The sequence below is a fragment of the Meriones unguiculatus genome, chromosome 18, assembly GCF_030254825.1.
Source record: "Meriones unguiculatus strain TT.TT164.6M chromosome 18, Bangor_MerUng_6.1, whole genome shotgun sequence".
Lineage (NCBI taxonomy): Eukaryota > Metazoa > Chordata > Mammalia > Rodentia > Muridae > Meriones > Meriones unguiculatus.
In genome coordinates this window covers 15,499,226-15,768,337 of record NC_083365.1, presented here as the reverse complement: position 1 = coordinate 15,768,337, position 269,112 = coordinate 15,499,226, and the positions used below count along the sequence as shown (strand labels likewise).

Genomic DNA, 269,112 nt, shown 5'->3' with positions numbered 1-269,112 from the left:
CAAAGAGCTAGCCACTGAGTTCATGTCAAAGACAGCCCCTGTTCCCCTTACTAGAGAACTCACTTGGACACTGAGCTGCCAAGGGATACATCTGTGCAGGGTTTCTAGGTTATATCCATGCATGGTCCTTGGTTGGAGTATCAGTCTCAGAAAGGACTCCTGGGCCCAGAATTTTTGGTTCTGTTGTTCTCCTTGTGGAGCTCCTGTCCCCTCCAGGTCTTTCTGTCTCCCCCTTCTTTCATAAGATTCCCTGCACTCTGCCCAAAGTTTAGTTATGAGTCTCAACATCTGCTTTGATACATTGCCTTCTGAGGTAGGCTCCAGTCTTGTTTCCTGTTTTCTCTTTCTTCCAATGTCCATTTCATTTGTCTTTCTGAATGAGGATTGATTATCTTACCCGGGGTCCTCCTTCTTGCTTAGCTTCTTTAGGTGTACAGGTTTTAGTATGTTTATCCTATATTATATGTCTAATATCCACTTATAAGTGAGTATATACTGTTTATGTCTTTCTGCTTCTGGGATACCTCACTTAGGATGATCTTTTCTAGAGCCCACCATTTGCCTGCAAATTTCATTATTTCCTTCATTTAATTGCTGTGTAGTATTCCATTGTGTAAATGTACCACAATTTCTCTATCCATTCCTCAGTTGAGGGACGTTTGGGTTGTTTCCAGATTCTAGCTATTATGAATAAAGCTGCTATGAACATGCTTGAGCAAATGTCCTTGCTGTATACTTAAGCATCTTTTGGATATATGCCTAGGAGTGGTATAGCTGGATCTTGAGGAAGCACTATTCCTAATTTTCTGAGAAAACACCAGATTGATTTCCAAAGTGGTTGTATAAGTTTAAATTCATACCAGCAATGGAGGAGGGTTCCCCATTGTCCACATCCTCTCCAACATGTGTTGTCACTTGAGTTTTTGATCTTAGCCATTCTGATAGGTGTAAGGCAAACTCTCTGGGTCGTTTTGATTTGCATTTCTCTGATGACTAAGGACATTCAGCATTTCTTTAAGTGCTTCTCAGCCATTCAAGGTTCCTCTATTGAGAATTCGCCAGAATCTGGAAACAACCTAGAAGAGATCATCCTGAGTGAGGTAACCCAGAAACAGAAAGACAGGTGTAGTATACATTCACTAATAAGTGGATATTAGCCATATAATATAGGATAGCCATCTACAGACCTAAAGAAGCTAAACACTAAGGAGGACCCTAGGGAGGATGCTCAAATCTCATTCAGAATGACAAACAGGATACACACCAGAAGTGGTGGAAGAGAGGAAACAGGATGGGAGTCTACCATAGAGGGTCCTCTGAAAGGGGATCAAAGCAGATGCTGAGACTCAGGGCCAAACTTTGGGCAGAGCACAGGGAGCCTTATGGAGGAAGAGAGGGGTGGGATTAGAGGGACATGGAGAGGGCAGAAGCCCCACAAAGAGACCAACAATACTAAAAGATCTGAGCCCAGGGGGCGCTGCAGAGACTGATGCATCAACAAGGACCATGCATGGAGAGGACCTAGACCCCCTTGCTCAGATGTGGCTGAGTGGCAGCTCAGTCTCCATGTGGATCTCTGAGGGAGGGAATCAGGGGCTGCCTCTATCATGAACTCAGTTGACTGCTCTCTGATCCCTCGCCCCTGATGATGCAGCCTTGCCAGGCCACAGAGGAAGAGGATCCAGGCAGTCCTGATGAGAATTAACTAGCTATGGGCAGATGGCAAAAAAGAACTCTCCCTTTCAGTGGGCTAGGGGAAGGGCATAAGAGAAAGGAGAGAGGGTGGGACTGGGGAAGTTGAATCCTTCAAGATATATAATGAATAAATTGTGAAGAAAAACTTAAAAATTAAAAAAAATCAGTTTGATCACAAAGGACAAACATAAATTGACCATCTTATAAAAATGCTCAAAAGCAGAAGAAACATCTTCAAATAAGCCTCCATGCAAGCAAAACAGCCAAAATAACAGAAACCACACAGAATTATTTTTAAATGTTATACTTTGAAGCTGATGTCTAAGATCAAAGACAGCAGTGAACTGCTTATCTGAAACATCTTTTTAGAAATTTGGATGACAAAATAAACAACTCCGTTCTAAGATGTGATCATTTCTCTAAAACCAAAACAGGGTTGTGCGAGTTGTCCATAGATGGAGTCAAACAGTGAGAAAGTAGGGGATGTGGGTTACCTTAGTGAATTCTCCAGAATTCTACACGCGGACTAGCCATGTTTCCACAAATAAATCTTCACTGTGAAACCCCGGGTCCCTCAGCCACAGCCAATGTGTGTCCTCCTGTGTCCTTGACCTGGATCTAGGACAAGGAAGACCATCTCTTTGTCCCACAAGATCTTCACATTGTTTTGATTTCAGGGATCAAAGGTGCTACAGTGGTTATAGACAGCTAAGAAGAAAAAGGGAAGAAAAAGCTGCCCCCCCTCCCTCTCTCGATATATATGTTTGTATTTCCATATATGTGGAAATTGGGATCTATACATGCCGAAATATTAGCATGTTTGACATAGGTGAAAATTGAGCAAGTGGGAGATGTTGGCAGCAGTAACTGGAGAAGGAAATGGTTGAGGATTCTTACGGAGACAAGGGAGAAAGCCTGGCTCCATACTAACTCTGCCTAATGTCATTTCTGATACTGGTTCATGGATAGATTTCCCAACTCCCCTCTTAGCTTGACGAAGTCAGAGTCTCCAGGAACAGGGGCCGGTCTTTTGGCTCACCCATATCCGGCTGTTGGTTCAATCCAAATTCCAGGCCATCAATCACTAGAAAATTCCTGTCAGTTTCTGTAGTTACCTTAAAAGTGCTTTTAAAGATTTATTTTATTTATTTTATGTGTATAAGTGTTTTGCTTACGTGTACGCATGTATATATGTATTATGTATGTGCGTACACATACCACTTGTGTGTGGTGTCCACAGAAATCAGACAAAGGCAGGTGTGGATACTGTTTTTGTATCTGTAGTTGTGGGCAGTTGTGAGCCATCCTGTGGATGCTAGGAACCGAGTCCTCTGCAAGAGCAAAAAAAAAAAAAAAAAAAAAAAAGCCTTTTTTAAAAAGCTTTTTACTGCTTCTTTGTGACTTTCACATTGTGCACCCCAGTCCTACCCAGCTCCCCCCCCCTCCCCCCTCCCTCCACGCTTGCAACCACCCCTCCAACAGAGGGGGAAATAAAACTTGTGGAGGCTGCAGTGTGTCCCACAGTGTGCTGTTTTGTCCACACTTCTTTGCTTGCTAATGTTCATTGATCTGGTAGGAGGCCTCTGGCTTCTGTTACTCCGTCAGTGCTGGAAGGAGCCTCTCGGGGACTCCCCTTGGATATCCTGTTGTTGCCCCGTGTCATGGAGATCCTGTAGTTTTGGATCTAAAGGATCAGCCCCTTCGTGCACTCCATTAGTTCATCAATAAGGTAGATGTTGGGCCGATCCCAAACCCTGGATCTGGCCTGGGAAGTATCCCAGCTGGTCATCTAGTGCTCTCACGCCCCCGGAGAGGCTCACGAAGTTCACAACCCCACTCCCCGCCACCCCCACGCCCCTCCCCACCCCGTGCCTCCTACCCCACCCCCACTCCCAGAAACCAGGACCGCTCAACCCTGCTGCCCAGGTAAGGTACTGCCCGGGGCTGGCAGCTGGCTAGGGATGGGGTCATCTCTCCTGCTCTCACGACCCCCCAGGACCAGCTCTCCCACCATGCACAGGCCAGTAGCACCCTGGTCCCTGGTGGCATCAGTGCCACTCACGTCAGGTCATCCCTCACTACCGTGGGGCCTCCAGCTCTGCCTCTCTTCATTGTGCCCACATCCTTCTGTTTCTTTCATTTCTCCACCACTTGCTTGCTCCTCTTAGTGGTGCCCGGGTCTCTGTGTCTGGGGTTGTCTCAGGGGTGATCTCAGGAGTGCTGTGCCTCGCTCGTGCATTGTGGCACTGGGCAGGGGTCATCTCGGCCATGGTCTGCTCCCCCCAGGCCTACCTGGCATCAGACTGGAGGTCATCTCAGATGTGCACAGGTCAAAACACAGAGCATAGACATGGCTTCTCTCCTCTCCTCTCCTACTGACGCACGTGTGACACAGCAGCCACACCCACAGTGTCTCTTGGGGCAGCGCAGCAAATGTTCTTAATCACTGAGTAAGATTCTCTCTTTATACCGGTTTTAATAACGTTTTTATCTATTCTTTGAGAATTTCACACAATTTCTTTTGATCATATTATTTCCCCTCCACCCAGGTCCTCCATCACCACCCACCAGCCATCCACTGTCATGTTATTTTTCTCTTTTGAAAATAACAAACAAACATGGAGTCCAGTTTGTGCAACCACTCCTCAGTGCGGGGCCTGCTTTGGAGAGTAGTTGATACACCCAGCGTTACTTCATTGAAGCAACTGATCTCCCCTCTCCGCACCGCTGTCAATTGGGAGTGGCTTCTTGGCTAAAGGTGTTACTTGTTTTGAGTTGTTTGATTTTGATGTTTCTTAGTGTTGTGTTCATTTTGCTTATGTGCTTTGGGGTAACTGGGCTTCTTGGGTCTGTAGATTATGGATTTTCACAAATTTGGGCAATTTAGAGTCATTATTGACACTGGTAGGTTCTTGTGTCCTTCCTCTCCTCTGGGCACTCCAGTTTAAAGTACTTGATCATTTAAATGGCCCCACAGAGCATTTAAACTCTGTTCATTTCACCTTGTTCCTCTTTGCTTAGTTTTTTATAGCTTTTATTACACTGTATTAAACTGAAATGCCATTGAGTTCACATATCTGCTCTTTGACTTCCGATTTGTAGTTAATCCCTTTGGATGTGTTTTTAATCTCAGAAACTATACTTTTCATTTCTAAGTCTTTATATTTTTTCACACATCTAATTTTAAGAACATAGGAAACAAAATCATGAAATAAGCTTTCTTGCACTCTGTTTTTCTTTTTTTATTATGGTAATGACTGTAATTTTTTGACTTGCTTAGGTTCTTTTTTTTTTTTTTTTTTTTGGTTTTGTTTTCCTTCTTGTCCTTGTTTTCCTGATTATTTTCACGCCTGGTAACTATAAAGTCTTTGGTTGTTTCTTTACTTGGATCCTGGATACTTTTGTAACTCTGTAAATATTATTGAACTTTATTTGGGGAGTATTTCAAGTACATGGAAATTGATCTTTGGGGGTTGCTTCTTGTTTTTACAATCTACTATTTAGACCTAGAGCAATGCCCGTCATGTGACTACTTATTTTCACTACTGCTGCAAGTCTCTTCTGAGCACTTTGCTTGTTCTGCATGAATCATTATTTTTTCCCCATATTTTCAATACGACCATGTCTGTGTGAGCACTGAGCACCCTTTCCTCGCTCGGGTGCATTTGGTAAACATTTGCCTAACAGTTTCCCGAAGGAAATCTGTTGATGGCGACATCTATGGGCAGCCATGGCTACCATCACATGCTGAATCCACACTTCTCCAATTCCACGTCAGTCTTAAATAGAGATTAATGTTAGGTACTCTGTCATGAGTGGGACAGAGCTTCGAACATAAATTGAGGGAAAAGAATATATTCCGGCCTGTGATTTCAAAGGGTCCCATCCATTCTTGCTGAGCCCATGATCTCGAAGAGAGCATCAGGACAGAAGATCACGTGACAGGACAGAGGATCACGTGGCAAATGATCTTCCTTGTTTACTGTGGTCAGAAGGCACAGACACACAGGCAATCTAAGGGTGGGCTCTCCACCAGTGACTTCCTCCGCAAGAGCCTGCTCGGAAGCTTGGCGAGGGAGCAGAGTTATGACTGTACTCCTGACAGAACAGTTTTCTGCCTGGGAAGGTCGTCCTCGCCCACTGAGCATCCACGTTTCGAAGCCGTGCCCAGGGAGCGGTGAGGAAGGAGGGCCACCTGCTCATCCCTCAGAGTCAGCCAAGCCAATCACAGAGACCCAGGATGACCAAGGTGATGGCCAGATTATCCCCACACACCCCAATAACCTACTTCCGCCAGCAAATCCCACCTTGTCCAGTTCACAGAACCCCAAAACATCGCCACTACCTGGAGCCCATACACCAGGGCAGAAGCCTCTCGGGAGGGACACTAACTACCCAAACCATCACAAGATTCGTCATTGAGGCAATGGCTCTATGATCAGATTCTTGCCTACAGATTTTCAATTCACCGATGTATTTCTGGGTGTAACTCTAAATACCAGTTAAACTTTTTTTGTTTGTTTGTTTTCAGGCAAAAGATCATTCCATTATGCCTCATTACCCTACATTTGAAGAAAAATTCCAATCTGTTAGTTTGTGTGGCCTACAAACTGGATTTAAGGTTTGGAACTAAAGACGTCAGGGCAATAGAAGAATTTGGTAAGATTTGAATTGCAAAAAAAGAATGAATAGAAACAAGGAAGCTGTCATGAGGGAAAATTTTAGACATGTAATGGCAATTTTCATGGATGTCTGAATTATCTCACTCATCAACCCTCAAAATCTTTAGTTTCAACTTTGTTACTGATCAAATTTCCATTTCAGAAATTAATTTTTATTTTAAGTACATGAATCTGAACTATTAATGGCACGTGTTGAAAAAAATAAAAGCTTTCTAGAGAAGATCGGTTACATTCTGATTTAATGTTTCTGGAAAATGTAAGAAACAGAAGTACATTTTAAAAACTGAATACTGAATATGAGAGTACCTAATATGAGAAAGGCTCCAGAGTTTAAAACGGAATTAAAAAAACATCTGGTTAGTCAATAAATTGTGCTCTTTTTGAAAAAATATTCTAGTCTGTTGTACTCTCAAGTTTTTAAAGGATTCAAACATTCTTTCTCTCTGAAAAGAAATGGGAATCCCAAAGGAATTTCCTACAGACATCTGCATGGTTCCTGAGATCGTTTTCATCAACTTACTACAAGGATCAGGTTTAACAGACCTCCACGAGCATAAAGAGGATCCATCTAGCTTCATAGATCTTCTTCTAAAGTATGAGGGACAGTCAAACAATTTCAACATGAAAAATATAAAATGAAAATTAAAGCAAAAATAGACATTAATGAAAGGGAAATTTTATAATTAATATTTCCAGAGAGTAATAGTGAGGGCATTACATATCTAGTATAAAAGCAGAATGCTTTGAGAAGAAAAAAATGAATCAGTGCACAAGAGAGATTTTTTCACAAAAATAAAAACTGAGCAAAAGGAAAAGAAATGGTAAAAATTGAAATATAAAATATAAAGTAAGTAGTTTCTAGAAAGCATTATAGTTAAGATTCAAATAAAATAGAAAGGAAAAGGTGTTTTTAATGTAGACAGTCAAGCCAGAAAACTCAACATATGACTAATGGGAATTCTAGAAGGAGAACATAAAATTATATAATATATAAAGTTCACAGTAGGACACAAGTTTTCAGAATGAGTGCATTTCCTATGTTACCTACAATTATAAGTGAAAATGGAAAATCACCAAGAAATATCACAATGAATCTGCAGATGCTTAAGTTTCTAAAAAGCAATGAAGCAAATGAGCAGCAGTAGCCATAGCATGTAGCAAGCTGAAGACAGGATAAAAAAGGCACCAGGGTTCCCCAAAGACACCAAACCCCAGAAACAATGATGTCCACCATGATATGCATGTCCAGTGTTCACAGAGGCCAGGCTTGGCTTCCCTAGAACTGAAGCTACAAGTGTATGTGAGCTGTCACACGGGTGCCTGATGAAAACCACACAGGATTACACCAGAAGGCCTCGTGGATGGAAAGAAAGGGGGAAGGAGACTGAGTGAGAAGGGGAAGACAAATGGCAGGGAGGGAGAAGAAATCAGGAAAGGAGGGAAAGTGCAAGGAAAGAAGCTTTGGATAGAACAGACTTGAAATGGTTTTTGTTCTTTTCAGTTCTATCACTAAAACTGGGGAAAATTAAAATTATGTACCTATCATACAAACAGGTACTATACCGAGAGTTCTGGAAACAATCTGTTAGAAGGCTGATGATTAGATCCCAACGATGCAGAGAGGATGGGATGTTTTAAGTCTAGAGACCAATTATCTTGGGCCACCCTTAGCTCTCTTCATAGCCATTTGTTTCCTACCTCTGTATATTTATTGCCTTGGAATGTGCAAACAGATACATAGTTTCCATCAACCAAAGGCTAAGGATGCTATCAGAAAGCACCAAAGCCTGTAGCTGAGATTTCCCTGCTGTTCTGTGAGCTGCCTACCTAGAGCTTCGACTTAGTTGACAGGTATCTCGATTTATGATTTTCTTTGTTCTGTTACTCTAAAACATAGAATTGTTGCCATATTGGAATACGGTATCCTGTACCACAGTCACCATTATTTGACTTCAGAATGAATCGTTTTTGTCTTTGAGGTGAGAGCTGTTTCTTACGTGAACTTTTCATAGAAAACTAAGCAAATGAAAGCACGAGGTGGTAATAAAGATGAACAGAATTTATATTAAAAAAAAAACTGTAATAGCACTCACTCTGCCTGATAATGAGTGAACACTATTTAAAACAGTCTAGGTGATGAATGTTCGTTTAATAAAAAGTGGCAAGGTGAAGTCGAGAGTTAAGCTAAAGGGATATAAAGTGGGGAAGAGATACAGGGAAGACAAGAAAACTCCTCATCTCCCACAACATGAGTGCACCTGGGAATGTGTAAAGCCTGTGACCACAAAGTCCTGTACAGGCATAGGGCTTCACATATCAAGATAAATGGAAGAGGTCTGTATCAGAGCAGGAGCGGAGCTGGGGAACCTTTCCTATAGAATCCTCCTAGCACTACTTATCATTTTAAACTATGCATTTATAATTTAAATCAGTGTACCTGTTTCTGTCAGGGTTCTCTGGAGGAACAGAACCAAAGGACTGTGTGTGTGTGTGTGTGTGAGAAAGAGAGAGAGATAGAGAAAGAAAAGAGAGAACTTATTAAGTAGTATTTAAAATAGTAACAACAGCTTAATCAGAGCCAAAGAACCGAGACCCAGTAGAAACTCAGTCTTTGAGGCCGGGTGCCTCCACAGTCAGAGCAGTCCCGCAGTAGCTGTTTCTCACTTCGAGAATGACAACTGAGAGTGACCTAGTCCACAAGGCCAGGTGCCTCAGTGGTCCCAATCCCAGAAACTTTCCTCAAGAGCCGCTGCTCCCTACTCCTGATGAAAGCTTGAAAACACTAGTTCTGCTGTCAATAAAGAAATCATAGTCACAAGAATAGGAAGTCATACCAGGGAGGGGATGGGAAAGGAACGGATTTCAAAGGGACTAAATTACCCATGTAACAAAACATAACATTCACCGGGAAAGCTCATGAACTCCAAGTGAATCAGGTGGAGGAGCTGTGGGAAGGGAAATGACCCGAGTAGGCTCAGAAAGCTCATGGCTCAGCAATGAGGCTGCCTATCTTTCTCAGCCCTCTGACTTCCATTTTCAGGAATGACTTTCTCTTCTTTAATAAACTGTACCTGTTTCTGTCACTACTCACGTGTACTTGACACAATTCTTTGTTCCACAAGAACCCGGAGGTATAAGTGGAAGTCCTCTGTACTCTAATCCTTGCCTATAATATTGCCTGTGTGAAAAGTGAGAGACTTAAACACACACACACACACACACACACACACACACACACACACGGGAGAAACAGGCTACTCCCTATTTTCGTCCGATGAAAGCAGAAACAACTATGATTCACACAGTGCCACGGGAAGCTGTTTATTCCTCTCCTAATATGTTAGAAAACATCCTTACCTTGCTTTGGTCCAGCCCTGGACCATATGGAAAAGAGATTGCCTAGAAGTAAGGAGAGACCCTGCCTCTCCCAAGCTTTAGGGCCCTGCCTTTCCCATTCTCCTTTCTCTTTGCTTGAGTGTCTTGCCCTAAGGCACATTGGATGATCTCACACTAGCCATAGACTAGGCATCCAACATCCCTTTTATTGATTATTACAGAAAACTAAGTGCCAATATTCAGGGAAATTGGCCCTTCTGCCTTACACTGGCTCCCCTTCAAGACAGAGGTCCTTAGCTCCACTCCTGGTCTGCTGTTGCAATTCCTCTCTGGCCCATCTGTATTTGATCTGTAATATATTTTGTTGCACATTTTCTGGTAGGAATATTTTAAAAACTTAAGACATTTTGTTATTTTTACTGGTTCTTTTGTGGATTTAATTCCTCCTCTGAAGGTATCATCTCTACTATGCAGAATTTGTGGGTGGATTGTTCTGTCACCACAAGTTTCTGACAATCTTTCTTGTCCAATTTAAATGCGATCTGCCAACTGCTACATGGCATGGGATTCTTGGAGTTAATAGCCATGTCATCTGAATCAACACATCCTGTAGAATGGGTTCTCCACAGCTCTAGTCTGACCAGAGATTTGGCTCTATTTTAGATTCTCTCCCTCTCTCCATTCCATCCCCAACCCTGTGTGTGTGTGTGTGTGTGTGTGTGTGTGTGTGTGTGTGTGTTATTTTCTATTGCCTAGATTTAAAAGGGAAATCATCACTTCAGTTTGAGCCTACATTTTTTGGGGGGTCAGCTATAGTTAACTAGCTGTAGATTATGTGATACAGACTAAAACATTTTCAGGGCTGGGGGTATGGATCGATTGGCAGAGTAAAACCCTGGGTTCATTTCCCAACATCATATGAACCTCTGATCATGGGCATCAGGATGCATGCCTGTGATCATATTAGGCAGGATGTTATATTTTGGAGGGACTGAGCAATAGGCCTCCAAATATGGGCATAAAGAACAGCAGATGGCTCAGCTCAAGGTACTGATACCGAGTCTAAAGAAAATGATGATAGTCAAGATATAAAGCAATGGCAGGGGTCGTTTCTGCTTGGAATAGATCAGACAAGGCCCCAAAAGAAGATGTGAGGGACACTGGATGGGAGTGGTCCCTACTAGTTACATTAGCAATTTCAAGATTCCCTATCTAGGGAGGCATACACAGAGCTCTACTGCCCTTTCTTCTAGTAGACCTTTTGACTCAGTAAATACCTACTTACAACAGAATATTGGGTTAAAATGGGCTTCTGAGAAGAGCACTTCCCTTTTCTAGAAGTGCCTACTCTGGAGGACACATTTTGGAGGAGGCAAAAAAAAAAAAAAGAAGAAGACGAAAAATAGAGCCCCCAGCCTGGTGGGTTGAGGCTGTTTCTTCTCAGCTTGGCCTACTCTTGGCCTTGGCTTCCCTGATGGATCTGATTAAAGTCGTTGCTGTTTGAATATTGACTTATCCTGTCTAAATTCTTCCCTTCAGAAAACATATGACCTAAGGACACTGGGAGGGCTGAGGTCAGAGGAGACCAGAGCTCTCCCTACAGAGATGGAGGTAGCAAGTTCAGGTATGCAAGGTGGTTCTTAGCCATGTATCTAGTTAAGACCCAACAAAGATGTGTGACTCACTAAATTCTGTCTTAAAAAAAAAGAGCATTAAAACGTTTTCCAAAAATCAAATTCTCCCATGTGCCTTAGAAATAGCCTTTAATTACCAGTTGCAACACTTGCCCACTCAGTAGGTAAAAAAAAAAAAAAAAAAAAAAAAACAATCAGTATTATTAGAAAAGACATTGAAGAGGAGGGAAGAGGAAAAGGAGGAGGAAGGGGAGTGGGAGGGTAACAAATGCCCATTCGTCTTGTTTGGAGGTTATTTGTGTTGACCATGCTTAGGATTTATACCAGATCCAACCGGCTTAGTAGAAACCAGAACTGATTTCAAGTAACTTGATGTGGGAAGCTTTTGAGCCTTATCTTCCCTTTCAGATTCTGGGCAAGAAAACAACAGAGAAGGCCCATGTGGCTCTGGTTCCTCTTGGCATTATCTTCTAAAAGATAGCCTTGGAGTATAAATCATGTACACATGACCTTCTCTTGGAGCCCTGCCCACCATCTGGTGACCTCCCTGTCACACTGCCTTTCTTCGCAACTCTCTCCATGACCCCACATGTCTCGGTGCAATCTTTCAAAGTCACATGTCTGTGTTTGCAACTAGAGGGGGAAAATCATGAGTTATTTTGACCACTGATGGATGTCATTCTGTGATCACTCTTAGGCCCTATGAAGATAAGTAAGGGATCCCTGGATCCCCAGATTCTAGCCTCCACGTCTTCTATCCTTCTACTCCCTATGCTACAAGTCAGGAGATCCCCAGAATGCCACCTTCTACACTAACTTCTGTTCTCTGTGCCAACTGAGATCAGCCCAGGGATGTCTGGGCCCCCAGCCTCTGGTACACACTTAGGAAGCACCTAAAACTCAACCCATCCAAGAGTCAATGTCAAGTCTCTTCTCGTGAAGTTTAAGCCACTCACAGCCAAGGTCCATGAAGCAATAGAAATCCCAAGCACTGAAACAAATGTTCACTCAACCCAGATGTTCCAGGACATCTCAGCAGAGCAGGTGAAGATGAGAAAATCCCAATGAGGAAACAGTAACGTGAAAAGCCACAGTGAAAATGAGGTCCAACCACCAGTCCCAAATATGTTGTTCTCTTAAAGGTGTGTAAAAATTGTTTCATTCTAGTTTTATGTCAACTTGACATCAGCTAGAGTAGTTTGGAAAGAGGGACCCTCAGTTGAGACTGTGTGTCTATAAAATTGGTCTGTGCAAGTCTTTGGGGCATTTTCTTAGTACTGACAAGGGAAGGCTCAGCCCATTGTGGGTGTTATTCATCCTGGGCTGGTGGTCCTAGCTCTCTCCATAAGAAAGCAGGCTGAGCAAGCCATGGGGAGCAAGCCAGTAGGCAGCACACATCCATAGCCTCTGTGTCAGTTCTTACACCTACGTACTGGCCCAGTCAAATTCCTGCCTTGACTTCCTTCTGTGGACGGTGACTCAGGATATGTAAGCCAAATAAACCCTTTCTTCCCCAAGTTGCTCTCAGTCATGGTGTTTCAACATAGTAACGGTAATCCTAAGACAGGAATTTTCAGATGCTTACTTTGACCCATTTAATGATACAAAATTTACCAATAGAAAGTAATGGGTGTGAAATGCACAGTAAAAAAACGTCTGCTCTGAGATGGAAAACACACATGGACTCCTATAGCCAAATCCCTGTGACCTTCCAATGCCAGGAAACCAATATATTAAGTTGGTAAACAAGGCTGTCCATTTACATTTAGCAAATCCCAACTTGAGACAGTGTTTCTCTATGTATCCCTAGCTATCATGGAACTCACTCTATAGACCAGGCTGGCCTTGAACTCAAAAATCTGCCTGCCTTTGCCTCCTAAGTTCTGTGATTAAAGCCATAGGCTACCACCAACACCCCAAATCCCAGCTTCTAATTCAAATGTGATTAAGGAGACCCTTTATACCACCTCACCTTTGAGTTTACCTTTGTGTAAGATGTGTGTCTTCAAAACACATAAAACTTACTTGGATGCTTTAAGATCATGTTCTAGATAAGAATAAGCCTCATTTCTGCATTGATAATCACTGTGAATAATCTTCATATAAGTATACTTTTATAGACTAGCTGCCAACAACGACTTAGACAAAATTTAGGTAAGGCAAAGAATTATTAAAGATTATGATGAAGAATTAATTTTTAATATGTTCAAATATTTTAAAGAGGACATGAAAACAAATGTGTGAATGAATTTGAAGATGAATTCTAAGAAGAGTTCAATCAGCTGAATGATATAAGGAAGCCAATTACACATGTGATAAAGAAATTCAGCAAAGAAATTCAAATCTAAAAAAAACAAAACTGAAATTATATTAGAAGTGAAATTTTCAATAAGACAATTCAAAACCTCTCTAATATCATGAGTCATAAGGAGGACAGACTATCAGAGCTTGAGGACAAGGTATAGGAATCAGGTAATTCAGTTAAACTCAATGACAAGTTAAAAGAAAGCATAATAATAGAACATACAAAATTTCTGGGACACTGTAAAAGATCAAATCTACAAATTTCGGTCCCAGATGAAAGAGAAAAAACTGATGCTAAAGCCATAGACATTATTTTTAATACAATCATAGAAGAGATTTTTCCACATCTGAGCAAAGAGGCATCCAGAACCGAATAGATGGGCCAGGATAAAAACTCCCTATGCAATATTATAGCTAAAATATTAAATACACAGAATTTTAAAATATATTGAAAACTACAAGAGAGAATGCCCAACTCAGGTTCATTGGAATAACACATGATTTCTCAGTGGAAATTTTAAAAAGCCAGATGGTCTTAGAGCAATGTATAAACTTCAAGCCATGAAAGATCATAGAACCAACACAGACTCCTATACCTAGTAAAACTATTAATCATAATTGAAGAAAAGAGGAAAACATTTTATGATAAAAGCAATGTGAACCAAGGTCTGGGCACCGTGATGCATCTATAGAGGACACTGGATGTGAGTATACTTCAAAAAATGGAGAATTGCAAACACATCCAAGAAGCTAAAGAAAATAATAAAAGAAGCCAAGATATTTGTTAATCAAATGAACGTCACAACATCACAAAACCAACAAAATAACATGAATTAATAAAACACATCTCTAAAGAAACTAATCAAGAGGGAGGACTCTTGCTAAAATGCTCAATTCCTATCCAGAAAGGCAAAGAGGCTGGACATCAGAAGAAGGAGAAAAGAGGGAACAAGTCAGGAGCCTGACACAGAGGACCTCTGAAAGGCTCTGCCCTACAGACTATCAATGAAGATGCTGAGACTCTGACCTTTGGGTAGAGTGCAGGGAATCTTAGGAAAGAAGTGGGAAACAGTAAGATCTGGAGAGGACAGGAACCCCACAAGGAGAGCAACAGAACCAAAAAATCTGAGCACAGGGGTCTTTCCTGAGACTGATACTCCAACCAAGGACCATGCATGGAGATAACGTAAGACCCCTTTACAGATGTAGTCCATGGCAGTTCAGTATCCAAGTGGGTTCCATTGTAATAGGAACAGGGACTGTCTCTGACATGAACTGATTGGCCTGCTCTTTAATTACCTCCCCCTGAGGGGGAAGCAGCATTACCAGGCCCCAGAAGAAGATAATGCAGCCACTCCTGATGAGACCTAATTGACTAGGATCAGAAGGAAGGAAAAGAAGACCTCCCCTATCAGTGGACTTGGGGAGGGGCATGCACGCAGAGGGTGGAGGAAGGGAGGGATTGGGATGGGAGGAGGGAAGGAACCACAGGGAGGATACAAAGTGAATAAAGTGTAATTAATAAAGAAAAAAATAAAATATAAAAAATAAAACACATCTCAGTGATGATAGAGGCTAGCATAATGGAGTGAAAAGCAAGACTCCTCTTCATGCACCTTCTACGAACACATCTTACCAACAAAAATAGGCAACACAGGATGGACAAATGTATTTCAAAATAAATGGAGTAAATGAATTCCAAAAGTAAGGAATTGTTATTCGGATAGCTAACAAAATAGATGTCAAATCAACACATGTCAGAAGAGATAAAGAGGGTCATTGCACACTGATTAAGGGAATAAACCACCAACAGGAAATTATCATTCTAAAGATATACACACCAAGAGCAGGTGCACTCAATTTCACAAAACAAACATTTTTAGGCTCGTACAGGTTAATACCAACATAGTAACTAATAGTAGGTGACTTTGGTACTCCCATTCTCACCAGCAGACAAGTCATCTAAATAAAAACCGAACGAAAAAGCAGTGGAAATAAGTGACATCATAAAGCAAATGGATTTAACAGACATCTATATAACATTCAACCCAAATAATACTCAACAGTCCATAGAAACTACTCTACTACTGGTAGCATCTTAAGACAAAAACCTAGTCTCAAAAATATAGAAAAATTAGAAATTCCATGACTTTTATCAGACAATAATAATATAAAGCTAGAAATGAACAGCAAGAGAAACCACAGAAAATACAAAAATTCATACAAACTAAGAAACACAATATTGAACAATGTTTAGAGCATGGAAGAAATCAAGAAAGAAATTCAGAAGTTCCTAGACTCAAATGAAAATGAAAACATAACATATCAAAGCCTGTGGGACAGAATGAAGGCAGTGTGAAGGGGGAGAGATGGAGGTCTTAAGTACCTGTATTCCTGTATTACAAAACCAGAGATCTCAAATAAATAATTTAGTGGTGTATCTCAAGTCCTTGGAAAATCAAGAATAAACCAAACTCAAGACTGGTAAAATGGAGATAATTAAGACCAGGATCAAAATTGATGAAAAAAGAAACAACTAATTTAAATCAACAAAAAGAAGAAGAATTGTTTTTTTTTTCAAAAATAAACAAATTGATAAACCAAATTCGTGAAATTAACCAAAAGCAAGAGAGAAAAGACCTAAATTAATAAGATTAGAGATGAAAAGAAAACATTGCAACACACTAATGAAATTCAGACAATCATAAGTACATATTTGAAAAAGTATATTCTACCAAATTGAAAATTTTTAAGAAATTAATAAATTTCTGAATGCTTATGAACTACAAAAAATCCTAAGAAGATACTGAAAAACATCTTAAACTCAACTCCAAATGGATCAAAGACCTATCATTAAAACCTTAGACATGAAGAATCTGGGACAGAAGAAAGTAGGGAACTTATAAGCACAAGAAAAGAAAATTTTCTAAACAGAACTCTAGTGGCACAGACATTAAGACTGAAATTTGAAAGACGAGGCTACCTGAAACTAAAACTCTTCTGTACAGCATAGAATACTATCATTGAAGTGAAGAGCAGAAATACAAAATGGGAAAACGTCTTCACTAGCTTTGCATCTGACATTGTATAGCTGTCAGTATCTAGACTACACAAAGAACAAAAACCAAACCAAACAAACAAAAAACTAAACAACTCAATTTAAACATGTGGTATATCCCTCCCTGAGGACTAGCTTTTATTGTACCAGAAGGCACCATGTAAGCTTCCAAAGGAGGGACACAACAGTCCTAGTCAGCCTTGATGCCTATGAACCACATCAATGACCAGCATGGCACAATATCCCTGAGGGTGCAGTAGTGGCACACAGACCTTGGCAGTAACCAACAGTTTTCTAATTGAACTTAGGACCTGTTCAACACGATGAAAATCTGGATAGCTACTCAGCACTGCTGAAGGGTTAGTTATTGGAGGAGCATCTACAACCAATAATGTACTAAGCCGTCATAATCCCTAACAGCAGTCTGTTAATATTTGTCCTTACACCCTTCGCTCATCAAGGGAACTTCTCTTTGCACCAGACAGGGACCACTACAGAAAGCCAATCAAAATGCATGGCTGTGGAGCTCGGTCCCAAATGGATACATCTACAAAGCGCTCCCACACCTAAGGCTCAGGGAACATTGCAGAAGAGGAGATGGAAAGATTGTAAAGGGTCAGAAAGTTTGCTTTAGGGTTGTATCTCCTGGTAACAGCAGGAACTATGCCTGTAAAATCACCAACACAATGCCCAAACATGGGCTGATCAAAGATGACAGCATGTAACATGCTGAACTGGATGAAAATCCCACGAGGCTTCAACCCTGAAAAAAATAAATAAATAAATAAAACTATAGGCAACCGAGGAAAACTAGGAGCAGTAAAGGTGTTCTTCTCCAGGGAAGAACACATTAATTTGTTGTCCAGCACCGAGCAGTGAGCCCTGAATACATTATTTGGACTGAACAGGTTAAGTTTACATATTAATAGTACATATTAATGTATATTATACTATATATACATATATGCATTTAGCAACAATTAGTGAAAAAAAGAGGTCATAAATTTGAAAGAGAATGGGGAGGGATATATGGAAGAACTTGGAGGGAGGAAAGGAGGAAAGAAATCTTGTAATTATATTATAATCTCAAAAATAAAATTAAAAATTGGGGAACTGAGTTGATTAGAGATGATAAAAGAAGAAATAGAAATTCTTAGTGGATTCTTAGAGGCAGATAGTTTTATCAAAAGGCTTAAGAACTGCACTTTAAACTATGTGTTCCAATTTTTTTTTTTACTTATTTATGTATTACAATTTATTCACTTTCTATCTCTGCTATAGCTCCTGCCCTCATCACCCCCCAACCCTGCCCTCCTTCCCTCTTCTTCCCCTATGGCCCACCCCTAGTCCTCAGATAGAGGAGGTCCTCCTCCCCTTCTGTTTGACCCTAGTCTCTCAGGTCTCATCAAGGCTGGCTGCATAATATTCCCCTCCGATTTCTTTCAATAACCTTCAATAGAATGCCTTTCTAATTCATTCCTACTCAAACTGTTTCTTCCAGAGGGTGGTGCTGTCAAACTGAATTCCTTTGGAAGCTCGTCCCCAGGGCCTCCATGTATACCACAGTGCCCAGCATCCAAGGCCAGCTCACACTGGACCATGAGAACATATTCTGTGCATCTTTTCCCAGGCGTGTTTAGCTCCCTCACATTGGGATCTTGAAATTTTCCAGGTGGGAGCATTTACACCACAGAAAGCAAACAATACAAGGCTTGTTCCCCTCCCTACCCCACCACTCCCATTCCCTACCCCCAAGAACTGATTTTCTACCATATACCAGTGCATAAAAACCACCCCCCAAAACAAAAACCCAAAATGGTAAAAGAATATGCAGCACAATTTGCAGGTTCTGCTTTTTTCTTTTTCTTTTAATCCCATTAGCAGTATTCTCCTTTAGACTCTTACCATTTGAAATAAATGCCTCTAAAAATATAGAATTGGGAACCAGGGAGAAAAGCTAGCTTCTTAGTACTTTCAAGTAGTTAAGTCCAAGGCCACTTGCTTTCATTAACGCGCTGTGCTAGAACAGGTCACCAACGTGTCCTAACCTAGAGGTCACAGCATCAATCCCCACACTCCAATCTTCTTCAAAGAGAAAAGGCAGTGTTTGCTCCAGGGCCATGCTCTACAGATGAGGACTGCAGTGGCTGTTCTGGGAATGCATGCCCAAGGGGAGACAGGGACAGCTGAGAGAATGCAGTTTCATTCAGATCCGTCCTCTGTGGTCGAAAAGCTAATGTGTTATAAAGATGGAAGAATATTGTTATCTTACTGTGTGTAACATGTCACATTTCCATGGCTTAAAATATTGCTTTTATTATAGCAATATAGCGCCCTTCTCCCAGAGTCTGGACACCTATCAAACACTTTAAAATAGGATTATTATCCTTGCTTCTCTATAAATGCCTTTGAAAATAATAAAGCTAGACTCTCTAATGAGAAAAATACCCGAGGCTAAAGTGTGTACCCAACTCTCATGAGCTTCAAAGTAAGATCCCCTATTTGCAGACAACACCCTATGCTCAGCAGTTGCAGTTTCCAGGAGCTGGGTACAATTTGGGGAACTTTTACTCTGAAATCACCCCACGAATCCATAACACACTTTGTGTATATTCTTAGTAGCAGCATCTTCGTCCCCAGGGTAGAGTGAACTTGGGAAAAAGGACAGCCCATCGCTAAAGATCATTTGGCACCAAAGCTGATGAACACAGTAGGCAATGAAATTGGGCATTGCCTTTTTTGGTAAAAACAAACGGAGAGTAGAGGAACGGGGCCGTTTTCTTTCTGACTCATGGGCTGGCTCTGCAGGCAGTTCTAAAAGAAGACCGTTGGAAAAGATTTGGACAATGCAGCAGTATCGTAACTGCGAGCATCTCCTATTCGGTCATATAACAAATGTTTGCGGGACAGTGGCTAGGGAGAAATTGCCCGTTTCCTTGTGGCTGCAGATATTTAGGATGCCCAGGACATGCTGCGTGCCCACTGCCCACAGTTATGTTTTATCATGCATCAGATCCTTTCCCGCATGCTCCCATCAGTCACTAACCTCTCTCGTTTCAGCTTTCTCTCACACACATACATCTTTCATTAAATGCACAGTTCCCTAAGTATGACAATTATTTAGCCATATGTGACCTTCAACTTATATTTAATACAAAAATGAAAAAAAAAATCTGAAAATGATGGCCAGTCTAGACTTGAAAGGTCAGTTTTCTGTGACCTTAACTGTGATGATGCTTTGTTTTCTCTTTCGTGGTGCTCAGGCTCAAAGCCGGGTCCTGCGCATAGCAGGCAAGTGTTCAACTGCTGAGTGCACCCCAGGCTTTGCATTGTTTTGAGTCGGGGTCCCCTTAAGAAGATCAGGCCACCTTAAACCCATCCTTTCTGCATCTCTACCTCTGAGAGCTGGAATTAAGAGGCCTTTGCCAGCATGCCTAGCTGCACCTACCCACACATGGAAATCATTCTCCACCTTCCATGGCAAATTAAAAAGCCACTAGAATGAAGCAGATGAGAATTGAGGTGCACCAGAAGAATTGGCTATGAGGTGCCAGGAGGAGGCTGTTCCTGTAAAATTACAATGAAGAGTGGCTACACACAGCTGGAGTAGCAAGGAGAGAGATTTGATGGGAAAATCAGCCATTTAGTTGAGGCAGGTAGATACATGATTGCAATGGTGGTTGTAGTCAAGGGTTTTACCATTGAGAGAAAGGAGGGAGAGAAGAAAAGAGAAATGAAAAAAAGGGGAAAAACACACTTCTCTAGAAACCTAGGAAGACACTAAGAATCATTTGAGTTAGAGCCTCCTCCAAAGTTTCCAATGAACTTCGTTAAAAAAAAAAAATTCCCAGAACCAAACCCAGGCTACAAGTCATTTGAATCCAGGCTCCTGGGCGTAGACTCTAGACTTAACTTTGGGTGTCCGAAATTTCTAGTATCTAGCCAGAGTTGAGAGCTGAGGGACTCTTCTTCAATGTCAAAGAAGATGAAACAGACATAAATGAAAACTGAGTATTTTATTTTGACAATCTGAGAATCCGGCTAAGAAGAGGGGACAGGCAGACAAATAGTGATGGCGCAGATGTGGGTAGGTACAACGGGTTTAGATTGGGTGAAAAGGCCATGGCGGAAGTAGCTTATTTGAGCAATTAAGTGGTTTCAAGGCAGCTCTGAGAGAACCTCTCCTACAGTAGTAGAGGACAGTTTTGGCACCATCAGCAGGTGACTCAGCCTCTGTGAGCCTCAGTGTTCTCGTCTGTAAAGCAGGAGTATCAATCACACCTGCCTCACACCAGGGACAGGCATATTCTAGCCAGAGCAGAAAACCAATGTGCAGAAAGTCCTTCTAAGTCATAGTTCCTTAAACTGGGGTTTCGGAACTAAACGTGGGGATCAAGAAAAGTCTGACAGCCACAGATGGCTTCTAGATAGGCAGCAACCAAACCTAATTCAAGAGCCAACGTGTAACAGGCTAAGCACTAACCTACATGCAACTCCACCGTGAGCTCTCTGCTACTCCCGCTCTCAGGCCACACGGCACCCAGTTGTGGGAAACACATGACCCACGCAGCAGCACGCTGGGTTTTTTATTGTGGCGCTTTTGACATGTGGACAGCGTCCTCTGCTTCTACGAAACATGACAGCTCAGGTAAGGAAAACAAAGACCTGATAATTTCCCTCCTCCCGTGCTTCCTGATGCGTCAGGTTAGCTTAGGTTTGGACCACACTGTGTGAGAGTGGTTGATCTTAAAAACTTCTCTGGGGGCCAGCAAGATGGCTCAGGGGGTAAAAGAAAGCTGCTGCCAAGCGTAACGTCCTGTGTCTGCTCCCGGAAGCTCACAGCCCGGCAAGAGAAAAATGACCCCTGTAAAATAGTCTGTGACCTACACACATGCATCATGGTTCACACGTGCACAGACACACAAAGAAGTAAATAAACACATAGAGATGTAAACAAACGTAACGAATCTTTTCACTTGCTGCTTGAGTTGCTGACTTGAAATTCTTTTCTAACATACATTTTTTTCTTTTTATTTTTGTGTGTATGTTTGTCTGCGTGTGTGTCTGAACCGCCGCATGAGTGCTGGGAATTGAATCTGAGTCTCAGGAAGAGCAGCCGATGTTCTGAACCGCTGAGCCCCTGCGGACCTAATTTTACTGTAAAATGTTAACTGAATTTAGACTTAGAATTAGGGTGGAATTTCTAGCGATTTCTGAAAGGTGCCTAACCATACATAGGTACAGTGATACCATACTTCCAGCCACGGTTTGAGGATTCATGTACAAATAAACAAGCACATCCATCTCATTAGTATGCAAATTTGGTCTCATCTTTAATAAATGGCAAAACACGTATGCACACTAGTGAATAATTGCTGTGGATGAATTTATTATCTACTATCAGTAAATGCACACCTATTTTAAATACTCTTACAGCCAGGGTCACATGAAAGAAGGCCCACAAGTCGAGAAAGTGTGAGAGACGGCTCTCTAGGGCACTTCAGTTCTATAGCAGATCTAAAGCCGAAGCAAGAAGTGCATGCCCCTGAGAACTAGCAGATGCCAACAGCAAATAGGTAAGAACGAAGTAGGAGGCCTCCCTCCGTGTGTGAGGGCAACGAGGCACATTTTTGGAAAGCAATATGGAAAAATATGTTACAAGCCAGAGAGATGTTTGTACTGTTTTAACCAGTAATCCCACTCTTGGAAATTATCCTAAAGAAATAAATCAAAAGAAGAAAAAGAAGCCGCAGTGTATAAAGATCCGAAATATGAAAGAATAGAGACAGATGGAGCTGCCAAACGGGGCCAGCAGCTAAGTAAATTGTTGTGCGTCCACTCAATGAAACAGTCACTGGACTTTCAGGACCTCCGTCTTGGTTGCCTATTAACTATTAGAGGTCCGTCTTTAGTCACACAAAGGCCACCTGCATTCTTGTCAAAAGTTCGCAGCTGAGAACGGTGCCATCAGGTCAGGCAAACAACCTCACAATGTTCTATGTAACTTTATGGATTTGCATTGGGCCGCATCCATAGCTCTCCTGGGGTGCACGGCCCTCTGTGCCAGGTTGGCTGGGCCTGCAGGATACGTTGTAAAAAAAAAATCAAGTAGGAAAAGCAAGAATATCCCTCGACCAATCCTAGTTTCCCACATACAGGTAGCCACTGCTATCAGTTGGTTATGTACTGTCCAAGACACTTTTCAAAGAGCTCTGTGGATGGCAAGTCCAGGCATTGTTAAACCAGGGCCATCTGATTCCACAGCCTACAAACCTAACATGACACTCCTTCCCCTCCCCCCTCCACCTCCTACTCCTGTTTTTACAATAAAGAATGCCAGTTGCTGAGTCTCGGAGGTAGAGTGAACGATGAACAGGCAGAACTTTAGATTTTGGATCGGTAAAAACAAGCCTCACTAAACTATAATGGTAAATACACATCAGTACAAACTTGTTCAAAATCATACAACAGCAGCACATACTAACTATTAAGAAGTGCCTGGTAGTTTTTGTCCACTTCAAAAAAAAAAGTAATAAATGTGCCATTCTAGGGTGTATTGCTGACGTGAAGTTCGCTGTGGGAAAAGGTGGCATATGAGAAATATCTGCATCTTTCTTTTAATTTTGTTGTGAACATATTCTTTGAAAACTTGAATCTTTTTTTAAAGCTTCTTAGTGACCATAGCAGAAAGCAAATAGCAGGAGATAGTGTCACTGGAGTACTTACAGTGGGCCCGGAGCCCGGGGCCACAAGAGCAGGTATACAGAAAAAAAAAAAAAAAAAAAAAAAAAAAAAGACTTCCATCTCAGTGTCCTGTGGCTGGGGGCTGGGTAGCTTGTAGGATTGCCTGAGAGATGCCTTCTGGATGCAACTCTACCATGAGCTAACTTGGTTAGCTCACTTGTTAACTCCTGGGCTTTTCGAATGGTTTTAAGTAATTCTAACAAGGAGACGTACTTTGTCTCCTTGTATCCATACTTATGCAAATGCTGCACTGAAATAGTGGCTGCAGTGTGTGTATTGGAATCCATTCAAGTGACTATTAGAATGACCAGTGGTTGACCTGAATGGTGTCTGCACAGCCTAAATGGCCACGGAACCTAGCTGGACCAACCCTTGCTAGTTTCAGTTCCGCCCCACGTTAATTCATGAGTCTGTAGATGCTCTTTCCATTGGCCACAGCCTTGGCTTGAGTCAGGACCATAACACAGGTTAGAAATACCTGATGACGTTCAGAGAGGTCACTGCATTTCCGTGTTCAGTACTGCTCCATTCCACACTGACAGAATCCGCACCCCAAAAGGGCTGTGGTTGAAATATTAACCTCATGTCCCCCCTAACAAAGTTAATACAGACTTTAAAAAGTACTTGTATCATTTTCTGTCAAGTGAAAAATACTTCACACTCCGAAGCTCCAAAATAGTGCTGGGAACCAGCCACACACACTTCCACCCTTCATCTAACTCTGCAATTATGCAAATCAGCAGGCAACTCTATCTTTGGACAAGGATCCATGCTGCTTTCTAGAGAGCACGGAGGAAGGGCGCTGCTGTCTTTTTCTGCCCCCAGTTGTCTCCTAGGGTTGAGATCTGGGTATCACAACATCTTCCAGCACACACCGGCTTCCTCGGAGTATGCAATATCTCTTGACACTCAGCTTGTCATGTGTCACAAAACCAGGTCACAAAACCCAGCAGGGCCTGATAGTCTCATTGGCACCATGAGTCTCTCCTTATTAGCATTACCCAATTCTGTCAGAATGTTTACACCATGTGGAGAAGCGATGCTTATTGTCCAATGAGCAGTTCAATACAGGAGGGCCTAGACTGAGGCAGCAGCAAAGTAGCTGAAGGAAGTGAGAACTAACAAACATGAGAGAGATGTTAATCATGTTTCTTTCAGCTATCTGTCCCAGGAAATTTTATCGAGTTATTTGGTTTTAAACTTTAATCTTGTTTGCACCTGCACAAAGTGCCTATGAAGGTCCGAGGACAACTCTTGGGGTCGATTCTCCCCTGCCACCTCGGGGGATCCAAGAGTCATGACTGGGGCATAAGCCTTAGTAATCTTTAAAGTTTACCCAGGTTATTCCAAGCTAAGGCTGGAGACCACAGCCCTAAGGGAAAAAGAAAATCTTCTTCGTGTTTCCTATAGCTTGCCCAATGATTTGATTCCAGGTTTCCTAGAGCACCCGAGATGCTTGCTGCCAGGCACGCTACAACTGATAAATAAAGCTTTACTGATACCCTGATCGGGCGACCACGGAAAGCTACAAAGCCGTGTGCTGTGCCAATGGTACTGCAATTCTTGTCTTGCCTACTGAGTTATTTTGAGGGGAAGGAAGAACAGGAATTCTTGTCAAAATAAATTACAAAGATTTGGCCCGAGGAGTCAAGTGGCATGTTGACCACAACCACACAGAACTGAGCCATGAAAGGGAGAAGGAGAAAGCGTGAGGCTGTGAGGGAAGTCCGCACGTGCGAGCAGGGTGTGCAGCGGGCTGCCTTTGGTGTACGGCTGAGGGGGATGCCAGGAAAGTGTGGGAAGACTTACAAATGTATCCGCTGCACAGCACTGACAGCAGCTGGCCTCCAGCTCTCCCATCTGTCTCCGGCAGGGAGACTCCTACCCTTCGGAGTCGGAGAGAACAGCCCCGTGATAAATCACCCGGTGCTCTCAGAAAGCCAAGTGTTCCCACGTGAAGAGCCTGCAGCCCTCCAGGTGAGGGGAGGGGCGACAGATAACACAGGGATCTAAATAAAGTTTGGGAAGGGTCCCCAGAGAAGCTAGGGGGGGCTGATACTGGGTTGGGAGGTTGACGTGTGAACTCATACTTAACACTCACAGAAACTCTGTGAGGTGAATATTCATGGGCTTCGTCCTCTAACTCAGAACTTAAGTCTCTGAAAGCTTAACTTTGCCTGCATACCACATGGCCAGGAATCGACAGGGTGAACGGTTTTTCCAAGTTTGTCCGCAAAGTCATGTCTTTCCTATCATAAGGACCTAAGGTCATACAAGGTGCCCTCTAGCCAAGCAAATCTTTGCGATACCCATCCATACCTCTTTTCTACTTCAATCCTATCACCACCACCCAAATAAATGCCCCAACTGTGTGGCCTGCAGTATCACACAAAGCCTCACTTCCTAAAGGGTGGTACAGGAGCCAGGAGCCCCTATCAGGAATGTGGGAGTGATACAGATTATCAAGCCCCGCCTTGGGCTGCCTTGAACCAGAAACTGAATTCTGACGTGATGTCCAAAGGACTCATTAAAGTTCAAAGAACACGGAGGACACTGCAGGGCTCTTTCTGAAAGGAAATTTCAGCTGGTGATTTTTCAAGTGTGTGTAGCAGGAATCGCATAGAGGGGAAAGTCACCAGGCAGATTTCCAGATCCACTGGCCAAGGTGGATAGGAACTAGGGGGTCCATATGGGCTGCTTCGTTGTTTTTGTTTCATCTCATCTTGTTTTGTTTTGAGACATGATCTCTTGTTCCTCAGGTTGGCCTGGAATTCTAACTCCTCCAGCCTGAGCCTCCCAAGTGCCAAGATTACATGAGTGTACCAACTTGCAGATCTAAGTAGTATCCCTTTCATCTGTTTTGGTTCTTTGAAATGGGGCCTTATGTTGCTCAGGCTGACCTCTAACTCTGTGTGTAGTCTAGGCTAGCCTTGACTCCTGATGCTCCTCCTTCTGCCTCCCCAGTGTTGGGGTTACAGGTCTGCACCACCACCAAGCTTGGCTGAATCAGCCTCTTTGAATTTTTTATTTGATTAGTAGTGTGTGTGTGTGTGTGTGTGTGTGTGTGTGTGTGTGTGTGTACCTGTGCAGGTGTGCTCATGTCCTAGTTTGCATACAGATGTCAGAGGGCAACCTTCAGGAGTTGGTGGCCTCCTTTCACCACGGATTCTGGGAACCAAACTCAGCTCATCCGTTCAGCTCAAACAGCAAACACTTTCCCCGACTAAGCCGTTTCACGGATCCTCAGTCAGTACTTTTAAAGAAGCCAGCCACTGTGGCTGTAGGTGATGTAAGACCGTGACACTGTGATGAACACTCTAGCACTTGCCCTATATTTCGATGAGTCTGGCTTAAAGTGGGGAAGGGATGATTTGAGATTATTCTGTGAACCGAGATGAGTGCTTGTTGTTTGTTTGGTGCTCTCTCTCTCTCTCCTCTGTCTCTCTGTCTCTCTATCGCTCCTTCCCTCCCTTCCTCCCTACTACGTAGCTCTGACCAGCCTGGAACTTCTTACACAGACCAGGCTGGCATCAAACCTACAGTTTGTCTGCCACTGCCTCCTGGGTGCTAGAAATGAAGGCCCAGCTTACTTGGTTTCTATCATAACATATTGCTCAGCTTTTTGAGAAAGCCAAAGGCGACCTTGACCTTTTGAATTTCCTGCCTCTGCTTCCCAAGAGCTGGGGTCACAGGTACACCACGTCACCTGGCTTTCATGTGTGTTCTTTCCACCTCTAGTGTTTTATTTTTATGTAATCAAATGTATCACTGTTGTCTTATAGTGCAGTATCCGTAATCATAGTTAGAGACCATGTTTTACTATGAGATATTTATGGGGAAAACAAATACCACGACAGCAGAAAAGGCAGAATACTTTGAGGACCTCAGAAAAGTTGACAGATAAAATATAGGTTGCAAATAACAAATTTAAAAAAAATAGATTGTATGAATCAAATATTGAATTAAGTATATACTAGAATCACTCCCTATTTTATGTGAAGCTCGAATTGAACTAGGTGACCTATATTTCTCTAAGCCTGGCCATTCTGATTGGAAAGCACAAAGTGTTAGTTTGGGTTTGTCCACTCGTGCTGTTCACAGTCCTACACAAAGTAAATCCACCTAACCCTGGGTTCTCTCATGTGGCACAAGGAGGTACCACCCTCTGGCCCATCCCAAAATCATTTCAGAGGGAAGAACATGGATGGAAATCATGCCTACACAACAGACATTAGAGTCAGGCACACCCAACATTTAGTCATTCGGACTGTGTAATGTTGGGAATCTGTTTACTGTATTTGATTCTCAAATCATAGCTATACCAATGTTTATTTTATCCAATGCAAAGACAGCATTTACATGTCACTAATGACCTGCAGCTCTTTATCTACCATTACTTATGAAGCTTGCATTTTAAGCAAATATAGTTAAGGTAGGTCTTTCCATCTGCAAGGAGGGGATATGAAGTCATGTGTCCTATTCAGTAAGTGTGCTCATTTCTCAGATGAGGAAACTGGTACACAGCCCATCGTCTTGATGTTGGGGACCATTCTTCAATGTGCTTTAGTGAAAGGAACAGCCTTTGGCCTACTAGGGGGGATGTTGCCTTGGGTTGAAACGAAATGGGGACAAAGTTGGGGAATTGAGGGCAAAACCTGACCAGGACAGAGGGTTGGGTCAGACAGTGAGAAAGGCTTGTAAAGAAGACAGAGTCAATGAGTAATGGACATACATGAGAAAGAACAGGGGCAGAAAAAGCAAAGATGAATGAAAATGGATAAGAATAAAATACCTAAATGTCAACCATAGGCATTGGAGCCAAGCAGGTAACACAATACGAGTAGACTTTAGACAGCTGAGGGGATGCATACGAAACTGGTGAAGTAACGGTGATGGAGAAGACACTTTATGGAGCAGTTTTCCCCACAGTGTTAATATGCAATCTCTACAGCAATGGTGAATAACACGTCATTCTTCCCTTTCATGGAGCGAAAATGAATATCTAAAGCAGAAAATGGTAGAAACCACTGCTCCAAACGGCAGGGTAAACAGATACAGAGACAAAACTGACCTCTGCACCTCACCAAAGGCTCATCCTAAAGAGCTCGGGTCGTGATGAAGGCCTGTATGAACCCAGGGATCCCAAAGAACCAGGTGTTGAGGGTGTGCTCCACCCTGAGAGACCATAGCCTGCTCCTCGGCATCTCGGGTCCTAATTCCAGTCCTTCACGAGAACTACAAATGGATTCTTTTGAGCTTAGGCACCTTGTGGAATGCTGTTCCACACTGCTCATTTCCCTTTGATCTAGCCAGTCCTCCCCAATTTGTAAAGAGAACCATGAATTTGGTCTTCTCCAAATCTGCAGGCAGTCTACCTACTTATCACAGATGCCAGAATGTGGGCTCCCATCGGAGGATTCATCTTCCAGACCTTAGCCCATGTGCTTTGGACAGAGCCAATGAATCAATTGGCAGAAAAAGCACGGTTTTCCTATAGGCAATCAGAATCCCTTCTTTGATGTTCTTTTACAGTCTTCTCCCACATGCTACAATCCACATAATTTCATCTGAACCAGATTCTGCCTTGATACCGCTGGAAAGCCACAGCGTTGCTAAGAGATCGAGATTTATACAGACAATTCCTTTGTTCAGCGATAAGAAATCAAGCAGAAAGGGTTGAGCTTTCTAAGGGTTGAGGTGATAGTTTTGACCCTCTGGGGCAACATTCTGTTGTTCCTAATCAGCACAGTTTGGCAGAGAGTCTGTGTGCACAGAAGTCATATGTTGGTACTATAACCCCTAAGGAAAAGGCACTAGGAGATGCAGCCTTTGGAGGTGATGAAGTCATGCGGGTTTATGAGAGATTTTAAATAGCCAGCCATTCTTTTCCACTGCATTAAAACACAGTAAAAATTCTCTGTGAATAAGAGAAAGAGAGGGCCCTCATCAGGCCCCAAGTCCAATAGCATCTTAATCTTATATTTCTGAGCCTCTCAAGTTAGGTGAAATAAATCTCTACTCTTTGCAAGTCACACATTTTTTTGTACTTTGCTGTAGCAGCCCAAATGAACAAAGTCTGAAACCCATATTTGGGAACAACAAAGTCTCTGATGACAGGATTTTCACTTCTCTTGACTTTCAGAATGGCCATGGAATTGGTGACTGGAGTGAGGCAGGAATCCTATGAAGCCTGGAAACAACATGCACAGCTGTGAAATCATAACAGGTGTGAAAGACTTAAACACCATCCCCCCACATCCCACCTTTGCCCTATTGCCTGGCTAAGAGTTTTGAGCCGACCCAGGAGTGTCTTAGTGACTTCACCAGCTATTCATCTTGCCTGTAGCCCACTTCCCTGTCAGATACCTTAGGAATCTGATCCCTATCAACAAGAAACATAAAATGAAATTTGAAACAATATTTGGCTTCCATGTGTCACATATTAGGTGCCTTAGTTGGGGCTTCCATTGCTGTGATAAACAAACAGACAAATGAAAAGACCGCTCTTGTGTAGAAAAGAGTTCTTTCATCCTACAGTTTATAAGTCCATCCCTGAGGAAAGCTAGGGCAGGAACCAGGAGGCAGGAGCTGATGCAGAAGGAATGGAGGAGTGCTGCTTACTGACTGGATCTTTGTGGCTTGCTCAGCTTGCTTTCTTATTCAACTCAGTCCCATGTGCCCAGAGTTGGGATCACCGATAGTGGGTTTGACTCTGCTATGTCAACCATTAATCAAGAAAATGCCGGGCAGACTTGCTTATAGGCAAATCTTATATAGGCAGCATTTTCTCAACTGAGAGGCCCTCTTCCCCAAATGACTCTAGCCTGTGTCAATTTGACAAAAAGCTAACCAGGGCATAGGAATACACCAACACACGGGTTTTTGAGGGCATCTTTTACAAGAAATTTGAACCATATAAGAATGAAAAGATAAGTTCCCTGACTTCCAAGAGTTGGGGACTTCTATCAGGATGGGAATGGGGAGGGCTTGGCTACAGTCTCTGAATCATCACACAGTAGGCACAAAATAGCAAGTCTAATCTGGAAAGGTCACAGAGAACTGACATGAATGAATTAGCCTCATGTGGAATATGGGACAGACATGTAGGATGAATCACTCTTGATCTTGGTTCCACTCACACCACTTTTCAGCCTCTGCTTGGCTGCCTTCTGAAATACATTGTCTTAGCTGGGATTTCTGTTGCTGTGACAAAACACCATGACCAAAAGCAACTTGGAGAGAAAGGTTCATTTTATGTTGCAGCTTATAGTCATCACCCAGGGAAATCACAGCAGGAACTCAAGGCGGAAACCTGGAGGCCGAAGCAGATGCAGGGGTCATGGAGAGTGCTGCTTACTGGCTTGCTCCTTGTGTCTTGATATGTCTGCTTTCTTATAACACCCAGGACCACCTGACCAAGGGTCTTCACCCACAATGATCTGGGTCCTTTCATATCAACCATTAATTAAGAAAATGCCTAACAAATGTTCTACAGGCTTGCCAGCAACCCAGTCTTACAGAGGCATTTTCTCAATTGAGGTTCCCTCCTCTCAGATGACTCTAGCTTATGTCAAGTTGACATAAAACTAGTCAGCACAGATTCTCTGTGGAACAGCTAGCAGAGAAGAGCTCATAACATAGAAAAGAAGGCAAACTTCCTCTAAAACTCATCAGGTGGTAAGGTAGAGAGGGCCGAGGATACGTGCATGAAAGTCTGTGCTGTTCTCTTTGGGGTGATTCAGCCATCTTGATCATTTTACATGGAAATAACAGAAGATGCCATCTACACACTGGCACTCAGTGAGCACCTGGTAAACAGCCTGAGGAGAGACCAACCACCACAGGAGCTTAATCCACAGTAGTCTAGAATTTCCCCCAGAAGCAACCGCCCTGGCTACATAGCTTAATCTCTCTCCTCTTCCCTCTAAATTTATGGTGCGGCCAAGTAATGGAGAGGGGTCCAGAAGAACTCCTGAAGGTCTAGGATGCATGAGCAGAAGAGATGGTGTATGAGCTTCTCAATGGAGGCCTCTAGCCAGGAGTGTGTGTGCTCAGATGTCCTCAGATGTGCTTGGAGATCCCCATCTTAAACTCACTTCCAAATATTTAGGATTCCAGGGAGGCTCAGGCAACTGAGGAACTCTACAGAATCATGGCTCTAGGATTCTGGGCTCAGACGCAGCCATCTACTTAGACAGTAAGTTCCAAATGTGCGCACTCCTGGGAAGATGCACATGTGGAACTTTTAGGCATATGCAAATTTCCACCAACAAAAATGTCCACCATTTGCTAACTGTGCTCCTGGCACATTGCCACATTATTTTACCTGTTACCTTGGTCAGTCTACACACAGAATCCTTTGAAAAGGTACCATTTTCTTCATTTTGCAGATGGAAGAATCAAGACCCAAAAGGTGTGAGAAATCTTTCCAAGAAAAGAATTAAGTAGGTCACTTATCGGGAATTTAGTGGGTTACTTAATTCAGTGCGTCAGTCTCTGGGACCAGTGGTTTTATCCCATCATTTCCTCCAAGAAGCCTTTTATGACTTCCCCATTCGTTGGGCACGTATCAGATCGGATGGCACTTACACGACAGGCTTTAAATAGTATGCAGTAAGTACTTAAGAATCTACATTCCTTTTGATGGTATAGCCCAGTACTCCTGCCGGTACTCAGTGGACAGCTGACCCCTATAGATACTTATAGAATGAAGAATGTACACCAAAAGTATTTGTTCGGCATTATACGGCACGGGCTGATTTCAGAGAAAGATAAATAGGAATCGTATGCAAGAGCCAAACTGAGACTACCATGTGGCCTTCCCTTCTGGCCCTAGAAAGGACATTTGTCTTTGAGACTTGTACCCAGCCTCTCCAAATACCAGAAGTGAATAAAGGGCTCCAGAAGCCAGGACCTTCACCTCTTCTTCACCCAGCTAACCACATCAGAACATTCTGGTCTAATCAGAGCTTGTGATTCTAGCTGTGCTTCAAACATCTTTCCCCATGGATTGGGAGCCAAGGGTATGACTTAGCATGACTCACTGGGAATCCAGGGAAAGTGAGGGCTGCTGTGGTTTCTCCTCTTCATGGAAAGGTCATCTGGTCCTGGGATGGGCACCCCATGGGGTCTGAACTGCCAGACTGACATCTTTTCTCTCTTCGTTTATCCCTCTTTCTCGCCCCCCTTGGAAATGAGCATCTCAGGGGACTTATGTCTGAATCATACTAGGAGGTCAAGAGTGAGGAAATAAGAGATTCGGACAGACATCCTTCCCTCAGCTAAGTGGATAATAGTCCTCGTAGTCATAATAGCCAGCAGTCATTGACGTGTGTGGCATGCCAGCCACTGCGCTGGGCGCTGTAATGCATAGCAAATGTGAGCTCTCTCTTTTGTTGAGTCCTCAGTCTGTACCAACCATGATTCCAGGATTCCTACAAGCACTGCCTCTTTAATACTTTTGAACCCTGTGAGTGGGTCCTATTATTACCATTTTAATGCACACACACACACAGACACGAGGGACAGAGGGAGAATAAACTTATTAACTTGTTCAAGGCAAGCAGAGCTAGAAGAGGAGGTAATGGGGAATTTAGAAACTGAATTTGGAGCTTATTAATGAGCCTGTTTAAATATATTTAAATATACTTACAAGGGTTCTTTGCTGAGGCCGTCAGTCTTCCCATTTCACAGATGATGAAGCTTGGTGCTAAGAGTCATAGAAGCTGGCCTTACCTTAGTAGCAACTGACTGACATGGGAGGATTGAGACTCTGGTCTATGCTCTTTTCATAGCATCACACAGAACTAAAGCTCAGTCGGAATAAATCACAAAAAAAAATTGTTTACAAATCATCAAAAAAGCAAACTCCCCGGAAACAGTTTTCTAAAGGACTCTGGCTTTGTGCAAGAAAACTTTTTCTCAACATGGCTGGTCCTTCCTTGCACCTTCCCACTTGTTAATGGCCCTCCCAAAGAGCATGCGTCCATGAAGCTGACTTCAGGAGCTCAAGGATCAGGGCACAGGAGCTAGCTGTCTTACTCCACTTATTGGCCTTAAGCCCAAAGTGAGAGGCTACAATACCAAAGGAAGTTCTGCACTCATGTAGTCTCTTCCTTCTAATACCCAGTTCTCTTGGTTGTTTATTAAAGAATAAAAAGTAAATAAACAGAATATAAGTAGCCTTATTAACTCCATGATAGTTTTAAGGACTATTGGTGATTACTTTATGAGCTGGGCCAATTCCTGGCCCATGCTCCCAAACCCTGGCTCAGAGAGGGGAGTTGCCACTTGCTTACATTTTGCCTCTTGGAGAACTACATTTGCCTTGATTCCTCTCCAGGCATGTGGTTTGAGTTACCTTGTCCCAAAACAGCATGTGGGGCTCAATCTGCACTATGTCCGTAGAAGACTTCACAAAGGCCTACGTATGGAAAGCATTTGGGGCCTTGTCTGGCTCAGCCATGGGGACAGGTGAGGTGGAACTGACAGCTCTGTTTTCGGCTGCCAGGTACAGGGAGACACCCTTGCCTCCTCCCACAATGTGCTTCCAATAAAACAGGCACGTTTTGTTCATTAGCATTCAGAGAAACACAGAATGGTAACATGATGGCTTTTCAGCAGAAGGGGGACACCTTCCAAATGTCCCTCAGTGAGTGCCTCTGGGTGCACTCTGGGCATCTCTGGCATGAGCAAGGTAGAAGAGTGTGGAAACTTCCCACAGGACTCCACTGTTCTTGATCAGTGTCTGTTTGGCCAACTCGCAAACATTAGGCCTTGGAGAGAGCACAGCCTCCCTCTATCTCAGTGCACAGAGCCGGGGAAGGCTGAAGGCTCCGACTGACTTTGATTGTGAGACTCAGTGTACCTTCTGGAATAACCCAGGCCATGCAACCATCTAAACCGTTGAGCATGCACTTACTCACGTGTGACTTAAGTTCTAAGACAGGTCTTCCCACCGTAGGTTCATGAATGAGCACAGGCTGAAAGTTCAACAACACCCAAGCTTCTTCATAGCTTGCAACTCCAGTCCATAGGATGGACATTCTTGAGAATTCTACACCAGTTAGTCACGGAGCTGAGAGCCAGTGCTTTCAGCATGTAACTCAAATGATACATGTCCTTCCCTGTGCTCACAGGGAGGAAGACAGATATGTAAATAACCACCTTCCTAGTTAGCATATGTGGTCTTGATAGCACTGTCCTCTCTGTGACCAGAGGATAAACTAACTTAGATAAACGTTATTGTTCTTCCACCTAAGCAAAGCTCACATGCCTTTCTAGAGCTCTCTCCACCATGCCTTTCACTAGACTCCAAGTACAGCTGGCTCCTACACTTGCTCCCTGAGGCCTCCCTGGCCACAGGATATAAGCAGTTTGGCACCAATTATAAATGATTTCTATAGTGATGTTATAGAAGCTGAGGTGAAAGCTTCTACTGATTCCTTATTCAGCTGTGTGCCAGACACTCTGGTTCATATTTCCCACGTTTGCCTCCAAACTTCCCCGTATTTACCTCACAGATGTCAAATCTTGACTCCCAAATACTATCATTGTTTATCAAAGCAAATACTATGTCTTAAAGTATTACATCCACTTCTGATACACTTTTTTGTAAATTTATTTTATGTTCATTCTCTTTCTTAAATTTTTTTCCTTTGACAATTTCATATATGCATATATTGAATTTTGGCCATTTCACACCGTTTACCTCTCTCATTATCCTTTCTTTCCATCAAAACAATTCTTTTTTCCAAGAAGATCCCTCCTATTTTAATATCTTTTTTGATCCACTGACCTTAGTTAGGGTTGCTTGCAAGAGTGAGATGAGGGGTTATTTCCTGGAACATGTGAGATTTATCAGTGGTCACATCATCAAAGCTGATTCTCCATTCCCTTAACACGCATTCATTTCCCATAGTCAGACAATGAGGGGTGTGGCTTCCTGAGCCCCTCCCCTATGCATGATGAAATGGTGCCAGGCCCATCTTATACAGATCTTGCACAGGTAACCACAACTGTAGTGAGTTCATGGGTGTGTTGGAAGTGTCATGTTCAAGAGACTCTGTTTTGTCAGACTTCTCCCCAACCTTTGGCTCTTACTTTTGTTGTTGTTTTGTTTTGTTTTCCATCTCCTTTTCCATGATCTTTCCTGATCCACGATCACTTCAGGGGATGCTACAGATGTTCAGCCTAGGACTCAACACTCCATAGCCACTTAATCTTTACCCTCTGGCCAATTAACTCTCTGCACTAACCTGTGCACTGCCATAAAAGGTTCTCCAATGAAGGCGGAGATGAGTGCTAATCTATGGATACAAACGCAATTATTTAGAAGGCAGTATGACATCATGTCTGTTTAGCAAAGCAGCAATAGTTTAACAGCCCCAGCCAAAAGATTTTGAACGGCATACAACACAAGCCATGAGTTCTCTCTCGTGGATCAGGCCTCCAACCCAGTAAGAAAACAATGGTTACCTTTATAATGGTCGTGACACCACTTAACTTGTGAATGTACCGTGTAAGGTGGATCATTTTTGTAGTTTGTTGGATCCACATCGGGGAAGTACCACTGGAACATTTCTCCTAGCAGCTTGCAAGGCTCCTTCCAACACTATTAAAACTGTATAGCAGAAGTGAAAATTTTACCCCAGATTCAGCTTGATTTCTCAATGTCCTACACTCCAAGTATGGGATGTCTTCAGCAAAAGTTTCTTAACAACTACTTCTTCTGGATAATCAAGAACATTGGCAATGGTATGACCTATAATTATTTGAGGTCCTTCGGGTCTTCCCCAACCAACGACTTCAGAGGATTTGGGAGCTAATAATCTTAGGCTTCTGGGAGGAGCATTATCCATTCCTGAATGGGGTCTCCCCTCCAAATTTGAAAATATAATACTTAGGTTTTAAAAAGATCCATCAGCTGGGTAGTGGTGGTGCGTGCCTACCTTTAATCCAAGCACGAGGGAGGCAGAGCCAGGAAGATCTCTGAGGCTGGAGCCATCCTGGTCTACAGAATGACTGCACTGAGAAACCCTGTCTGAAAAAAATCAAAGTAGTAGTAATAATAATAATAGTTACATCAAGTTGGAAGGAGAAGGTGGTAGAGGGAGATTAGGGAGGAATTAGAAGGGAGAAGGGGTATATTTGGTTACAACATTTACATGTACGAAATTCTAAAACTATTTTTAGTTTGGTAGGAATAATCTATGCTATGACTTCAGATAAAATAAAAGAACTATATTTAATTTGTTGTGATTATAGCACTGTGGAGAGGTCCCAAGAGTAACTTTGTGTGTGTGTGTGTGTGTGCGCGCGCACGTTTAATAGACTTACAAATGATTATATTTCCGCATGACCTTTTCTTTATCCTTAATTTGCATTAACTCTTTCCCTTACCCTCTCATTTCTACTATTCACGGACACATCGTAACTTCTTTGTTTGTTTGTGTGTGTGTGCCTGTGTGTGTGTACATGCATGTAGATATCTAGAGTGGCCAGAAGAAGAAATGGATCACAAGACTTGGAGTTACAGGAAATTGTTTGCTACCTAATGTGGATACTGAAAATTGAACATCCATCCTTTGCAGGCACATCAGGTGCTCTTGACCACTGAGCCACCCAGCCAGCCCTGAGTCTACTGTTCTGTCTTTGTGCTGGTGACATAATGTGTTTACCAGTGTAGCTCCGTAACGCACCTTGAAATCAGAAAGGACGCTCACTCCAGTGGTATTCTATTTATTCAGGATTGATTCTGCTATTTTTGCGTTTTGTGTATGCTTTTATCCAAGCTTCAAGATTTTTTTTTCTGTTTCTATGAATATAATAGCACTAGAATTTTTATTTCATTGAAACTGTGGAGCTGGTAGAACAGCCATTTTTGGTGTATTGATTCTCGCAGTCCACGAGAACGGGAGGTCTTTCTGTCGTCTGCTGTCACCTTCAATTTCTTCTTCAGTGTTTTGAAGTGTTCACTGTGGGTCCTTCACTTCTCTGGTCATGTGTTTGTGCTGCTGCTGTTATCGCCGTTGAGGCTGTTGTGGATGGGATTGTGTCTCTCGTTTCTTTTTGTCTTTTTTTGGATATATAGGAAGACTACTATTTTTTTAAATGTTAATTTTTCTATTCTGCCACTCTTTGTTGTTGTTGTGGAGATAGGGTCTTACTATGTAGCCCTGGCTAGCCTAGAACTCACAATGTGGACCAGGGTAGCCCCAAACTCATAGAACTCTACCTGCCTTTGCTTCCTGAGTTCTGAGATTAAAAATGTGCACACCTAGCTTTCCAGGAGTTTTGTTTTTGATTGTTTAATGTAAAAAAAAAGAACCATTTCATCTGCAATAAAAATCCTTTAACTTCTCCTTTCCTGCTTGCATCTCTTGTATTTTTTTCTCTTGTGTTATTGCTAAGTCTCCAAACACTACATTGAATAAGAGTGGAATAAAGTGGGCCTCAGTTTGTTCTAATCTCAGAGGGAATACTTCAAGTGTTTTTCACCTATCATGCTTTTGGCTATTTGTCTGTGCTGAAATATGTTTTTTCCATTCTTTGCCTCTCTAGGACTTTCATCATGAAGGAAAGTCATGGGTTTTATCAAAGGCATTTTGTGTACCTATTGAGGTGACTGTGTGGTGTCTGTCCTTGATTCACTTTATGTGATGAATTCTATTTAATGGTGACCTATTTGTGCATCTCTTAAATGAAGATTATTATCACTACTACTATTATCATTACTATTACTAGCACCGCTATTCAGTCTAGTTGAAAAGTCAAGGAATCATGTCCAGAAAAAATTAATAAGTCAAATGTTCAAGACTAATACCCTTTTAATGGATCCAAGCATTCTGCCTGAGCCAAACTACAGGGTCATTTCCACTGTTTCAAGATGCCATACGCTATACTGTTCCTTCCTGAACTCTACGCCTTGACACTGCTCCTATTCATCCTACTGGAATCAGATATGCATTCTGCTGCTTCACTCATTAAACTTTTCAAGAATCTGCTATTTTGTAGTGACCTACCCTGGTCCTACAGTCCTTTAATGCAGAACTCAGCAAGTCTTTGGGAGTTGGGAAGAACGGTTGACTATGGCCAGCTGTCAGTTGGTCTTTGTTGTTGTTTTGTTTTGTTTTGTTTTAGTGCCATGATTAAGTTACTGTTTGGTGGTGGTAGGGAACAAGGAATGATACGGTCACAGTCTTTAAAGAAATGATTCCCAACTATTTATATGAATTAACAAAAGCAAAAGCAATAGTGAATTAGGTGACCTATCCTTGACCACAGATGGACCCATGGACATCAGTGGAAAAGGAGATAAGGTCTACATACCTCCCCTCAAAGCCACCAATCTTTGGAACACAACAGCGTCTTTTATGTAACCATACCCAACCTCATTTTCCAAAGTATTCAAAGAGACTTGCAGGAGCATGAGTACATAGAATAACAGTGCTGAAACATAAACAATGAAGTCAACCAAGGCTCGGGAAAATATAAATATAAAAGTCATGTCCACGGAAAAATCTGCTATTATTCAGAAAGGAAAAAACTGTTTAAATCCTCAAAGGCTGAAATACATTTAAAATAGATACTTCATGCACATGGTAAAACAGACCTTCAATGCATGTAGCTTAGTCAGCTGAGGTATTTTTAAGGGCTCAGTTACTGCTGTGGGGTTTTCCCCACAGAACAGTTATACACTCTGAATGATTAAATCAACAAAACTATAGAATTTATCCTCAGGATGTGGTCAGTGCAAAATATTTCAACATCCTTGGTCAATTTGCATATGGGTTTTCCAAGTCTAACATTGCCAGAAAGACAACGTCAATGCCTCTTATTTCAACAATAAGCCTGAATCATAATCATCCCTTCATTTAACAAGAATTTTTTGACAGTAAGCTTTATGCCAGAAACTATGCAATACACTGAAAACCCAAAGACAAATGAGGCACTGGGCATTTCCTATAGGACTTCCCTCTCTAGAGGATAACACAGTCTTGCAGATAGATAATTAGTGCATGCATAAAAGGTGATACTATGGAGGTGTATCCTGAAAGGAGTTCAGAAGCAGAGACAAAGATAAGCAAATGCACTTAACTTCTAATCAGCACACATCGGCTTACAAGGGCACAGAGATTCCTGCTTGGAGACACTGTGCTTATTCAAATAATCCCAAGGGAGTCATAGAATACCTTTGCAATGTGCTACACGTGCCCATGTTTCTGTTTTAATTGCATAGAAAAATGAGGCAGGAGCAAAAGTAGCAGTGTCAGGTTAGAATGTTGTTCAGAATGAACAAGAGAGAAAAATGAAGAGAAATTCTGTAGTAAATAATTTCCAATATCCAGGTCTTGTGATGATAGCTTTGGTCAAGCCGACATGAAACTAGACAGCACACACATCTAAGATGAAGTTTAATTCACAAATTAGGTGCAGCCTGGCTTCTCCTTTTCTTCCTCCAGGGATAGAGCATAGATTTACTTTCATTTTTTCCCTACAAAATTCCATTTTCTTCATGACTCTCATAGTGATTTCCATTTTTAAAAATTTCTCGTGATCAAACAAAAACATAACTTCCCATGATCCTCAAGTACTTCCTCTTGCCCAAACATGCCAAAACATGTTTTGCTTTGTTGGTGGTACTTTTCCATGAACTCTTCTATTCTAAGAACACTGGGGATCACACACACCACACTCCTTTCTTAGTTCACTTTGAGTTTTCTTGGATTTGGAAAGTATTATTAAACCACCATCTTTTCCTTGGTTTCTCTATTTCCATTGTTTGTTAGCCTTAAGGAATTCCCTCCCAGAAAATGCTGGGATTCCTAAGAACATATTTGAGGTTAGGAACTATTCCAACACAGAGACTACTTTAAAGATTACAGGAAATCAATAAAAGTAAGACTTATAGTATGTTCTCATAGGCAGAAACAGGGAGTGCCCCGTGCTGGTAAGGAAACACATCAGGCCAAGAAAAGGAAGGTGTTCCTCCGCATTGGAGCCATGCATTCAAGCTGCCTGCTACCTTGAGTTTACAAGCACAGTATTCCTGGGAAACCTGAGCAGAGGATGAGTGACAAGTGTCAGCTGATGGTAGAGTGATCCCTGCATCAAGTAGAACGTACATGATCCTCTGTCAGAGTGCGAGAGCATCACCTGAAACTCTCCTACACGGGAGTAACAGATAACAAGGGCCAGCTCAGAAGAGGAAGGGCATGTAGGGGGTTAGAAGACTATGGATTTGTGTGAAAGAGGACAAGCCACCCATCTCAAAACCCTGTCTCAATCATCTCGGAAGTAGACATCACAACTCTAAATATATATGCACTGACAGAGGAAGACCCCTGGCTGGAAAGATGACTCCGTGGTTAAGGGTGCCTATAGCTCTTCCTGAAGACCCAGCTTTGGTTATCAGAGCCCACATGGCAGATCACTACCACCTTTAACTCTAGTTCCAAGAGATCCAAAGGGTTCCTGCACACCATGTGGTGTACATATATGCACTCAGGCATAAATGTGGGCCCCACACACAATTAAAATATTAGCAAATATAAAAGTCGCAGATTAACTTCAATGCAGTGCTGGTGGGTGACTTCAATATCCTACTCTTACCATTAGATATACCGTCCAGACAGAAAATCAGTGGAGTGACACTGAAATATATAACATCATATATCAAACAGACATAAAAGATATTTACAGAACACTCCACCCAGACACTACAAAATACATGTATCTATCGGGAGCTGGTGGAACTTTCTCTAAGACAGATCACATATTGCAATGCAAAGCACATGTCTCAATAAATACAGAAAAATTTAAATAACTTCTTGTATTTTACCTGACTATAATGGGATAAATCTGGAAATCAATGCAATTGAAATATGCAAAGGCATAGAGAAATACAGAGTCCAGGGAAATATGCAAAGTCATAGAGATTAAACAGCACACTATTGAATGACTAATGGGTCACTGAAGAAGTCAAGGAGAAAAACAAAAATATCTTAGGATTAAACAAAATTAATTCACAACATACCAAAACCAATGGAATAAAATGAAGACAGTCCTAAGGTAGAGGTTATAGCTCTGAGTAGAAACATTTAAAAATGAGGGAGATCTCAAATTAATGGCTAAATTATATACCCTAAGACACTGCAAAAGTGTATTGACAAGTTTGTACGTCAATATGACACTGGGTAGTCATTTGGAAGAGGAAACCTCAATTAAGAAAATACCCAACCAGATTGGTCATGAGCCAGGCAGTAAGCAGTGTTCCTTCTTAGCCCTTGGGTCAGTTCCTGCCTCCAGGTTCCTGCCTTGAGTTCCTGCCCTGCCTTCCCTGAGTGAAGGAGTGTGACTGAAGAGTTGTAAGCTGAATAAACCCCTTCTTCCACGAGTTCTCTTGGTCAGTGTTTTATCACAGCAACAGAAACCATAGACAATAGAAAACCTCTTTTCATGGAGAAGACAGGGAAATAGGGAACATGTCTTGATATAATAAAAGCCATGTATGACAAACCTATGGCCAACAACATACTAAATGGAAAGAACCTTGAAGCATTTTCACTAACATCTGGAACAAGACAAAAGTGCTTTCTCCACCACTCCTATTCAATATAACGCTTGGGTTCATAGTAAGAGCAATAAAACAGGGGAAGGAAATAAAAGCTATGCAAATAGGAAAGGAAGAAGTCAAATGCCCTTATCTTCAAACAATATGAGTCTTTGCATAAGAAAAAATCCTAAAGAATCTACTAAAAATCTGGAATTGATAAATGCTTTCCACAAAGGGGTAGAACACAAAGTCAACACACAAAATACACCAGAAAAGAAATCAGAGGCACAACCCCATTCACAATAGCCTTAAAGAAATTCACCCGAAAAAAAACTCACCCCACAAACTGAAAGATTTCTACAATGAAATTTTTAAAACACTGAAGAAAAGAAATTTTAAAGATGACATAAAAAGATGGAAAGATATCCCATAATATTGTTAGAATTAATATTTTGAAATTGTCCAACTCACCAAAAGCAGTTTACAGATTAATGTAATACAAATTCTAATACCATTTTTCACAGGCATTTTTAAAAACCATAAAATTCATATGGAAGCACTTAAGACCCTAGATTGCCAAAGCAAACCTGGGCAAAAAGAACGCTGCTGAAAGCATCACAACTGATTTTAAGTTACACTACAAAGCCACTGTAATAAAAACAGTATGGTACTAGCACAAAAAATAGACATTTATCCTGATTGAATAAAATGCAGGATGCAGATACAAGTCCACACAACTACAACCTGACTTGGCAACAGTATAAAAAACACACATTGGATGGGCCAGTGAGAAAGCTCAGTGAGTAAAAGCTTTTGCCATGCAGGTTTGACAGCTTGACTTCTATTCCAGGAACCTGCAGAGGAAGGAAAAAACTGGGTCTCAAAAGCTGTGCTCTGACCTCCTATTGTGTGACACTATTACTGGGGAAACTTGGAAAAAACATATATTCGCCTCCAGATACAGACCTAATGACAAACCAAAGTCCAACTTGGTAAACCAATGAATTTTATTGGAGTAACTTACAGGAATATGGGTGAGGGGTTACTTACAGGAACTGAAATGACTAAACACAGGTACAGCATCAAAGTCCACCACAGTATCTGTACGTGGTTGTCTCACAAAAGCTAGAAACCTGGAGCACTACTACACAGACTCTAGAGGCAGCTCAACACCTTGAAGAGTGGCCTGTCCAAGCAGCTCAGCTCTTTCTGCTTCTTCTAGGCAGTTTGCCTGATAGGAGCAGCTTGGTTGATCCGCCACTCTTCTCATGAGTGTCTCCCGACACTCAACAGTGTCCAACAGTATCTGGGGAGGGAAGAGCCTTGTAAATCTGGTTAGTTTCAGGGACTTCCTGGAGCTATTTAGTTGTTTATTTCCTGAGCTTAAGGAGCTTCTTTGCAGGGTGGAATGTTTCACCTCCCTTAGATCATCCTGTTGTTTTACCTCCTTGTAAACATCCTTGTTCTTTATCAATATCCCTCTTAGATCATACTGTTGCATTATCTGCATTTACTATTTAATGTCACTTTACACCTGACCAATACTTATATTAAATGGAAGAAAACTAAAAGCATTGCCACTAAAGTCAAGAACAAGACAAAAATATCTACTTTCTCTACTCTTATTGAATATAAGTTGTAGCTAGAGCAATAAAAAAAAAGAAACAAAAGTAATGCAAATAGAAAAAGAAGCTAGAGATTATTTGCAGATGATATCATTTCATACATGAGACTCAAAGACTCCACCATAAAAAAAAATGTAGAACTGATAAACACTACTAATGTACAAAACTAAAACAATAGCCTTCCTATATATGAATGAAAAACACACTGAGAAAGAAATCAGAGAAATTATCTCAATCAAAACTTCTTCAGAAAAATTTGTTGGAATACATCTAACCAAGGAAGTGAATAACTTCTACCATGAAATCTTTTTTTTTTATTTTTTATTTTTTATTTTTTTTATCAGTTACATTTTATTAATTCTGTATCCCAGCCGTGTCCCGATCCCTCATTCCCTCCCAGTCCCTCCCTCCCTCCCTCCCTCATCTCCACCGTGCCCCTTTCCAAGTCCACTGATAGGGGAGGACCTCCTCCCCATTCATCTGATCCTGTTTTATCAGGTATCTTCAGGACTGGCTGCAAAGCCCTCCTCTGTGGCCTAACAGGACTGCTCCTCCCTTCGGGGGTGGGGAGACCAAAGAGCCAGTCATTGAGTTCCTGTTAGAAATAGTCCCTGTTCCCCTCACTTTGGGAAACCAATTGGTTACTGAGCTACCACAGGCTACATCTGAGTGGAGGTTCTAGGTTATATCCATACATGGTCCTTGGTTGAATGTCAGTCTCAGAAAAGACCCTGTGCCCAGATATATTTGGTCCTTGTGGAGCTCCTATCCTTTCCCCATCAGACTATCTCCCCTTCTTTCTTATGATTCCCTGTACTCTGCCAAAGGTTTGGTCATGAGTCTTTGCTTTGAAAACACTGCTAATTAGAGTCTTTCAGATGCACTCAGTAGACTCCTGTCATACGTTCAATGCACATCCCGTCTGTCTTTCTAAACGAGGATTGATCATCTTACCCCATGTCCGCTCAATTGATTATCTTTTTTAGGTGTATAGATTTCATTATGTTTATCATATCTTATAGGTCTATATAAGTGAGTATATCCCATGTTTGTCTTTCTCCTTCTGGTACAACCACTCTGGAAAGCTATCTGGCACTTTCTAAGACAAATAGGAATAGTGCTTCCTCCAGACCCAGCTATACCACTGCTAGGTATATACCCAAAGTTTGTTCAAGTACACAAAAAGGACACTTGCTCAACCATGTTTATAGCAGCTCTATTTATAATAGCCAGAACCTGGAAACAACCCAGATGTCCATCAACGGTGGAATGGGTACAGAAATTGTGGTATTTTTATACAATGGAATACTACTCAGCAATCAAAAAGGAGGAAATCATGAAATTTGCAGGCAAATGGTGGGATCTACCATGAAATCTTTAAGACACTGAAGAAAGAAATTAAAGAATTCACTAGAAGCTGGAAAGAGCTCCTGCCCTCTTGCACTGAAAGAATCAATAGTGTCGAAATGGCCATCTTACCAAGAACAACCTACAGATTGAAAGCAGTCTAATATGCACTAATACACACTTTATCTTGATGGGCACTGAGTAAATGATTTTAAACTTCATTTGAGAGCACAAAAGACCTCAGTTCATCAAAGCAAAAGGGGGCAGGGGGGGTACTTGCTCGTCCATGTCTATTGCTGCTCTGTCCACAACAGCAAGGAAATGGAATCATCCAAGACGTCCATCTACAGATTAGTGGATAATGAAAATGTGGTACATACACACAGTGGAATTTTATTCTGCCATAAACATAAAATTACATACTTTTCAGGAAAATGAATGGTGTTGAGAAATATTGTATTAAGTCACGTAACCCAGGCTCAGAAAGACAAACAGCACATGTTCTCTCGCACATGGGGCTCTGAGCTTCTAATCTTTTATGTATGTATCTATGTGGGAGGGAAGGAGGGAGGGAGAGAGCAGGGGTACACTTCAGGAAATCAGGCAGGGACCTGTATGACAGAAAAGATTACTTTCAACAGAGAATTACTCCGTAATTAACTCTCATTTGATGTTTCCTATCGGGTATTTATAACCTTAAAAGGCTGTTCTTGATGAGATTAGCATCTGACTATATGAGCTATTTTAAATTCCCAATTGTGCTCTATAAAGAATTGCTGTGCAAATTTACTTCCAGTTGTACTGTGACAGCACAGAGCTTCCTCCATCTTGTATTTGTGACGAGGCCATTTCAGAGTTAACTAGAATCTGATTTCCTTGATGGAGAGTCCTATGGAAAATTACCAAACTCTATTCTAGGAAGCCGAGGTCAAGATGCCCTAGCTAAATTGTCTTAGCTTCTGTTAAACTGCCTGCTAGCGTGGAACCCTCTCCAAGCAATAGCTTATTTTAGCTTTTGTTTAAACGCCTGTTTGTGTGGAAACCCCTCCAGCTAACTGTTTATCTTAGTTTCTGTTAGACGCTTGCTTCTCTTGAAGCTCCCTGAAGCTGCCAAGCGAGATGCCAGGACATGGGTTTTGCCTTCAAAAACCCCATGCTCTAGACACTCAGGGCCGACCCAAAAACCTGAGTGTAGTCCCAGCTGGCTGGAATAAAGACGTTCAACTGGCTCTAAAGAGCCTGAGTGGCCACCTCTGGTGGCCTATAGACATTCCCTTTCTAATCAATAATACTCATGAACATGTTGTGGAATTATGTGTTTTGCATATTTCTGTACATTTAACTATTCCAATTGAATTAGAACTTTCATTTTTATCTTGATGCCTTTCATCTTTCATCTGTTTGCATCATGTAAATTTCAATCTCCTAAGAAAAACTTGATTAAAAACAATTCTTTCCTGGATTGTTTTTAATCAGTTTAATACCTGTCCATGTTTTGCGTTCTGTCCTGTGTTTATATATCTACACAATGCTGCCTACTGCACAGAGATGACCAGAACAAGAGCCAGAATGAAACCACCAGTCATCAAAGAGTCACCATTGGTGCTGGCCTAAAACACTGGGATATGGAAATACACGTGACAAGGTGGGTACAACCAGGTTAATCATTATTTCACTTCCAAATTAAGCTAACCACCTGTATGCAGATTTTTAACGTATATTTCCGGGGATGTAATTCATTGAAACTTTAAACTTGTCTTAAAGCTTTGTGAAGAGCAACTTGAGACATGCATTGACTTCAGTTTCCGGACTCTAGGCATTTACGCATGCAGCTCATGGCTGCTTTACGTTATGCGTCAATTTCAGGATAGATTCCTCCCAGGGAGTTTTGAAACTTCAGGCCAGATGGGTCCCATTCTTGGTTAAGTCTTAACTGTAAACCTAGAGATTTACCCAGTGAGCCTCCAAGTCTGTCACAATGAGCACTCTGTAATACAAAGGCCATGTACCTCTGGCTGCCAGACAGTTCTGCAGAAGGCTTGTCTTAGAGAATTGCAAAAGTCTGTGCTTTCCTAGTGAGGAATCATATGTGATGCAACAGAATGAACTACAGACCTTTAACACCACATGTTAGTACAAAACTGGAAATCACAGTGCCTCATGGTTATCTAACCCACGACCTGCAAAACCCACCAAAGTCAGCAAGTCATCACTTCTGGATTCTCCCTTAATCCTCTATCCATGGGTACAAAATCATTTCAAGACATAATCAGCAGTTATTACCAATTTAACCAATCTTAGGAATTTTGGTTAGATACATACAAAATGAGGCAATTTACTGTGCTAAAATAATAAGTAAGGCTTTCTGATTTCTCTTTTCTAAAGACTAAACATTTTTATTTGAGACATGTTGGTTTCTCTTGTCTGAATGATCTTGTGTCTGACTGGGGAGCGGGTCTTTCTGTGAAATATCAAAGAGTTCAGCACTTCATCTCACAGTGCCTCAGTGTGCTGAAAACACGCTGAACGTGGCTGTGCCGAACCCTGCAGGCTGTAAGGCCCAGAAAACACAGTCTGCAGTCACACTCACACTGCCCACTGCTCTGTGACCATGAAGAAGGTCGCTAGGGCACTGTTTTTAAACCTCACTCCAGACAAGGCAGAGATCCATTGAAATGACCTTCCTCCTGCTCAGTGGGAGGATCTGACCTTCCTGTCTGCATGTTTGATAGCAAAGAGAGGAAGGTGAGAGAGGTCGGTATCCAGCAAAACCTGGGAGAAGCACCACCACAGAACCAGCACCTCTGTCAGGAGCCAAGAACAAGACTGTTCTGGTTGAACACAAACAGTACAAGAGACAGGCCCCCCACCCCAACAGAGCTTCCAGCTCCACACCACTTGCCTGCCCCCTTTCCCCTCTTCCCCCCTCTTCAAAGACCAGGACAGGTCACTGAATGGGCAAATGAGGAAGGACCTTGGAGACCAACCTGCCAACTTCCCAGATGATGGGTGAGGATACAAGCCCTGCCAAGAGTCAGCAGCAAGCCCTGGCCACACAAATCAAGGCACCGCTGATGTGAGAAGCCAGCTTTCCTGGCTCTGGGCCAGAAGATTCTTTTTTCTTGAGCACATGTAGGATGTAAAGAAGTTTTGCTATTCAAATCTCTAACTTCATAGCTTCTTCTCCTTCAAGAGATCAATCATATTTGCTTCTCAGAATCATGTCCTCTCAAGAGACATAGATGCTTAGCCCTCCTCCACCTTCCAACTTTTTCTTTGTCTTCCCTCCCTCTCACATTATTCCCCTTCTCTCTCTTTCTCCTTTTCTTTTCTTGGTGTAAATCCCTGAGAACAGCAAAGACCTCACACCTACCCCAGGGAAAAAAAATTTTTGCTCTTGCCTGTAATAGTTCAAACTTGGCCTGAGGTTTTCAAAGTCAAGGTTGCCAAACTAAGTTCTAAATATATTTTTTAAAGGGAGACTCCTCAAGCAATCCAATACATTTATGTAAAAATTAAAGTTGTATTTATCTTATTTATATCACCACCAATCCCACTAACTTACATTTTCAGGTTTAAAATTATCCCCATGGCTCAATATCTTATGGTAGGCTGTGTTTATTTGGTTTTCATAAGACCAAAATAAAACAAATAAAATGTTTCTCCCACAATTATCTTGCACTATCTGTTTAAATATAAACTTTAAAGTCTGAGCTGACCTTGCCAAAATTGACCGTTTCTAGGATTACACATGAACCCAACTGGCTCATCTAATTCTTGACTCCATTGTTAGAAAGGATGTATGCTTTTCCCAGGCATATAAAGAGGCTGAGGGGCTGAGAAGAGGGAAGGTGAAGAGAGAAAGAGAGAGAGAGGGAACTGAACCCAAGGGAGAGAGGTAGCACAATGTAACAACAACAACAAAAATTCCCCAGTTGTTTTCCCAATAAATAAGAAAAAAAAAACATCAAACACCAACAGTGGCAAAACATTTACTGAAGTTTCCACATTTTTCAAAATTGTTATGAAACAGAAGCAAGCGCACTGAAGCTGATCATTACACATGAGAACCGTGCCTTCTTTCTAGGTAGATATGTATAGAAAAAGGGAAGAGCTACAAGCATTTGTTATGGGTAAAGGCTCCAGGTATTAGGCTCCTGTATACATATTATCTCATTGAGTACCATTTAGAAAAATTAAAGGAGACTTAGAAATGAAGACCAATTGATCAGGGACACTGACTTATTAACATCATCCCAGCCCATAAACTATCAAGGCCACACAAGGATTACAAGCTCTTTGTGAAAGAGTTTTGTTATCATCAACTGACTGGGAACCAGAAAAAGGAGCCTAGAGAGCCAAAGGCTGTTTTTTGAAAACTTAAGAACTTTATTTTACTTCCTGTCATATTAATCTACTCCCTGGGCTATGGTTATACTTGTTTTTTCTCATACTCATTTCCTTGAAGACATCCCCACTCCTTACTGATGTCACGGGTCCTGATGTCTCTTCCCATTGCTCGCTGTTCTAGTGATGAGCTAGCTAAAGCCTAACTCATGCATTCATACAAGAATTGTGTTTCTAATGGTTTGAGAGTTTGTGCTTGATGGTCATCAACCACATGAGGTAGGTAGTACATCCTCGTTTTGTAGAGGAGGAAACCCAGTCTCGGGAAAGGTGTATCACCTTCCCATCACAGAGGTAAGTGGGTGCCGGCAGCAATTTGAACACGGAGCCTTATAAAGGAAATAAACCTCACCTATAGATCCCAAAATTGGGCTGTCAGGTCTATTTTAAAAATCAGCCTTCTCTGTACATTTCAATGTCTGAGTTACACACATGACAGCTAGACACTGACAGGAACTGAGTCTCAGTGGCCCACATCTGAGTGAGTAATAACGGAAGAGATAGCCTATTGACACACTTCCTTTCCAGTCTCGAACCTTGGAAGTGGGCTCTGTCAGCAGCATTTGCCCCCCGGGCTGTCTGGGACACTCTTGATGAAGGGTGGCGCTCTGCCACCCTGGTGGTTCCACCTGCAGCCTGTACGACATGAGGCAGTTTGCTGCTGGCACCGTCCCCGGAGTCACTGGAACTTTAGGCGACGTCTGGGGAGGCACCCGTGTATTTTGTCCCTACACAGGACAATCAGAACACCTTCCGAAGAAACCGGAGCTCAGTAGCAGCCCCTCCGCGGTCTGGTTTGTCCCTGTTTGCAAACCAGGGAACCCCACGGGCTTTTTTTGTGCATTCATCAGGCATGTAAGGGTTTGTTGTCCCGGCGAGTGGAGGTCACAACTAGAGAGAGACTGACTCTCAATCCTACAGCACCATAGTGCATACTTTAAATCCTGCAACTGCCATCCGGGAAAGGCAGCTCTTCACAGGCATGGCGTTTCTGTTGCCGTGCGTTTGCTGGTTCAGACACACCATTGGAGTGTACCCTTTTACATACCCAGGAGCCATCCAACGTAGATGCTAATTTACAAGCTTTCGTTTTCCATAAAGAACATTCGAAGGTCAGATTGACTGGTGTTTAAGTTAATAAAAATCTGTACTTGTCCCACGAGGCACAGGTCCACGGAATCACAGATTGGATCGCGCCCATCTGGCCGGGTTTCCTACAGCACACACCAATATCTGACAGGGTTGGCAGCTGGAGGCCATGGATTTAAGTTAAGCGAGCTAACAACCTGTGCTGCTTTTGGCCCCTGCGCATCCCAAGCTCAGCCCCAGATGAGGCGAAAAGGCAGCTTTGTGGTTCAAGTCCATCTTGACTCACAGTTTCACCGTCTTATCGTGACTAAGGCTGCCAACCGTGTCTGTGGTTTTCTTACATAAATTTTCACTCCAGCTTGGGTTATTATAAAGGATCTTTTCCAGCCCTGATGTTGTGGCTGGCCCTTTAGCTCGCATATTTTTTCCAGATGTGATGAGCTCTCCGTAGCCCTCTTGGTGAGCAAACGCGTATCCGGATCTTCTGGTGCTTAACTTGCGGTTCTGAGGCCTTCTGCTTCGTAGGGACCTTTCCTTTCTCTGAGCCTTCTGCCACCAGCGGATCTGAGGAGGAAGAGAGCCACGATGCAATCATGAACCCAAACATTAGGCTCCAGATGCTCAGCCACTGAGCAAAACGAAAGCCGTTTTTAATACTTGACTGAACATCTGCCACGAGAAAATAGTCACCTTTCACTCCAAAAGGAAGCATTAAGCCTAAAAACCATGACATTCTCCACCCCAAAGACCAAAGGGAAGCATTAAGCCTAAAAACCATGACATTCTCCACCCCAAAGACCACACTGGGCACCAATCACTTTTATTTTTTCATTCCTATCAAGGAATTTTCATGTAAACAAGAAATATTCTGATAAATTTTATTACTGTCTCCGTTTTATCGGATGTATGGTGAGTCGGGGGCAGGAGTTTTTGCTCGTTTTAGTAACCATGCTGGGAGCAGCGAGCAGGGTCTTGAGCACACTTCTGTATAGAAGTGTTCCGTCTACAGCCCCAATACCTACCGTCTTTCCCCCCTCTCTCCCTAGTAGAGGCTGTCTGGGTCCTGAAGTCACTAATAATTGTATTAAGAGAAATATCTGGAAATGTGAGTCAGAATTTTCTCCCTCTTATAGAAAGTCAACTTATCATGAGACTTTCAGGGGTTTCATTTATTCTGGTTTGGGGTGTGTGTGTGTGTGTGTGTGTGTGTGTGTGTGTGTTAGATCTTTCTTTCCAGCAGTACAGGGTACTCTACACCCCTCTTGTATTTTCTCTGTAGCCTTTTAAAGACCATCTGTAACACAGCCCGCACACCCGAGGGTCAGGAAACGTTGCTGAAGAGGGGGCAGAAAGGAACAAATTCCTCCTGCTAGATAGTGTCCCTGAGACCCGACAGGGAAAGTGCACTCATAAACTCTCAACAATTCTCAAAAAAAAAAAAAAATTTAAAACCTAAACATTGTTTGGGTGGGTTTCCAACATACCTTCCATTTCCCTGTGAACGTGAGTGGAGAAAATGACCAGAGGTTTGCATAAGTGCTCAGTTCTAACTCTCAGGTCTGAAGATACTCATTAAGCAAAACATGACATCCTTAACACAAGGAGAGTGGACGTCTTCAGATCGTCCATCGTTTTAGGGACTCAGCTCATAATCAGAGTAAGAAAAGCCCCACCTCAGAGCCCTTGCCATCCCTGCTCCCTCCATCTCTCGCTTTGTGGGATGATATAGGTGTCGACGCCTCCTCTGCTGTCTGTCCGGAGCCTCGGCCTGGCCCAGCACTGCCTTGTTTGTTCTGTTCTTCCCACGTGCCATTGAGATCTACCCCAGCCTCTGGCCTAGGCTGCCGTCTACGCCATGTTCTTTCTGCTTTTCTTCTACCCTTGTGTTCCCAGGCCACTCAGCATGATGTTATTCCCTTTTAATCTCTGCTTGACAGTTAGCATGTCTCACTTATTTCCCAAGCCGATACTCTATCTCTACCCAAATGATGAAACCCCCCTTCACATGACTTGTTCCATTCCTTGTATGGTGCCCTTCGCTTTCCCTGTAGGTTGCTCTTCTTAATGCAATACTACAGCATGAGTCCAGTGAGTTAGGGGTAAAAAATACTTATAATTCATCACTCCATACCCGCATTGCATTTAACCTAATACCCCTCTCCTCACTGACGTTCAGAATCTGTGTGTGGAAGTGGGGGTACTGTCTGCTCTGCCATATGCCACGGGCCTGTGGGAAGTTCCTGAGTCATTCCCTGTGTATCTGCTGAGACAGAGAAGGACGTCATTCACGAGAGCCGCTAACCAGCCTTCGGTTCCTCACGGTATCTCGAACGTACCTGATCACTCAGGGTTGGATGTAAAGAAATCCTCAGAAACCTGAAGGCCACCACCGGCATGATCGTCACCACCACTATCAGGAGAACCACAAGCCAGACGAACTTCTGGCTCAGGGAGTGCCATGCATTTCCTACCGTGAGAGAGACACAGTCACCCTGGCTGTGAAACACTGAATTGCTGTAAGATCTTTATAATTGCATAAATCAATGTACAATGATAGTCCGTGATGATAAATTAAATAGATAGCTTTATAGATGTAAGGAAAGATCTTTGAAACTCTTATAAAACCCTGGGGAACTGGGTTCCCCGATGAAGCGTTCTCTCATCCAGGCTCCTTCCAGCTTTGCTCAGTTCCTTCTTTCAACCTCACGATCCGAGATCAGATTAGAATGTCTGGTTAATGGTTTGAATGCAGGCCTCTTCTCAAACGATGGCCTGGCTGACTGTCTGCGTAGTAGAGATATACCGTATCTCACAGAAGGGTAACGTTTGAAATTCCAAGCAACAACCGGAAAAGCTGCCTCAAAAGGAACTTGCTATTTCTTTGATGTTCCCTTCCTCCTGAGCTAAAGATCTGAGGAGATTCTGGAAGCTCCTGAGCTGATAAAGGGTTCCCCATGACCACTGACATGGCTGCTACTGACATGAGAGATGTCAGGGCAGAGAAACCCGTGGCCAAGCCTGAAGGCAGCTCCCAGGCTTTATACTCATTCCCCCACATATTGTTTGTCTAAGCAAGGCAGCAAAGGGTAGACAGGCAGGTTTCTTGGGACACCATCCCTGTCCTCGCTCACTTTCTAGGGATTAATCAGCATACCTTCAGTCTGCCAGCTCTTCACCCGGGTGAAGAGTGCCCGGGTTAATACCATTTGAATGGGCTTTGGGTATGAGAGCTTGGCTACTGACAGGTATGTCTGCTTTTTCTGGCTTTGGAGAGTAAATCTGTCTACCAAAGAGCGGCCAACTCCAGATGCTGTAAGCCAAGGGCAGAAACAAACAATTAAATATCCTTCTGAGCTCCTTGAAGCTCATTAGCTACAGATAGTGCTGAAAAAAACAAGCTTTGTTTTGAAGCCACACCCCTCCCTGTTGCTGGTTCACTGAGGAAAAAAAAATTTTTTTTTTAAGAAAGCCCCAATGTTGATCTAACTTTTATAAACTTTCATTGGATCTCAGTAATCCATCCATGGAAGGCCATGCGCTTAACCAAAAAGGATTAGTCCTCACACAACCTGCATTCTTTTATTCCGCATGTGAGAGTGGTCTCTAGGCTTAGAAATGCACCACGTTACAAGAGTGAACAAACGAAGTGAAACTCGGAAACAGCTCTCGAGCCTTCCTTTCCTAACTGGCTTGTTCTGATGACTAACTGACATGTCTCTACGTGGTTGGAATCTTTTGGTAAACAAAGTACGAGCGTGGTGTGCTGAGCAAGACTGTTAGGATTTGAGGAGGTTACTGTACGGGCTAAGAAGGGACAGAAGCAACCAGTGTGCGCTCAAGGCTGAATGGAAATAGAACCCTGGCGTCAGTGAAGGTGACCGCTCCGGGACCGCTCCTGTGACACTTCCCACACGGACTGGTTGCGTGAGAATGGTTTTCTGGGCTGAGGTAATCGGAGAAGAGATGCAAGGTGCTGAGCCACCTGCTTGAGCTCTGAAGGGCTGTCGTTCTGTGTGTCCTGCCTAGTTTGTCGAGGGGAACTCGGAAAATCTCTGTTCCTTACTTACTCCCCTGCGCTGGAGAATTCCAAACTTCGTGGAAAGTACATCAGCAGTTCTTGTGTAAAAGCGTAAAAGATCACGCTAGAATCGTTTTGAGGTGTGAACCTTAACACAGGAACACTGGCTGGGTCCTCTTTGTTAAATAATACAACCTCAAGGCTTTGAGGGATTTTAGGGGTTCCAAATTCTCCCACGATGCCCCCAAACATAACCCTCAAGTCACAATTTCTTGAATGGTATCATTGTGGTGGCTAGTTTTATGTCAGCTTGACACAAGGGGAAAGGGACTCTCAGTTGGGAAAATGCCTCCGTCAGTTCGGCCTGTAGACAAGTCTGGAGTGCATTTTCTTAATTAATGATTGATATGGGAGGACCCAGTGCACTGTGGGCGGTTCTACCCCTGGGCTAGTCATCCTGGGTCTTAGAAGAAAGCAGACTGAGCAAGCCAATAAACTGTTTCTTCATGGCCTCTGCATCAGTTCCTGCCTCTAGGTTCCTCCCTTGAGCTCCTGTCCTGAACTCCCTTCATGATAGACAGGGATCAGACATGGAAGTTGAAATAAGCCCTCTCCTCCCCAAGCTGTTTTATGACAGCAATACTAACATGCACTAGTATCAGGGTCAATGTTTATTTAACCAGGGTCCATCCTAATACTTTGTATATAGTAACTCATTTGATCTTCAGGTTTTCTGTTGAAAAATGAAACAATTAATAACCCAGTTCACAAATAAATGTTAAATCATAGAGAGGAAAAAAAATTTGTTCAACATCACACAATTTCTTAAGCTTGTGGAGCTGATATTTGAACCCTGACCACTTCTGGAAGGATGTTTGGAAATCTGAAGAGGGCTCTAACTTATGCATCATTTCTCTTTTTTCTAAATGCAGATAATGTCTTTGGGGAAACTTTGACATGTGGCTATGATCAAGTATAAGGAGAACTGGGTATTTCTTCCTCTTTTCTATGTGTAATAAATAAACTTTTCACAGGCTGTACACTTGTCCCAATATTCGTGTTATGCCTCTTGTTTTCTGGGGCGCAGTCTACTGAATCTGGGCTGTTGGAGCCTATAAGTTATATCTGGCAATGAAAAAAACAGTCTCTTAGAACCCCTTTTAAGTCAGGAAGGCTGCAGATACATCAATCACTTTTTAGAAAAAAAAAAAAAGATTGTTGGCCATTTCTAGCCACACACACCATAAAAAAATAGGTTCCGAGGACAAAGAACTTTCAGTATGACACAAGGCCTCACTCCTGGTAGAACCACTTACCCACAAAGGGAAACTGGTGTGGGAAGATCCCAAAGATGCCATTGCTGTGCATGGCCAGCAAAATGGAGAAGTAGGTGGCGATACTGCCCCAGATGAAGACGTGATTAACCACGGTCCAGTAACTCGTGTCCAAAGCTATCTGCAAATAAAGTCAAATTCAAAAAGAGGAGCTTTTTAAACATTTTTTAAAAGAATCACTGTACACAGATGCTTGCCTCCAGGACTTCCCTGGAGGAGGACAACTGGACCCATCACACACGAACACCACTTCTACAAGCACAGGGGAGAGTGACAAGTGTTAGACAAGGGGCTAGAGCTTAGTTGTATGGGCCACCGTATCTGCTGAGGTCAAAACAGCCTCAAGAAGCAAAATGTTAAGGGTTTTATTTTTAATGAGAAATAGACAATGGGATGTTTTCTAAAGTCAGTTACTAAATTGCTATCAAAATATTTCTATTGGGAAAAAATCGTGCAATGGGCTAGTGCAGCATTTTATGAGTTCTGTGTAAAATTTTGTAAGATTTGTTTTACATGTGTGATATTTTTATATGAACGTTACAACTCACTCCAACAACCCCTTTCTTAAATTACTCACATAACAGCAAAGAAAAGCCTTTGATTTTTTTTTTTTGTCATAAATTCATGGTGGTCTGAAAATGTGTTCCCCATCTCTTATTCCCTTCCAGGATCTTGCATGGCAGCAACAATGTTATCTGCATTGCAGAGGCCTCAAGAGAAGAGAAGAGAAAGGACCGTAGACTCCTTCTTGCCTAAAGAGACCCTACCTGTGGCATACATTCATCACTCTCTAGACATGGAAACACCGCTCCCCTCCCACTACAGTTTGTTGCCCTCTGAAGTGTTGCAGCATTTAGCGACAACGGAAGCAGAAGACACGAATTACAGGCTCATTCTACCTGAAGACAGCCCTGCTGTCCATCCTGGTCAAGACATGCTAATTATTAATTATCCAGTGTGCCTGCTACCTGGACACTCAACCAAAACCTCCAGTCCTTTCCTCCACTACATGTAAATTCATGTCCAGCAAAAGAAAACAGCCTGGTCTATGTCATAGGAGAAGAAATCATGCTCCGTGTAAAAAGACCCTGCTAAAACAGCAGTTGTCTCGCACTGAGACACAACTAATGAATGTGACAGAGGAGTGGCATGGCAACAGCTGGGCATCATGAGACCCCTTAAGAGAACACAAAACAAACCATAGGCAAGAACTCCACTGCTGATCTTAAAACTCATCCACTGCTGATCTTAAAACTCGAACAACAACAAAGAATAAGCGCTGTCAAGAGCTGAACTTATAGCCTGGAATAAACAAGTGCAAACAACAGGGAACACAAACTACGAAATGAAAACCATTTGTGAATCTGTAGGTGTCAGATTCGTACACCCAATACACAATTTAACAGGATCTTTGAACAAAATAAACGAATAAATAAAAAAATGCCAGTCAAAGATACGGTGAAAGAAAAGTGCCCCCAGCCAGGAGTAGCCTAGATTTTCAGACTGAGAGGACTGCTCAAATCCGAGGCAGATTAGCAGAAAAAAGAAAAGAAAAGAAAAGAAAAGAAAAGAAAAGAAAAGAAAAGAAAAGAAAAGAAAAGAAAAGAAATCACATTCTGATGGCCTGATGGCGTTAGTGAAATCAAATAAAGAACACAAATTTTTAGACCAAAAAGTGTCATCTGAATGGAAAAAGAATCAATAGGCATCAATCTATCACGGTGAAGCTGGGATACAGAAATGAAGTAATGAGGTTGGCAAGGGGTGGGGAGCTCTATTTCAAGGAAAAAAAAGTTTAAAAGCTGAAAAAATAAAAAATAAAACAGTCCCAAACTTGTTTCATTAGAGGTGGATGAAGAAAGAACTAGAACAAGATTGTAAAATGTTTGGTGATAATTAAAACTACTTAGAGATTCCACCTCACCCCATTTAGAATGGCTAAGATTAAGAAAGCAGACGTCTACAAACACTAGTGAGGTTCTGGGGAGGAGGGAACCCGTATTTAATGTTAGTTAGAGGTGTAAACTATGGAAATGAGTGTGGTGGTTATACGAGAAAACTAAGCACAAAGCTATCTGACCCAGCTGTACTACTACTCCTGGGCGTGCAGCCAAAGGTCTACTGGATACCAGTACGGCCATGAGCACTGCTGCTCCATTCACGAAAGCAGAACACGGAAACAGCCTAGACACCCATCAACTGACGGAGGGATAATGAAAATAGAGTACGTACACACATGAATTTAATTCAGTTGTAAACAAAAAATGAAATTTTAAAAAAACTGTGGGAAAATGGACATTAAGTGGAAAATATTCTACTAGGTGAGAATCCAGGCCTGTTGAACAGTGCCTGTTCTTTCATATGTGAATCCTAGCTTTGCATTTTTAGATTTGCATGCTTTATTTAGGGTATCAATAGACATGAAAAAGGCAGAAATTTTTCGTGCCAGAGGGTAGGGAACACATGTGCTGTGAAAGCAAATGGGGAGGACAGCTTAAAGTAGAAAGAAGTTTGGATGGAGGAACCCTGCATGGGTGGACATGAATTATTAAACAGTGTCATACACCCCCTAGGAGGTGTTAGCTAAGGTGTCCTCAGAGACCCCCCAAACAACACAGACTATCACTATTCCATTACTCTTGGTTGCCCAGCATCCCTAAATGGCTGAAAAGACACTTTGCAATCTCTAGCTGACTGGGCAACTTCCTCCCCGCTGGCTAGCTTCCACAGCGGTGTTACGTAGGCTGCTGAGTGAGGAGATGGTCTTGCCCGGTGCTTGGACCCCGCGTGCTGCAGTACAGCCTGCCAGCCTGAAAACAGAACCAGCCTAGATGTCCATCAGCTGGTGGACAGACGACGAGGATGTGATTCATAGGCACCGGTACAGGAGTGACTGTGCTCTAAGGGGAAGAAACATGAAGAGCAGAACACCTCGCTCTGGTTCTCCCAGTAAGTCCGCAGCCTATCTCTCCCCAAGGCATGGTCAGACAATGCAAACTGCTGCAGCGCAGGTGACAATTGTGTGTCCGTGCTAGTTTCTTGTAACTGTCGCAGGTGCATCACGGTTGCGTGTGGTCCTAACAAGCCAGGCTGGACAGACACCAGCACTGTTCCTTCAGTGTAAACTCTTCTGGAAAATCTACAATTGTCTCTAAAGAAAACATTCTTTTTCAAAATTATTCCTGTTCAAATCGCTAACTTAATGTAGGCTTTTTTAGTGCACATCAATTATTTCCCAGGCAGCTGTAGGCTGTGGATTTATTGTGAACTAATTCAGAGTAGTGATCTGTGTTACCCACAAGGCCTGGCTAAGAAGGGTGTTTTATACTCGCCAGCCAAAAATAATATATTTGGGGAGATGTTTGGCAATGAGCTAAAGGAACATCAAAGTTCCGTATATCTTTGGACCCAGAATTCTCTCTTTTAAGAACACAGCCAGGCCAGGCATGGTAGCACACACCTTTAATCCCAGCACTTGAGGGTCAGAGGCAGGTGTATCTCTGTGAGTTGGGAGCCAGCCTGTTCTATAAAGTGAGTTCCAGGCCAGACAGTGAGATCTTGTCTCAAATAAAACACCAAAAAAGAATACACTTTAAGGCAATGAAGAAGCATCAAGAACTAACAATATGAAAGTTTGCTGTGCTGTTTTTCATAGTGAAAAGAATAGAAGCTAAATAAGTGTGTCTGGTTTGATAAAGGATGTCATGTTATATGCTGAAGTATTACAGCTATGAAAAGGGACATTTCACAGAATAATCCAAAAACAAAATGCATACCCATGACACAAAGTTAAGTGGGAAACAAAGTTACAAAATTACACAAAATTTATTTCTATTATTTTTGCCATGTTAACATCAGTATGGGACTGTGGGTGAATTTTAATTTTCCTCTATACTTTTCTGCTCTTTCCAAATTGCCCATGTGTGCACTTATGGGCTAAGTTCTGTGTGGAGTTCCCCTGCAGGGCTTTGCTTTTCAAGACGTCTGAACCCCATGAGAGACCACAGCCCATGGCTGGATCAGTCGCTGTCTTAGGCTCAGCACAGGGAACAGCTTCTTGTCTGTTTGAAAACCAGCCAGGGATGTGTCTGAAGACTGTAGATATGATCTGGGAAAGCAAGTCGGTTTAATTATTCTTTTCTAATGGTTGGACACACCCTGACAAACTCTTTTTTATGATAGGATCAGTAGAGGGAAAATTCCCTTTTATCATCTCCCTCGTTTATTCAATACTCAAGAAGTGGCATGTGTGACAGTAACTTGTGACAAGGAGGCTGTCTGATTCTCAACAGTTTGCTCAAGAACAAAATAACACAGAGGTCTTTTCAATACCACATCAGCCCAGTGCTGCTGATACTAATGGACCAGCAGTTTGTGTGGACCCTAACTCACCAGCGTCTAACACAACTTCACGAGAAAACAAACCAAGGCACATCTCAGAACGGCAAGGACTCCTCAAAAGAAGTGTCTCCTAAATCTGCCATTTGAATGGAGCATTGAGCCTCTTGAATGATTTTTTTTCTCTTTAAAGAATGTATTGCCAAATAAGTTTCTAGCTGTCAATTTAAAACCTGGGACTTAGTAAGTCTGAAATTGCAGGAAACTTTTGTTATCCCTGGAAATGCTTCTTCTCCAAACACAAGAAGGGAATAGTGGCACTGTCTCCGTTATTTTATTTTTATACACTGTGTGAGACAGGGTCTCCCGAGGTAGCCCAGACTCGAGCAATCCTCCTGCTCCAGCCCCTTAGGGCTGGGATAACAAGTGTGTGTCATTCTGCTAGTCTCTTTTTATTTCAGCAGTGGGCCTTCAGCCCAGGGCCTTGAGTACACAAGACAATTACTCTACCATTGAGCCACCCCTCCAGTCCCTATCCATTTCTCTTCATACACAATATCCAACACACACACATACCCCCCCACACACACACACACAGAGTGATCCCTTGTACTCTCTTAGGCTGATTCAGGTGAACTTCACCATATGTAAATCCAAAGCAGAAGTGCTTTAAGGAAAAAGGGTTACCTGGACACTGACCACAATGACCAAAGATGTGGCCATGGTCACGGCAAAGGACTGGTAGTCAGCAATGTGCTGCCCATCTTCTCCAACCACATTGTAAAAGGCCCCGTACGGAATGAAGAAAAGGGCTATCGAGGTGTAGATTCCATGTGCCGCACAGATGAAAAATCTCCGCTTGTTAAAAAGTAGATTCAGTTGTCCAGGTTCGTAGAGCTGAGGACAGTCCATGCTGTTCTGCTCACTCACATCCTGTAAACAGAGTATAATTTCAGGGAAGGAGCACTGAGGAAGAGTCAGAGAGGCCCTGTGTTCCCTGTCCCCAGAAATAGACAAGGTCATTGTGCGCACGCTCGATTACCTACTACTCCCTCGTGAGAACAGGACATTATCTTGTTTTTATTCCCAGAAGAACCTGTCCAATTACAAATGATCCCTATTTTTCTGTGGAGAGCCTTCCATCCCCAGGAGAGACGAGGAGAGGTCACACGGATCTTATGCAGCAGAGCGAGGACTTGACTGAACTTGAACGCCGCTATCTGAACTCAAAATTTGTTTTCTCCACAGGCTGCCGTGGCTGCTGCCATCTCAGATGATGTCAGACTCCAGCACATTATGGATAGTCATGGACCCGAAGGAAATTACTGACGAAGTGTTTGGGAGTGATTAGGAGGTGGACGCAGAGAGCTGCAGAGTCAGGGCTGGCGAGTAGGGGATGAGGTGAGCAGGAACTGTGGGAAAATGAAGAAATCCCACGTGGTGTTCATAATAGGAAGGGGGCTGAGACTAAGTGTGCAGGAACTTCACCCAGTGAGAGCCGAGTAGTAAATGCCAACAGAACCAGTCAGAGGAAGAGGCTCCGTTTTTAGCAGCCACCAAACTCTAGAAACAACTGCTTTGTTTTGTTTTTAATTTAATGGACATAAGAATCTATGAAGCAGATTGTGCATTTCTAGCTAAGGGCAAAGTGAGGCCAATACTACAGTGTAAGCATCAAAACCAAGGCCAATACCAAAAGGATGACCAGCATAGATTTGACAAAACCAAAAGACCAGCCAGGCGATGGTGGCGCATGCCTTTAATCCCAATAGTTGGAGGCAGAGGTGAGAGAGAGAGAGAGAGAGAGAGAGAGAGAGAGAGAGAGAGAGAGAGAGAGGACCATAGGTGGAGAAGTAGCAGCCATGGATGATAAATTCTGGAAGGGGCTGGGGGGGGGGTATCCAGTTCTCCTTCATTTTTGTGGGATGGCCCAGACTGCACAGGGTGTGGTCCCATGAATTCTGACACCTTCTCTTTAAGGAGTCCTCCCTGGGGAAGCTGTTGTATACCTGTGCGGTGACTGGTGTGGTTATACGGACAGGCTTTAAAACCACACAGTGCGGGCTGGGGATTTAGCTCAGTGGTAGAGCACTTGCCTAGCAAGAGCAAGGCTCTGGGTTCGGTCCTCAGCTCTGGAAAAACACACACACACACACACACACACACACACAGTGCTGAGCCAAAGGCCCAGCGTCAGGCTTTGGCAATGTGTAGTCACTTAACCAGAGTCTTGATTTCTTCATCTGCAGAAATGCAAACAGTTATTCCTCCTTCACAGAAACCACTGCCATGACTAAGAGATGTTTCTGCAGAGTCCTTTTCCCATATTAAATAGTCAATAGTCTATGCTAACACAAAACATTACTAAAACAACGATAATAATCAATAATGACAGCAAAATGTAGCAGCCCAAAATCAAGGAAGCTTGTGATGATGGTCATAGTTCTGCCGCTTACTGGCCGGCTGGCAGGTTGGTCTATGACTAGGACCCCCTACCCCCAGAACTTGCTTGCCTTCAGACAAAATGAGTGGCACTGCGGGTGGTCCCTGCAGCCTTCTAGCCCAGCATCCATAACTCTGCCCTCAGCTTAAGGGCCAACTCGGACAAACCAAGAAAAGAGAGGAACAGACGTGATGGCATTAAGGAGAATCATGGTGTTTTGTTTTGCTTTGCTTTTTTCAAATTGCACAATAACTGTTTGGGGTTTTGTTTTGTTTTGATTTGTTTTGTTTTCCCAGAACTGCTTTATTTTTACTGTTTGATTCCGCACTGTGGGCAGCTACAAAGCACCAAGAAAAGAAACACTTGTAAACACCGGCACTTGGAAGAGCCTGTGCTTAATCCTTTACCTCTAAGGTCTTCTGAAGTCCAGCACTCTGTGCACACGCCCTTTTTTTACATATGGACAGGAGACTCTGAACCAGCTCCGAAGTGGTGACCTCACAGTGCGGAGATGTGTATTGTGCAATAGATAGCTTTGGGCCAGAAAATGAAGCCTAGTAAACAGCTCTAATAACATATTAGAGAAAATATGGTCTCAAGAATACTTAAAAAAAAAAAAAAAACCTTTTTAAAGCAATACACTTTAATTGTGCCATGGAAACTTTACTGGCTAGGCTTCCGCTTCCCCACAGGCAGCTAGACTTCCCCCTTTGCCAGGAAGTAAATTCCAAACCAGAGTGGACCATGAAGCACCATTTTTTTGTAACTGATTTCTCCTCCTTCTCCTGTCTCACACACATACACACTAGATGAAAGTCTGTGTTCTTTCTCTCCATGACTGAGGGGTTGTGTGTGCTCACCTGTGGACCATTCAGTGCCCTGTGGGCTCTTTTCTGGTCTGTGGTGGCCAAAGAAGCTTCTCTGTTCCTGCTGATATTTTATGTACCACCCATGTCCCTTCATCTTTCCTTAGCCCTGCATGGTTCTCTACAAACCCCAAAGCGCTTCCCAGTGCATGAACTCAGGGGCATTTTAATGTTTGAAGCCAGAGCAACAGGTTCATGAAAGGACTTGACAGGGGAGAGCCCTGCAGAATAAGCTTCACTAAAACAAAGAGCCTCATTAACTATGCTAGGAAGGGGAAATGACAGAGCTTGAAGTGGGAGAGCATTAAGAGAGACAGCCACTGTCAAGTCCCAGTGAAACTCAATACAAGGCCCATCAGTACCTGTGGCTCCTCCCAGAACTTCTCACCTTGCCCCTACCTTAGACTTCTCCAACCCAAGGGATTCCCTTCCCTTCCCACAGCTCCTCATTCTTCTATAAACCTGCCATTTTGGCCAGATCCTCTCTTGGTCTCCGGCTCCTCTTCTCTCTCTCTTCTCTTCCTCTCGCACTTTCCCCCACCCCCCATTTCTCTCCTCTTAAGGCCCAGTTCAGTATGGACTCGTCCAGATGCCTCTGGGCATTCTTTCCTTGACATGGGTAATAAAACCCTTCTCCTCAACCATATATACCTTGGAGTGGTCATGTCCTCGTTTTTGTTCAGCTACCATGGCTAGCATGATGAGAAGCTAAAGAGAAGTCTTCAAGTCTCTTTTTAACTACTATAGACTTTCCAGGGGGATGACAGGACTTTCCAGACCGCATTATTTGGGAGGCAGACATAATTTAAAGTTGTCTTTGTCCTGGGCAGCAGAGGAGGAAGGCAGGCCTCTTTTTCTTTTCCTGCCAAGTGTGTGTGTGTGTGTGTGTGTGTGTGTGTGTGTGTGTGTGTGCTCTGAGAGTCACAAAAGTGTCCTGGGAAGTCTTGGTGGACCACAGGGTCATTGGAGCCTGATTACAGGTGGGGAAAGCTACAGAAACTGTGCTCTAACATTTAATGGGGTGGGGGAAAGTAAAGATATAGTTACATAAGGACGTGAAAGACCTGTACGATGAGAAACTTTAAGAGACCAAAGAAAGAAATTGAAGAGGACACAGAAGATGGACGGACCTCCCGTATTCATGAACTGGTGGGATTAACATTGAGATAAAGCCCATCCTATCAAAATCAGCAGCCAGATTCAATGCAATATCCATCAAAATTCAAATGCAATTCTTCAGAGAAACTTAAAAACATTAGAATTAATATGGAAGTGCAAAAGACTCAAGATAGCTAGAATGGCTTGGAACAATAAAAATGCTGCCGGAAACATCACCAATCCTTATTTTAGCTTATAGCTTATACAACAGAGCTATGCTGCTAAGACTACACAGCATTGGCACACAAAAAAGCACACTAATCAGTGAAATAAAATTGAAGCCTGAGATATAAGTACAAAAAAACTAGATCCACCTGACTTGTTTAGTAAACATGATAAATAAAACACACACACTGAAGAAAAGGCAGCATCTTTAACAAATAGCACTTGGAAAATTTGATTCCTACTTGATCCTTATATCTCAAGATGCACAAAAATCAACTTCAAATAAAACAAAACCTTCAAAACCTCTACAGAAAAGAGTAAGAAGTATATATCAGGATTTAGGCTCAGCTAGGGAGTTTCTGAATAGGACACTAGTTACTCAGGAAATAGAACTAACAATCAATGAATAAGGTATCATGAAATTGGAATGTATCTGTTCACCAAAGAAAACAGTTAATCAGGTTTAAAAAAAGACTAAGTATGTGAAAGATGTGAAAGAAAAATAAATTTAAAAATTAAAAAAATAAGGAGAAAGACGAGATGTAAAGTTAGAGGGGAAGTGTGAGTTTTGGGGAAGATCTGGGAAGACTTGGGGGTAAGGTTAAGGGCAGTGAATGTGATCAAAATATACTGCCTGTGTTTGTGAAGTTCTCAAAAACTTAAAATATTATATTTTTAAAAGATACAGTCATGGAAATTTGAGAAATGCTGGATGTGAATGAAAGGAAAAAACTTCATGCATGATTTCCCAGAACCTCACATCAAAACTACAAGAGTTGAGTCTCTAAGAACAGACCAGGCAAACTTGGATGGAGAACCTTTCTGGAGAAGAGCAGGTAAGGAAAGGGACCCAGAAGGACTTGTGACCCATGTAACACTTCTTTTAAAACTGCATTCCTGGTGATCTTCCCACAAACCAGCCTTCTACTTAAAAGCTAGCCAGCAACAGCTGAAAGTTTTAATAGAGAAAGAAAGCAACAAATATAGCAAAAACCACCTACCTGGTCAAAAATTCCCATGGCTAAAACGGGTAGGGACGTGTAGACAATGTTAAAAAGAGTGATGAACCACTGGTCATAAACAGTCTGGAAAAAAAAAAGTGACAAAAGAAGTGACACATCTAATATCCACTTATAAGTGAGTCTATACCATGCGTGTCTTTCTGTTTCTGGGATACCTCACTCAGGATGATCTTTTCTAGTTCCCACCATTTGCCTGCAAATTTCATGATTTCCTTGTTTTTAATTGCTGAGTAGTATTCCATTGTGTAAATGTAACACAATTTCTGTATCCATTTCTCAGTTGAGGGACATCTGGGTTGTTTCCAGATTCTGGCTATTACAAATAAAGCTGCTAAAAACATGGCTGAGCAAATGTCCTTGTTGTATATTTGAGCATCTTTTGGATATATGCCTAGGAGTGGTATAGCTGGATCTTGAGGTAACAGTATTCCTAATTGTCTGAGAAAGTGCCAGATTGATTGCCAAAGTGGTTGTACAAGTTTACATTCCCACCAGCAATGGAGTAGGGTTCCCCATTGTCCACATCCTCTCCAGCATGTGTTCTCACTTGAGTTTTTGGTCTTAGCCATTCTGATGGGTGTGAGGTGAAATCTCAGGGTCATTTTGATTTGCATTTCCCTGATGATTGAGCATTTCTTTAAGTTTTTGTCTGCCGTTCTACATTCCTCTTTTGAGAGTTCTCTGTTTGGCTCTGTCCCTCATTTTTTAATTGGATTACTTGGTTTGCTGCTGTTTAACCTCTTCAGTTCTTAATATATACTTTATATATACATTAGCCCTCTGTCAGATATAGGGTTGGTGAAGATCCTTTCCCAGTTTGTAGACTGTTGTTTTGTTCTGATGCCTTGTCCTTTGCTTTACAGAAGCTTTTCAGTTTCATGAGACATATAATATAGGATAACCATATTTAAATCTGTACACCTAAAGAAGCTAAGCAAGAAGGAGGACCCTGGGTAAGATGATCAATCCTCACACAGAAAGGCAAACGGGATAGACCTTGGAAGATGGAGAAAACAGAGAATAGGACAGGAGCCTACCACAGAGGGCCTCTGAAAGATATGTCCAGCAGGATATTAAAGCAGATGAAGGGGGAGATAGAAAGACCTGGAGGGGACAGGAGTTTCACAAGGAGAGCAACAGAACCAAAATATTTGGGCCAGGGTTTTTTTCTGAGACTGATACTCCAACTAAGGACCATTCATGGAGATAACCTAGAACCCCTGCACAGATGTAGCCCATGGCAGCTCAGTGTCCAAGTGGGTTCCCTAATAATAGGAACAGGGACTGTCAGTGACATGAACTCAGTGGCTGGCTCTTTGATCATCTCCCCCTGAAAACGGGGGGAGTTGGGGAAGAAGAAGGGAGCAGCCTTACCAGGCCACAGAGGAAGACAATGCAGCCAATCCTGATGAGACCTGATAGACTAGGGTCAGAGGGAAGGGGAGAAGGACCTCACCTATCAGTGGACTAGGGGAAGGGCATAGGAGAACAGGGAGGGAGGGTAGGATTGGGAGGAGATAAGGGAGGAGTCTAAGGCAGAGATACAAAGTGAATAAATTGTAATAAATTAAAAATAAGTTTTTTTTAAAAAAAAGGAAGTGACACGTGCGCGAGAAATACCATGCAAAGCGTGAAAACATTCTTGATCAGAGATAAGTAACTCAGAGGTCAAGGGCAGATTGTGTGCTCTCTGCAAATTCTGCCCTTCATCGGGGGCTGCTAGCTTCTCTAACTTCTGTCTCCTAATCTCTGGTTGTCCACTTTTAGCTTGATTTGTTTCTTATTGTTTTTAAGATGGGGCCTTAGTCATAAGGTAGCCCAGGCTATCCTTTGAGCTATCCTCCTGACTCTGGCTCCCGCAGGCTAAGATTACAGGTATCACCATGCTCAGCTCCAGCTCAGCTCTGAAGGGGCATCATCTCCTCCTCTCGGTGTTATCTGTGGGGGTGAGATGATCTAATGCCTGTGGCACAGCAAAGCACCCATATGTGAGACAGCAGACCCTTGCAATGGGTTACTATTGCCTTCTGAAAGTTTCTAATAGCTTCTTACCAGTGGGGGGGGGGGGAGGAGACAGGGATGTGAGAGAGTTATCGGTGCAACAAGGCAATTGGAGATGACCTGACTGGGAAGTGAACTGCAGACAAAGTCTGAAGGAAAGGACTGGTAGAGTGGATCTCTAGTACAAGCACACTCCGACCCAGGAGGGGCTCATGAAGCATACCTAGGAAAAGCATCCTGTGCCCAGCAAACGGCATGGCTGCCATGGAATGACCCACAGTTACCAAGAAGAGGGATGACAGACAGCAAGAGCTAAGGAAGAGCAGCCAGACACAGTGAGGACGCCTTAAAATACCAGCATTTGGGGGGGCTGAGGCAGAGGGTGAGGGGAGAGGAGGCAAGTCTGAGATCAACTGAGGGAACTTGGTGACATGCCATCTCAATAAATAAACAAACAAACAGACAAACCCCTAAAGACAAGGTTTCTGTGTGGTTAACTGGTTGAAAGCACTGGAGGATTGAGCTGAAAACAGACTGAAGGGTGGTGATAAACACGGAAACAAGCGAGTGCTTCCGATAAAAGAAAACAGGCTCTAGAGCAACCTATCAGATTTTGGATGTATTCTGAAGCACAATTTCTTCGTGTGGAAGTGCTAAAGCATTGGAGAACCTCAGAATTGAATGAGTCAGAGCCGTTAAAGTAGGCTGTGCTTAGTCACATAAATAAGATGACCCTTTAAATTATGCCCTGCAGATGTAAATTATCTTGAAGAGGAAATATCCTGGTAGTTTTAAAGGCTAAATCTGAATTTGAAGTGATCTGTGTCTTCGCAACATCATGTACTTTTGTAATGAGGATTTGTTAAAGACAAAGAGGAGAAGCCGTTCCTCGGGCACCAAGTCCTAACCAACAGTGCTCTGTGGAGTTGTACTGGACTTGAATGGCCTGGACCTGAGTGTGCTGCTGGTCATGGATGAGGAGGCATTGGCAGCATGATTAGACCCTGTGGTGAGAAAAAGGCACCTGAGCGTCGGTGCCAACCAGACCTGAAGGGTGAATGGAATCGGGAAGGGCCAGTAAATGAGTGAGGAAATGTGTGAGGCAGTTTCCTACCAATGAAAGCATCCTCTCCAGCAGGAGGAGCCTGCTGAGATGGCTGGGTGAGGGGGGGGACTCAGACCACTCATGCTGCCTGCAAGCTGTGCAGAGTGCTCTAGGGTCACAGCTTTCCTGGGTGTCAGCTGTCTGTCATCTCTGACCCTGCAAGCAGCCCCTCCCAGACAATCCTGTTAGTGACCCCAAAGAAAACTGGTTGGTTTACCAAGACGGACATTTACTGCAATTGTTTTTCTGGTCTATTGTGGGTTCCATTTCTTGAGTGAGTGAACACATATGCTGTGACTCCCCAGGAAAACTCACCCAAGAGGGAGGAAGTTTATATTCTCTGTGTATCTGTGCTGGTTAGTTTTAGGTCAACCTGACACATGTTAGAGTCATTTGGGGAGAGGAAATTGTAGGTTCCTCCCTTTCTGCAACAGCCTTCATAACCAGCTTACTGTGAAAGATCCAAGATGTCTGTTGTCCTGGTCAATGGCTGTGCCTCTACCCAGCTGATACTCACCCCTCACCCCTCTTCCTGCAGCTTCTCAGCGGGGGTGCCTGATCTGACTCCAGCCTGCTCACCTTTGATTGATCCTGAGCAATCAACTTGAAGAAGGTGGCAGGTCTTTTAGGATACCTTCCTGAGCTAGCCCACTTCCATCCCTTGCAGTGAATTACATCATTCACCTTAGGACCCCCTTTCCCAGGTGAGAGGCACCAGCTTGAAGCAGTTTGGATGCCAAGAGCATCCAAAGGCAGAAGAGCCACGGCAGCCTTTCTCCAATAGTTCATTCCAGGGCTGCATTCCAGGCCACTTGTTAGTACCATGACTCACCACATCTTAGTGCTTCCTAACACTGACCTGCAATTACTTACATGCTGGTTCCTAGCCCCACCTTATCAACCTGCCAGTTCCTGGAGACTTCCTCATCTGGGAGCCCAAGAACATATCTCAGTATCTAGTTACAATTAACGTCATAAAAGAGCTTGGTTTGTGGACCCAGTGCTTACCCAGCATGAACAAGGTCCTGGGTTTGAGTTAAGCTCAGAGAGAGAGAAAGAGAGAGCACAAGAAGCCTCTTTGGAAATGCATGTCCTCAAGCTTGCTGGGTGTTGCAGACAGAGAAAGGCTGTTTAACTTCTTCCAGCCCTCAAAAACATTTGTCTGGTAAAGAAAACACACTGGGAAGTAAACCACTTTAGTCCTTCAGTTGTTGGTCTGCACAGTTAGCAGAATCTAGTAGGACTGGGGAGAAGAGCCAAGACTGAACATCAGCCTGTCCCTAGGGTTTCCACAGGGCACATCTGGAAGGCAAAGGCAGAGGAACTCTCCTGCCGTGTGGAAACAGGCCTCGGGTATCAAAACCTGTGACGCCATCGGACCTCAAGATTAGTTTCACTCTTTCCCATCACTTTCCAGAGTTTCACTGTATATTTTCTTAGATTATTTGACAAACCTTTTCCAGCCTTGACAAGATAATTGCTTCCATATTACACGGAATTTTTTTAAGATACACATCTCTGTATCTCCCTGACAATGATAAATTGTCATCAGATCATATCATCTCAGGCGCTCAGCGCCAACACTTACACAGTTTCAAATGTGAATTTCCTAAACTGGGCCTCAGCAATTTTTGGAGGAACAACTCATCTTTACTAAAGCCCCTGAAGGGCTGAGTTCCTTTAAAATAAGTTACAGATATTAGCAATAAACACACACACACACTGAACTCAAGGAAATCTATAGGCTGCAACAGTGGGTTAGGACAAGGCGTGCCCTGCAAGAAGCCATTACCCAGCCTTTGTCTGAGCTTTGCCAAACTAAAGATCCAGCTGGAAATGTCACCAAGCCAGGTGATGCTTATGTGTCCCTCGGTGGCAGTTGAGCTGGAGTATTTGTTGACAGGAGGTGGACTCAAGCTTCCAGATGATTCTAGAGGGAAGGCAGTTCGCCTGGGGAAGCTTGTTCCAGCTGAGTCGACAGAGAACTGGTGGGAAGAGCCGCACTCCTGACCGTGCTCACCTGAGTCCCAGCTCTTGAGGAACCCAAGTTCTTCCTTTATGAGATAAAGGTTCACCCCGCCGCCCCCCCCACACACACACCTCTAAACACTCTGCCAAAGCAAAGGTTCTACTTCAACATGCATTTTGGGGGCCATCAAGACAGCTCAGTGGGAAAAGACACTTGCCCTAAGCCTGGTGAGCTGGGTTTGAGTCCAGGACCGACGCTGTGGAGGGAGAGAACCCTTGAAAGTTGTCCTCTCACCCACACATGTACAGCATGGCACTCTGGCTCCTCATCCCAGGCACACACAGGATAAAAAATTTTAATATAATTTAAATATTGTGTGTTTTCTCTTATATGTTAAATTAGTGTTTAAACTTTTGATGTTTGGTACACAGAGGTTAGGTACTTAGTAAGGGACACGGGCAAGGGGAGAGGAAGAGGATCTTCCAAGGAGGGAGAAATAGAATATAGTTACAGAAAGATAGAGGGGACGCTGGAGTAGGAGGCTCGAATAGGGGGGAGTGGGAGAGAAAGGCCAAGGAGGGAATTGGGGAGGGACAACACTAAAGGCCTTACGAAAAACCATATGGAAATCTATTACTGTAGAAGATTTTTGGTGATTCGAATAGGAATGCCCTCCTTGGTTCATATATTTGAATTCTTGGTCATTAGGGAGTGGCACTACTTGAGGCATGGTCTCGTTGGAGGATATGTGTCACCGGGATGAGATTTGAGGTTTCAGCGGCACTAGCCAGGACCAGTGGCTCTCTCTTCCTGCTGCATGCAGATCTAGATGTAGTACTCTGGGCTCCTTCTCCAGTACCATGTCTGCTTGTGTGTTGTCATGCTACCCCGCCCCATGCTGGTAATAGACTAAACCTCTGAAACTGTAAGCCAGCCCCAAATATATCATTTCCTTTATAAGAGTTGCCTTGGTCATGGTGTCTATTCACAGATGAAACAATGACTAAGACAAGCTTCCTAAAACACGTACATACACGAAAAGAATCTAACTGGTATTACCACATAGTGGGAAAAAATATCAAATGCCACCAAGTAAAACCCCCAGTGCCAAAAAGGGGTTACATCCTTCAGTCACTGGTCAAAAGGGTACCATAGGCTCCCCACTTCCCCAAGCACTGTAGGCTACTGCCAAGGCTGTTGGTTGCTCTCCACAACCTGATGGTAAGGCTCTATGGTTGAAGACACATCATGATATAATGGAATAAGAAGTCAAGGGGGTGCCCCACTAGACACCTCACCCCACTGACTAGTATTTGCAGTGCTGGAAGGCACTCTTCATGCCACTGGAGGAGAAAGGGAAGCATCAGTATCACCCTGCTACGCAACCAGGGACTTATAAAAGCAACCTACCCGCAGCACACACTGCTGTGGCAGGGCACAGATATTAGAGGGAGAACCAACCACTCTTTGAAATTGGGTTTAAGGTCCACTCCATGAGAAGGAACCCATACCTGACCCAAAGGGCTTCAGACTGGAGAGGTCATGGACCTACAAGAAAACCTACTATTGTTATTCTGTTATGGGAACTGAGCAACAAAATGACTCCTAGCGGCATATTTCTATATCCACAGATCAGGGCATGGCTCCGCCCTCATCGGAGATGCTTCTTCTTATGACATGTGGGGATTAACACAGAGACACACAACCAGACAGTGTGCAGAGAGTGAGAGACTGGGCAGCACTCAGTCCTAAATGGGATGTTTTCACCCAACTCCTCCCATTGATGCTCAGGGACCAATGAGGGAGAGGAAGTAGAAAAATTATAAGCAACGGAGGTGCTGGATGACTCCGAGGAAACAGCGCCTTCCAGACCCAGCAGGGCTGATGCAATATGAATGTGCAAAGACTGTGGCAGTGTGCACAGTCCTGCACAGGTTCAAGCCAGACCTGAATAACCACAGTGAAAAAGGGAGGTAGGCAAGATGTCCCACCCTAACCAAGAAGCTATTTGCAACTGATACCTAACTGGGAAGGAAGACTCCTTTTTCTCCACTGGAGTGTCACGGGGTATACCAACCACATTCCGTGGCAGACTCCATGGCTAGGATAGCTCCATGCTTGTCTGTTGAGGGATTTTTATTTCATTCTGGGATTTGGGGGGGAGGCAATTTTGTCTTACTATGTTTTGAGATCTTTTAAATTTTATTTATTTATTTATTTTGTTTGTTTGTTTCTGGGAGAAGTTATTTGAGTTTTTTGGGTTTTGTTTTTGTTTTAAGGGGGGAAAAGAACATGAAGTTGGGTGGGTAGGGGTGTAAGATCTGAGAGGAGCTGGGGCAGGGGAAAAACATCAAAATATATTTTATAAAAACTTAATCAAAAAAGTTGTTTGAACAAATAAGAGAAATATGACAATGGAGTGATTTAACATCCGTTTCACATTTATACAAATAAAATCATTCCCAGACTTTCAGTCCTCGGTCAGTGGGAATTACCTCCCTCCATTTCATGGCAGTGTCCCTGCACACCAATAGAGCACCTGCCCTAAACCGGAGCTGAGCTAACTGCAAATGGGCAGTCAAAGACACGGGAGAGTGTGTGAAAGTCTCGCCTCTGCCAGGCCTGCCCAGAAAAGGAACCTCAAAGGGAAGGCCACTTACGAAAAGACCAGCAGAAAGCAAGAGCCCCTCTGTCAGCTCTCGTCTGAAGAGGTGGGTTTTCCTAGCTGAGGAAGCCTCCACATCCAGCACGTGACTTTGGAGGCTAAAGCCACCTAGACGGTTTCAATGGAGGCAAGAATGTGCCCCATTCATAAATCCCCAAGCTCCACAGACTGGTCAGTGTCTCTTCCAAACATGTTGTTTTCTTTGTATTTGCCTCATTATAACACATTGTCCTTAGAAGAACAGGACTCAGAGAGAAAGCCAAGGCATGTCACAAACCTGGTGCTAATCAAGCCCTTCAAGTGAAAACAGGGAGAAGAGACAGCCAGCCTCGCCAACTCAAGCCCCACCTCCCGTGGTCCTCACAGCCAGTTCTCAGAACCCCTAAAACAGAGACCACACACAAGAGTGTGGGGTTCCGGGACTCCGGCTTCCATCTTTAGAGTGGCTCATTGTAAGCTCTAGAACTTGGTCGCTCTACACAGCATCATTGAGAAAAACCTCCTTTCTGTGTTCTGCCAACTTTAGAAAAAATTTTTGCAGGAATTTGCTTTAAATGGAATCTAACAACAACCCCAGTGTCAGGCATGGGAAACCCCCCTAGAGTTGTAGATCAGGGGAGTCAAAGAGACTCTCAAAATAATAGAGACAATTGCCATTACACTTGGTTGCCTCCCAGAACTTGAAGGTAAGATGCTGTTTCTGGAGATAACACACACTTGAGACTCAGGGCTTTTAAGAATCAAGCCGGAATTGAGCTAGGAGCCTCCTCTCCGAGCACTAGCTCTCATAATATCTGAAGGTTCTACACAAGCTGTCAAGGGAGGGAAGCTCTCAATATCCCTACCCAGCTGCAGAGTCGGTGAGCCACAACAAAAGCCAGCATGCCAAGACGTGCTGAGGTGACTGAAATGACATCAACATTATCTGTAGATGAGATTTAACTGGTGGCATTATAACACAGCTCTGGCGTCAAAGCGTCACCTTCTTCTTCCTGGTGTAAAATATCATATTGTCCTCTAAATCCCTCTCTCTGTACCTGTCAGTTAGTGCACAGTTAGCTTGTAGTCCACATCAAAGAAGTTTCTTTGTGCAGTGGGTGATGGTTAACACAGGAACTCACAGCTGGTCAAAATGCAGAGTGTATTTGGAATGCCCAGACATAAATGGGCCATCTATATTAATACACCCTGTGTCCCCATGGGACCACTGAGGAAGAGGGGGCAGAAAGAGTATAAGAGCCACAGGACAGGAGAAGAAGATACCAATGAGAAATCAGTCTCCTCTGGATATGACGGGCCTTGCATTCATGAACACATAGTGGCTATGGTTGCCTGCAGGAGCCTTTACAAGGATCAGGCCAGTCACCATTCCAGCCTGGAGAGGAGAGGTGTCCATGACCCACCAACTTGGCTGAGGAACTGTTTGTAATTGATGGCTGACAGTGGAAGGAAACTCAGTTGTTTTTTGTTGTTTTTTTCTTAAGTCTGTGGTTCCTGGTGGGTTGACCACATGCCAGTGAATGGCCCCACGCCCATGAGTTTATGGGCAGCACAAACTGGATTTGGCAAGTCGTAATTTTTTAAAACCTGAATTTGGGGGGTGGAGTGGAAACGGACCTGAAAGGAGTTGGGGCGAGGTGGGTGTAGCATGATCAAACATATTGTAGGCATGTGTGAAATTTTTAAAGAATAAAAATGTATTTTAAAAACTCTTCATTGAGCTTACCTGTTACTATACCAAAACATTTCAAGAAAAGCTAAAAGATATGTGAAAAGGAGTAATTGGTTATTCTATAAACAAGAAAAATTCTAGCTACACATATATTTCTATGTGAGTTGGAAACAAAGCTCATTAACACTGAATCACCTAATGATTCTACCATCCTGCAACAGGCTTATAGGTGTCTTTTTTTTCTTTGTCAGTAAAACAGTTTGGAGAGGAGTGGGTGCCATCCATGGGAGGAGAAACGAGGGTGCTTTTTACTCACCTGTGCTGAGAAACCACAGAAGAAGGCGAACCAGAAATGCACGAGGGTGAACGCAAAGTTCTTGTAGAAGAAATAGCACAGAAACTTGCACATTCTGTAATAGGACCACCTTCCGTGAACAAGAAGCAGCCGTTGGAGATACCTAAACTGAGCCAATGCGTAGTCACTGGCTAAGACTGCTTGCATCCCTTCCTGGCCGCTGATGCCAATGCCAATGTGGGCACCTAGGAAGGAACAGGGACTGGAAAAGCTTTCATCCCCAGACAAACATCACAGCATCTTTAAGGAACCTGTTCCTCTTTTATGTCAATCATTTATTGTCACTGTGTGGCTATGGTAATTACTACAGTTTTCCCCACACGTATCATTAACTAGTCATTGACCCTAGTTTTACCTCAGAGAAAACTGGGCTGGGAAAGGTTTGGAAATTTGCACTTTACACTTGTGAATAACAAAGATGGGCTCAACCCAGCTGCTGGGAACACAGCCCTGGGGACTCTCACCTGCCCTGACTGATCTCTCCCTCCCAAACAGTAGAAGGCAAGCCACATCACCTTCTAAACTAAGAAAGATGCAGAGGGTTTAACTAAAGACAAATCTCTTAGGCATAGTAATAATCGCGGAAGCGCTGAGCCCAGAAAATATGATTTATGTAAGAACCACGGTAAAATTAAATTAATGCACATTTTTACTATATAGTACCACATGTAAAAAAAAAAATACCCTCTTACTTTTAATCATGTTGACATCGTTGGCCCCGTCACCAATGGCCAAAGTCACAGCGTTTCTGTGCTTTTTCACCAACTCTACTACTTGGGCTTTCTGGAGTGGGGTCATTCTGCAGCAAACCACAGTCTTGCACAGGCAGGCAAGGTCCAGAAGATCATTCTCAATATCACTTTCTAGGGCATAGGCCTGTATCACCAAAACAAAGAGAAAAGAATAGCAACAGAATGCATGATGGTTGTAAGTTACAAAGCAAATGTCTTGGTTCTTAGCTGACTTAATTTCAGAACCATTTCATTACCTTGTCAATTCAGAGTCACAAAAGCAATAACAAGCATGACAATATGAATATTGAGCCATTGATAAGTTTCACAGGAATGAAAATAAAAATAAGGAGACGAGCCATCAGTGTGCCTCCTTGAAATGTCGCCAAGCCATCTTGGCAAGATACAGCTATAATAGACACTGGGAAAGTTCCAGGAACTACTAAAATAAGTGGAAGCAACAGACAGAACCTACCCACATCTCAATAGTTTTAAATGAACTGCCAAGCGTGGCGATTTCTACATGACAGGCTGCTGGTCTCCTTTGCACTGTTTTGTACAGTTAGTGTTTGTGGATGCCAATGTGCAGGCAAGATGAAAAGGACATGAGTGGAGGTTGGCCCTAGAAAACCATTGTGATTGAAATCAGGCGAAGCTTGAACAAGAAGATAGCAAGCCACCTGTGCCTCAGCCAAGGTTCCCCAACCATTTCTACCCCTGTTCCACATAGCAAGAGCCTTTCTATACTCTAAGAAATTACTGACAAAGAGAACACAGTTCTCTCCAAAAAAACTGGACAATGACCTTTCTAGAAATGCCTCATGTTACACTCTCTAATAGCCACATTCGAAGGAAACATGAACATACTTGTGAGTAACAGATATCTTAGAGTGAATCCTTAGCTCGGCATTCACAGCCCTTTACAGTTTGGCCCACATAACCGTCTGCGGCTATGTTCAGTAGCACCTGTAAGTCTTCTTGTAATTCCCATCAGGCTACATTGCTTGTTTTCCAGCCTGCCTTATACCTTTGTATTTGCTATCATTTTTACTCAGTAACATCAATTCTGCCTCTGATTTTTTTTCCATAAAAAGCAATTGGTTTAATAGAACATCTTTGTCATAGCTTCAACATTCAAGTACTGTAAACTAGAGCAGGCTCCAGCCTTCTCTTACACTTTGTGTTCTGTCACAGCCATGAAGTTTGTACTGCATAGGAAGTAGTTAATCTTTGAAAAATATACACTGATGTTACAGTAGTTTAACATGACCATATAAATTTCTACATAAATATTTCTAGTTTCAAGTAGAAATGTGTAAAATGATGAGGCTGAGCTATCGCCATGATTTAATGACTTCCTCCAAAAACATCCCCTGCCTCTAGCTGAAAAAAAAAATTTAAAAATAGGAAAGAAAGAGGGAAATTCAAAACAAAGAGTTAAGTGTGTCTACATCTGTGCTCTAAAAGCATTGTGTTAACTCCTCTTTTGCAGTATCTGCCACAATACTATCAGAATTATACAGTGCTTCCCCAAACAAGTGCTGTGATCCATTCATGCCTGAGTTCTCTGATGCTCTAGGATGAACTGGGTAAGTCTGTCTAACCAATGATAATGCTATGAGCAGGTGGATAGAAAAATGAGTACAAAGGTGTGTCTCTGGTGCAGAAAATATTTATATCCAAGCCTACATGCCTAGAGGACACTGTGGACTATCTTTTTGAAATATAATCACACTCTCTTAAAGACAAGGCATATAACTGGCTCTTTTGCTCAGAATGGCCCCTTTTTTCTCTGCTCACTTTTCCTTATTATCAACAAGTAAAAATGTAGACTTAGACTTTGATGAAGACTGGCCCAATTACATTCAGAAAGGCTTCAGAATTTGAGAAAACTGGAACTATGGTTTTAAAAGAAAACAAACAAAAGCTGAACATACTAGCAAAAATACAGTCAATTCTCCAAAACTTAAAAATGACATGACATGGTGTCGTGAGCACAGGGCTTTGAAGCAAACAAGGCCCTGGAAGAGCAGCCATCTTAGCTAATTTTTTTTTCCAACGAAAGAATAGGTGATTATCACCTGAACGGCCACGCCCTACACACCCTGGCTTCCTCAGCCCAAAGGATAGTCAAAAGTATAACGCACTGGGGATCCTGTTTTACTGCGCTGCCTGGGCTGCTAAACTTTAGATCTTAGCAGACAGACGTAACTTTTGGTTGGTGTTCATCTGTGCAAGGGAAAAGTTCATGTCATCTGGACCAGCTCTCGACCAAGCTTGGCCTGCAACTGAGCTCTGTAACTTTCCATGGTGTGGAAGCGGCACACGGCTGTGTCTGGGATCCAGCTGGATCTTAGAGCGCTAGCAGCGAACAGGCGGACAGTCACGGGGGGGGGGGGATCTAATGTACTCAGATCCAGCTTCTTTTGTCTGCTAAGAAACTGTCTTCAAGAACAAACGTTCATTTTCCAAACTCCAAAGTGAAAAATGAGCATCAAAGCCAGAGAAAGATGTGAGATTAAGTTCTTTGTACATATAAATGATAATTTCGAGAGACTGCAGTCGGGGTTTTTGTATTCTAATTGGAGACTGGGAGGAGCGGTTTGAGTTTCGTTCAGGGCTTGGAACCTGAACTGCGTTAGAAGTACAATGCAAGTTTATTCTATTATGACAAGAACCAGATTTCCTAATCAAATCAAATTGTTTGGCTTTGCTGTAGAATGTTGCTATTTAGAAAAACCACCAGAGGTATCTTAATGGCAGTAATTTGGCGTGGTAATTCTATGAAGGTCAGGTTATGACTCGCAAATCACAAACATTAGCAAGAGCAGTAACTGAAACCCATCCGTCCAGTTGTGTTATTTCAATTAAATGACACTGAGCTGTGACATCCCTGCCTTACAAAAGCACTTAAACAATCCTCCTAAGTGACTGTTTAGGCAAAATTCATAGATTCCCAGTGAATTGTTCCTCCAGACCCTCACATCCAGTGTGATCCTTCAAACAACAACGTATGAGAAGTCTTTCCTTTTGTAAACAGGAAATCCTGTCCACGCCCTGTTTCTTGTAGTGTCATTTGTTTGAAAAACACAAAAGGAGTTCTCATTATAACAGCACAAAAGAGATGATTATTGGGATAAAGAAAAAGAAAGGACAATGGCCTCAGGCAAACTCACCAAACTGTGGCCATTTATGACCAAGGCATACTCTCCTGTCACAGCTTCTGCTCCCGAGGCCAACTCCAACTGGTGCTTACTTTCATAAACTGCGTGTCTACTGGAAAAACTTGTGTTTTGTCCAAGCAAATTTTCCTTTGCTTTCCTTAAAGAATAGGAGAATTAAAAAGGCATAACAAAGTACCCAGAGCTTATCTATAACTGCTCCAAGAGACTGGCCTAGAATAAATTCATTCCATCGTTATTCAGAGTAAGGCCCAAGAATTAGATCCATCGAGCAAGCCAATAAGCAGACAGCAGTATGGGTCAAGGCTGTACCGGGTGGGGGCAAGGCTCAGGAAATAGGCAGGTAAACATAATGAATACAGAATCATCTCAAACAATTTAAACTATCTAAAACCGGTTTTGGTTTGGCTTTGGCTTTGGTTTTTTGAGACAGGGTTTCTTTGTGTAGCCTTGGCTGTCCTGAACTCACTTGGTAGACCAGGCTGGCCTCAAACTCACAGAGATCTGCCTGCCTCTGCCTCCCCAAGTGCTGGGATTACAGGCGTGCTCTGTTGTGCCTGGCTCTAAAAACTGGCTTTAACTGAGGAATCTTGATAGCTTTGGTGTATAAAGGCTGAAGAACACACTTCCTGACAGTGTTTTTCAATCTGCTAAGCAACCACTAAAGACAGAGAATGAAGCCTTCTTGTCACTGTGCCCCTCCCCTAGTTCCTCTTCCCAATTTTTCCCTCTCCATTTCTTCCCTCACGCGTGTGTGCACATGCTCATCCATTTGACATAAAATATTATATAATCTGTCTGAAAATGATAGTTCACTGATAATCACATTTTTAACTTAGAAAAAAAAAGACAAAGACATGATGCCATTTATTATTATAAAATAATAGAATATTTTAAGTTTAAAAAAGTGTCCACTAATTTAAGTGATGACAGTGATCTTGTAAGAAACTACAAACACCAAAGCATGGGGTTGTTGCAAATGGAAAGTCCTTGCAATGCTCTAGACCTAATCAGTATAGATACACTAGAGCCCTGCACACATCCCATCTCTGTCTCCTGTTTAATGATGACATAACATCATTAAAAGTGGCGTTTTACTGTTCTTCTCAAGAAGGTGATGATGTCCTTACAGGAAGGGGAATTCATGGCCACAGGAGCTTCCATTAGAGGAACACCGGCAGATGTGCCCTGCAGAGGATGCCCAAGGCAGCCAGTGCGCGTGAATGTGCATGTATAGATGAAGGCCGGAGAAAATAGGAGGTCAGGAATGATTTGCTAGATGTTTTGACTTATAGCAAAATGAGTTTATACTGAAACTCGTCTGGTAGGAGATAATAACCATATTAAAACAAACATTTTGCCTTCATCTTTTGAATTATTTAAAAATGCGTCACTGAGACTGTAGTTCAAAGTACAAAAGCACACCCAGAAAGCACCTCAGGCCCCCTTGTTTCCCAGCGCAACATTGCCTCCTGCTGTCTGGCACCAAAATCGCACCTGCACTTAAGAGCCCTCTCACACGCCCTTGGTTCCAAGAGTGATATCAGACAGTCAGCAAACACTTTGCAGAAACAAACAAAGGGATGTGCGAAGTTAGAGGGCTGAGCGGGAAGTGCACTGTGGGAAGGAGACAGAGCTGGCGTGAAGAATTAACTGCTGCAAGTGGAAGACTCCGGCTTCCAGTCAACCCAAGGAACGCTCATTGTGGTCATGAAAATTGACAGCTCCATGTGATGAGTGGGAGAAATGATATCATGCGAGCATTTCTATGACGGTGCTGCAGATCTCATAAACTGGGTTTTGAGAAGGCACCAAAGCAAAATAAACAAAAAGAAACATCTGCCAGGGTTTTCTGTTTGGTGAGGTTCCCATTTGCTGCGTAAATGACTCAACCTCCATTTCCCCCTTGGAGAATGAACACATTCCACAGGAGGATGAAGTTCATGAACACTGGCTAAGATTCTATTTACTTAGGAGTTTTCCCCAACAGTGTCTTCCTAACATGTGGCATAAGCCCTTTTCCGGGCAGAAAAGGGACAATTTTTATGCTCTGCTAAAATTTCTAATGCTCCCTCCTCCCAGACCTTCACTCGCTGCCAGACTGGACTCTCACACCGCAGTGAGACCTGGGCGGTTGGCCATGGCTGTCATTTCTTTTACTTCCTGGAACTTAGCTCTACAAACACAAGCTGGTTCTTGCAAAAGCAATTCATTAGGACGGAGGAAAGCTGCACATGGCACCTCTCAATGAAGACGAACTGTACTTCGTGGAAGCACCACACATTCTATTTAACCTCAGAATACAAACAACAGATGCTAAAACAAAAGAATGTCTGTCCCTCCTTTGCAAGGAGGGCCAGTTTAGTACAATGCTGGAGTGCAGAGGTACACTGAGAGTGGAGTTGACTAGCGCTCACAGCCCACGCCCTCAGAAGCACAGTAAAGCACTGTGCTCAGGCATGGACTCGACCTACAAAGAAGAAAGGAGGGGGTGGGGAACAGGCCATTTTCTCAGTCCTTTCTGGCACTCTGCATTCAAGAATGCAAAGTATCTGTAAGGAAATAGTTTTAAATTACGGCATTATGTTTAAAGGAAAAAAAATTGAACTTTGGTACAAAGGCCAGAGCTCTGAGCGTGCTTGCTCTTTGTAAGTTTGGGTCTGCCTCTGACACATTAGCTATCTGACTTCTGGACACTTGATTAGTCCAAGGCAGACCCAGGACTTTCAAATTCCTCATTCTTGGTGACAAAACCAAATGACTTTAGATGTAACGTCAGCCACATCCTCTCTCTACTCTACATTAGCGTAAGATACAGTGACAAGAGCAATGAAAGAGACCACCCCACCAGGAGGAGGAAGGAGAAGGTGAAAGGTGTTTTAGCTCAAGCTTCCGGTTCACCATCCCTCAGTGTCCCAAAGACCTCTAAAATCACTGATCCGTTATCAGAAATTGGCAGTTGGCCCAGACAGGGCATCAACCTCATGAAAATAGGCATCACTTCTGAAACTTTGGGCAACTGCAAGCAACAGCATGCACTAGACGTGAAAACGCAGTGCTCTAGAATGTTACAGTCTACGAAAAGAAACTTACCCACTCAAACACTTTCCCCAGGAGACTAGAACTTGGGAAGTCAAACGCAGATGCCTCATGTCTGGTCTGCGCTGTCATTAAAAGACTCTATGTGATGTTGTGGCCAGCGGTACAGTCTGCTCCACGGAAGGACTCCTGACTGAACAAAATCTTAAAAATGGCCTATATCACACACTCAGTCTTGCATATCGGCCCCAAGATCCATTTGCACTTATCAAAAGCACTCATGATTAAACAGCCTGTGGTTTAAGGAGGGAGTGTGGAATCCTAGTGTCTCAGTGGGGTACTCAGAGGCAGTGGGGTCACAGAACAAAACATGTGACCTGTGCCACAGAAATGAAATACTGAATGAGTTCTCTTGTCTGACCAAACAAAACTGAATTCTGTTTTCCTTTGAGTAAAAGATACATGTTCTGTTAAAATCCACGAAGTAAGCTCGGGAACACTGGCAGGGCTTGGCTGTAGACGTCTGGGCACACCCGTAACACGAAAGCATCAATGAGGAGCCAAGTCAATCGGGGATCCACATGTCCAAAATGGTGAACAACACCAAACAAGCTATGTGCATGGAAACTACACATCCGTGTTGACAAAAATCCAAGCGCATTTCCCAGGTTCAACTACAAATGTTTGAAGTAATTTCTATCCGATGGCTACCATCCCTCACATCCTGCTCTTCCAACACACCTTTTGTTGTGGTGGTTTTTGCATGAACTTTCACTGAGCTCAAAAACATGGTGCAAGAACATAGAAGGGCACAAATTTGTGATTTTAAATATTTCATCCCCAAAGCTAGAGGCTCGGATATAAATCCCCAAGGTTCGGAATTTAGAGGGGCCTCCAAACAATAGCTCTCCTTAGGTGCTCTTTCCTCTCAACTTTCAAAGAAAAAAAGTGCATTCTGGAAAAGTATTCTTTCTGCCAGCAAAATTTTCTATCCTGCTTTGACTCCATGTTAGACACAAAGGCTAAGGGTGCTTCCCATTCTGGGTTGAAATAAGCACCATCAGCCAGTCGGCTGAGCCACGTAGGCCCCTGATATGTGAGATGTCGTACCTACATGCAAGTATTTTTTCCTCAAATAGTTTTCTTCTCATGGAAAAGTAAACAAGTTTTTAGCTTCTTACCAGTTATAAAACTTTGCATGAATGCTGCAATGCAACAGATAACATAATCAAAAGGAAGAAAATAAACTTGTTGCCTGTTTCTGTCACTTAGAAAGAACCATGGCATATATTTTCCAGGGCTTGATAGGCAGTTAGGTGGGTAGATGTATAGTGGTGTGTGTGTGTGTGTGTGTGTGTGTGTGTATGTGTTTGCAAAACATATCATTCTATACATATTTTATAATCATTTTTCACTAAATATGTCACTGACCTTCCAAAGTCAATAAATGCAAAATCACTTTTATTGACTATTTTGTATTCCATTGTTTGCAAATATTGTAGTATTTTACAAAATTCTTCACAACTGGGTATGTGAACCATTTCTAATCATCTATTATCATACCCAATGTAGCAATACGTATTTTCTCAGCTACTTATTCATACATTTGTTCACTTATTTCCTTAGAAGAAATTCCTAGAACAGGGGTCACTGAGTCAAAAAGCACACACATTTTTATTTTTTAAATACACTGCTAGGTCCCCCTTATAGCAAATTCTACCATTTGAAAGTCTCAACCATAGTACATAAGTAACACACATTTCCCCACATTTCTTCTATGAAATGCCAGCTATGACATCTGTGTAGCTAACCGATAAGATCCTGAGATATTAGCTCAACTACTCCTTCTCTAACCGTTCATACGAGCTCAGAAGCCGTCTCTGTACTCACAAACATGCCTGGGAAGGGAACTAAACACAGGGGGAAGAAGTTAAAGTCTCGGTTTTGGAGCTCCAAAATAGACTCTTGAAAAGTGCAGCATCGATATCACTATACATCCTAGCTGTCGGGAAATTTACTAGCTGAGTATTTTGAGAGGAAAAGTAAATAAGTAAAATTTCCTCAAGTCTCAAAAGATGAGTTAAAGTTGTCTTGATGAGAGTAAAAAGAAAGGCTCCCATAAGGATGAGTGGCGAAACGAAGACTTTGGCCATGCCTGTAAGAGAGTGTCTTGATTGATGATTGATGTGGGAAGGCCCCCGGCATGAAAGCTATCTGGGGGTCGGGGAGGGAGCAAGCCAGGAAACAGCATCCTCCATGGTTTCCTCTTCCAAGCCCCTGCTTTCAGATTTCTCCCTTGAGTTCCTGCCCTGACTTCCCTCCCCTCCCCCGACTAATGAACTGTTTCCTGCAAGTGTAACATAAAATAAACCTTTTCCTCTCCAAGCTGTTTTGGAGAGGTCCACAGTCAACAAAATATGACTTCTTTGGGGGCATTATTTGCTGCTTCAAATATGCTCAAACATAAAATGAACAGTGTCCTGTGCTCAGACACAGCCAACACTGCCCACTGCCTGCCGTTCCTGGAGATTCACACTGATGCTAATGTTTTGTTTGGAAAGTTTTTGTTGCCTGTTTATTTTTAGACTTCCAAAAGAAGCAAGAAGACCATCATTAAACAGTGCTCTGGGTTTGGCTGTTGTTCTCTCTCTCCCTTTCTCTCTCTCTCTCTCTCTCTCAGCCTCTGAGCAAATTCAATGCATATAGCCTTAAGTTTTGTTATTGTTTTAAAAAGGATTTCATTAGTTCACTTTCTCCTAAATAAATGCATATATTAGAAAACTGTGCACCTAGCAATAAAGCCTGAGAATGCTACTTTTGAATTTTTAGGTTTATTTGTACAGGTTACTTAGAAAAACGGTTGTTTAAATTTTAATAATTAAAATGCAAATCCAACTACGCCAGGAAATAAATAGTGAGAAAAAACTTTTGATTTATTGGTTTTACAATCTGTATAAAAATGCCAGAATTATATATACACATATGTATATATATGAACTAAAAAATAATCTGCCTTTGAAATATAATCTTTTATTAACTATCAAAGCATTACTATTTCCCCCAAAGGCCACATAAATTGTCATAAAAATGACATCTAAAAAACCATCTGAAAATCATTAACTCCAATAAAAGCTTTGTCAGCATACATCTTTATATAAATAATTAAGATATATCAGTAATAAATTAATGAAGTTTTCTAATATACATGTTGTGCTGTCAGAGTTTCTCACCGGCGCGTGAGAGCCCTTTCCTGCTGAGGTAAGGCAGAAACAACAGCAGAATCGAGCTACAGATGTCAGCTGGCGAAATGCCAACCAAGACTTCCTTCCCTGTCCAGCAAGGTTTGCTCAGAGAAGCTGTAGTGGCAGCAAGCAAAGCTGTTAGAAGCCAGCATTTTTTTAATTTAGAGAAAAACGATTATGTAGGTTCTTAATGTTTTTTTCACATGGAGTAACAGAAAGTAAGTATGATAAATGGATAAGAAATATTAGTTCTCCAGATTTAATATTCATGTGCTCTTGTGTCCAGGGCCAGCATGCTTGCATTTTCTGGCACTAGGTGGCAGCTGCGTAAGCAGCCAAGCATCCCACTGCTCGTAAGCAGTCTGAGCGGAGTACTAATTGCTCGGACTTCGTACGCCATCCCCTACAGGCTGTTTTTTCAAAAGTTATCTGATTACAAACTGCAGGTGCCTGTTAAATACTGCTTCCAATACTCCATCCCTCAGAGACCTGACTCTGAGGGGGAAGGAAGCCAGGGAACTGGCGTTTTTAGAACACACCTTCAGTGACGTCATTCATCGTCACTTCATGTCTCCCAGGCTCTTGACGAGAAACAGCGTTGAAGAACAGCATACAGGACTTGAAACTCCTTCCTTTAAACACTTGGGGAATGCTGGAGGCCCAAAGACAAGGACTCATTGCCCACACAGCTTTATCTTTTATCATGGATGAGGCTTAAGGAAGTGTACAGGGTACACCAAGAGGCGCCCCTGCTGGCTGTCGAGCACTTAGGTCTGCTTTCCCACGTGTCTGACAGGCCTTCCCCCTTCCCAGATGTAACTTTCTCCCTTTCCTTCAACACACACCTGAGTTCTTCTCGTACTTCTACAGCTGTGTTCCCCGTTATCACAAATATAGCCTCCATGGCATCAGTCAGCACATTGCAGGCATAACCAATATTGATGGCAGTTTCTGGTACAAAGAAAGATTACCTCTGTTAATGTTACATTTTCCATAAAGTTTTGAAGCTGCAGCTGTGTCTCCCCAGAGCCTATCAGCTCCACTGATGTTAGCTGAACACACAAAACATTATACCATACATCCAAGACGAGAGACCTATAACCAAATTCACCACTAAGTCCTTGAAGAAGGGAGAGCATCTATGAATCAGTGGCATCTCATTTGGTTTTCAAAACCACCTTTAGATTCCCAAACCAATACTCGTGTAGCTATTGGAAGATCCTGTGGTGCAATGAAGGGAAAATATAAAACAAACCTTTTACAGAAACCTCAAATAGCTTCATTAGAGTGTCAAAATACTAACCTTGGCTAATATTCAAGTCTAACATGATAGACTAACAACTGAAGGCAAATCCACGTAACCTCTTCAATATTGCAATTAAATAGTCAGTTCGAGAACCATCCAGAATAGTTCTGCCAGAGACTGGGAGGATTATATGATACTCAGAAATTTCTGCTTTCACTTTATAGTAATTTTATTCTAACAATATAGAATCATGAAACACTGGCTAGTTCTACATTACTGCTAATCTTGCCCTAAATCAAAACAGACAAAAAATTAAATCACAGTATATCTTTTGTATAAAGCAAGAAATCAGATAAAGAATGGTAAATTCATAGGTACTTGTAATAATTGAAGAGCTGAGCCCATGATACATGTCAGCTGCGGCCAGTCCCATGTAGCAAGCAACAAGTATCCACTGAGTTCCGCAGGCGTCGACTTTCTACTGTGTCATCTTGTAATCAGTAAGTTAGGTAGAAAAAAATAGGAGTGGTAGGTATCAGGCCTGGTGGCACAGGCCTGTAATCCTAGCTAGATGGGAGGCAAAGGCAGAGAGGACCAAAAGTTCAAGGCTTGCCTGGGCAGAGGGTTTAAGGCCAGCTTGGGCAATTTAGTGAGATCCTGTCTCAAAACAAAAGGTAAGAAAGTGTGGGACATGCAGTTGAGGGGAAGAAAGCTTGCTTAGCATGTGTGAGACCCTGGGTGAAAGCCTGTCTACAAAGAGACAGGCAGACAGATAGACTGGTAGATAATAGGCGTGTGTGTGTGTGTGTGTGTGTGTATACATACATATATGGAGAGATAGAATTCATTTATCTCATCTTCAGACTCCTAAATGCTTTATAGAGTACCTAACAAAATGAATATAGTCTTTAAAATAAGTACATGCTAGTTAACTGAATAATTTTGTTTCCTAATGATCGAACAGAAATTTTTTAGCTTTCATTGTTAGCAACATATGAAAAGCTTATTAAACCATTATTTTTTTTTCTTTCTTAAGAAAACAATACTCAATTCTGGCCATTCCTAAAAGTGGTTCAGTTCTCACAGGCAATCCTGGAATTCAGCCAGGTGTACTGGTACAGCTGTAGGAGCTGTTAAGATACAATGACATGTCCATAAACAGCTGTTGCCCTTGGCCTCCCAGAAATGTATCAACACCCTGAGTTCTTCCAGAAACTCTCCCACAGCTCCCTGCCATCAAGAAACTCAAGGAGAATGCAAGCTCTCTGGAGCCTTGCTTCAGCACCGATAGAACAGTGCTCAGACGAAAACTATGTTGAGTGGTTTTTCTCTACAGGGGTGGCAACTGTAAAGAAACTCTCCTGACAAAAGAATACACTACAAAGGGTATTTTTGTTAATTTTTAAATTTTTTGTTAGTTTTTAAATAATAAGTCCATATTTTTTAAAAATAAAAACTTTTTTTTTACATTTCAACTTTTTTCTTATGGAGAGAACTAGAAAAATGTTGAATTGCTTTAAGTTTTTGATTAACAATTTTTTGAAAGAACTGATTCCCCCTCTTCAAACATCACCGCCACCCATTTCCAAATTACCTTGTTTGTCTCCTGTGAGAATCCAGATCTTAATATTTGCTAGTGATAGACTTGTAATTGTTTCAATAACACCTTCTTGTAACTTATCTTCCACAGCAGTGGCACCTAATAGCTTCGTTGGAAAGTAAAGAGTAACGTATGTTAGTACACACAGAGAACACATGCAACATCTATAGCTGTCAGTCAGAGTTCAAGGGTCAGATAACAGGAAATGAAGATAGCTGTAAGTGTTGATACAGTAAGCACCCTATTGTGTACGTAAATCAATCAGTAGGAAGTTCATAAGTCAAGCCAACTTAATAACAGAAGCCCAGGGAGATAGAATTTACATGAGAGAGATGGTATGTTCAAATAACATGTTTGCACAAATGGTCAGAGGCCTCTAACGATTTAAGAAGTCGCTAGCTGCTTCTCCACTTTCACCAGGAAAGGAGAGGTTCAAAGAAGAGTCCTCACTTCATAGTCAAAATATTCTGGGACAAAAGGTCATGTCATTCCATGCATTAAAAGGCCAGCAGGTGCTCTAATAAAAAGTGAAGATTGTTCAGTTTCCACCCCAATGATAAGACATGCTTCCTTGACTCCCAGCTACCAACTTCCTTGGTCACCTGGCCTTTGGGAAGAATGGTTTCTAAAACTGACCCTGCTCTGATGACAAGTCATCAGAGTCTCCTGACCTGGAATGCTTCAGGGCTATAGCCCTGCTCGCCATACCGACTGCCTCTGCACTGAAAATGTGGGTCAGAAAGCAGAGAGAGGAAATGAATATGCTGTATCAAAGACAACCCGGGGATTGATGAACAGATGGGTCTACTGGCCCTTACCCCGGCAGGGCTTCCACTGCATAAGCTATTGCTAACAAAGCCAGTCGTCTGGATTCCCACACACAGCAAGCTCAAAGCCAACATACAAAGCACTACTTGGCGTTGAAAGAGAACCATCTTCTATGTGCAAGATGACTTATTTAGCCAACAACCTAAGAAAGCATAGAACACCACAATCCCAAACTTATACCATCAAGTCTCTTTCAATTTCTTCATACAGCCCAGTTATCCGGTCATCCCTCTCCATGGTGGCAGCGTTTGCATCTTCAAGCATCTCTTGCCACATTCTAAAGTACGTGTCATCAAGCTCTCTATAAGCAATTGCCAAGGTTCGGAGGCCTTCCCCAGCAAATTCCTGTGAAAGAAGATTTCATCTTAGGAACACGCAGACAACAATAAGCAGAGCGAAAGTCCCCACAACATGGTGAGCGTTTCATTCACACTCATTTTGTCTCAAGAGCACTGCATGGCCATCCTGCCTCTAACTCCATACCTCTTCAGACATGGGAGAGAATGATTGTGTTTTATGTTTATGTCTATGATGTCTGATCTGTAGCACACTAGCCCCTAAAAGAAGCTGAAAATGAAAATGCCTGCTGAAGGGGCTGGAGAGATGGCTCAGTGGAAGAGCAGTGCTCTTCCAGATGGACCGGGTTCAACTCCCAGCACCCACATGGCAGCTCACAACTGTCTGTAATTCTAAGAGCTGACATCCTCACACAGACACAAATGCTGACTTAAACACCAGTGAACATAAAATAAAAATAAATACATAATTTTTTTTTGAAAAAACAGAGAAAATGCCTGCTGATATGTCCTGATTAGGGGGAGAGAAACAGTGTGAAAGAGAAACCTGTTGAGGCAACTGTGTCAGTGTCCAACCTGCTCTGCCTGTAGGAGGTGTTCCTGTCCCTAACTCCAGCTGTAACTACCAATGATGAAGACAAGCATTGGAGGAGTCACAGCTGTCCAGGCAAAAAGAGGACACCCTTTTGTGGACTATAACAGGCTCTCTCACCACACCTTTCCACACTTCCCAGAGCAATATATCCTTGCTGAAAATTCAGTGAGTCCTACTTTTGCATATATTTGAAAATTTCCATAATAGAAACTAAGATAATAACCAATACATTAAATGGTTGCTTAAGTGAAGTCTGGTAGGCTACTTATAGTTATGATAATCACCTTTGCAGGTAAGGGAAGCAAAAGGAATGAAAGATTCTACAAGTATAAGCTTTGAGGGCTACTTTTGATCTTTTGCTCTAGACTCTTTTGTGAAATGTTTCTCTTTTTAACTACATTAAAGTTTCATTCAATGATTAAAAAAAACTTAAAAATCTTAAAGATACCATCATCATGTCAAACAGTCATTATTTGTTAGAAATTATATTCTATGAAGTCAATTTTTAATAAGTAATCAAATATTTAGAAACCATACTTTCCCAAACCTTTGGCAGAGTACAGGGAATCATAAGAAAGAAGGGGAGTTAGTCTGTTGGGGAAAGGATAGGAGCTCCACAAGGACCAAATATATCTGGGCACAGGGTCTTTTCTGAGACTGACATTCAACCAAGGACCATGTATGGATATAACCTAGAACCTCTACTCAGATGTAGCCTGTGGTAGCTCAGTAACCAATTGGTTTCCCAAAGTGAGGGGAACAAGGACTATTTCTAACAGGAACTTAATGACTGGCTCTTTGGTCTCCCCACCCCCGAAGGGAGGAGCAGTCCTGTTAGGCCACAGAGGAGGGCTTTGCAGCCAGTCCTGAAGATACCTGATAAAACAGGATCAGATGAATGGGGAGGAGGTCCCCCCTATCAGTGGACTTGGAAAGGGGCACGGTGGAGATGAGGGAGGGAGGGAGGGACTGGGAGGGAATGAGGGATCGGGACACGGCTGGGATACAGAGTTAATAAAATGTAACTGATAAAAAAAATAAAAAAATAATAATAAAATAAAAAAAAGAAACCATACTTTCCCTAAGTTAGTCTTAATTGTCAACTTGACACAGCCCAGACTCATCTAAGAAGGAAGACTCAGCTGAGGAATTGCCTGGATCACACTGGCCTTTGGATATGTCTATGGGAGGTTGTCGTGATTATTAACTGATGTAGGAGGGTGCTGCCCATCATGGGCAGGACCATCCCTAGGCAGGTAGTTCTGGGCTATATAAGAAAGGTAATAATCATGAGCCCATGACTGAGTGAGCCAGAGAATGATCCAATAAGCAGTGATCCACAATGAGTTCTGGTTGAGGTTCTTGCCTTGAATTCCTGCCCTGTCATCTCCAACGACTTACTGTGACCCAAAAGTATAAACCGAATAAACCAGGACACTTGGTAAACTGACAATCTCATAAGATACTTCTGGTTCTTTATCCTTCTAACAGGAGCAAGCGGTAAGCAATTGGTGGCTGCTACGTGTCTCACACAGCCTCATTAGCTAGAAACACAAGCAGATTGAGTTTGGGGGCAATGTTGAAAACCTCACACGTCACTTCTGCCTCCAGTGGTCATTTTATGGGCCTCCAAACTGCAAGTAAAGCATGTTAATAGCCATTTCTGCTCCTTCGGGTCATTAAGCATGTTTTCTCTACTGTTTTGATGTGTGCAGATAGAGTTTTGTGATCAGACATGTGCTAAATCATGCTGTGCCCTAATTGGTAAAAAGAAAAGGCCGTGCCTGGTGCAAAGTGGCCTTTTAACCCAGAAAGACCACAAGAAACATTAGCTGAATTCATCACCAGGCAGTTATAGTAGTTGGGCCAGTGCATCTACATTTACAAGCCTTATCTTCCAAGAACATCACCACATCCCCTTCTGATCTGAAAATCTAGTTACTGCCTTAAAACCATCTTTTGTCTTCTCAATTCACACAGCCTTTGCTTTTAACTCGAAACCCCACTGGGCATCACTGTTCTGCACAACAGTGAATCAACTCCAAGAAGACACTAGAAAAGGGGACAGATGGCTTAAGTCATCTAATTAGTCATAAAACACACATTTAATCCAAAATGGTCATTTGAGCAAGGCCTTTTCCTATCATAAAACTATCCAAAAATCAATAATTAAATACAAATTTAAGAGCCTAGAATGTAGAAGCCAAATGAATGTGAATGAAGGAAAGAGCAGATCCAATTGATCTGCCCTAAAAACAATTCTTCCCCTCCCCCCCAAAAATGAAAAGAGCAAATTAAACTTTAATATAAAAGGAAAATATCTAGAGCCTTGGTGTTTGAGCAATGAAAGAATCATATAGTTATTACTCCAATATTGTTTTAATGAAGAAACTAAAAGACCATGTCAGTCTTTGGAAAAGACTAAGAGAAAAATCAAGAATGCTCTGTTAAAAAGGAAAAAAAGCTATGTTTGTAACAATTACTACTAAACCATCACTTTTAAACTTACAGTCAGGCACAGTATTTACATTTTATTTGTTTTTTAGAGGACTCGAAAGGATGTTTTATAACAAAAACAACATCCAACAAAGGAACATGAATCTTTAATAATTTTAATGAAAGAATAAAAATGGACAAAATGAAAATTTTGAACCATTTTCTTCAAAATTCACAGGAGTCAACCAGAACCTCAAACAAATTATGAGCATGACACTTGGTTACCAGGTTTAAACCCACAGTGTCCCTATTATTTCATAGTCCCTTGCCCTTGAGAGGTGAAAGAAGGTACAAAGATCACCTCGACGCCCTTCAGAAAGTTTCTGAAAAAAAATTAGGCTAGTCTTAGAAAGTATGGGTTGAGCACCCAGGACACATAAGGAACTTACATTTGTAGCCCAAATGAAAGAAGCCTTAAAAAAGAGAAGTTGGCTCCAATTTTTTTCCTCTATTTTTTCCTTGCCATCTGAACAGAGTTATAAAGCAGTGGCCCCGAAGGACCCTGGGCTCACCCCCACTATGAGGCTTTCCCCAGATGTCCTCTGCTAATACCATTCTGAGTGGTAGCCAGTTCCCAGACACTCCCTGGCTGCCCTCTATGAAATGGTTCCACAGCTGACTTCTATTTGAGAGGTCAGCTTGTTTGCTTATGTGTTAGCAAGCCCTAACCATAAGGGGTGACAAAAGGGCTCCGGTGCTGAACTCAGCACAAGGCACTTACACTGAGATGGTCTGATGTCAAAGACAGCAGGTGTTCATTGGAAGGATGGAGTTTCTCAAACAAAATAGTGTCTGCTCCTTTGGAATAAAGTTTTATCTGTCCTTCTGGGTTTCGAACTGGAAAGTAAGAGTTTGGAAAAGAACATTATATCACTGAAATCTGTGAAAAGTGCAGTCTTCTAAGACTCCAGCTAGCCCATCTGGAAATGGACATAAGGTTTTAGAGAACAAAGCTTTCAGGGCTTTTGGCTAGACAATCACTACCTAAGTCAGCTGGCTTTGTTCCTGTTCAATTAATTTAGAAATATTTCTTCTACTGGAAGTCACTGATTTCCCAAACTCAGAAATAAGTATTTGTATTCTGATGTACATGACCTACTGAGCTCCCCCTCTTTTGCTGTTACAAAATGGCTGAAAGATTTAAATTAAACCGTGTGTATTAAAGAGAATTAAGAGCTTTATTGTAAGCCCTTGGTGTGAAATTCAAGACCTTCTATTCAAATAAATATCACTGTGATACCAACTCATCTCCACATGAATTTGTAGCCACTCAAGTTGTTGCCATGCAGGGATCTTGATATAGTTCATTTTCTCTGCTATTTTAAGAATTAAAGGACAACAAAAATCATAGACAGAACAAACAGAATCAGCCAGTGAATTAGAGTCAAGAATACAGAAAGGAAGAGAGGAAGGGAGAGAAGGTAGAGGGACACAGGTAGGAGGGGGAGAGGGAAAAAGAGAAGGGGGGCTGGAGAGATGGCTCAACAGTTAAGAGCATTGTCTGCTCTTCCAGAGGTCCTGAGTTCAATTCCCAGCAACCACATGGTGGCTCATAACCATCTATACTGGGATCTGATACCCACTTCTGGCACACAGGTGTGCATCCAGAAAGAGAGAAAAAGAGAGAGAGAGAAAGAAAGAGCAAGGCACACAGATTGAAAAACCTTCAGAGAAGAGCAAAGACACTTAAAACCCCCAGTCCTAAGAGGAGAAACTGAATTTTGGGATCTTAGGACTGGGGGTTTTAAGTGTCTTTGAGGATTCTTCCCTAACTTAGGACCTGTCAGTCTGAACAAAGACAGGATGGCTGATAGGCCCACAACTTAGAATCTGTCCTAACCTCCTTTGTGGTCCAACAGAAGAGGAGTCCTATTGGTGGAAACAGAATGAGGCCTTTGATTAAACTATCAGGATTTTGTCTCAGGACAGGAGTGTGAGAGAAAAGCTGCTATCTTTAGAACTTAGTCATGGCCCCTCTCCCTGTCTGTCTGACTATCAGAGAAGGATCTGCCTGACTCCTAGAGCCTCAAGATGTTGTCCTGCTGGTTTTTTTGCTTGTTTGGTTGGTTGGTTGGTTGGTTTGGTTTGGTTTGGTTTTTGTTTTTGTTGTTTTGTTTTGTTTTTCAAGACAGGAGTTTTCTGTATAGTCTTGACTATCCTGGACTCACTTTGTATACCAGGCTAGCCTCAAACTCACAGAGATCTGCCTCCCTGGGTTCTGGGTTTAAAGGCATGTGCCACCACACCCAACTCTTTTATGACTTCTGTTGCTTGGGAAAGTGCATTCATTTTAGTGATTTATTCTTGGGTCAATCATAGCTACAAACATACCTCACAGAACTGAAAGAAATACCCTTCTTCTACCCTTCTCCCACTGGAAGTCTGTTATTTATAGGGCTGTTTTCACTTGTTCTTGAGGTTTGGGAATGACTGGCCTCACTAGACTTCCTGTATTACTACTCTCACCTGCATATTCTATCAAGTCTTACTTTTGGGTCACTTAAGAGTTGGCCCAACTTTGTAGGCTTGGCTTTACATTTTGACACACAGGGCAGCACTTAATAATCTGAGTGAATGATGGATGGATGGATGGATGGATGGATGGATGGATGGAAGGATGGATGGATGGATAGATGGATGGAAGGAAGGATGGTGAGACTGTATATTTCTTCCTAGGAGATCCAGCAATGTGAGGTAACTCGCTAGTCCACAATTTCACTTCATAGTCTGAACACACACATTCACAGGTTTTATCAACTGAGTCAAAGATCATTTCATGATTCCCACTTAAAGTGTTCTTTATGATAGAAGGCCTCAAAGCAGGAGAATATAACATGTTTTACTATCCATTTAATGCTAATAGGGTGAAGGGAAGGTAGGAAACAGGCTGGGAGGGGCTGTATGTCCATGAGCTCTTTCCCCCTGATTAGGCAATTCAGGCCAAGGTATAAGACTTGTATGCACCAGGTCATGCAGCTACAAGAGGCCATGACAAGACCCAGGGTTGAGAGATTCCCAGGGGGCCAATATTCAAACCAGGAGGAGTCTAGAATACAATCTGCTGACTGATTTAAGCACTTTTCTTTAGTAAAAAAAAAATCTTAAGTAATTGTCAAAAATAGTCTTTTGATAAAAGTTTGATTGGTTGGGAAGGAGATGGGGGCTCACTGTATAGCCCAGGCTTCCCTTAAACCTCCCAAGCCCTAGAATTATGATAAGTGCCACACCTAGCTATCAGACTTATAACCTTTTAAAAGTTTACAGTTGAGCATTCTTCATCACACATCAAATTTTGAGAGCTGCTATGATTTATTCTTTAGTAGTTATCTGCCACCTTCCTTGATTCAATAGTTTATTGTTGTTGTTTGTCTATTTATGTACTGAATTACTGACCTCTATGTACTAAATTAGTGCAATGGGTTCTTCCATAACGATATAAGATTTGCTAATCAGTAGATTCTACACCCTTTAACAAACTACTATAGAAATCAACTTTTATTTAAACAGCACTGGCTTAAACTGGAGCTCTTGTTCCCAAATGAAATCCAAGCATCCTGGTATTGGAACTACACATTATTAAATTGATGGATGACAGAACCCAAAACAAACAAACAAACAGTAAGGTAGAAAATGAAGATGGAAGAAGAGGAATAAAGGGAATCAAAGGCAGTAGAAGGCTGAGAAAGACAGCACCAGCAATGTGAGAGCCCTCACAATGATGTTGTCCCCATAGGACAAGCCAGGTGATGATCAGGATACTGAGATTGCTTCCTGCTTAGACTCAAACAGGCATTTCTGCCCTAGCAGAGGACCTCTTGAATCCCCCCGCCCCCTGATTAAAATGATTAAAACCCAAGCAGCCAAAAATAAAGCTTGTCAAAGTCCCACTTTGTGCTAAACCTTGCCCTTCCTCATATGGGATCCATTAAGACAGACATCTGATGTCTGCGGTTAAGCTGAGAATTCCCCATAGCCTGTAATGGTGGCCAATGCTGAGCAAAAGCCAAACTTCTCCCCATTTAACAATCTTAGGTTTTTGTCAACACCCTCAGAGCAAAATGAAATCCACTCTGAGCCAAATGAGGGCCATTCACACCTCCCCCTGGGGTGGTAAAGAGAGGACAGCTCCCATTGATGCAACAATGAGCCAACACCTAGAGCAGCCTGTGTGCTTCTTAGCTGGTGGAAGCTGCCTGTGGCCTGTTATCATAAAAAATATAATCATTAAAATGAGCAGCCTCCGTACCACATTCCAGAAAAGACCTCAAACCCTCCCGTTATGCATATATACATTTTCCATAGTAGGAATTCATTTAATGCAGAGATGGTCATAAGTTATAAGGTATTAGGTAGAATTTCATTCAACAAATATTTGTAGAGATATTGTGCCTGTCTGGTGCTTGGCCCTGGGAAGTATGAAGATAAGGCTACCTGACCTCTAGTAGCACGTAGCCTGTAGGGTGCCATAACCATGAGTCCCAGGAGATGGAATCCCACTGTTGTAGTGAACAAAGAATTCTGGGAAATAGCATGAGATATAGTTACTTGGAGAATAAGAAAAACAAATGACGTTTAAAGTGGACTTTATCAGATGAGAAGAAGTGTTCAGCAAAAAGAAATTAGGGGACAGAATTGTTCTAGGTATACATTTAAAACAACAACAACAACTAAAGAGGGCATAAAAGTCTAGGACACATCCCAAGAAGAGCAAGGTGTGGTGACGCTTGAGCACACAGTTTAGAAAGTAGAGTTGGTGTCATTTTCATGTGACCTTGCAAGTCACACTAGGGGCTCATCCTGTGAACCCTGAGAAGCCAACATTTTTTCAAGTGATGACATGCTCAGTCTGTGCTTTAGAAGGAATAGCTTATTGCCAGCATAGAGTGCTATTCTAATGTGGACAATTTTGAAGAGACTTGCAGTAATTCAAGTAAGCACCGACAAGACCCCAAAATGAGGCAATGGTACTGTAACTAAGAGGAAAGGACAATAGAATTGTAGGGGGGGGGAGTGTAGTTTAGTAGACACTAGGTTTGCAAATAATTCTAGGATGCAATTGGAAGGGAAAGATTTAAAAATATGTTCACAGGATTTGCGAGAAACTGAAGTTAGAGAGTATCAAAGAACAATGCAGGTTTGAGAAACATCTTGAATACAGCCATGGAAAATGACTAACCATAAGGAAATGTTAGTCTAGAGGAGCATTTCTCCATCTCTGGTCCCCTGCGGTGTGCACCAGCATCACTCAGAATTTATCAGAAATGCAAACATGGGGCCTCTTCCTTCAAGGAACTAAGTCACAAATCAGTGACCAAGCCCAGTGATCTGTGTTTTAATAGTTTTCCAGCTTATTCTAATGGAAGCTAAGAGCTGGGAACCATTATCCTAGTTTGTAAAAGATGTGAAAGTGCTGAAGAAAGTAAACTACCAAGATGTTAAGAGGCCAGTTTTATTTGCAGAGCAGCCTCTTTGTTTTTCACTGTGGGGGATGAACCCAGAGCCAGAAGAGACAGCAGAGTCTAAGAGCCAAAGTCAGTAGATAACTACCAGAAAACAGTGTCTTGTGAAGACAGCAAGACAGCAGCATGTATGAACTCAGCAGCTGTGACAGCTGCAGAAGACCTGTGCATGCTCACAGCAGACCAAATCCCTGCAGGGACTGGAGAGTGGGTGGACACAAAGCTCCCTAGGAACTATTTGAGTTGCTAGCTTCTGGGAGAGGAAGAGTCTTTAGCCCCTAAAACTTGACCACATGCCAGTGGAAGGCGACATATCTACAAATATATTATCAGTACAAATTGGACTTGACAGGTTATAAAAAAAGAACACAGAGTTGGGTAAGGAGGAAAGAAGAATTATATAAAATTCTCAAAGAACTAAGCAAAAGAATAATTTTTAAAGATAAAAAGAAAAAACCTACTTAGAGATGTAAGAGGATTGGGAAAGGGGCATGTAAGTAGCCAAAGGACACTGAAACAGTGCTAAAGGTTAACAATGGTTTATAAAAGCATGGGTGTGATGTGGCGCTAAATAAGCCATCACCTTCAACAATGGGATAAACAGGAATAATGAGAACAGCCAATGCTGCTGAGTGATGGATGTGTGAGAGTGGCCGATGATGCCCACAGCAGCCAGCACAAGCCACACATGTCAGAAGCTCTCCTGAGCCGCAATGGAGCATCCCTCCATTCAGACTTCTGGGGTTGACTCTCCACTACGCTGCTAGCTTTTAGACTCAAGTAAGTCACTCCACTTTCTTCTATCTCAGTTTGGTTATCTTTAAAATGGGCATTAAAAATAATATCATATGCTACAGTTACTTTGGATAAAGAATTCAGAATAATTTGGGGCAGGAAATTAGTTCATATTTAATTGTATTCACATATTATTACACTTTTGAGGCTATGTTGAAGATCATGAAAGTTCATAAAATTACAAAAATGTATTACATAATCAAGAGTCAAATTATCTTTGAAAACTACCAGTATAACCACAGAAGCATCAAAAACATACCTACAACAGACATCCTTTTCCTGATGTTGTTGAAATCCAAAAAGGCAAGTAACTGATAAGTAACAGGTGTTCCCAGTTCTTCTACTGTTATTGTCTCTGGGGTCCGAGACTTAAAAATGAACCCAAATTTTTTAGCAGCAGTAACTAGAGCTCCTTCATCAGGTGATTGAACTTGGTAAACCAGTTGTCCTAAAAGGGAAAGAGACAAACATCAGTGTTAGGGTGATAATTCATGTTCATTAATTCCAATTCTAATTCCAACGCATGTTTTAACAACCAACGCCAGCATCAACTCTAAACACGTTCCTACCCTTAGATAATGTCTACTTGCCTATCATCTGAAGCTCTGGGATACCACAAGGCTCCATGCTTACCACCACAGAGCCCTTTCCCTCCTGTAGCAAAGTGTCCAGTTGTCTGTATCTCCACTGCAATAAAAGTTTCACTTTCAGTGACTAGAGAGTCTAACTAAAATTCCATAATATGATACTCATTTGATTCTCATAGGACGCCTTTAGAGTAGTGATTATTTAAATTATTAGTTTCATTTTTATTCTGCTGATACCTATGGCTGAAAGAGGTTATCGAGGTGAAAGAGGTCATTAGAAAGATCAAACAACAAGGAAGTGAGAAAGCAGATGCTCTGACCTATTTTTTGCTAAGTCACTAATGATCATTTTATGATGCTGAATATATAAAAATCCACCAAAATATAATAAATCAAATCAAGATGTTAAAGACTTGTTGCTCAATAGTGTGGGTGCTAGAATGGAGCTGAGAGGAGAAAGAATGAAACATGCAGAAAGACTTAAAAAAATACCTTAAAATAAAAATAATCCATTTATATAAAATTATATCATCTTTGAAAAATAAGTCAGAAAATGTATTTTTACTGTTTATAGTGCTCAAGATAAATTGCTATGTAACTGGTTTTTCTATTAGTGAGTATAGTACGGATTCCTTGTGAAAAATAAAACCTTATTTATCTGCATATATTCTTGAATATACATTTATAAGCAAGTGGACAACTGAATCATTTAAGAGGCAAAGGAAGGAAGATTTCCATGAGTTTGAGGTCAGCCTGGGCTACACGGTAAATGTCAGCCTAGTCAGGGATATAGAGAGAGCCTCTATCTCAAAAAATGAAAAAAGAAAAGGAAGTAATGAGGAAATAGTTACTTCAGAATCTCTCATAGTGTACCAGCAAAGGTAAGCCACGAATTTACCAGGAGTAGGTAGAGATTTATAAAAATAAATAAATAAATATCATCCCCACATAAAAGAAACAAATGTTAAGGGATATAAAAAAAAAAGGTAAAGATATGAATGAATCACACAAACTTGACTATAGTTATAAAAATAGCACCTGTGAGTTTTTAAAAGGATGAACACTATGATGAGAATATCACAGATGTCAGAGCAGGGTTGAGCAGGTTAAAGGATCTTTGTTTTACTCACAAGATGCCTTAGGCTTCTGTGAGTTTGCTGTGTTAAAACCCAGTGTTAACTGCAAAAATAATAAAGGCCCATTGTTTTCAAAGCAGAAGAATTCACAAGGACTAAATCTATGAAAAGACAGGGGGAAAAAAAGAGTCCAAGAAAGAAAAGGTAGGACAAAGATAAGACAAAATAAGTTGGTTGAGAAGAGCTCTAAGCGCTATCAACAACTGAGCTTTCAGTATTTAAAACTGAGTGTAGACAAACAAAGACAAATGGGCCGAATGTTCCCTTTAGTCGTTGCTGAGTTTTTAAATGTTAAAAGTATCATTTACAAGGAATGTGTCTAGAATGTAAGCAAAGAGATCAATTAAAACTAACGAAAGCTAAGTGCACCAATGCCTATGCGGGAGGAGCAGTCGTGGTAACCGCTAAGACAAAAATGACTCCTGGAGAGAAAGGAGATCCGGGTAGACTGCCACATGCCGTGGTTTAATGGCGACGGAAGACTGAGATATTATCTCACATGACCTTAGGACAGAAAGCTTTGGCAGAACTACAAATATCAGCATACAGGTGTGCTGTTCTACTGGGAGCTCTTGGCATATTTTGATTAGCTGAGAAATCAAGTTGTCAAAATAATCCATTAAAAAAGATTTCTCATACCTTTAATTCTAGCACTTAGAAGGCCAAGGCCAGAGAACTGCCATGAGTTTGAGGGCCGCCAGGGACAAAGAATAGCAGTCTGTCACTAAGCAAACAAACAAAGAACCAGAAGGTTGAATAATATAATTAAAATACTGTTGAATGTGTATGATGAGAATACAGTACCCCTAACTTATATAATATAAATTCATTTCAAGCATTTATTAAATGTTTATGAAAATCAAACATATCAAGCTTCAACAAATTTTGAATTTGGTATTATAAAGCATTAAAAAAGTTTAAAATTTTTAAAATTTATTTTACTGTCATTTACTGAAAAAGAAAAGAAAGAAAACTCTCTCTAAAATACTTGGATTTTTCCACTCTCTTGTTCTGAGACTTCACTCTGGCAGAGACTGAAAACACAGCATTTTCTCTCTTTCTTTCTTTCTTTCTTTCTTTCTTTTTTTCTTTCTTTCTTTCTTTCTTTTTTTTTTTTTACAGCATTTTCAAATAACTTCCCCATGAACCAAATACTGCACACTTGCAGCAGTCGCCTCAGCCAGGAGCTGAACTTTAAATACTAAAAATTCAAGTGTTAGATTTGAACTCTCATCTTCTCCATAAGGGACATTGATAGAGAAAAGCTTAGTTTGGGGTATTCTTTGGTTTATTTGTTTTCTGTTTGTTTGCGTGCTTGTTTGTTTGTTCGTTTGTTTGTTTTTTGGTTTTGTTTTTGGTGTTTTTTTTTGTTTTGTTTTGTTTTGTTTTGTTTTGTTTTTTTGAGACAGGGTTTCTCTGTGTTGCCTTGGCTGTCCTCGACTCACTTTGTAGACCAGCCTGGACTTGAACTCACAGAGATCTGCCTGCCTGTGCCTCCTGAGTGCTGGGATTACAGGCGTGCGCCACCACATGTGGGGATTTGCTTGAGCCTCAGCCACAAATCCCACAATGAAAGCTTTGATAGCAAGTCCACATTTCCTAAAGACATAACCCAAGTCCATGGAATTCAGTGTCTTGAGACAAGAGTTAGAAACCATCGAAAACATGCCTATATCTAACTCCCGTTTCTTCAGAATTCTTTTAAGTGGCAGGAGACGCTAGCCAGCCACAAGAGTGTAGTGACCGGAGCTCTCACTCATGCTCAGCAGGGATAGAAAATTATACATGAATGTCTTTTGAAAGCAGCTGAACAGTTTCCTAAGAAGTTTAAGCATTTCCTTATATTATGAGCTGGCAATTTCCATTCCTAAGTATTTAGCTATGCCCCCCTCAAGTTTTTTAACAAATTTTTAGAATACATAAAAAGTGTTTGTGACAACTTTGCTTACAAATGCTAGAACTACTTAACTTCATTAACAGAGCACTGGAAGAGGTTGTGGCATGTTCACACTCAATAAAAAGAGAAACTAGTAACTCAGATAACAGCACTGGTGACAGAAGATGACACAGAGTGTATGCTATACAACTGTGCTTCTACAGGGGACAAGAGGACAAACTCGTCTGTAGTGATAGAAGCCTTAGCAGTGGTGAGTAGGCTAGGGTTTGTAGAAACTGAATTAACCTCTCTGCCTTGATCCAATCAGTGTTTCTAGGGATATTTGTGGCCGTCAAATCCCACCAAGCTTCAATGTGTGTTTGTGTGCGCTCAATGTGCATGCATGTACTGTGAAGAACTGGGCGCTTCAATACGCTGAGTTGTAGCATGAGGTAAATCTGTTAATAATGCTGGAATTGAAAAATGAATCTAGAAATCTGAGAACTATCTAAAAGATTAAAATGACAGTTTGATTAATAAAGAAACAAAGATAGAGAGAAAACCATAGTATAAAACATTTGCAGACAAAAATGAAGGCAGAGGTAAGGAAAAGCACCAGACAGTCTCCAAACTCAGTCAACAAATGAGAACAGCATCTTGGAGGCCTAGTTAGTAAAACTAATAGAAAAATTCCATTCAGTGCTGCTGAACCACTGTGCTCCTTGTCCAGCTTGCTCCCTCTGAGTGACAGGCTGAAGCAATACTTCTTCCTTGGATGCATCCTTAAAACTGTTTTTCTACATTGTGTTCAGGCCACCTCAGGAAGGGTCAAGATCTGAGTCTGGAACCAGAGACCAGAGGTGAATAAGTGTAGGAGTGTCCGATTTGCATAGAGTAGGAGGGGAAATAAGAAAGAGAACTTGTGTGCAAGTCTGCCTCTAATCAGAGCCCTGAAAAACTCTTATCGCCAGTTCTGGAAAAGCAAGACAGTAACCTAGGTGACTTCCAGAAAAGAGGACCTCACAACCAGAAGGCAAATTACATGATCTGCCTCATTTATATAAACTTGAGCAACAGACTATAAGTAACAAATGACAGTCACCAAGAAGAGATTCTCTCACACAAAGAGGAACACACAACCATAAATCACCAAACACTTGAGGAAAAACATGAAAGTTAGATGCAGAAAAGGGGGAGGTGGAGGGAGAGCAAAAGAGAGGGAGGTCTGGAGGGAGGGAAAGAGGCACAGAGAGAGAGAAGGGGGAGAAAGAGACAAAGAGAGAGAGAATACTCAATAAAATGCAACATATTGGATAAAACAAAAGCAAATTTCAAATTAAGTATAATTAATATCCTCAAAGAGATCTAAAGAATATCATAACATTAATAGAAAACAGACTGCTATTAAAATGAAATAGGGTTTGGGAAATGAAATAAACTCAAAAGGCAGAAATAAAAGAAACTTCCTTAAGGCAATTCCCAGAAGGGGATATAATAATTCTTTGTGGTGTTAATATTATAAAGATCAATTAAAGCCATAAATATAATTATGCAAATCTTCAAAGCAATTAAAATCTAAAGAATGGGTTAATCCAGCACGTATTACTTCCTTGGGTAGTAATTTTAACTTAATATTTGGTAGCAAAAAGAAGCAAAACTTACAGGTGAAACTGTTATACTTTGAAGAAAGAAGCTGACCCTCTGGCGTCATTGATTGCCTCCTGCATCAAGTGTAAAGTGAGCCAGACGGTTTTGTTGTATTTTGTAAACCCTGGGCTCCAAATAACCACGTAAAAGGCCTTGGTTGACATGATGATCACAGTGCTTTGATGTAGATCTATCCGCACTCTGTGGTCACCTTCATTCCATCGCACATGTGCTATGTGACTCAACGGTACCTCCCTGTTTGTTCTGGTACTAAAAGTTTGACAGCCAATGTGCTGCTCAATCATAGGAAGCATTTCACCCCCTGTTGAAGGACACAGCTGGGTCTTTAGCTTTCCAGTGGTATTGTATCTTTTTCTTTAATGTATTTATGGGCACCGGAGCAATTCAGCGGTCAAGAGCACTAGATGCTCTTTCAGAGGACCCAGGTTCAATTCCCAGCACCCACAATAGCATCTCACAACTGCCTGTGGCTCCAGTTCCAGGTGATCAGACACCCTCTTCTAGCCGCCACGGGCACTATAAACAAGTGGTATACAAACATACATGCAGGTAATATACTCACACACATAAACAAAATGGATTAAAAAATAAAAATATTTCCTTGTTTATGAGAAGCATTCAGAATATAAACAAATAAAAATCTGGAGACAAGAAAACCTTGTTTGGGATATTCTATGTTTAGTTCAGAAAACCTTCAATTAACCAATACTTCTCTTTGTTATATTTTTTTAAAGGATCACTACCCAAACAGGGTTCATTTACCTGCACTGTTCTCCTCCGACATCACAGTATGGCAGAGGGCGAGTAAGCGAAGGAATTCATGCACTTTGGGGTCCCCCAGCTCGATGGATTTCATCAGATTGTTGTCATAGAGATGGCATTTTCTTTCTGTTTGAGATTTTCCCGAGACGTCCACAGGCTCCTTTTTCTGTAAGAGAACACCACCACCAAACCAAACTTTTTCCAACAATAATCCGTTGTCTTTTCATTTTTTTTTACCTTTGCATTTTTCATGGGGTTGCAATTACCTGTCTTAATATTTAAAAATCTGCAGCAGCTAATTCACCTCAGATTGTCTGAAAAATGAAAAAATTCTGGTATACATAAACATGCTCTTGTATAGCAGAGTTAAGTCCTTCCATCTCGGAGGGAAGTTTATTAAGACACAGGATGTTGGGAGCTGGAGAGATGGCCCAGAGGTAAAGAACACTGGCTCCTCTTCCAGAGGTCCTGAGTTCAGTTCCCAAAAACCATATGGTGGCTCACAACCATCTAGAATGATAACTATACACATTGTAAATAAATAAACGTTTAAAAAAAAAGACACAGGATGTTAAAGGGGAGCTGAAACATTTTATCCTGCAGGAAAGACGCTTAAACTCAGTGAATAAACAACTCAGAGCAGCTTCTGGAAGTCCATGAAGCCAACTAAATTCACAAGTACATAAGCAGTAAGGACCTTTATAAGCCCTGAAGGACACTCTCAGGCCAGCACCACTGCCTGGAGGAGGCAGAAACCAGCGAGGCTGCCTGGAGAGGCTCAGACCAACCGAGCTGCCTGGAATGGAACCCTCCAAATTTGCAGCACGGCCTGCAGGCCGTGCGTGTTTTCAGCTTTTGCGGGCTGTCACCACACTAAGGTGTGCGGTAATGCAGCTGTCTGAGAAGTTCTGCTCCTGTGAAGAACCTCTCACCCATTTCCTATTAGGAGCCCCAATAAAATTCACTGGATCACCAAGATGGACTTTAGTGGCATGGTTACTTTGGTCTTTCATCAGTTCAATATCTGGAGTAAGCAGGCATTTGTTCTCGTGTCCTTAGGAATACAGCACATTTGCCATGTACTTTTTTCCATTTGAGAATTCCAACATTATCTGCATCTTTTGGACTTTTGTTGGCTTCATATAGTCATGACCTATCTTTGGGACACTTATATCGCAACTTTAGAAACCTTATGACAGTCTTATAAGTAATGAAATGTCCTTTTCTCTTCACAACAGATTGTATCCTTCAACTTCTCAGGTTATAAGGACACTACAACCATTAAATTACTTTAGCCCTCCACTTTTCCATTATGTTCCCATATCCATGCTGATGACATCTGCTTTCTACTTTGTATCCCTTCCAAGGGTGAAAGCATTTGAGCTCCACAATGTGGCTAGACTTCCTTTTCTTTGGCTCCAGGGTCTGAATCCATGTGCATCTCACGGAGACACTGAAGTACAACACCTCCATCATACCCAGAATCCCTTTGTATTTTATCCTTAGTTGTTTTTTTTTTTTTTTGGGGGGGGGGAGTGCTGATTTTCATGTACTCTTGGCCAAAAGTTTCAATGTGTCCATTTGTGGGATGAAAAAAAAATATAGAATGCATTGGGCAGCATGCTCCCTTCTCCCTTAGCATGGTTTTATTCACTCACTGATGCGGTATTTACAGGAGCTACAGGGCTCAAGCTGTGCTCTGCCTAGAGGCAGCAGCCACACCTTCAGCACCCCCTCCCCATTACGGTAGAGCTTGGAATACCTATAAAACCATCTAGGAGAGGACAAAAAAAATTGATGTTTGGGGCTGAAGTTTGAGGCAATGTAGAGCTCACTCACTATCCCTGGGCATCAGGGCCTATGGCAAAACAGGAGCCATAACTGGTTGTCTTGGTCCAACACTGACAGTAAAGAGCCCCAGAGCCTTGCGGCAGCAGCATCCAACAAGCCTGAGTGGACTAGGACAGTCTGAATACCAGTGGAACGATTCAAGCATTGCTCTCCACTATGTTTGAGGGACCCCGGTAGCCTGTCATCCCACTCTCACTGAGGTACCCTGTTCCCATTCCAGCACAGCGTCCAGGGCCCTGAATTTAGCACTCTCCCAAGAGGAATAAAGAATAGGCAGGGATTCTTCACAGCAGGGATAGGCTGGTGACTGTGGCTAGAGCACCAGAGCCCTACGCCTTCTGAATGTCCCAACTTGGACCCTGGTGCGTGGCAGAGAACTAGCCTCACCAGGATGACAGCTGCTAGGAGAGAAAGCAGAGTCAGGAAGCTGCCCATGTTAGCTCAATGACAAAACAGGTTGGCATCCCCACCCCCAAGTAGACAACTCCAGTAGATAAAACCCTGCTGCCCGGGCAGGAAGGCCATACACAGCCTTGTGGAGCTAACTTGCTTCTGCCAGGCCCCATAGCATAGTACAGGGCATGCAGCCATTCCCACTCCCAGAGCCTGGGCTCTGGCTGAACTGTTTAGTAAAAATGAGGAAAGGAGAAGTGGGACAGGGAGGGGCCCTGGGGAAGGACTGGCAGTAAGAACAGGCTGCAGAGTCAGGGCCAGTTTCTCTCACTGGTGCTTGGCTTTGTAGGGCTGAGAGTGTTTCTGTCAGTCGGGCTCTCTGCTGCTTGTGAAGCCAACCAACACTGACCCCTTGGCACCGAATCTGGAGGTCTGTTCCACCAGGCTGGAGAGTATGCCTTCCTGAGCCAGTGTTGGAGGTTGGTCTAACGCTCATTACTGGCTCTCAAGATCTGGTTACTGCCCGCAGGATACACCCATCCTTGTATGTGTAGAAATGCCTATGACATTATACCTGATTGGTTCACTAAATGGCCTATACCTGGGCAGGGCAGAATGGGGTAGGTGTGGCTGAGGTTCCCGGGATTTTGAGAACAGAAGAATCATGAGAACCACTGGAGACAGATAGACAGGAATAGAGAAAGGAGGAGGATGCCAGGGTGGGTTAATCTGGAGAAGAAACCATATGGGGCCAGGAGGAAGGACTCTAATAATGGCATGGGAAGAATAAAAGCACGTATTTATGAGATTAAGGATGGAAGATAGGATGGTCAAGGAGGATGGATTTGGATGGGGGCTGGGGAATGGATGGTGAGATGATTCAGACAGTATAGGTAGGAATATCTGCCCTGCCCAAGGTAAATAAGGCAATTATAAATCTAACAGGTGTCTGTCTTATTATTTGTGATAGCGGGTTAAATAATATTACCTTGATAATCTCAGGGCTAATAATAAATAATATATAGCCCAACATTCATATATTAATTTACTGCAACAAGCCAACATGAAGATGAAGGTGAAGATTAACTGCTAGTTATGGGTCCCCCTCTGCTCATCAGTCTTGAACTTCCTTTTCTCATGTTCTCCCTGAGACAAACCTCATGGTTTACAGCCCTGGCTTCACACGCTTCAGTGGGGCTAGCTAGTGCATCCTTCCACTCGCAGGCTCTCTCAGCCCAGTCTCCTCTCTTCTGCCTGGCTTCTACCACTCAGGGCTGCTGGAGTCTGGTTGCCTTGGCTTGGTCTGATGGAAAATAAGGAGCTTTCCCGCCACCTGTGAGAGCCATGGGACTTACTCCGTTCACCATCCTCAGCAAGGTACAGCAGGCCTGTCTGCTGACAGGACCCAAGTCACTGTCAACGTGGTGAAGCCAGCACCTAGTCAGCTGTGATTCTCTCCGAACAGCGCTTTGGCAGTGTGGGAGGTGGCAGGGCTAGCTGGCTGTCCTGGCCTGACATAGGGGTTAGGTGAGCACAGGGATGGGTGGAAAGTACTGCGAGTCTGGGAAGCCGTGTCTGTGCTCTCATTGGTACAGGTCGGGGAAGGGCCCGAGTGAGTGGGCATGGCCACACGTAGGCTCCCACCCCTCGGCCAGCCTTGATAAACAGGGATCGAAAGAGCTTTCTGAAAGTCTTAAAACTTCTCAGCCAAGACATTGATGGTGTTGGATGCATCACGACGACTCCTATCGGAAGAGCTGACCAAGGATCTTGGCTACTCTGTCGTCCCTGCCTGCACCTGATGGCAGGACTGAGTTCTGTGTGTCATCCCCATCATTCCCTTAGTTGTTCTTGTCGTGGGAGTGCTGCTGAGTGAGCACACTGGAGCTGGGCTGCGGCCCTCTCCTGCTGCCAGCTCCTCCTGCTGCTGCCTGGGGTCTGTAACATAGCTGCGGTTGTCTAGAAAGGTTGGCAGCTGTTGGACAATGTGGATACGGAACCCACTGAGGCTTCGCCAACAGACTGAGGTCCCTGGGAGAACTGTGGGTTTGAGCTTGTGGGCACGAACCAGCCACCTCCTCTGTACCCCCCTGTGTGGGTGCCCTGTCTGCCTCCAGTACCAGGGAGTCTTGCCTCTGCGTGGCTTGATCTCCTCAAGTAGCTATAACTCATGACACTTGTCACTCTGAATCAGCTCTGGTTGTGTTACTCTGATCAGCTGTTGGGCTTACCTTGCTGGTTTACCTTCAGTACACAGGGCCTAGTATCATACTTAATCCTGTGGTTCAGTACCACTTGCATTAATAAGGGTCATACTCTTCATGATGACCCATCAGGCTCTATCTCTCTACTCCCCATCTTTCACCTAACCCAGGTCTCATGACCAATAGAGTAGACTTTCAGCCCAACCAGCTCAAAGAGCCAGCCTGTGATAGGCACACAGATGACAATATGGCCTTCACTGCTTTTGGGGGGGGGACAATGTGCTTCTAGCCTGACACAGCAATCATGTGTCTTAGCTTGCTTAAGGTGGGAGGTATTGCCAATTACATAACCTTAGCTCTCAGGGTTGAAGCCTTTAATGACATTTTTCATGTGACTTGGGGGGTCGTATGTCCACATTGCTGTGGTTCAGGAGCACACTAAGCAAAGCATGTTTCAAGAGTTAAGAATCAGCAGAGATCATAGCATTCACAATGTCATCTCCAGTCATATTTCCCATCAGTGCAGACACCTTGCCTTGACACGAGACCTGCATTCTTCCATCCATTTGAACAAGAAGATGAATCCATGCACAGCCCCTGGCATTTGCTCTGGAGGTCACAGGCTTCCACTTGTACCCTTTGACACCAAAACTGATGGCAAAACTAACCTGACTAAATTCATTTTGACAGCAATATCTGATCTGAAATATTATATGTCTTGTTATAGCCCCCTTTGAATTACTAAAACTTGTGAATTAACATTTGCAATTGCAAATATAGTAATGTATTCTGTTACTATATCTCACTAAACATATTACAAAAGAAAGTGGTAGATACAACATATTATTTTTCTACAACCCAAGGCTTGTGCATTTCTAATCATCCTGCCCTAAGCTTATTACTGGCATTTGTAGTGCAGTTTTGACTTGATTCTGAAGCTAAAAGAACAGGTGTATTTTAGCTACTTTTTAAAAGAAAAAAAAAAAAACAGTGCTGAAAGAAATTAACCATTCCAAGATACAGTTTGTCTACACCTGAGATAAAATTGGAGTTGGGTGTAGGCTCTTTGCTGCTCAAACCAGTCATACTCTAAAATGAATAATACTATAAATATTACCGATAGTGGAGCAAGAAACAGGCTAACAACTTCGTGAATCAAGGCACATACAGAGCCGAAGACGCATCTAGAATAAATGCTAATTTCCCCATCTTACAAATGAGAGTCTGAACTGTAAAGGCCAGCTACGTAGAAAGTGGCAATGTCAGAATTAAGCAACATTTGCTGCTCTAAAAGTCTCACCATTACTGCTCCCTAACCAAGCTCTGGACTATTTCCCCACCAAACACAGTTTAATAATCACTACCACTCATCACGTGTTTGAATTATACTTGATTCTTTCTTCTTTTTTAATGTAAGCGCTGGTTACATCTGGGACTTTGAATGACCTTGAAAGTTTGATGTCCAGAGGGCCACGTTAGGTAGTGTTGTGTACATGTAAGAGGAGGTAATCCTGGGTAACCCTGACGGGAATGACTTTGATCACTGACAGTGTGTCCTTAAAGGGGATTAGCTCTTTCTCAGTCCCTTTCCCTCCCCCCCCTTATCTAATTCAAAATGTAACTTTTGAATATGCCTCTGCCATGGTGTGCCACTATCCACCACCCTCACCAGAGGCCAAGCACTAATGCCACCTTATCTTGGACTTTTTGCCTCCAAATCTGATCTAAAATAACCCTTTTCTCTTTAGCTACTTCAGATACTTCATTTAGCAATATGAGGTTTTAAAAGGTACTTTTAATGTTTTTCATTGAAGTAGCAGATGTTTATAAGTTCAAATTGTTCAAGTGCTATGCTTTAAACACCTCTCTGGAATTCATGTTAGAATTTAACTGTCTTTGTAACTATATGAAAAGGCAATACATTTGAAAGATGACTAGACAATGGCACACACATATACACAGCCTTAAGGATCTAAGTGAATAAGTTTATGTTGAAAAAAATTATTAGCTATAGGAAATGGACAAATTTCCAGAAACATAGCCACCAAATATAAGTCATTAAGAAACAGAAAACCTTAACAAACCCATAGCTGGTGTGAAAAATGAAACAAGAATCCTAAGCTTCCCAGAAAAGCTAGGCATGGTGTTTCCTGGATGTAGTTCCAGCCTTCTGGAGCCCAGTAGTTTCAGACAAGCCAAGACAATCATAAAAGTCTATCCATTTTTAATTCCAACATAGAAAAACCAAGGACAAAATGGCTTTGCTTATAAGAAATATCAAACATTTGAAGCCAAATAAATGCCAGCTGCATTCAAACATTTTATGAGGCAGCATTACCCTAACACCAACACTAAAGCTATCACAAGAAGAGCATTTCTAATGAACACAGAGGTAAAAATCCTCAAGAGTGTACTAGCAAAGTGACCCCAACATCACATTCAAAGGACCTTACACCATAACTAGATGGAGTTTATCCCTGGAATGCAAAGATGAGACTGAATCAATGTGAAATATCACATAAACAGAATGAAGCCTAAAACCTGCATCCCTGTCCCAAGTGATTGAGAGAAGGCGCTGACAGAATGTGATCACCTTCTATTACAAAGGCTCTGAGCAAAAGGGGGGGGGGGGTTAGCAGGGAAGTGTCTCAGTACAATAACAGCCATAGATGAAAAGTCTAAAGTCTAGAGTGAGGAAAGGATGCCCATTCTTATCAGTTCTAGTTAACATAATCCTAGGAGTCCTATCCAGTTAAGAAAAAAGTAAGTAAAGCTTATCCAGATAAAAAGAAGGAGGAGAAGGAAAAGGAGAAGAAGAAACTTTTTATATCTAAAGATGTGGCAGGTTGGAGGACAATTTGCACTACTAATCAACCTGCAGGTGCCCACACATTTTTCTGTAGTAGTTGCATGTCTTGAGATGCATTCCACAGGACACCCTAACATCTGATAGCATACTTACCCAGTTTTCCTCTGAGTTTTCTTTACTGTCAAACTATTAGGGACATTTTAAATTCCTATTACGTTTCATTACATAGATTGCAGAACATAAACAGAGTGGAATAAAAAAATAATAAACACTTAAAATTGATATAGCTTCCTAAGGCTGAGAAGGTTACAGAAGAGTGTGTATTTTTGCCACCACATGTTTATGAACAGTGAAACACATTTGTTTGCATGTACAGAAATGGCTCTAAAAGATTTGGAAACTGTGTGGCCAAGGGACCTTGATTAGAAGAAATTTTGAATCATGTGAATCTATTTTTCATTTAGTTCTACATGTTTCATGGTGGATAGTATAAATCAGGCCTTTAGGAATGTGTCCTACTTTAAAAGCATATAGAGTTTTAAATTAAAGCAAAAAAAAATTAAAACGCATCTCTTCTATACCTCAGTTACTTCTTTCTTCTGGCTCAGGTCATCTGGTACTTCACCTGCTAAAATAAACATTGAAAGTAAGTGGTAAGGAAAGTTGAGGCTAGCTTTAGATATTTAATTTTAGAGAATAAACTTAGTATTCTGTTTTGCTGGGCATTTGGGTTTTTTTATATGCTGTGGAGAGATAATATAATTACATCATACCCCTTCCTTTTTCTCCCTCCAGACCCTGCCACACAGCCTTTCTTTCTCTATGTTAAATTAATGGTCTCTTTTCCCATTCATAGTTATTGTGTACATACATGTGTGAGTATACATACATATTTCTAAATACAACCTGCCCAGTCAATATACTGCTACTTGTCCATATATTTTTGGTGCCAATTGGTGTGCTCTTTCCAGAAGCACTATTATAAGATAGAGTGTGAATTCAAATATTGACACCAGATGTATAGCCCTATACGTGACAATTAATATAGAGGGATGCTTACTTAAGATAAAGTTAAGTAGACATTAAAAATAAAAGACGTGTGACTGCAGCTTAGAGCATCAGTCAAGGTTCTTCAGAGAAGCTTTGTTGCACACTAGAGGTGATTAACACAGATCCACCACTGATTAGGGAACCGTGGGATGCTCAGCCCTAAACAGAGCATCTATCTCACACGCATTCCTCCAAGGCTCAGGAATTAGGTCAGATGAGGAGGCAGAAAGACCGTAAGAGTGATAAGAAATGGATGACTGCAAGGAAACTGTTCCCTGGGCACAGCAGAGCAGATATGAACTCACAGCAGTTGAGACTCTATGCACAAGGGCTGCACAGTCTCAGGCCATACAAAATGCTGGCATGGAGAGGGGATACGGGCAAAGTTGCACTGTCAGCTAAGAGGCCATCAGCAGTTGCTGGCTATGGGGAGAGGGAGAGCCAGTTTTCTTTGCGGATGCAGCCTCTAGTGTGTAGACTACCTCCTGGTAAAGGTCACACATCCAAAAGCCTGTGGGCAGCATCAGCTACACAGGTTAAAAAAAAAAAAGGAGGAGGAGGACACCAAGTTGAGCAAGTAGGAAAAATGGCATGAATCTAGGAGGAGTCAGAGGACAGGATGAATATGATCAAAATTTATTGTACAAAATCCCAAAGAATAAATAATAAATGAGCAATCACAAATAAGATGTGGAAACTGGGTAATAGTGCTCCCCATAAGAGCCACAGACTAACCAAATGGCCAGTTCCTGCCAAGGGGAGTCTCTCTTTGATCTGGTGGTCAGGGTGAGTCCAAGAGACTTGTGAAACAATAGACTGGCATTGTTCTTGGTCACCTCCCAGAGCCTGAAGGCAAAACCCTCTTGCTGAAGACACTTCAGACATGAGACGTGGAGGAATCAAGCTGGATCCGACCTTGAAGCCTCCTCCCTGAGAAGTAGCTTTAATAGTATATGAAGATGCCAGATAAGCCAGCAAAGGGAGAAAAGAACGTTTATTCCCCACTTCTGAATGTTAGAAGAAAACAATTATTTTTATTTTGCAGGGGTCACAGTTTAGAAATTACCTTGAGTCCTAAAAGAGCCTTTGGACTTTTAGAGTGCACTGGGAGTGCTGAGGGGTATAGGAACTTTTGAAATTGGATGAAACACATCGTGTATCATGAGATGACCATGAGCTTAAGAGAGCAAGGGCTGAGTGTCATGGTTTGAGTGTTCCATGTCACTCCTAGGCTCCCATGTTTAAGCACCTGGCTCCCATCTGGTGGCACAGCCTGGGAAGGTTTTGGAACTTTGAGTATTTTTCTAAACTTTCCTTAGTATTTAAAAGGTTGATACTGTTGACTAGAATTCCTTTTTCACAGTAGTGAGGTATTTGCATCTGCTTATCCCAGACATATCAGAATTACTCACAACAAGCTTGCATCACTACAACTTTAGTTCATGTTTTCTGAATAAGAAAGCTGAAGAACAGAGTCAAAAGTTGAAGGACTCTATTATCAAGGGAATTTATAAGCATGCCTTTTTCTTTGTATGAAACTCTGTGACAATACTTGATGTTTGTTTGTGGTTTTCCTGGAGGTCTACGTTATGAAGGCTTTTCATCTGCTGTTCAGGAGGAGTCCTTGAGCTAGTGACGAACCTAACCAGCCTCTTGAAATGTAAATCTCAGGTTTACATGGTCCAATCATGACCACATATGCATTCATTCTAATGAGATGATGAAAAGAAGAGAAACAACCTTGTCTTTGTATTAAATGTTCCCCCAAAGAGAGACTATATCAGGACTAGAGATAAAACAAGAAAAATTAAAAGTCTAAGAAGGTAATAATTCTGAGTACAAGAACAAGATGTAGATAGGTGTGCTGGCTAGTTTTATGTCAACTTGACACACGCTAGAGTCTTCTGAGAGGAGGGAGCCTCAAGGGAGAAAATACCTCAATTGAGCATTACAGCCTCAATGCTCTGAGCAAGGCTGTGGAGCATTTTTTTTTAATCAGTGATTGATGTGGGAAGGCCCAGCCCATTGTAGATGGCACCATCCCTGGGCTGATGGCTCTGGGTTCTGTAAGAAAGCAGGCTGAGCAAGCCTTGAGAAGCATGCCAGTAAGAAGCACCCCTCCATGGCCTCTGAATCAGCTCCTGCCTCCAGGTTCCTGTCTGGGTTCCTGTCCTGACTCACTTCAGTGATGAACGGTGATCTTGAAGCATAAGCCAAGTAAACCCTTCCTTCCCTAAGTTGGTTTGGTCATGGTATTTCATCATAGCAAATGTAAACTAAGAGGTCAGAGTAAAAACCTAAAATTTCCTAGAGCCCAGATCTATGATTCAAAACAAGATAAGCTGCACTCACACAAAAAAAGCAATCCTGAACAGTCTGAGTGCATGCAAGGAAGAATACGTTTTGTGGGCATAAATATATGATAAATTATAATGCATATACACCGGGGCCAAAAGAGAATATTTAACTCTTTCTGTTCCTTTCCTGTTCTCTATGAGGGAAATTACAAGCCTTATGTGAAAATGTCAAGAGGTTGTCTCTAAAAGTAGCCTGCAACAAACATTTCAACAAATGGTTATTGGTCCACAGCAGTAATTTCATACTGCTTTTTAGAAATGATATCACTGGGTTAATATGAAACAAAAGGCTCTCCAAATTTCAAAATCTCCCTAATATCCTAATTCTTACTTACGTCACTATTTAGGTCAGGAAGATATTTTTAGAATGGCTCTGAAAATAATGTCTGTAAATTTTAAGTAATGGTTCTATGCTATTTACGAGGCATGGTGTGGACATAGACATGCAAGAAATCTCTGGCTGGAAGCCATTGTGTCTACTACCAAAGAAGGCAAGAGAGGGAAATAGGGGTACAGGAACACCGAGGAAGCCATTCCTGCATTGGTGGTAGGGATGGGATTCAGAGAGAGGGAAGTCAAATGGTACGACATTACAGCATATCAACTTTTTCAATTCCTTGTTTTCCTTCAGAATCAAATCCTGCTTTAAGTTATTAGAAAAGGTGGGAAGTTTCCGTCCCATTAGTAGACAAGGAAAACTTACCTTCTCTTGGAATTCTTTGAAATCCCATAATGCCTGACCTCCATGAAATAAGGTAAAAGATCCAGAGGAACACTGTGAAGGTCCTACTGGGCTTCCATGTTCACTACAGAAGAAATTGTCTGCTAACTAGCCAATACCAGGTTGAGGAAGGCCAGGAACAAAAAAGGATGCTTGAAAACCCAAATATAGATTATTTATCCATACAGAAGAATGCAAAGGGGAACTTGGCAGTGAAGGTGCCTGAAAAAGCATTTCAGGAAATAAATATTAAGTCCTCATAAATATTGACATTGATCCCACAGTGAACAGGGGAGGATGCATAAGATATTGGCTTAACAGATGCTGAGACTCATAGCCAAACTTTGTGAAGAGTGCAAGGAATCTTATGAAAGATCTTATGAAGGGGAAGATAGAAAGACCTGGAGGGGACAGAAGCTCCACAAGGAGAGTAACAGAGTCAAAAAATCTGGGCACAGGGGTCTTTTCTGAGACAGATACTGCAGCCAAGGACCATGCATGGAAATAACCTAGCACCCCTGAACAGATGTAGCCCATGGAAGTTCAGTGTCCAAGAGGGTTCCCTAGTAATGGGAACAGGGACTGTCTCTGACATGAACTCAGGGGCTGGCTCTTTGATCACCTCCCCCTGATGAGGGAGCAGCCTTACCAGGACACAGAGGAAGACAATGCAACCAGTCCTGATGAGATTGATAGGCTAGGGTCAGATGGAAGGGGAGGAGTACCTCCCCTGTCAGTGGACTGGGGGAGGGGCATGGGAGGAGAAAAGAAGGGAGGATGGGATTGGGGGGGGGATAAGGAAGGGGGCTACAGCTGGGATACAAAGTGAATAAACTAATAACTAAATAAATTTTAAAAAATATATTGGCTTAACAAGATAAATCATGAACCCTGTCTCAAAAAACAAACAAACAAACAAACAAAAACATGATAAATCATGCTGCCTAGAACTCATCCTTCCAGGGAATTTGGCCTCTGGAGCACTACAGAGCAAACCTAAAAGTGTAACAGAGTATCAAGAGGAACTGTCTCCACCCATGGATGACAACAGATCCTAAGTTTCATCAAATTGTTCCAAATGTGTGCATCTGGGTGTTCATTACATACTAAGTATCATAGCAATGATTAATAAGAAAACCATGATGGTTTGGATAAGGGGGTCATTTTTAAATGATGTTGCTTATTCATTTTTATTTATTCTTTATTTGTTTATTCAATACCATTAAAAATAAAAAACTATTCTCTTACCATAGATTCTCCCATTAATGGAACATTTTTTAAAAGTCATGATGTTTTGAGTGAGAGTTCCTGTTTTGTCAGAGAAAATATATTCAATCTGGCCCAGCTCCTCATTGAGTGTGGTTGTCCTGGTTTCAGCAGGCATTGCTTTTGCAGGGTAATACATCTTCCGGTCCCAGTTTATAAAATAGCTGTGTCCCAGACGGATTACTTCCACACTGTGGACCATTCACATGAGAAAGGAAGGAAGAAAAGGAAGAAAGGAGGGAGAGAGGAAGGGAGGGAGGGAAGGAAAGAGGGAGGAAGGGAGGAAAAGAAACAAAGGAACAAAAAAAGAGAAAGAATCCATCAACATGTGAACACACAAAGCTTTGTCAAAATTCTAAAGAGTTTCTGTATCCATTCCTCAGTTGAGGGACATCTGGGTTGTTTCCAGATTCTGGCTATTACAAATAAAGCTGCTATCAACATGGCTGAGCAAATAATGGAATACTATCAGTAATTAAAAACAAGGAAATCATGAAAGTTGCAGGCAAATGATGGGAACTAGAAAAGATCATCCTGAGTGAAGTATTCCAGAAGCAGAAAGACATGCATGGTATATACTCAGTTTTCAGTGGATATTAGACATATAATACAGGATAAACATACTAAAATCTGTACACCTAAAGAAGCTAAGCAAGGAGGACGACCCTGGGTAAGATGATCAATCTTCATTCAGAAAGGCAAACAGGATAGACATCAGAAGGAGAACACAGGGAACAGGACAGTAGCCTACCACAGAGGGCCTCTGAAAGACTACCCAGCAGAGTATTAAAACAGATGCTGAGACTCATAGCCAAACTTTGGGCAGAGTACAGGGAATCTTATGAAAGAAGAGGGAGATAGAAAGACCTGGAGGGGACAGGAGCTCTACAGGAGAGAAACAGAACCAAAATATCTGGACACAGGGGTCTTTTCTGAGACTGATAGTCCAGCCAAGGACCATGCATGGAGATAACCTAGAACTCCTGCACAGATGTAGCCCATGGCAGCTCAGAGTGTCAAGAGTGTTCCCCAGTAATGGGAACAGGGACTGTCTCTGACATGAACTCAGAGGCTGGATCTTTGATCACCTCCCCCTGATTGGGGGGCAGCCTTACCAGGCCACAGAGAAGACAATGCAACCAGTCCTGATGAGATTGATAGGCTAGGGTCAGAGGGAAGGGGAGGAGAACCTTCCCTATCACTGGACTTGGGGAGAGGCATGGGAAGAGATGAGAGAGAGTGAATGGGGTTAGGAGGGGACAAGAGAGGGGGCTACAGCTGGGATACAATGTGAATAAACTGAAATAAATAAATAAATAAATAAATTTTTAAAAAAGAAAAAATTCTAAAGAGTGTCAAAAACAAAAATTTAAATGCTCTGTCTCTGGAAATTCCTCAGTTGAAAATCTGCTCACAAGCCTCAGGGCCCAAGTTATTCTTTTCACAGCATTGTAAAATGATATGGCTGGCTCATCAGAAAGCCTCAGGCAAGGGCCTCCAGTTCTCTGTATCAAATAAGCCCAGTGCAGAGTTTTGTGTGACATGTTCAATTGAAACTTCATCTGCATCTCAGAGCAAATGAATCCTTACTGAAGATATCCAGTGTGTATCTAGTTGGGAGAAATGGATCCTAAAACATTAATGTGCAATTGCAAAAAGAAGTCACCAATGAGTCTCTATTAAGCAATAAGGAAACAGTGATTGATCTTGACTTAAAATAGGGTTTCCCACTGTCTGTCTACTTGAAAAAGAGTACAGTCTTGTGTTTCGCTAATGGCTTATATATTCAAACTCCAGAAAAGGGAAGTCTATGGCCAAAGATCTTAGTCCGAATGTCTGTATCTATAATTACCAAAAAATTATGACAATGTGAGGTATCAGTTACAGTAGAAATTTTATTAAGGGTTTTCCTTAGTATTGTGTTGTTAATTGCTTACAAAAAAATATATTTCATAAATTAAGTGAAACTTCAATAATAAGAATACATTTTTCCAGGAACCCCATTTTTGATAGTACTTCTATTGGAAACATATCATGGTCTTATTAAACTTTACTTTGTTTTTATACAGTTTCACACCACAGCCTGACTGATTTGCTCCCAGACATTATGTATTTTACTGATAGGATAAGTTTTGAAAGTATTACTGACCTAAAGGAAAACTTAAACATCTTTAAAATATATATACCACCCACATGATCAGACACTTAGCTGAATTCTAGCTGTGGTGTGGATTATTTTGGATACACTTATTTTTCTGGATAGGGTTATTTTAGTTTGAGCTTTCTGTCTTTGCTCATTGAAGTCCAATTCATATCTTTGTTTATTAATGAGAGCACTCAGAAAAACATAAAATTACACTGATAAAAGCAGAGACCTACAGCTTATTTCTGATTCGAGTGGGTTTTCTCTTCTTGGCAGGAAGGCCAGAATATGCACACATCTTCCTTGTACTGACTGCTGTGCATCTAGGTCTGAAAGCATGCTGGGCACATCAACACTTCCCGCTCAGGCCCCTAAGAGGCCAGGTCATCTCGGAGTTTCTCCTAAACTAGAATCACACAGTGACTACATAAAATCCCATGATAGAAAAATAAGTGCATTTAATTCTGCATGTATTTTTCTATTTTATGTGTATTTTACCTTCCTTCACCTCCCCCCCCCCCAGTAGCCACTATGACTAAGGTTTTTGCAGGGTAGCTTACAATTTCCTTTTTCCTTTAACTGAAAAAGTATTAACAGGTCTCATAACAGACCAGGTCCCTCATCTTTCTTGTCAGAAGCAGGCAGACGGTGTCAAATGAATAAATCCTGGCCCACTAGTTTCTGGTTTCACCAATACGGAAACTATGGCTTGAGAGAGTAAGTGACTAACCCAAGTCATACACACAAACAAATTAGCACTGAGTCGTGACCAGAATTCCAGCATCTGGTACCATCAGTGCAAACCTGGTCTTCACAATGACACTATGCAATATTCCCCCTCATTGGAGCTTTGCTTCTCATAGTTTCAGTTCTCCACAATTAATTGTGTCCAAAAAATATTCCATGGAAAATTCCAAAAAGAAACAATTTTTGCTTTAAATTGTGTGCTGCTCAGAGTAGATGCAATGCCCCACCATCCTGCTCTGTCTGGATCTACCAACCTGGGGTGTGATGACCTTTGGCTGATATATCCATTCAGCTTATACTGTCCATTCATCACAGCAGCCATGTTATCTACCAGATCTCCTAGTGTGGCATTGCAGTGTCTGTGTCCAGGTGACAGTATCACAATGCCTAAATCATTCAACACACTTTACCCTATCCTTAAGACATGGTATTATCATATATGAAAGGAGGGGTGTATACAGAACAATGTAATACTTGGAAATAGGAAAAAATCATAAATAAAACTTTCATGATACTATGAAACTACAAGCTTTATATTTGTTCACTACTATTGTTAGTCTCTTACTCTACCTGATTTGTAAGCTAAACTTTATTATAGATATGTATGCATAAAACAGGAAGAAATGTACATGTAAGGTTCAGTTCGGCCAGCGGTCCTGAACATCCCCTCAGAGTCCTAGAGGATAAATGTGGAGAGCTGCTTGTTTGTAGGCTGCTTTGTTATTGAGTTCTCAGCAAAAAACATGTTCTCACCCTGGCCTTCACCTGGAGACAGGGATAGGCAGGATGCTTTGCCAAGTTCACTTCCTTTTGTTTGTGTAAAGATCACACAGACAAGTGGTTGAGGTAAACGAGTTTGACATCTTGATGAACTTCTTCATTGTATCAAGGTGCTTTGCTCTGACTATAAAAAGGAATTGTGGAATAAACCAGTGGGACAGTTTCTACTGGCAGCCCTCCTGAACTGATCCCATGTGTAGTGAGCTGGTTTTATCCTCACGCTCCACTCAACTGTTTGACTCTGCCAGCAGGCTCCAGCAGATATGTTTGCCCCTGAAAGGAGAGTCATGCTGCAAAAAATCACTCAAAGATTTCAACTGTCTGCTTCCTGCTTCAATCTGATAGCTTCCTGTAAACTCAAATAAAATGAGTGCAGCAGCCTTTGATTCTCTTATGCTGTTGTACAAGACAATGAAAATCTACAAAATTTATTCAAATTTCTGGGCCTTAAAAAAGCCCTTAGAGAAAATGGGTCTCCTATTTGCTTAAGAAAAGAGGATTTAGGAGAGTGGCAGTACAACATGCAGCCCTTTCTTTCACACAGAGAGAGATAGACAGACACACAGAGGTAGACTCACACACACACACACACACACACACACACACAATCTGTGGCTGGGTCTTTTTTATTGCATATAAATATTACAGCATAGAAATATCTTATCAAAATAAATGTCTTCGTTCACCTGAAATTGTTAACTGTTCAAAGCGAATCATGAGTTCTGACCATATGGCATTAGTTTATCCATTGTCCCTATCCAAAAGCCCGATGGGAGCTTTGTTGAAGGCCTTCAACCCTCATCACAGGGACACCAGCAGTTTTCTGTTCCTATATCATAGTGTTTAAGCATTTAGGACCAAACAGTCTGAGATCTCTTGGAATGCTTTTCCCCTTAAGTTGAGATCAGAATCAGTTATTCAGTGAGAAAGAGAGAGAGAAAAAAAACAGCTTTTCATCTTCACCACAAGATGAATCCCCACACAGCTTCAGGTGAAGGGAAAACAAGGTGCAAGTATCAGACGATACAGAGTTGGACATCATTCTGACTTAATTATCTATATAATCCTGAAAAAACCAACTTCCCATTTCAGCAAGAGCGACTTCCGAAGATTTGGGGAGCACATAAATGAGATAAAGCACTGAAAAAGGAAATAAAACCATCCAGGAATGTGGCAAAGCCTCATAATCATGTCACATCATAGAACACCAGGGAGTGGTTTTGAAATCATAAAAAGCAATTCCGAAGAAAGTAGTTTTAAGCAGTGAAGTGCTGCACCAACATCAAATATATGTGACTATAGACCCATATTATGATACCTAAAAGTGGGTTCTATTGTTTGAATAGAAAGGAATTTGGAAAGCAATCATTTTTTAACGTCTTCACTTTATAGAGCAGCACATATTTAACAAGCACAAGTCAACGTGAAGTCAAGTACTCTCTCGAAGGCCAAGGATATTAATAGCAATGCCAAGTCCAAAACCTGGGCTTCTAATATTATAAATGTGGTTTTTGTTAAGAAGTACACACTAAAAGTACAAGAAATGCTAACCTGAGACTCCAGCCATGAATTCTTAAAACAAAAACAAAAACAAAAACTTTCAAATCATTACATGAAAAATGCCGGAGCAGTACAAAGATACAAAGAGTATGTGTTCGTCACAAGGACGTAAACTGTGCGTGCAGCCAGTGAGCCATTGTGCTCATGTGAAGATGATACCCCTCTGTCACAATTGGCTATTAGGACATAAAAGGAGAGTCGCAAAGCTGGTCATAGTTTTTCTAACAAAGAGCAGCATTTACTACAGACTTCATAATGGGATTCCACAGAAGAGGTGCTCAGTATCAAAGATGATCCAGTAGAATACAGGTCACACAGACCCACAACTCCAGAAGGCCTGGAGCAGTTTGTGGTGTTGAGGCCACATGCCCCTACATCAAGTCAATTTCCCACAACTTGACATTTCAGTTTCCTGACCACTATCCAAAACAAAAGTGAATTTTATTCATTAACTTCCCTTGTTTCATTGTAGCTCATTTTTTTTTTGGAAAAAGAAAAGAGAGGTTAGTCATAATTAGTGGAGATTCAGAGCGGGTGGCCTTGTATGTTGTTAGCACTGATAGTGAGCAAGACAAACAGCCAAGTCTATCTTGGCTCCAGGATCTCCGGGACAGACTCAGCCTTGTGAGAGAACTGGGACAGAGAATGTCTCAGGTGGACTTATCTAAGTCTTATGAAACACACTCATTCACACACATGCATGCATGGAGAAAGGGGGAGAGAGAGGAAAACATACATATGTTTGGAGAAAGAGAACACTCAGAGAGCAAATATATATCCACAGAGAGAAAAGGAGAAAACACACACGAGAGAGAGAAAGAGAGAGAGAGAGAAAGCTGAGACAGATACAGACAGTGAGAGACCATTTAACTGACTCTAGATACTGTGGATCAGGATCGTGGGAACTGTGACCCATACTTACCTAACAATGGCCAGCTACTACCACCTACCGTATTTTGATTCCTTTATTTTTTATGAAGTCTGCCAAGAATCAGGGAAACTAATGTTCATTAAACTTTAGAGTATACCAGACATTTATTCAGTCCTCAGATAATCCTATGAGACAGGACTTACATTTTGCCACTTTTTTTGTTAAGTGAAAAAGCTTTAAGAAGTGGATGGTCAGATTAATTTTCCCAATGCTACAGGAATAATGGGTCACAGGACAGTACTTGCATCCAAATACCTGAGGCGGACAGGGAGGCCACATCTCAAGATATACCAGGTTCTCCCTTTTTTTTTTTTTTTTTTTTTTTTACCTGAGAACAACTCGATTTTACTGATCGGGTTTCATAAGCTTATAGCGCAGTTTATATGTTCCAAAGAAACACATCCCTAAGAAATTATACAATCAAGGAGAAAATAAAATGCACTTCTATTGTAATTTGAAAATGTACAAGTTAAACAGAACTAAGGAGCTGAGTCACCTCGTCATTAACGGACACAGCAGATCACACACAGGGTGAGGATGCAGTGACCTTGTTGCAGTGTAAACGCTCATCTCACCTCACGTATAACGAAATGGGCACGAGCGTGTTGAGGATGATAACATACGACCAGAACATTAAGAATCCTGAGAACAAGGAACTCTTCTCGCCTTCTTGCTCGAAGAGGAAAGTTCTGAACTTGTCCCCATCTTCATTCTCCCAGACTGAATTTCCTATTGCAAGAATAATTCCCAAGCATACCAGAGACCCAAAAATCTGAAACAAGAATAAAAGTATAGAAGTCTTGTTACTGTTAACATGAACCCCAAATTAGTCAAATCAATACAAGCTAACTATAAGTCAATTTCCCATTTTAAAAAATTGTCGTTTTAAAACCAAGTTGTATAAACCTTTTCTTATTTACAACTAAGCATATGAATTGAATTTAGCACTTTAAAAGGTGGAAGTGTGGCTAAATATCTGACATTCATTTTCTCACTAAATTCTCCCACTAACTCTGAAACAAAGTAAAAACAAAGTAAAAGGATAAGCACAGACGCCATTATGCTGTAGGTTGACCCTTGTCACACACCCTTACGCTGTGACAAATCACATGCTTCAATGCTTGAAGTCAAGAAGACTATGAAACTTCAGTGCCCTAGAGAGCCCCAGGTTACACCTGTTGTCCAGCTATAATGGTTCACCTCGATTGACAGTTTGATGGACTGTAGAATCACCGTGGAACACTGACACGGGGGCAGTGACACTCCGAGAGCAGGTGTTCCCAGGCTGTTTAAAGGAGGAAGCAACCTGAGCAGCACCCATCTCGCTCAGCCTAACTGGGGGGTGCAAAGTTACCAGCTGCTCCCTGTTCCTGCTGCCACCATTTCACCATTGTGGCTGACTACATCCCCAGAACTGCATGCCAAACTAAACTCTTCTTCCTTTAAATTGCCTTTGCCACATCTTTGATAACAGCAACAAGATAAGCAACTAATACACTGACTGATGTTCCCTTCCGCCACCCACACTTGTCAAAACTCTTAGCTGTAGATCCGTCTGCACGATCCTTCCATAAGGACAGCAGAAACTAGAAGGATGAACCAAAACATCTCATAATGTAGATACTTTGTCTTTGAAATAATTGACATTAGTGGGTGTAGGAGAATGGTCTTATTCGCTGTGTATTCAGATGCTGATTTCTGTGCCCCCAGGTCTTGGTGCAGTCCTAACATGGTGGGCATTGTTATTTCTATGAAGACTCTCTGATCTCAATGTCATGTAAACATTACTCCCCAGTTATCTCTGATTGGTTAATAAAGAAGCTGAAAAGCCAATGACTGGTCAGAGGGGACAGTTGGCAGGACTTCTATTCTCAGTCTGGGGATCTCAGGTTGGGATCAGAAAAAGAAGAAGGAGAAAAAGAAGGCTCCATGAGGAATCCATGAGGAGTTCACCTGGAGGACAGAGAGATACAACTGAAGTCCAACGACAGACTGAGATGGCAGGTAAAAGGGCACGTGACTTAGAGGCAGCCAGACTATAATAATTAGGTTAGAGTAGATGAATATCTGCCCAGTTATAGAGCTTTAAAGCTTATTGAATAAATCTAATAGGTCTCTGTGTCAATTATTTGGGAGCAAGAGCAAGTACTAGAAAAGGCCACTAATACAATAATTCAACAAGTGAGAGGCAAGGTGAAAATATGTACCAGATTTTAACATCACCATTACTATTAGAATTAGGAAGCCAAACATTTTGAAAGTCAAAGAGACAACAACATCATAAATGCTGGACCCACACACACAGCCTCACAGATGAAGGGCACAAATGCAGTGTCTTGGAAAGGAATCTGTGGAGACTTGTTCTCCTCAGGATTCCTCTGTGTCAGGAGCTCACACCAGCCACTGTGGAGACAGAGCTGGGTCTACAAAGTAGAAATGTGTCCATTCTTTTCTCCAAGAAAGATTATTCCTGAGGTCTAGAATTGTTTTCTTCTTCGTTCTCATAAATAAATTAGGAGCATATAAAGACAAAGTTGAAGAAAACCTTACTGAAGATTAGAAATCTAGATGTGAGAGAAAACACTGAATTATATATCAATCATATCCTACCAATTTGGTGTCTGTATCACAATATCTTCTTCTCTTAATGGTTTGTACTACAAATTAAATAGAATGGAATTACTTTAAACCATTAAAATTAATGATGCTCAACATTAAATATCCTCCATAAAAGTCCTGACAGGATCATCATATTTCCTACTACAGAAAGAGACTGCCAGCCTCCCAGCCAGTGACTTTACTCTGTGATTGACAGACGATAGATAGATAGATAGATAGATAGATAGATAGATAGATAGATAGGACAGATAGATAGACACACAATTCTCACAAAGAGTACTGAAGTGCTACTCAACCTATCAAGAACTCACTCATAGTTCTAGCATACTCATCAGTCTGTCTGGGACTCACCCATAGCACCAGAGTACATTGTCAACATCTAATGATTCAAACACTCATCACCCTTTCAGAAACTTACCCACAGGACTAGGGTATTCATCAGTCTGTCAATGCTTGTTCGTTTAAACTTTGTCTTACCACTGTTCTGCATTAGTTTAGTGTCTGGACCTGTAAAAAAGTAACAATTTTGAAACAAAATCAACCTAATGGCAGGAATCAATACATATCTTTCTATAATACCGCTGAATGTTATAATATTCTCAATTAAAAGGCACAGACTTGTAGACTGGCTTAAAAAGCAGGAATCATATGTTTGCTGTCTTCCAGAAATAGACCTCACCACAAAAGACAGACACTGTAGCGTTAAAGAATGGGAAATATAGTCTAGTCAAAAGGAACCTATAAAGCAACCAGGTGTTATGGTTCTAATGTCTGACAAAATAAAACTCAAACCCAAACTAGTGAGAAAAGATAAGAAAGTGTCTTAGGGTTGTATCGCTGTGAAGTGACACCATAACCACGGCAAAAGAAAAACATTTAATTGGGCCTGGCTTAGAGTTTCAGAGATTTAGCCCATTATCATCATGGTAGGAAGCATGCCAGCATGCAGGCAAAAAATGTGCTGGAGAAGAAGCTGAGAGTTTTACATCATGATCCTCAGGCAGAAGAAAGAGACTGTGTGCCACATTGGGTGTAGCTTGCGAATAAGAGACATTAAAGCCCTCCCCTACAGTGACACACTTCCTCCAACATGGCCACACCTACTCTAACAAGGCCACACCTCCTAATAGTGCCATTCCCTATGGGCCAAGCATTCAAGCACATTAGTCTATGCGGGCCATTCCTATTCAAATCACCACAGAGAGTCACTTCATATTGATGAAGAGGAAAACTCATAAAGTAGATATTATGATTCTAAACAAACATGTCCTAAACTCAGAACACCCAATTTCATTAAACAAAAAACAGTAGATGTAGAGTCATTGATTAAGCTCAACCCAATAGTAGTAGGTGAGCTTAATTCCCTGTCTGCTGACAGGCCATCCTGACAAAATATAAATAGAGGAATAGCTGAATTAAATGGCATCCTAGATCAAATAGACTTAACAAATGCCTGCAGAATATTCCACCCTAACAGTGCAAAATTTGTGTTTTCTCAGCAACCCATGAAACAGTCTCTAAAACAATCATCAAGGGGGACAAGATGGCGGCACCAGGAGAACACTGCGTCTGAGGAGCAGGACAACATTTTCCATACAGCGACCAAAAGACTGAGCCCTGGGCCCTAAAACAACACCAATCGTGTTTCCCAGGTAAGAGGAAACCCCCACAGTGTGGGAATCAGTCGGGTCCATGCTCAGGTCACCCAGCCAGAACCTGGAAGAGATCCCGGGTCACGCAGGCACTAGGTCCACTAGGTCGCCGGACCAGAGCCACATGCCTGCATGTCCTAATCACCTTCCCAGGCTAATCGGTGGGCACAAAAAACACCAGGGACTGGGAGTCCCAGTCTCGAGAAAACCCCACAGGGAAGGAAGGAAACGGGACTGACTTGGGTCACCCAGTATTTCCCTGGAAAAAAGTCTTGCAGACCACCATCACTAAACTGGGCTCCTGTCCTGAGCACAGACAGTTGCTGCACACCCAGCTATCCAGTACAGACAGAGCTGTACACCCCAGGGCAACAAAGACTGGGAGTCCATGTCTGGAGAAAACCCTACAGGGAAAGAAGGAAATGGTATTGACTTGGGTCACCCAGTCTTTCCCTGGAAAAAGTCTCGCAGACCAACAGGTATGAGCTGCCATCACTGAACTGGGCTCCAGGCACAGGCACAGACAGTTGCTGTGCGCCCAGCTCTCCGGGACAGACAGAGCTATGCATTCCAGGGCAACAGAGACTGGGAGTCAGTGTCGGGAGAAATCCTCACAGGGAACAAAGCAAAGGGGACAAACTTAGGCCACAAAGTATATCCCTGGAAAAGGGCCCATAGACCTGCCCAACCCAGGGACCAGCCCAACCCAGGGACCTGCTGTACACCAGATAGCCTGCTGTTACCAGGAGAGCAGTACCCACCCGCCACAGATTACCACTTAGGTACTGGGGCACAGAGCCCCAACCTCAGACCTACAAAAGCCCGGAATCCCCGAGATCAACCCCCAGCTACTGCTCCAAGGGGCAACCAGTTATCACTAACAAAACTGACCAAACCACGGGATACACAGGTTACAGCAGCAGATCACTAAATTTACAGCAAGAAACCCAGAAGCAGGGCAGCTGTCTTCAGGACTTCTCCCAGTGAGAGGAGAGCCCTCTTGACTAACAAGGACCACAGTTACCACTCAGGCCTCTTTGTCTGAGGTGAGCAGCGGCAACTCCTGAAAAACACCAGCAATCTAGTGACTATACCCAAAAAGCTGAGAAGGCTTCCTTCAGGAAAAACCCATCTTCCTGCCAAGGAGATTCTCTCCACCACAGGATTCCAGGAACCACCAAAAACTAACTCCAAACACCTAAGATATTCCAATGGGTAGAGGCCAGCATAAAAGCTCAACCAACGAAAGACAGAGCAATATGGCATCTCCAGAACCCAGTTATCCAGGGGCAAGTAGCCCTGGACACCCCAGCATAATTGAAATTCAAGAAGATGACCTAACATCTATGTTCATGAAGAGGATAACAGAGGAAACAAATAAAATGCGTAAAGAAATAGAAGAAGATAAAAAACAAACAGATTATGGCCATCCCTAAAGAAATAGAGGAAGTTGCAGCCAAACAGTTTGTGGCCTTTAGAGAGGAAATGCTTAAATCACTGAAAGAAATAAAAGAAACAGAGGATTGTTCAAACAAACAGCTGAAGGAATTGAAGGAAAAACAGGAAAATACAGTCAGACAATGAAGGAAATCAACAAAATGGCTCAAGATCTGAAGATAGAATTGGAAAAATTAAAGAAAACACAAATGGAGAGAAAGAACTTAGGGAAGAAAACAGGAACTACAGAGGTTAGCATAACCAATAGACTACAAGAGATGGAAGAAATAATCTCAGGTGTGGAAGATACAATGGAAGAAATAGATGTATCTGTCAAAGAAAATATTAAATCTAAAAAATTCCTGACACAGACTGTCCAAGAAACGCAAGACAACATAAAAAGACAAAAGCTAAGAATAATAGGAATAGAGGAGAAAGAAGATTCCCTGCTCCAAGGCCCAGAAAATATTTTCAACAAAATCATTGAAGAAAGTTTCCCCAACTTAAAGGAGAGGCCAATAGGAATACAAGAGGCCTACAGAACACTCAATAAATTAGACCAGAAAAGAAAATCCTCCCACCACATAATAATCAAAACAGTAAGTATACAGAACAAAGAAAAAATACTAAAAGCTGCAATGGAAAAAGGCCAAGTAACATATAATGGCAAACCCATTGGAATCACACCTGACTTTTCAACAGAGACTATGAAAGCCAGAAGGGCCTAGACAGATATCATACAGACCCTAAGAGAACACAGATGTCAGCCCAGGCCACTATACCCAGCAAAACTCTCAGTCCTCATAGACAGAGAAAACAAGATATTCAGTGACAAAAACAAATTTCAACAATATCTACACACAAATCCAGCATTACAGAAGACACAAGAAGGTAAAATACAACCCAAGAAAACTATCTACTTTCAAGAAAACACAGGAAATAATTAACCTCACTACAGCAAAACAAAAAGCAACCAAGCACACAAACTTATGACCAGAGCCAACATCAAAATCAAAGGATCTAACAGCCACTGGTCATTAATCTCTCTCAACATCAATGGACTCAATTCTCCAATGAAAAGACACAGACTAACAGAATGGATGCGTAAACAAAACCCAGCAACCTGTTGCATACAAGAAACACAACTAAGTCACAAAGATAGACATTACCAGAGGGTAAAGGGTTGGAAGACGGATTTCCAAGCAAATGGACCCAAGAAGAAAGCAGGAGTAGCCATTCTAATATCTGATAAAATAGACATTCAACCAAAATTAATCAAAAGAGATGGGGAAGGACACTTCATACACATCAAGGGAAAATTTCCACCAGGAAGACATCACAATCCTGAACATCTAAGCCCCAAATACAAGGCCACCCACATTTGTAAAAGAAACATTGATAAAACTTAAACCACACATAGATCCCCACACATTAATAGTGGGAGACTTCAACACCCCACTCTCAACAAAAGACAGGACAACAAAACAGAAATTAAACAAAGAAACAATATCTCTGACAGAGGTCATGGATCAAATGGACCTAACAGACATTTACAGAACCTTACACCCAAACACAAAAGAATTTACCTTCTTCTCAGCACCTCATGGAACCTTCTCCAAAATAGACCATATAGTTGGTCACAAAGCAAGCCTCAACAGATACAAGAAGATTGAAATAATCCCTTGTATCCTGTCTGATCACCATGTAATAAAGCTGGAACTCAACAACAACAGAAATAGCAAAAAGCCTACACACACATGGAAACAGAACAACTGTCTACTCAATGACAGCTGTATCAAAAAAGAAATTAAAGTCTTCCTAGATCTTAATGAAAATGAAGACATAATATACCCAAACTTGTGGGACACAATGAAAGCAGTGCTAAGAGGAAATCACAGCACTAAGTACCTTCAAGAAGAAATTCGAGACAGCTCATTCAAGCAACTTAATGGCTCACTTAAAAACCCTAGAAAAAGAAGAAGCAGACACACCAAAAAGGAGTAGACAGCTGGAAATAATCAAACTCAGGGCTGAAATCAATCAATTAGAAACAAATAAAACAATTCAAAGAATCAATGAAACCAAGAGCTGGTTCTTTGAGAAAATCAACAAGATAGACAAACCCTTAGCCAAGCTAACTAAAAAGCACCATCCAAATCAACAAAATCAGAAATGAAAAGGGGGACATAACTACAGACACTGAGGAAATCCAAACAATCATTAGGACTTACTTCAAAAGTCTATACGCCACAAAATTTTAAAATCTAAATGAAATGAACACTTTTCTCGATCAATTTGACTTACCAAAGCTGAATAAGGACCAGGTAAATCAATTAAATAGTCTTGTATCCCCCAAGGAAATAGAAGCAGTCATCGAAAGCCTCCCATCCAAAAACAGCCCAGGACCTGATGGTTTCAGCACAGAATTCTACCAGACCTTCAAAGAAGAGCTAACTAACTCCAGTTCTCTTCAAACTATTCCACAAAATAGAAACAGAAGGAACATTACCAAACTCATTCTATGAAGCCACAGTCACGTTAGTACCTAAACCTCACAAAAACTCAACAAAGAAAGAGAATTTCAGGCCAATCTCCCTTATGAACATTGATGCTAAAATACTCAACAAAATACTTGCAAACCGAATCCAAGAACACAACAAAGATATCATCCACTATGACCAAGTAGACTTCATCCTAGGCATGCAGGGGTGGTTCAATATATGGAAATCCATCAATGTGATCCACCACATTAACAAACTGAAAGAAAAAAAAAACACATAATAATCTCCCTAGATGCTGAAAAAGCATTTGACAAAATCCAACATCCATTCATGTTTAAAGTATTAGAAAGATCAGGGATAAAATGCACATATCTAAACATAGTAAAGGCGATATACAGCAAGCCTATAGCCAACATCAAACTGAACGGAGAGAAACTTAAAGCAATCCCACTGAAATCAGGGACAAGGCAAGGCTGCCCACTCTCTCCATATCTCTTCAACATAGTTCTGGTAGTCCTTGCTAGAGCAATATGACAGTTGAAGGAGTTCAAGGGAATACAAATTGGAAAGGAAGAAGTCAAATTATCACTATTTGCAGATGATATGATAGTATACGTGAGTGGCCCCAAAAACTCTACCAGGGAACTCCTACAGCTGATAAACACCTTCAGCAAAGTGGCTAGATACAAAATTAACTCCAAAAAATCAGTAGCCCTGCTGTATACAAAAGACACAAGGGCTGAGAAAGAAATTATGGAAACAACACCCTTCACAATAGCCACAAATGACATAAAGTACCTTGGTGTAGCCCTAAGCAAAGTCAAAGTCTTGTATGAAAAAAAATTTCAAGTCTCTAAAAAAAGAATTAGAAGAAGATATCAGAAGATGGAAAGATCTCCCATGCTCATGGTTTAGCAGAATTAACATAGTAAAAATGGCCATCTTACCAAAAGCAATCTACAGATTCAATGCAATTCCCATCAAATTACCAACACAATTCTTTACAGACCTGGAAAGAAAAATTCTCAACTTCATATGGAATAACAAGAAACCCAGAATTGCTAAAACAATCCTCTACAATAAAAGATCTTCTGGAGGTATCTCCATCCCTGATCTTAAGCTGTACTACAGAGCAACAGTTTTAAAAACTGCATGGTACCAGCATAGAAACAGAATGGTGGAGTAATGGAACCAAACAGAAGACCCAGAAATAAACCCATATACTTATGGACACCTGATCTTTGACAAAGATGCCAAAACCATACAATGGAAAAAAAGACAGCATCTTCAACAAATGGTGCTGGTCTAACTGGATGTCTACATGTAGAAAAATGCAAATAGATCCATACTTATCACCCTGCACAAAACTAAAGTCCAAGTGGATCAAAGATCTCAACATAAAACCAGACACATTAAATCAGTTAGAAGAAAAAGTGGGGAAAACCCTAGAACTCATTGATACAGGAGACAACTTCCTGAACAGAATACCAACAGCACAGGCTCTAAGAGCAACAATCAATAAATGGGACCTCATGAAACTGAAAAGCTTCTGTAAAGCAAAGGACACCATCATCAAAACAAAACAAATGCCTACAGATTGGGAAAAAAAATCTTCACCAACCCTTTATCTGACAGAGGGCTAATATCCAGTATATATAAAGAACTAAAGAAGCTGAAAAGCAGCAAACCAAGTAATCCAATTAAAAAATGGGGAACAGAGCTAAACAGAGAACTCTCTGTAGAGGAATATCGAATGACAGAGAAACACTTAAAGAAATGCTCATTAGCCATTAGGGAAATGCAAATAAAAACCACCCTGAGATTTCACCTTACACCCATTAGAATGGCCAAGATGAAAAACTCAAGTGACAACACATGCTGGAGAGGTTGTGGAGAAAGGGGAACCCTTCTCCACTGCTTATGGGAATGTAAACTTGTACAACCACTCTGGAAATCAATCTGGCTGAGACAACTAGGAATAATGCTTCCTCAAGATCCAGCCATACCACTCCTAGGCACATATCCAAAACAGGTTCAAGTACACAATAAGGACATTTGCTCAACCATGTTTGCAGCAGCTTTAATTGTAATAGCCAGAAGCTGGAAACAGCCCAGATGCCCCTCAACTGAAGAATGGATGAAGAAATTGTGGTAAATCTACACAATGGAATATTACTCTGCAATGAAAAATAAGAAAATCATGAAATTTGCAGGTAAATGGTGGGACCTGGAAAGGATCATCCTGAGTGAGCTGTCCCAGAAGCAGAAAGAAACACACGGTATATACTCACTCATACAGACATATAACATAGGATAAACCTACTAAAATTTGTACATCTAAAGAAACTAATCAAGAGAGAAGACCCTGACTAAAACGCTCAATCCCCATCCTGAAAGGCAAAGAGGAAGAACATCAGAAGAAGAAGAAAACAGGAAACAACCTAGGAACCTGTCACAGAGGGCCTCTGAAAGGCTCTGCCCTGCAGAGTATCAAAGCAGATGCTGAGCCTGATGGCCAACTGTTGGGCAGAGTGAATGCAATCTTATGTAAGAAGTGGGAAATAGTAAGAGCTGGAGAGGACAGGAACTCCACAAGGAGAGCAACAGAACAAGAAAATTTGAACACAGGGGTCTTCCCAGAGACTCATACTCCAACCAAGTACCAGGCATGGAGATAACCTAGAACCCCTGCACAGATGTAGCCCGTGGCAGTTTAGTGTCCAAGTGGGTTCCATAGTAATGGGAAGAGGGACTGCCTCCAACATAATCTGATTGGCCTGATCTTTCATCACCTCCTCCTGAGGGGAGAGCAGCCTTACCAGGCCACAGAAAATGACAGTGCAGCCACTCTTGATGAGATCTGATAGACTAAGATCAGAAGGAAGGAGAGGAGGACCTCCCCTATCAGTGGACTTGGGGAGGGGCATGCATGAAGAAGGGGGAAGAAGGGTGGGACCAGGAGGGGAGAAGGGAAGGGCCTAGGGGGGGAGATACAAAGTGAATAAAGTGAAATTAATAAAATAAAATAGAATTAAAAAAAAACAATCATCTATTAGGACTCAACATAAATCTTAACAAATGCAGAAAAACTGAAATGATTCCTTTTCTTCTAAATGAACACACAGACTCAAATGACCAAAAAAAAAAAAAAAAAAAAAAAAAAAAAAAAAAAAAAACCTCATCCTCACCTTTAAATCTTGTCAGTAAAGCTTCTTGGTTCGACTTTGTAAGAAGCTTCAGACTGTCCATCTTTCTCTATTTTCATAGTCCCTATCTTGGGCTAAACTGTCATCATCTCCCAAAGCAAAAACCTCATCACCAGGCTCCACCGCCTCAGAACGGCTTTTCTAACTGCACAGTTGAGATTGACTCTTGGTCTGGTTCATTTTGGCATGTGATTTTTTTTTTATTTACAAATTCATTGTAATAAAGTTTTAATTTAAAAAAACTGCCTAGTGCCTTTGCCTCTCTGCATCCACTCTGTCCTGCATATGAATCAAACTTTCCCTGCACCTCGCACCCCACGTGTACACTTACTTCAAGACCTAGTTTCCATTTACAAACATTATATATGCTTCAGGCAAGAGTCCATTCTTCCTATATATTTATTTGAAATGTTCAACATATATTCTGCCTCTTAAACGTTCTTAATTGGTTTTCCCCAAGCTCTTGGAATAAAGACCAAACACACAGATATCATGGTCTACGCAGTCCAGCTGCTCCACACACCCGCAGCCACACCCCATGAGCATCTCCTGTGTGTTCTGCCCCTCGTCAGAACTCTGAATGTTTTCTGACATCACTCATGCTTGGCCCATGGTTCACCTTTGAGGTACTAGCTCTTTGCCTTCCTTATACTCTACATTTTTCCACTTTCCCAACTCTTTGTTTTTGTTTTTATTAGTCTATAAATCTCAGCTTAGATAAGCCTTCCCTAAAGTCAAGCAATTATAATTCCGTAATGAGTACATGTTCTTTTGATCAGCACTCATCTCTGTTTCAGATAATATAATCATTACTGTAATTATTTGGAAGTAACATGTTAGTAATATCAAATAATTTCTATTCTATGGGACTGAAAGCTACACGAGTAAAAAGAATATATTTGGGTTTTTTTTTCCCTATGTTTAATACCTAATCAATGAGCATTGGCCTAGGCAATGAAGAGTGCCTAGCATGTACCTGGCATTCAGTAAATAATTAAACTTCCAGTAAATTTAATGTGTTATATTTTGGGCAATGTAAAAATTCATTTTTATTTTACTTTGAGAATTTCCTACAATAATATTGGTTTGGTGGTGATACTTGTTTTTTGGGGTTTTGGTTTTTGTTTGTTTGTTTTGGTTGGTTGGTTGTTTTTTCAAGACAGGATTTCTCTGTGGAGCCTTGGCTGTCAGCATATTGCATTTATATCATTTCTACCTCTCCTCCTTCCCAACTCCTCCTGTGTCCCAGGCCACTCTCTCTCAAGTTCATTGCATCTTCATCTTTAATGATCATCATTATTATATATGTAATTTGCTGAGCCCATTAGTACCACTCATATGTATATCTGTTTAAGGTGGGCCAATTTGGACTGGATAACATGGCAGAGGACTTGTCCATGGAGAAGACTGAGCCAGCTAATGTTTACAACAAACCAATAACTTAGATACAATTATATTCATCTCACCAATAATGAAACAGACCTATTTAAAGAATTTGGCATTACCAAGACTTCTCATTCTATGAGCCCGGAGACAGAACTTGAATCTCAACAAATCTAATTCTGAAACTCTTGCTCTAAATGATTACTTTTAAACCACATGAGACAACAAAGCAATGTATATTCAATACTGTAACCTCATGCAGGATCCTAACAGGACTCAGTGAATGACAATTATAGAAGGACTTATGTAGAAATTCTATAAAGTGCAGGTGGGAGCATATTGGAAGCAAAAGACTAATTAAAAAAAAAAAGAGCAAGAGAGCCCAATAGAAAGCAAACTGTTTCTCTACCTAAGCCAAAGCGATACAGGGAAGGAAGATACATTATTGGATCCTAAAGTTAGGAGCAATAGGTTTACAAGCCTGTACAGCAGAGTGACCTTATGTTGAAAGACCCAACCAATCGGAAACAACTATGCAGGGATGTAGATTTGGTGAATAAATACCTAGAACTTAATAGTTTTTATCCTTTTGATTTCTTCCCATGATTCACCAAGACAAAAGCCAAAAATTAAGGAAAGCTGTGACTACCAGCCACGAGTACCAGCCTGCAAAGCAGAGAGAAGGTTGGAAAATGACCCGATAAAACATGAGTGACAAATGAATGACAGCAAGCACGGAGGTTTTATATGCACAAGGATGGCACCAGACCCTACAGACTCCTTGAATGAGTATCGTCCCTTCTCTCAGAAACAAGCTTTGCTCCTATCTTGATCATGAAAGAAAGCCACCAGGGAAGCATGGCAGGGTATCCATAGTGTTAAACTCATGAATGATAGGTGTGTAAAGTAAACCTTGCCTCTGAACTCTATCCCTGCACATCCTGAACCGTATGTATAAGTAGCATTTTAAAATAGGGAAGAGTTGGTGGCTGGAGAGATAACTTAGTGGCTAAGAGCATTGGCTGTTCTTCCAAAGAACACCAGTTCAATTTCCAGCACCCAAATGGCAGCTCACAACTGTCTGTAACTCCAGTTCCAAGGGATCTGACAATGACCATACCAATGCACATAAAATAAAAATTAAAAAATAGGGAAGATTTATCATTTTGGATTCAATTTTTATAAGATTTGAGAAACACCTAGAACTTGTTTCTTAATCAAATGTCTCAAAATTTAGGGACTCGGGATACCCATCAAGTTCAGCTCTGCTATGGCTAAAAACAACCCTGAATTACTCTGCTTGCCAGTATTCTGGTTAAACTCTCTGTTAACTAAAGTCAAGCAGACACTGTCTGCTTTAAAAATGTCCACCTGACCAATACCATCTAAAAGTGAACAACCAGAACCTATCACAAAAGAACAGAGAGCTCCCTTTCTCCTCCACCAAAGTAGAGAATTGTCCAGTACAGAATTGTCTAGCTCGGCCCATAAAGCTGTCAGTGTGTTCTGAATTGTTGGTAGGATGGAAAAAATACCGCCAAGCATCCTCCTCCACATATATCATCATTACACTAAGCAGTGTATTCTAGTGTGCTCATGATTATCCAGTGTCAGTACGGAGGGACAATCTAGGAAGCCTTAGACATTAGACTCTGGAACTACTAAGCAATTAGAACCCACATCTGCCTGATCCCTGTTCTGTGAACTTCTGTTCAACCCACCTCCTTCCATTTATGTAAGAGGATTTTCCCACAGAGACAGTCTTATGAAGGAGAACTTCAACCCCTCAACAGCTCTCAGAAGTGGCTCTTATTGGCTGACCTAGCACAGATAGTATGACTTAGAGTTTTGAACTAGTCATCTGGAACAAGAGTATACAAATGCAATGAGCTTTTGGACTTCCACCCATTCCTATGATGAGATGTGTCCACTTCGGTGATAACAGGGATCAGACCAAGAGACTATTTCCCAAAGGACCTTCAGATGGGGAGACCGTTTTGAGATCTCCATGCTCTTAAGCAGAAAGTAAAGGAAATGTCTCGGTAAGCTCAGCTTTCTAACTTCAAAAAAAAAAAAAAGAGCATCTGAGAAAAAAAAATCCTAAAACTAGGCTCAACCTCAGATGAAAGCCTGTCTCTGCTTCACTTCTAAAGATTTGCTGGGTCTTTACACATGACAGTGCCCTGAGAGCAAAAGCAACACTTGTGGACACAGCTGAGGGGATTTAGAAGCAATTAGAAGGACTTTTTCTACTTTGGGAACACAGTGAGTCTTTAATGAACATTTTTGTTTTTGTTAAGGATAGTCGGTTAAGGAAAACAATTTGATTTCAGTTACACATACAATTAGCAGACACAAAGCACATCTTAATTTGATATCACAATAAACGGAATTTGTTTTTAATCAAGGGCTAGAAAAATGATGCTGTGAGTACAGTCTGAGTGGCTTTGTCAACTTGTGCTATTATTCCTAAGAAAAAGAATGCTACTTCAGACTCACAGAGATAAAGAAAACAAAAGTGGGAGGTAGACAAAGATACCTCATCCTACCACAAGGGCACTGCTCAACCATGTTCATAGCATCTTTGTTCATTATAGCCAAAAACTGGAAACCAAAGAATGGATAAAGAAAACATGGTATATTTACACAATGGAGTATTGCTCAGATTTTTTTTAAATGGCAAAATATTTACAGGCAAATGGATGAAACTAGAAAAAAAAAAAAAAAACATCCAGAGTGAGGCAACCCAGACCAAAAAGACAAACAGATATATACTCACTGATAAGTGGACATTAGCTGTTAAGAAAAGGAAAATTATAATACGCAGACCCAGAAAGGCTAAATAACAAGGATGGCTCTAGGAGAGACCAGTAGATCTCCCTGGGGAGGGGAAATAGAAGATTTTGCAGGTGGACTGAGATGGGGTGGAGATGGGAACAGGAGGGATCAGGTGCGGAAAGACAACTGAAATCTGGTGGGAGGGGGGTGCATTAGGAGTGTGATATGGAAACCTAATGCAGTGGAAACTTCTTAGAACCTATGAGGGTAACCCTAGTGAAAACTCTTAGTAACAGAGGCTGTGACACCTGAACCCATCATCTTCTGTAACCACAGAAGACTTCCAGGGGTAGGATTGGGACACACCAACCTAACCACAAAACCTTTGACTTACAACCTGTCCTGCCTGCAAACTGTGCTGGGGAAATGGTGTCTCAGGGCTTACGGGAGTGGGCAGCCAATGACTGGTTTTACTTGAGGCCCAGCCCATTCTTAACACTCCCTGGATGGCCAGGAAGCCGGATGGTTCAGAGACCTAGGGTAGAACTAAACACAATTGGAAAAAAAAAAATTCAGTGGCTTTTCAGTTTCATGAGGTCCCATTCATTGATTGTTGATCTTAGAGCCTGTGCTGTTGGTATTCTGTTCAGGAAGTTGTCTCCTGTGCCAATAAAGTCAAGGCTCTTCCCCACTTTTTCTTCTAAAAGGTTTAGTGTGTCTGGTTTTATATTGAGATCTTTGATCCACTTGGACTTTAATTTTGTGCAGGATGATAAGTATGGATCTATTTCCATTTTTCTACATGTAGACATCCAGTTAGACCAGCACCATTAAGATGCTGTCTTTTTTCCATTGTATGGTTTTGGCATCTTTGTCAAAGATCAGGTGTCCATAAGTGTGTGGGTTTATTTCTGGGTCTTCTATTTGATTCCATTGATCCACCAGTCTATTTCTATGCCAGTACCATGCAGTTTTTATTATTGTTGCTCTATAGTACAGCTTGAGATCAGGGATGGAGATACCTCCTGAAGATCTTTTACTGTAAGGACCATGCATGGAGATAACCTAAAACCCCTGCACAGATGTAGCCCATGGCAGTTCAGGGTCCAAGTGGGTTCCATTGTAATAGGAACAGGGACTGTCTCTGACATGAACTGATTGGCCTGTTCTTTAATCACCTCCCCCTGAGGGGGAAGCAGCATTACCAGGCCACAGAAGAAGACAATGCAGCCACTCCTGATGAGACCTAATTGACTAGGATCAGAAGGAAGGAAAAGAAGACCTCCCCTATCAGTGGACTTGGGGAGGGGCATGCATGCAGAGGGGGGAGGAAGGGAGGGATTGGGACAGGAGGAGAGAAGGAAACATAGGAGGGATACAAAGTGAATAAAGTGTAATTAATAAAGATTTTTTTAAAAAAGTTAAAAAAATCAGTGTAATGATTCGCAATGATGTTCTGCTATAGTTATAGATCAGTGCCTAACACAGTCATCATCAGAGAACCTTCCTCCAGCAGCTGAGCAGAGAGCTGTAGCCAAACATCAGGCAGAGCTTGGGGAAAGCCACAGAAGATGGGGAGAAAGGATTGTAAGAGACAAAGCGGTTCAGGACACCAGAACACAGCCTCAGAATCAACTAAGCAGAGCTCCTAGGGGCCCACAGAGACCGAAGTGGCAATTGCAAAGCCTGTGTGGGTCTGTGATAGGTCCTCTGAATATATGTCGTAGTTGTTTAGCTTGGGGTTTTGTGGGACTGTTGACAGTGGGATTGGGGATATCTCTGACTCTTTTGTCTGCTCTGGGATGCTTTTTCTCCTACTGGGTTGCCTTGTCCAGCCTTGATATGGGTTTTGTTCCTAGTCTTATTGTATCTTGTCATGCTGTGTCCAGTTGTTATCCGTGGGGAGGCCTGCTCTTTTCTGAAAAGAAACTGAGGACTCAGTGGATCCGGGGGGAGGGAAGGGAGACTGTAGTCAGGATCAGGATGTCATATATGAGAGAAGAATAAAGAAAAAGAAAAAGGGGGGGTGATAAAGAGTGGAAGAATCTCCCTCCCTACCTGTCTCTCACTCTTTCTTCATCCCTCCCTCTCTTCCTTCCTCCATCCTTCCTAGCCTAGCGCCATCAAGTACAACCTTCTGTCCTGATGACAAACAGAGAGGATTGTTCTCTAAGAAGTCTTTCTCAAAAATAGCCTCTTGACTTTTTCAAATGACAAGCAACCAACTTGAGCTGCAGTGTGAGGGAAGGGCTTTCTTTCATGCTAATTTTTATTTTTAAGGGCAGGTTGATTATATAGACTAACAGACATGCGTACGGTGGGGCTAAAGAGAAAAAGATACTGGACAGTAGGTGTGTAGACACCACTGGATACTGAAAGCTTCGGCATCCTTAAGAATGAGTTCAAATCTGGGCCCAAGGAGGATTGCAGAGACTGATGCACCAACCAAGGACCATGTAGAGAAGACCTAGGCCCCAGATGTAGCTCAGATGTAGCCCCATGGGCAGCTCAGTCTTCATGGGGGCTCCCTGGTAAGCAGAGTAGGAGCAGTCTCTCACATGAACTAGGTTACCTGCTCTTTGATTATCTCCCCCTGGCAAGGTGCCCTTACTAGGCCACAAAGAAAGAGGATCCAGACAGTCCTGATTCGACCTGATAGGCTAGGGTCAGATAGAAGGGGAGGAGAAACTCTCCTATTGGAGAGACATAGATGGAGAAAAGGGAGGGAGAGTGGGACCAGGAGAAGATGAGGGAGGGGGCTACAGCTGGAATACAAAGTGAATAAATTGTAATAAATAAATTAATTAATTTTTAAAAAGCATGAGTTCAGGCTTTCTGGGCTTCCCACACACTGGGACTACATAGACTGTACTCAAATCACAGCTGACTCCTCTAGGCATACTCCACCCTGGGATCAACTCAGGAGCCAGCACTTCATTCAGTAAAAACTGTGCACGCGCATGTCCCCGAAGAGCCATGAACTGTGCTGGAGGGAGGGTGGGAAGGGATGGCACAGAGACGCCCTGGTCTGCACACTGTACCTGCGAAAAGAACCATTCCAAAGCACCAGCTGGTGTTTCTCAGGATGCAGCCTCTCAGGATTATCATCTGGTTGCCGAGCGTGTGCTTGCTGTCCTTCCAAGAGAGGACCCCAGAGAATCTGTCTAGCTTGTTGTTAGGTGCCTCACAGACGACGATCCCTGGAAAATAAGAAGCCACTTCTTGTTTTTCCGACCCGAGGTAGGCTCACTTCAGAAGCCCACAGTACTGCTTGACACCCCACTGCCGATATGCAGCGCGCCGTCCTTCCCTCTGGGAGAGCACGCTGCCGCACAGGAAAGAGTGTGCTGCAGCGTGCAAAGATGAAGGCCCATCACATCCAAAGGCAGGGTTGTCTCCACTGTCCAAAGAAGAACAGAGCTCACAAGAGATGTGGGACTTTTTCTCCCTTAAAAAAGCCTTCAACGTACCCATCTTTACGCTTAGGATACACTAAAATGACTTTTTTACAAGTATAAAATGATGAATCTCTTTTGGCTTACTGTGAACTGCTGAATGGGTTTAGATTCCACAGTTGCGGTGTCACAACAAAAGTTAATCAGTTTTCTTTGGGGTCCTAGGATACCACACCCCAAAGAAACCTGGGCCTCGTGCTGAGTTTCCTTTCAGGGGCCCCACATTCCTGAAGGCCCCATGTCCCTTATCTTGATTTGATTCAGAGATCTGTGGACTCTCAAAGGCACCACATAGCTTGCTCAACCTAGCCAAAAAACTTTTCTAGTTTTTGGGTTTTTTGAGGTTTTTATGTTGCTGTTGTGTTTGTTTTTAATTCCAAGAAGGAACATGCTCATTCCAAATCAATGAATCGATTCATTCCATTTTTTCAAACAAAACATGAACATTCAGGGTGGGAGCTGTCTAGATAAACAGGGAAAACAGAAATGGTTTTTTAGACCCTTCACAAGATATAACTATTCAATCCATATGGATTTGCATTACAAACAAATAGGCTACATTTTTAGAAGTAATGAGTACAGAGACATGAAGGAACAGAATGCTGGGGAAAGAAAGGAGGGAAGAAGGAAAAGAGACAGGGAAAGAACAAAGAGGGGATGTGGGGTCTGAAACATCTGGGCTCGGGCCAGAACCAGAGGTAAGAGGAGCCAGCATCTTACAAGTTTGCTGTCTCAGAAGCAACAAAAGTGCTTTGAAAACCAGAAGACAAAAGGGTGGTTTGGAAAATAAGAGAGGTCAATCTTCAGCAGTGGTTAAGGAGACCACCTAAGCCAAGAGTTCTATACAATGCCATCTCAGTCAGCTTTTTATTGCTGTACTGAAAACCTAAGAATACCAACTAAAGGAAGTCATAAAGATTTGGCCTCATAGTTCTGGAGATTTCTCTTCATAATCAACTAGTCCAGATACTTTGAGCCTGTGGTGGCATGTTATGGTAGGACTGTATGAAAAGCAATTCGCTTCTCCTACAGTCTCGTTCAAAGACACACTGCTAATGACCTGATCCTCCCACTGGGCCATACATCTTAAAAGTTCTACCACCACACAGTAACATGGACTGGGCCTTGGGCCCTTAACCTGAGACTTAAAAACTAAAGACTGCAGCAAGGGGGGCATCCTCTCTGCAAGCAGAGAGAGGATAAGATGTCTTGCAACTCCTCTCCTAAGAATGATGCTTTCCTTTTAAAGGCCTAGATGCAGCTATAATACCAGCAGCCTGACCACTCTTGACCAGCCAAGCTCTTCATATTTCAAAAACAAAAATGAAACCCTCTCCAACCCTCCTTTACCATTTCTCAATCAGGAAAAAAAAATGACCCAAACAGCTTGTATTTGGCCATTCTCTGCAGCCTTCCCAGACAGCCAGCACTAAACGAGAGCCTGCCAGCCTGGATCTCGAGGACACAAACAGCCTACACAAGGTTGTTTCTTAGACCAAGTAGCTGAATTGTGGTTAGCTCTCGTTATAGCTTATTTGTGTATTGAAAAGAAAATTAAATAATGAAATCTATACACCTAAAAAAGATAATCAATTGAGCGGACATGGGGTAAGATGATCAATCCTCATTTAGAAAGACAGATGGGATGTGCATTGAACGTATGACAGGAGTCTACTGAGCGCATCTGAAAGACTCTAACTAGCAGTGTTTTCAAAGCAAAGACTCATGACCAAACCTTTGGCAGAGTACAGGGAATCATAAGAAAGAAGGGGAGTTAGTCTGATGGGGAAAGGATAGGAGCTCCACAAGGACCAAATATATCTGGGCACAGGGTCTTTTCTGAGACTGACATTCAACCAAGGACCATGTATGGATATAACCTAGAACCTCCACTCAGATGTAGCCTGTGGTAGCTCAGTAACCAATTGGTTTCCCAAAGTGAGGGGAACAGGGACTATTTCTAACAGAAACTCAATGACTGGCTCTTTGGTCTCCCCACCCCCGAAGGGAGGAGCAATCCTGTTAGGCCACAGAGGAGGGCTTTGCAGCCAGTCCTGAAGATACCTGATAAAACAGGATCAGATGAATGGGGAGGAGGTCCCCCCTATCAGTGGACTTGGAAAGGGGCACGGTGGAGATGAGGGAGGGAGGGAGGGAGGGAGGGACTGGGAGGGAATGAGGGATCGGGACACGGCTGGGATACAGAGTTAATAAAATGTAACTGATAAAAAAATAAAATAAAAAAAAAGAAAAAAAAAGAAAATTAAAACCGATTTGAATTGGCTCAAATTGTTTGAAAAGCTATATTGTGGACCCAGAAGCTTTTAAATTTTTTTTCAGATTTCATGATCATCTTTTCCTTGAGCAATAATTTTTATTTCTGAGTTTCACATCACCATGAGTGGAATAGGTCTCACTAACAAAACCTGCACAAATAACAGGCTGAGAGAAGCCCTCAACATTTATTCTAGTCTCTTCACCCAAGACTCGATTTCCCAAACTTCAAACTTGGCTACTGTTCAAAAAAAAAAAGTGCTTTGAAAAAAACAACATGATACATGGTCCTTGCCAGTAACAATACAGAAAGTAGGTTCCTTTGATCATTTTCATTGTCGTAGGCAAAGGCTGACAAGGAGGTAAATTCAGCCTTGAACATTTGGCTCCCTATACCCAGCAAGAAGACAGGCCCGAATATGGCCTCACACCAAGGGTGCCTTTCTGCACAGGACCTAAACAACTGCATTCTGAATGAGTTCCTGGAGGCCCAGCACAGCTTTCTGAGAGTGTGGCCCCAGTGCTCCAAGTTCTAAATGCAGAGTCCCACCACGACAAAACATTGGGAATAAAACCAAACTATTTTTTTAACTGATAAAAAGTAAAATAAAATAAATGCTGCCTCCTCCTTTTTTTTTTTTTTAGCTCTACTGCCATAAAATATGAAAGTTCTCATTTTTCTTCCTCTCTTTCCAGAAGGGTGACCACACTGTCTACATAATAAAATCTTAAAAGTATTTCTGGGAGAGATAGTTGGGGAAAAATGGTTTCAAAAAAGGAGTTGTGGGCTGGACAGATTAGTCAGTAGCTAAAAGCAGTTCCTGCTCTTGCAGAGAGCCCATGTTCAGTTTCCCACACTGTCATGGCAGCTTGCAACTCCAGTTTCAGGGGATCTGATACATTCTTCTGCACCTAAGGTCACCAGGTACATACATGGTACACATACATATATGAGCAGGTAAAATACTCAAACACACAATTTTCTTTCAAAAGGAAAGAGATTGAGAGATGATATACGCATTACTGAAAACCTATGGAAAATGAAAAGGTAGGGATGTTTCAACAGGAATCATGAAAATTGGGAATTTGAATACCAAATATCTTATTACCTAACTGTAATAGAAGCCAGGTAGAATGATGAGAACAGGTGGTCACCTTAAAGCACATCAGAAACAAGCAAAAATAGTTTTCACTCACAAAGGTAAGAACCAGGAGAGGCTGTCTTGGGACCCTTGCTTGCTTCTTTCCAGTTCCATCAGAGGAAGAGATGGTAAATGGCTGGAAAGGGTAAAAAGCCATTGGGGAAAATAGAATCGTTTCTCACATAGTCATCTCATTCGGGAATGATATAACTGGGAGAAAAAATCTCAATAATCAAATGTGAACATAATCAAAAAAGTTAACCTCTTTTCCCCCTCTGAAAAGACATGAAAACATTAGTTCATCCATTTTATAAATGACACAGGAATACTGAGAAAATTCTACAAGTTCTCATTTTGAACTTTCCTTGGTCAGCCTGCTGGATTATTACTTAACTATCAATTCGATAAATCTCTCAAACTATTTACTTAAAGAGAAAATATGTAGTTTATCAATAAAAATTATTAGTACACAATGTCTCATGACTTCTCAAAAGAAGCTTTACTGCTTTCTGTATATTATTAGTGATGTTTCTTGAATGTCCACTGCAACTTTTCCATAGGCTGTGCACTAGATAAGGCACATTCTTGCTGGTCAAGAATTTCACTAGCCAAGAACTTCTCAATGTTTAGCCAATTGCCCAACTAACTACTGCTGGGCTAATGATGGAATTAACTATCATTTCCCTTAGAAAGATAGTTTCTAAAGCCAGGAGATTCTATTTGAGTTCTTGGAGACCCAGCTCCAACACAACCTTCTCAACTCTGAGTCATGAGCCACCCAACAGGAACACCACAACGGCCATCTTAGTACCAACAGTCAAAAGGAAATTCTTCATGTCTTTTACTGGGATCTCTACCCCATACATCAGCTGTGTTGGACTACACTTCCCTCCATTTCAATGGAAGAGTTTTCTGGTAAGTTCCATAAAGTCGCATGGTGCTAGCCAAGCCCATTTATTTACTGATTTACATATTTTAACAAAGAAGAGATGTCATTTTTCTTTAGTTACACACATGCTATTCTTAAAGGAAAGACCACAAAATACACAAAGATTCCTAACCAAAGAGTCAGCCCTCCTCTGGTTCAGAGCAGGTGCTGACAGTCACACAAAATATGTAAACGTGTCACTAGTTGCAAAATACAAACCACAGTCCAGTCAGTAACAATTGTCAAAAGGTCCTTGAACACATTCTAACACCTGTATATTAGGGGATTTCCCCAAGGCGTAAAAATGTAAAAATGTTTGGTTTACAAATATGTTATTTACAAGTATTTCTAGGTATTTATTTATAAATATTGTACAATTCCCTTAAGACTCAACATAAAAAGCCTAGTCAAACTCAATTTTTGTATTTATTATAATATTAGATCACGCTACATATTTTTTCTTATAAAGTTCAACAGACTAGATATTATTCTTTCAGATATTTGAAATTAATAAAACACTTACTTGTATGGGAACTCTTCAAATGAACAGATTCACCTATCGGACCTACTCTTGTCTCTCAAGCAGACATGTCTATGTTTGGACAAGACCTCTAAATTCTTGACCCTGATGAAATTCTAAGTCACTGAGAACTTTAAATCTTTTAAATGTGTATATGATGACATCATCTTAGATGGCCTTGACATCTCCTAATTAGCTTTGTCCCCCCCCTTTCTGCTTCCCTTACATCTAAACATTTTCATCCTCTCAGAAGCTGTGGTATGATACACAGCACTCTGCCTTCAATGCTGTCTTCCAGCTTGTAGTTTAGAGCCTGTGATTTTGTGTCCTTTCTTAGGAAAGGGTTTTCCATTAGTCTTTGGTTTGTAGTCTGACTCCCCTAGTTAAACAGCCATGTGACATAGGGAATATGTCACGTTCCCCATCCACAAATTGGAGTAAGTGATAATTTCCCCTTCAGGGGCTGTAAGGATGGAGTCGGGAGATGGCTCAAAGGTTAAAGCATTTGCTGCACAAAAAATGTTCATTGGCCAGCCAGCCTACCCAATTGGCGAGCTCTAAGTTCAGAGTGTGCATTGGGATTTTCATGGGAGCTGGAGAGATGGCTCAGCAGTTAAGAGCACTGGCTGCTCTTCTAGAGGACCTGGATTTGGTTCCCAGTACCCACACGGCAGCTCACAACCATCTGTAACTCCAAGATCCAACACCCCCACACGGACATGCAGGCAGGCAGGACACCAATGCACAAAAATTTAAACTAATTCATTAATTTTAAAAAGAAAGATAGTTTTTCACTTACACTATATGGGCAGAAAATGGTGGCCTGGTGCCAGCATAGTTTGTAAAATACTAGAATAAAAGCTATAGAATAATTAGGAAAAAAAATAGTGTGACATCCAGATATACCCAGAAGTTACAAGCAATATGTGTGTATGTATGTTGTATGTATGTATTTAGCACAGCATAAGCAAGAACCTGCCTCACACATGGGTCTTGTCTGTTTCAACTTCACTAAGCTGGGCAGGATATTTCCAAAAGTATGTAATGCTACCAGCATACTCTTAATGTAAGCTGAAAGATGGAACATTGGGTTTTGAGTCCCATGACATATGGAAGCCTTTCTAGTCACCAGAAGAAACCCTGAAATTTATTGATGTCTCTTGTTGTATTAATGTTTCATACTGGGCCATTTCATACCCATAAGCAGGGACTAGTGGTTACACTCATACCCCATAACCTTCTCTTATCCCTCTAATACTCCTGCTGACACCATCTTCCCAATTAGCCCCTCACCCCTACATTGTTTTCCTTTTCTGTGAGCCTACAGGCCCTGTGCAGGAAGTCTGTTCATGATTGCAACAGCCAGGTCATGTCCACACGACAGCACTTCACAGCACTCCTCCCCGGCCTCTGACCCTTACAGTCTGCAGCCCTCACTTCTGCAATGCTCCTGGAGTTTGAAGGTGGTAAGAATGATGTCCTGTTTAAGGCTGAGCACTCAATCATTGCTTATTCTTGGCACTTTGATCAGTTCTGAGTCCCAGTTTTGACACTGCTCACTGCTAGGTGAGGCTGAGGGTTGCACTAGTCTATGGGCATAAACAAATACCCAGAAGGCAGCTTGGCTTCATGTCCAATTTACCAAAGCTTCGGTAGCCGCTTCACTCCAGAGCCAGTGATTTCCCCAGCTTTCAGCAGGTTTACACACCAGGCACGTATTCCTTCCAGTGGAGCAGATCTCAAATTCGCCCAAAAAAGTAGCTGGCAACCCCCACCCCAGAATACTCTCATGTCAGTGGCCATGTGTTTCTGGGCAGGTAAGTACTACTACACACATGATCTACAGCATCTACAGCTGGGTAAGATCACGGATAATTGTCATCCCCCAGCATGCTACACGGTGCCTTCCAACACCTTCCAGAACCTTTTAGTACTAAGAACATGAGAGAGAGGTAGGAACTTCATGCTCAATTCCAGCTTTATTTTTCTGTGTTCTATAAACAACCCTGTGAGCTCTCTTTGGCACTAGGGTTTTACTGTCAGGCTCTGCCGGGCAACCAAGAGTGATGGCAATAGTCTGTGTTGTCTTGGGACTTCTGGGTGCTCCCTAGCTAAGAATTCCCTGTCTCTGTTTGGATAATCCAATTGCAAGGACAGGTTGGGGCCTGGTGTTCTCTCCTCCCTATGCTAGATGCTTTCCCCTGCACTCTTCTCACTTGAGGAATTCTTCATTGCCAGCTGATTCCATTTTGAGATTTTCTTCAGCAATTCCATCTCTTCACTGAATTCTATTCTCATACCCTGAATTGGCTTCCTAATTTCAGCATCTCTGTGTGTGTGTGTGTGTGTGTGTGTGTGTGTGTGTGTGTGCGCTCACATGCACATTTTTGGAATTCATTCAGTGATTTATCACAGTCCTCTTTAAATTCCTACAAGAAATTACCTATGCCGTATGTGAATTCTTTGAACATTTTTTTTCACTTATTTTTACTGGACTTTTGTCTATATAGCTTTCATCTGGGTCCGTGTGTGCGTGCTGTGCATGAGTGTATGTGTGCTCACAAATGTGCAGGTGTGTGTTTTACAAGCATGGATATGGAGGACCAAGGTGGCTCCAGGTTCTATACTGATGCAGAGTCCCATGAGCTTCCCTTTTTTAGGGAGTCTGGCTGGCCAGCTTCCTCACACAATTCCTTGTCTCTGCCTCCTAACATGATGAGATTGCAGGTGGGCCAATGCTCCTATCTGGATTTTAGTGAGTTCTGGGGACCTAACCCCAATCATGTTTGTGCAGCAAACACTCTACCCATTGACTTCTTCCCAGCCCAATCCTGGCTCTTCATATTGGAGTGCACCTCTTTCATCAGTTGTAGCTTTTGGTATGGGTTTCTGATGCTCCTGTGTTGTTGTGGATGTTTAAGGCTCTGCCTGCTCTTCCCGGAGCTTGGCTGGTTCTGGATCAGCTAGGTGAGGTTTGAATGTCAGTGCGGGTTACTCCATCCTGATTTGCATGTGAGGCAGCTGAGCCGACTGTGACTTCTGACCTCATCAGCGGGCAATTGCTTGAGTCAGCAGCGAGGGGTGCCTGGGTGGCAGGGGTGGGCCTAAAGATAGGAGGGTTATGGTACAGGAGGCTACAGGAATATGGTCCCTGGTCTGAGTAGTTAGCAGATCCTTGCCAGATCCTGAGAGGCAGGGTTAAGGTGCCAATGCAAAGAGGAGGCATAGCCTCTGACCTGAGGAGGCAGGAGCTCCCCTCCACGTGGGTCCTGTGACACTGGGGGTTGGGGTGGGGCCTAGAGGACTTGTCACTTTCTCTGTGAAAATCCTAAGATGCCAGGGTTAGATATGCCAGGCATGGCAGGCAAGATGGTCACATCAGGCACTCCTCAACAAATAGCCACATTTTCACTTTCTAATACTCCTTACATCAGGCTCACGAAATATAAGAGAAGGAAAGGGTAAAAGGTACTGTGCCTGCTTCACTTCACATTCACCCTTAGTCCAAGTTCCACGGCTACCAAATGGAGTCATCTACCTCACCCACATCCTAATGGACGTGAGCAGGAAATTAATTTTACTTTACACCACTGAGATTTCAGGGTTGCTTGTAACTGCACTGTAATCTAAGCCCCCTGCACCAAAATCTATGTAAAGGAAGGAAATAGTTAAAACAACCACTTTTTGCTTTCTGGTGGGTTAAGAAATCTAAAACTCTTAGATTTGTATCTCATTATAGGCTGACAAAGACATAAAGATATAGTTCTGCCAGGAAAGAAATAAATAATGGCAAATTATATTTAGATTGCCCTTTTAGGGCTCAATAAATAATCAACACAGTATTTTAAGAAGAATTTTGATTTGTGAATACAATTTACTTTTCTTGGATTTACATAACAGTAACATTTCATTGAAAAAATTATTTCATTAGAAAATTTATAATTTGTTTTAATACAATCAAAATATTTCTTGGGCTAGTCAAAGTTTCCTGGCTACTCCTCTAAATTAAATTTTAATTTGGAAGAATATTTTTCTATAAACATTCATTATAACAAGAGTCATTAGCAGAGATTAAAATATTAACATAATCAGGCAGAATTTATAAGCAACTGCCAAGCACAGACCATATACATTCTGAGATGTGTGTTGGAGAAGATTCACATTATAAACTCCCTGGCCTTTAACTCAAGGGGCATTGCCAAGATCCTTTATCTTCATTATCTCTCAGTAAACCTCAAAGAAAACATCTTGCAAGGATAGTCTTAGGTTCATAAGATTCTAGTAAACCACGCCAACCTATATGGAAATAATGATCTCCAAAACCAAACTTTTAAGTGACTAATGCAAAGGACTATTGTGGGGTGGTAGGAAGGCCTGGGTCTCCCTAACATGTATGTACAACTCTACAATTAGTGTCTGTTTCCTTTACTTTTAAAGGAATTTATTTGCGGCCAAGGTACCATAAAATGCAGCTCTTTAGCATAGGCAGTATCTAGAGGCCTTCCATGGATCTTAAAATAATGTTAGCACAAGATACAAACAGAAACACGGAGAAGCGAGGAGCTGAGGAGGTGGGTCTGGGTTAAATGAAATGATGATGATGATGAAGATGAAACCATGGTCTAAAATATAAGGCAAATGATGGCTGATTATAACTTGCTGATTCTCATTGAACCCCCATTGGTTTCAAGACCTTATGACACTGTGCAAAATACGGAAGCATGTGTAGCAGGACATCCGTCTTCAGGAGTCTTCACCTAAGCACTGGGTTTTGTTACAGAGCCATTGGATGAAAGGCCAGACCTAGGCCTGAAACTAAAATGCCAACTTGTTCACGCCCAAGCTCCAGAAGACAAAAGGCTACAAAAGGAAGGGCATTGTGGGCAGGACGAATGAGACCCACAAAAGAAACATGAGGACATGCCAGGTGGTGGCTTGATAAGTCATGTTTGTCTTTAGCATGAGCAGTCATCAATGCCTGAAGAAGTTTATGTTCTCTCATTAAGTTAAAAAAGAAAAAGAAAGAAAGGAAGAAAAGGAAGGAAGGAAGGAAGGAAGGAAGGAAGGAAGGAAGGAAGGAAGGAAGGAAGGAAGGAAGGAAGGGAAAGAGAAAGAGAAAGAAAGAAAGAAAGAAAGAAAGAAAGAAAGAAAGAAAGAAAGAAAGAGAGAGAAAAGGAAGGAAGGAAGGAAGGAAGAAAGAAGAAGGAAAGAAAAAGGAACATAAATGGGGTCTCAGATAATTAGCTTTCACACTGCCTTCTGGCTTCTAGATTTTTCTTTCTTCTTTTGTCTGTTTAAAGCACTTACCATCAAAATTTGCAAGGCTGCTAATATTTGCACCAAGTTCTGAGGTGACAGGTGGTGCTTGACGAACTTTCAGGTTTGTTTCCCTGTTAAATGAAAGACATGACGTGAATGTGAAACAATCCAACAGTTTCTGACTAAAGCAACTTGTAGGGGGCAGTACATACAAAACGTAAATGAGGAGAACAGGGCTTTAATTGTAACACACGCACACACCATCTCAGCAAAGCAAGTGGGCGTCTCAAGATCTGGAGCTGGCATCCTACCCACAGCACATTTGCGTAACAACACAGATCTGCTTTGCATTTGTGTTCAAAAGAACACAGAACAGGAGAAATATGGTCTCATTCGAACCTCCTCACAATGCTATGTGAGTTATAAAACACACTGGACCTAGGAACCCCATTGCCAAAAGCATCACTCCAGCATCTGCTATCTACTGAGTCATGGCTACTTTCACAGTGGCTGAAATTTTAATGAGGAAAAGCATGCAGCCTTCTTTTTCTTAAGAGTATCAATCCAAGAAACTCGTTGGTATTGAATGGCACCAGCCAACAAGCTGGGCAGATCACAGGGAGATGCTCTTCCTATGGGCAGGACCACGCACCCATTAGACAGCAGACCCTGCCACTATCGGCTACAGGTGACCATCTGGACATCCCGCTAGACTGTGCTAGAGGGAGTGTCACAGCAGCTTCCTCGGGATTCTTTCCTCGCTCCTTCTTACTTTGTTCTCCATGAAACCGTGTGACCTTTAGGACTAGCTGGTTTGACTTGGCACCGTTCTCTGAAGAATCAATCAGCCCAGCCGTCGTGTCTAATAACAAGTTGTTCCTTTGAGTTACTGAGCCATATTCCACGATGCCCCGGTTTGCTCTGCCACTCTCGCTTGAAAGACATCCAAATTGTTTCTTTTTTGATGTAAGAAATGCATGTGCCCTAAGAACTCACTACAGACTTTATGGAAACATAAGTTTCCATTTCTCTGAATAAGAGTCCAGTTTGAAATTGCTGAGTTATGTGGTAATTTTATGTTTATTTTTTAGGAAACTGACAAATCCTTTTTCCAGTATGAGCATCGCACTTTCTGTTCCCTCCAGTAACGAGAGAGTGCATGACTCCGCCTATCCAACTATTTGCCAACTTTGGAAATGTCACCACTGCTTGTGTTAGTCATTCTTGACAGATCTGCGGCCACAGAGCATTGCGGTATTAATTTTTGTGTCACTAACGGCGTTGAGTAACTTTTCATGTGCTTGTTTGCCACCTGTGTGTCCTCTTTGGTCAACTGTTTATTGAAGTGTTAGAAAATGACTGTTTTCTAACTAGGGCTGCTGATATTTTTTAGGTTTTAAAGCACCTGTATATAGTCAAGGAAATTCAGGCAGACACTTTGCAAATAGCCTCCTCGTGTTAGTAACTCATTACTTACTTCCTCTTTGTAGGTATTTCACAAATCAAAAAACTGGATAAAATCCAGTCTGTGTGTGTGTGTGTGTGTGTGTGTGTGTCTGTCTGTCTGTCTGTCTGTGTGTGTCTGTCTGTCTCTCTGTGTCTCTATGGGTCTCTGAGTCTCTCTCTGTCTCTGTCTCTATGTCTCTATCTCTCGTCTGTCTCCCTAGCCTCCTCCCTCTCTCTCAAGAAACCAACCCAGGGCCTTGTGCTTGCTAATTGAGTGGTCTAGCACTGGGCTAAGTTCCTACTCTCTGTAATAATTCTTCTATGTCAAATATACCAATTCTTTGACTAGCCCAAACCTCAGTCTTTCCCTTTTTTTTTTTTTTTTTTTTTTGCCTAAAATGTTTAGTTTTATTTCTCACATTAGAATTCCATTTCCTTATTAGTTATGAGGCAATTGGAGTTATCTGTTTCATAGTGAGCGCATAGTCCGTTTTTTTGAGGAATGGTCCATTTCATCTAAGTTGTCAAATGCGCATGTGTACAGCTGATTGTGGTATTTCTTCCTGACGCAGGAGGAATGCATTGTCGACTCCCCGGTTTGTTAATGATGTCGCTCATCTGTCTCTTCTCTCCTTTCTCTCTGTCAGCCTTGCTCAACGTTTGTGGATTAGTTGATGTTTTCAGAGAACCAACCATGCCCCATTGTTTCATTTTGTTCGGTTTTGAATCAAGTTTGTTGATTTTTGTTCTTGCTTACATTGGATTTCTTTTACTAAAACATTATTTATTTATTTTAGACAAAGTGAAGAGCTGATTTGAGGCTTGTTCTCTTTTCAAGTGTACAAATGCTACTAATTTTCAGTGCTACTAATTTTCCTCTTGACACTGCGTTAGCTGTATCTAAACCTGCCCTGCCCAAACCTGCATTATACAGGATGAACTACTCCAATATCTCAACATGGTGACAACTTGAGAAACACTGGCTTAAGCCAGCGACACTGGCTTTGTGTTGTCTGGTTGAGTCCTAACTTTAGTCTTTATCAGCTTGAACAAGTTACCTAGCTGTCTGAGCCTCGGCTTCATGTTCTGTGTAGTAGGTATCATACAGTGCCTACACCATGACTGCATTAAAAAAAAAAAATCACCTGAGGGACTAGAGAGATGGCTCAGCAGTTAAGAACACTGGCCGCTCATCCAGAGGTCCTGAGTTCAATTCCCAGCAACCACATGGTGGCTCACAACCACCTATAATAGGATCTAATGCTCTGTTCTGTCATGCAGGTGTACATGCAGCTAAAGCTCTCAAATAAATAAATAAATAAAATATTTTTTGACAAAAAATCACCTGAGTCATGCACATAGACACATAGTGCCTACACAATGTGAATCACACACATACAGATACACAGTGCCTAAACAATGTGGGCAGCAGATGGTGTCAGCCAGACAATGGAACCCTCTGAACAGAGCAGCTAAGTGACCTGTAGCTGAATTCTCAAAGCCAGCCTCAAAACTGTGTCATACCTATCTCTCTCGTCTCTCTCTGTGTCTAATTTGCTATCTCAGCCTTTCTTTTCAGGAGCCTTGATTTTTCACCCTCTCCTTTTCTTTAGAAAATAAATTTAAATAAACAACCCCCCCCCAAAAAAAAAAAACACCTCACCGAAGTGTCAGGATGTAAAATTATTCATGCTCACATCTCTGAAAGAAAATATGCTGAAGAGAAAAGTCAGTGTTTTCCAGATAAATTCAGGAGATAAAAAAAAAAAAAAAATATTTCAGAACTACTGCCAAGTAAGTAACAACGGACTTTATCAGGAAACGGAGACTGAGGTGGGAGCCTGACCTCCGAGGCCGCTTGCGTTGCCCGGCAGCCTAGGCAGCTGCTCTCGTTCGCTACTTACCCATCAAGCTCCGCTGTCTCAATGTAGCAGAGGCCGTGTGGCTCGCTGCTTGACAGGAGCAGCAAGTCTGCCTGGGTGAGAGGACAGAGGGAAGAATCAGGGCTGTTGAAACCTCTCCCTCCCCAGCCACGGAGCCTCAGCGAGGGTGAAGAAGGAGGCATGCTCCCCCACTCCTCTGCCCCTGCTGTCACGCTTCTGGACCATCAGGTCAGGAGCAGGCCTCCCAGCAACACGCAAACCATTGGTGATTTATTTGCATTGCCGTTTCTGAGAGTCGTGTAGGAATTCTATTTTCCTGGAGTTAATAATTTCTAATGAAACAGAAATCTCTTTCCAATGAATAAGCTAATTAACACCCCTTAACTGCTGGTATAGGGGCAGTTCGAAGCAGTGAAGGAGCAAAGGAGGCGAAAGAGGGGCAGGTCAAACAGAGGGAAAGCCAGAGCAAAGGAAAAATAAAAGGAAACAGGAGCAGTGTGGAAGCAAAGGGGGAGACGAGGAAGCAATGGAAAATGGTAAAACGAGGAGAGAAAGTGGGGCCCACGAAAAGAGCACAGAGGGTGGACTAGGAAATGGCTCTTTAGAAAAGACATCACTCCACTTTCAGTTGTGAACCAAGCCTTTAAGGACAGAGCTATCTCCCAGACAGAGAGTCACCAAAGAAAAGTCTTAAAAAGTGTGAGGGAGACGATGAAGCTAGCTTTCCACAGTTGATGGCTGGTGGAAGGCGCAGGGGGCTGGAGGAGAAGGACTCAGTCCTATTTAAGGGGGAGGCCACTGAGAGTTTGACCGGCCCCAGTAAGTGCATAGATAACACAAATCAGACTTTTTATTCTTATTTTTATTTTTTGCTTTTTTTTTGGGGGGGTGGAGGGCATAAGGGTTGGGAGTGAACATGGAAGGACTTGAGAAGTGTCATCAGGGTGCATGCAGTGAAATTCCCAGAGAATCAATAAAAATGTTATGTTGGAAAAAAAATTAAAAAGAGCAGTGGTCATCAATGTTATAAAACTAAGCTTTGAAGGTAATATGTTCCAATTAGGGTCCAAAAACATCAAAATAAAGATCCAAATTCTGCTAAATTTTATTGAATGAAACATCTAAAAATGTCAAAAAAGAAAAAAAGAAAAGACATTACAGTTCATTTTTAGAATTATGGAAGGTTGGGAAACTTTTTTCTCAAATTAAAAATTTTATTTTATAATAGATATAACTCTGAAGGATTCATCTAAAAAGAACTGACTGACCTAAAGTCCAGCAACTTATTCTAAAACTTTAGCCTAATGATTTTCTTCCTATTTCTGAATGATTAACAGTCCAAATCTCAAAAATCTTTTATTTTAGAAAATATTATAATTGCTTTATCTTTAAGTCTTAGATGTTAAGTTCAAAATCAATCTGTTCATTTAATTGTCTGTATTATTTAAATTATCAACTCAAAAATAGGGTGGGAGAAATGATGTGTGTAGTTTTGTCTAAATTAAGACTCTGTGACAGCTCCTAGAAGAACAAACACGTTTGCATGGCGGTGGGCGCCTCCTCAGCTCTGGAGGAATGAACCCCTCGGTATGTTCCATGCAAATACACACAGGGGGTGTGTCCAACTGTATGTATGCCACCCTTGAACTAAAGCTCACAAATCCTGACCCAGAAAACAGAAACATCTGGGCTTGGGGGTGGGAGGGGCAGATTCACCTTGATCTCGTCACACACTTAAATTTCAGTATGATCTTGCAGAAGGCATGGCAGCAACAGAGCTAAATGCCCTTTGGGTCTATGGCTCACCACCTTAAGGATAAACGATAATTTTAAACAAAAACTAAAATTCCCTAGTCGTAATTAGGTAAAACTAGAAATCTTTATGATGCATAGATAACGGTGCTTGTTGGCACCTGGTGTTACTTTTTTTCCAGAACTCTGCGCAGCTAAAGATGCGATGTCCTGTCCAATATTGTCTTAAGTTGTGCTAACACCGCCTTTGTGGTAAAAGAGGGGCAGAGCGCAGCAGGCTCAGAACATCAGACTAGGGAACCACTGCCACCTAGTGGCTAAATTCTGTCAACCAGCACTCTCCCAGGGGCTGAAACACACCTTAGCCTTCCTGCCTAACAGTTCCTGCTCTATCTCCCTGGAAAACCTGCCTTCCTGCCTCTTCTTATACCCTCTAATGTCATCTGTGCCTTCGATATCTCTGACCCTTCTTCTCCTTGCTCACTCCCTGTCCTCTTCACTTCTGCTAACATCTCCCTTAGAGGTTTTTTAGTTATCCAGGAGGGTGTGTGGAAGGACAGGATTGATAGTGTCCGAAGGGATAAATTGTAGAAGGTATGAGCACACAGTCATACTTTCTAGGGCACTCAGTAACAACCCTGAAAAGGAAAGGGCAAGAGAATTGTAGCAACAGCCTTCCTAGTCCGTGGTCATCCTTTTGTCAGAGTTGTGGGCTAGTAGTTTGAGCAGCATATGGTGAGGCCACAGCAGAGACATGGAACAGAAAGGAGAAGTGTGATTGTTCAGATGCCTAGCTGGGCCAGGCCAAAGCCACCTCCCATTTGCCCTTTGTCTTTTCTTTCCTCAGGTATTGATGAAAGGACTTCGCGATGGCTCCCACAAATGAAGCAGCATTTCCCAACACAAACACCTTTCCCCCAGCTTTCATGGGAAAAAGAGAAGCCCAGGCAGACACCTAGTAGAAGCTTAAAAGCAGGAGTCCCATGAGGGGAAACTTGAGAATAATGTACTGGATATCTCTGAGTCCTCAGAGCCAAAGACATTGTCTTCAGGATTCGTTAGGAATAAATGTTTATTGAGTTAAACAAAAAAAAAATCAAGAAATGGTATCAATCTACAGCCATTAAATTGTTTAAGAACTTGTGAAACACTCAGAACTGAATCACTTCATGCCCTCTGCAGCTCTGCGAGGAGAAAACACTGGTCTCAACGGCTGGACAAGAAGCCTGTGTAAGTCCTATCTCGCCCAGCACTGAAGGTGGAGCACATCTACTGAACACACTCATCCACACACAAGCAAAAAAAAAAAATGTTTATAAAAGAAAATAGGAAAAAGGTGGTTGGTAACCAAAGAATGACAGAAGACTAATAGTGTATGTGAAGGCACGTCTTCACATACAAGCTCTTTCTCTGAACAGAACAAATCCCTTCCTTCTGCACTGGTGGCTTAGAAATGGAGCATTGGCCATTTACTTCTTTCATTTTCATTTTTGAGGGGGGGAAATTGTATTTTGGTCCTTTATACTTTCACAAGGAGCTTGGGTTGTTTGTTTGTTTGTTTGTTTGTTTTAGTATATCCTTAGAGATTCTCAACTTAAGTCTTACAACAAAAAAAATTCAACTGCAGCAAACATGTAAAGCCACACATTTAGGGAAGACTTTACTGCATGAGTCACACAGCCACGTTCTCAGTGTCCATGTATGCTGGGGTTCAGTAACAGGTTTGTTCCTACCACCAGGAAGGCAAGCAGACTGAGAGCAGGAGTGCTGGATGTGTGCCCAGTGTCACTGGGACCAGGGTGCACAGCTCGGGGCTCAAAGTCTAATGCCCCCAAGACCTCTGGAATGTGTCTCCAGCCTTTTTTTATGGCTCTCCTCATGCAAGTTGACCTCATTGTGACATATGAATTACATGATACCTTTTTCCCAAGCCTCAAACAAAATCTGGATGTCTAGAATTCAGCCCCTACTTTTGTGCTCTCGAATTAACAAAAGAGCAGGAAGAGAAATGGAAGGGGAAAGGTGGAAGGGAAAGAGAAAGTGTATAACAAAGAGATGCTTTGGTTCTTGTCAACTTGGCACAAAGGTCATCGAAGGAAGAGAAACCTTAATTGAGAAAACATGTACATCATATAGACTCTAGGAAAGCATGGGGGGCATTTGTTTCTTGATGTAGTGATTGATGTGGGAGGGCCCAGTTCACTGTGGGTGGTGCTGTCCCTGTGCATGGGGTCCTGGATTGTATAAGAAAGCAGATTGAGCAAGCCGTGAAGAGCAAGCCAGTTGGCAGCACTCCTCCACAGACTTCAGCTCCTGTCTCCAGGTCTCTGCCAAGCTTGAGTTCCTACCTTGACTTGTTCAGGAGGGAATGTAAGCTGTAAAATGAAACCAATCCTTCCCTCCCTGAGTTGCACTGGTCATGGTCTTTATCACAGCAAGAGAAACCAAACTAGGACAGGGGAGATACATGAAACAAAGGTGCCTAGTTCTCAGTGTGTCTACAAATTTCAGGTCCAGAATTTACTGATAAACAGATGTAAACAGGGTTGAAAGTTCTCACTCTGAACAGATAGCTATGTCCTGAAACTGAGTACATAACGGATCGTTTGATTTCCAGTGGCCAGGTCTGCAGCCCCCAGTTCTGGAAACCCAGACCCAAAACAACTGTTCTGAGGAAAACAGACTGTAGTACTTGAGGAGTGGGGGGTCGGAGTGAGAGCCCAAGATTTAACTCTTGGCTCTCCGGTGGCAAGCTATTTGAGGATACCAGGCCTTTGCCTTACCTTTCACAGGTGGAAATAATGAAACAGTACCTAAGCTGCCCTCGCTGGGTCAAGACGAGCAGTAAGCTAATTAATTCATATAAAGTGATTATAATGTTGGTATGCTGCATAGTCTTAGCCACTCTGATCATTATCTTTGTGAGCCCCCGGGGCTTCCTAAGGTCTGCTACAGGATAAAAAGTCCTAAATGGGTCTTTTCTAAATATCTGTGAATGTCACTATCCCTGGCAACCTAAGTTCCCCTGCAAGCCCTGCCTCCGAGCACCAGGAGACGCACCAGTCCTCTCTAGTGATTACAGCCTTTTGTCTATAAAAGCTTTGATTGCCTCTGAGACCATTCGTAGGAGGGTGATAGCTGCACATGGACAAACCTTGAGTGAAATGACTTGGTTAAGAGGCGCTGCGGTGCTTGTGGGTTGGGCGGAACCTTTGCTTCTCTTTTAACCAAAGAGTAGGAGTCAAGCAGAGAATAATGGGAAGTTTTAAAGTGTTATCTGTTGACTGAAAACAGGGATCCAGCCTGGGCTTGGGGATGTGGAGTCTTGTTTATATTTGCCAAGGGAAGAAGAGCGTGAGGGGATCCGAGGAATTCAGAGTGTGGGTTTGATGCCATCCCTCCATCATAAAAATGAGAGGAGCATAGCATTCTCTCCCTGACATCTGCTGTGTCCAATGTGGGAACCACACGGCCTATTAGGCATTTGGATGTAGAGCAATTAAAATTCAAACTACATTCTTATACTTGCCTCCTGGGACCGATTTCACAGAAGGAATTGCACCAGTAAACAGAGACTTGGTTTCCAGCCAGCTTCTTTAACCATCTACCTCAACCCCCAGTACAGAGGGTGTTCTGACAGGTGCTACCTCCTAGTGTCATGCTCCCAGCCTTCACTGAGTGGAAAATAAGCCAGATGTGTCATTTAGAAAGTCACATGGAATGAAAGTAAATCGGTTATAAACGAGAACCTGGCAATTCTCCTGTGTTTGAGGGGCCCGAGCCACAGGGCACAGACTTTGAGACCTCTGTCTTGGCTGTCTTGACAACATCTTGCTTATTTTTGTCTGCGTTCCTGGCTACTTTCCAAAACTTAAAGGTTGCCAGAGAATAAGCCACTTGAAGTGTGAACTCGTCTGCAAATGGTTTGTCCACCCAGAAGCGCCTACGCGCATGCTCCTCTGCACTCTGGGCACACAGACGGTGCGGTGGTAGAAGGCTGTTTCTGAGAGTTGTTGTTCTGTTTTGTTTTGTTTTTTTTGAGACAGGGTATCCCTGTGTAACAGAGACCTGGCTGTCCTGAACTCTCTCTGTAGACCAGGCTGGGCTTGAACTCACAGAGATCTGCCTGCCTCTGCCTCCTGAGTGCTGGAAGGTTGTTGTTCTTTTAAAGAAATTTTAGGGCCATATTTTTCCATCATAAAACATCTCAGATCTAATAAAGAATACAACTTGATTCAGAAAATTGCATACAATATAAAATTTTCATAAGTGATCTAATGTATATTTGACATAATCACTATAATAATTTGAATTTTTAGTTTCTAATCTGTACCATTTTATCACCTTAAATTTAACTGGAACTTCAGTTACCTGTTTACATTTTAGTGACTGAATTGAATTTTACTTAAGAAATCACAACATTGGTTGCTTGCAAATGTAAATTATGATGCATTTGATGTTCAAAACTCTCACTAATTCATATTTTAATTTAGAATTGTAGCATGAATTTTATTGTTAAAGTGTTTTCTTCAAATGTGTGGCAGTTTAAAAAAATTGTTTATTAGTGTTTATTAAGAAATAGCATTCAAACTGTATGAAATATTAAGAAATAGCAATATTAAGAAATAGCATTCAAACTGTATGAAAACAAACTATTTTAGAATATTAAAGAGCATTTTTAAAACTTACCTGTATAAATACTTCACATATTGATTTAAATTGTTCTGCATTAGTATAATTTTTAAGGAAACAGACAAAGAGAGAACCCCTCAATATTATCCAAGTCACCACGACACTGAAAGTCATTCTTTTAAAGTATCTGTAATTGAGCATTTATACTAATATATAGTGGTGATGCCTCCTTGCTGACTCTAGATTATTGCGGATTTACTAACTTTGCAAATGCAAATATTTCAGTGTGTGTGTGTGTGTGTTACTCTAATTTGAGATCAAGTCATAAAATAATGAATACTCACAGCAACAAATTGGTTATTTTCTAATTTAATGATGTCTCCAACTTTAACGTTCATCCATTTTTCATTCTGCAGTCTGAGAAAAGAACAGAAATATTTTTGAGATATAGCCTGAGAAAAATACAGAGTATAACCAAGATATATACCCATATGCATATAACAGAAAACAAAAATCAGGTGAGATTTTGCTAAAATGGGGAAGTCAAGGGGCAAATTCACAGCCAGTGAACAATGTGGGTGTCAGAAAGGTTAGATACTTTGTCTGTGGATATCCAGTGAGTAGTGACACACCCAAGGCAAAGCTCAAAATGCCCAACTCTTGGCAGAGGGTCTGTGAAATGCCAGGCCATGATGCCATCTTGATGCCACTTTCATACAACTTCTGTGGTCTCTCAAAATAGCCAGCTACTTCCGTTCTTCTCAAGCTCTGTCAGCTAGGAACAGGCACAGCACCACCACCGTCTCAGAAGTCTTTTGACTGAGACAAAAAGAAAATGAGGAGGGAGAATAGGCCAGGGCAACAGGTAAAATGCAAATAAAAAGGAAAATTGCAGTTTTGGAAAGGACAGGAAGAAAGCTGTGTGGTTAAAGAATGCACCCACAGTGCTGCCACTGACTTGGGTGGCATTCTAACAGGCTAGGACCAGCCGGTGTGTGTCATGGAGTCCCATGCCCAGGGCACACCAAGTTCAAAGGGACTGGGATGAAAAACGTTTGTGTTTGTTGGCTTTAGCCTGGGGTGACAAGGGAGGCAGGGTTGCCCGAAGCCAGACAGGCCTTGCAGAAATAGGCCACCTGTGGCTGGTTACTGTGGCACTGCCTGTGCCTTCTGCCATTCCTTGAAATGTAAGCCCGCTTTGCTTTCCACACTGGAAGTTCTCATCTGCTTCTTAGAAATCCCTCCTTGGAAGCAAAGGCTGCAGGAACAGTAAGACAAGGCAGCCAGGTGAATTCCGAGGAGCAGCTTTTCAAACCTAGCCCAGTCTACTTGCTTCACGGGCTGGAGAATAGATCTAAATGTTTATACAACTGTGATTGTGCCTCACGCTCTCAGCCCTGCTGGGTCATTTGGCTCAAGAGCTCAAAGAACTGTTCTTTAATGCAGATCCAAGTACATGTTGTTCTGGAAGTTTCTCAGCTGCAGCATTTTTATCTCTAGCCAAAATCGGATTTTTTTTTCAATGCCATGTTTTGCAGTAGCTATCTAGCTCAGTCACACTGGGAGAATGGAGGAAGCCTTGTAAACCCCACTTGTCTTTCTCTTTAAGGTGCAGGGCTTCGCTGCTTATTTCTCCTGGGGACCCCTCCCTTGGAGCATCCATGTCATTTCTCAGGGGACTGACTACTGGAGATATGACATGATGGAGAAGCACATCTTGTGTAGTTATGGAAATTGCATTGCTCCTGAAATACTCTGCAGGCTCTGCAAAAACTCGGACTACCTTCAGTTTTGTTTTGAAATTCTGCACCTCCTACTACTATGGTCCAGAAGGACCCATGGGAAATTGCAAATGCTACCTCGTGTGTGTTGACTGAGAGCACAGCCTCACCCAGCTTCCCCGGAATTAACCTACAGTATGAACTAGCAGATGCTTCTGTCAGACAAGCCCATAGAACCTAACGAGAAGAGAGCATGACCCTTACAGAGTAAGACTGTGATGGAGCCGTAGTTTATCAAGAAACACAAAGTACACTTCTTCGGATGGGGAGAAGTAATGGCACTCTTGCTATTAGAGTTATGGAGGAAAATAGCTCCACACAGAGCTACTGGAACACCACAGGCTGTGTGAGATGTCTTCATTAACCTTTCATTTAAGCTGATATTCAGCTATCTATGTGTATAATACCATCAGAAGTACAGGGGTTTGCATATTATGGGGTTTTCTTCTCTTCTACCTTATAAAATAGATGTGTTACTCAAGTAGAATCTTAGAGATGGAGTCAATGTGCTCTAAGGGTCATTGCTACTGAAGAACCCAAATTCGCCAAATAAGCAGAAATTGAATGAACACTCACAAATGAGTTTAAGCTATTGTGTTCTGAACCCAGCCATTTTCTTTGCCCTTTCTGCTACATCTCTACCGAGAGCAAAACAACGTCCCTGCAGCCTAGGGAGACAATTTGCTTAAAAGATCATGCTCAAAATATTTCTGCATTTGTGAGATTTCAGCTTGTGTGGCGACTGAAACAGCAGAAACAGACACTCCCGGCTGTGCCTGCGCTGCCCCACAGTGCCCGGGCTCCTGCTTCAGGGGATCTTGTGCCACAGCTCTACTGAGGGGACACAGGATGGCCTGTGAACTGCGAAGGCAACACAGCCCCCAAGGATTTGACATTTTCTAACCTAGCTTTTTCCTCCACCTGCAGAGACTCTCTAAAGTACATAGGACTTGTAGCCTATTAGTTTTCTGAAACAAGTTCACTTAATTGCTCTGAGAGGCTCAGAATTCAAGATTTGTCTTGATTTTCTCCACCACCATACAATTAGATACAATCTAGCTAGTGCTCGCTTGAACCAGATTTTCCTAAAACAGAGGGGATAATAAGATATCCTTTACCTTAGTAAAGGTAAATAAAAAAAAAAATCACAACATTTAGATCCCGAAGATTCCCATGAAACAGGTGGCATTTAAGAACCACAGGATAGCACGTGGACATGCTTTACGGAAGCACTCAGGAGGCTCCACTCTTCAGAACACAGGGAGTCGAGGATAAGAAAAGAGGGTGGCAGCAACCTCTCCCAACAAATGCATGCTGGGTGCCAGCGGCTTAACTGAATGTCCCCTGAGGAAAACAAGCCTAACATTGAAACAGCAGCACCCAACAGCCCTGTGCTGCACTCATGGCTCAGGAGACTAAACCCAAAGGTTTCCCATAAGCAAGACCCCCAACTCCTGGCTGAAGGACAGAAGGTTCGACCTTAAGCAGGCTTTCCAGTGCTAAGGTCATTCTTTCCAAAAGAACACTTACACTAATTCCAGGAGGGAGGGGTCCACAGAAGTCCTGAGGTACTAGAGAGTAGAATGTAATTGTCAATGTTCTCCCCTAATTAGCCAACCAGATCTTGTGCTAAGCTTGGTTCCTTTAGTATCCAGGACAGACCAGCACTAGGAAATCAAAATTCTCCCCTGCACAGAGACACTTTTATTCACCGCTGTATCATCAGAACTTAAGCGATGTCTAGTTCTGACGCATTCAGTACAGATATCTTAAATGACTGCTAGATAAATTAAGGAATGTAAAAACCAGTATTTCTCAAAACATTTATTAAATAATACCATTTCCCTGAATATATATCATGAATCCTAGCAGTCCACATTTTTAGTGCTTACTTAGTATACCCCAGAAACTAAACCAACTCCTTTGCAGGAGGAAAATTCAAATGACGCTCCTATTACATTTGAGTTTCAGAAATAACACAATTTTTTTACATTACAAGCACACCCTTTGTGGTACCTGGGATGCTGAATGTTATTGTTACTAGTCTAGAATTTGAATGTAAATAGTTTCACATTTACACTTATCTTGTACAGCAGTGCTACTAATGTTAATCTTAATTTCGCTTAATGCTCATGACAATCCGAGGGCTACATCCTGCTTCTACTAGGATTTTGCAGGACCCTGGGGTTCAGAGAAGTTAAGGTATTTGCCCTGTTTCAAGTATCTATTTAAAATTCTGATGCCTATACTATGATGTGGGCACCCCACATTAAAGAGTTGATTATATGGCAGCTTAAACATGAGTATACAAGGGTGTTCACTGCAGCATTATTTACAGAAATCAGTTGGAAACTGCTACTGCCCCACGGGAGTCTCACTTCATCATACATCATGCATGTACAGCAGAATAATGCAATCAGAAGAAAACAAGGGCTCTTTCTGTGCTGCCATGAAATAGGGTCTCAGCTCCACTGTTAGGTTAGAGAGGAGAGTTCAGAAGCCTGGGCGTACATGGTGAGAGTCATGTGCTGAGACAAGGCTGTTCTGACACAAGTTTTGTTGTTGTTGTTTTGTTTTGTTTTATTTTGTTTTGTTTTTGTGCAGTGGTGCACACCTGTAATCCCAGCACTCAGGGAAGTAGAGGCAGGCGGATCTCTGTGAATTCGAGGCCACCCTGGTCTACAAAGTCAGTCCAGGACAGCCAAGGCTACACAGAGAAACCCTGTCTCCCAAACAAAACACTGAAATATAATTACATCATTTATCCCTTCCTTTTCTTCCTCCCAAATACTCCCATCTATCCCCTTCCTTGATCTCTTTCAAGTTCATGATCTCTTTTTTCATTAATTGTTGTTATATGTATATATGTATATGAATATACATACACATTCGTAAATAAAACCTGCTCAGTCTATAGAATATTACCCATATTATGTTTTCACTTGGTTTTGGATAGCCAATCACTGTGCTCTTCCCTGGGAAGACTATTTCTCCCACTCTCAGCATTCCTTAGTAGCCATTAGTTCTTCATGTACAGTTGAGCTTCCCTTGTCCACGTTAGCATGTCTATTACTGTTGTCTTTGTTCAGCTCCTATTTGGGCAGTCATGTTGGTGAGACTCTATGGGTATAGCTTCTGACATTCTTTTTCTAATTTTTTTTTTATTTTTAAATAATTGTATACATTCACTTGTATCCCAGCTGAGCCCTCTCCCTCCCTCCTTCATCTCCTCCCTGTCCCCTTCAGAGGCCACTGAGAGGGAGTGTCCTTCTCTCCTTCCCTCTGGCCTTAGCTTATCAGGTATCTTCAGGATGGTTGCAATGTCCTTATCTGTGGCCTAGCAAGGCTACTCCTCCCTCAAGGGGGAGGGGAAGCTCATGAGTTCATGTCAGAAACAATTCCTGTCCCCCTTACTAGGGAACCCACTTGGATACTGAGCTAGCATGGGCTATGTCTGAGCAGGGGTTGTAGGTTATATCCATGCATGGTCCTTGGTTGGATAAACAGTCTCATAGAAGACCCCTGTGCTCAGATATATTTGGACCTTGTGGGGCTCCCTGTCCTCTCTAGGATATACTGATTCCCCCTTCCTTCATATGATTCCCTACACTCTACCAAATGCTTGGTTATGGGTCTCACCATCATTCTTAGGAGACACAGTCTCACAGCAAACTACCTAATCTTCTGGCTTACAATCTCTCCACCCCTTTTTCCTCAATGTTCCCAGAGCCTGGGGTTGGGGGAGTTTGTATTGTTTCCATAGCACTGGCCTCCCAACTGTGAACTTTGACTCATTGTGGTTTTCTGTAATTGTCTCCATTTGTTGAAAGGAGAGGTTTCCTTGATGAGGGGTGAAGACTACACTTATCTGTGAATATAAGGACAAATATGGTTGCACAGGGTTACATTCCCACCAGCAATGGAGGAGGGTTCTCCTTTCTCCACATCCTCTCCAGCATGTGCTGTCACTTGAGTTTTTGATCTTACCCATTCTGGTGGGTGTAAGGTGAAACCTCCAGGTTGTTTTAATTTGCATCTCCCTGATGACTAAAGACATTGAACATTTCTTTAAGTGTTTCTCTGCCATTTCATATTCCTCTATTGGGAATTCTGTTTAGCTCTGTACCCTGTTTTTTTATTTGGATTACTTGATTTGTTGCTGTTTAACTTCTTCAGTTCTTTATATATTCTGGATATTAACCCTCCATCAGATTTGGGTTGGAGAAGATCCTTTCCCAATCTGTAGGCTGTCATTTTGTTCTGATGACGGTGTCCTTTGCTTTATAGAAGCTTTTCAGTTTCATGAGGTCCCATTTATTGATTGTTGATCATAGATCCTGTGTTGTTGGTGTTCTGTTCAGGAAGTTGTCTCCCATACCAATGAGCTCAAGGTTCTTCCCTGCTTTTTCTTCTAACAGGTTGATCCACTTAGACTTTAGTTTTGTTCAGGGTGATAAAGATGGATCTGTTTGCATTTTTCCACATGTAGATATCCAGTTAGACCAACACCATTTGTTGAAGAGGCTGTATTTTTTCTATTGTATAGTTTTGGCTTCTCTGTCAAAACTCAAGTATCTGTAGTACTATCTCAAGATCCAGCTATACCACTCTTAGGCATATATCCAAAATATTCTCAACTATACAACAAGGACATTTGCTCAACTATGTTTGTAGCAGCTCTATTTGTAATAGCCAGAAGGTGGAAACAACAGAGGAATGGATACAGAAATTGTGGTACATATATGCAGTGGAAAACTACTCATCTACTAAAAACAAGGAAATCATGAAATTTGTAGGCAAATGGTGAGACCTAGAAAAGATCATCTTGAGAAGCAGAAAGACACACATGGTATATACTCACTTATATGTGGATATTAGCCATATAATATAGGATAAACATACTAAAATCTATATTCCTAAAGAAGCTAAACAACAAGGAAGACTCTAGGGAAGATGCTCAATCCTCATTCAGAAGGACAAATGCGATAGACATCGGAAGCAGGAGAAGACAGCGAACAGGACAGGAACCTACCACAGACAGCCTCTGACTCTACTGATCAAGATATTGAATCAGAGACTGAGACTCATAGCCAAACTTTGAGCAGAGTGCAGGGAATCTTATGAAAGAAGGGGCGGATAGAAAGACCTAGCGGTGATAGGAACTCCAAAAGGAGACCAACAGAGCCATCAAAACTGAGCCCTGGGGGCCCTGAAGAGAATGATACTCCAACCAAAGACAATGCATGGAGAGGACAAAAAAAAAAAAAACCCAGCTCAGATGTAGCCCACAGACTCAGTCTCCAAGTGGGGTCCCAAGTAAGGGGAGAAAGGGCTTTCTCTGGCATGAACTCAGTGGCAGGCTCTCTGTTCACATCCCCCTGGGAAGTGCAGCTTTGCCAGGCCAGAGAGGAAGATAATGCAGCCAGTCCTGATGACACCTGATAGGCTAGGGCTAAATAGAAAGGGAGGACCTCCTCTATCAGTGGACCAGGAAGGAAGTTACAGGGGGAGAAGTGGGAGGGAGGGTGGGATTGGGAGGAGATGAGGGAGGGAGCCACAGCTGGGGTACAAATTGAATAAATTGTAATAAATGATAATAATAAAATAAATATTAAAAACTGACAAATGTTTAGAGTGTAGTTAAGGGTTGTGGTGGTTTAATAAAGTGGTTGTTGTGGGTCTCCTCCAAGATCCATGACTTCACTAGCTCTGGGTATTGGCTGGCTTTCCAGTACCAGGCATGATTTTCCTCATGTTGAGTAGACCTTAGGCCCAGCTAGAGAGCTGTTGATAACTGCCCGGGTGTGTGTGTTACTCCTTCGCCCTTAGGGTTATCTGCTGTGCTGGTCATTGTTTACATATATCTTTTAACATGCTGTTCTAGTTTGATTCTGTTGCTACGATAAACACCATGACCGAAAACAACATGGGGAGAAGAGGATTTCTTTTCTCTTCTGGGTAACAGTCTGTCTGGTGGGTGTTCCAACACCCACAGACTAAGGGAAATTCTGGCAGGAACTGAAGCAGAGACCATTGAGGGAATGCTGCTGTTGACTTGCCCCCAATGGCTTGCTCGGCCTGATTTTTTTTTCTTTTTTTCTTTTTAAGTTAATTTATTTATTTATTCACTTTACATCCCAATCATAGACCCCTCTCTCCTCTCCTCCCAGTCTCACCCTCTCTCTTCCCCTTATCCCCAGTCCCCTACCCCTCAGAAAAGGGGAGCACCCTACCCATCCCAGCACATCAAGTCAAATCATGACTGAATGCATCCTCTTCCACGGAGGCCTGACAAGGCCACCCCACCAGGGAGAAGTGATCGAAAAGCAGGCAACAGAGTCCATGTCAGACTCAGCCCCCACTCCCCTTATTAGGGAACCCACATGAAGACCAAGCTGCACATCAGCTACATATTGTAGGGGGCCTAAGTCCAATTTATATATGGTTCTTGGTTGGTGCTTCACTCTCCTAAAAGCAAAAAGGATAACCATACTACAATTCACAGACCCAAAGAAGCTAAATAACAAGGAGGGCCCAGCGGAGGATGCTTGAATCTCACTGATATTTTTTTATATAACCCAGGGCCACCTGTCTAAAGATGACGCTGCCGCAGTGGGATGGGCCCTTCCACATCAATCATTAATTGGAAAATGCACCCATAGACTCTCTCCCAGGCCAGTCTGAGGAAGGCAATTGTTCAACTGCGGTTCCCTCTTTCCAGGTGATGCTAGTTTGCATCAAGTTAATAAAAACTAACTGGCACTCATGCTTTGAAAACCTCCATGAAGGCATTCCAGAAATGCTCGACCAGTTCCCACTGGTGAAAGGAAACCCAGGGAACCGGAAGGGAGGGGTGGGTTCATTTTCATTGTGTACTCAGTTGTGCTGCTTGGCTTTTCAGTATTATATAAATTGACATTTATAGGCCAATTTGTTGCAAAAAAAAAATTAACGAAAGCTTCTTTTTATTTGTCTGTTTTATGTGCATAGGTGTTCAGGCTGCATGTATATCTGTGTACCACATGTATTCAGTGCCCAAGGAGGGCAGAGATGGGCCCTGGATTCTATGAAACTGGAATTACAGGTGGTAGTGAGCCACGATGTAGGTGCTGGAAATTAAAGCTCAGCTTCTCTAGAAGAGAACCATTACTCTTAACCGCTGGGCCATCTCTCCAGCCCATGAACCCTTTCTTTAAGTTACATGTAAGTGGCAAAGCTTCAACTAGAACCCAACTTTGTCTGGCTACACAATTCATATCATTAATAAATCTGCATTTATTGTTCTTACTTTTGTTTCTGTGTTAAGCATGTCTTACATGCTTAGAAAAAGAGTGGGCCCTAAGGAGCTGGAGCAATTTGAGCAAGGTGATGGTGCACAGCCCAGAATTCAACACCAGGTGGTCCAAAGCATGCAGTCATGGTGCCCTGACATAGATGCTCATAGACAGCAGAGGGTTCTGGTTCCTCTCAACCTTGGTACTGTTAGAGTTGTGCTAGAGTAAAGCCACTAATAATTACACTGATGAGCAGAATCCCATTATGCTGAGAATGAACATAACATTTACAAAAGTTTTTTTTTTTTTTTTTTTTTTTGAGACAGGGTTTCTCTCTGTAGCCTTGGCTGTCCTGAACTCACCTTGTAGAGAAAGCTAACCTCAAACTCACAGAGATTCGCCTGCCCCTACCGCCCAAAGGGCTGGGATTATAGGCATGCACCATCACGCCTGGCTGAGATGTTTCCCCCTTTTTGTCTCTTCTTCTTACCAAAATGCCCATGCAGTAGCAGAAATCACACAAGAGGGATATTGTCAGAAGCTGAAGGGACTTTCTCACTGATTTTACCAAGGGTAGAGGGAAGGAAAAGCAGGGATAATAAAAGTTGTGGTGCTACAGTGCAGATGACTTAGCAATTTGTTGAGAAGTGCAACCAGCCATGTGGATGCCCCGCATGGCTCATAAGAGTGCTACTGTGTACTACTCAGAAGCAGAAAAAAAAAATGGACAAGGTATTGTATGCTGAGCCTTCCCTCTTGGAAACAAAGTGATCCCTTCACTTGCTAGTTTTTGCCTGAACCATGAACCTGCCGGATGTTGCACACACACACACACACACACACACACACACACACACACACACACAAAAGAAAAAAGAAAAAAATCTCTGAATCAATCCTTCCACAGCCCCTTTAACTAAGTGCTCAGAGGATTCAGGTAATAGACCGTTAATCCATAAGGAATTCAAAACCATTTCAAAGGAAGATTATTGTATTTGCCTGCATTCATTAATACTGAGGGGAATGCACGAGACTGACCAGAGGGAAAACAGAGCGATTCAGTCAGCATCTTTTGGCATCCACAGAGATCAGTATCCAAGAAGTTTGATTGACACATCTCTCAGGAAAGAACTCTGAATGATATAATTCCAGGGTGAAGAAGCTGTGTTACATTTCATCATTCCCTCTAGTAACAGTCTTAACTAATTTTTTTTGAAAGCTATCAGACAACCAAATGTCTACTGAAGCATATTACATATCCTTTTAATGTGTTATATTAAAGTGTTAAGTAGAAATGTGAAATACCAGCAATGATTATAAAAGGCACCTTTCAGGGGTTTGACACAATTTTCTCTGCTCTAAAAACCTAATGTTTCTAGAAACAATACTCCTAATTTCTTAACACAAAGTCTCAGTAAAAGCAACCCCAAAAGATTACGAGCTTTGTCACTTATTAGATCTGCAGTTGTATTTAGTTCTGAAGAGTTTCTAAGGAAAAAAAAAAAACAACTTTAAAATAAATGTGATGTTTATCATGTTGAGTTCCTCAGAAACAGGATAACATAGGGGTAAAATTCTTGAGTAGTTGACCACTTAACGACGTGATGTCATCCTATATTAATGAGTTCAAGGCCACCCTTAAATGGCCAGGACAGTCACTGTAAGCTAGCCACTATGCTAAGTATCAGGACTACAAATACAGGACAAACTACACTCATTAAACAACCTAGAAAACAGTGAAAATAAAAATCTGGATCTTAAGTAGACACAGTAAATCATCTTTGTCCTCTAATACCTGGAACGCATAAATATTCTTCCAGTTCCCAATGAAGAGCACCTACACTTTCAAAACCATGACTTCACTATTAAAGTGTTTGCCATGCATTTGTCATCAGTAGTCCAGCAAGAAAATTGATAGAGCCAGGGGATTGTCTAATAAAGTATATATTAACTTTCAATCCTCAAAGTATTCCAAACTTTCCCCCATGTACAGTGAGCTCATCAGAAAAGTATATGCCTGGACTTTATTACTCTGATCCCTCTAGACTTGTCTTCTCAGAACTATGACTTCAATCAGGATTTACTTATGGTCATAAGTAAAATATCTTTCTCCCTGAGGCTTCAACCATTATGTCATCTGTATTTCTCTCAGCACCAGGATAAATCACATTGCTTGTGATCGCTAGATAATAAATTGTCCCATTGGACCATCCGTTTTGTATCCTCGGCACCTATGTAATGAGGAGAAACAGAGTTCAAGCTCATGTTTCCAATGTATGGACAAGTCACAGTGGATTGTTTAAACAAAAACTAGAAAACTTTACTAAAAGACTCTCTCTGCTAAGGATAACATCACAGGGACAATCTTAATACCTAAATACAAGATTCTGCTTAGAATGGATTAGAAGCTGGAGTTCATATTTGTTAATTCTTACACTTTTATTTATAGCTCATATTTTTAAATTCAAGGATCAAATACTGGTTTCCTTCTTACAACAGAAATGATGTAAAATACTAAAAAGAGTACATGATGTAGGATCACAAAACAGACACTTGAGCTTTGCCACTAATCAACCACGGGACTTTGCTCAAGAATTTGACTAAAATTGGAATTTATAACCATGACTGTCAAAAGTGGCTCCTGTTGGCCTTCCACAGCATCTGCTAGATTTAAGTGCTACAAAGTTGTTTAAACCCCCTGACACTTAAACACCCACCTACCATGACATCTGTGACCCTCAACTGAGAGGGCCAGAACATTCGTAATGGTATTTCTAACCTGTAAAGTAGTACATGTATCTAAAGCCCTGTGACTATTTTCATTATTACTAGGCACTTCATCATGAAGACAGTGAAGTGACTTCACTTCAGGCCTCTGAGGGAGCCGTGTGTGCTGACTCTGTATATGTGCTAGCTGCCTGAGTTTTCTCCCATCGGGAGTTGGTCTCCAGCAGTCCAATCATAGACTTGCTAGTGATCACAGTGACTGTGTGGTGAGTCCTCACATTTTACCTTAAGCATCACAGCTGATCACCCTTCTTCCTTCTCTAGATCTGCTTTCCATCCAGAAGAATAGATTTGTATGACTTTATTCTGCTATGGTTTAGAAGTAGCCACCGAAGACCCACTGTTACAGCCTGTGACTAGTGAAAGGTGAGGAAACTCTTAATCTATGGGGTCTCATAAGAGTAAGTAGGTCACTGGGCAAGTACCTCGAGGAGGCAATTAAGATCCAAACCCATGACCCTTGACCCACTTCTGCTTCCTGGGCGTGATTGGAGTGGGCAATCTCATGTCCTGCCCATGTCCTGTCACAATTTTCTAAGCCTCACTACATGTCTAGAAACAGTGGCCTCAACTGAGCGTGGACTAAAATAAACCCTTTTGCCTTTTAATTTTATTTTCTCTTACATTTTGTCACAGTAACTAACACATACTCAAATCCTTAGTCAGCCCCCTCTTCCATCCTACCTGCTTCAAAGCCTGGACTGCCTCACTATACCCAGGTGCTCAGACAGCTTTCAAATTTATATTTCGTTTTGACCTTTCTAGTAAATTTTAACTCTACATTCTCCACCTCTGCAGAATGAATTAATTTCTCAATAGACCTCTAGTTTCCCAGTCTTGGAAAAAAAATAAAGAAGCAACCACTAACATTTCCACAGCATGTTTCTTGCTCTTGTTTCTCATCTCAGGGCCTCAGCCAAGAACTATGAACGCCTGATCCCTCTACTCACAACACATCCAATAAAGTACTATATTCCTATCATTACTGCCTCAAAACATATCTAAAAGTATGAGGATTAGATGACATAGAGAAATACTGATAGTTTGGTAAGTGTATAGTACTATGGGTAAATATAGCTTTAATTTGTGTGCTCAAGATAAACACAAAAATATTTATTGTTAGAATGATATCTAATGTCTAATGTCTGATCTGGAGAAGGGTCTGGAAAGACAGCACCAGTAAAGAACCTTCTGAAAAATCATGAGGCCTGATTTTGGATCCCAGTAAACACATAACAAGCTATGTGTCCTGTAAATGTCTGTAACTACAGCATTAAGGGTTGTCCAATGCCCTTTTCTGGCCTCACACAAACACACATATATGCATATACTCATTCAGACATATACATGCATACATAATTAAATCATTAAAAAACAAAATATGAGGATGAACACAAAAATATCAAGAAGTTGATGACAGCTATCAGGAGGTAATATTTTGTTAAAGATTCATTTTACTGTTCTATTTGTGTGTCTGTGTATTTGAAAATCCAACAAAGAAAAATATATGATGATGATAGAGAGATCAAATTTGATAAACAGATAGATAATAGATATAGATAGATGGGTGGTTTAAAGATATAGCTGGTTCATTGGTAAATTATATATACATGAATAAATAGATGATTAACAGATTTATTGATTACTTTTTAACAGATACATAGATAGATGATTGATAGATATATAGAAAGATAGATGATAAATAGGTGATAGATATATGCTAGATCAATAATAGATAATAATAATAGATAGATAGTCAGACAGTAAGACAGAGAGAGAGAGAGAGAGAGAGAGAGAGAGAGAGAAAGAAGCCTAGATAAGCCTACTTATGCTTATGGCCTTCACTGATGCAACCAAAGTCTATGACATTGCCACCTCACCTGGACATAACTTGTCTTCTTCTTCTGCTGTCCAGTGTCTATGCAGCAACTGGAGAAGTTTCTGTCTTTCCTTACCATTGTCCTATGAAAAGCCTTCATGGTATCTCATGACATATAACATAAAACTGAAATTGGCATTCTTCACTCCTATGGCTCGTGACTGAGCATAATGGCTCATACCTGTAATCCCACCACATGGCATACTGAAGGAGGAGGATAACCACAAGTTTGTGTTCAGCCTAGGCTACATCGAGAGATCAAGACTGGGCTATAGAACAAGACCATGTCTAAAATATAAAAATAATAGCTGGCTTCTGTTAACCCCTCAGAACCCTGCTGTATCACAGTACCCCAGCCTTGATGAAGACCTTATCATCATCTGGCTCATTTCCAGTTTGGGCTTTTATACTTTTACCCACGATCTTGCTATAACTATCTCCCTCTCAAACAAAATCTTATCTCTGTCAAGAGGCCATCATCTCCACCCCCACTAACTACCTGCCTCCAATCCTACCCAGGACATCCAACCTCATAACTAATGCTCTGAGTCCAGCTGGCACTGGCCACATGTGCAAGGGTGTGGAACCGTTCACTGGGGCATAGGGAAACTGAAATCACATTGTTCATTTAAACTGCTGTCTTTCCCATTGGAAAGCAGGCTAAGGCTAGGTCTGGCTGCTTGTTTCTGTATCCTTAGCATGTAGAACTATACCTGACATGCTGTGAGCTTGGGAGATATTTGCTGAGTACAGAGTTGAGTGAATCGGCTATGTATGTAGTCACTCATACTATGTGCTTATCTACATCTTTACTCTGGAGTAAAGGTGAGTTTCACAGGGCTATTCTTACTAAGACCCTAAGACAGTGTAACAGAGATAATACAAGGAACAGCGAGGCATGAGGGGCAGGGTGGATGGTTGTAACATAAAACACACGAGCCTGGAGAATAAAAGCATTGTTGTTTGTTGTTGTTGTTGTTTTTTAATAAAAAATATGCTTAAGAGAGTCAAGCTGCGCCTCCTACATGATAGCTCATGCCCTTCATTCTTCTCAGTCTCCAGTGCCTCCAGCATACTCCGTGTCTTGGAATGCACCCTGCGTGCTGAAAGAAGTAAGCCCATTCTACTGAATTCCACAAATCCGGAGCCAAACTTGAACCAAGCAAGGGTGAAACCCAGCATGGTAGCAGTCATTTACAAAGAGGCTGGCAAGAAAGAATGCGGAGGAGGACTGGCTTCGGGAGCTATGTACTCATGGCAGCATTCGCCATTGCTACAGCAGCACAGAAACACTAGTGATTGTTCTCCTTGCTTGCATAGGTGCTGGGGAGCAGTCTAGATATGGTAGGACAAAAATGAGACTTTGCGGATAGGAGGGCAGCAATGACAAGGAAAGTTTCCTGGTGTGGCGGGAGGGGGTGCTGCAAAGACCAGGCCAGTCACAGGCTATTCTGGAAGGGGTGCTTCCGATGGCAAGGAGTGGGTGGGAACAGGGATGCATATGAGATGTACTATTTTGTGGGAAGAAAATAAGGAAGACTGTGGCTGGCTAGTTTAGCAAAGCCTAACCTGGCTTGAGAAGCATCGTGCAAACCTCACACTAAGCCAGAAACCCTGAGGTAGTATCTTAGAGTAGAACACTGTTTCCTACTGAAGGATTTTTTTTTTTTAGAAGACACTATTTAAAATATATCCCCTAGCAGAGCACAAAGAAATACAGGCCAATATTAAATAATGAGTCACAGAAAAAAAGAAACAACAAAAAAAAACAGCTAATAAATATGTTCAAAAGCATTATCACTAGAAATAGGTGTGCAACACGGGTCTCCACACTTAACAGATTGAGCCAGATTTTTAAAAAGCTAACACTCAAAGTCATGATGATGCTGTTGGGAAGGTACATTCATTAGTTCAGACAGAGGAATAAACTGGCATAAATTTACTGAAAATGAACTCAAATTATATTGTTTTAATAACACCTCAGGTCTTCCTTAAAGAGGCTTCTTTTTGCAACACATGGACACCATTACAGAAAACCAGTTGATCAAAATACAGGAAACAAGTAACCCAACTTATAACCATCACTTTACCAAGCCAGTATAACCCTTAACTACATTCTAAACATTTGTCTTTATACCCACAGATAAGTGTGGTTCTCGCCCCACATCAAGAAAACTGCTCTTTGTAACCAATCAAAATGCAGAGCTGTGGAGCCCAGTCCCAGTGAGCTCAGGTCCCAAGTCGTCTCCAATACGACTCCCCCACCTAAGGCTCAGGAAACGTGGCCAGAAATGGGCCAAAAAGACTGTAAGAAGCAGAGAAACAGGAAGTCAGCGGTGAGATTGTGTCTATATAGATGTCGTGGACGCTACACCACAAAGCCTCAACAACACGCTGCCTAAACCAGGAGGACACCAACACGCTATCATGGAAGGGAGAATTTCATGGGGCCCAGCCCTGGACATGAAACCACAGGCAACTAAGGAATGCCGAGAGCAAGAGAAAAGTCTTCCCCGGGGAAGAGTCTGCCTGCACCAGATGGTCAGTCCCAAAATGATACACATACAAGTAACATTATATTTGGGGGAAATATATATCACTGTGATATATATGGATATATATGATATACAGATATGTGATATATATATATATATATATATATATATATATATAAACAATTAAAGAAAGAGAGGCCATGACTTTCAGAGACAGTAGGTGAGTACATGGGAGGGGTTGAAGGGAGAAAGAGGAGGAAGGGGGAAATTATGCAATAACGCAATTACATTTTAATTTCTAGAAATAAAAAATTAACACAACAAAATAAACAGAATTTTAGACTAAAAAAACCTCAAATCTACATTTTTAAATACCCATTGTTTGCAAGTGTTCTCTATCAGGTCTGTTGAATGCTATTTTCCTGTCATTCATTGTATCTCAACTCCAACATCCTTTGGTCTTTGCCCTTAAAAGGAGACATAAGAAGAGATACCCTGCAGTACAGAGAGAGAGAGGAAAAAGAAAGAGAAGGATGAAGAATCAGCAGTTAGTTTCCAAAACAGAAAGAAAGGGTGTCCCTGCCAGTCTGAGAGCAGAAAGAGTGATGGCCCCTGAGGCACACGAATTAAGGCACAAGGAAAAAGAAAAGTCTTTTGAAATCTTCTGTAATGAAGGATCGGACCAACCAAGAAAACAGGATGTTCTATGAGCTGTCCCTCAGACCCTGGGCATCCCACAGCACAAGAAGGAGGGTGTGTGTCCCTTTTCCTGTTTTTATTTTGTTTTGTTCTTATATGCTTAAACATACATTATACTATTTTATGTGGAAGAAAGCAAATTGCCTTCCGAAATCAGGCACGTAGCAATGTAAGTCCAGGCTCCGTGATCCCAGACGGTAATTCTAAAGAGCAAGTGTTGCAGAGCTGATGACCCTGGACCCCGCTGATGGAGACGGTAAACAGACTGTGTGATCAGGGCCAGTAATTTCCAACAGACACTTAGTAACTAAGTCTAGAAAGGGAAAGGGGGTGGGGGAAACGACAGTTGTTTCCTTTTGGCAGAAAACAGTATTTTTATATTCTAAAACTATTTACAGTTCATATGGTTTCCAGACCCCCTCTCCAGAAGCAAGGGCCTCATCCCCCTGCCTGAATGTCTCAGCGCCTCCCACATGTGCATCCTCAGCCGGGACAGCATTTGATCTGAAACGAAGCTTTAAATTTAGCAGTGTGAGGGGGAAGCCGGTCCGAGCACACACGCCTGGCAGGGTCAAGGACACCACACGGTGTCACGGATTCGTGAATACAGACTGGCAGCCGGGCAGTTCAGAAAACCTTGCTAGGAGGGCAAGGTCTGGGCAGGCCCCGGGGGCCCTCGCTGCCCTCCGTGCCAGCATCTAGGGTCGGCCACTCTAGCCCGCTGTACCATTCCTCCTCTATTGTTGGGCGTCCATTGCATCACTCGGCAGCATTCAGCTCCCCTCTCCTCTTTTCTCCCCGCGCTTCCTTATTTTAGTAACCGGCCGGTTGCACCTGCCAGGACACTTCCAAGCTTCCTTTGTCTTTAGATCTGATTTAGAAGTCACCAGCCGGGTTTAAGTGTTCTCTGGACTATGGTAACAAATCACCCCAAACACATGGCTTCAAAGAGCAGAATGTTATTCTCGCTATTCCAGAAACTTGAAATCCAAAAGCCAAGGGTCATCAAGAATGGAATCCCTCTGGGGAGTGGGGGAGGGTTTGTCTGCTTTCCCTGCTAGTTTCCAGTGACCCTAGAGTTCCTTCCTGTGGGACTAGCTAGCTCAAATATCTGCCGCCTCCTCCATATTGCCTTCTTTACTCTACATCTAGAAACTTGTAGTTGAGTCTGGAACACACCCTGATGCAGGATCATCTTATCTCAACATCTTACACCTACAAAAACCAATTTTATTCTAAATAAGACCACACCCATGGGTTCTGTTGGTTGGGGGTAGATAGGCTACCAGGACGGTAGAATATAGTATAATCGCAATTGTACCTGAAAAGAACATTTCACAGAGGAACAGAACAAGAAAAGCAAAGACACAAAATATAGAAAGAGCAAAAGAATGCATAAAATATAAATTAACTGTAGTTCACATGGATCTGGGAAGCAAGATCAACAATAACTTCTATATTTTATTTATACTCTTAATTTTGTAAAGTTTCTATCCATTATAGACCAGTCATTTGTTAATTTAAAATTCATGAAGGAAATAAACCCATTATGACTATCTCAGGGAACTGGAGGCAGAATGATCCAATTGTTGAGTTTTCCATTTCTAAATTTATATTCTCACATCCCCAAGATCTTTGGAGTTTGGATATTCAAAGGGAATTCTGAACCCTCAGTCTACTGCTTTTTGTAAAAGAGAAAAACAAACCAGATTTTAAGGATTACATAGGATCTGCTGCATGTTGAACTCCCATTGTCATCTATAATAAGAGCAGTGCTTGCAACACCAATGGGATCCCATTGGAGCCAAGAAAGACTCAAGCTATACTGCATTACAAAGGGGAGGCACACATGATGAGCCCCAGATGCTGAGGAAAAAAAAAAACAATGGAACCAGCCATACTGAACACCAAACACTAAAAGATGAAGGAGAGAGTAAAAGGCCAAAGGACATTTTTGAGCAGGGCGGGGGAAGCTGGGACCCCACGCTGTTTGCTGAGGGGTGTGCAGTGTGAGCCTCCTTTACAAAACCTGGGGTTAATATTCTGTGAGTGGCTCTTTGAAGGAGCTTCAACAGTTCTCTGTGTTACATAAACCTTGAAAGAAAACAGGACTGCTGCTAAAACCTCCATGTGCCGAGTTTTGAAAGTGTCACAACACCCTGTTATATCAAGATGCACCTCATTTGGGAGAATAGTTGCCCTTTAGAAACTCAGCCTTTAAAAATTCTATCTATGCAGCATAGCCATTGGTTGCGATGGAAAACTATTATATTAACTGTGACAACTCTGCAGTCTGCATACAGAAGTCAGCCCTTTGGCAAGCAAACCCTTCTCTCTGCAAAGCTGGCAAACAGAAACTGCCCAAGAAATGGTAGGGCCAAGGCCTTTAAAAATGCAATTAATTTTTTGAAAGTGAACCTTTTTGAAATATTTTTATTGTGAATTAGCAACATGAGGGAAAAAAATGAACTTTAGTTTTGTACTTTTACTGTGTCCAAACAGCACTTCAAACTATTACCATACTTTCCTTTTGAATTCCATGAAAGTCCATTTCATCAACACTGTTTTAGTAAACTAGAAAAATTTCTTCTCAAGTTTTCCTTTCAAATCTGCAATATCTTTTTACATGCCATGTGATCACAATGGTTTGACCATAAAGTCATCATATGTGAGCACGATGATGTGACCATCATGTGATCACAATGGTATGACCACAATGTACAAGCAATCTAAGAGGCTGGAGATAAAAGTACTCAGAGTGTCTTCTCCCTTCTGTAAACCAAAAGTCTCCATTCCAATCAAAGTAAGATGGGGTAGCTCAATGTTGGGTGCTTTAATTCTCCCCTGGATCAAGAGCTTCACTATTCCACTCGGAAGACACAGAGACGTGCTCGACATATGTCAGCAGCAGACATGCTAAGGCCAGTGGTGTCTGGGGTTGTTGCTGTTGCAGGTTCTCAACTAGAAAGGGTAAGAGCCTATCAGGAAACATTACAGGAGGAAAGGGCAGAAAGAATGGCAGGCCAGGAAATAGGAAGATGTGCAGCAAAAAGATGTCATGGTAGCTCACTGTAGCTATCTTTACCTACACAAGATTGAGCTCCCAAAATGACACCAAAGATAGAGGTGGGTGGATTTATTGCTGAATTCTACAAGTTGTTCAGAAAGATTTAATATTAACACTTCTCAAACTTTTCTGTAAAATAGGGAAGGAACACAACCAGACTCGTCCTATCAAGCCACTGTAACTCTGAAGTCAAAACCAGACAAAGAAAGAAAACTGTAGATCAATCTCTCTGATCAATGAACCATGACAATGGTGTGCATATACACAGTGGAATTTCATTTAGCCCAGAAGAAAAATAGAATTATGTAATTTGCAGGAAAATGGTTGAAAATGGAAAGCATTTTCGTTGTTTTTTTTTCAATATTTATTTTATTCTGTGTGTGAAAGTGTTTTCCTCACACATATGTCTGTGCACTTTTGTGTGTACCTGGTACACACAGGGCATTGGATCCTTTGGAATTAACTTGGAATTGAGCCTAAATCCTCTGCAAGAACAGAAGATCACTGCAGCCACTCAGCCATTTCTCCAGCCCTGAAATTATTCTTTTTTAAATAACTTTTGTTATTTTAATTTTTTATGTGGGTGCAGGTGTCCTCAGAATTAAGGGGCATTTGATCCCCCTAGAACCAAAGTTACAGGCAATTGTGAGTTGCCACTTGTGAGTTCTAGGACTCAAACTGGAAGAAGAGCAAATGCTCATAACCACTGAGCCAACTTTCAGTAGAACATTCTATTTACCCAGGCTCAATGGTTAAGACAAATCTGCAGATTCTCCCTCATATGTGGTTCTTGACTCTGTTAAATATGTGTCCAGATGGAAGTAAATTCATTTAGAGCCCACAAAACTAGAAAGGGGTCCATGAGACTGGAAAGATAGAGAAGGTTTAAAAGACAGTTTGGGGGAAGGCAATAGAACAATTGGAATAGGAAAATGCTGGGGTAAAGTGTAAACTGGAAAAAGAATGGAGGGGAAGACTAAGAGTCAAGCAAATGAAATATGTCTGAAAATGCAGAAACCTTTTACTGTGTAAGCTAATTCAGAAAATTCATTAAAAATTTAAAAGATATGAAAAATCGTCCATACAAAAATAAGCAAAATAAGAAGAAACATTGAGAAGGAGCTCCAAGAGTTTCCTCTCAGTTTTCTAGTGTTTTCACTGTTGTTCGGGTATTTTTACTCATGTTTGAAATCACTGCTGATGTTAGTACTGTTTTCATGGGGCATATTTATTAATGCATGAAATTAAATACAAGGGAAATTCATGTTACTGCAGATAATGTGTTCTAAATTAATCTATGGGAGGCATTTAAGATCCTATCAGCTCTACTTACTTGGTTCTACAATATCAAAGCTATGTCTGCGACCCATAAAAGAAACTCCCAAAGAATTTGCTAAGTATGAATAGGACCCATGAAAAGACAATCAAACTATACTTCAATTTCTAATAAGTTGAAGGACAGAAATACACACTTAATTTAAATAGAAAGCCACCAATTACTAAGAGAGCCCAAAGAATGGATTTCTTACTTGCTATCAATGAGCACTTCAGACTGCCGGTTATTCACTTGATTATCGCTCTTGTGACGAAACTGAAAAAAATCAGAGTTTAAGAGAGGACATCTTAAGTCACACTTAGTTGATCCTGACAGCAACACTGGGCATAGTCTGAGTTCATCTGTTTGGACAACGTTTCTGTCCAGACGTGGACTGAGCTTGCACTTATTTTTAGCAGAGTTCCATGCGCAGCTAACCAACACTCACCTTCTTACATCTCATCCTGGCATACCTATTACCATGGCAACCCTCTCTCTATATGTGCTCTCATATGTATCTGCTTCGTGGTAGACCCACAACTCCAATCCTTATACATTTCTAGCTACTTCTAAGAATCCTTATATACTTCTCGCTACTTCCAATCACCTCTTGGTCTAGAAAGAACCTATACAGGTTTTGAGAATTTCAACCAGGACTGGAGTTTCTATTTCTTTCACATGCGCACTCAGCACTTTGCTTTAGCAGCATTCATTTTGCTGTATGGTTTTCTTCAAAGCCAAGGAATTGCTTTTAACTGCCTATATCTGTATTCTCCTGAAACCCTAATTGTTAACAGTGATATTCTAAGGCACCAACCACTTAAAACAAAAACCAGAATGAAATACTGAATCACACTTGGCATGAGTTTATGGCCAAGTGATCAGAATTTTTATTATTTTATGTTCCAGTAATATAAGCATCTTATATATCTAGGGAGAATCCAAATATTAAGAGATTTTTCATTAGGCTCAGTAACTAGCAATCATTGATAAGAGTTTCTATATGAACTGTCAAGGTCCTATAACAAGAGACAAAATTAGACACACAAATAACGTAGTTAACCTAGGGTCAAAGTCATCTCGGCCTATTAGTGCACACCCGCAGATGAACAGGAGTGCTTTCAGAGGCATGAAGCTTTAATTCAACAAACCATAATCATGAGTAAATGATTTCCTATTTGTATTTCAAAATGATATATGTGTGTGTCTGTGTATATACATACATAAACATACACACACATACATGTATACATACACATTATACTTCCGTGAGGCTTTCTCTCTTTCAACCTTAGATGGCATAGTATCAAAGTGTCCCTTGAAATATCTTAGGCACTTCATTAGGAGACAGAAACATACCACATTAAGACAAGCGCCTTACACATATGTGTGGGGGCAATTTTAAATGACTCATATCAAATTAAGGATTTATTAAAAACTGTACATAAAACACCTGTGAGGGAACATCACATAAATCAACTTGGTAACTGCAAATCTTCCTCCCTACCTCATACTTAACAATACCTTGGCGGCACTGGGTAGGCTTCTATTTCTGAAAAGGTAGAAAGAGGATTAAAACCGAGACATCAAGCACTGTCGGGAGTGAATACCCACATAGTCATCGGTGGCGTCCTTGACAGCTGTCATCGAGATCACCAGGACTAGTGGCACGATGGTGGTGAACCACGTCAGGGAAGAGATTTCTGGAATGAGCTGAAACAAACATCTTCAGTGGTCCAAGAGTTCTTAAATTAAGGAATGCATCTTCCAGACTTTGTCAATTAATTGTATAAGACTTGCAGTAATAAATGGGGTTATGTTTGGCTATTTCTACAAAAGTAGCTAACATGATTTAATGATATGCATTCAACCACAAAACATATAGAGAAATGCCGTTATGCCAATTTTCAGACTATCTGATAAAAATAAAATAAGGTAATGAAAACTTAAAGCAAGCTGACAAGCGGGACCCTTGAGCTCTGTCACAGGCATGCATCTTTCATGAGGTTGCTCCGCACCACCAATCCCTCTGCTTCTCATCTCAGTTTTTGGTACGTTACCAACCCCTCCTCGCAACCCTTGCCAGAAAGCCTTTGATCATCGACCTGAACAGAGGCTAGCCAGGTGTTTCCATCTTAAATCACTGGATGCTCTGAAAAGTTGAGTTAGTTTCTATGCTAGAATGTTTTATACAAACCCATAGGCTATGTACCCACATAAATACTTCTTCCCCTATTCTACACTGAATACATTGTGTCTGGCGACCTAGAGTCAGAAAACTCTGCAGAGCTGACATCATGCCCTTATTTTCCTATCCCAATTTTACAACTGAAGTATTTACGGCAGGCACACACACTGCTGAAATATGTACCTAAGTCTCTTTGACTCCCACCCTATTCCCTTGTGGGTGGATCTCTGGTGCTACCTAAGACAGATGTAGTAACAAGCATGTGACCATCTTAGACAAGTAGAGTTTTTTGTTTTTAATCAAATTGTATTCACTTGGGACCTGCTTCAGGACCATCAGGCAGAGACTGTCAGGGGGTGAAGATCAAGTTCCATAAATAATTCAAAACTAAACCAATTTTATATAATAGATTCTGTGCAGTTTTTAAATCTAAAAAAAAAAAAAACCCTGAGGTGATAAACATAAATTCCATCATCCTACAACCCACTAGGTGATAATAGGTTAAACAGGAGTTCAAGTCTTCCTAACACAAAGGACTGGTCAATACCTAAGATATAGAAAGCTAACTACCCTGAATTGATCATTACATATTGTGTGCATAATCTGAATTCTCAAACTCTATAGTTCACAAACATATATATTATAACATGATAATTTAAATAAAAATCACTTTAAGAGACACAATAAGAAAACAAAGCAAAAGGTTCCTGAAAATGCAGCTGAAACACAGAGTGAATAGCAGAAAAACCCACAATTTCTCCTCATTGTTAATCCATTGCTTTACACATAATCTCACCTTCATGGTTCCCCGGTGTTCATCAATAAATAATATTGAACAGAATCATCTCAAATGTTCCTTCCAAATATAAAATTATATGAACAAAAGCCTGAGACTCTAAGTAAGAGTGTCATTAGAAAAATAAATTCAAAATTCCGAAATGGTGTGAAAGGTCACATCAAGAATGCAAAAGCAATTCTATGACGCTGACAGGAGGAAAGACCTCGGATCTACATTTCCTTTCATGAAGAGCAATTTGTTCATTCATTAGGCTCTTTTGATTGGTTAGTTTAATCTAACCTGGTCTGATTCGGTTAGATCTGGTTTGAGCTGTTGTTTTGTTTTGCAATCAGTATCCAGTTACAGCATTTTTTGTGGGAGCTTTCAAACCCTCTGATCTCAGTTCTTTTAGTTTTAGTGAGCTGACTCCATTCTGGCCCATGTCTTGACACATGCTCTAGACAATAACTGCACCAAATTCTTGAGCAACAGTGATTCTCTCTCTCTCTCTCTCTCTCTCTCTCTCTCTCTCTCTCTCTCCTCTTTTTCTCCCCACTTTTTTCCTTCATGGGAGTTGGAAACCTTGGAAGATAAGTTATGAAGCTGGCAGGACTACCAGATAGGTAGGACCTGGCAATGTGGAAGAAAACAGAGAAAGAAAAGCCATGTCCTACAGCTCCGGCTACTGTCAGTGAATCCAGTCACACAGGAAAACAGATAACACCTTGGGAAATAGTCATCTTCTGCTGGAACTAATTTAGATCTCTGGCACTTACAACCAAAAGGTTATCTCACATGGTACTCAACTCCAGACCATACTCAACACTGTTCATCTAGTTCGCACAGGCTGAGCCACCTTCACAGCTCTTATAAACAGCACACAGCCTAACCTGGATCTACCAATCTGACCTGATTATGTCATCCAAAACAAAAACGAAACAAGTCACTGGCTGACATGAACTTTTGATGTGTGTATGAATCTTTCTTGATATATGCTTTCAAAGTAGAAATTTCATTTACACCCAATTTCATTTTCAACCCAATTAAATTAAAATTTTATTTTTTAACCCCAATTAAATGGGGGAAGGCTATTAACTACTAATGAACCACTCAACATGATAAAAAACAGTCACACTGCAGTGAAATAACATATCAGACATCATTTCTTTTATCATTTCTTTTATAAGTGCACACAAAGTGCCGCTGTTCTTAGATTAAAGGGGAATTTGGCAAATTAAGTTGCACAAAATTTAAAGCATTAAGGTAGAGTCCCATCCTGTCAATGGAGGAGAATAAGGAAACGAAGAAGGTTATGAGTAGCAATTATTAGACTAACATGTGGTTCAAATAAAATTGAGACTCTTATATGGTTCAAATAAAGGTGCCTATTGAAAGGACCTAGGTGTTTAAATCGATAAATGTACCATTTTTATTTTACCTATTCTTAGCCCTCCCTTATTTTTAAGACAAAAAGTAGTAATAACATTAAAAATCTAATAGGAGTAGTCTTATATAATCATGAATATTTAACTAAGTAAGTTAACTTTTCTTTAAAATTATCTAAATACTTTCAGCAAATAGATAATGAAAAAATACAAGTGAAAGATTACCTGTAGTATGAGCAGGAAAAGGAAATAGGCATTCGCCACTCTTTGGAACTGCTCAAATAAATTAATTGGCAAGAATGTGAGAATGTTGTACTTGGATGTTTTGATACGATTGTCCTGAAAAAGAAAAGAAACAGGGCCGTGTTACTTTGGATCGAGGCATTGCTCATTATGACTCCTACACTACACGTACAAAGCTGAGCCCAGCTTATGCCAGAACAAGATGGAGCAGTTAGCAGCCTAGGAAGTCTGAAGCTCCATGGCCCAAGACCTTCTTCACATTTCACAAGATAATGTTGTCCTAGTTCTAGACGAAATCACTCAGTGCCGTATCACCCGTGTAGTCATGGGTTATAAAGTTGGCTTCTGAGAATTTCCTCCTCTTACGCACTCTTTGGGAGCTGTTGCAGGAGTGACCACTGTGCTGCTTGAGGGTTCCTGAGCTCATGCTGCAGTCACAGGACTAGAGGCATTTGGGTGATGATCAATATGGTCTATTTCCCCAAAGTATGATTCCCTTGGGAAATTGATAAGGGATTTCTATGTATTGAGATCTTCTGGGATCTTGTAAACTCACTGTTTACAAGGCCGTCTGTCCTTAGTTCAGAATGGAACCACTAGAAACAATCTTTATTACAAAAAAGACATTTTTTTTGTCTCACCATGCCAAGGTGTGCCCCTCAGATCATTTATACCAAGTCTAAGGCTTTATCTGGTGATAGAATCCCAATATTTGAGGCTGCTCATACAACACACTACATCCTCTGTCCCTGATGCACACTCCCAAACCCTGAAGCTTCTCCAGGACTTTCTACAGATATTCTGTCCCCTTTGCTCTCTTCAGAATCCATCCAACTTCTCTATACCTGTGCTAAGACACAATGGCTACATCCAAATATAAAATACAGATATGGCCCAATAATAAGACTCCATCGTCCTGTGTTCTAAGTGTTTATGTTAAGTTGCCCTGACACTTCATAAGTGTTTTGGAAATTGCATCTCACTGTGTTTCCATATTGACTTTTAATCACCTAAAATGATCATTAGGTGATTTCTATAGACATTGATATTAAACTGGTTTTTCTACCTAAGCATTTACTTTTAATATTAATATAAAAAATAAAAAAACTTACATGTGTCTCTAAACTATCATTTGAACTCTGTATGCATTAGCCAAAAGCATTAAATATTTCTTCCAACTCTGTGCCATCAGGAAATTTCAAATACATGTGTTTTGTGTATTAGTATAAAATTAATGACAAATACGCTTAAAAGGACAAACCCACAGGAAAAGAAAATATTACTCAAACAATAAAGTCTGGTGCACAACTAATCACCTTCCTACAGATTGGTACTAGCACTTCATTCAGTCTTTCTATGAAATACAGGGGGCTGGGGAGCAGCTCGGTTAGCAAAGGGTTTGCCTCAACACAAGGGTCTGACTTCCACCCTCAGAACCCATGTACCAAAACGGGGCAGGGGGAAGATGTCAGCATCGGAGAGGCAGAGACAGGTAGATGCATGGGGCTCACCCTGGAGAGCCAGCCTAGACTTCAGGCAGGTAACAGGCAGCTGAGGTCCCTGCCTCAAATATAACTAAGTAAATAAAGGTGGATACATGCACACATGTACAACATACTCAAAATATACTGTATATTGAATGTTCTATTAACCTTTGCATGAATCTTTGAAAATATAATAAATGTTTTATTTGAGCACTCATAAACGCATTTTTCTATGTTCCCATGAGGCTTAACTCTTATCTTGCCCACCAAGATAGCATATCAAGATTGAGGTAATAAGACCTGATGAAACGCAGACTCAATATGCTACTGGAAGGTGCTATGCAAGACGGCAAGAGGAGAGAACATTCAAAAGTCCTGCGTCAGCTAGTATGCCTATGAACCACAAAATTGATCAGCATGAAAAGGTTTCTCTAAGAGTACAACAGTGGCACTTATATCTTGGCAGTAACCAAGAGCTATTTAATTGGACTGAAGGCCCACTGAAGAGGAGGGAAATCATGTCTGGCAATGAGGTCAGTCAATCTTCCAAGCTCTGTTTTAAGAACTTGACCTTTTGCAACTTGTTCTATCCTCAAAACATTCCTGAGATGGACACTATTGTTTCCATTCCATAACAGGAAAAGCCAAGGTTCGGAGAGGCAGGAAGGTAGAAAGCTCCACGCCAGTCTGAGATGCGTAGTGAGTTTGAAGTCTTGTATTGAGTCTCTGACAGAAAAATAGGTAAATAAAACCCAAAAGGAAAGGAGAGAGAAATTAGAACAGGCCCTTCCTGAGGCTCCACTGTCTCTTATTTTTTAATTATGTTTTGTTCATACCTGTTGCCTAAGTTAGTTTGAAGTTGTTTTTGTTTTGTTTTGTTTTTGTTTGTTTGTTTTTACTACCAACCAAACCCCAGACACAAGCGTTACTGACATATTTGAGGTTCATTCGTGTTCCGTTTAAGAGCGTGGCTTTACTCTTGCCTAACACATTGCATCACAGAAGGTAACCCTCAAGAGCTTAGGGGTTGTCTGGAAACACTGTGATTCTGCGAATGCCACAGGCCACACCCCAGGGGGTTTTGCAAGAGTCCCATGATTTCAGCATTATCAAAACTTCTTCCCTCATGAAACACCCTTCTGTGTCACGTCAGCTGTAAAAAGGTCTCCCTGCTCTTGCTACGGGAAAACTCGTGTGTAGAGTTGTTATGAGACCATCTACATTCCAGGGAAACAAAGGATCCTGCTAAGAGAAAGAGCATCTCTACACCACCGAATTAAGACCAAGGAGAAGCTGTGCCCACAGACCGCTTTCGTAAAGGAGGATGTGGCCAGGAGGCATTTGCACCACTCAGGAAATGTGTAAAGCACACCGTACTTATGCAAAGCGCCCCCAGAGAATGCGTGGGTGGGGTACATGAGCAGCACAGTCCTGTCTGGCTGCTCATGATGTGTGTTTACTCTACATGTATGCTATGGTAAGGACAATGTATGTACACAAGTATTTTACACGTATACACATAAGTGCATTTACGTATGAGTATGATACATACACATGTATACTTATATGTGTGCATACACATATACTGTATCTACAGCACAAAAAAAGAAATATTTATCATATGTGCATAGATATACTTCGAGTTCTGCTTTTTTTTTCACAAATGGGAAATTGTGCTCACTTTGAAGACAGCTGGCCAGTCAATGTTATGATCATAGGAAATGAGCATAGCCGGGATGGGAAAGCGTGGAGCTCTCAAGAAGACAATTTCACCACAACTGACAGGGGGTGTCGCCTTCCATGCACCCAGCCCACAGTCCTCAGAACCTGCCGGGAGACATCTCCCGTGTGTCTCTGCATCGTTTTGCAATAGGGAAACAAACGAAACTGAGAGCAGTTTTGAGGGCTGCTGCTAAAGGTAATGTTTCATAGAGTCCCGTGTTAAAACGCTGTGTGTGTGCAGGGGAATCACAAATATGGCATCTCCAGACTGCCTCTTGGGAGAGGATCCTCTGATTGTTGTAGTACAGGGTTCACATTAATTCAATCAGCCTGAGCAGTCACTTTCAGCCTGAACTGGAGTGTCACCAAGCTGCTCTGGGAGCTCATTTCCCATCTAAGCTCAGAAGCAGTGGCAGAGGAGCCCTTGAGTCTTGGTCTCTCCCAAAGCAAATCTGCCAGGCAGCCATGACAACTATCTTCTCTTTTCCACCCTCAGGCCTCTGTTTAGTGTCTCAGCATCTGAAAGCCTGTTCTAGAACTAGCAATGTCCTATGAATAATGATTTATCTACAAAGGACTACTTTGCACAATTACCAGGGGAACAAATTAAATTCTCCTCTGAGGTTAATTTAATCACACTACTTTCTTTTTGTTTGTCCAGGATGTTTAAACACTCAGAACATTTTAGATAATTCTAAACATATTGTTAACTTCTCTTCTGTGACATTGAAAAGGGACTTAAAATTCCAGCTGTTAGAAAAGGTGGGGTTTGAGAGAGGAGAGAGCATAAAGCAAGCCAGTACTTCAGTGGCTCTTTCTGGGAGCGATGCTAGTGATCTGTTTGACTCTTGCTTGCCAGGGTGTGTCTGTGCCTCCTCCTTACACATCCAGCCTCTGCTAAGGGCAAGGCCCATGGCTTTGATAGCAGCCCACCTCAGAGCTTCAGAGCCTTCTAGATGTAAAGTGGGTGGTGCTTTGAGCCGATGTTAAACCTAGTTCAATTAGGCTCATTTTCCTTTTGTTTTTTATTTGTGTTTCTGTTATTATTTTGTTTATTATTATTTTATTATTAATTATAATTTATTCGCTCTGTATCCCGGCTGTAGCTCCCTCCCTCATCTCCTCCCAGTCCCACCCTTCCTCCCTTTTCCCCACCTATGTCCCTCCCCTAGGCAGCTCAGTCTCCAAGTGGGTTCCCTAGTAAGGGGAACAGGAACAGTCTCTGGCATGAACTCAGTTGCCTACTCTTTGATCACCTCCCCCTGGTGAGGTGCCCTTACCAGGCCACAGAGAAAGAGGATCCAGACAGTCCTAATGGAACCTGATAGGCTAGGGGCAGAGTGTAGGGGAGCCCTATCAGTGGGCTCGTTTTCTTAAGTACAGGGAGGTTTGAGAGCATGAAGCCCATAGAAGTTGTTTAGTAAATAGACCATGCTCACACTACTGTAGAGTCTGGGAACTGGGCCAAACTTCAGACATTCAGCATTTATGACAATAACAAAGGCACAGTGTAAGAGTCTGGTTAACAAAAACTGTCCAGAGTTCCAAGGACTCTTCTTAGGTCAGGGGTCTACATAAATAATGCAGCCTCAAGCCATACCCTTAGGTTACAACTGGAGATCAGAAGGAAGTCCATGGTACTCTGTGGCCTCATTCCATCTCTCCTTGCTCCTGCAACAGCCCCAGCCTTCCTGGCCTACAGCCCCTTCACAGGAAGGATTAGGTAATAAATCCAAATTCATGCAAATTCACAATACCTGCCTTTGTTTCTTTGTTGGATGAAGTTTGTCTGGGAGGAGGTGTTGGGAGCGAGAAGAAACAGAGGAGTGGGTCAGAAATAAGAGCAAAAAAGTAGGATGTATCATTAAAATAATAATAATTTATAAATAAAATATCATTCTATATTTTGTGGTCCGGGAATGTGCAAAAAGTTTAATGAATTTTCACTAAATTTTGAGGCTGGACAAGATGATCTGAGTTAAATTCAGCCCTAACCTTGCCTCAGGGCTGACAATGAGACTCCCTAACAACAAGAATGAAAAGAGCCCATGACCTTCAGCAAGGCTTACACAGAGATTCAATAAGAGACTGTAAGAACCCAGTGTGAGTGCTATGTGGCCTAACAGTGTTCTGGGGGTCTGTGTGGAGGCCCGTTTGATCAGATGCTGTAAGACATTGAACGCAAGTCCACGCACCAGGCTCCAGAGCAAGGAATCATGGGAATTGGCTTATTTAATAGCTAACTATCCATGCCAGGCCTGATGGCAATCTGCCTTTAATCCCAGCACTCAGGAGGCAGAGGCAGGTGGTTCTCTAAGTTGGAGGCCAGCCTGGTCTACAGAGCTAGTTCCAATACAGCCAGGGCTACACAGAGAAACCATGTAAAAGAAAAAAAAAATATGCTAATCGTCCAGCCAAACATCAAGCATCACTGGGAGCTCAGCTAAGAATAACAACCAGTGCACAAATCTGCTAAAGGACAAAGATGACCAGGTCCATTCCATTGCCTTCTATAGGTGTGTGGATTTATTTCTGGGTCTTCGATTCGGTTCCATTGGTCGACTTGTCTGTTTTTATTCCAATACTGTGCAGTTTTTATTACCATTTCTCTGTAGTACAACCTGAAATCAGGGATGGCAGATACCTCCACAAGTTCTTTTATTGTAAAGGGTTGTTTTTGCTATCCTGGGTTTTTTGTTGTTGCTGTTTTGTTTGTTTTTTTTTTCATATGAAGTTGAGAATTGCTCTTTCAAGGTCTGTAAAGAACTGTGTTGGAATTTTGATGGGAATTGCATTGAAGCTGTAGATTGCTTTTGTTATGATGGCCATTTTTACTATGTTAATCCATGAGCATGGGAGATCTTTCCATCTTCTGATACCTTCTTTACTTTCTTTCTTCACAGACATGAAGTTCCTGTCATATGGGTCTTTAAATTCCTTGGTTAGAATTATACCAAGATATTTTATATTGTTTGTAGCTATTGTGAAGGATATTGTTTCCCTAATTTCTTTTTCAGCCCATTTATCGTTTGTTGCATTTACAACAAATGGTGCTGGTCTAACTGAGTGTCTACATGTAGAAGAATGCAAATAGATCCATACTTATCACCTTGCACAAAACTAAAGTCTAAGTGGATCAAAGACCTCGACCAGATGCACTAAATCTACTACAAGAGAAGGTGAGGAATAGCCTTGAATGCATTGGTATAGGAGACAACTTCCTGACTACAACCCCAACAGCTCAAGTACTAAGATCAACAATTAATAAATGAGACCTCATGAAACTGAAAATCTCTGGAAAGCAAAGGACACAGTCAATAAAACAAAAAGGCAACCTACAAATTGGGGAAAGATCTTCACAAATCCAACATTCAATAGAGAACTAATATCCAAAATATATGAAGAACTCAAGAAATCAAACACCATCAAACCAAATAATCCATTTGGTTTTTAAAATTGGGATACATAGTTAAACAAATAATTCTCAATTGAGGAATCCCCAACGGCCAATAAACACTTAAAGAAATGCTCAGTGTCCTTAGTCATCTGGAAAATGCAAATCAAAATGACTCTGAGATTCCATCATATACCCACCAGAATGACTAAGATCAAAACTCAAGTGACAATACATGCTGGCAAGGATGTGGAGCAAAAGGAACACTCCTCCATTGCTGGTGGGAGTGCAAATTTGTACAACCACTTTGGAAATCAATCTGGTGGTTTCTCAGAAAATTAGAAATAGTTCCACCTCAAGACCCAGCTATACCTCTCTTTGGCATATACCCAAAATATGCTTCACCAAACCACAAGGACATTTGCTTAATGATGTTCATAGCAGCTTTACTCATAATAACCAGAAACTGGAAACAACTCAGATGTCCCTCAACCAAAGAACAGATGAAAAAAAAAAACTGTGGTACATTTACACAATGGAATATACGCAGATTTTTTTAAAGGACATCATGAAATTTATAGGCAAATGAATGGAACTAGAAAATATCATCCTGAGAGAGGCAACCCAGACCCAGAAAGACATATATGGTATATACTCACTTATAAGTGAATATTAGCCATATAGTACAGGATAAGCATGCTACAACCCACAGACCCAAATAAGCTAAGTAACAAGAAAGGCTCAAGGGAAGGTGCTTGAATATTGATGGAGACACAGAAGTCATGCTCAGTAAGTCTGCATATGGCACAATAGTAAATGAGACTTAATGACAGAGAGTACCAGTCCTTGTCACTAACAATAGAAGTGAGGGTCACTGTCAACCATCTCTGAAAAGCTGCTGCTCTCTCCCACTCATCAATACTTCCACTGCAGTATTGTGGAAAGTACTGCTTTCTCTTCCACATCAAGCTAGTTAAAAAGCATCTAAAATGTTGTGCTTGACTCTGGAACAGTCCACCATAAGCAGTCCCAGAAAAGCAGAAGCTCTTTGAAAAGAAATAGAATCCAAGCAGTTATTTTGGGTGGTCAGGAATACCATTCATCCACAGATACAAGAAGGATTGTCATGTGAACTGGGAAACATATTTGCTCTGCTTCAGCCTCCAAACAAAAAGCAAAATGAGTGTTTGAAAGAATGGAGGAGAGGATAATAAAGCAAATGGATATCAGTTTGCCTCCATTAACAGAGAGTAATGAAACTATCCTGCTGGATGTGGTGGCATACACCTGTAATCAGAGCCAGGAAGACTTCTGCGAGTTCAAGACCAGCCTAGTCTACACAGTGAATTCTAGGCCAACTGGCTCTACATAGTAACTTCTAGGCCAACCTAATCCACATAGTGAGTTCTGGGGTAGCTTGGTCTACATAGTAAGTTCTAGACCAGCCTACTCTACATAGTGAGACCTAGCCTATATAGTAATTTTTAGGCAAACATAATTTACATAGTAAGTTCTAGGGTTGCCTGGTCAACATAATGAGTTCTAGACCAGCCTAGTCTACACAGTGAATTTTAAGACAGCTTGGTCTACGTAGTGAGTTCTAGATCAGCCTAGCCTACATAGTAACTTCTAGGTCAACATAATTTACATAGTGAGTTCTAGGGTTGCCTGGTCTACATGGTGAGTTCTAGACAAGACTAATCTAAATAGTGAGTTCTAGGACAAACAAGGCTACCTAGTGAGACCCTGTCTCAAAAAAACTTGTTGTTTCTAGGAAAATGAATGGAACTGGAGATTATTAAATTACATGAATTAAGACAGACTCAGACAAATGTTGTATGCTATATTTGATATCACTTGGGAATCTTAATTTTATATAGACATACAAAATCATGTATGTATGTATGTATGTATGTATATAAAATGAAAGTAGAAGTGACAGTGTCCAGGGATGAAAAGAGACTAACATGAGGAGTTAGGAGAGAGGGAAGGTAAAAGCATGTTAGGAAACACAATCAACATATTTCATATGCTTGTGTTAAAATGTCCTTATAAAGCCTGGTAATATGTAGAGTTAATATATATATATATATATATATATATATCAATTAAATACATTATCCAAAGGCAGCACAGTGTTTAGGGGGCTAGTGACTCCCCCTATTCTAGAAGGTTATAAACACGATTAGAATATATATAGAATTCTGTAGGAAAGTAAGCAGGGAAAGTTTTTAAAAGTAACTCTCCATTAAGCTTCAATGACCATAAGCTAACTTGGCAGTACTAGAGAGGCCAGCCAGGTTTTTCCTTTTATATAAAGCAATTCTCTGGGGATATGGCTCAGCAGTTATGATGGTCTACTATTCTCGCAGAGGTTTTGAGCTCAGTTCCCAGGACCTGACAGGGCAGCTCACAACCGCCTATAATTCCAGCCCTAGATGATCCAGTAAGTTTTCCTGGCCTTTGCAGGCCATCAGCACCTACCCACACATAAACACATGTAACCAAAAACAACAACAACAAAAATACATCTTCAAAACAACCTTCTGTCCCTGTACTTTGCCACAACTGACACAGAACAGTATCACCTCGCCTACTTATCTCCATGGCACCTGGACATCTAAAGCTGGACCCACAAGTTTACAACCAGGAAGGCATACGTGAAACCAGAGCAGTCAGGACACATCTGGCCTAAGGTACCCGCAGCTACTGATTCAAATCACCAGTCCAGACATGTAAATCATTTGCTCTACTAAGTTTAATTCCCCAAGAACTTCCCATTCATCAAGCCAGAACACTCTCGGGATGCTGCACACACAGCCTTTCAACTACCATGTCACCTAACACTCATGTCACACAAAGCCACATAAACATACAAACAGCTCCAAAGCAGCACACTTGTTAAGTGTTAAAACTGAAATTTAAGTCCTACTAGCTTGTCTATGTCACATCTATAAGCTCAGTACTGGAAGGCTGATGCAAGAGGATGGCTGTGAGTTTCAGACCAACCTGGTCTGCATAGTGAGTTCCAGGACAGCCAGAGCTACAAAGTAAAACATTGTCTCAAAACTCAGAAACAACAAACACAACTTTTTTTGAGTTTATGTTAAGTGTTACCACCACGAAACAGTAAGTATAATAAGCAGTGTATATGTTAATTAACTTGATTTAACCATTCCACAATTTATATTTCAAAATATTTTACCACAAATATTTACAAAGAAGAAACATAGTCACATGAAAAACACAAAAATCTGAGCATTGGTAGTCGACACAAATTAGATACTATACTTTTATGCAAATAAGTTGATTGATCTTCTAACTACAAAATGTAAGGTATGACAATTACTGTGATTTTTAACAATCTGATCATAGAACCATATTGTTTGGGCTGATAAATAAAACTACAAAAGGTGATTTAAAAAAAAACCACTTGGTGACGGTTGGAGATAGTGGTTTTCCGTTAGCTTCGAAATTGTTACTAAGTTGCCCCACTTGGTTCATGTGGTGATTATCGGCCTGTTTCATAAGGGCACTGAATACAAAGGAAACTGAATTTGTGGTTGTCTTCACAGGGGCAGCTGCTTCTCTTCCTCTTCCTCTCCAGTCCTTTAGTGTTAGCTGAAATCCATCCGGAAGCAGCCAAAACAGAGCTCCTAAATTCTACCATCAGGGGTCACCTATCTTTATTCCTCTGGTTCCAATTATATGTTATCTCACAGAATAACATACAAATATATTTAAGAAAATATTAAGGTTTCTAAGACAATAAGCCAGAATAAAGCTTTCTTCTCTTAGGTTGTTTCTTTCGGGTTTCTTTTATTCAATCACAGCAGTGACAAGAGCTGTTCTCCAAAAAAAGGAGAGTAACTTCAGTCAAAAATATTACTTTACAAAACTGGTCATTCACAACAACACAGCCTGAAATCTGACACCCCACGCAATGCAGAGCCAGGCAGGGCAGGTCCTGCTGTAGTAGCAGCAGCACAATTCATTACAGCTCCTGAGCACAGTTGCCCAATGGCTATCAGTGCGAGGAATCAGACGCTCTCTTCGGCCTTGACACATTTCAGACACTGAGACAGTGTTGAGCAAGTAGAGCCCAAATATAGTTGCTAATCATATGAGTAACATTTCCTTTAATGTGACCAAACTGTGCCTCTCTATCAGTGGTTCTCAACCTATAGGTTGGGAACCCCTTTGGGAGGTTGAATGACGCTTTCACAGGGGTCACCTAAGACCATCTGAAAACACAGATTATGCTTCATAATAATAGCAAAAGCACAGGTGTGAAGTAGCAACAAAAATAATTTTATGGTTGGAGGTCATCACAATACGAGAAACTGTGTTAAAGGATAACAGCATTTGGCAAGCGGAGAACAAATGCCCTACGTGATGGAGTGTGCTTTGAGAGATTTGCCAGTTAGCTGGGAGAATGTGAATGCTGCAAGTACGCCTACAAGATCTTTACCAATGCAGCCAAGCCTGTGTGTAGTGCTGCGGCTCTGTGCTTGGTGTGTCGTGTTGGCCATCAGAAGCTCTTGGAACTTATCATGCCAGGACTCAGGCCTGTGTTACTTCCTGCATATATGAACTTGGTAAGATGTTATACTCATTATAATGTTGATAACATTTGGTAGCATTACACTTGCTGAGTTTATAGTAATCTAAGCATTCCATCCTGTAGAGTTGTACCTCACTGTTTGATGTCTGACCAAATAGTCAAACTTTCCTACATTCCTAGTTTGTAAGGGAAGGTGCTATGCCTGCAGGGTGATAATCTATGGCTGGGTAATATAGAGTATATCCTAACGTCAGTGATGAGTTTGAAAGTAAGGCATCATAATTTGAAAATAATATTTTGCATGTCATGTATAGCCTAGTGGGTTGTAAAAGGGGAGAAAGAACAAAACCACTTTCTTAAGGTCCTCCAGCTACTTAAGATCAACAGGGTTTTTCCGTGGTTCTCAATCCCCTTGCACCCACCTGCAGAACCTTTACTTCCCATTTCCTGAGATGCCCCCTTCCTCAAGCTTCCAGCTTCCTGTCCTTAGAAATTGCTCTCCTTCCCCTCTTAGGCTCCCCCTTCCCGCTGTCTCACCAGCCCAGAGTAGCTGCCCCTCACTGCACAGCCAGCCATCACCCCCAACAACTTCCACATTTCTCTCAGTGTCATATATCTCCTCCTATGAAGACATTCCGAAATCGACAACTCTTGCCACAGCCAGGCTCTGCTCCAAGCTGCAGTCTATTTAATCTGTAGGCCAAATAGAATCTTATTTTAGTTGGAGGCTCCCAGCCACTCTGAGCCAGTCACCTTATACACAAACTACAGGGGCGGCCCTTGCATTGGGACAGCAAATGCGCATCACTGCGCACCACGCTTCTTCATAAAGCATCTTCCTCTCTCATTTCACATGGCACACTCAACCCTTGCTCTACACTGCCCTTCCTGACCCTGGCAATACAAATGACTATGCAAGACTGAAACCATTCCCCATTTCCTCGACCAAAAGTTGCTCCAAAAGTTTTACTGGCATGGAGTTCTCTCTTCCCTGGCATTATAGGCCATATAACAAAATGAAAAATTTGAATCTCCTTTTCATTCTCACTGTTGGCTTATCTGGTGTTCTAGCCTTCTCTTCCTGTGTAGATTGCACATGCTCCTTGAAAATGGGAAGCAGAATCCAGAATTTTCCTTGCTGGATAATCCCACTGGCCTGGAACACACTGCTAGTGTAAGCAGACAGGCCCCGTATGGTTCAAGGTCACTCGAAATTACCCCACCTGAGGGGCTGGGAAGATGGCTCAGTAGTTAAGAACATTGTCTGCTCTTCCAAATGACCAGGGTTCAATCCCCAGCACCCACATAACAGCTCACAACTGTCTGTAGCTTTAGTGCCAAGGGATCTCTTACACCAACCAATGCACGTAATATAAAATTAAATAGATTTTTAAAAATACCTCACCTATTTCACTTTCCTCACATACTCTTTATCTCCTTGAGGTTGGTGTTCTGTTTGGACACTATCTCAAATCTTCTTTGAGAAAAAATACAAACATAAATACATGTTGCTAGGTAGAGAGCAGGCACACTAGGAATACTGAACTTTGAAAAACATTTGTTGGGTGGAGGGAAGTCGAAGATGGCAGCGCCGAGAGGACACTGTGTCTGAAGAGCAGGACATCAGTGACTGCACAGCGACCAACAGGCTGAGTTCTGTTTGTGTTTCCCAGGTGAGAGGAAACCCCACAGTGTGGAAAACAATCAGGTCCATTCTCAGGTCACCCATATTCCTGAGGTGAGCTGTAGCAATACCTGAAAGGCACCAGCCATTTGGTGACCATACCCAAAAAGCTGAGGAGGCCTCCTTCAGGAAAAACCATCTTCCTGCCAAGGGGATTCTCCCAACCCTAGGACTCCAGGAGGCACCAGAAACTAACAGCCAATACCTGAGATAGCCCGATGATTTGAGGCCAGTATAAAAGATCAACCAACAAAAGCCAACGCAATATGGCATTTCCAGAACCCAGTTATCCAGGGGCAAGCAGCTCTGGACAGCCTATCATAAGCAAAATTCAAGAAGATGACCTTGTATCTATGCTTGTGAAGAGGATAAAGGAGGAAACAAATAAAATGCATAAAGAATTAGAGGAAGATAAAGTCAAAAGAGTTATGGCCATCCATAAAGAAACACAGGAAGATGCAGTTTGTGGCCTTCAGAGAAGAAATGATTAAATCACTGAAAGAAATAAAAGAAACAGGAATGTTCAAATAAACAGGTGAAAGAATTGAAGAAAAAACAGGAACATATAGTCAGACAGGTGAAGGAAATCAACAAAATAACTGAGGATCTGAAGATAGAATTGGAAAAAATTAAAGAAAACACAAACAGAGAAAATCATGGAGAGAAAAAGAACTTAGGGAAGAAAAAAGGAAATACAGAGGTAAGCATAACCAAAAGACTACAAGAGATGGAAGAAAGAATCTCTGGTGTAGAAGATTCGATGGAAGAAGTCCATGCATCCATCAAAGAAAAGGTAAAATCTAAAAAATTCCTGACACACATTGTCCAAGAAATAAAAAAAAAAAAAAACTAAGAATAATAAGAGTAGAGGAAAAAGAAGATTCCCGTCTCCAGGGCCCAGAAAATATTTTCAACAAAATCACATAAGAAAATTTCCCCAATTTGAGAGGCCTATAAGCATACAAGAGGCCTGTACAGAACACCCAATGAATTAGACCAGAAAATAAAATCCTCAATAATCAAATAATCAAAACAGTAAGTATACAGGACAAAGAAAAAAATACCAAAGCTGCAAATGAAAAGGGCTAAGTAACATATAATGGCAAAACCATCATAATCACACCTGACTCCACAACAGAGACTATGAAAGCCTGAAGGGCCTGGACAGATATCATACAGACCTTAAGAGAACACAGATGTCAGCCCAGGCTACTATGCCCAGCAAAACTCTCAGTCATTTTTATAGATGGAGAAAACAAGTTATTCAACAACAAAAAAAATTTAAACAATACCTACACACAAATGCAGCATTACAGAAGATACTAGAAGGAAAAATAAAACCCTGGAAAGCTAATTACATTCAGGAAAACACAGGAAATAAATAACCTCACTACAGCAAAACTAAAAATAGCCAAGCACACAAACACACTTCCACAACCAACAGCAAAATCAAAGCATCTAATAGCCACTGGTCATTAATCTCTCTCAACATCAATGGACTCAACTCTCCAATAGAAAGACTAACAGAATGGAAGCATAAACAAGACCCAACAATCTGTTGCATATAAGAAACACACCTAAGTCACAAAGATAGACATTACCTAAGAATAAAGGGCTAAAAGATGGTTTTCCAAGCAAATGGACACAAGAAGCAAACAAGAGTAGCCATTTTAATATCTAATAAAATAGATTTCAACCAAAATTAATCAAAAGAGATGGGGAAGGTCACTTCATACTCATCAAAGGAAAATTCCACCAAGAAGACATCACAATTCTGAACATCTATACCACAAATACAAGGGCACCCACATTTGTAAAAGAAACATTAATAAAACTGAAACCACACATAGATCCCCACACATTAATAGTGGAAGACTTCAACACTCTACTATCAAAAAAGGACAGGCCAACAGAACAGAAATCAAGCAAAGAAACAATGACTCTAACAGAGGTCATGAATCAAATGGACCTAACAGACATCTACAGAACCTTTCACCCAAACACAAAAGAATTTACCTTCTTCACAACACCTCATGGAACCTTCTCCAAAATAGACCATATAGTTGGCCACAAAGCAAACCTCAACAGATACAAGAAGATTGAAATAATCCCTTGTATCCTATCTGACCACCATGGACTAAAGCTGGACCTCAACAACAACAGAAATAGCAAAAAGCCTACACACGTATGGAAACAGAACAACTGTCTACTCAATGACAGCTGGGTCAGGGAAGAAATAAAGAACGAAATTAAAGACTTACTAGAACTCAATGAAAATGAAGGCACAACATACCCAAACTTATGGGACACAATGAAAGCAGTGCTAAGAGGAAAGTTCATAGCACTAAGTGCCTTCAAAAAGAAATTTGAAACATCTCATACAAGCAACTTAATGGCTCACCTCAAAGCCTTAGAAAAAAAAGAAGAAAAAGCTGACACACCCAAGAGGAAATAATCAAACTCAGGGCTGAAAGCAATAAATTAGAAACAAATAGAACAATTCAAAGAATCAATGAAACCAAGAGCTGGTTCTTTGAGAAAATCAACAAGATAGATAAATCCTTAGCCAAACTAACAAAAAGGCAGAGAGACACTATCCAAATCAACAAAATCAGAAAGGAAAAAGGGACATAACAACAGACACTGAGGAAAGTCAAACAATCATTAGATCTTATTTCAAAAGCCTATATGCCCCGGCCCAGACGTAGCCCATGGCAGCTCAGTATCCAAGTGGGTTTCCCTAGTAAGGGGAACAGGGACTGTCTCTGACATGTACTTAGTAGCTAGCTCTTTTACCTCCTCACCCCCAGTAGGAGGAACAACCTAACTAGGCCACAGAGGAGGACAATGCAGACAGTCCTGGTGAAACCTGCTAGGGTCAGATGGAAGGGGAGGAGGACCTCCCCTATCAGTGGACTTAGAGAGGGGCAGGGAGGAAATGAGGAAGGGAGGGTGGTATTGGGAGGGAATCAGGGAGGGGACTACAGCTGGGATACAAATAAATTGTAAATTATAAATTGTAATTAATATAAAAAATAAAAATTTACAAATAAAAAAATAAAACAAAAGCCTATACACCAGAAAATTTGAAAATCTAAATGAAATGAACAATTTTCTTGAACAATTCCACTTACCAAAGCTGAATCAAGACTAGGTAAATAAATTAAATAGCCCTATATTCCCTAAGGAAATAGAAGCTGTCATCAAAAGTCTACCATCCAAAAAAAGCCCAGGGCCAGATGGTTTCAGCACGGAATTCTACCAGACCTTCAAAGAAGAGCTAACACCAATACTCTTCAAAATAGAAACAAAAGGAACATTATCAAACTCATTCTATGCAGCCACAGTCACGTTGCTACTTAAACCTCACAAAGACCAAATAAAGAAAGATAATTTCAGACCAATCTCCCTTATGAACATTGATGCAAAAATACTCAATAAAATTCTCACAAACCAAGAACACATCAAAGATATCATCCACTATGACCAAGTAGGCATCACCCCAGGTATGCAGGGGTGGTTCAATATATGGAAATCCATCAAAGTAATCCACCATATAAACAAACTGAAGGGGGAAAAATAACCACATGATAATCTCCTTAGATGCTGAAAAGGCATTTGATAAAATCCAACATTCATTTATATTTAAAGTCCTGGAGAAATCAATGATACAAGGCACTCATACAAGTAAAGGCAATATACAGCAAGCCTATAGCCAACATCAAACTAAACGGAGAGAAATTTAAATCAATCCCAACAAAATCAGGGATGAGGCAAGGCTCCCCACTCTCTCCCTATCTCTACAACACAGTTCTTGAAGTCCTTGCTAGAGCAATAAGACAACTAAAGGAGACCAAGAGGACTCCGTTTCAAAAGGAAGAAGTCAAAATATCACTATATACAGATGATATGATAGTAAACATGAGCGACCCCAAAAATTCAACCAGAGAACTCCTTCAGCTCATAAACACCTTCAGCAAAGTGGCTGGATACAAAATTAACTCAAAAAAATCAGAAGCCCTCCTGTATACCAAAGACAAAAGGGCCAAGAAAGAAATAGAAAAACAACACTCTTCACGATAGCCACTAATAACATAAAGTACCTTGATGTGACTCTAACCAAGCAAGTGAAAGACCTGTTTGAAAAAAAAAAATCAAGTCTCTGAAGAAAGAAATAGAAGATATCAGAAGATGAGAAGATCTCCCATACCCATGGCTTGGCAGGATTAACATAGTAAAAATGGCCATCTTACCAAAAGCAATCTACAGATTCAATGCAATTCCCATCAAATTACCAACACAATTCTTTACAGACCTTGAAAGAAACATTCTCAATTTCATATGGAATAACAAGAAACCCAGAATCACTAAAACAATCCTCTACAATAAAAGATCTTCTGGAAGTATCTCCATCCCTGATCTCAAGCTGTACTATAGAGCAACAGTAACAAAGACTGCATGGTACCAGCATAGAAACAGAATGGTGGATCAATGGAATTGAATTGAAGACCCAGAAATAAACCCACACACTTATGTACACCTGATTTTTGACAAAGAGTCCAAAACAATACACTGGAAAAGAGACAGCATCTTCAACAAATGGTACTGGTCTAACTGGTTATCTACATGTAGAAAAATGCAAATAGATCCATACTTATCACCCTGCATAAAACTAAAGTCCAAGTGGATCAAAGACCTCAACATAAAACCAGGCACACTAAACCTGTTAGAAGAAAAAGTGGGGAAGAGCCTTGAACTCATTGGCATGGGAGACAACTTCCTGAAAAGAACACCAACAGCACAGGCTCTAACATCTACAATCAATAAATGGGACTTCATGAAACTGAAAAGCTTCTGTAAAGCAAAGGACACTATCGTCAAAACAAAAGGACAGCCTACAGATTGGGAAAGGATCTTCACCAACCCTATATCTGACAAAGGGCTATTATCCAGAATATATAAAGAACTCAAGAAGTTAAACAGCAACAAATCAAGTAATCCAATCAAAAAGTGGGGACAGAGCTAAACAGAGAATTCTCAACAGAGGAATATCGAATGGCAAAGAAACACTTAAAGAAATGTTCAATGTCTTTAGTCATCAGGGAGATGCAAATCAAAATGACCCTGAGAGTTCACCTTACACCCATCAGAATGGCTAAGATCAAAAACTCCAGTGACAACACATGCTGGAGAGGATGTGGAGAAAGGGGAACCCTCCTCCATTGCTGGTGGGAATGTAAACCACTTTGTACAACCACTTTGGAAATCAATCTGGTGCTTTCTCACACAATTAGGAAGAGTGCTTCCTCAACATCCAGCTATACCACTCCTGGGCATATATACAAAAGATACTCAAGTATGCAACAAGGACATTTGCTCAACCATGTTTGTAGCAGTTTTATCTGTAATAGACAGAAGCTGGAAACAACCCAGATGTCCCTCAATTGAGGAATGGATACAAAAATTGTGGTACATTTACACAATGGAATGCTACTCAGCAATTAAAAACAAGGAAATCATGAAATTTGCAGGCAAATGGTGGGAACTAGAAAAGATCATCCGAGTGAGGTATCTCAGAAGCAGAAAGACGCACATGGTATATACTCATAAGTGGATATTCATCATATAATATAGGATAATCATACTAAAATGTGTACACCTAAAGAAGTTAAGCAAGAAGGAGGACCCTGGGTAAGATGATCAATCCTCATTCAGAAAGGCAAATGGGAGAGACATCAAAAGAGTGAAAAAACAGGAAACAGGACAGGAGCCTACCACTGAGGGCCTCTGAAAGACTCTATCCAGCAGGGTATCAAAGCAGATGCTGAGACTCATAGCCAACTTTGGGCAGAGTGCAGGGAATCTTATGAAAGAAGGGGGAGATAGAAAGTCTGAAGGGGACAGGAATTTCAAAAGGAGAGAAAAAAATTCATGCCCAGGGGTCTTTTCTGAGACTGAAACTCCAACCAAGTACCATGCATGGAGATAACCTAGAACCCCTGCACAGATGTAGCCCATGGCAGCTCAGAATACCAAGAGTGCCCCCCAATAAGGGGAACAGGAACTGTCTCTGACATGAACTCAGTGGCTGGCTCTTTGATGACCTCCCCCTGATTGGGGAGCAGCCTTATCAGACTACAGAGGAAGACAATGCAGCCTGATGAGACCTGATACACTAGGATCAGATGTAAGGGAAGGAGGACCTCGCCTATCAGTGGACTGGGAGAGGGAAATAGAAGAACAAGTAGGAGAAAGGGTGGGATTAGGAGGGGACAAGGGAGGGGGCTACAGCTGGGATACAAAGTGAATAAACTGTAATTAATAAAAAAATAAATTTTAAAAATAGAAAAACATTTGTGTTTCTATTTTTAAAATACAGTCAGTCATATATCTATTCACAAAACATTTTATTCCTGATCCAATTGGTCTCATAGAAACACAGGCACATCATGTGAACTTGGAGAGGTCCACTGAATAGATCACACACAGAATGACAGCGACCCATAAAGAAATTATAAAATTTTAAGTTGGTAAATATTCTAATTATACTGATTGAATTATTATATCATATATATATATATATATATATACAGAAAACATCATATTGCACTCCATTGATATGTATAATTGTTATATGTTAATAATGTTTTAAAGATACACAAAATACCACAACACTCTTTTTTTGTGTGTCTGTATCTGTGTGTGTCTGAGTGTGTGTCTGTATCTGTGTGTGTCTGTGTGCCTGAGTGTGTCTGTGTGTGTTTGAGTGTGTGTCTGTGTGTGTCTGTATCTGTGTGTGTGTATATATCTGTGTGTTTCTGTGTGTCTGTGTGTCGGTGCATGTGTGTATGTGTGTGTGTGTGTGCCTCATACACAGGCTCTTCTGGTGGCAGATCCTCTGGAGCAGGAGTTACAGGCTCTGGTGAGCCATGTGGATCCTGGAACAGCAGCAAGTGCTCTTTCCCGTGGAGTCGTCTCTCCAGCCCCCAGCATCTCATTGTAATATAACTACAAGTGTTTTCATTAGTCTACCGTCCATTTTAAGCTCTTGGCTGCTTAGATAGCTTATGCAATTTAACATATTAAAAATTAACATGTATTACTTTTTATTATATTTTGATTTATTTGTTTGTTTGCTTGTAGAGAAAGGGGCACATACCACTAAACACATGTGGAAGTCAGAAGACAATTTGCAGAAATCAGTTCTGTTCTTCCACCATGTGGATCTTTGGGGTGAGACTCAGGCTGTCAGGCTTGGCACCAAGGGCCTTTACCCACTGAGCCATCTCAAGAGCCCGATAAATTTTAATATAGCTGTTTTACCACTTCTATTATTCAGTCCTATTATTAATAGGCAGCATGTTTTATTCTCACCCTTCCAGCGAGAATAATAATTTCCAGCCTTGGCCCTCTCTCCCTTCACTCTCCAATCCTACTTTGTTCTACATTTCTTGGCAATATGAAACTCCTCAAGTGATTTTACATTTCCCACCTTTACAGTCTCTCAATATCATCTCTTATTGACCAAACTAGCCAAAGTTGAAACCATTAACAGTGCCATTTTGTTTATATTCTAAATCCCTTAACTCTCAAAGGTGCTTGTAACTGCTTTCCAGGCCTGGGCTATGTCTTGCTGTGTGCTTTGCAGTTACAGTTTGTTGATGAACAACAGCTCTTGCTGTGTTGAAATGCTGTTCTTCAACCTTCAATGAGAGAAGCTTGCTTGGGCAGGCGTATGCTCATGGCTTTGCACCATTTACCTGAGCTTTATATACCCCCCCGCCATGTGTACAGATCTAAAGTGAGGCCAAGCCTTGTTCTGTAAAATCTAGAGCCCTCTACATTCTGTCATCTTTAGAGTATAAAAATATGGGCAGTTGGGTTGTGGACACCCCTCGGCAGTGAGAGCACTGCCTGGCTCCACTACTGAAGAATGGTCCCAGCTTCAGTTCCCAGCACCTTCCAAAAACAATTCCTTAACTTCCCAGAGTTGACATTATCAGACCCTGTATCGAAATAAAAATGAAATAGCCAACCCTACTTTGTAGTAGAACCAAATGAAAACAGTTTACCAATGTGCCGGGTGGGGCAGACTGCAAAGGGAGAGGAGAAAATGGAGGTTGGGGTGTTTGGTTGGGGACAGGGGCTGATTTTTGTTTTGCTTAGTTTTACTACACTTGTTTTTCTGTTTGTTCGTTTGTTTTCTAAGACTGTTCAAAGGAATGACATGTTATCATAGACAAAAATCATAGACTGTGGAAAGCAGCCAATGTGCAGAAATTCTGTACAGATGTATACAAAACTCTCAGTTTTGAACTGTTTGATTATGATGGGTTACTAGACGCAGCCCTATTTCCTTCTGGCTGGGTGTTCCGAAGACTGAAGATATATGCCAATCACCAAACTGCAGCAGGACTGACAGATTTTATCTAACTATGTAAATTTGAGAAAGTCACTTACATGGACTATTCTGTGACTCGATGTCTTCTTACACAAAAGGAGTTACAAAAGGTACTTGGATTTGGAAGATCACATGTGAGAGTATGGTAGTTTAGTGATATGCCTAGGACCATAACTTTTATTTGGTAAGCACTGTGAGTGTTAAAGTGTCATTGTTATTATCACGGCATTTACTGCTCTCACTGTCAACCGTGTATCTATCATGATCGATGGGGAGACTGGGGGAAACTGTCCTGCCTTTGCTGAGGTCTTGCCTAGAATAGGAAGCTGGCAAGTACCTCACTGGGTTGACATTCTTTGAGAATGGCGCATCCGAGAAGAAAGCTCCCCCACAGCCATTGTGTTCTTGTCATGTGACTCCCTCCCTTTTTCCCACAACTGCATCATCTGCATGGTTCATTATGAGACTCTGTCTCACGCTGTTCATTACTGAACATGGTTCCTGCTGGAAGTGGAACACTAACGAGTTTCCTCGCATCTTCTTACCACCACTGTGGCAAACAGCATACCCTAGCCATGCCCTGCAGGGACCCCCAAACTCACATGCCCACAGCTCCACTAGCTTTAAAAGTAAAGTCCATGATTAAGGCTGGCACATAAGAAGCATCTAATAGATCAGCAGTTCTCAACCTGTGGATGGCAACTCCTCTGGGGGTCCAGCAGCTCTTTCACGGGAGTCACCTAAAAGCACTGGAGAACACATGTGCTTACGTTGCAGTTCATAACAGCAGCAAAATTAAAGTTATGAAGTAGCAATGAAAAATATTTTATGGTGTGGGGTCACCACGACATAAGGAACTGTGTTAAAGGGGAACAGCATTAGGGAGGTTGAGAACCACTTGATAGGTGCGGTTGTAATTCTTATCAAAGACTTTGTTCAAAATAATCTCATTTAATCCTTCAGTAAGTGAGCCTAGCAGAAAGTTTCCCACGGTTTGTGGGTGAAATACGTGATTCTCAGAAGAATAAACCAATCAGATCACAAGTCCTAAGAGAAAGGGTTCAAAGTGTGGTTCCCATCTTCACCCCAAGTGCTCTTTCAGCCACACTCATAAACTCTCTGCTATTTTTCTTTTCATCTTTTCCACGAAAGGACTGAGTTCATGACTATTTTCTTTTCAGTCTTTTGGTGGGATTATCACTCCTCCAGTGAATATGGACATTTTCCCTGGGATCTCTCCAAATTCACTTCCATTAAAGCTGGGCAAGACTGAGCAGATACCTAAGGGAGTTGGCCACTTCTCATTTAGTAAGCAGCCATAGGTTCAATTCCTACATGTGCTGAGACTAACTCATAGCCGTTGTGTGCTTTTGTACCTTAGTCCTCACAAAGGCTCTATGATGTCACTGCTTTTAATTAGCCCCAAAGAGACCAAGAGAGCTACAGCTCACATTCTGCTGGAGATGCCCAGGAAAGACCGTGTGCTCTTCAGGCCCTTCCGAGCCATATTGCTGCCCACTAGAAATGAATCCCTATGACCCCACACGTGCAGCTTCTCACTGTACACATCTGTTGTCCTCCTTAGAGCTGCAGGCTTCTACTTGATGCATTTTTAGTCTAAGGCAGAGCAGACAGATAGACTCTGCTCTGGCCCCAGGGTACTGATATAGTGCCTGGTGCTAGTAGGAAACCCAACAGAAACCACAGCCACACATTTTCGAGCTTTTGTTCATATCACCTCTACATCATGATGACACTATTAGTTTTAAAGGACAGACCTAAAGCATGTATGACAAACTGTTACTGCTTACTCAGCCTGGGTGGGGGGCTCAAGGGTGTCATGTTATCTTCTATATATTTATAAGACTGAAATATCTCATAGGTTACATAAAAATAATACCACAGAATAATCTTACAAAATATGGCATTCCCTATATTCACAAAATAAAAATATTTGGTATACAGTGGGAAACGATTAAATGTAGCTAAGTATTTAAATACATAGTTACCCCCACAATAAGTTATATATAACAGATTTTTCCCAAGATCTTAAAATATACACATGTAGCCTGGCCAGATGGCTCAGTAGGTAAAGGCACATGCCACCAAGCCTGGCAACCTAAGTTCTACCCAGAGACCTTCAAGGTGGAAGGAGAGAGCAAGCTCTCACAAGTTGTCCTCTGACCTACACAGAGAGACAGACAGACACACAGACATACAGACTGGAATCTTATATCTGTAGAGCAGTCCATTACAGATATAGGATTACCTAAAGCAAGGATGTGATAGCGCAATGTCAAGTTTGCTCATTACCTTATGTCACACTGCACAGAGTGACATTCATTACCTGAAGTAACCCCTTCCATTCTAAGAAACACAGCATCATCTTAAAAGAGGGATCTTTCCCTCAAGGACAAAGTTGCTTTAAACACACTTACAAGACTGATAAATAAAGTTAGAGCTTCAATATATTGTTTCACAACGAGAAACAAAATCCAAACTCCTTGTGTGAGAACCTACACAGAAAGTCGAGTTATGATGACAAGTCTATACGACCAACACACAGGACAGAAGAGTTGCTGAGCACCTCTGCTAGGGGTTCCACAGCAATGAGTTGCAGTGTTGGCGCATGCATTTATGTATTCTGACTATGACCTGCTAATAGGAACAAGATACCACAGTGTTCCTTGACCAAAACTCTCCTTCCTTAGGCAATGCCTGTGTGTACATTTGAACTAACAGTTCTCATTATTCTCTTTGTAAACATAGTTGTTCACCTTGTAGGAGCCCCATCCTGCATATGCTTCCCACATTTCCCAACAATGCTTAGAGAAAATCCTCAAACTCTGCCCATCAGTAATCAGCCCCTACCCTCACTTTCTCATCAATTGATAGCTTAATAGCCCAGTCTCAATTTTTTCCCAGCATATTCTACTACCTAAATGGGCATCAAAATGAACTATGCATAAGTTCTTGAGAAAAAATGCACTTTATTGCCTTCCCATGCCCACCAAGCTGTTAGAGCAGAAGAGAAATAACACATGGAAGCACATGGTACCGTGCTTTTAAGATGGGCTGACGAGGAAAGCTTTTCATCCCCATGAGGTGCTAATAAAGGCATGAATCCCACTGCTAGTCCTGATCACAGCCCCTCCCCCATGTGCTGTGCTGTGTGTTCACTCACTGCATATTGGTACGTCTCATTGAAGTCACGGTCATTGGCTTTCACCACCCGCTCCACTTCTAAAAGAAAGAAAAATCGGATACAAATTTCTCTTTTTATTAATTAATTTATTTAATCACTTTACAGCATGACCACAGCCCCCTTCCTCATCTCCTCCCAATCCTACCCTCCCTCCTTCTTCCCTCCTATCCCCCTCCCCTAGGCCACAGAAAGGGGGAGTCCTCCTCCCCTACCATCTAACCCTAGCTTATCACATCTCATCAGGACTGCCTGGATCCTCTTCCTCTGTGGCCTGGCAAGGCCTCTCCGCCAGAAGGAAGTGATCAAAAATGGGCAACTGAGTCCATGTCAGAGAGAAACTCTGCTCCCCATACTAGGGAACCCACGTGGGGACTGCCTATGATAAGATGTAGAATGCTCAGTGAAGGAAAAGCTACATAGTAGTTGTCATTGAATGACTGAGAGGAAATGAAAATCAATACTTTCTGTGGCAGTTTAAATAAGAATGGACCCCATAGGCTCATATATTTGAATACTCAGTCATCTGGGACTGGCACTAGTTGAGAAGGATTAGATGGTGTCGCCTCATTGAAGAAAGTGTGTCACTGGAGATGGGCTTTGAGGCTTCAGAAGCCCAAGTCAGTTCCTGCTACCTGCAGATCTGGACATAGAATTCTCAGCTCTTTTACAAGCATCATGCCTGCCTTCGTACCACCATGCTCCTGGCCGGGATAATAATGGACGAAATCTCTGAAGCCACAATTAAACAAGCTTTCCTTTGTAAGAGTTGCTATGGTCATGGTGTCTCTTCACAGCAATAGAACCCTGACCAGGACACCTTCTGAAACTAGAATGTTATTATTACTGCAAGTTGAGCTCCCTAGGCTGAAATTCTGGTGCAGAAAAGGCTTGAAAACCTCAAACTTTTTGAGTAGTGACATGATATTTAAAAGTTTCAGATTTTTGGAGAATTTCAGGTCTTGCATTTCCAGGACAGGAGTACTTGACCAGAAAAGGTCTTTGCAAATATTCCAAAAACTAAAAACTAAAAACCAATACAAAATCTAAGCCCCAGAAGTACTTCTGCTCCCAAACACCTCAAACAAGAAATACTCACCCTATTTTCTGGAGACAGATTACTAATACAAACAAAGAGATGTTTCCTGCTACTTTGACCAAAGTCATTTGTCTTATACAGACTCAGTTTTAAGTATTTGTGTATTTGTGCAATAAAACATTGCTTGAAATGAAAAAAAAAAAATGGGAACAAACCAGAGATAGACACAACCACACAGAAATAAAGCAAAACCTTCACACTAAGCAAAACAAAAATCATGATGGAAGAATGTGTGCTGTGCTATTTTACTTATAATAACCTTAAAACAGGCTAAAGTGGACTGACAGAGATCAGCAAGTGCCTAGGAACTCCAAGAGGGTAACCATGGGAACACTTAAGGGAATGTGATGAAATTATAGGAACTTCCTATTTTGTTTCACAAGCCCTGAGGACATACATGGGTAAACACAATTTTTGAAGTTTTTTCTTTTTTTCATATTTTTATTTCAATTTTTATTAATTACACTTTATTCACTTTGTATTCCCCCATAGCCCCCTCTCTCCTCCCCTCCCAATCCCACCCTTCTTTCCTTTTCACCACCCATTTCCCTCCCCAAGTCCACTGATAGGGGAGGTCCTCCTCTCCTTCCTTTTGATCCTAGTCTATCAGGTCTCATCAGGAGTGGCTGCATTGTCTTCCTCTGTGGCCTGGTAAGACTGCTCCCCCCTCAGGGGGAGGTGATCAAAGAGCAGGTAAATCAGTTCATGTCAGAGACAGTCCCTGTTCCAATTACTATGGAACCCACTTGGACACTGAACTGCCACAGGCTACATCTGTGCCAAGGGTTCTAGGATATCTCCATTACTGGTCCTTGGTTGGAGTATCAGTCTCGGAAAAGAACCCTGTACCCAGATATTTTGGTTCTGTTGCTCTCCTGTGGAGCTCCTGCCCTCTCCAGGTCTTACTATTTCCCACTTCTTTCATAAGATTCCCTGCCCTCTGCCCAAAGGTTGGCCATAAGTCTCAGCATCTGCTTTGATACCTTGCAGGGTAGACCTTAAAATGCTCAATCCCCATTCAGAAAGACAAAGAGGATGAACATCAGAAGAAGGAGAAAACAGGGAACAGGACAGGAGCTTGCCACAGAGGGCCTCTGAAGTTGTTGTTGTTGTTGTTGTTTTAACTTTAAACCAAATGTATGTGTTTTCTGAATAAATCAAACATCCAATATAAAATAAGATTTCGAGGAAATCCAAGATGATGGCACCAAGAGGACACTGTGTCAGACAAGCAAGAGAGCAGTGACTGCACAGAGACCAATAGACCAAACTCTGGGCCTTAAAACATCAGTGATTGTGTTTCCCAGGTAAGAGGAAACCCCACGGATCGGGAAGCAATTGGGTCCATTCTCAGATCACCCAGCTAAACCCCAGAAGAGTTCCCCAGCCCTGGCAGGCACTCAGTCGCCAGCCCAAAGCCACACACCTGTGTGCTCTGATCACCATCCCAGACTGATCTGCAGGCCCCACTACATCAGAGACTGAGATTTACAGTTAAGAGAAAACCCCATGGTGAAAGAAGCAATCAGGACTGACCTCAGGTCACCCAGACAATCCCTGAAAAGGACCCAGGGTCTAGCAGGTGCTCAGCTGTCAGCCCAGAGACCCACCTGCACACCCAACTCAACGTCCCAGACAGAACTGCGAGCCCCAGGGCATCAGAGACTGGTTTCCCCTGTCGGGAGGAAACCCCATGATGAGAGAAACATCAGGTTCGACCTCAGGGCACTCAGCTGACCCTTCCCTCAATGAAAAGTTCTTGGGAAAAGTTCCCAGATTCCTTCAGGAACCCAGTCACAAGTGCAGAGCCACTCCCCTGGGCCTGCGTGCTCTACTCATGATCCCAGACTGAACTGTGGGAACCCCAAAACACCACAGACTGTTGGGAGGAAATCTCATGGTGGGGGAAATATCAGGTCAGACCTCAGGACACCCAACTCTAGAAAAGTTTCTGTGTTCCTGCAGGCTCCAGGCTCTGGCCTCCTGCAGCAGGAATGAGTGCTGTGCTCACTTGTCACTGATTTCCTCTTGGGTACTGGGGCACAGAGCTCCAGCTTCAAACCTACAGAAGCCACGGGATCAGCCCCCAGACACTCTTCCAAAGAACAACCTGTCTCCCTAGCTCAACTGACCAAACCATGGGGCTCCCTGGTTCTTCAGGAGCTCTCCACCAAGAAAACACAATGTAAGAGGAGCAGCAGCTCATTAATTCAGAGCAAGAAACCCAGAGGCAGGGCAGCTGTCTCCAGGACTTCTCCTGGTGAGAAGACAGCCCCTCTGACTACCAACAACCAGTTACCACATAGCTCCATACCCCTGAGGAGAGTTGTGTCAATTCTTGAGAAGCACTGGCCATTTGGTGACCATACTCAAGAAGCTGAGGAGGCCTCCTTCAGGAACAACTATCTTCCTGCCAAGAAGGTTCTCCCCTCCTCAGGATTCCAGAAGGCACCAGAAACTAACAGGCAACAAGTGAGACAGACAGATGAGTAGAGGCCAACATAAAAGCATAACCAACAAAAGCCAAAGCAATATAGCATCTCCAGAACCCAGTTAACCAGGGGCAAGTAGAAGCCCTGGACACCCTATCATAAGTGAATTCGAGAAGATGCCCTTACATCTATGCTTATGAAGAGGATAATGGAGGAAACAAAAAAAATGCATAAAGAATTAGAGGAATATAAAGTCAAACAGATTATGGCCATACGTAAAAACAATAGAGGAAGATGTAGTCAAACAGATTATGGCCATTGTAAAGAAATAGAAGATGTTAAAGTCAAACAGATTACGGACATTTGTAAAGAAACAGAGGATAAAGACAAACATATTATGGCCATCTATAAAGAAACAGAGGAAGATAAAATCAAACAGAGTATGGCTATCCATAAATACAGGAAGATGCAGTCAAACAATTTGTGGCCTTCAAAGAGGAAATAATTAAATCATTGAAAGAAATAAAAGAAACAAAGGAATGTTCAAACAAACAGGTGAAGGAATTAAAGGAAAATACAATCAGACAGGTGAAGGAAATTTTAAAAAACGGTTCAAGATCTGACGATAGAACTGGAAAAAGTAAAGGAAACACAAACAGGAAATCATGGAAAGAAAGAACTTAGGGAAGAAAACAGGAACTACAGAGGTAAGCATAACCAACAGACTACAAGAATGAGAAGAAAGAATCTCAGGTATGGAAGATACAATGGAAGAAACTGATGTATCTGTCAAAGGAAATGATACATCTAAAAAAAAATCCTTACACAAAACATCCAAGAAATCCAGGACAACATGAAAAAACAAAACTAATTGGAATAGAAGAAAAAGAAGATTCCGTCTCCAGGGCCCAGAAAATTCTTTCAACAAAATCAGAGAAGAAAATTTCCCCAATTTAATTGAGAGGTCTATAAGCATACAAGAGGTCCACAGAACACCAAATAAATTAGACCAGAAAAGAAAATCCTCAATAATCAAATAATCAAAACATTAAGTATACAAAATAAATACATAAATATTAAAAGCTGCAAGGCAAAAAGGCCAACTAACATATAATGGCAAAACCATCATAATCACCTGACTCCTCAACAGAGACTATGAAAGCCTGAAGGGCCTGGACAGATATCATACAGACCCTAAGAGAACACAGATGTCAGCCCAGGCTACTATACCCAGCAAAACTCTCAGTCATTTTTATAGATGGAGAAAACAAGATATTCAACAACAAAAAAAATTTAAACAATACCTACACACAAATGCAGCATTACAGAAGATACTAGAAGGAAAAATAAAACCCAGGAAAGCTAACTACATTCAGAAAAACACAGGAAATAAATAACCTCACTACAGCAAAACTAAAAATAGCCAAGCACACAAACACACTTCCACAACCAAAAGCAAAATCAAAGCATCGAACAGCCATTGGTCATTAATCTCTCTCAACATCAATGGACTCAACTCTCCAATAGAAAGACTAACAAAATGAATGCATAAACAAGAACCAACAATCTGTTGCATATAAAAAACACACCTAAGTCACAAAGATAGACATTACCTGAGAGTAAAGGGCTGGAAGACAGTTTTCCAAGCAAATGGACCCAAGAAGCAAACAAGAGTAGCCATTCTAATATCTAATAAAATAGATTTCAACCAAAATTAATCAAAAGAAATGGGGAAGGTCACTTCATACTCATCAAAGGAAAATTCCATCAAGAAGACATCACAATTCTGAACATCTATGCCACAAATACAAGGGCACCCACATTTGTAAAAGAAATATTAATAAAACTGAAACCACACATAAATCGCCACACATTAATAGTGGAAGACTTCAACACTCTACTCTCAATAAAGGACAGGCCAACAGAACAGAAATCAAACAAAGAAACAATGACTCTAACAGAGGTCATGAATCAAGTGGACCTAACAGACATCTACAGAACCTTTCACCCAAACACAAAAGAATTTACCTTCTTCACAACACCTCATGGAACCTTCTCCAAAATAGACCATATAGTTGGCCACAAAGCAAACCTCAACAGATACAAGAAGATTGAAATAATCCCTTGTATCCTATCTGACCACCATGGACTAAAGCTGGACCTCAACAACAATATAGCAAAAAGCCTACACACGCATGGAAACAGAACAACTGTCTACTCAATGACAGCTGGGTCAGGGAAGAAATAAAGAAAGAAATTAAAGACTTCCTAGAATTCAATGAAAATGAAGGCACAACATACCCAAACTTATGGGACACAATGAAAGCAGTGCTAAGAGGAAAGTTCATAGACCTAAGTGCCTTCAAAAATATATTTGAAACATCTCATACAAGCAACTTAATGGCTCACCTCAAAGCCTTAGAAAAAAAAAAGAAGCAGACACACCCAAGAGGAGTAGATGGCAGGAAATAATCAAAATCGGGGCTGAAATCAATAAATTAAAAACAAATAGACAATTCAAAGAATCAATGAAACCAAGAGCTGGTTCTTCAAGAAAATCAACAAGATAGACAAATCTTTAGCCAAACTAACTAAAAGGCAGAAAGACACTATCCAAATCAACAAAAATCAGAAAGGAAAAGGGGGACATAACAACAGACACTGAGGAAATCAAACAATCATTAGGTCTTACTTCAAAAGCCTGTATGCCACAAAATTTGAAAATCTAAATGAAATGGACACTTTTCTTGAACAATTCCACTTACCAAAGCTGAATCAAGACTAGGTAAATTAATTAAATAGTCCCCTAAGGAAATAGAAGCTGTCATCAAAAGTCTCCCATCCAAAAAAGCCCAGGGCCAGATGGTTTCAGCATAGAATTCTACCAGACCTTCAAAGAAGAGTTAACACCAATATTCTTCAAAATGTTTCACAAAATAGAAACAGAAGCCACAGTCACCTTGATACTTAAACCTCACAAAGACCCAACAAAGAAAGAGAATTTCAGTCCAATCTCCCTTATGAACATTGATGCAAAAAAAAAAAAAAAAAAAAAAAAACTAAACAAAATAATCTCAAACCAAGAACACATCAAAGATATCATCCACTATGACCAAGTAGGCTTTCTCCCAGATGTGCAGGGATGGTTCAATATATTGAAACCCATCAATGTAATCCATCATATGAACAAACTGAAGAAAAATTCCACATGATATTCTCCTTAGATGCTGAAAACGCATTTGATAAAAATCCAACATATCTTTATGTTTACAGTCCTGGAGAGATCAAGGCACTTACCTAAACATAGTAAAGGCAATATACAGCAAGCCTATAGTCAACATCAAACTAAACGGAGAGAAACTTAAATCAATCCCACTGAAATCAGGGACAAGGCAAGGCTACCCACTCTCTCCCTATCTCCTCAACACAGTTCTTGAAGTCCTTGCTAGAGCAATAAGACAACTAAAGGAGATCAAGGGAATTCCCTTTGGAAAGGAAGAAGTCAAAGTATCACTATTTGCAGATTATATGATAGTATACTTGAGCGACCCCAAAAATTCTACCAGGGAACTCCTACAGCTGATAAACACCTTCAGCTAAGTGGCTAGATACAAAATTAAATCAAAAAACTCAGTAACCCTCCTGTATATGAAAGACAAAAGGGCTAGGAAAGAAATTAGGAAAACAACACCCTTCACAATAGCCACAAAGTACATGAAGTTCCTTAGTGTAACCAGACAAGCCAAAAACTTCCATGAAAAAAGCATCAAGTCTCTGAAGAAGGAAATAGAAGAAGATATCAGAAGATGGAAAGATCTCCTGTGCTCATGGCTTGGCAGGATTAACACAAGAAAAATGGCCATCTTACCAAAAGCAATCTACAGATTCAATGCAATTCCCATCAAATTACCAACACAATTTTTACAGACCTTGAAAGAAACATTTTCAATTTCATATGGAATAACAAGAAACCCAGAATCACTAAAACAATCCTCTACAATAAAAGATCGTCTGGAGGTATCTCCATCCCTGATCTCAAGCTGTACTATAGAGCAACAGTAACAAAGACTGCATGGTACTGGCATAGAAACAGAACAGTGGATCAATGGAACCGAACAGAAGACCCCAGAAATAAACCCACAAACTTAATGGACACCTGATCTTTGACAAAGATGCCAAAACCATACAATGGAAAAAAGATAGCATCTTCAACAAGTGGTGCTGGTCTAACTGGTTATCTACATGTAGAAAAATGCAAATAGATCCATACTTATCACCCTGCACAAAATGAAAGTCCAAGTGGATCAAAGACCTCAACATAAAATCAGTCACACTAAATCTGCTAGAAGAAAAAGTGGGAAGAGCCTTGAACTCATTGGCACAGGAGACAACTTCCTGAAAAGAACACCAACAGCACAGGCTCTAACATCTACAATCAATAAATGGGACCTCATGAAACTGAAAAGCTTCTGTAAAGCAAAGGCACTGTCATCAGAACAAAAGGACAGCCTACAGATTGGGAAAGGATCTTTACCAACCCTTTATCTGACAGAGGGCTATTATCCAGAATATATGAAGAACTCAAGAAGTTAAACAGCAACAAATCAAGTAATCCAATCAAAAAATGGGGACAGAGCTAAACAGAGAATTCTCAACAGAGGAATATCGAATGGCAGAGAAACACTTAGAAATGTTATATATCTTTAGTCATCAGGGAGATGCAAATCAAAATGACCCTGAGAGTTCACCTTACACCCATCAGAATGGCTAAGATCAAAAACTCCAGTGACAACACATGCTGGAGAGGATGTGGAGAAAGGGGAACCCTCCTCCATTGCTGGTGGGAATGTAAACCACTTTGTACAACCACTTTGGAAATCAATCTGGCACTTTCTCACACAATTAGGAATAGTGTTACCTCAACAGCCAGCTATACCACTCCTGGGCATATATACAAAAGATGCTCAAGTATGCAACAAGGACATTTGCTCAACCATGTTAGTAGCAGTTTTATCTGTAATAGACAGAAGCTGGAAACAGCCCAGGTGTCCCTCAATTGAGGAATGGATACAAAAATTGTGGTACATTTACATAATGCAATACTATTCAGCAATTAAAAATGAGAAAATCATGAAATTTCCAGGCAAATGGTGGGAAATAGAAAACATCATCGTGAGTAAGGTATCCCAGAAGCAGAAAGATGCACATGGACGGGAACCTACCACAGAAGGCCTCTGAAAGACTTTATCCAGCAGGGTATCAAAGCAGATGCTGAGACTCATAGCCAAACATTGGGCAGAGTACAGGGAATCTTAGGAAAGAAGAGGGAGATAGAAAGACCTGGAGGGAACAGGATCTCCACTAGGAGAGCAACAGAACAAAAAAAAATCTGTGCCCAGGGGTCCTTTCTGAGACTGATACTCCAACCAAGGACCATGCATGGAGATAACCTAGAACCCCTGCACAGAGTAGCTCTTGGCAGCTCAGTCTCCAAGTGGGTTCCCTAGTAATAGGAACAAGGGCTGTCTCTGACATGAACTCAGTGGCCATCTCTTTGATCACCTTCCCCTGAGGGAGTGGGGGCAGCCTTACCAGGCCACAGAGGAAGATAATGCATCCAGTCCTATGAGACCAGATAGGCTAGGGTTAGATGGAAGGGGAGGAGGACCTCCCCTATCAGTGGACTAGGGGAGGGACATGGGAGGAGATGAGGGAGGAAGGGGGAGGTTGGGAGGGCTTGAGGGAGTGGGGTACAAAGTGAATAAATTGTAATAAATTAAAAATTAAAAATAAGTAAAAAATAAATTAATTAAAACAATATTTCAGTGTCTATTGTTTGCAACATCTGAAAAACTCAAGTCTTACCAAGCAGCTTCTTCTTCTTCTTGCAGAACATCATCACCCCGAGCTTTCACCAGGTCATGAGTGTTGGCCTACCTTTTTAAAAGAGAAACACACATTAGTATTTGAAAGATGCTCAATATCTTTATATTCACCCTCTTCAACTGCCTTCCTACACAAACTCAGATAAGTTGCTGACATAATAAAGAGTCATTAAAATACTCAAATCTAAGCAGATAATAATAATTCTGTGCAAAAAAATAGATGTTTGTATTATAAATATATTGGAGCTCAGAAAAACCATACTTCAAAGTGAAGGCTTTGGAAGAATGCTTCTCTCTGACCCTATCTGCCCTCTAAGCTCTCATCTTTCATTCCCTCTTTCCTGCAGCTCAAAGAAGTCTTGCAAATTAGAATTCCTCCTCCCCAAGGCAGGTTGCAGAACCCAGAGCCTCTTTCCCTCAAATCTAGCCATAAAAAGTTACTGTCCCCAAACACCCCTACTCATATTTCTGTATAGAACTGTGCATGAAGAAATCTTCTGCCATATTTTCTTGTTATAAGTCATAAGACTCCCCTTCCCTCATTCCTTAAAGGGTCCAGTCCTCCACCCCAGTGGAGAGGCAAGAAGAATCTGGACAGATAGGTCTTGTGGCATCCTCCACTTCATCATCTTTTGTTGGCTCAGACCCTTTCTGTCCAGTCACAGGGCCACATCACTCTCTCTGCTTCACTGAAACAGCCCACAAAAATGGATTGTTCCCCCTGGATCTTTCTTTGGGTCTTCATCCAGGTATCCAGTGTCATTTGTGACTGTTCACCAAAATTCATAGCATTTTCTCATTACTGTTAATTTGTCTACTGTCAGTTTTTCTCAATAGACTCAACCATTACACTTCACAGTGAAATTTTGAACTTCTGGATAAAGGCTTTATGGCAACCACAGGTAGGCACATAAATATGCACTGGATTTGACATTCAGTTTCAACCAACACTTCTAACTCATCCCAAACACTAGCCATTGGAATATCTTAGGGCGATGTAAGCATCTGCCTCTCACTGGAACATGCTAGAGATAAACCCCATCAAAGATCTAAAATGAGCAAATACACAAACATTACAATGCAACATTCATAACCCATGGAAATGAGCAGGGGCAGTTTTGCGAGCATGTGGCAAAGCAAGCAGACATGAGGAACTGGAGGCATTCTTTTGCTTAGAAAGAGAGATTATGTATGTGCTTTCTACTCAGAGAAGTTATATGCAGAATATACTGAGTGTACCTGTGTGGTTGGCCACACAGACATTGAGTAAGAGGAAGAATGGCTAGTTGGGCTTCGCAGTTACAAGAAAAGACATTTAAAAGGAAGTTCATCAACAACCACTGTCCAAAACACCAGACAACATCCATTTTTCTCTCTACTGCCATCCTTGGGTGTGCCTGACATGAAGAGGCACTGACAATAGGAATCTAGACTTTCCTGGTGCCCAGGTTGCTAAAACTGGTGAGTCTGGGCAGAAAGATGGATTATTGCTGCCATGTGCTACTAAAAGCAGGAGTACTCATAACCACTCAGAAATTCCCGCTCTCTCCTGCACACCTTCCACGCCATCAGCGCCAAGGCTGCCCAGACCAAAGCCTCCCCTACCCACATCCCTTTCTAGGCAGTGGGTGGCATCTAGGACATTGCAGCTGACCGTAGATCATTCTTCCCCTGTGCTTATCCTCACAGGTCTGCCTTGGTCCAGACTTGAGAAGCTATAGACCAGTGTCTACATCAAAGGGGAATGGCATTGTGTCATGACCCCGCTCAGAAACCCAGGATACCTCACATTCACCTTAAGGAAGAAGATTGTAACACAGCAGCTAAGATCTCTACCATCTTGTCTCTGCTCACATTTCTTACCTGGTTTCTCCTGTCCTCCTTCACTGCCCCCACACCTCTTTTCACTTCTCGTGTCTGCACTTCAGAAATACCACATTTAGCTTTTATCCATTTAGTGACCTTCATGAATCTGCTCCCCTATACTTATGTAACCACGGCCCCACCCTCTTCAACTCATATGGCACTTCCTCCAAGAGGCCACTTCCTATGTGTCCCACAAAACCTGGTACTTTTCAACTCAGAGTCAGTGGCACTCTAGGCTGTATTTGTCTCCTATATTGGTCTTCTCTCATTATTTCACTAACTCCAGTGGGACAGGAACCTCCTTATCTGGTCCCTGGTCTTGTTCCTGACATCTGACAAATGCCAGGCTCACGGGGCTACTCCATGTGTTTATTGCGCATGAATGAGTGATGCCTTGATTCGCTAAGAAATGGAGAATGGACATAGAGCTGCTAAAAGGCCCTCCTTTTTTACTGATTATTCTTTCTAGGACTCGAGCAGCAGGGCAGCTTTGATCTGCCATCCCTGCTTGGAGCTCCTGAGGCTTTCGGGATATGTCATCTCTCTTGCTAGTCCCTGTCCTTCTATATACCGCTATCTCAACACAGGCGAGGACAAACATCTAAGTATGAGAACATCTGCTGTCACAGATGTTGACAGAGCAGGAAAAAGAAGGGAGAAGTGGTCAGAGCTTGCAGGACGACACGGGCACTGCAGCTAAAGGAGGATCCTCAGAGGGAGTGTTCTTGTTTGTTACATTTGTGTTTTGACAATTACATATGTGTACGTAGTGCATTTGGTCACTGCTAATCTTCCCTTATCTCTTTCTCACTCCTGCCATCCTCCCTTCTTCCCCTCAGTGTCTTTCCTACAGTCATGCCCTTTTTTGTTTTGTTTTGTTTTCTGACTCTCTGATTTGAACCAAGAGCATTTGTGCAGCCATGAGTTTGGAACCATCTGTTTCATCCTGGTGGTCTCACTGTGGGGTCCACAGCTAAAGGCATTGACTATTTCTACCCTAGAATCGATCAGTTTCTAATAGAACACAAGGATTTTTTTAATATCTTTCCTATGGAAAAATAACATAGGCAAAAGCAGTCCTCACCCAAGAAGGACATTCTCCTTGTTTCTTTATTTATGTGTTTGTTTGTTTGTTTATCTATTTTGATACAGGGTCTGAAGGCCTGCCACTTGCTATATATCTCAGGCTAACCTCAAACTCAAACTCCTCCTGCCTCAGTCTCCTGGCTGCTGGCATAGCAAGTATTTCCACCATACACAGCCTTTTCATTGTCACTTCTTTGTTTCACACGAGAGTCACCAAAAAGGGGTCAGAGCAGAGCTTAAGTGGCACTAGATGGGAGAACAATGAAGCCTGTGAGGATGACATCTGCTGCTTCTGGCGGCCTCATCTGGCCAGAAGAGAAAGACTAATCAAGAAGCCTAAGCCAACTTGTTAAGACACGAAAATTCTCTCCAGGGACAAAATCAACATGTTCTGTTTTCACAGGACCGAAATCCCTTATTGCTTTGTTAGACAGGACTGAGAGAATGGAACTAACTGATAACCAGTATTAAAGATGAAGCTCAGTGCATTCGCAGACTGCAAACGGAACTATGGTAAAATAGCCACGTAACGTCTCTCTTTCTTCTCTTATTTTAGATCTTCCTGCAAGCTCTTCTCATTTCCGAAACCCCCACATGATGAGGCCTGAAGGAACGCCATGTCCCTCGGATACTTTCCTTATTCCGTAACTCTTACGTTCTCACTTTCAGCTTCTCACTTCCACTTCCAACGTGTCTTCGCAGTCACTTATTTTGAAGATGCTGAATAAATCTATTTCAACTTTAAACATTTTTACTTTTATAGAAATATTCTCTATTTCTATAACTATAACTCAGAGTATATCATTGCTGTGTTAATTAAACTACTTCTGTATGATTTCTAGAAACTTTTTTCTTAATAGTATTTTACTCAAGGGCTTTAATCTCTAAAACAACATTATATAAAAGAAGAAAGAAGTAACTTTAAAACCCCCGTTTCCACCAATCCTTACCTGGTAGCAGTGGCCATCCAGGCATATTTTCTGGAAGACGGAGGCCAGTGCATCAGATGTCAGTCAAACTTAAAGGAAATAAAGTTTCCTTTAATACTATAATTCCTATAATACTATTCCCATTCCTCACCCAAATGTGCTCATCCTTAGATGCTCTTCCTCGTCTGGGTTAAGGGTGTTTAAAAGATAGTGGTATATAGAAGAAGAGGGCCAGCAACAGAGATGAAATACCCTCATTCTTTTTTAATGTGTGTGTGCATGCGCACACATTCATGCACATGAGTGTGAGAGTGCGCCGTGGTGCACATGTGATGTCAGAGGGCCATCTCTGATGTCGGTTGTGGGCTTCCATCTCGATTGACATGGGGTCCCTCATTCGCCACTGTATAAGCTGGGCTGTCCTGCACACTCACTCTGGGCTAGCCTGCACGCTTCCAGGAAGCCTTCTGCCTTCTGTCCTCCCCTCCCGTCTTCCCGAAGGAACACTGGGGTTACAGAAGCATGCTGCCACAACAGGCTTTCCTCGAGGTCTGAGGATCTAAACTCATGTCCCCTCGTTTAAACACAAAGTGCTTTATCCGCCAAGCCGGCAAGCCAGCCCTAGGCATTTTCATCCTTGCACATTCACCACTCTCCAAAATACCCTACACGGCACTTGTTCCCCCTCAAAGAGTGTCAGAGTAAAGAAAAAGTCATCTTTTGTTGCACTTTGGGTCACTGGACATCTACGGAAATACAGTGAACACAATCAGGTGACAGAAGTTTGTAAGAACTTGGGATTCTGAAATCAAGCCACTTATTAATACGAAGTAGATGCGAGTCACATGAGTATGTTCCCCCTTTTTAAAACTAGCTCAGGTCATAGGAAATGGTCAAATATCTTTTACTGTGGAATAGTCATAACTTGCCCTTGGATTTATTTTATGCAATGGATCAATATAGTGGCTCCCTCATGCAGAAGTTCAAGTAACACAGAGAGGATTGACAGATAGATAGACAGATAGATAGGTGATAGAAGACTGATATAAATAAATACCCCAATAGATATCAGTATATAAGTAGATGATCAATAAAGAGAGGACATATAGATAGATGACTAATAGACAGGTATATAGACAGGAGACTGATATAGCCAGATAACAGATAAATAGGAGATCGGGAGATAGTAGACATAAGATTACTATCAGTATATAAATATGTATATATATGTATATATACATATATAAATGAATGAAAGAGGAGTGGAAAACTGAGAATAAAATATGTGTGTGTTCATTTAAAAATTAAATAAGTACATTTTTTAAAAACTCAAAGTTGTACTTCCAAAAAGATTGTCTTTCCTTGATACACATGCTTTTCTTTTCTTTTTTCTTTTCTTTTCTTTTCTTTTTTTACACTGAACTGTACCTCTATCCCTTTTCTTTTCTTTCCATTTCAAGTTCAGGTTTTGAATTTTGGTCACAGAAACAATTGTCCTAAAGAAACAAACAGTAAAAACAAAGGAAGATGCCAACTGATACAGAGAAAATAAGGACTTCTTGCCTGAAACAATAACTAAATACAGCACCTAGGAAAGCATCTCTGTTGAAGGAGGCTGCCTTGTCCATACTGCTATTCAACAAGGAGGTCTCCCCTTAAGGTATAAAAGGGGTACAGTTGGATACAGGTGACTCAGTGCTGTATGCTAAGGATTAAACTAGAAATTCCCACTAATGATTGAAGTCCTTTCAGCAATTAGGTTATTACAGACAATTCCCCCTGCTCCAATTCTACACTCACCAAGCAACCTGCTGGTAATAAATTGCTTTCCCACAGAAGCCTACAGGGAAAGAACACACCAGTCATGCTAAAATGAACATCTGGGCCTCTCAACGGTTGTATTACATGTTTTAAACTAATAAATTGTCGTTCTTGTTGTGTATCACCCATGTCCTGAACTAGTGTTTATCTGCCTCGGAAATAAGCTGCTTGGGACCAGGAGGCAGACGTTGTTAAAAGCTTGTCCTCTTACATCTGCGAATCCTGCTTTTCCTACTGTGTGACTGTAGAACCAAGGGTGAATGTCTGTAAGCCTTGGTACTGACCAGCCTTGACTGACTAAAGAAACAAGCAGCCTGCACTCCTAAGTTCTGAGTCTGTAACATTAATACTCGGTAACATGTAATGGCTTCCCCCACTGGCTTCTTCTCCTGTACAGCTAACAGGCAGTTCTCTGCACAAATGTTTTCTCTTCCTGCTGTGCTTTAGCCCACTTCTTTCCTCCCATCCCCCTCATGTCTTCTCTCGGCACTCTGAATTTCCTCTGCGTGTTCCCCAGGTTTTCTTCCTATGACTCCTTAGGTTGTCTGGTTTCCAGGTGCTTAGGAGAACCATGAAAATCCACCTGCAAAAGCAGGAAGGCCTGAAGTTAGAACACTTGGAGGATGTGTGAAGGAACAAGCCCTTTCTTCTCACTATCTCCCATCTTCCTCACTCACTGTCGCTTGTCTTCTTCAGGCCCAGGCTCCCAGAGCTGAGAAGCAAAGGTCCCAGGGAGCCTCTCTCCAACAGACATGGAGACCTGGCCATCAAGCTATTGTCAACCTTGCTTGACAGCTCAAGAGCAGGCCCTAGGTCCCCCAGAGCTGCACCTCTGGGAGACAGGTACACTCTAAGATCCTAAGGAGACCACAACTAGAGAAGGGGGAAATCCAGGCTTCTGCCCTGCATGAGTTCAGCTGAGGGTGAGAAAGAGGGTGTAATGCGGTCATCACATTTGGTGTCAGTGCATGTAGATTTCACATAGTATACAAACAGAAGTGAAAAGAACTAAACCTCTGTGTGTGTGTGTGTGTGTGTGTGTATGTGCACACTTGTGCATGTGTGTATGTGTATGTGTATAAAGTGATGGCTAATGCAGCCAGACTTACAAGTTAGTGACTATGTCTAATTGCCATGCCTCAACAATAAACCATTTTATGTCTTATATAATTTTTATTTCTACTTTTCATCTACCTCAGCTCCGCATTCACTACCCCCAGGATCCTTCCGTGTGTCCACCTGTGCTTTCCCCCAGACAGTGAGCTTCTGAAGGAATCCATCCTTGTTTCTCTCCTGACCAGCCTATGCTGATGGGCCATGCTCACAGATGAAGGAAGAAGTGCTGGAGGTTAGGGGTTAGCAGGAGCAAATGTGGGAGTACTAGGGGAGAAATAGGGAAACAAGAAGGGGAAGGAAGATGACTAAGGCAGGGAGGCATGTCTGGAAGAGAAAGGAGGAGCAGGAAAGCAAGAGCTTAAAAAGGCAGCAGGACAGGCGAGGAGAGGAAGGAGAGAGACAACGAAGCTGACAGGCCAAGGAAGAACATGAGCAGAGGGAGAACAACCGGAGCAAGAAAAGATCTAACATTTCATTGTTGGGTAATGGCTGCATGCTTAAAATGTAAACAGACTGCATATTGAGCTGACATATGTTATGTAAACAAACAAGCAAAAAAAGCAGTGGGTACTTGGTCAAGGCTAAGCCCTCAGCTTGTATTATCTCATCCAAACCTCACCAAAACTCTAAAGAAGGAGCTATCTATCATTATCCCCATATTATAGAGGAAATGACATAATACTGCTATCATCAAGAACCTGTGATTAGCCCTGCCAGTAGCAGAGACGCAAAGGATCTGTAAGAATGGAATGATTAAACTCCAGCCCCAACTTGCTCACTTTATTGTCTCCCTATGCCAGTCTGCTCTATGCTTTTTTATTAATTTTTCAGATTTTTTTTAAAGTTTTCCTGCATGAGTATTCTCCTGCATGTATGTATGTGCACCATGTGTGAGTCTGGTACCTATGGAAGCCAGGAGAGAGGATCAGATTCCCTGGAACTGGGATTTCAGGTGGTTGCCAGCTGTCATGTGGGTGCTGGAAACTGAACCTGGTTCCTTTTCAAGAGCATCAAGAGCTTTTAACAGTTGATCTACCCCTCCAGCCCATGTCCAGGTGCTTGACAGATTACTCTCACAGCACAGGCTCATGGAAAGAGCTTTGAGGACAATGATAACACAGAACTAGATGCTCTAAGGGTCTCTGAAGCTAGGTTGCCACTGTCTATATACAATCTTTATGTTGGGAGCAGAACAAAGAGGGGCCCGGGTGATGTCTAAACACTAAGAGGATAGAAATGCCATTGACTATGCTGACAGCAGTCGAGGGAGTTGGAGGACATGGAACAGCAGAGTCAAGAGTTAGAAAAGGACGATGACAAGCTCTTTCTGGTTACATTAGCCTCTTGATCATTTTCAAAGCCAAACAGAAGGGACAAATGTGTAGACTTGGAATGGTCCAGATATGATGAAGCTGTGGGAATTATTGGTCTCGCTAGGAAGAACCAGAAGAAAGAGGGACAAGGAAAGGCCAGGAGCTGAGGAAGATGAGCCAATCAAAGAGTCCAGAGTGAACGGAGAAGTCAGGCTTGAAAGAAGGTCCAGGAAGGGCTACTGAAATGAGTCCTGTGATAGCCCACTGCATGCTTCTTCCCTAGATGCAGCATGGGAGTAAAAGGAGAGGAGAAAGGGAAGGGCCCTCAGGGTCAGAAAGAAATGTGTTTCTTGGAAAATAGAGAGCTCAGAATATCTAATGTTCACTTGCAAATGTATTTATTAACGTGTAGAATAGTTAAGATAACTAAGAAGCTGCCATTTTCTCTATCAGCCTTCCAGAAAAAATCCTTAAACAGAACTAATATGTATATTGCAGAAGCTGAGACAAGATAGAAGGGCAAAGGAAGGTATGGAGGGAAGGAGAGAGAAAGGAAAGAAGGAAGGAAGGAAGGGAGGAAGGGTAGGAGGGAGGGAGGGAAGAAGGGAGGGAGGGAGGGAGGGAGGGAGGAAGGAAGGAAGGAAGGAAGGAAGGAAGGAAGGAAGGAAGGAAGGAGGCAAGGAAGGAAGGAAGGATATAAGGGTGGCCTACACCTTTAATCTCAGCTCAGGACAGGGAGATTAATTTCTAAGAGTTCAAGACCAGCTTGGCCCACATAGAAACTTCTAGGCCACCTGAGGCTACATAGTAAGACCCTGTCTCAAAAAAGAAAAAAAGAAAAGAAATAATTTTTATAAAGGGAATCACAGAAAATGTTTTATTTCAGGTATTAATTGTCTATTAATGAATAGGTCTGTGTGGTTGTGCATGAACAAAAACACTCCTGTGCTCAAACACACACACACACAAAATCTCCCAAGGGCATGGAATAAAGATTTATTTATACACTATCAAACAATATGAAATGTGTTAGTACATAAAGGCCAAGCCAAAAAAAAAAAAAAAAAAAAAAAAACCCTGAGTGAGTTTTCCTCTTCATGGGGGCTGACATGCAGCCACATCTAAGAGAAAAAGGCTGTTGTGGGCACCAGCATTTGTACCTCTATTTCCTCCTCCTTTTCTCAAAATACGTCAATTCTCGATTAACATTTCTCACCAGTTTCTTCTTCAAACAGCTCATTGTTAATCTGAGACCTGAAACTCTCCAAAGGATCAAATTTTCTCCTCAAACAAATCTGAGCGCTGAAATCTATCCCTCGAGCCTCAGAAACACAGGCCAGTGTGAATCGTACATCTGAAACATGAATTAATCACAGAATAAACAGGACCTCAGGCTGTGCAAAAGAAACCTGCTACCCAATGCTCCAAAACCAAGATGCTCTTTATGCTGCTTCCATCGGGCACTTTCGATGTGATGCTCATTCAATGAAAAATTTGAATCTCAAGCACAAAGAAAAGGAGAATGTCCTATCCTCTAGCCTCAACTAATTTCCCCCCAAATTATTTTTAGGACAAGGCAAATAATGCATATTTACGAAACCTCAACCACACAGATGAAAATAGCATAACAAAACAGGAATTCAGAAGAAAGTCTCAGCTGGTCCAAAGCAAAACTCCACTTGTCTCCTTAATCGCGATTCGGTCCACACCTACTCCCCTCAACCTGGCGCTAACCCTTTCCTCAGGAAGGGGGTTTCCCAGCAGTGCAGGTAGATCAAACAGGTATCCCCTGGGTGAGCATATCCATGCAAAAGCAGGGCAGGATTGAAAACAAACTGACTCTCTGAGGACATCCTAGAAAAGTTCAACTCCCAGGAAAAAAAAAAGCAGAAAACAAAAAACGCTTGACCACTTACCACAACCGGAAGCTGCTGAATGGCAACCAGAATCAACAGTCTTCAGGAAGCGATGCTGTCACTTCAAGAAAGCAGCTTCCCTAGCAGCAGGTTGGGGGAGCGATGGGGGGAGCACTCCCTGGAAAGAGTCTGAGCCCTGGAGGAGCGTGTCCTCCTACAGCGACCTGCTACCACAGCCAGGAACTGGTTAAGACAAAAGGGGACTCCCAAGGGACTGCTACCGGAGGATGGCGTCTGTGGAAATCGGTGACTTAAGTAGACGAGATCAATACAAGAAAAGTCAGCTAACTACCGTGTCCGCTTTGCCAAACTTCTAGCTGCCCTGGACTGAGGAAGATGAGCAAGCATCTTTGGAGTTGCCACCTGTTTTCCCAGAGATTAAAGAGTCAGCAACAGGGGTGCTGGGGGGAGCATCACAAAGGGAGTTAGGCTCTCTCAGGAATAAAAGCTAAGCATGCACAAGCAACATTTAAGGCGCAATACAACAACACACTTTCCAACGTCCTCAATTTCCAAGCAGAGGATGCCAATGTTAACTCATATTTCATAGAAAATAGATTTTTAATTTTTCAGTTTGAAATCATTTGGGGAGAATCATTCATTAAGTGGAATTAAATGAAAAAATAATATTTCAGTTTGCGATGCCTTTTTTTTCCCCACCGTATAGCCCTGGCTAGCCTGGAATGTGCTATAGAAACCAGGGCGACCTCCAGCTCACAGAGATCCACCTGAGCGCTGGGATTGAACGTGTGTATCACCATACCTGATAGTTTGTGACTATCTTTTTTCACACATTTTTGTGAGTTGCATGCATGAGTACTGCATTGCATCATTTCACCCATCCCCTCCCTCCGTCTTCAGCTCCTCCTGTGCCCCCCCACTCCTTTTCAAGTTCATTATTAAGTTCCTTAATGATTATTACTGTTGTGAGAGAGAGAGAGTGTGTGTGTGTGCGCGGGTGCACACACACACGTGCATGCACACAAGTTTAAACACAGCCTGCTGAGTCTATCTATTGTTGCTCATATGTGTTTGTGTTTAAGGCTGACCACTTGGGATTAGATAGCCTATCAGGGAGCTTGTCCCTAGAGCAGAGCAGAGAGAGTCTTCATCTCTCTTCAGCCGTTAATTGTCTGCAGCTCTTTATCTAGTGACAAGAACTGTGAGACTTTTCCATCCACACTGGCATGTTATTGTCATTGTGCGGGTCTTGTTTAGGCAACCACACTGTCGAGAGTTCATAAATGCAGCTTTTCTGTCACATGTAGAAGACACAGTCTCGCAGCACATGGCCTGGTCCTCTGACTCTTGCAATCTCTCCATGCCGTCTTCTGTGTTAATCCCTGAGTCTTAGGTGTCATGGTTGCATTACAGATGTCTCAGCTGAGGTTAGGCACCCCACTTTCAGTTCTCTGCATTTTGACCAGTTGAGCATCTCTTTGATGGTGTCCATCTGCTGTAAAAAGAAGCATTTTGATGAGAGACAAGAGCCGCACTTATCTGCCGATGAAGGATGAGTGTTTAGAATGCAGTTAAGATTTACGCTGGTTTTGGAGAGTGGCAGCTGGAGGTTCTCCTCTAGGGTCCATGACCCCACTAGCCGGCGGTAGTTAGCTAGGATTATGGCATGAATTCCCTCCTACTGAGTGGTCCTTAGGTCCAATTAGATGGCTGTTGTTTATACCCAAGATATAAGCACCACTATTGCGCCACTGCGTATGTCTGCCAGGCTGGTCATCGTTGTGGCTCCTAGGAGTCACAGTCAGGTAGGACTAGTAATTGTTTTTCTCCCTTGGCAGCTTGTGCAGCATCTTTAGACACTGAGAGCTGGTCCTCAGGGAGGAGACTTCCAAGTCACCTCCATCTTGATTCCTCCAAGTTCTGAGTGTGAAATATGTGATGTCTTCAAACCTTATTGCTCTGGCTCTTTTTTTAGAGAAGGATGTGGGTTCCTTTTCAACATACCTTAAGGCGGTCAAGAATTTTCCCAGAAGTTGCATCAGAGTTGCCAGTTAAGCATGGGAACCAGTTGTACTTAATCACACCCCAATAATCAAGCTGGTCCCTTGTGAGAGCTCCTACTTCAACTCCACTGTCCTATAATATTATCACCCTGACCTACCCCTGTTTTCATAGCAAACAAGATAGACAAAAATTTACAGTTCCTCCCTCTTACACATCCCCAAACTACAGACTCCTGGAAATGAGACCCATGGTTGTCACTTATAAGCCACAGAAGACCAAAGACAACTTGAGAAGAGAAGCAGCCTCTTTAAAGGGGCTAAAATGAGAAACACTTTACCATGAAAAGAAGGTTGAGTACAGCCTCTGTGCCATTTTTTAAACTCTTTACACTGGCCAGTATTTTAAGTTCAGTAATTACAATCACCAGAAGAGACAAGGAAATTAGCATCAGGCCTGAGCACAAAAGGGAGAGAAAACTTGAGGAGCAAACTATGCTGCCGTGCAAACCAGTTGATCTTTCTTAAGTCTCAGCCTCTCAGTGGTAAAACTAAGAACAATATAACCTTTTTCCCCCAAACTGTTTATCACCATTAAGCTAATATTAAATGAACATAAATGAGTAAGGCTTTAAATAATGGCAGTTTGTAAACTTCATATGCAGGGAACTGAGCAAGAATAACCCATAAATTACCCAACACCTGTCACATAACTCTTTCTAATGCAAATCAGTGTCTGCTGTCTCCAGAACCTTCTCGTGGCTGCCATGTGAGCTTTCCTAGAAGGAAGGAAGATATCTGTGCTATGGGCTATTTTACAGCTCCAGTGCTTACATCCTGATCCAACCACATAGCCCCTGCCCTCTCAGACCAAAATCCCCATGGGTCTCCATTTATATCTTTTCCATATAAAATAGCACCAGGATGAGATCAGCCAGGAGTGGAAGACTGGAATAAAAGGATTATGAATTTGAGGCCAGCATGGGTTTCATAACAAGACCTTAGTGAGAAAAAGAAAGAAAGAAAGCAGGAACAAGAAGGGATAGGGGAGAGAGAGAATAAGATAGGGAGAGAGGAAAAGGAGAAATGGGGAAAAGGAAGGGAAGGATGGAGACGGAAGAGGAAGAAAAAGTGAGGTTAATAAGAATTAACAGAAGTTTGAATATTTTCTTTCTGCACTCCAGGAAACTGCTGTTCACAGACCCCACTACCTCCTTCTCTCCCCACCCCCACCCACCCCGGCTCCTCTCTACTCCTCCTACACTGCTCATTTTCCTGTCCTACCATATCTACTTCTCTTGAATGGAAACCAACTCACCATCCCATTAAGAAGCAAGGCCACCAAATCTTTGAAGTCACACATAACCTTATATAACCATTTTAATATCTAAAACTCTAAATTTTTTTAAGAACTAAAACCTAACCTTTTTGTGTATGATCTGGTATGGTGTGCTAGGCTAAAATTCACTGTCTTAGTTACTTTTCTATTGCTGTGAAGAGACTCCATGACCAAGGCAGTTTATAGAAAGAAGAGTTTATTGGGTTACAGTTTCAGAGGAAGGCTCCGTGACCGTCGTGGTGCAGGGCATGGAAGTGGGCAGGCAAGTGTGGTGCTAAAGCAGCCCCTGGGAGCCCACATCTGATCCATAGGCATGAAATAAAGAAGGCACACTCAAAAGGGCACAGCCTTTTAAAACGTCAAAGCCTGTCCCCAGTGACACACCGCCTCCATCAAGACCATACTTCCTAATCCTTCCCAAACAGTTCCACCAACTGGGGACCAAGTGTTCAACCATATCAGCCTATAAGGGCCATTCTCATTGAAACCACCACATTCACCAAGAGAAAAGGTAACACAATATCATCCAGTTCCCTTAACAATCAGTTCCTGCTGGTGGGTCAATTGTTTGTGAAACACGCAGGTGACTTGCATTTAACTTGCCCCTTTAGATGTGTTCTGTGCTCCAGAACCAGAGGACACAGGTTTAAATCAGACAGCCTAACCCCAAGCCAGACACCTGGTAAAACCATCCACTACATAGCCAAAACTGGATCCTGAAATAAGACTGTTGTCACCAGAAAGAGAAGCACTTTTCAACATGGTACATCTGCCTGCCAGGGCGTACAGCATCTGAGCCTGTATTTTTTATGAATTGACATCATACAATTTCCTTCCAGCGGGAGGCCAGAAGAAAGACACCCAAGCACCCATCCAGGCTACACTGGTGGGATGGCCCAAAGAAAGACAGACATCCAAGTGCCTGCCCTAGCCACACCAATGCAGGGTAACCAGAAGAAAGACACCCAAGCACTTGCCACTGGAGCCACTACAATGAACAAATGTGTGATGGAGAGATGAGAAAGATGAAGTATGTAGTGAAGAGATAGAAGAGAACTTGAATCCAAGGGGATTCAACGGAGAAAGGTAGACCTAGAGACTCTCTGAGTCTAGACTCTAGACCACAGTGAAAAACAGGCAGATAGGAGGAGGCCATGTCCTGGTCTGCTGCCATGTCTAAGTCCATGGTTCGATGGCAGCCAGGGTCTGTGTTGATGTTCTAGGGCCAGGTTACCACAAAAGGTCATGCAGATGTCTCTGGTCTGGAGTACTGCCTGAGACACTGTACTCAGCTCCCCATGCCAGCCACCACACTAGGGAGACCTGTCCTCATCCCTCAACCGGGCAGCACAGTAGAGCTGACCCTGATGGCAGGAGAGAGGGGGAACTGCCCCTGCCCCTAGTCTGCCATGGGTGGCTGCCATGGGGAGATGCCCTCTCCACCCCTACCCCTCACCACCTGTGGCAGCAGGAGAACTGACCCTACCCCTCACTGGCTACAGCCGTGGTAAAGTACCTCACATGGGAAGCCAGTAGAACTGGCCCTGGTGGCAAATGCTTGTCCCCAAGGACATGAAAACAGGAGAGCTGCCTCTGCCCCTTGCCAGCTGCAACACTGAATAACCTAGCTGGAACAGTGCTGAAGAGCTCATCCTGGTGGTACGGGTTCAGAAGAGCTGGAAGGTTGACTAACTCAGCTACCTCCCAAGTCAGACCCAGGGCTTTGAGGTGGCCCACCCCAACATCTACTCCGTCCATGATTGCTGGAGCTCCTGAAAGGACTGGTTCTACAGATCCAAACCTGCAGGGGCTCCATGACACAGAGCAACCAACAACAGGATATCCAAGAGGAGTCCTCTTAAGAATCTAGTATAGATAATGTAGCAGAAGCCAGAGGCCTTGAAACAGACCAATGACTCATTGCAATGAACATTTGCAAGTAAAGATGTGTAAACCAAAGGTTGTATGTACGTTATGACTCACTACAGCTTCTATGACAAGATTTTTTTCTGTCTTATTTTATCTTATCTTATCTTATCTTATCTTATCTTACTATTTTATTTTATTTTATTTTATTTTATTTTATTTTATTTTATTTTAGAGGCGAGGTTGCAAGGGCAGAGGGCAGATACAAAGGAACAAGGAGATGAGTAGGATTTAGGTTCCTGATGTAAAACTCACAAAGAATCAATAAAAATGTTTTTTTTAATAAGATTAAATAAATTCCTTCCAGCCATTTGCCAGAAAATAAGATGGGAGGAATGGATCTAAGAAGGATCAGTTTGGGCCTCTGAGAGTTCTTGCCATCTCAGGACCATTAGGAAAGAGAAAGTCAGAAACCCTTCTAACACACACAAAACACACACACGCACTAGTTTCTCTTTAGCAGCCTGTGATCTCAGAAAGAGGACCAGACTCAAACAACTTGAACAAAGCTCTTATCTTTACCTCTGGACCCTTTTGGCCTGTCCAAAAGGTATGAAAAACCCCTATCCTATCACATGATATTAAGAAGGAACAAGGTCAACTCTAGGATCAAAAACAATTGCTAATCAGAACGCATCTCCCTGACATTCTATACACTCTTCACCATTTTCCAAGCCAAGTTTTATATCTGATGGGGAAAAAAAAACCCTCAAAGTAATAGGATTAATTTTATAAATGATTTATTAATAGATTCGCTTGAGACATTAAATCACACAAAGTAGACTTTAGCTAAGGGAGCTGCCTCTGATTTACCCCAGAGATAAGCAATGAGCTAACCAAGCCTTTTACAGAAAAGCAACATTTGAGCATGCTAGGATGCAAGGAGTAAGCTGCATTGTCTTTACTGGATTCTGAAGGGGACTCCTTTCAGACAACCTGTTGTTGTCCTGTGTCATGGAGATCCTGCAACTTTGGATCTCCAACACTGTTTGTTTGCCAGGATTCATCAGCTCCATTCCCATAACAAAGGAGACAGCCCAGACTGACAACCAGCCATTAGGCCCATCAAAAACAGGAGGCTCTAACAAGGAGCAGCAGGGTTACAACTACTGTTAAGTCCTGACCTGCCATAAAGACCCCAGTTCTCTTCTTGACAAAAGCGTAATTCTGCCAGGTGCATAAGATAACCCCAGGTAGTAACTATTTGAAAAAGAACAACACTAACTTAGTTAAAATAATTCTGACAATATGCAATGTATCTGTATGCTGTGTAAATCTCTCATCTACCTAAGTGGCCAGATTTGCAGTCTCCTGTCTCTTTAAATTGTTCAAAGTGTAACCCGGGGGTGGAACCTAAAGTATATCTAAGAATGGCAGTGTTCTTGAAATGTGTAAGCCTAATGTGTATATAAGCCAGCAAAAATTTCTATTCAAGGCTGACTCCTCTTGGGCATTAGCCAGAGCCAGACATGTGCTATATTAAAGAACTTTTTCCTTCATTAAGCTCTGAGCAGATGAAGTGACTTCTCACTAGGATGGCACATAAGTTCTAGAACAGATCAACCTCTCCGTGGGGCATGGGTGATCCCACTGTAACAATGTTCTGATCCGTGTCCCTCCAAGTAGAAGACATGTGAGGTATCTACAAGTATCTTACCATGTGAACTTAGTTTAGCAGCACACACACACACACACACACACACACAGACTTTGAAGGTATCAGAAAAAGAATGTATTTCTATGTAGGTGTGGAGGGTCAGTGCAGGAAACCTCGTCAGAACATTTTAAGCCAAATTCTGAAAGGCAATTAGACAGCTAGGGAGTATGTTGGGGTTGTTGCTGCTGCTGCTGCTGCTATTGTAAAATACCTGACAGAACCTAAAGGAAGGGAGGATTTATTTTCGCTCACAGTTTCTGAGGTCTCCAGGTGGCTAGCACTGTTTCTGGGCCTGTGGTAAAGTAGAATATTGAGTTAGTTGGACCATGTGTTAGAAAAAGCTGTTTACCTCATGGTGTCCAGAAAGGAGAGAGGCAGAAGAAAGGGTTTAAAATGCGATAAAGCCCCAATGATATGCTTCAGTGACCTACTTTCTCCATCTAATCCCTGCCTCTGGGAGCGTCTATCACCTCCCATAATGTCAAAACATGAATCAGTGAATTAATCCACTCATTAAAAGCAGAGCCCCCATGAGCCAATCACTTCTTAGTGATTGGATCCACCAGCTGGGTACACCTTCAGCATTTAATGAGACTTCAAGGGACACTTTATATTCAAGCTATGACAAGAAGGATCCTGTAGTGTCACAAGTCCAAGCAAAAAAAAAGGATCATGGATAGTCCTATATCCTCCTCTCTGTTACACAGCATATACCTCAAAAAATAGTTTGCTCTCTTGGCTTCCTGTGTGTGAATGGAGAAGCGACCTCTCAGCTCCCTGCTCCTGCGCTGTGCCTGCTGCATGAAATCATGACTCAACACCATGATGGATGCTCACCCCTCTGAGCTTGACACCATGTTTGACAATCTGAGCATATTCCCAAGAGCCTGCATAGTGAAGGGAGAGAAACGACCTGCTGAAAACTGTTCTCTGACCTCCACACGTGCACCGCAGCATCCAAGCACTCATCCACACATGTATAAACACACCCAATAAATAGTAAGTACTTTTAAAAATGCTGTTGAGTTTCATTTAAAAAAAAATCAATGCAATTTTACTTAGGATTAGAGCAGAATGTCCAGCCGTTTCTAGAGTGGCCGTACAAATAATTTTGCCATTTTGTATTACATAGTTATTTGAAGCAGTATTCTCGGCAATAACAATCACAAAATTAAAACATCAATCAGCTCTTTAGAAGATCTAAAACGTTATACATACCAAGCACGCAGCCAAGCTTTAATCTCTTATTAATTTACTTTAACAGTTTCATACATGGATACATGTATAGTCCCAGCCATCCCTCCACCCTCTCCAATCCTCCCACAGCCACCACCCTACCCTTCCTCCTGCCGAGTCCCCAGGCCATGCCTCGGTTTGAGTTTGGTTTTGCACTGTGACTAAAATCAGAGACTGGGTTTAACCAGGGTTACTTATGTGAGCATGGGTGGGAAGCTCACTAGAGCATAAGTAACTCACCAGTGGTCACATTACTGAAGATAATGGCTTCCTCTCCTCCAGCAGCACTCAACTGCCATTCCTTGGTTGTGGCCCTCTGAGCTCTTTCCACACCGATGACTACATGTTTGCCGCCTCAGTCTTAGGCATTCCTAGTAAAAGCAACAGTAGCTGTAGTGAGTGCCTGAGTGCCTCCGTCACACATAAGACAGTATTTCATGGTCCTCCTTGTAGGGCTGGAGCTGAGGCAATCTGCCACCCTAAGCCCACTGCAGCAGACACCCCAGGCTGAGGCAATCCCAAGCCTCGGCCCGCCCAACTCACCCCAAGCTGAGGTGGCAGCTCACCCCAAGCCACCTCTGATACCTCACAAGCTGTGTTGACCCGCTGCCGCCCCAGGGATCCTAACGGCCCACTGCAACCCCCAAGAGCTGCCAGTTTAATACACAGTAGCAAGTGGTTCCCTGCTAGATGGCTTCCAGCCTCGGGGCCTCAGGGCCTCAGGGCCTCAGGGCCTCAGGGCGGTCAGCCCCCTCCTTCCCACCCCGGGCGGGGGGACTGTGGAGGCAGGAGACAAAATGGCGGCAACTCCCCCCCTCAAAACACCTCAGCGGGAGCTGTCCATGGTGACTCTTTCTGCCTCAGCCTACAGGAACTGGACACCTTTCCTGCCTCAGAATGCCTACTGCCGCTGCCATGGGAGCTGTCGGTGATAACAACCTTTCCTGCTCCGCTCTACTGCCTTCACAGTGAACACTGTACATTTTGCACACTCTGTACACTTTATCACCCCTCAGGGCAAAGGAAGCTCCAGCAGCCCAGCTTCTCCCCCAGAACTCTGTTAACTGTCCTCTCCAGCCCCTCAACAGGACTCATCCCAGACTAGGCAAATTTGAGGTGAAAAGACTGGACAGAAACTCACCAATCCCTGGGCAGGAAAACTGACCAATCCCTGAGCAGGAAAGCCCACCAATCCCTGAGCTTCCCGCAGCTCAGGACTTGAAATCCCACCAATCCACACTCTGGAAATCCCTGCCCCCAGAAAGCGTGGCTTCCTACGAATTCCTAGTTAAAGGCTGTGTTTGTCCCGGTTCCTTGCTGCCTTCCCTCGATGGCAGAGGCAGCCACTCCTGGATTCGTCCCTTCAGTACATCTCTTTTAAGAGATTTACTGCCTGCTGTGACTCACTCAAGTGGGAGGAAGAAGAAGAGAAGAAAGAAGAAAGAAAGAAGGAGCAGAGCTCAGGCTTCTAGGCTCCTCAGCTCATGGGGGTCGGGGCAGCCCTTCCCTGGAAGCTGCAGTGTCTCTGTTGAGGAGGACTCCTCGCAGAGCTGTGAGGTTCCCGGGCTCCCGTGCCTCAGGATGCCCTTGGGACTCTGTCCCACCTCAGAGCTAGGATCCCTTCCCAGGCCTCAGGTGACGTGGTTTCGCAGCTGTGGGTTTCCTGGACACCCTTCCATCTGAGTACCAGAAGGCTGGACACCCTCCCACCCTATCAGGAAGGCAGGCCAACGAAAACAATAACACTCACACTCCTCCGTATCGCTTGGCTCTTTCGTGCTCCCCACCGCCTCTTCCACAAGCCCTCCTGGGGATGATGCGAGCTCCTGTTTAATGCTGAGCGCTCAGCCGTCACTTGTTAGCACTTGACCAGCCATGAAGCCAGCTAAGATTTTATTCTTTGTACAAAAGAAAATACCAGTTTATATGTGTGAGAAATTGCCCCTACACACACCCGCAGTCTCAGGCATGTGACTGTTGGGTCCCCAGCCGGTGGTGATGTTTGGGGTGTTTAGGAAGTGTGGCCTTGTGGAAGGAGGTTTGTCACTCACTGGAGGCGGGCTGACCCCGGTTCTGCTTGCCATTGAAGATGCGACCCCTCAGGTTCCTGTTTCTGCCACTTCGTCTTCACTCCAGCACTCTGGACTCTAACCCTCCGGAACTGTAAACTCAAATAAACTCTTCTAGAAGTTGCCTGGGTCGTGGTGTTTTATCACAGCAATAGAAAAAGAAAAAAAAGAAAAGAAAAGAAAAGAAAACACCTCATACAGTATGTAAACTTGCCTTCGTATTAATAAATGGTGTTTTAAATTAAGCTTCTTTAAATTTATTATTAGTGAAGTTTTGGTTTGTGTAGCCGTTTTATATGACGCTGCGGAACATTTCTCAGGTGAAGTGAGATCTGAGTGGGAAAAGTCTGGGAAGCCCTGCCTCAACTGACCTGTCTAGGCGAGGCTCTAGACAGTTTTTAAGGCTCAAAGCAGCATGGGGGCACACTGGAAACCCAAGTGCGAGAATCCCAACAGGGGCTTTACCTAGCAACACGGCGAACAGATGTTTCCCACTAAGCAAGGAACTCTGCTTTACAGCCGCCTGGACCTATTTCCCTAGGTTTTCAGAATTGAAACCTGACATGCATAAACTGTTACTAATCTCCGTGCCTTTGGGGCAGAGCCCCAGCAGGAAAGGCATCCTCCTATCTGATCAGGGAGATTTTTGCCCAGCTGAAGGAATGCAGATGTAGCTTCAAAGGGCCGGTGAGAGAGTGCTAAATTCTCACTAATAAAGCCATATCGCCCCGAAATCGAACTCCTTAATCGTCAGACATTCGTTTTTGGTGCAAGGTGGGGCCATTTTATTCAATCCAGCCTTGGATAGTGAGACTCCTCTTCCTAACTATTGATACACGTGTTACATTTCTGTGCACGGACACCTTGATCCTGTTGGCAGCCGTGATATCAACAGGCCTGCTCCGTCCCGGAGCTTAGGTAGACAGGACCACCTCTCTTCACTCTTAGCTCAGGATTTACAGGGGCCCTTCTTATGCCTCAGTATCATTCACTTGCTCTGGGCGGTGACCTCATACTGCTGTGACTTGGATGGGGAAGGCCCTCATAGGCTCATAGGCTTGAATGCTTGACCCCCGGTTAGCACAACTGTCTGGAAGGATTAGGAAGTGTGACTTTGCAGGAGTAGATGTATCACTGGGGGTGGGCCTTGAGGCTTCAAAAGCGATGTTCCCCGAGGCAGAGGCACACGCTGTGGTGCAGGGGGATCTGTCTGCTGTATCAGAATGACTCATGTAGGCCGCAGATGCATCCAGTTTCACTACTCATTCACACAACTTCTTTCGCTTCAGCTTCAGCGTTTGGGTCCTCTTCTGACTTAATTAGAAAGGATTTAAACTCTCTCTGTTCCCTCAGACCCGATTCCTCAGGCTCCTCCCTGGCTGTGCAACAAAACCCCAGCTGCAACCCCCTGGCCCCCATCTCCTGTGGATCCCACAGACCACCCCCTCCTGGCCTACCCCCCTACCCCCAGCACTGTTGCTGTGTCCCAGCCCCACCCCCTGCTCAACCACAAGCCATATCTACCAGGAGACTAGATGGGCTCCCACAGGCCTTCTCTGCCTTCGCTGTTCCCCCAGAACCAACCTCTCAGGCTCCTCCCCAGCACCTCCCTCCCCACTGCCCAGGTCTCCTGTGGGTCCCACAGGCCATTCTCTCCCGGACTCCCTACCTTATTTGTTGCTACCTCCCAGACTCCAATGCCAGAGGCGTTCCCTGTGAACACACCAGCCAAGCACGTCAGTAAATCAGGCACCACACAACCATAACTCTCTGAAAATCCAGAGGGAAACCAGAAACCAAGGAACAAAGCACCCACACAACACAGAACAATCAACACCTAGACTTGCAATCATTCTAAACCCACATGCCTAGACTCCACCATAAGAACACAGTCAAGAGCAGCCAGCTCACTGCGTCTCCTCCACAGCTCAGCTGGCCTACTTCAGAAGGCCCCGAAAGTCCCAACATAGCTGAAAGGAAAAGAAAAAGACCTCAAAACCGATTATATGAAGATGATAGAGGTTCTTAAAGAGGAAATAAGTAAATCTCTTTAAGAAATCCAGGAAAACTTAAACAAACAATCTGAGGAAATGAATCAATCCCTTAAAGAGAGCCAGGAAAATGTATTTTTGGTTTGTTGCTGTCTAGTTTTTTTAAGTTCTTTATGTATTTTGGATATTAACCCTCTATCAGACGTGGAGTTGGTGAAAATCTTTTCTATTCTGTAGGGTACCATTTTCTACCATTGATGGTGTCCTTTGCCTTACAGAAGCTTTTGGGTGTCGTGAGGTCCCCTGTATTAGTTGAATTGTCATTCTTAGTGCCTGAGATGTTGTTGTTCTGTTTAGGAAGTTGTCTAGTTTCTAGTTTCAAGTTCCACCCATTTGCCTGAAATTTTCATAATGCGGTTTTTACAGCTAAGTAAAAGTAAAAGTACCACGCTTTTACTCCATTGCATAAAAGTACCACTATTTCTTTAACCATTCTTCTGTTGAGTAACATAGATTGTTTCTAGCTTCTGGCTACTATGGATAAAACTGCAGTGAACATCGCTGAGCAAGTATCCTTGTGGTAAGATGGATCCTCCTTTGGGTATAGCTGCCCCTTAACAGAAGGATAAAGAAAGAAAATGTGGTGCATTCAAGCAGTAAAGTATTACCCAGTTGTTTAAAAACAACATCATGAAATTAGCAGGCGGATGGAGGGAATTAGAAAAAAATCATCCTGAGTAAGGTAACCCAGACCCAAAAAGACAAATAGGGTATGTATTCACTTATAAGTGAATGTTATCCATTAAGTAAATGATAACCAAGCTATAATCTGTAGGCCCAGAAATGTTAGGTAAAGAGGAAGGGTCTCAGGGGAATGCTTTGATCTCCCAGCAAAGGGGAAATAGAAGAGATTTTGTGGGTGGACTGAGGGCAAGTGGGGACAGGCAGAATGGGAAGGGGTCAGGTGTGGAGAGAGATAGGACGGAGGGAGAAAGTGCATGGAGAGACAGATGAAATTGGGGGGGTTCCTGGGGTGGAGCCTAGTGCAGTGGAAACATCTGGAATCTATGAGGCTGGTCCTAGTGGGGACTCCTAGCAACGGGGGACAGGGAGTCTCAGCGGGCTGTCTGTTGTTTTTTGTTTTGCTGTGTTTACTTTTTCTTTGAGACTCTTTCTTCACCACCTGGTTTTCGTTGTCTATATTGCTTAGTAGAGAACTGTTAGGTTTCATTTCTATCAGCAGCAGACTGATAGTAACATTATCAATAAGAATGCCTTAATTGAAGGGCTATGTGGTGTTTGAATTGGAGCTGGAAAGAGTTCTTCACTGAGAGCTGTGGTAAAGCAGATGAGGAGAGCAGAAAGAGAGAGCCAGCCAAGTCCTTCTGTGAAGACTGGGACAACCAGAGGATAGGAGAGAAAAGGGACAGGGAAGAGAAAACAGTGAGCACTGATAGGGAATTTGGAAGGCAAGGAATGGGAAGAAAGAAAAGGATGAAGAACCTAAGTAAAATTCGAAGTGTCTACTCCATTGTTATGAAGGGAAGGTGTGTACCTAACTGGAATTATTTGGGTGGTGCAAAAAAGACAGAAAATGCAGGGTAAAGATAAGTGAGAAACCAAACTTGGAGTGTACCCCTCTAAAGCTAGCATACAGGAATTTTAAAGTCAAGAAGAGCAGAAGTCCAAAGCTACCCTCAGCTACACAATGAGTTTGAGGAGAGCCTGGACTATGAGAGAACCTTTCTCAAAAAAGAAAGGAGGAAAAAAAAGAAAAAGAAACTAAGAGAGAAAAACTAGAGGCAATTGTTACAGAATACTAAGAAAAGACCCAAGGAGGCAGCTGAAGAAATGGTTCAGCCGTTGAGAGTACTGGCTGTTCTTCCAGAGACCTAGGTTCAACTCCCAGCACACACAGGGTAGCATATAAACCATCTGTAACTCCAGTCCCAGGGGATCCAACACCCCCTTCTGGCCTCTGAAGATATCAGACAGACATGCACACAAAACACACCTGTGTGTGTGTGTGTGTGTGTGTGTGTGTGTGTGTGTGTGTGTGTGTGTATTATTCAAATTTTAAAGAAAAAACGAGACAAGCAAGCAACCGGCTAAGAAATTTCAAGTAAGGTTTTTCCTCTGGTGTGTGAGGAGTTTGAATGCAGTGCAACGAAAGTCAGTGAGGAAGAGAAACAAACACGCTGAGGCCCATGGCTACTGAGCAGGTCCAGTTGGGTAACCAGAGTAACAGCAATGCCAACTAGCAAGTTTCCACTCAGCGAAGGCTCACTCCATGAGATGGAATCCATGCCAGATACTGCTAAAGTGGCCAAGAAGCTGACATGAGATAATTCATGGGCCTGGGGGGGGGGGGGGTGGACCAACTATTTTTATCCTGCTAAAATAAAATTAAAACAAAAACTAGGCATAAAATGACTCCCAGTGACGCTTCGCTATACCCATAGATCCAGGCCTTGTTCAGGCCTCATCAGAGGAGTTTTTGCAGCAGATGCAAATCAGCACAGAGACATACAACTGGACAACGCGCAGAGAGTCGGGGATTTGGGGACACTCGGCCCTAAAGGAGAGGGCTCACTTTCTGAGTGCTCATCTGTCCTTACTGTTGGCAAAAGGGTGTTGGCTATTGAACCTCAGCTTCTCTCCAAGGGAGCCTCTCCATCAGGCTGCTTTAGAGACCGGCCCCTCCTAAAGACTGAACTGTAGGGTTTCACAGCCTGGCCTCCGATTAGACATCCTCACCTTGACCACATGGGTTCAGGTGTCAGTGTCAGTTCTGATTCAGTGTGTGAATTTCCCAGGATGTGGGTTCCATGCACCATGGATTCCCAGAGGTGGTCTTTGAAGATGGCTACCACAAAGGTTAAAGGACATTCTACACACACCCCAGGGGTTTCCTGAGTGAAGGAGTGAAGGGAAGTAAGAGGGGCATTCTGCACTCCTGACAGTTTTTTTTAATTTATTTATTTTTTTGTTATTTACAATTTATTCACTTTGTACCCCAACTGTAGTCCGGTCCCATATCCCCTCCCAATCCCACCCTCCCTCTCTCTTCTCCTCCTATGCCCCTCCCCCCATCCACTAATAGGAGAGGTCCTCCTCTCCTTCCATCTGATCCTAGTCTATCAGGTCTCATCAGGACTGGCTGCCTTGTCTTCTTCTGTGGCCTAGTAAGGCTGCTCCACCCTCCCCACTCAGGGGAGGTGATCAAAGAGCCAGCCACTGAGTTCATGTCAGAGACAGTCCCTGTTTCTATTACTAGGGAACCACTTGGACACTGAGCTGCCATGGGCTCCATCCAAGCAGGGGTTCTAGGTTATCTCCTTGCATGGTCCTTGGTTGGAGTATCAGTCTCAGAAAAGACCTCTGTGCCCAGATTTTTTTTCTCTCCTTGTGGAGTTTCTGTCCCCTCCGGGTCTTTCTATCTCCCCATTCTTTCATAACATTCCTGCACTCTGCCCAAAGTTTGGCTATGATCCTCAGCATCTGCTTTCATACACTGCTGGGTAGAGTCTTCAGAGGCCCTGTGTGGTAGGCTTTTAGCAGTTTTAACGGGAGCGCCATAAGCAGCCTCTGTCCATTGGGCTTAAGTGAACTGAGTATGAACAGAGGGGAAAGCTGGGAAAAGGCAGATGTGTATTGTAGACCACCTTGCATATCCGAAAAGGGAGCACAGATTTTACATAGATATAAAGGGGTTCCCACATGCTTTCTCAGCAACAGAGAGACACGTGAAAATCCTAAAACGTCACAGTGGAAGGCCTTCTCAAGATCAACCTTTGGACCCTTTGCAGGGTGAGCCAAGGAAGGAAGCGTGAGTGGTCAGTGTTGTGTATCAGGGAGTCAGTCCTAGAAACTGTGTGGAAGCCAGGTCGGGGGAGAGATGAACAGCAAGGAATGTCAAGGTGACACTTGAGTTCATTTCAAGGAACAGAAACCCTACAGGCTAATGTAGAAGCAGAATGATGCAAACATGCTCGACTAACTCAGATGAGTGAGATGGGCTTTTGCATGACTAACTGAGCCATGATTGTTTGTTCGTTTTTAGCTTATGGGGAGGGATGGCTTGTTTGTAAACAATGACCTGCAGTTATATGAGCTGTTTCACATCTTCCCCAGCCACCCCCTCATCTGCTGCTGCCTTCAGTAGCATTTCCAAAGCCCGCTCGCTCCTGCTCTCGTAGGGTCAGATTGCTTCCCCTCTACACCAAAGGGCACAGTTGGTCACATTAGGCTCATAAATAGTGTGCGTTATCTTAACGTAACTTCTTGCAACCATGTTGGCGATTCCTCAGGTTGGGGTTCTAAATGCTCTATCCCATGCCAGGGAACCCAAGCACAGCCGTTAGGAGCAGGTGACACAGGCAGAGCACAAAACAGCAGGATGAAGAGCAGGACCCCAAGGCCTCATGCAGCCCACAGGCCGTGGGGCGCTCCCCAGACCCTCAGCGAGTCTGTTTGTGAGGCAGGATGAATCCTGGGTCCTGCCTGCAGCCCTTGGAGCCTGCCTCTGGCAGAGCCACAAGATGCAGTGACAAGACCAAGGCCTGTGGAGTCAGTCAGACGTACGAAGCCTCTCCCACCATTTCTGAAAGGGCTGTGAGATGTAATCTCATTTGGAATGAATCTTGATGTTTTGTTTGATTCTGGGTTCTATTTTTTTCGCTAGTTTTCAATATCAGGATCATAGTTGAAGTAAAAATAAGAAAATAAAATACTTTAACTGCGATCTTCATTAAGGGTAAGAAGAAGTCTTGCTGAGTCTTATTCTGCAACTTCCGCTGTTGGCAGCGTCTTACCTGATGTGAGAGGCCGTCCATCACAAATCAATAATAAACTGGTTATCTGGCAGTCTTTTTTTACTCTAATAATAGGTTATTGAAGAATGCAAACATTTATAGCTGAATCTCTACCACTTGAAGAGTATGTGTTTTTAGAAGATTTCTCTGGGGAGAAACTCTGTCCCAAGCATGCTGCACCTTTCCAAGTAGACGATCCTTCACGTTTTTGTTTTTGGTTTTTTTTCAGACCCCATAAGAATGCTATTCTGCCACAGAGGGCCTCTGAAAGCCTCTGCCCTGCAGAGTATCAAAGCAGATGCTGAGCCTGATGGCCAACTGTTGGGCAGAGTGAATGGAATCTTATGTAAGAAGTGGGAAATATTAAGAGCTGGAGAGGACAGGAACTCCACAAGGAGAGCAACAGAACAAGAAAATTGGAACACAGGGAACTTCCCAGAGACTCATACTCCAACCAAGGACTATTCATGGAGATAACCCAGAACCCCTGCACAGATGTAGCCCATGGCAGTTCAGTGTCCAAGTGGGTTCCCTAGTAAGGGGATCAGGGACTGCCTCTGACATAATCTGCTCTTTGATCACCCCCCCCCCCCAGAGGGGAGCAGCCTTACCAGGCCACAGAAGATGATAATGCAGCCACTCCTGATGAGACCTGATAGACTAAGATCAGAAGGAAGGGGAAGAAGACCTCCCCTATGAGTGGACTGGGGGAGGGGCATGTGTAGAAAAGGGGGAAGAAGGGTGGGATTGGAAAGAGAGTAGGGAGGGGCTTATGGGGGGACACAGAGTGAATAAAGTGTAATTAATAAAAGTTAAATAAAAATTTTTAAATGCTATTCTCAGGGAGTTACTGCCATCTAGTGGACAATAGGAATGAAGGCAACTTCGGCTAAGGCTCTCCGCAGTCTTCATTTATGTCATACTATCTTTCTGTCTTTTTATTTTGTTTCTGCCCTCCTTTTTGATCTAGCATATGTAAAACAAAACTGGAAAATATTTTATCAGTCATTGGAGGCTTCTTTGAAATTTTTAACTTTGTTCCCTCATCAAAAAACTAACAAACAATATTGCTATCCAGCCAAAACTGCTCGTTAGAAACATAAGTAAGAGGAATTCTGAATGAAAATATTTTTGCACAAGAAAATGAAAATGAGAAGAATATATAAATAATAGAATGTGCTTGCAAAGAGAAAGTACAAGAAGTTTATGCAGAAACTAGTGAGATTTGTGATTTTCAGAAAAAGGATACATGGTGTGCAATGACAGGCAAACGACAGAATGACTTTAACATGTATTAACTTTAATACATTTTAATCAAAATGCAATTGCATCACTTTCTACATTCCCTTGCCTCCCTCCAACTCCTTCCAAGTTCCCTCCTTCCAACATTTTCTTTGTCTCTTCTCTCACTCTCAAATAGATAGCCTCTTTTTTATTATTATTGTTATATATATGTACAACCTGCTGAGCCCCTGCTTGCTGTGTGTGTGGATGCGATTTCAGGGCTGACATCTTGCATTGGGTGGACATAGGAGCTGTGAAGAAGATGTATCTCCTCGTGCTGGGGTTCCCAGGAACCGTTATCTCTGTCTTGTGTCCAGCTGTGGTTTTCTGTTAACAGTTTTCTTTTGGTGCAAAGAGCAGCTTCTTTGATGCTGGATGGTAGCTTCCTTTATCTGCAGGAATAAGAAGATTTAAAACCGTTAGGAATAGTGCTGGTCTAGTAAACTGGTTGTCCTAGATTCTCCTCTAAGATCCATGACCTCACTAATGGTAGGTAGGGAGCTGGCATGATCTCCCAGTACCAGGCATGATCTCCCTCCTGCTGAGTGGGTTTAAGTCCAGCTAGACAGCTATTGGGTGCCACCAACACATGAGTGCCACTGTTGGGCATGTCTTGCCATGTCATGGCTCATGGGCATCATCACAGCTGGTGGTAGGACTAATTGTTTTCCCTTGTCTGGTTACATAAAACTTTCCGGTACTATGGAAGCCAGGCCACAGGAAGGAGACTTTCGGTTAGATCCAGCTCAGACCATGCTAGTCCTGGGTCCTGCGTGTGTGGTGTCTTCCCTCAGCCTCTGAGAGGCCTCACGGATAATCTATATTGTTTGGGGAGTTGCTCGAGCTACCCCAACCACCACTCAAAAGAGGGTACTGGGGGAGGGGTTTATCTATGGTTCTTGCGATGAGCATTGTCAGCCCGAGTAGCATAACTGTGTTTAAGATATGTAATTTAGTTGCATATAAAGTGATACAGTTCATTGAGGCTTTATCAAACAATGTTGGTGTAAAATTTGTCACTGCCCCCGCCCCCTTCTCCTTCCGTATTGACTGAACCCCTGCCGGTTGCTGTCCCCTTTCATTTTTCTCCTTCATATCACCCTGTTCTGTTATTCCTTTCAAACTCTGAGAACTGGGAGCTTGGACCCACGGGGGAGAGGGAACAAGCGGTGTTTCTCTCTCAGGCTCAATATAATCTTTTCTGGGTCCGTCCGTTTACCTGAAATTTTCATCATTTTCTTTTTCCTTAGCGAGAGATAGTACTCCACTGTGTACGTTACCACATTTTCACCATCCCTCCATCTGCTGAGAGATATACAGATTTTTTTCTTTCTCTAACTGTTGTGCATACGGCAGCAGTGAACGTGGCTAAGCACATGTCTGTGGGGTAGAGACGGTGAGTCCTTTGGGTACATGCGAATGAGTGGGATAGCTGGGCCGTACAGTACATTTCTTTTTGGTTTTTTGAGGATTCTGCTGACTGATGTTCAGAGTGGGCACACTAGTTGTGTTTTCACCAACAGCGTCTTTCCCCCAACTTTGCCAGCATTTGTTGTTGGTTCTGTTAAGTGTAGCCATCTGCCTGGGGTGAGATGAAATCTCAAAGTGCTTTTAATTTGAAATTCCCTAATTACTAAAGATGATCAAATTTTTTTTTTAGGTGTTTCTTAGCTATTTTTATATTTTCTTTTGAACACTCTGTTTAGATCCCTAGCCTGTTTTCCTCTAAAGTAACTTATATTGCCAATTATTTCCTTATTTTGAATTACAATTTTGATCACATCATTTTCCCCTTTCCTTTCCTCCCTCCAAACCCTCGCATACATCCTTCTTGTTCTCTTTCAAATCCATGGCCTCTTTTTTCATTAATTGTTGTTACGCACATATGTGCATAAATATACATATATATTCCTGAATACATAAACGCAACCTGCTCAGTCTGTATGATGTTACTCGTATGCATGTCTCCAAGGCTGACCATTTGATTGAATAACCAATTGGTATGCTCTCCGTGAGGAAAACTGCTTCCCCATTCCCAGCATTCCTTAGTTGCCTATGGTTCTTTGAATAAGATTAGGGGCTTCCCTCCCAATTACTTCAGCACGTTGATTGTTGTTGTCCTTGTTCAGATCATGTTTGGACAGTCATGTTGGTTAGGCTTCATGGATGTAGTTTCTGACATTCCTAGGAGACAGAGTCTCAGAGCAAACTCCTGAATCTCTGGCTTTTAAAATCTTTCTGCTCTTTCCTTTCCTGAGCCTTAGGTGCATTTTGATTGATTGTGGTTTTCTGTGATGATCTCCACACCTTGAAAGAGAAGGTCCCTTGATGAGGGGTGAGGACTATACTTATCTGTGGATATAAGGACAAATACTTAAAGTGTAGTTAGAGATTGTGCTGGTTTAGTAAAATGGTAGTTGTAGGTTCTACCCCAAGATCCATAAATTCACTGGTTTCCAGTACCAGGTATGATTTTCCTCTTGTTGAGCAGAGCTTAAGACCAACTAGAGAGCTGTTGGTTACTGCCAAAAGTCATTCTTGCCACTGTTTGCCCCTTAGGGTTATCATGCCGTGCTCATAGTTGACGTGGTTCATAGGCGTCAGAACTCAATAAGAGTGTTGGCTGCTTTTGTTCTTTGGAAGCTTGCATGGTGCCTTCTGGTGCCCTGAAAGCTAGTCCTTGGGGAGCAACCATTCAGGCCAGTTCCAGCTCAGGGGCTGTGGGCCCTGTGTCTGAAGTGCACAGTGTCTTCACAAAAGAGGCTTACCTTCTACCTCTGGGAGACAACCAAGGGCAACAACAAAAGCATGCGATGTTTTGGGGAGTCTCTTGGACATTTCTGACCAACAACTCAAAAAAAACGGCTTCTCCTGCTTGGTGTTAGAGGTTTTGTTAGGTGGCCTTTGGCTCTTGGCAGGAACACTGTCGGCCCAGATAAGAAAATTTTATTTAAACTCTACATGTATATTTACATGCAAAGTTATGTGTTATAAGTTTTTCTTTTTAAGTAGATAGCTAAGAGTGTGATTCCTCATGACCTTTTCAAATATCTTTACTGTTATTTTACCCTCCTCCTTCTTCCTGTATTCATCTTTCCCAGCCCTAGTTAGACCTCCTCTTTCCCCATTTCCCTCATCAGATCACTTAAATCCTGCTGTTTTCCTCTTCTTTGCTCTACCACATCCCTACCTCAGCACTGGCCCCTTTTTACTTTCCTGGTTTCTGCAGTTACTCCAGAATATGTACTTAGATCTAAATATTTGAAGCTTAGGTCTAAATATTTGGAGTCTCTGATAAGAAAACAAGTGACATTTGTCCTGGCTCTCGGTTGCCTCAACAATATGATCTTTTCTAGTTCCATCCATTTGCCTGCAAAGTTCCTCCTTTCAGGTTTTTTAACAGCTAAATAATATTCCATAATGGGCATATGTACCACGTTTCCATTATGTGTTCATCAGTTAAAGGACATTTAGGTTGCCTCCATTTCCTAGCTATTGTGAATAGAGCACCAATGAACATGCTCAATAAAACCACCACAGTAACCAACCACTTTCTGATTGGATCTAAGGCCTGTTCCATGATCTGGAACCCATACTTGGCACTATTAATGGTGCCACGAGCCTGTGACTAAATAGATCATAGGCTCTGCGGGAGAACTACTATGATTCAGCTGCTAAAAGGATGTAGTATTAAAATGATTCCTAATGACGTATTGACATATCCACGGTCAGAAAATCTCTCAGCCCTCATCAGAGAAGCTTCTTCCTGCCGTAGATGGAAATCAGTGTAAACCCTCAACTAGTCAATGTGCAGAGAGTAAGAGGCTGTGGGATGCTCAGGCGTAAACACGATGTCATACCACACCTCTCCCCACAAGGAAAGGGAGAATGGCAAGATCCAGAGGTGGTGGGGAAGTTCCAGGAAACCGTGTTCTCCAGACACAGCAGGGCAACTGCACCTATGAACTCATAGCAGGTGTGACAACATGCAAATGACTGGTACCCACTCAAACTAGACGAAATCTGAGCGTGGAGGAGAAGAGGAAGGAATAAAGTCCCACCACACGCTGAGGAGCTGTTGGCATTGGACAGCTTCTGGGAAGAGGAAGAATCGGTCTTCTTCAACAGGGTGACTTTAACCCCGCCCCAAGGCAGGCCCCGCCACCAAGAGTAGTTGAGCAACACACACAGACAGAGAAGAAACCTCAAAGTTGGGTGGGTAGGGAGGTAAGAATAGATATGAGAGGCACTGGGGAAGGGATATTCAAAAATAAAACCCACAAAAGTTAGTCAGCCTAAACCCATCTCGCATCATTCACATGAATAATGTGAACAAGTGACGCAATTAATGGAAATAATTTTTCAGTGCGAAACGCCTAACTGTCTACTCTGCAGACTATCGTAGAAATAATATTGTTAAAAAAAAATTCTTGAGCTTTCGTTGACAAGGTAAGTGTGTCGTAGTGTTGTTATTGATAAGGAAACATGGAAAACTACCTTGTGAACTCCCAGATGCCAAACAGACAAACACAATGATGCTCCAGTTTTCCCACAAAGGATGTCTATTTTGGTTTCTTTTTAGACATAGAGCAGAGGACAGAGCAACCCCTGTGGTGTTGGACTAGCGGATGGGAAATATTGTATTTCCTAGCTTTGTCCACTCAAAGAACCGGGCACAATGACTTCCCATATTAAAAGTTACCTCACGTTCTAGCCTCTGCCTAAACGCCGGAGTCCAATAGACATGTGCAGGGTCCCTTGAAAAAATAATCCGTTGCAGGGATAAAAGGTGCAAGGCGTACTAGAACATATTTAGTTTCAGAAAATAAGAATGTGGTCAAAAATTGATTGAGGCTTGCCAAAAAGCGCTGGAGCCCAGCAAGATCAATGAGAGCCGGAGACTCAGCGCCCCTGTAAAGTACTCACCTGACATGTGCAAGGCCCTCGGCTGGATCCCCGGCCCCTCAAAACTGTAACATCCTAAGTTTTTAAAATTCATAAACCGATACCTGTCTTTTAGCAAAGGAAAAAGGGAGGCTGGAGCGATGGCTCAGCAGCTAAGAGCGCAGACTTCGCTTAGAGAGGACCTACATTTGGTTACTGACACCCACACTGGGTGGCTGATAATGGCCCTGTAGCTCCAGTCCCAGGGCATCTGTTGCCCCTCCTCTGGCCTCCACAGGGGCACGCACTTTACGAACACGGAACACACATGGGCACCCATGCATACACATAATTAAGAAATGCATTTTTAAAAGAAAAGGAAAGGGGTTCGATGAGTGCGTGCGGACAGAGTGCTAGAAATACAGTAATTAGGGGCTGGGGAGGAGGTGGCTCACTGGGTAAGAACACCGGCTGTGCAGACTTAAAGGCCTAAGTTCAAATCCCTAGACCCCACATAAAAGCCCAGCCAGCCATGCACTCCTGTTACCTCAGTGCTGGGGGTGGGGTGGCAACAGAAAGATGCTGGGGCTTGCTGGCATCCAGCCCAGCTCCAGGGAAGAAGGATCACCAAAGGGAGCTAAAATCACTTAGGAAAGTTGATCTATAAAAGGATAGTTGTGAGACTGGAGAAATGGCTCAGTGAGTAAATATGCTTGTCACACACACATGAGGACCCAAGTTCAAATCTCCAGAAGCCACATAATCCCGGTGCACCCAGGAGAAGACAGGAGAATCTCCAACCGCTCACGGGGCCAGCTGGCCTGGTGTACACAGAAACACACGGTGAAGGTGAAGAGCGACCCCCTAGGCTGTCCTCTGACCTCCACATGCGCTCCATAGCATATGCACAACTGTACTCATTTATCACACACACACACACACACACACACACACACACACACACACAGAGTAAATGAGTATTATAGAATCTGAAATATCATTGCACACAATGTATATAAGTCACAAAGCGCAGTGGACCTCCCAGTGAATCTGGCAGTTGGGGCCCTGATAGGGCCAACCTAACACAGGTACCGGACAATGTGACAACGGACACTTCACGACAGAAGACTGAAAAGTGCCCGCTCTGTGGTGTTCCTGCCCTAACTGCAAAACTCGATCTAATCGCAACGGGGTGTGGAACAAACATTAAGGGACACTCCACAAAATAACTGGCCTGGACTCCAAAAGTGTCAATGTTGTAAGAGGCAGAAATAAGTAAATGAAGGCCTCTTGGTTAAGGAGACGAGAGACGTGTGTGGGGGTTAAATCTCGCGTGAACTCCCGGCCCCTAAAGATGCTGTCGGTGTGGCTGCTGTGTCGCTTGTGTGTCAGTAGGTGGCAGAGAAGGGAGAGGCTGTGTCTACAATCCCCTTTTCCTAATAACCTTCTCTCTCCACTACCTCTGCTCAGGGGGGGGAAGGGAGGAGAAGCGTTTAAGAACCCTAAATAAAGCAGGATGGTTGAAAGATCTAAGTCTGCGCACAGGCCCGGGAGGCAGACCCTTTGACCCCTGCCCCATGCTATAATGCACGGGCAGGGCAAAGCACTCCTGAGACCACCCCTGAGACGACCCCAGGCACTCAGAGACCCGGGCACCACTAAGAGGAGCAAGCAAGCGGTGGAGAAATGGAAGAAAGAGAAACGGAAGGATGTGGGCACAATGAAGAGAGGCAGAGCTGGAGACTCGAAGGTAGTGAGGGACGGCCTGACGTGAGTAAGTACCACATGGGACCATGGTGGGGTCCTGGCCTGTGCTGCCACGGGGAGCCACATCTAAGAGAGAGAGAATCCTGGTTTTTCATGTTTTCCAACAGAATATTTGTATTGATCATTTGGGAATTTCACACATCTTGGAGCACCGCTATCACAACTTTTAAAGACTCTTCGGTGGCTTCCTATCTAGAATATTTCTTTGGGGGGAGGGGGAGGTTGTCTCTCGTTCTCAATGGTGAGTCTGCAGTCACAGACATCACTGCCAAAGAAGCTTCCTTGCCCATAACAGGTATCAACATGGCCTCCAATGGCCGCACGGACCGTGGAGGTCTTTCGAGAAGGCCCAAACTGGAAAATGAACAGTTCTCCATCTCCGGCATCCTGCCATTGCTCAGAGCCAGGGCAATCGCGCAGCTGGGCAGCGCCTGCTGCTGGGCAGAGCCTGTGTGAGCTGCAGGCTGCCTGCCGGCCCTACCCAGCCCTCCTCGGCAACAGCACCTTCTTCGTTCCGCTGCGGCCTCACTCCCAACCTGTCGCCTACGTCTCCAGTTCTGTCACTCTGCTGCGTGTGTGGCTCTGCTCCGCCATCTTCCCTTCCAATGTCAAGAGACCACGTTTTAAAAACATCTTCCCGTAAGACCTGACTTTTTCAGTTGTTCCGCAGACTCCTCCAAGGCCGCCTATCCCCTTAAGAGCCTTTAAAGGTGGGTCTCTCGGGCTCCTCCGAGCTACTCTCGTCTCCATCTTGAATCAACTGCCAGATTCTATTGTTTTAAATATAGTAGGTAACCATAAATTAATTTAATAAGGCAAGGTGAGTACTGAACCACTAAAAATATGCCAGCCCCCCCCAAAAAAAAATGGCTGGAGGAGACCAGAATACACCCAACCAAAACATGACTATTTTAAAATGTTAATTAATGTTAGCATATGTTAATTATGCACGATAGTAGGTTTCAGTATGACCTTTTCGTACAAGTACCTGGTAAATACCAAGCACATTCACCCCTAGCCCTCTCTTGGTTTTGGTGGTGGTGGTGGTCGTGGTAGTTGATTCGTTGGTTTTTCAAGACAAGGTTTCTCTGTGTAGCCCTGGCTGACCTGGAATGTGTTCTGTAGGCTGGCCTTGAACTCACAGAGGAGGTTTGCCTGCCCCTGTCTCCTGAGCGCTGGGATTAAAGGTGTGTGCCACAACAGCCAGGCTTATTTCTAACTTTTTACGGAGCCACATTGGTTTCCATATGGCTGCACCTTCTTGCACTCCCACAAAAACAAATAAGTGTCCCCTTTCCCCACTTGTATCCCAGGATTTATCATTATTTTTTGTTTTGATATTATTTATTTAGCCATTCAGACTAGGGTAAGCTGAAATTTCAAAGTAGTTTTAATTTGCATTTATTTCTCTGACAGCCATTTCTATTTCTCAGTCATTTGTATTTCATCTTTTGAGAACTGTTTAGTTCTGTATCCATTTTTAAATTAGGTTGTTTGTTTTCTTGATGTTCAGGGGGAGGGTTGGTTGGTTGGTTGGTTTTTAGAGACAGGGTTTCTTTGTGTAACTGCCTGTGGTCATGTAACTGTCCTGGACTCGCTTTGTAGACACAGCTAGCCTCGAACTCACAGAGATCCCCCTGCCTCTGCCAGATTACTGGCATGCACCATCGTGCCCAGTAGATGTTCAGGTTTTTAAGTTCTTTGTAATATGTAGATACTAACCCTTTGTTAAATGTATAGCTGATAATGATTTTCCCCCCATTCTTTTGGCTACATCTTCATTTGAATGATGGTGTCTTTTTCTATACAGAAGATTTTAGTTTCATGTGATCACACTTATAAGTTGTTGGTCTTAATGCTCATACTACTGGGGTCCTGTTCAGAAAGTGTCTGCAAGTTGAAGCCTATTTCATACTCTCTCCTCCATCTGATTCAGGGTGCCATGTCTTATCTTGAGGTCCATTTGGAGTTTTATGTGGAAGGAAAGATAGGACCTAGTTCATTCCCTGACATGTAGCTATCCAGTTTGATCAGCACCATTTGTTGAAGATGCTGTCTTTTCTCTAGTGTGTATTGTTGACCTCTTTGTCAAAAATCAAGTGGCTGAATGGGTGTGGATTATATGTAGGTCCTCAGTTCTCTTCCATTGATGATTGTGTCTATTTTTATGCCAGTATCATGCTGGTTTTAATACTATAGCTCTGTAATATAGCTTAAAATCAAGTAAGATGATAGTTCAGACAGCTAGGGTTTGTTGCTTCTTTTGGTTTTTGTTTTTTTTTGTTGTTGTTGTTTAGGGTTCTTTTGGCTCTTCTGAGTCTTTTGTGTTTCCATATCAAATTTGAGATTTTTTTTTCAATTCCTATGAAGAATTGCATTGGAATTTTGAGGGGGGTCTATAATTTTGATAATGAGAGTTATGAGCCTCAGCAGATATGAAAGAATGGGTAAGGTGGAACCCAATTCCTATCTTCCTAAAAGTTCACTAAACAGGTAACACTAGAGAATCTTCACATCTGAGATCTCCATAAAAGTTCAGTGTTGACTTACATGAAAGCCCAAAATTGGGCTCTGAGTTATAGTTCACTATTAAATTTATACTTTAGAATGGACATTATATAGAAAAAAAGTTCTAAAAATATTCTGTTTGTATAATGGGACAAACCTTGTGGTGTGGTTTTCTACTTTCAAAAGTATTTTAATTTTGTCCATTTGTGCTTGAGATGGCAGCTCACTGTTACCCAGTAGGCCTTGAGCTCCCAGCTGTGCCTCAGCCTTCTGTATATCTATACACACTCACACACCACTGTGCTTGGCTTGTCTTTATATGCTGGTGTAATACATAACCGATGCTTAAGTTTATTGTGGTAAAAGACAAATAACGTGAAAAATAACTGTTTTTAAGTGTACAGCACAGGTATATTTTCTTTTACTACTGAAATGTCCTTTAAATAATACTAATAATAATTAAAATATGCCATTGGGGTGGGCGTGGAAGGCTTAAACAAACAACAGTTAAAGCTGCTTGTCTTATTTTGGGGGTCCAAGGTTTATTTTAAACTACTGCTGGGCTGAGAAATTCAGAAATCTAAGCACAGACTACGGCAGGCTGAGATGGAAAGGACTGGAGTTCGAAGAGAGAGGAGGCAAGGAGTGGGCTGCTAAGAATACACGGGTTGGGAGGGGACATAACATGGACTTGTTAAAGAGGTGCTTCTGGGAAAAGTCACTGGAGCTAGGTTTGGGCCTCACTGTTAAATACTCATTGCTGGCAATACTTTACTTATAGTATGATCTCAGTAAATGTATGTGAATTAAGTTAACAAAAGTCTGAGTCATATTCGGAAGAGTAAAACCAGATTTGATATGATAGATTAGAATGTCCTAACAGTGCGCCATGAATAGACTTTCAATGTACTAAGACACTAATAACACTTTGGGAGGGCCAAGGAACCAGCTCCCAGTCATCTCCCTGCCAGGGGTATTCTAGAATTCTTTACAAATCCAACTACCCCTGAATAGATGTGAAGGAGAGGGTGGAGAGCAGCGAGAAGCCACTGGCACCCCTGAGCAGCAAAGCTGTGAGAGAGAGAGACCCTTTTCAGGAAGCCTGTCAGTGTTCATGCCTCTTTTCACCCCCAAATCAGACTGAATTCAACCCCAAAGACGATGGCAGAGAAACCATTGGGATAGTCTTCCCTAGTGTGAGTGGTTTTCTGATTAAACAGGTGCAAAGCAGCTCCTTGGCCCTCCCCGCTGTGCGGGGCAACATCTGGGGAAAAACATCCTGTCCCCAGGCTTCAAAGTTGCACTTTGTAGTCTCGCACAGCTATGAGAAATGAATCTCTGCTTTGTCGAAGCCACAAAGTACACGGTGTTTTATTATAAATGATACAAATAAATGTGGAAACTATTAACTGGGATGTTGTGCAAAGGTAGAGCAAAGTTAAACTCACTGGGCTGAAGTTCCCCAGGGCATGTATTTGTCCATTTCCTCCATTTTTCTTTTGAAAAAAAAAAAAAATTCCTTTGTCTCCCCCCACACAGATTTTAAGGTTTATTTTAATTGTTTGTGTGCATACACGCTTGTATCTGTCTGTGTCCTTGCCTGTGAGCTCAGAAGCCAGAGGCATGAGACCCATAGCGATGGAGTTACAGGCAGTTCTGAGCTTCCTGACTTGAGTGCTGGGAATCTAACTCAGGTCTGCACATGCTTTGAACCCCTGAGCTGCCTCTAGCCCCATCTCCCCTTTTCATAGTGCCCTGAAGTTTCCAACAAGTAAGCGGTCTAGATCAGCCTATGGGCTTAGACTTTTAGAGGGGGTCGCTTATCAGATATCCTGCATATCAGATTATTTACATTGCGACTCACAACAGTAATACAATTAGTGTTAGGAAGTAACAACAAAATAATTTTATGGTTGGGGGTCACCACAACATAATGAACTGTATTAAAGGGCCATAGCTTCAGAAGGGCGAGAACCACTGCCCTTGGCAGGCTAGATATGTAACCAGCTCCATGTGTGAGCCTTGGTTAGGTCAAGCCAAGCAGCAATTCTCTTCTCCAGTACCCACAGAGGGCTAGTTCTAGGATGAGCACATAACACAGTCATAAAATTTTTAAATAAAGACTTCTAAAAAAAAAAAAAGGCAGGGGGATTATTGTATTTCCTAAACACTGATCCAGGAAGCACATACCCCACAGGCTAAGGCAACCATCTTGGAATCATGACGGGACAGCCTGGATGAGAGCAGTTTATCTCCATAAACAGAAGAAACAGAGAAGGGAAAGCAAATTCAGACTGGGAAACTGAAGCCACTGGAAGCCTATCTAATTGCTGGATTTACCGGTTCCTGCCTAATTCCTGTTCCTAATTAAACCACTTGGGCCTTGTTTGCTTGCACTTACCATTGAAAGCTTGCCCAAGTCAATGTTAAAGTGAGGGAAGAGGAAAGGGGGAGGGGAGACATCTGTGATAAGCTAGCTTTCTGGGTACAGAGCTTAAGGAAAAGGAGAGTAATCAGAAGGCTACACTGAAATGGAATGGAAGGGCTGGCAAGATGGCGCCTTAGGTAAAGATGGTTGGTGTAAAAGCTTCATGGCCTGAGTTGGATCCCCCAAACCTACATAAAGGTGAAAGGAGAAAAACCAACTGTACAAAAGTAGGCTTATGACCACTACATGCACACCATGACACACAAGCGTGCTTGCTCACTCATGTGTCCTACAGGCACACATACACATGCATGCCATGACACACAAGCATGCAAACACACACACAAATAATGAGTAACTTTTTTAAAGAGATGGATGGAAAAGAAGAGCTGGCTCTGAGCGTCATAGAAAAAAAAAAAAAACAATGGTGCACACCATTCTGGTTCTGCCAAAGGCTTTCCGTGGTTAATACTATTTGTTAGAAATCGTGCAGGATAAGAGTTACACGGCAGGTTCACAAATCACGCCGCGTGACCGGTTCCACGTGGGAGGTTAATTAGGGGAAAGGGAAGGGGTCGCAGAGACTGTCTCTGGACGAGGCAGGAGAGAAAGAGAAGGAGAGGAGGAGCTCTGAGTTCTCTTATAAGGTGACCCAGAGCATGCGCAGGTGGCTTCCGGTGGCCATCGGGTGGTCTTCTAGGTGGCCTCACAGATGCCAGATAACCAGTTAGTCAGGTCCCTTGGGACTGGCTGTAGAGATGCCTGCTTACGGATCCCAACATCAGCGAGGAGCTAGGAAGGGGCGATGGTAGGGGAGGGCATAGGGGCGAGTTTTGTTCTTCAGACTAATTCCTGCTGATTAGGGGCGTTGTCATTCTTGGGGTACAGCCAGTCCTCACCATCAGGGTCATTGTCACCTGGTTCTGTGGGCAGAGGTTAATAATCCTGTAGGAGTAACTGATTAATGGTTTGGTTAGAGAATTTTTGCATTTATTTTTGGAGGAATGTAGAGAGGAAGTTAATAAAGCAGGGTGCAAAAAGCAAAAGCAGAAAGACGAGCAGGAGAGGTGTGAGGAAGGCCAGAATCCATTTCCATATGGGACTCTCAAAGGCCCAAGAGCTAGAGGCCTCAAGCTGTTCCCTTCATTTTTGTAAATCTATCCGGAGTTGTTGGATTTTGTCCTTTACTATACCTTACTGGTTGATGTAAAAACAGCATTCCTCCTGGAGGAAGAGGCAAAGGCCACCTTCGTTAGCTGTGAGGAGATCCAGTCCATGTCGGTTTTGAAGTACTACTGCTGCCAGCGAGTCAGTCTGTTCTTGGAGGGTTAGTATTGTCTGAGCCACCCTTTGAAGGTCCTGGATGAACTGAGAAGAAAGCTGATAATACAAAGTTAGGGAAGTGGCTAGTCCTGCTGTCCTGGTCCCGACAGCTGCCGTGATTCCTGCAACAGCCAGGTGCAGCAAGATTTGAATCGCTCTCTTCTCCTGCTGGGCAGCTATTGAGTCTACAACCGGGATCTGTAGGGGCTCCTTTTCATTTATCACCCCCAGGTCAGGGAAGAGGAGTACCAGAGCCCAATCTTCTGACCAGCGAGCAGGCAGACGATGGTAGACCTGAGTGCCACAAGAATTGAGGTATTATTAGCAGTAGAGCATTGGGGTTGAGATGAGGTATCAAGGATTATAGTTTCATTACATTCTAAGGAACTTAGCATTCCTACAGAGTGTGTCCCGGATGCCTTGAAACAGCTTGCCACGCCAAAGAAGGTGATATGAAAAAGGTAGGGGGTTGTGGCAACATCAGAATCAGGGCAGTTAGTAAATGGTGAAGTGAGGTTACTTGACAGAGTCACTGCAGAGGCTGTCAGCAGTATTTCTGAGTTGGTCCCAGGTGGTACACACAGCCAGCAAGCTTTAAAATGGCCTGGTTGGGTCACATTAAGGAGCTTGTAGGCCAAGGTCAGGGTCTGAAGTAGGAGATGAAATGACAAGTTTGTCTTATTTAGGAGGGGGGGGGGTGTCAGTTAGGCAATGATCTTAGATGCTGGAGCCCGCCAGCAGAGTCAAACAGTTCCTGGGTGGGGAGTGAAGATTGAAATAATTAAAGCAAGTCACACCAATACAAGAAAGAAGTTCCTGGAACTGCCAAACTTGTTTTCTAAAACTACTTCCCTATAGCAGATATGGTCCAAGGTCATGTTTTCTAAAACTTCCCTATAGCAGGTATAAAGAACCAAAGCAAATACACCATATGCCATCTGGTTTTCCATACACACACTGACCTTCCGTAACATTCTATATACCTTCAGGTTAGCTTTTTCTAGCTCTGTTCTTTTGGTTTAACCAGACTTTCTTACTTACTTTTAGACAAGCTATTCTTTTAGTATCCCAGTATCTTGCTCGCTCTCTCTCTTGCTTTTCAGACAACATAAACTCCCATCAAAATCCTCTCCGTCCTGACATGATATTGTTGGAGCCCAGCATGGGCTTATTTTATGACTTATTTTTATAGGCAAAGCAAAAACAAGTCACACAAACAAGTTTTAAGGAGCTTCCTCTTTTCTGTCTCAAGGTGAAGGCCAGGGTGAAAACATGTTTTTTGATAAATAACACAGCAGCTTGGTAAACAAGCAGCTCTCCACACTCAGAGGAGTGTTTAATTACCTTCTCTACTTCTCCCATCCCCAGGGATTGGGTGATATGCCAGGTGGGATCCTGTAGCCGAATGACCACTGGGGAATGGTGTCTCACCACAGAGGGGTTTTGGACATCCCAGACTTGGGGGTCCACTTGAGAAGCTGGGAAAGGAAGCGACATGTCAGAACTGGTAGGTAGGGTAGCTAGGAGGAGGAGAGAGGACGAGAGGACGCTGGTGAGCTTGGGGTCAAGCGAATGGGTGGAGTAAAGGAGATAGAGGCTCCCACTTTGGCTAAAAAGTCCCTTCCCATTAGGGGAACTGAACAGGCTGGAATTACTAAAAAGGAATGAGTAAAGGGAACACCCCTGAAAATACAATTAAGTGGTAGAGTCCGGCAAGGCTGGCATGGTTGTCCTCATACCCTGACAATAGAGGAACTACAAGGAGAAGTTGGTCCCCAGTACTCTATTAGGACTGAGTAAGTGGCTCCAGTGTCCATAAGGAAGGAGATGGCCCGTCCTGATACCATGATGATTACCTGTGGCTCCCTGTTAGTGATGGCAGTAGTAGGGTCAAGGGAACCCAGGCACCTTCAGTCGTCTGTAGCCAGGCCTAGTATATCGGCCAGAGGGCAATCTGGGAGTGATGCCCCCATATCATGGTAGAAACAGTGGCAGTCAACACCCCAGTGTCCCTCTTGATGGCATTTTGGACATGGCCCCGGTGGCTTGCACGGGTTAGGACAACCGGACCCAGTGATCCTTTTGACCACATTTGACACAGGGACCCAGTGATCCTCCTGCCTTAGAAGGCAAGGGAGCCTGGGTAGTGGCTGAGGCCAGTCAGATGGCCTCGGCCAGCCTTTGGTATTTTGCTTTTTCATCTCTCCCGTGGTACACCTTAAAGGCCACCATTAAGACTTCTGCCTGTGGAGTCAGAGATCCCTTCTCCAAGGATTTAAGCTTAGCCCTGATATCAGGGTAACTTTGGGAGAAAAAATAGGTCATTAGGAGTTGTCTGCCTTCTGTACTTTTGGGGTCTAGATTGGTGTGTTGTAAAAGGGCCCTTGTAAAGTGCTGTAGGAACTGAGACGGGTTTTCTTTTCTGTCCTGAATGACCTCCTGGAGCTTTTCATAATTAACTGGCTTATGGGCCACCTGGCAGAGACCAGCCAGGAGGCAGGTCGTGAACTGACCTCTGGATAAAATGCCTTCTGGAGTATTATCATTTTATCGTGGATCCTGAGCCCCAACCGGGCGTGAAGCATTTGTTTGGTGAACCTCATTTGCATGCATTCTAGCCTGTTCCCAAACTTGCCTGCGTTCCTCAGGTAATAGGTTATTAGTAAGAATCATATATATATATATATATACATCATGGAAGGTGAGACTGTAAGATTGAGTGAGATATTGAAATTCATTAATGAAAGTAGAAGGATTAGAGGCATAGGATCCTAATCTCTTTTCTACTTGAGAAAGTTCAGTTAATGAGAAGGGAACATGCACCCTAATTAAGCTGTCTATACCAGCTACCTCCCACAAGGGAAGAATTGAGGCTGGCTTCTGCTGAGTAGAGGGACTGGACTTTGCTATAGAGCGAGAATGGGTAGCGGTGGGGGGAGGGAGGGCTAATAGTTGTTGGTGAGGTGAAAGTGGGTGCCAGAGTGAGGTGACTAGGACAGCCTATTGCTGGGGAGTGGGGTGAGGATTTTGGAGAAGAGGAAGGGCTAGAAGAGGAGGGGAAAGACGCCAGAGGTTGTGAGGATTCTGGAGAAGCTGAAGAGGAAGAAGCTGGGGTAGGAGAGGAAGGAGAAGACACTGGAGGTTGTGAGGATTTTGGAGAAGCTGGAGGTTGAGAATGGTGGGGTGGAGGTTCATCTGCAGGGTCAAAGGTAGAGAACTCCTGAGGTTGAGGACAGGAAGAGCAGAGAGAAGGTTTAGAGCAGAGAAGAGAGAAAGCTTGAACATAGGATACCTCCTTCTATTTACCAGATTGCTGGCAGTAATTAAGAAGATCCCGTAAAATATTGGGATTTAATGTGCCATTAATCGGCCAATTTAAACCCTTACCTAAAGAATATGTAGGCCAAGTGTCGCGAGCGCTTAATTATGCTGGAGGACTTTAACTGAGATGCCACAAAGTGCGGCAAGGTATTGATAAAAGCCAATGCCAGGATGATTTTTGAATGCTGCTTTAATCACACTAATCACACAGATATCTAAGAGTTGCATAGCACATTATACATCTTATGGGGAATACAACCTGGCCACAGGTATGGGCTCGGACACTTTTGCCTCCGGCTTCGGCTGTCTTCGAGGTCCCGGAACTTCGCAGTTCCAACCGGACCTCAGATGCATCTTCTGATGACTTGACGGGCCTCGGAGCTTCTCTGCTCTGGCCAGGCCTCAGATGCGGAGGAAGCTGCGGTTGCTCGGGAGCCGCCTTCCAGGGCTGGTCTGATAAGGTGGTCCTTTCGGAACGGGTTTGTTAAGGTGGTCTGGGCTTTTCAAGCAGCCATTCGGGAATTGGCTGGTTAGTGGTAGTCTCTTGGTGTACTCACCAAAGAGTCTGGCCTGCCACACCTGAGTGGGCTCTGGCTTCAGTTTTTATACATTTTTCAGGGCATAGCTTTAACTTATCATTCTTTCACACGCGCACGCCACGCGGGCACACACACACACACACACACACACACACACACGCCAGCTGCCTTAAGAACGTTCTTAGTTACTGTTACTACGAATATCTTCTTATCTGTCCTTGACAGCTCTGCTGTATTCCAAGCTCTCAATGTCTTAGGGGCGTTGCCCAGTCACCATCACCAAAAATGTCTCTTAACTTTGCTCCTGACAGCTCTGCTGTCTTACAGGCTCATTACACCAAGTCTTATTACAGATGCATATGAGCCTAGAGGCCTTTAACTCAGGCTCCATGTGTAATGTTTTAAAATTCTCCAGAAGACATCCCAGTGGGGACGCTGGAGGAACGGACGTCTGGGCCTTTTCCTTTGGGAAGCAGAGAAGTCAGTGACCTTCCAGAGGCGTCCCAAAGGCAAGGTGTGACTCAGACAAGAGGTCCTACTTGATCCAATAGCTCATCAGCTTTTGGTCAGAGAAGAGGGCGCAGATGCCTGAGAGCATGGCCAAAGAGCACGGTCCGCCTAGCACTAGGACTTCCCTGAACGAGCAAGAGAGGGGGAGAACAGACTGTGCGTGAATGAGAGGCTCTCCCAAGAGAAAATGGGGCCCTATTGGAGATGGAGGTCCAGCAAAGAGAGTCAACCGTAGCCAGTAAAGACAGTGGTTGGGGGGTCCTCTGCCTCAAAGGGCAGTGGGAAGTTGCCAGACTCTCAACGATCACTCTTCCCTTACCCAGAGAAATGTTTATGCTGACCAATAGGGGGAACTCACCAATTTAGCCAGTGCTGGATGTCGAGGTAGCGATCTGGTTGCCGGAAAGTGGGGGTCACGGGCAGATTTGGAACAAAATAGGTCTCCAGCAGCCCCAGTGGGATGCCGGCACTACCCATGCGGTGTGCCCGCTGGAGGTACCTACACCGGCCAAATGCACCAATGTCAGAAATCGTGCGGGATATGAGTTACACACGGCGGGTTCAGGTTCCACGTGGGAGGTTTATTAGGGGAAGGGGTCACAGAGACCGTCTTTGGACGAGGCAGGAGAGAAAGAGGAGAAGGAGAGGAGTTGCTCCGAGTTCTCTTATAAGGTGACCCAGAGCATGCACAGGTGGCTTCCAGTGGCCATCAGGTGATCTTCAAGGTGGCCTCACAGATGCCAGATAACCAGTTCGTCAGGACTGGCCGTAGAGATGCCTGCTTACGGATCTCAACACTATTGCCCTCTCCTCAGGGACGGTTAAAGGCCCTCGAGACCTCAGGGAACTGATGCAAACATCCACTTGATGAGAGTTAGACCAGGAAGACAATCAGGACACGGGAAAGGGTTGCTTAAGGTGGTCCCAAGAATTTAAAAGAGGTCA

General features: G+C 42.3%; 1 protein-coding gene, 1 non-coding gene and 1 pseudogene across 3 annotated transcripts; 1 reads left to right on the top strand and 2 right to left on the bottom strand.

The window, feature by feature from the left end:
- Positions 1–3,989: 3,989 nt before the first annotated feature.
- LOC132649150 (small nucleolar RNA SNORA17) lies at positions 3,990–4,121 on the bottom strand. The gene has a single exon (XR_009587577.1). It is a non-coding gene; the product is annotated as a small nucleolar RNA SNORA17 (small nucleolar RNA).
- Positions 4,122–48,957: 44,836 nt separating this feature from the next.
- Positions 48,958–224,532, bottom strand: Atp8b4 (ATPase phospholipid transporting 8B4 (putative)). Of its 2 annotated transcripts, XM_060371530.1 has the most exons (28): positions 224,427–224,532; positions 222,544–222,615; positions 213,130–213,188; positions 188,679–188,792; positions 185,717–185,815; positions 184,317–184,378; positions 163,150–163,222; positions 156,443–156,513; positions 153,141–153,223; positions 142,556–142,714; positions 126,976–127,064; positions 124,514–124,710; positions 117,760–117,968; positions 112,965–113,011; positions 105,127–105,292; positions 99,357–99,545; positions 93,565–93,680; positions 89,637–89,801; positions 88,623–88,734; positions 86,628–86,733; positions 79,496–79,640; positions 76,281–76,464; positions 75,550–75,773; positions 65,801–65,884; positions 60,855–61,100; positions 55,812–55,950; positions 52,814–52,944; positions 48,958–51,041 (listed from the first exon to the last, which is right to left on the bottom strand). In XM_060371530.1, exons 2-28 carry the CDS (start codon positions 222,575–222,577, stop codon positions 50,760–50,762), a joined length of 3,585 nt encoding a protein of 1,194 aa, XP_060227513.1. In that variant the 5' UTR covers positions 222,578–222,615; positions 224,427–224,532; the 3' UTR covers positions 48,958–50,759. The 2 variants fall into 2 exon arrangements, with proteins under 2 accessions (XP_060227513.1, XP_060227514.1); XM_060371531.1 differs by lacking the exon at positions 213,130–213,188 and having other exon boundaries at positions 224,427–224,457.
- A 32,580-nt stretch (positions 224,533–257,112) lies between these two features.
- LOC132649095 (small nucleolar RNA SNORA17) lies at positions 257,113–257,223 on the top strand (annotated as a pseudogene).
- Positions 257,224–269,112: the final 11,889 nt, after the last annotated feature.

Excerpts from the sequence above, each read along its gene's own strand:
- Atp8b4 (XM_060371530.1), bottom strand. The coding sequence starts at position 222,577 with ATGATGTTCTGCAAGAAGAAGAAGAAGCTGCTTG. Across the intron at positions 105,293-112,964 it reads AGAAGAAAGAAGTAACTGAG|AAAAAGGAGCCTGTGGACGT; the intron begins GTATAGAAGAGA and ends GTTCTCTTACAG. Across the intron at positions 75,774-76,280 it reads CGATGTCAACATGATTAAAA|GTGCCCACATTGGCATTGGC; the intron begins GTAAGAGGGTAT and ends GTTCCTTCCTAG.